General features: G+C 38.7%; 4 protein-coding genes and 2 long non-coding RNA genes across 7 annotated transcripts; 5 read left to right on the forward strand and 1 right to left on the reverse strand.

Moving 5' to 3' along the window:
- The first annotated feature begins 15,823 nt into the window (after window positions 1-15,823).
- LOC102810227 (uncharacterized) lies at window positions 15,824-65,246 on the forward strand. Its single transcript, XM_085505119.1, has 4 exons — window positions 15,824-16,159; window positions 49,049-49,187; window positions 56,352-56,645; window positions 61,497-65,246. Exons 1-4 carry the CDS (start codon window positions 16,076-16,078, stop codon window positions 63,875-63,877), a joined length of 2,898 nt encoding a protein of 965 aa, XP_085361245.1. The 5' UTR covers window positions 15,824-16,075; the 3' UTR covers window positions 63,878-65,246.
- A 1,343-nt stretch (window positions 65,247-66,589) lies between these two features.
- LOC100372858 (sorbitol dehydrogenase-like) lies at window positions 66,590-102,605 on the reverse strand. Its single transcript, XM_006811523.3, has 11 exons — window positions 102,417-102,605; window positions 102,030-102,255; window positions 99,171-99,254; window positions 91,968-92,001; window positions 90,113-90,277; window positions 88,924-89,083; window positions 85,789-85,907; window positions 73,613-73,678; window positions 73,269-73,444; window positions 72,103-72,224; window positions 66,590-66,862 (listed from the first exon to the last, which is right to left on the reverse strand). The coding sequence occupies exons 3-11, from the start codon at window positions 99,219-99,221 to the stop codon at window positions 66,706-66,708; spliced, it is 1,050 nt and encodes a 349-aa protein (XP_006811586.1). The 5' UTR covers window positions 99,222-99,254; window positions 102,030-102,255; window positions 102,417-102,605; the 3' UTR covers window positions 66,590-66,705.
- A 397-nt stretch (window positions 102,606-103,002) lies between these two features.
- LOC144350274 (uncharacterized) lies at window positions 103,003-103,759 on the forward strand. The gene is made up of 2 exons (XR_013420200.1): window positions 103,003-103,142; window positions 103,332-103,759. It is a non-coding gene; the product is annotated as an uncharacterized LOC144350274 (long non-coding RNA).
- A 42,965-nt stretch (window positions 103,760-146,724) lies between these two features.
- Window positions 146,725-184,651, forward strand: LOC100372706 (uncharacterized). The gene is made up of 27 exons (XM_085505348.1): window positions 146,725-146,795; window positions 147,004-147,101; window positions 147,540-147,644; window positions 149,055-149,139; window positions 149,914-150,062; window positions 150,887-151,015; window positions 153,768-154,073; window positions 154,358-158,756; window positions 158,977-159,895; window positions 160,958-161,086; window positions 161,857-162,197; window positions 164,076-164,191; window positions 164,324-164,442; window positions 164,938-165,056; window positions 165,928-166,069; window positions 166,994-167,076; window positions 167,571-167,732; window positions 168,371-168,514; window positions 172,965-173,034; window positions 174,687-174,794; window positions 175,307-175,416; window positions 176,077-176,191; window positions 176,723-176,860; window positions 177,724-177,914; window positions 178,232-178,523; window positions 179,335-179,496; window positions 180,083-184,651. The coding sequence occupies exons 1-27, from the start codon at window positions 146,725-146,727 to the stop codon at window positions 180,230-180,232; spliced, it is 8,952 nt and encodes a 2,983-aa protein (XP_085361474.1). The 3' UTR covers window positions 180,233-184,651.
- LOC146737154 (uncharacterized) lies at window positions 169,392-170,443 on the forward strand. Its single transcript, XR_014930973.1, has 2 exons — window positions 169,392-169,621; window positions 170,280-170,443. It is a non-coding gene; the product is annotated as an uncharacterized LOC146737154 (long non-coding RNA).
- Window positions 184,652-192,841: 8,190 nt separating the features above from the next.
- LOC100372557 (uncharacterized) lies at window positions 192,842-200,331 on the forward strand. 2 transcript variants are annotated; one of them, XM_002730735.4, is made up of 4 exons: window positions 192,842-192,937; window positions 196,234-196,384; window positions 196,707-197,413; window positions 197,828-200,331. In XM_002730735.4, the coding sequence occupies exons 2-4, from the start codon at window positions 196,313-196,315 to the stop codon at window positions 199,065-199,067; spliced, it is 2,019 nt and encodes a 672-aa protein (XP_002730781.1). In that variant the 5' UTR covers window positions 192,842-192,937; window positions 196,234-196,312; the 3' UTR covers window positions 199,068-200,331. The 2 variants fall into 2 exon arrangements, with proteins under 2 accessions (XP_002730781.1, XP_085361660.1); XM_085505534.1 differs by having other exon boundaries at window positions 196,306-196,384.
- Window positions 200,332-288,358: the final 88,027 nt, after the last annotated feature.

The following is a 288,358-nucleotide window of genomic DNA, read 5'->3' on the forward strand; positions in this document are numbered from 1 at the left end:
TATGCATTCCTTTCGATATATTTCCTATCTTTTAACGCAGTTTGTACAACTTTGCGAACGACTTGTCTTTTTGGGCAGTTAACTATTCTGCATTCCAATGAAACTTTCCCGATTTTCAGACTAATTCTAACCACTTTTCAGCCTTCCTTCACATCATTATTTATTTGCAGGCGACTTTCACTCTTCCAAATTTACTTTTTCACTTGACTCACAAAACAACTGTCCCACTTAGTAGATAACGTTTTTGTTCTGTTCGACTTCTCAGACATCCTTCCGGCCATCCAACACAACTTTAAAAACAATGTTCCCGCCCTCTTATTTTAATTTTCTGAGTTGTAGGCCGCTTTTCCAGCTTCAGAGCAATATCTCACCTTGTTCGTTTTTTTTTAAACTCCGCTCAGCAACTCTTCTCAAATTACATTTCGGACTTTTCAAACAACTTTCTCGGCCACTTAAATTGCTTTTTCCTGTCAAAACAATTATCGGTTCTATCATACACATATCTTTCACGCATTAACCGAAGTAACCGACTTTGTAGATGATTTTCGGGATTTCTAGATTTCCTGCCTAGATTTTGGATGTATGCAGCCTTTTTGGAATTTCCAGATAATTTTAGAGCTTTTTAATTCGAATTTGCAGACAACCTTTCTGTATTTCGTCTTTCGTAGCATTTTTCGATTTTGTAAACAACTTTCTTATCTTATCGAATTATACTTTCCAACCTTTCTAATTTTGAAGACGACTTTTAAGTCTGCTCGAACTTATTTTCGGACTTTTCAGACTGACTTTCTTCCACCTGTGGCATTCTGGCTGGACATATTTCTTTTATAACAGTGCATACCAGATGTACTGGCGTGCCAGGTGTACATAGTTAGCATATCAATAGTGTGTACAAATCACTACACCTCTCTTCACCTTTAAAAAGTAAGCTCTACAACAAATTATGATTATACAGCAAGCACGACCACTTAGAAGGTCAACATGAATAAGAAAACCGAATACTAGACCAGATTATTTATATTAGATTATTTATTAAATGTATAGATTGAATAAAATAAATAAAAACAATTGTTCTAATCTAAAAAAAGTTGAATAATAAATAAAGTAATTACAAAAAAGTATATATTTAGACAAGTATTGTATGTACTAACAATTGTAATTTGTATTTGTAAAAGTATAGTTATTGATGTATTGCATATAAAAAACGAATACTGGTTAATCATAATTTGTTGTAGAGCTTACTATTTAAAGGTGAAGAGAGGTGTAGTGATTTGTACACACTATTGATATGCTAACTATGTACACCTGGCACGCCAGTACATCTGGTATGCACTGTTATAAAAGAAATATGTCCAGCCAGAATGCCACAGGTGGAAGAAAGTCAGTCTGAAAAGTCCGAAAATAAGTTCGAGCAGACTTAAAAGTCGTCTTCAAAATTAGAAAGGTTGGAAAGTATAATTCGATAAGATAAGAAAGTTGTTTACAAAATCGAAAAATGCTACGAAAGACGAAATACAGAAAGGTTGTCTGCAAATTCGAATTAAAAAGCTCTAAAATTATCTGGAAATTCCAAAAAGGCTGCATACATCCAAAATCTAGGCAGGAAATCTAGAAATCCCGAAAATCATCTACAAAGTCGGTTACTTCGGTTAATGCGTGAAAGATATGTGTATGATAGAACCGATAATTGTTTTGACAGGAAAAAGCAATTTAAGTGGCCGAGAAAGTTGTTTGAAAAGTCCGAAATGTAATTTGAGAAGAGTTGCTGAGCGGAGTTTAAAAAAAAACGAACAAGGTGAGATATTGCTCTGAAGCTGGAAAAGCGGCCTACAACTCAGAAAATTAAAATAAGAGGGCGGGAACATTGTTTTTAAAGTTGTGTTGGATGGCCGGAAGGATGTCTGAGAAGTCGAACAGAACAAAAACGTTATCTACTAAGTGGGACAGTTGTTTTGTGAGTCATGTGAAAAAGTAAATTTGGAAGAGTGAAAGTCGCCTGCAAATAAATAATGATGTGAAGGAAGGCTGAAAAGTGGTTAGAATTAGTCTGAAAATCGGGAAAGTTTCATTGGAATGCAGAATAGTTAACTGCCCAAAAAGACAAGTCGTTCGCAAAGTTGTACAAACTGCGTTAAAAGATAGGAAATATATCGAAAGGAATGCATATGAAGGCATGACAATTGTTTCGATAGATCAAAATAAAGGCTAAGAAGTAAAGCGAATAAACAGCGACGACGTAAAAGTTAATTTCGAAGTTAACTTTCCATCTGTCTTTTTAAAATGAGAGAGATGACCAGGAATAGGATATTTGCTAAAATATATGTACACTGTAAGTTGTCTATTGCAACGTATTGAGAAATATATGTACACTGTAAGTTGTCTATTACAACGTATTGAGAAATAACTGTACACTGTAAGTTGTCTGTTGCAACGTATTGAGAAATATATGTACACTGTAAGTTGTCTATTACAACGTATTGAGAAATATATGTACACTGTAAGTTGTCTATTGCAACGTATTGAGAAATATATGTACACTGTAAGTTGTCTATTGCAACGTATTGAGAAATATATGTACACTGTAAGTTGTCTATTGCAGCGTATTGAGAAATATATGTACACTGTAAGTTGTCTATTGCAACGTATTGAGAAATATATGTACACTGTAAGTTGTCTATTACAACGTATTGAGAAATAACTGTACACTGTAAGTTGTCTATTGCAGCGTATTGAGAAATATATGTACACTGTAAGTTGTCTATTACAACGTATTGAGAAATATATGTACACTGTAAGTTGTCTATTGCAGCGTATTGAGAAATATATGTACACTGTAAGTTGTCTATTGCAACGTATTGAGAAATATATGTACACTGCAAGTTGTCTATTGCAGCGTATTGAGAAATATATGTACACTGTAAGTTGTCTATTGCAACGTATTGAGAAATAACTGTACACTGTAAGTTATCTATTGCAACGTATAGAGAAATATATGTACACTGTAAGTTGTCTATTGCAACGTATTGAGAAATAACTGTACACTGTAAGTTATCTATTGCAACGTATAGAGAAATATATGTACACTGTAAGTTGTCTATTGCAACGTATTGAGAAATATATGTACACTGTAAGTTGTCTATTGCAACGTATTGAGAAATATATGTACACTGTAAGTTGTCTATTGCAACGTATTGAGAAATAAATGTACACTGTCAGTTGTCTATTGCAACGTATTGAGAAATAACTGTACACTGTAAGTTGTCTATTGCAACGTATTGAGAAATATATGTACACTGTAAGTTGTCTATTGCAACGTATTGAGAAATAAATGTACACTGTCAGTTGTCTATTGCAACGTATTGAGAAAAAGAAATGAGATACATGTTCAAGGAGTGCTTGTATCATTCGAGAAACTCAATAAAGCAGAATCTATTTGAACATTATTATTGTGCTCTTAAAATAGACAAATCATTTCTGAACACAAATGTGTTGCTTATGACTCCTTTTTAGCCATTTTAATTCTCTTAATGCGATCAGAAATATATTTTTCGCCTTCCTTGTTACGTAACTCCCCTTTGAAATGCAGAATTTACAAAAATCATAAATTATGTTTCAGGCGTTCCAGCATCAAAACCCCTTCTTGAGATTTCTCATCAAGCACTCTGTAACATTCACCAATTCGTCTCTTCGGATGATGTCTAGTTTGAAATCAGAAATTCAATGCTTCAGCATATTTTTCAGGGTATGTTTTACAGTGTTTGTTGATTAAACTACTAGTATCTCATTCATCGCCATAAATTTTAAACTGCTGAAATTGACTAAATTTCTATTTGTATCTTATTAATGCATACCGTTTCCTCTTCATCTGGTTGTTACATCGGTAAACCCGAGTATTAAAAGGTTCGACCCTAACCTGAGATGACAAATTTACAAGCCGAGATTCATTCACAAACAAATGCGATTTTAGGGGAACCTTGGTTCAGGTCCACAGGCGATTGTGTTCGACTGGGCATGAAATGCCATAATTCCATTAAGTCAGGGATATGGCAAGGTATCAACAATGTTATCTGTTAGTACGGAGGTTGCGCTGTGTGCGCATTTGCTACGTTCACACGGCAGAATTATATCGGAGCCCAACGGCCGTGTAAACGCGTTCGGCTCCACTAAACCCTCGGGGTTGAACTCCAATAGGGTTGAGTCCCGACATGGCTCCGATCGTGTAAACGCATCGGGGCCCAACTATCGGAGCCGAAATCATGCCTTCAATCGCCTTCTTCGAGTAACCTTTCATTTCAATTATGGCGGAGACAACATCTTTCATAATTTCACGCAATTTCTGGCTTGAATAAGAGGTACGCGTCCTAATATATAGTAACGAATTATTGCGATAGATTAATAGCTCAACGGAAAACAAAAAAATGGCGTACGAAATTATGCCGCAAAACTTGAAAGAACGACTGAACGGAAATTTTTTAAAGACACTAAACATAAAAATCGTAGAAGCGATGGTGACGTGTTCCTGGTAGTTTTAGATTCTTCCATAGTCCCTCTATGATGGATAGAGAGAATCTGTGTTTCTCCCTAGTAGTTTAGATATCACTACAGTTGCATAGTTACAAAATGGTAATTTTGCATGACAATAACTTGAGCGAATAGGCTGTTAAACGCATTTTAGCTGCGTGTTTCCTGTTTATTCGAGATACTAGTACCTAAATCATAATACCGGTCATTGTCTTTTCTACCTCCATGCTCAGGCTCTTTTTTCTCCTAGCTCAACAGCATCATGCCATGTAAAGAAAAAACACAAGCACGACACTAAAATCGTTTTCAGTCACTAATTATTCAAGGGCACTGTTCCGTTCGGCTCTGGTTGAACTGAATCGAACTCTGGCAGAACTCGGCTCTCGTTCGGCTACCGACCGTATGAACGCATTGGAGACAATCTCTTGTTAATCCGTGCATGATCCGTGGGAGGAGCAGAAGTTCGGCTCCGATAGAATGCTGCCGTGTGAACACAGCAATTGTTTAACGCCGAATCAAACACTAACAGCGTGTTGTGGATTACCGCAGATATCGCTGTTGATTGTGTGATAATTATCGGTAATCGCGGCAAATTGTGCAAATGACACTCCTTAACACCCAAAATATACATCGCAAAGTCAATACCAGAGCGTGCCTCTGCTAAGCTTAAATTTTGTGTGCTTTCTACGGAAATTGGGCAAAATAGATTGATCACTCAAATGAAAGGGAATGTAAATCTGGAAACATTTGTAACAACAACAGAACGCCACAGCCTCGTCCGGACATTTGCGGTGGTATGAAATAAGTTATTTTCACTCGTGATGCTGTGTATCTATGTATTTCCACAAACTTCTCTTGTCAGAATGCGGCGACGGGATACACGGCAAAACTTGTAAATATAGCTTCCATACCCAACATAGTGTTCCATCTAATATAAAATGGTCTAGCAAACAGATGCGTTTTTTTGGCTGATTCTGAATTTGAAGTTAAACAAAATGATTTGACACACTTTGCATAAACCCAAAATGGCCGCCATGGTACTATAAATGGCATCGCCGCCTCTCCACATTATAATCATAATAAGTAACGGTGCTGCAATGTATATTATAATATTGGTTCTTTATAAGACTTACGATCAGTTCAAAAGTTAGAATATTATTGTTCAGATAGTTACTGCAAGGTTATGATATTACCGGTATATTCATTTATTCATAAATGGCGGCGATATTTGCATATTTAGAACTATAATATTTTGAGCATATAGTGAAATCAGATAAAGCATGTCATTTGTAATAATCATAATTAATGGAATAAATATATAATAAATAGAAAAATATTCTACAACAAAATGTACTGGTTCCAATAAAGCAAAATGTTATTGTAAAGCTGGATATGTTGAGTTAACCGATTAAGTGTGGTAACATCATATCTTTTGTTGGTGCTTCTGTGTGACATCAACATATATACTAATAATAATAACTTTATTGCATCCTTAGAAATACAATGTTTCAATCAGTTAATAGCAATAAAGATTAGTTATGATAACTATTACTACAAAAAGAAAGTTAGTTGTTAATGGGATAAAGCAAGTGTTACATATCAAATGGCATTTTTATTTCTTGCCTGAAATGAGTTATGAACACAGTTGTCAATCTTTTTTATTATTACATCATCTTTTGAAGTCATCAAAAAATCAAATTTCTGGAGATCATCCCGTGTTTCTTGTGGAAATGTAATGTCTTGTATGATTTGTTGGCGTATTACTTTTTATTGTGAGCATATGCAGTTCATCAAAGTGCAGTTCATCTTCTATTTCATTCTGTGTACATTGTTTGCAAATTCTATTTTCAGTCTTTTACTTTTTCATTAGTTCTCAGTTTTGTTTTTTCAGTTATATTTTTCCTCCAGAAATTTATGTATTTTGGTTTGACAACTTTGCCAATTTGCTGTATATGTTTTGCTAACAAATCATTCTGTTGTTCTCGTGAAAAAAATCATGTTGTTCATCATTTTTGATATTGAAGAGTATCATTGTAAATTGTTTTTTTTGTTCAAGGTATGCTTGTTTTGTGATATTATTGCACTGATACGAGTCCAGAATTGCTATTAAATTGATCTAAATATCTACTAAGAGTGGGAATTCTCCTACTTCGGCTCTGCATGCAATGTTAGCCACAAATTTGTTCAACCCTAGTAGTTGTTTGTAACAATTCAATTGTTTTTTTTCTGTTATTGTTTTGTCCCATTTGTTGTAATCTTGAATTTCGTGACACCAGATTTCAGACCCATACAATAATATTGGCTTAATACACCATTTAAAACGATTGAAGAAAGTTCTACAATTTGTTTTTGGGGGGTAGGAACTGTTTCAATGCATACATTGCTCGGGCTGCTTTATCTGCTAAATTTTGTTTGGCTTCAGTGTAGCAGCCATTTCACTTTATGTTTGTATCCAGGTAGTTGTACATATTTACACAGGTAAATTTTGTTCATTATAATAGATTTTTTCTGTATGTTCTTCGTCTGAAAATAACAACTTTTGTTTTTGTCAGATTTACCTGGTGTTTCCATTTATGACAATAAACCTCTAAACTAATTTAGTGCATTTTGTAGACCGTTTATTTATTTCAGATATTAACACGAGATCATCTGCATAGAGTAGGAAACTAATTTTACAGTTATTCAATGTAACTGGATATAGTGATTCATCTCCTAGTGATTTATTCAAGTCATTAACAAACAAATTAAAAAGCATTGGGTTAATGACACAATTCTGCCTAACACCTTTGGTCGTTTCAAATATGAGGGTAATTTTATTTTTGAAACGAATGCATGATTTTGTATTTAGATACATATTTTTAATGATGTTATAGATTTTCCCGTTTATACCATTATTAAGTAATTTATAGAAAAGCCCCTGTCTCCAGATTTTATCGAATGCTCTTCGAAAGTCTATGAAACATGAATACAATTTTCCCATTGATTTCAAGTATTTGTTAATAATAGTTTTCAATACAAATATCTGATCTGTAGTACAATACCCCTTACGGAATCCTGCCTAGTTATTATTTATAATGTTATTATCTTCAGTATATTGACTAATTCTAGTGTTAATTATACTACAGAAAGTTTTACCTCCACAACTAGAAACAGCTATTCCTCTATAATTTTCTGGGTCAGTTTTGTCTTCTTTCTTGAAGATATGAAAGATAATACTTATATTCCAAAGATGGATAAATACCTGAGTCCAGGATTTATATTAAATAATTTATGTAGTGGCTGAATTAGGAAGTATAAATTGTATTTAAGTAATTATGATGAATAACCGTAATATCCTGATGATTTTTCACTCTTTAGTTTTTTTTAATGGCTAGGCTAATTTCTTGTTCATATATCTCATTATTTAAATTATAATTGTTAAAATGTTTTTTTAACTTCGATTATGAAAGCTGAGATGTTAGAGATTATTTGTTTTTGAAAAACAGTATCATTATTGTCAGTAGCATTAATATCTATTTGTTCGTAGAATTCTTTTCCATTTTTTGGTGGAATTGGATTAGATTGATTTTGAAAGTCAATCATCTTGCCATTACTGTTTAACTTTTTATAAGAATCAACCCATTTCTCTGGTGAGATTGGATTATCCTGATCCTTATTTGAGTCTTTTAAATTGTTAATGATTTCCCAGAATTCTGTAGGGTTGTTATTATTGCGTTGTTTTAATTTGTTAACAATTATATTTTCTTTTGCATTTAATCATTTTTTGAATTTCTTTTTCTTGCCAAAAATGCTTCTCATAATTTAGTGTCATAAGGGAATTTATTAAGTAGTTTGGCTGTTTCAGATACATGTTTTTGAGAATTTTACACTCCTTGTCAAACAATCTTTTGTTTTTCATTGGTTTAAATTTTTTAGTGTTATTTTTATTATTTTTCCTACGAAATACCCGATTAGCTGAACTGGTGACTACCCACTGCTTTATTTATGTCTTTATCTTCACTGTAATTATTATTTAGGAAAGTTTTGATTTTATCTTAAATAACTTTAGAGGCTAGGGTATCTTGATAATTAAACACTGATAGTTTATCCCATATATAACTATTTGGTAGAGTGTTTGTATTTGTACTAATTCTATCTAGTTTAATGATTTTATCAAGTCTAAGAAAGTAGAAAATCTGGCAGTGGTCCGACATATAAGTGAAATTATGTACTTTAAAGTAAAGAAATTTCGCAATGAGTTTAGATCCAGCTATTGCATAATCTACCATGCTAGCCCTGTTGTAATGATAACATGTGAAGTTACCACTACAATCACCTGATATTCTGCCATTCAGAATTCTAACATCACAAGCTTTACATGAGTCTCCTAGTATAATAGTGTTTCCATGTTGAGAATAGTTTGTAATATCATTTTCTAGTCTAGTGAAGAAATCTGGCATGCAGTGTTTTGAATTCATTGGTGGATGGTACACATAACGCAAATAGATGCCCTCTTCTAAGTTGAAAACAATCTTTCTTCAACTTGCACCAAAGCATGTCCTCAGAGCCTACATCTTCAATTTTGACACCTTTCTTGATTTGTTGGTTTATTAGTATGGATAGTCCTCCATCTTGGTGTCTACTTCTTATTTTTGAGTGACTGTAGTGTCCTGTTATGTTGAGTATATTGAGAGAGTCCTTGTTCAGACAGGTTTGCCCAAGACCTATTATATCATGGTTTTTTATGCATTTTATGAAGTCATTATCTTCTATTTTTTGGCTTATACCCTGTACATTCCAATATGATATGGGGAGTCCTTGTTTTCCAATCTGTTTATGGTGTTTTCGTTTTCTAGTGTAACACACCTTACGTTCTGCAATGTGATATTTGATCATACGCTCCTGGTCGATTGTTGTAGGTATAATGATTATTGGCATGGAAGGATGGGCCGTGAGTGAATACTTTTTGATTGAATGTTGATGATTTGTTCACTGGTCATTATGGTATCTTGTGTTGTGTTCATTGTTGTATCCAGAATTTAGTCATCTCATCTGGCATGTTGATTAACGCCAATCAGAGATGCAATAGTATTTTTCATGTTTCTTACCAAGATTGCAGTTCCATGATTGTTAAGATGTACAGTATCACTTAAGTGAAGCTGAGGTTGGATGTTATCTATGTAGATTATATCTTCTTCTGTTATCATCTTCAGCTTGTCATTCAGGATGTCTATCTTCTTGTTCAATGTATCTGCATTGCCACCTCTTCTGTGGGTTATTGAAGAGACACATATCTTTGCTGATGGGTGTTTCTTCTTTATGGCTTTATGGTGTGAAGTCTTCAACACAGGAATCCACTGTATCATTATCTGCTATAGTGTTTGTGCCTGCATGTATGACAACACTTTGTAGCCCATCTTCAGTTGTTTCCTGGATGTATGCATCAATGTCTCTTATTTTCCGTCCTCAGAAGGTTTTCACAAATGTATTTCTGTACACTCCCTTTACACCAATGTTATTATGCATGGAGTCACCAACGATGAGTGTTTGCATGCTTTTTCTTGTTCTTGTGGTTTTCTTATGAGTTACTGTTTTGTATTCCGTTCAGCATCATCTTGTTTAAATGGGTTGGCAATGGTGTTACTCTTTGCTGTGGTAAGAATATCCAAAAGGGTTATATAACTGGATGTCTTGTACCGGATATAGTTTCAGTTGTGTTATCTTTTGATGTAATTTATGGTTTTAACATTGTATCATATCTATTTCTTCTTCTTTCTTTCTCAGTTGGTGATGGACACATGTGCTCTCTTGTTGCATCTTTGATATTGGCTCTTGTTGTTTTGTATACATGAGTGGGTCTGTTCTTGAGATGCTGTGATGATGGTTATTGATTTCTCAATAGAGTTTATACTTTTCTCAATTCTTGTCATGTTTGCAGTGGTCTCTTTATTATGTTTCATAATATCTTCATTTACTAAAAATGTGCTTTTTAACAGACATTTTTTTATTGCTTTGTTTTCCAATGTTTTGTTTATTTTCTGAATTTCTTTTGACTGTTGAGATAGACTCATTAGTCTTATTTTTCAGTTGGTTTGTTAGTTCTTGGGTTAATGTTCCCGTTTTCATAATGGTGCAGTAATTATCATCAATTTGTTGGATAGTTTTAAACATCTGGCTCAGGATAGCTGCCAAATTCACTGTTGTCTAATGATTATTTAATGCAGGTGAACTTGATGTCAGGCATGGAATTTTGGACGGTGTGTTTGGATGCTCGAGTTTAGAGTCTGATCTTTGTGGTGTGACTGCAAAACTAGATGGTGATTTTTGTTTTTTATCAGTAGGTGTGACTGTATGATTTTCATTCACTTTGGACTGTGTGGTTGTTTATCTTCTTAGAACCCTTACTTAGAGATTGCATGTCATCTTTGTTTGTTTGGTCTGTCATACATGTAACCTCATCATCATCAGAGATTACATCCCTGTATTTCAGAGGATTTGTACATTTCTTTGTGGGTATCTTCTCTCAGAATCTCTCTGCTTTTTAGCTGTTATCTTTAGTTGCAGCTTACCCTGAATGTATTTGAGTAGCATTCATGAGATATATGAATTACCCTAGATTAATAAGGTACCAATGTGATATACTTTGATTGTTACTGTATTTCCATTTTTGCTGACTAGACGTAATTGTGTTGTCTTCTCTTCCTAATTGTCATTATAAACATGTCTTGGTTTTGGATAAGCCAGCTACATACACTGTAACCATATTCCTTTCAACTTACTGTGCTTGAGGATTTGTTAAATTTGACTTTGATTTCATCACGCTATAGTATGTTATGTAACTTTGTTGTTGTTGTCAGTGGCTGTTGACCTTGCGGTGTGAATGTCTTTGTTAGTACCAGTTCCACTTCATTGATGTATTGCTTCTTTTGTTAATATACACAAAGAGTTCAGTTCTCACATAGATCCTGGTATATTCACAAGTAAACTGGTATGTCTTGAATGATGGAACGACAATGCTAGGTGAGAAAATTCAGGAAAAACTGGAGAGCTTAAGTATCAACATCCTAGCAAGATGGCAGCCATTTAACAGTAATTGTATCTATGATATCTTTGTACGTACACATTTACGCCTTGTTGGTACTGGATACTTCCATGAGTACAGTGAACCAGACTTAGTTAGTACGTAATGATCATATCATATCATATCATATCATATCATGTCATATCGTCAGATTTTGTTAGGTAATAATAAACGCGCTTACGTTTAAATGTACTAGCATCACTTTTTTTATTCAATTCATCGTTGCTTATTTCCATTCAAATTATATTATACCAGCATTTCAGTTGCCTGTATACTTATGCCCGAATATATTGTTTATTCAAGCATGGCTTGCATAATAAAAAAAACGCTCTTGACCAATCAGAGACAATTGAAATACTGGTGTAATATAATAGACGATATAGCACGGTTTTCAGTGTATAAAAGTAGCCCCAAAACATGAACAACACACAACAGATTTAAATCCTTCTGTCAACAGAAATCGCAAAAACCTCAAAACGATTTTACATATACCAACGTTTTGGATACGTCTACTATTAGGGAAATTGAAAATCCGTACAAAATTATTAGAAAAAAAAGTTTACCCCATCACAGTTTTCAAACAAATTGTTGATTAATTATAAGCATTGCGAAATTATCATGAATTAAAATTCATGTAAATTTTATTGTATTAATATTGCAAACATGTATTTTTTTTCAACAAGGCACCACAATATATTAGACCAGTGGCTCTGTTTTTTTAATAAAATAAAAAAACTCTGGACTTTGAATCCTGCGATCCGAGTTCAAATCTCGGTAGGACCTTCGTTTATTTTGGTATGATATATCGCCAAGATAAACATCGATATATACAATCTTTTCAACCATGAGCCATGTAGCAATCATGAAATGGGGAGTGTAGTTACATATATTGGAGATCCATCTATGTATACGAGATTTGACAGTGAGTAACATAAATGATTCACAAGGGGGGGTGGACATATACTGTTAATTTTCCTACTCACCTCTGAAATAAATCATTGTACTGTGACGTAAATACATGAGGGCTTCGCTTGGGCCACTCCGTATACGTTGACAAAGAGTTTATCTTCCCTGGTATTATACTGTAAAACACATTGATATAGCTACACGCCATTTTAGCGAATTTGACTCAATGCATGAATAAACAGGATCTTGATTTAGCTGAAGTGCCAACTTACACTGATTCAAATAAGAACAAATGCGGATTATCTACATTAGCTAAAATGACATTCTAGTTGAAAGACGTGTTTTACATATGTCTTCAGCTGTGTTGTTTTCAGGGGGTGTGGATCGTCGTTTAGTAAACATATATCACCGCAACTGACACTATGCAAAGTGGAGGATGTACTAGTACATGGTAATGGATACAATGAATCACAACTAAACATTATACATGTATATATAAATTTCTCTTATTTTGATAAATGAATACTAGATAGCGTTATTCAATTAGAGCGAAGAGTAGGTTATATGCAAGTATTGGATGAAATCAGAATTACCAATCAAGAATGCCACTCACCGGCGAATGTCAATTTGATTTGGTGTCTTTCTATCTCATCGATAAAACAGTTACAACAAATAATCTCGTACCTGGGTACACGCATTGTCAGCAACCGCACCGGAAGTACTTATAACAGGCAGTGAGCTCACGGAGTCCGCGTCGATCAGCAAGGAAATGTCCGATACACGCGTGCAGTGGTAGGATATAATAGAATCGAGCTACATCAGTGCTTTGAAAAGTTGCAAAAATTGAAAGACACACAGCGGTCTGCAAAGTCTGAACATTGGAATGTGTGAACAGAATGGGTGGCGGCAAGATTGTTCGAAGAGACAAAAAAGTTGCATGCAAGGTGAAATAAGTAAATTTGGGTGGTGTAGTGATTTGTACACACTATTGATATGCTAATTAATGTACACCTGGCATGCCAGTACATCTGGTATGCACTGTTATAAAAGAAATGTAATTCAATAAAATGTTGTCAGTATTCTATAAGCCTTGGTCGTGTTTGTGTCTTATCATTGTACTGTGTATGTGCGTGATTTTGCTACGGGTCCACCCAGAACACCACATTGCCAACAAGGATAAACAATACTGAACAGGGAGAGAAGGCGCTGCACTTAAAATGAATGTTTCTTCAAGTTGTTATACAGTAAGTACTATTACGCAAGTCTACACGTGCTAGCTATTAAGAAGTCGTCAGAATGGCAGTTGAAGCTGGTTTTATATTTTCGCAAATTGCTCCTTTAGATGTGCATACAGATTCTACTACATTGGCTCCACGATGGAAGCGCTGGTTGTCTCCTTTAGATGTGCATACAGATTCTACTACATGCAGCCCTTTCAACCCTTTGCATTATTTACTACTTCCGTGTCACTGAGAATGTTCTAGAACCGTACTGTGTCTGGGTGGAATATTCTAGATTTTTTTAACTGGTTAACTGGAGACTGGTTGAATAGGTAATAGAACACTGTAGGAGGCAATATGGAACATTCTAGAAATTTATAGTAAATTCCAGATTCATTATGTATGCTGATGTAATGGTCTATTTATAGACAGTGTGGGTATATATAGGGGAGTTGTTAAGCACTGAGTTCAGATCGGAGATCTCGTTGAATTGTGTTGGAGTTTAAGTATCTAGTTATTGGAGGTTTGGAGTTTTACCGCGTTATTGTACTTGATGTTTGCAGAGTATAATAGTACCAGTTGAAACCTCATCTGTTGGCTCCGTGTTCGTATGTTATCATCGCCGCCAGGGAAGTCTTTCTGTTACTGTTGCCATTTTGGTATTTGAACCATCACACCTGTACTATACCAATTACGGTAATATTACGTTGCGTGTGACATCAACCCTTTGAAGACTTTAAACATCCATGTGCAGCCCTTTAAACCCCTTGCAGACTTTCCGTACACTTTGTTAGCATTCAACTCAAATTTTCTTTCTTCTCAAACTATAAGATAGTATTTGAGTTATTTATTTAACTCATCATCCATATAAGTGTATGTAGACATATTATGTTTTTAATGCAAAACATAATTTCGTAATTAATAGCCTAAGTATGGTCATTTGTCAGAGGGTTTTAGTACCTTACAATATTGTGACCCTACCATAAAATGTCACGTAATGTGATCGTAACCTACATTCAGTTTACCAAACGTGATTTGTTAACTTCAAACAACCACACAGATAGAAATATGCCAAAATTGGAATACTTTTGGCATTATAAAATCATTCTTTTTTCATTGTTGTAAACCATATGATTAATTCATTGGTTTAACAAAAAGTGATACAGATTTCAATTTGAAGCTAATACCCAATCGATAACAATTAATTAGCATTAACGATTAGCCCAACTAATTAGCTAATTGATTGATTTCAAAGATTATTCATCTAGTAATGAATGTGAATTCGTTACATGTTTTTAAATCAGTCTATTGAAATTTCGATAGATTGTCATACGGTGATATGATGAGTGTTATCCATGTAATTGACCAATTCAATGATATCGTAATAACTAAGATGTCATACCGAATATTCATCTTTCCTAATACTCACCACGTTGATTTATTGTGTAAATTCATGGAGCTGCTTTCATATGGCACAATGAAATGTATGTTACGGCGACGTAATGTGAGAAACTTATTTTTTTCAAAAATGGATAATAATTGCATATAACACATCAATATTAAAGACATTTTGACATTTCTTATAATCCAGATAAACAGTCTACAATGTTATTATGGTGTTATTCATACTTTGTTTGTTTGGAGCAGGAGCATGTATGAATGTAGAACGAACTTACGAACACATATTTGAAGTATCACCACCCCATAAAACTGTCGGCTTTCTATGAAGTTTAACAATGACGAGTCATGCAAAGAATAGTTTTCTTATTCGTAGTGCAGAAAATCCCGTGTACTGTTCGTATCTTCTGTGCACGTAAAATATGAAGTCGCAAAGGGTTGTGGTCTCCGTATTTCTCTCAATAAACGTGTATGCTTGAGTTGCGTCGTCCTCCATTTCCGCGTTTGTAATAAGGCCGGCAGGGAAAACACTGAAAACACTGGCTAAATAAACAAAGCAAATAACTACTCGGCTCTCAAATTTATTATTGTGTTATATTGTCAATTAGTCTAGTCAATAAGGATGAATTGAGAATCTCACTTGACAAAAGCTTTTTTTATTTTTTTATTTCGCTATTACTTTCGTGCCTGAGATGAAGTTAACATTGTTTTTTCATTGCGATGTAATTATTATTATTGGTTTCTGTTATTGTGGTATTTATCAGTGAGTTTGGCCGTATCTTGGACCCGCCTCTCTGAACCTTAGTTTGAATAAAGTAAATTGCGTTTCCCGTTGAGTAATCAAACATCGAACAAACAATGTTTACAGGAGACATCAAAATGGCGGACGTTGGATGTCTTGACACCTGGCCGAGCGTTTGTTGTGTTTTGATTTGATACAAGGTTGTGAGAGAAAAAAAAATACGCGATCATGGAGAAGAGTGAAGATTCCAATAGCAGCGTCGACGGGGACAGCTCAACTTCGGTGAAAGAGGAACCAACAGACGAAATGCGGGTAAGGCGTGAATAAAACAGACCGGCGACGGTGAGAGCCGTACTCTCCTCATCATCAGCGGTGCGTCGTGTCTGGAAGCACCGCTAAAACGGGCTTGCTGCACCAACATGCCCATCTTTTTCACGCCCCGTGTGTTATTGGGACAGCTACACTCATTATCACTTTTATTAGACCTCATTGATTAGCTTTCTGATTAGTTTTACTCACAATTGTTGGTATAAGGAAAACGAAGTAAAACTGGGTTGTCTTTGTTTTCTGTCCGCTCATTTATAATGGCATCAGTTGAAATGGGCGTGGCTACCATGATGTATGCAGACCAACGCTGCCCACACCCATAGTAGATTATTATTCAGCCTTTTCAAGTTGGCACGTATGCGTGTAACATGACGCGCTCCTACACAGCTCGTGTAGCGAGTGTTTATTGACATTTTTTTTTTTGTAAATCAACTATTTACAATCATTGGACATGGAAATCACCCAAAAATGGCTTTTGCTGCAAAATGTTCTCAAATTTGACAGGACAATTATCCTGTCTGTAATAGCCGGCATGCCCTTGGTGATTGGTGTTTTTTTTTTTTTTTTTTTTTTGCTCACTACTGTTCACTGGCAAACAAGCCTTCATTGTATTCAGTTTTAGGGGGTGCAGGAGCCTTCATAGATGATATGTATTCACACTGATACTTTATAAGATAGATGTATTGATTATATACCTGTAATTAATACATTTATTTTCATTATGCAGCAGTTTACTGGTGAGTTACATTTCATTGCAGAGGTGACAGCTCATGTTGTTGTTTAATGTCATCTGCTTAAATTATTGATTTATCCATAGAATCTAGAAAAAATATATATATATATAACAAGGAAAATATTTGGTTAAAATAACTACATTTTATTTGAATTTGGTTGGATTATATTGAAAGCTAGAATTTAGTAGAAATATTTTGGAATAATATCAGTTTATATAACCACATGGTATACATGTAAATATAGAGTTAAATAAACAAAAAAAGGTTTATCATATGATAATAGGCAAAATATTAACTATAATCAAGCTACTGTAAAATGACTAATTTCCACTGGATTTAAATTTCGCTGATTTACCATTTCAGGCATATTCAGTGGGTATTAAATTCACAGTTTTATCATTTAGATAATGCGTTCTATGCTAAATTTTACATATTCACTGTTTTAATTTAGCACGTTTTCTAGGCAGCGAAATAAGGAAAATTAAATCCCAGTAAATAATTAACCCCTTTACAGTAACTCAATCAAATTTCACTATTTCTTCTGATTGTTGATTGTATGTACGTTCATTTTTTTACTGTACTTATGTTTGTCTATTTAATAGTAGTATACATATCTGTTTTTTTGTATGTAGCAGTTTGTAAAAGTTGCTTGGATTGATAAATATGTTATATAATACGCAATATTTAGTAATCATAAGTAATAAATTAGCTAGATTTACAGCAGTTCTGAGAATTATTCAGACAGTCAGTTAGCAAGGTGACTTGTAACGATGCAAAAAACTTGATTTTTGTCCAATGTAGACTTGACAGCGTGGTTTCCTCAAAACGTGCAGTGCAGTTTATATCATACCAGGCAAGGGTAAAATGCCAAAATTACCAAACTTTCTTTTTTATTTTTTAAATCAAAAACAGGTTATTGTGATTTGTTTTAACTGTCTTGAATCACATACAATGTAGATACAACGTAGGATAGTTATTACATACACTACCAAATCACTATGTTGACGATCCTCATAAAATAATGAATTCCATGTTTCACAGTGATCATCCCATGTTTCTCAGTGATCAACCCATATTTCTCTGGGATCAATCCAGGTTTGTCAGTGATCAGCCCACGTTTCTCAGTGATCAGCCCATATTTCTCTGATATTAATTTATGTTTCTCAGTGATTAACCATGTTTCTTGGTGATCAACCCGTGTTTGTCAGTGATCAACCCATATTTCTCTGGGATCAATCCATGTTTCTCAGTGATAAATCATGTTTGTCAGTGATCATCCCATGTTTCTCAGTGATCAACCCGTGTTTGTCAGTGATCAACCCATATTTCTTTGGGATCAATCCATGTTTCTCAGTGATAAGTCAAGTTTGTCAATGATCAGCCCATATTTCTCTGTGATAAATCCATGTTTGTCAGTGATCAGCCCATGTTTCTCAGTGATCAGCCCATATTTCTCTGATATTAATCCATGTTTCTCAGTGATTAACTATGTTTGTCAGTGATCAACTCATGTTTCTCAGTGATCAACCCATGTTTCTCAGTGATCAACCCATGTTTGTCAGTAATCAACCCATATTTCTCTGTGAGCAAACCATGTTTCTCAGTGATCAACCTGTGTTTGTCAGTGATCAGCCCATGTTTCTCTAGGATCAAATCATGTTTCTCAGTGATCAACCTATGTTTGTCAGTGATCAACCCATGTTTCTTAGTGATCAACCTGTGTTTGTCAGTGATCAACCTGTGTTTCTCAGTGATCAACCCATGTTTCTCTGTGATCAACCTGTGTTTGTCAGTGATCAGCCCATATTGAATTTAGAATTGAGAGGGCAACCATTTTCATAACAAAATTTAATTAAATGACCAAGGCATATAGAGGTAATTTTAGCTTCATGGTGTATAGTAATAGTGTAAGGGAAATCTGTTGTTGTTGTTTTTTTTTCGAAGGACACCAAGAACTCATTGGGCATTGGCCCTCTGGAGCTCAAGCCAGGTAGATAAATGGTTAGCAAAATTTTCTTTTGAAACAGTTAAGGTTTGAGCACTGGAGGCGCTCTCCTTGTTGCTGATTGCATGCTAAACCAATTCTTCATTTCATACCAAGCATTTGATGACAATATTATTCACATTAGTATCATGTTGTTGCTTTATGTTACACAACAAAAGCATGATTTTCACATTTTCAGTAATTCCAGAAACACACTTTAATTTATTTACCCTGTGTTGTGTTGAAGGAAAGTTTCATAATTTATTTCTAGTGCAATTTTCTGAATGGTAATGATAGTTTTCTTTGTTGTAAAAATTGATTTATTAATTATTCAGTATGGTCAGTCACACTCATCTAGAAGATGTTGTTATGGCAACAGATGATGTGATTTTGTTTTACAGTTATCGTTCAATAATAAGAACTAGGCTAAAGCTTTGTCTCACCCTATTTGAATTTTCTAATTTCAAAACAAATCTCACCTATGATGTTAAGGAGAAAAGGTTGTGAGGATATTGATTGTAAATAGCCAAGGAGGAATAGATGTGAAATTGGAGATTGCATGCCTTTTGAATAATTGCATACTAATGTAAATGATCGTGTAACTAAAGCTGAGGCATCTGGTGTCTTGTTAAGCTGTCAGAAAGAACGAAAAGGTTTGATTACAGACTTGAGCTGTAAGAATTGTTAAAATACATACTTCAAATTGGACTTATTTTACACATTGTTGAAGGTACACAACTCAAAATTTACATCTGTGGATCATTTTGTTCCTTTTTATTTTTATTTTTTTTATTAGTCCCCATTCGGACGCAGTCCGAAAACGGGGACTTATGTTTTGCCCTGTGTGCGTCCGTCCGTCCGTGCGTCCGTGATCACCTGTATCTCGAACATGCATGGACCAATTAAGTTCAAACTTCACTCATACATCACACATTATATGGGACATATGCACATGCATTATTTTCATGATCCGATTAACGATAGTCGAAAAGCGGCCATTTTAAGGCCGAAAATGCATCAAAATCGCACATTTTCACCATTCCGGACCCGGATCTCAGTTATGCATGGACGGATTTCATTCAATTTTGGTACATACATTAAACATAATAGGACCTTGATGCACGTCATTTTTTTTTTCGGATCAAGTTCGAAATGGCCGACTGGCGGCCATTTTGTTTTAAAGAATTCAGTTCTGGATCCGTATCCGAGACATGTCTGGATTGATCAAGTTCAAACTTCACACACACAAGGTACATCATGTCACAAATATGTATGTGCATTTGTTTCATGATCTCATTAACGATAGCCCAATGGGGGCCGCTTTAAGGCCGAAAATGCATTGAAATCGCACATTTTCACCATTCCGGACCCGTATCTCAGTTATGCATGGATGGATTTTGTTCAAATTTGGTACATACATTAAACATAATAGGACCTTGATGCACGTCTTTTTTTTTTCGGATCAAGTTCGAAATGGCCGACTGGCGGCCATTTTGTTAAAGAATTCAGTTCTGGATCCGTATCCAAGACATGTCTGGATTGATCAAGTTCAAACTTCACACACACATGGTACATCATGTCACAAATAGATATGTGCATTTGTTTCATGATCTGCTTAACAATAGCGGAATGATGGCCATTTTAAGGCCGAAAATGCATCAAAATCGCGTATTTTCACAATTCCAGAACCGGATCTCAGTCATGCATGAATGGATTTTGTTCAGATTTAGCACAATGTACATATGCAGGTGCATTTCGGTCATGATCTGCTTTGAATGTATATGTCACTCAAATATGAACGGAACGGGGACGTGTCATTGACAATGACTTGTTAGTTATATTTTTGTTTTCTATTAGTTCATTAGTACATATTTCTTAAATATGCATGTACTATCTCAGATTCTCTCCTCCCAGTTCTCTACATTGCATGCTGTGGCTCACCAAATGCGACAGAATAAATGCCATAGCGAGAGAGTAGAACAGCAAAAATGAAAAATAAGAAAATATATAGGATATTTTAATGGCGAGTAAAAATATTATGCCATAAATACTTCCTTAGATTTTACAGTGTTGTTCTCATTTCTCATGTTATTTTTATGTGTACAGTAAGTTGTTATGTACAATTTTAATAAATGCACATTGTTTCAGTGCCCATTAACTGTTTTGAAATATGCCCTGTAAATGGTTCAATTCTTACATATTCTATGGTGATGACCAATCAGTACCAACATAACAAAATGTCTTGGTTATTCAAAACAAACATGGCATCTATCCAAAAAATAGGTACGATTGTATGGCCAATGATCTGGAATATGTACATATACCGTACTCGACCACGTTAGCAACCAGGGTCCTCAACTCATAAAATTGAGATTTTTAGGGGTGGGCGCTTACCCGAGCACCCCCTCGGAAAAGAGTGCAACTGACAATTTTAATTCACCGTGTCACAGATTGAGGATATTTGAGGCAAAATTACAAAATTAGGTGTGTCATCATTGACTCTTACAATGAAGAAACAGAAATGGTCAAATATGCATATTTTTTTACAACATTAATTACGTACCACCCGAATTTACGAGATTAAAAATATTTGAGTCTGTTGGAACGATTCACAGTCAATTCGTCCCAATTCACTTTCGTCCCAACACATTCGTCCCACAAGTCGATTCGTCACAATTCACATTCGTCCCACGAGTCGATTCGTCCCAATTCACATTCGCCCCATTTCACATTCGTCCCTTTTTTAAATTTTTAGTCAGCATTACGATCTTGAACAGGGTCAATGTCTATGCCAACTGTTACTGACACGCTAACTAATAACTCCACGTTGCGTGAACGGTGTATTTGTATTTATTAACTAATAACTCTACGTTGCATGTAAGGTGTATTTGTATTTATTGACTAATAACTTGTACGGTGTATTTGTATTTATTAACTAATAACTCAGCGTTGTACGTAAGGTGTATTTGTATATAACGTCGGCAAAAACAAAATGGCGCAACGAACAATTACGCATGCTAGTGCATGACGTGTACGTGAACAGTTCGTTGTTTGGATGTGTTTGTGCTTATTTGGCGAGTTAGTAGTGGGCTAACCTTAAATCTGACGAATCGACTTGTGGGACGAATCAACTTGTGGGACGAATCGACTTTGGGACGAATTAACTTGTGGGGCGAATCGACTTGGGACGAATCAACTTGTGGGACGAATCGACTTGGGACGAATGTGATTTGGGACGAATCGACCGTCCCCCTGTTGGAACATCTTCATAATTATCGCCACTGACGAATGTGTCGGATCGTACGCAAACTCTCGATAAAAAGCACTTTCTGCCATGATGTATTTGCATTTGACCTGCATCAACGTCCTTTGACCTAATGGGTCAAGTCTGTTATTATACAATCAAAATGCTGTGTGGTATCTATGCTAGTTTTCGTAAATTCCCAAAGACTCTTGGGTAACGCAATGCGGAAGTGAGTTATCAATGTCGAAGTATGATCATGGTAACTAGCAATTTTTATCGGTAAACTGAATACGGCATGAAATATTTACCGGTACTGCATTTTACTTTTATTAACAGGTCATTATCGAAGCGTAGTTTACGTAGTTTACCCTGGCCTATGCATTCACAACATATTCACGGCAGTCGATATCCACGCTGTATCATGATATATCAAAGACCATGTTTTAAAATAGTGGCATTTTGAAGGGGTGGGTGCTTTAACGAATATGACCCCGAATATACAAATTGCACAAAAGTGGGGGGTGGGCGCTTGACCGGGCATGGGCGTTAACACGGTCGAGTACAGTATAGTCCACAGTCCATTAATATGCTTGTCTGTCCAAGTCAAGGTGTATGTACTGGTGTGTGGGGGGGGGGGGGGCAAATAAATCAGCTGTTAGAAAGTAAGACTCTAAAAGGATACGAGTCGAGCTGTCCATGTAATGCCAAATGACACCATCTGTGATAAATATTAGTTACAAATATATGCAAATAGTGAATAGACAATAGACTACTGGAAAATGAAAGTTTCTCAACCAAAAATGAATTTTTCTGCTATTTGCATCATAATTATATTCCATGTTACATGTATAGTATGTGTTCACAGATTGGATAACTAAAAAAAAATTTGTATTATGTTCCTTCAGGTTAATTAAACTTGTTGTTTTGCTAGATGTTAATAACATACATGTATGTAGTAACATATGCATAAAACACAGAGGTGTTTCTGTTGTCAAAAATGTACAACAAAAGCAACTTTTGGTTTATACATGTTTTTATCGAAGATGTACTTCTAATATACCAAATACTGGATATCTAATTTTGTGAAAAAAACAAACAAATTTGTACCTTGTCCATATCATCAAAGATGGAAGGGGAAAATGCACAATAACTTTACTAATTCTATTCCAAACTTTATCAAACTTAGTCACATAATTCATCAAAATAAAATCTTCCCTTAGTTTGAATGACAGATATCCTGCGTGAAAATGTCATGCAAAAATTGAGAAAATCTGATAATATATTTTAACTGCTTCTACTTGACTGATCACTGGTGATACACATAAAAAAGTGACATTCACTGATTCCAGTGGAAATATGCATTGCTGTATGTATTCAATGTAAATCATTTATCTTGTAATAATATCATTGGTACACTAGACTGGGTTTCCATGCCAACTCATGAAGAGAGTTGTTGCGCAGTCTGATGCACATTTGCAAACATACCACTAAAACAGAAAACAAAATGTCAGATAATTGATATAAGCACTCCTATGAATTGGGTGCCAAACTTTTGATCAAGATCTGAAACCAATAGAAAATATGTTTAGTTTAAAGTTATCAAATCAAAAACAATACATAAAATACATACAAAAAGCAAAACACATTTTGAAAGGAAAATTGTACTCAAAAATATATATTCTGTATTTGACAAACTGTTCATTCAACAAAACATTTTCTGTTGAAATATATAAATTATGAAATTCACAGGAATTTGTTTCAGCTATTAGAGCAGAATGATAGAGCTTTTATAATACTAATTTAAAAACGCACTTCAAAAACAAAGACTGCAGTATTTGAAGATGTAGATTCTCAGAAGGCAACAGCACTGTTGACTTCTCTCTCCACTGAACACCAACTAACTATTTCCATTCTTTGGCAATTCAACTTCTGCCCATTGTCATATGCTGTGTCAACTCTGATTAGCCGTATGATTTACATACATTCCAATCACTATAACTATTTGAGTTGATTTGCATACAAAGCAGAGCTTGCAACATGATAGTTATTCCTAGAGGGCGTTTTTTGTACTTTTCAAATAATACAGTAGTCGAGGTATGTGTGAGGCTCGAAATTGATACTCTGGACCACCGGAATGCGCCGGCGCATTTCCCAAATTAAGCATTGTGCGCCTCCTAGAGTGCAGAGTGGGGCGCAGAGCAGGCAAATGGTGTTGATGGGTGAACGTTGGTCAGCCGCGGAGGATGTAACGCTTAAGGCCCGTGGGTGGGGAAAACATTAGGCAACACTTCCCGCTGGACCAAACGCTACCCAGTCGGTGTGGTTTCGGGATCAGACCCCATAGCGTGGGATGAGACCAAAACGCCCCCAACTGGATCCCAAGGCTCCTTCCCCAGACCCCGGTACCACGAATTTGGCAAACCGGGCAAAGGGGGACAGCTGCGTTCCATGGGCGTTCTTGCCAATCAAAGACGACCAAATAGCGCAAATAGCGAAATAGCGCCCAATAACACAGGCTTTCAACGGTTAATTCTAAGGTCACGAAACCATGAAAACTATCATTATCTTTGGCTGAATTATTAGAACAAAAATGGAAATTATATTTTGAGAGGTTATTATCTGGGATATAATTTGGTGGTTGAATCATAAAACGAGAAAGAAATGTCGATTTTGAGACAAAAGGATGCCAGCGGCCGTTACATGCACCACACAGTTAAGAGATGAAGAGAAGGCCCATGACCCCAATATTCTCTTTCCCTTACGTCACGAACCGCGTGACCGAGCCTATATGGCAGCGCCATAGACGGCTGTACAATCACTCTTTCTTTTTCTCCGCATCGCCGGGGATGAAGTTTTAGCGGCTCTGCTGGATCGCCTACCCTTTTTTTTCTGTCCGGGTTTCTAGCTTGGGTTGTTGCCGCTGGGTGGCATGCGACATTGTAGCTGGTAGGATAAGTTTTCCTTGTTATTTTTATCCTTGTGTCGTTTTCCCCTTTGTGTGTAGTATTTTTCACAACAAAGAAATTAAAGCCTGGCGCCACTGTGTAACCACTTGTTGGTTACGCGGTGGCACCTTTTACAACTGTATTTCGTTTTTCCCTCATGCATGTCATCTTTTATTTACAATGTATTTAGCAATATATAGATGTAATGACAGCACCAGAGCTCGCTGCCGTTTTCTTTATAGTCTCCTTGTGTTTTGAGTCGACTGTGCAGTGGTTATATTCAGAATTTACCAGCATAGAACCCACATCCGAGATACTTTGTCATAGCTGCATGCAGGGTTCGGGGTTTTTGCGTGAAGGTGCGTGTTTTTTCACTGGAGTTCTGAGGCCTGCGATTTTCTTTCAGAGCCATCAAAATCGCTGAGACTGACCGCGTCGCTCATTTCTTCACAGCAAGGTTGCGCGTCCAGTAAACAAATCGGTTAAGGTGAGTTGCATGTTTTGCAAGTCCTCACACTCGGCTACTGGTGCTTCATGTACCGGGACGTCGAGTAGCAGGGCTGATGGTGGAGGTTAAGAAACACGAAAGCATGTTTGTATTCAAACACGTCTCTTCCGGGGAACCCCCGTTCCCAGCCGCGGTTCTCCCACTATTTTTGGGTGAGGCCGAGGCTCAGGCTAATTGCACCAGGCCTCCTCTGGAGCCTCAGGCACTGGATGCCATCGGGGTGCTGGCAGCCAAGCCATCCGATCTCAGGGCAGGGCTTTCATGGCAGGGCACACGTTGACCCCCTTTACTTTCAGTCAGCTAGGGTTCGTCACGCAGTAACGGTACAACGGTACAAATTTATCCTTGTCTCCGCTGTGGGTTTTGACTCCCTTCTTACTGACCCACGGGCATCCCCAGAGGGAACCGACCCAGTCATGAGACGCACAGTCGAACATGCTCCCTCTCACATATTTAACCCTTTTTCGGTCAGAGGAGTTTCACGCTATCAGGTTAAGTCGGTGAAAAACGGTCATGATTCAATGCACTCCAGTAGCCAGCATCTGTGCATGCTATCCTGCCAGACATTTTTGCAAAAATAGGCCAAAGTTAACAGACTGTATCGACCACAGTTTTCACATTTTTTGCAATCTGTTCGCATACACACTTCATTACCACCATGGACAACAATTTCTCGTATAAAAAAAATCACCGTTTTATTTCAATACACATTTTTTACTGTCGTTAAGTAACGATGTTTTGCCCTTTGTACAGTCTCAATAAACACGTGTTAAACATTGAAATAAATATTGCTTAATTGAAAACACATTACAAGCAAGTACAAGGTCACTACATGAATGCAAGTTTGAAGTAAGAAGAAAAAAAAATGCGTGAATATGGGGATAGTTGGGACATGTACGGGGGAAAACGTGTTTGACGTACTCGACCCGTCAGCGTACATTTCAAATTGCAACGTATATTCAACGACTTGAACTACATGTGTAACATATTACAACGTACTTTCCGTGACTTAACTGATGTTATATTCAAGCTCTAATGTATATTAACCGACTTGACCGTACGACTAAGTCCACACTTACAACGTATATTTAACGACTCAAACTGAGACTAAAACTAACGATAACGTACCTGCAACGACTTGATCGGGGTTACCTTCACACGGCAACGTATATTCACCGACATGACCCGATTAACTAACTAAATATTTCAACGTATATTTAACGACTCGAAATAAAACGAACTAGCGAGAACGTAACTGCAGGGACTTGGCCTGTATATATACTCACGCAGAAACGTATTTCCACTGACTAGACCCGATGAACTATCCTGACATTAAAACGTATAAATACTGATTGAGCATGAAACTAAATTAACGATAATGTATTTTCACCAACTCAAATATTGTACAGTTCGTGACGCTGTGATGAGTCCCAAATTTATTTGTTGTACGCCTTTCTTAGTCGTCCACCCCGGCGGGCTGCTCCCATGCGTCTGCCTGATGTCAAGGGCTGCTCTTCCGTACTTCGTGTTTGTGTTCCCACGGTGCGTTTTCCCCTCAGTGCCATGTTGTGATGAAAAGCAGCGAAACATTCGCCCGCATGAAGGTGAACTTTACAAATTGGGCATCCTTTCGATGTTTCTGATAATCGGCCACTTGCTGTTTTTCTCCCGTCCTTGCTGCACTGCTTACACGATTTTTGACGCCCGGATAGTCTGCATATTTCATGCGAATCCATGTTTTCACTACGAATAAACGACGTGTTACTTGGAAGGGAGTCAACTTCTCTTATGGACTTTTGAATTCTACTCGAGTGTCCACCTATCAGTTGTTTTCCTGTGCGGATATTGAAGAATTTGTGAGTTACTTTAGTCGTGTGATTCAATGCTTTGAAACATTCGTAAGCATTGACCAATGCAACATCTATGAGGTAACAGGCCATGTAGATCCACCAACGATTGTTTTTTCTGCCCGTGTGATAGTATTTTCGCCTTTGGTTCGACCGATCTACGCCACCCATGTGTTGTCTATAACATTGTAACGATACAGGCACGTGTCTCTCGTCATCTACTGCTTCTGCGGAAGTAGCCAGCGGGGGGTAAACCGTATTTAAAATTAATAACTGTGCGCTGTCATCTTGGTATGCAGTAATATTGATACTGTCGTCCAGTCTAGTTGCTGCTTTCATTTCACCGATTTTCAATTTCAGCTTCTTGCTTTTCCCCTCGGGAATCAATTGTGGTGGCATGGTTTTTCGATTTCGTCTGCTAAAACTACCGACCATGTACACTTTCTTGTCTTGTAATTCAAGGGCTGTGTTGACCGACGTAAAAAGCGAATCACAGAAAAGAATATGGTTTTTTTCTGTGAAGGGCTGTAACAACCGGTGCACAGTCTTCTTGATTGTCCCAGTTACTTTCTTTCTTCCTTCATTTGTAGTTTTATATTTCACTCCCAAATACGGTTCAAAGTTCGCAATGTAAGACGTTGTCGAGTCGCACACCTGCCATATTTTGAAGCCATCACGGTCGGGTTTGTGGGGCAATCTCTGCTTAAACATGGACCTTCCCTTGAATCTCACCATACCCTCGTCAATCGAAATTTCCTGTCCCATCTGATAATATTGCCGACAATTTTCGAGTACGGGTTTCAGCCACGGGTTGATTTTATACAACGGGTCGGCCTCTGATCATTGTCGGCGACGTTCAATGTCAGGATCCCGCCGTGGGTCATTTACTGGATCAGCTAAATGGAAATAACGCATTAGCATTTGAAATCTGGCCCGAGTCATTACTGATGCAATTCCCATGTTCTGCAGAAAGGGGTCACTCGACCAATAATCGTCGATTGCCGATTTGTGATCAACACCCATACATATCATCACACCAAAGAATGCTTGCATTTCGCTGAAATTTGTATTACGCCAGCGAGCATTTAATTTTTTTGCAATGTATTTTTGATGATATTTGGCGTATTTATTAGTCTATCAGTTCTATCAGTTCTGGTGGGATAAATTTGTAGAAATATTCCACCTCACGAGCATAGGAAGGCAGTTCGAAATTTGGTCCAGGTTCGTGTTCAAAAACTGGAATGGTAAATATATCGCCGTCTTCCTCCGTGGCCATTCTCCATTCACCAGTGCTGGAGGCAACATAATTGAATGTAGCACCAATTTCTGTGTCTGATTCAATTTCAATGTCGCTATCGAGTGCTGGTGGGTAACGTTGCTCTAAAAAATCGTCATTCTCAGCACGATCTTCATCGATTTCTGAATCTGTATCGTCATTTGCAACTATGAAGTCATCTGGTATTTTGTGTCGTAGTTCACCAGTTTTTTCGTCCAATACAAGTTCATCATCACGCGTGTCCATTGGCGATGCGTGTGCATACACAACACGTTTTTTAATAGTTTGTTTTTCAGGGAAACTCGCAAGCATTGATTGTTCTGTATCGCATACATTTTCTTGTACCATTTCTTTGGCGACATCGACGTTTTGTTGCGTACTCGCCTGGTCGATATGTTCAGGCCCCTGCTTTTCTGTGTTGGCAGTTGTGGCGGATGTCGACGGTTCGGAATCGCAAACATTGTCTTGCAAAAATTGTATCACATCTTCGACAGCACGTTGTGTTTCTGCGTGACCAACTCCCATTTCTTCGGCATTTGCTTTGTCGTCAACTGGCGATTCAACTACTTTACGGTTCGTCTTCAATTTACGTTTGCCCCCTGGTTTGCCCCTGCAGTCCATCGAACGGCTTTCTTCTGTAATTGCATGTTCGTTGTCCAAGGAGACAGTCTCCGACTTGCGTTTGTTCTTATTCTTTTTACGCCTTTTCTCGAGTGGACTATTATCACTGGTGTCCGTGGTACGTTCGGCTGGTAACTCACCTACGTCAAAAGTTTCCTTTGCTTTGGATTTCTTTCTTTTCCCACGCTTTGCTGGTGAAAAATCTGCCGTGTCAATGTCAAACTTATCACTCCCCGTGCCACTGCACGATTGACGCTTTTTCTTCAGTTTCCTTCTTGCCTTCATAAAACACTTCCTATCTGTAAAAGACTGCATTTTGACGTATGTGTCGGAAAGTAGGCTCACCGCGAGTCTCGGCTTTATCTCACTTTCCTCTGCCATATTTATACTGAATGACTGCATCTCGCCACAATTTGAATATTTATTATTATGTAAATAAATATGTTATTTTTTCGAACACGGATTGGTTACAATTTGCATACACGTAGCTGGCTCAGACGGTGAAATCACGTGGACTTGAATATTTCCCAACAGCTGTCCCGGTCATTTTACGTTGGTGATTGCCGACATTCCAAGCTCAGCCATTTGAATCCGTCATGCTATTCATTCTAAGTGCTGGGACTATTTGCCAAGCTGGTCAAAATACGTTACTACCGTTATAATCGTGAATCGTATCGTTCAAATACGCTTATAATGCTGCAGTTTGCAATGTGGTCAAGGCGTTTTTTTTACGTTGTCGCAAACGTTGCGTCGTGACGGTAAAATAGTGAAATGAGCAGACAAGTGTATAGAATTACATTCTTTATTACTTGATTAATTTATTTGACTTGACGGAATCGAAAACAAATTCTCTTCCTCCATAATTTCGCAAGTGTAAAATATCAGGTTCCGTACAACGTATTATAAACGCTTGACCGTCTGAGCAACCTAAATAGCAGACCGTTTTTCAACGACTTAACCAGTTAGTTAGCTGGAGTGGTAAATTCTAGCATACCCATATTGCCGGCGGTTTTTCACCGACTTGACCGGAAAAGGGTTAAAGTGAAAGGAGACTCAGTTCGCTACAGATACAGCCGGTACTCCGGGCCGTCCCTCAGAGTCTTCCATTCGTAATGACTCGGTGAGCCACGCTTTTGGGGTGATGCGGAGTATCATCGATCCCAGTGATACAATGTAAATACCCCCACCCTTGATCCTAAGGCGACCACCTGAGGTTGCTTCAACACTAAGCTCCCGACGTACGTAACACTCCTGCTGAGTCTAGGAGCCTGGGCCAGAGTCGCTTTGCTAACCCCATGAATCCACTTAGTTGTGTACGCCTTTCCTCCCTTCCCGCTAGTTCACCGGGCACGGGAGAAAACTTCGACAGGTGCACAGCTGCATATTATCATTGGTTGCACCCAATTGGCCAAGCAAGGCCTACATGTAGTTTCCACTTCTGTCGGAAATGCTAGTCGAAACACCAGCAGTGCTTCTGGACTTACCGGACATGCCGTCCCAACCAGATGGCGCACTACCAACAAGCCCAGCAGGTATCACTTACATGCATAGAGGCTCTCAGTAGACCCGCACATACAAAAGCCTTATCTGAGCGGGCTGCCAACGTCCTGGCCAAAGTGAACAGGGATTCCACCAATGCGGCCTACATTTCTAGGCTGCGAGCATACACTGATTGGTGTAGCTTTCCAGACGCCAAGACCCTATACAAGGGAGTCGCCCAACTGGGACTTGTCGGCTGTGTTGTCTGCTCTAAGCAGACCGCCCTTTGAGCCTCTCCGATCAGCACCACTCAAATGATGTGGAAAATAGTCTTCCTACTGGCTCTCGCCTCAGGTAGGTGTCGGCCAGCGCTGGGGGCATTGTCCTTCTTGGATGATGTATCGCCATTATGGACAATCAAGTTGTGCTAAAGACACAAATCGGGTTTCTCGCCTAGAACCAAATCCCAGGACACGATCCTCACCCAATCGTCATCCCCCGGCTGTCAAATTTTGTCTGCCCGGAGGGTCAGGAGGAATTGCTTCTCTACGCGGTTCGAGCACGGAGTTGCCACCAAACCGTACTAAGGATTTGGAATGGGGTGCCAGGCACATATCTTTGTCAGATGGCCCAGGCAGGCAGGATAGGTCGGCCTCCCCAACTTCCATAACCAGGTTGTTTACTGCGACTGTATTAGAGGTCTATAATACTTTAACTTCCTCGACACAGAGCTTGCAGAGACACCAAGTACGAGCGCATGAGGTCTGTGCGATTGCTAACTCGCTAGTGGTAGCGTCAGGCGCCCCCTCGAGCACACATGGAGGGCAGGCTTCTGGAGAATGCAGAACGTCTTTATCAACTACCACCTAAGAGACACCGAATCCATTGAAAAGGGTCTCTCTAGGTTGGGTCCCGTCGTAGCGGGTCAGTCTTGGTTTGCTGACCCAGCCCAAACGACCACTAGGGTCCCTGCGCATAGGCAATAAGTCAGTCTCTGCATTTTATGCAGACAGATTTCTCTACCATCAGCACTCCACTGGAAGCTTCCAGGTCCCACTTTGCGGCCTATGCCCTCATGCAGAACTGTTTCCGTCTTTACTTCAAAAGCTCACTACCCGCCAGAATTGGGTTGGGGTCTAGCTTTCTCGGGCACACTGAACCCTGTCACCGTAGCAGCATTTAGGCTTCTTGCTCTGGGAACAGCACTGGCAAGGTAAGACACCACCCTTTTTTGGGTCTTAACTAGAGTGTTGAGTGATTTTTGTAGAGTGTTTCATCCCAGACTGGGAAAAGACTTTTCATCACTTTTCTGTTTGCCTACAGTTCAAAATAGGCATTTTGACTGACCGGAGTCTATGGTGTGTAATTGAACGTAGTGAATTCACATACATGTAGTTCATACCCACCTTAGACTCACCCCCCCCCCCCACCCTACTCCTTCCATAGCGTTGGTGTAAGTCCTCGATGCGGAGAGAAAAGAACCAGAGTGATTGTACAGCCGTCTATGGCGCTGCCATATGGGCTCGGTCACGTGGTGTGTGACGTAAGGGAAAGAGAATCTTGGGGTCATGGGGCTTCCTAACCTAGATTCTATCTCTCCGTCACCGGCACAATTGCTGATTAATGCCTACAGTTCAAAATAGTCATTTTGACTGACCGGAGTCTATGGTGTGTATGAACTATGTGAATAGGCGGGTTCGGAGAACCCTCGCCTAAGTCTGATCTATCACGGTTACTAGTAACCATGGATCTATACACTGTTTATTGTTTGAATTGTTCGCAGTCATTCGAACAAAAGAGATTTCGGAACATCAACTTTTGAACACTTATTTGCCCAACTAACAAACACTAATATTGAAAATAGTATGATTTTAGTCATCATAAAGAATAACTCCTGTATATACATAAGTTGTCGTTTCCCGAATAGCCAGTACGGAAATAAGTCTGATCTATCACGGTTACTAGTAACTGTGGATCTATACACTGTTTATTGTTCGAATTGTTCGCAGTCATTCGAACAAAAGAGATGCAAATATCAACATTGCTACTGGTGGTGAACAAACATTGCATCGTCATTGACACTTTCACGCACAAAATAAAATTGGGTTTTTTATTTTTGTTGATACTAGTGAGGTTGCACTGCAAAATTAACCACCTTACATGACATTTGATTTTATTTCGACTTCGGCATTGACAAATTTAGAGTACATTCCATAAATAAAGAAATCATTTTTTGAACGCAAATAATACTCTTGCTATCGAAGTGAACATAAGTGGTTAGTAGCTTCGGTGACTTGAAGTCTGAATGCGTCGGGAATGTTTCAAAACAATGTTTATTGTAGCAAACCAGGGAGCTACAATTTTGTTTGTAGCTTCACAAGCAAACCAACATCAATAACTGACAAAGCAATTACATTTACCATCTTGAGAATTTTAATTTTGCTCGTACTTTGTTGGGTTGCACTCATGGCGTGGCTATGAGTATGAAGCCGTGCAAATTACAGTTGTGTGTGTGAAGCTATGAGCAGACCTAGATTGCATCATATAAAACAACATTACATTGCTTTTTGACGGCGCAGAATGACAGCTCAACTAGTGGGCAATTTTGATAAAAAAGGACTGTAAAATTAATAGATCAAGAATGGAAACACTGTTTAAACTTCGTTACAGTTGACCTAAATTGCGTCCTCCAATACAAAATAGTTCGTATACAAATGATGAGAGCAGAATGATTTGTACTTTTCGATGCCCCTACATATGTTATAACAGTATTTCACATAAAACCATCTCGATTCCGTTGATAAACAGGATTGAAAATCATTGCCGTAACTTCATTTTGAACCCAGAATGGGGAACAGTACGAATTTTCTCGATGGCGCAACTAGGTGGCGACAATGCTTATTTTGGGAAATGCGCCAGTGCATTCCGGTGATGCAGAGTATCGAATCCGAACCTCACACATACCTCACACAGTAGTCACATAATGAATATAACAAGACAGTTCATAATTTTTGTCAGACACCTGTACAAAATACTTGCGCAAAAGCCAGCTAAGATTTTCTGTTATCTTGCATGTTTTACGAATCTTTTCATGTCTAAATGCAGCACTTTTTAGGGGCCCAAGCCTGTAGGGCGAGGCCCCTATTCTTATTGTTCGGTTTTTTCTTCTTCATCTTCTTCTTTCTTCCGTAACTTTTTTCGTCAAGCCGTTTGAGAAAACCGCTGAACGGAATAGTCTGATAATGCTCTATACTGATAGTCCCTAATGTGAACTGGTGCAACATGCTTTCAGAATTTTGATTGGCCAATTAGTTTGGCAGCCATATTGGATTGAAATAAAACCGGAAGTGGCTGTTTGACCACTTTCTGAGGGTCTAGGCGTCTAGATTTTTTTATGGTGTATAGTACAACTCATGTGTAATAAATATCAGAAATAAAAACTTTAGCGGTCATGTGACTTTTCCCGCCATTTTGTTTTTCCTAAAAACGGTAAAAAACACTTAAAAATCTTCTTCTTCAGAACCGCCAAGTAAAATGCCCTCATATACAGTACTTAGATTCTACATATGGAGCAGATTTAGATTTGAGAAATTCGTTATGATTGGTCACATGGTTTGGCCGCCATTTTGGGTTTGTTCTCAACAGGAAGTAGTTTTTTACTCATGCCACACTTGAGCGTTAATCTCAAATATTGCGTCATGGCATGTCCCTATCTAACCCTTTCAGAAACCTAAAAAAAATTTCAGATCAGTCACATGGTTTCGCCGCCATCTTGGATTTTAAGGAAATATGATCAAATGTTTGGGCATTTGTTTCTCAGAGGTGGGTTAACCAATCTACTAGATGTTTTTGACTCCCATGTGCGAAGCACAAAATGGGAGTCTTTGCAGTTAGTGTGTCTGTATGTGTGTATGTGTGTATGTGTGTATGTGTGTGTGTATGTGTGTCCGACTGTTCCACTGCTATCTCAAGAACCATACATCGGTTTTTGATGAAACTTGGTGCATAGATGCTCTGGGCCAATGCGCAGATTTGATTAGGTTTTGGTAAAAATCCATGCTCGTTAATTACCTAATTTGCATGATAATTAGCTAATTTTTAGCTATTCCATGACTGTTCCACTGATATCTAAAGAACCACTCATTGGATTTTGATGAAACTTGGTACATAGATGCTCTGAACATATGCGCAGATTTGATTAATTTTTGGTAAAAATCCGTGCATATTAATTACCTAATTTGCATGATAATTAGCTATTTTTTAGTGGTTCCATGACTGTTCCACTGATATCTAAACAACCACTCATTGGATTTTGATGAAACTTGGTACATAGATGCTCTGAACTAATGCTAGGTTTTGATTAGTTTTTGGTAATAATCCGTGGATACTAATTACCTAATTTGCATAATGATTAGTCAATTTTCGGTTTTTCCACTGATATCTCGAGTACTAATCATCACATTTCAATGAAACTTGGTACATAGATGTCATACGACACTGCACAGACCTGATAGTTTTTATGGTAATATCAGTACATATTAATTACCTAATTTGCATAATTAATTAATTTTCAGCATTTGATATAAGTAGTTAGCATTACATTTCAATGAAACTTGGTACTTACATACTCAAGGACTATGCAGAGATTGATTGTTTTCGATAAATATTTGTGCATATTAGTCACCTAATTTGCATAATTAGTTAATTTTCAGCTTTTCCACGGGTATCTCAAGTACTAATCATCGCATTTCAATGAAACTTGTACATAGATCCTTTAGGACTATGCAGAGACCTGATTAGTTTTAGGGTAAATAATTGTGCATATTAATTACCTAATTTGCATAATTAATTTTCAGCTTTTCTACTGATATCTAAAGTACTAATCATCACATTTCAATGAATCTAGAATTATGCAGACCCAATTAGTTTCCGGTAAATATTTGTGCATATTAATCACCTAATTTGCATAATTAACCAACTTTCACACTGATATCTCAGGTACTAAACATCACATATCAATGAATGTACATGGATGCTGTAGGACAATAGACAGACCTGAATAATTGTGGGTTAAAATCTGTACATATTAATTACCTAATTTGCATAATTAACCAATTTTAAGCTTTCACACTGATATCTAAAGTACCGTAAAAACTCCCAAATTTCGACCGGTTTTAAATAATTGGTGTTAGAAATGAAACGTGTTTTTAGAGTCAAAATTAAGGTGCATTTTCGGACGGTCGAATTTTTCAGAATAGAAATCAGCAAATGAAAAAATGGGGATGATAGACAGTGTGCTTCATTAGTTTTTAAAAAATGCAATGTCCGTCAATTGACGTAAATTTCCTCATGTTTCACGGTAAAAGCAAAGATCGTGGCCGAGTTGTAACTCAAAATCTAAACAAAGTCATCAATCAGTGAGTATTATGTCAAGCAAAACAAAACATCAAGACGCGGAGAAGAGGTCAGCACAAAACTAATAGGTCAAAAGACAAAGCTGTCTCGCACTACCTAGGAAAACTTGCGAATGTTCGAAGTACAGGTACCCATTGGACAAAAGATACATGGAAGTTTAGCAAACTATCTCCCCGACCCAGTGCAATGTATCCGGTTAGAATCAAAGCTCACGTGTCCCTTATTTGAGGGACCAAATTCTGCCGTAAATTCGCCCTTGAATTAAAAAATAAAATGGGATTTAAGAAAATAAAATGGGACTTTTAAGGTGTATTTTGGCGTCATTTTTCGGACATTTCAATCAATCCTGCCGGCTAAAATAGAGTAAGTTTTACCGTAGTCATTGACGTCTGTCTATTCAAGAGTACACGTGTATGATTTTTATCGTGACTAGCGTGAGCGGGTAAGCTTCCTTTCGAGAATGAGCTGTTATCACTGTGAACAATGTTAAATTATTCTTCAGATGACCAGTTTATTTTTTAAAAACAACTAATTTTTTTATTTAAAAAAAATCATGCCGTTTTCGCATCAAAATCCAAGCCAAAATATCGTACTACAACATCAATCTCTTCCACATTGCGTTCAATAACATTAACATATTTAAATAAGCTATGGTAATTTGAACACATTGGCATCATCCAGCTTTTTGATTGGTTAATTAGCGATTTGACCTATTTGACCTAAGAGAACATGGCGGATATCCTACAGCATCAAACGTTTATACGAGACCGGAATCATTCGCTTACGATGAAACTAAGTTGACTTTTATTTGTATTTCATAACCATTCAACAAATTTATTTTGTGTACATTATTATAATCACTACTGAGTACAGTAATAATCAACAATTCAGAAACTCAGCATGCCGAGATTTTTGTGTTCGTTTTTATTTGAAACTTCGTTTATTTAGAATATATTTTCGTTACCAATAAAATAAAAATCTCTCAGTCAATCAGAAACCCGGATTCATGCCTTCGAGGAAGGTCCCGTTTGAACGCTCTCATCGGGTTTTTTTTCGTTTGGGGGGAAACTAAAACTGGTCGCAATTTTCGAATAAGAATGAGTCGGCAATTTTTAGTGGAGTCGAAAATTTGGAGGTAAATAAAACACCGAAACCCGACAAATAAATAGGCAGTCGAATTTTTAGAGGGGTCGAAATTTTGGAGTTTTCACGGTTCTAATTATTCCATTTCAATGAAACTTAGTACAAAGATGCTCTAGGACAATGTACAAACCTAATTAGTTTGGGGTAAAAATCTGTTCATATTAATTCCCTAATAAGCATAATAATTCATAATTTTTTGGTTCTAATCACATTTCAATTAAACTTGGAGACATAGATTTTCTGTTACATTGCGCAGACCTCATTAGTTTTACACTCAAATCTGGTCATATTAATTTTCTGATTTGCATAATTAGTTTTCAGCTAAGTAATTTCGAATTATATTTAATGTGTCTCCAATACTCTCAGCACATGGGAGTTCTTTCTAAGCTTTCTTTGATTTATATTTACCATGCCTGGCCTTAGCGTCATATGAAAAAAATAATATTATTTTGATCAGTCACGTGGTTTGTCCGCCATCTTGAATTTTGTGAAAATAGAAATTATGCAACTACATGTTTTGTATTAGTCTGATTGGAATAAAATTTTGTACGTGTATTCTACTCTTTAGATACATTCTTTCCCCTGAATGGCATATGGCTAGGTCATGTGGCTACGCGCCCATGGGGGTGGGGGCTTCTAACCTCATTAATATGCATAGCTGCTATATCTCAAGCACTGTTGCAGTTAGGAAGATGATTCCTGTGTTATCATGACAACAGTGAACAAGAGATTTCATTAAAATAACAGATTACCATATATGGTCATGTGAAGTCATTAATATGCATAACTGTTATACTGTAAAGGGGGTAATTATTCACTGGGTTTTAATTTAGCTTATTTCGCTGACTGGAAAAATGCGCTAAATTAAAACACAGTGAATATGTAAAATTTAGCATAGAACACATTATCTAAATGACGAAACCGTGAATTTAAAACCCACTGAATATGCCTGAAATGGTAAATCAGTGAAATTTAAACCCAGTGAATATTAGTCATTTTACAGTATCTCAAGCACTGTTGCAGGTAGGAAGATGATTCCTGTGTTATCATGACAACAGTGAACCTGAGATTTGATTAAAATAACATATGACCATATATGGTCATGTGAATTCATTAATATGCATAACTGTTATATCTCAAGCACTGTTGCAGGTAGGAAGATGAAACCTGTGTTATTATGATGATGTTAAACAAGAGATTTGATTAAAATAACAGATGACCATATATTAATAACCTTTATATCTCAAATAAATATATGGAACCAACTGCATTTCGACCTCATGGTACTAATCATTCAAACTAATTGTGTATCATTTGACATTATTTATGGCATGTATACTTGGGCCCCTGTGATGCTGCTTGCAGCTTTAATTTTCTTAATTACTTTTAATAAAGCTGGAAATTATGTATAAATTAAACAAATTAGGCACCAAAGTTTTTGTAAGATATTTACATCAATCAAGGACATTTGGTAGACTGCTTTCCCACTGCTGTTTTAATTCTAAAACTTGTTTTAATTCAAAATTAATTATGACAATGCATATTCATATTGATACAAACTATGATAAAGGGAATAATATTATACAACAAAGGGCAAGGTCACCAGAGTTCAACTATGTTTTTGGATACTCAAGACGGGAAGTCACAGTGACTGTGTGAAATATCTTCCTCACAAATTCACTAAAATCAACAATTCACAGCAATTCACAGGTACATACATATATGTAGCACTTATTACTTGTATCAGAAAAGTGGGTTGTACAAAACCATACATTAAACTATCTCGACATATTGTTATGAAAAACATTTGAGTTATGCTGACTTGCATTGCAAGGCAAATTTCTGTCTGAAATCCAACATGATTTTCTGATTATTTTCTTTGAAATATGACAAGATCACATATGTGTTGGCAATTCGTTTGGTCCCTATGACCACAAAAATGGCAAAATTTGATGAATTCCCAAGGGAAAAAAAAATTCAAAACTGGTGTTCATTTCTTGATTGTGAATTGATTCATGTACAGTGCATGTAGTTTCTCATGAAATATTGATTGTCTTGTTTTTAAATTTTTTTTATAAATAAATTAATATTTTAAATTGAATCGAGATCATAACATCTGTCCTGTACAACATAACATCTTAACTGTATATCAAGTTTTTGCATTTTTCGCAGAGCACAGTGTTGAATTTCAGACTTTAGTGTGTTTGCATGTCAGGTTTGCTAAACGCTACGTGTTTGCAATTAATTAAATATGCTCCAGGAATGATGAAAGTATTGAGTATGAGAGGTAATCTCAAGCAGTGATGTAAATGTCAAACTGCCTATATTTGCTATCTGACATTTTCTACTTGTATTTACTTCATTGCTGCTAATAGCATTTTGCAATCTGCTGAGTATGTACTTGGCACAATGTATTTTACACATATATGCATTACCAGGGGTAGAAATTAAGGCCTGACCACCTGACCACACCTGACCACACCTGACCACACCTGACCACACCTGACCACACCTGACCACACCTGACCACACCTGACCACCTGACCACACCTGACCACACCTGTCTTAGACAGCCAGACTATATACAAATTGCATGTCCTTGTGGACAGGTGATTAAAGATATTATATTTTTACTAACTGACTGATTGAGTTTCTAAAACTTTTAATGAAGAATAAAATTTTATTTTGAATAACTTTATGTTTAAATCTATCTTGCTAGGGATAGGTACGTGATCAATTAAGAAAGGCACTTTTATTCGCCAACCAGTTAATGGACAGGAAACTTTACTTTTCGTTTTCAACCCTTGATTGCGTGGGACCCCTTCAAACATTGTTAAATTAAATAATTATTTATTGCAAAAATTACTATGACATTTAAAAAAAGTTAATACAAAATATTTCATTGAATATTGAGATGAATCAGACGTGAAGAGTGGTGCCAGCCTATACGGTATGTGCAGTAACACTATACATCCTCCAGAAGGAATATCATTGGAAAACCACTCACATTACTGAACATAAAACCTTTCCTAGTACGAATTGTGTTTGAATGTCTAAAACATGAGGGTAAGGGGATATCCTCAGTAATCTTTGATGAATGTCTTCATAAGTGTTTAGTGTCCGTATTATAATGAGTAGAGTATTACTATCTATAAAACAGCAGTTTGAGAGTGTTTACAACAAGATATAGTATGGTTTGAATGCAATTTATCTCTCAAGCTTGCTCTGGGCTGGCTTTGGATTTTTATAAAACTTATTTACTTATTTTACTAATACATATAAGAAATATTTATGTGGATTACTTTGCATAATATATGTCTAGGTACAATGTAGAATAGAATAGAATAGAATTTTTATTGCTATTGTACCCCATATTTTAGGTTTTGATGAAAAATACAATAAAGTAATAAAGTCTGAAAAACATGTAAAAAAAATAACTAACACTAAAAAAAAAATCAAGCAAGATGCTCAAATTTCTAAACAGAAAAAATGGTTAATTTGTATTTTCTGAAGCAGCTGGTTTAAGCATTGGTTGAAGCATTTCACTTTTAATTGAATTTTCTTGTATATGAAAACATAATAATGAATAACTATTCATTGTTTTTGTTGTCATGAATAATGTTGTCTTTTGAACAAACTTTCTGTTTCTTTATCGTATAGCTAAGATGACAGCAAAAAGTGTTGCTCATTTTTAATTTCTTTAATTTCACAAACTAAGCATTTTCTATCAGAGATTTGTACATTATTGTACCTTCCCATTTCAATCTGTAAGCGATGGGCACTAATCCTCAGTTTGGTCATGACTGAATGTATATGGTAGATTTGAGAGCAAACTGGCCAAATGTTAAGTTACACTCAAACTATACTGTAATTACCTAGTATGTAACTTATATCTTGACAAAGAAAACACAACATATTGAGTAAAACAACTTTAATCTCAACAGATCTCATAAGTATGGTTATAAATTTACTTATTTTGAAAAATCATTTGAACTTTGCGAAATGTCATAATTTTCCATATTTGTTTAGAGGTGTGTCTAAGTTATATTTTAATGATTCAGTATACAATACAATAATACAGTTTACATGCTTCTATTTGACTTACTGGTATACATGTGTAGTTCTACAGTATAATTTTTTAGTAAAAAGATGATTTTGTCAAATTTGTTCTCTTATCAAATATAAAACATATACTCTGTACAAATAAGAATTATATAGGCACTAGTAACCTACATAAATAATAGAATAGACGCATTTTCCAGAACATCTATGGAATTAATCTGGACATTATGAACTTATCTTGAGCAATCAGCTCATTAAAAATTCAGTACCTATCACATGGCATCTGCGCATCTGTTGATATATTTATTTATGTTACACCTTCTACTTTATTCTGCAGTACTTACTTAAAGGATGGTGATCGTTGCGCTGCGTCCTGTTATGGGACTCATAGAGTAAAATAAGGATGGTGATCGTTGCGCTGCGTCCTGTTATGGGACTCATAGAGTAAAATAAGGATGGTGATCGTTGCGCTGCGTCCTGTTATGGGACTCATAGAGTAAAATAAGGATGGTGATCGTTGCGCTGCGTCCTGTTATGGGACTCATAGAGTAAAATAAGGATGGTGATCGTTGCGCTGCATCCTGTTATGGGACTCATAGAGTAAAATGAGGATGGGGATCGTTGCGCTGCGTCCTGTTATGGGACTCATAGAGTAAAATGAGGATGGGGATCGTTGCGCTGCGTCCTGTTATGGGACTCGTAGAGTAAAATAAGGATGGTGATTGTGTCGCTGTGTCCTGTTATGGGACTCGTAGAGTAAAATAAGGATGGTGATCGTTGCGCTGCGTCCTGTTATGGGACTCATAGAGTAAAATAAGGATGGTGATCGTTGCGCTGCGTCCTGTTATGGGACTCATAGAGTAAAATAAGGATGGGGATCGTTGCGCTGCGTCCTCTTATGGGACTCATAGAGTAAAATAAGAATGGTGATCGTGGCGCTGCGTCCTGTTATGGGACTCATAGAGTAAAATGAGGATGGTGATTGTGTCGCTGTGTCCTGTTATGGGACTCGTAGAGTAAAATAAGGATGGTGATCGTTGCGCTGCGTCCTGTTATGGGACTCATAGAGTAAAATAAGAATGGTGATCGTGGCGCTGCGTCCTGTTATGGGACTTGTAGAGTAAAATGAGGATGGGATCGTTGCGCTGCGTCCTGTTATGGGACTCATAGAGTAAAATAAGAATGGTGATCGTGGCGCTGCGTCCTGTTATGGGACTCATAGAGTAAAATGAGGATGGTGATCGTGGCGCTGCGTCCTGTTATGGAACTCATAGAGTAAAATAAGGATGGTGATCGTGGCGCTGCGTCCTGTTATGGGACTTGTAGAGTAAAATAAGGATGGTGATCGTTGCGCTGCGTCCTGTTATGGGACTCATAGAGTAAAATGAGGATGGGGATCGTTGCGCTGCGTCCTGTTATGGGACTCATAGAGTAAAATAAGGATGGTGATCGTTGCGCTGCATCCTGTTATGGGACTCATAGAGTAAAATAAGAATGGTGATCGTGGCGCTGCGTTCTGTTATGGGACTCATAGAGTAAAATGAGGATGGGGATCGTTGCGCTGCGTCCTGTTATGGGACTCAGAGTAAAATACATTGTTTATTTACCTTAAATTTAAACAGACACTGGCCTTTCAGTTTGGTAGGGGTGTGCGACTGGGAAGTTACTAATTAATGTGCAGACACGTGTGGGACTGTTCAGACACGCGCGGAGGTGAATGGGGAAATACCTAACCTGCGGGACAGCGGCAGCAATCCTTATACTGTATAATGTTCGTTTATGCTCAAAAATTGAAACAAAGTGGCAAATTTTAGCAGCTATCCATACTTTTTATGATCAATGCCAAGGTATTTTGGCGAGTCAAGTTCACCGTGTTGTTTACTACCAGTAATGTGGGTTAGCGTTCAAAAATAGGACAATACCATTCGATTCATAGTAGGAATACAAATGTGCTATCATTGTCAAAATTAACTAAAGTATAACATTTCAGCTAAAGATCAGCATTGTATGATTGTCGATTTTGAGGTCTTAAAGCATGAGTCAAGAGATACCAAAACTCATTTGTGTTTTTCCTGGGTGACTTTTGTCGATTACACCTTATTTTCACTATTGGTCTCAATAATGGTACTATTATTTTTATTATCAGTATTGATTTTGAAAATGAAATTGGTATAAAATCAACAGCACTTGTGCTGAGTATTGAGCAATGAAAGTTGTTGCACATCGATCTTTTGACGTCGTCCCTAATACAAGTGTGTATACAGATAAAAGTAAATGGACAAGCATGTTAAGAAAAGTACAATTTAAAGATAAACCCAGTGGCCAGCTGCCTCACAATTTCTGAATTAGTTGACTATCAATGTGGTACTTGGATAGACATAAATAGTAGCAGATATAATACATTATAGTCTGGCAACAAAAATAATATATACTACAGTAAAATAATGTTACTAACGTTTGCTCCAGTGATTTTGTCTATTGTGTAAAATATTTTCATACTCATAAATGAATCACCATTATCTGTATCCAATCCTCAAAATTAAACAAAAATTTCACTCTTGATGAAACTGGCTAATATACAATTCAGTCTGGCTATTGAATGTTTATTCCGACTACCATCATTTTACACTTGATGAAACTGGCTAATATACAATTCAGTCTGGCTATTGAATGTTTATTCCGACTACCATCATTTTACACTTGATGAAACTGGCTAATATACAATTCAGTCTGGCTATTGAATGTTTATTCCGACTACCATCATTATACACTTGATGAAACTGGCTAATATACAATTCAGTCTGGCTATTGAATGTTTATTCCGACTACCATCATTTTACACTTGATGAAACTGGCTAATATACAATTCAGTCTGGCTATTGAATGTTTATTCCGACTACCATCATTTTACACTTGATGAAACTGGCTAATATACAATTCAGTCTGGCTATTGAATGTTTATTCCGACTACCATCATTTTACACTTGATGAAACTGGCTAATATACAATTCAGTCTGGCTATTGAATGTTTATTCCGACTACCATCATTTTACACTTGATGAAACTGGTATTAGTTGGTGACTAGAGTCTAATAAGCTGAAACATGGATTTGTAAACAGAGTGCATCTTATCAACTCAAGAGACTTCTATCATGTATATCTTAATTATGGAAGAGAACCCTTTAGGGAATTATAAAATTCAAAATTGATTCTCAGTTTACATCATTAGATTTCAACAAATTTTCTGAATTTTATTTTCAATTCTGCAAAACTTAATGAGGTAATTTCTGTCCTTGGTAACTTTCATTTATATCTTTCACTCTTATAAATATATAAATGTGTCTCATCATGTTATTTAGATTATATTTGTATACTGTATTAGCACTATTTGTAGTGCATGCTCTCGCATAAAGAGGTCCATGTCTGCTTAAAATAAGTCATCTATTCAATGACTCAGTATACAACACATAAAACTTCCATTTAAGATGTGCTTCTAATAGAGCAAATATGTTCAATTTTTTATCTGGTGAATCTGTTGATGTCCATGTGTTTTAATTTGAGATGTCCTTCTAATAGAACAAATATCTACGTTTACTTTTTACCTGGTGTACAATATATGCCTGTAATGATAATGAAATGACTAGTTTTAAAGGTTACCACGTCTGTCGTTGTCATCGTCGTTAACACTTTCTGGTGGTTGGGATAACTCAATGTGTGCATTTTAATTTTGGTAATGCTGACTCATAATTTTTGGAGATATTGGTAAAAATGTGCCTTTTCTAGATGTCTGTCTCTGAGTAGAAACATGAAACCAATACAAGTATAATTGGGTGTAATTGTATACTTTAAGATCAACCTAGCTTGAAAGTTCAAATAATGGAAACATATATTGCGAATATGGAGAGATAATAAGCTTGCTTATTACTGAAGTAAATGTCTTATTGTTGTCATCAAACTTTGTTTCTTGTGGGTAAAATAACTCAACTTTGACTGATGTATAACTTTCAAGACATAAATATATGAAAAGTTGGCAAAAATTATACATAAAAATAAGTGTATAAAGGAAGAGACAAGCAATGAAAACCAGATGTAAGTAATTTACTCTGTTAATTAGATTGCACAGTAACTGGATATTTTTGCCATTTCCCCGTCAAAATCTTGGCTTCTATTTTTCCTGCTAATATTGTGCATATATGTATTGCTGCACTATTTTGGAATGTTTATGCAGTTCATGCTATATTATTCCATAAGGGACCTTGAGATTAATACAGTACATGTACCCCGATACTATAAAAAGTACAACATTTTATTCAGGTATTCATACATACCCTAGCATTTATTTAATTTATATCTTCATGGAGTCAGGTGACATCACCAGTTTGATAAACACATACTAGTAACAATCAGTAAAGCTCTCATTATGTAGTATCAATAATTTTTCCAGTAAACTTTGACAGTATGTCATAGCCTCATCCTGACGTGTGTGTAGAAATGAAAGTAATTTTCATGGGATCCCCATGCATCGTGAGAGAAAATAATCTACACACTCACAGACTTTGTGAAAATCATCAGGAAAGTCGTACAGTAACCACTTCATCCAAGATGTTCGTATAATCACTTGCAAGGGCAGTGATCTATTTCAAATTATTTTCAATGCATGGTTAATCAAGTGTCCCATTTTATTCATATGCATTTATAAGCAGATAGATGTATGGTGTGACATTGTGTTATCAATCAAAATATCAGTGACCACTTTTGGGCGCTGCAATTATAATTTATAAGTGACCAATTGTGACCAGTGTCCACCTATTTGGCACTGGTTTGGTCAAGCAAAAACTGTCAGTGTATAAGGCCAATATACATGTCATAGTCACAGAAGTTTCCATAGTGATATTTTCAATTTAAACATGGCAAACAATTATACTTTTGTTTTATTGCTATTTTTAAATCAATCAAATAAATTCCTCTTAAGATGAACAATTAATGTCAAGTATTTATTCACAAATTAAATATAATCAATCTTTTTATAATAGCCACCTGTTTAGGAATATCGTTACTTTGGGTGGGCGTGTACACATGTTTGACTGGATTTCAACATTAAGTGAATTATGCAACACATGCTTGTGATACAGATATTCATCTAGGTCATACATTTTTAGAAAATATCTTTTACATACAGGCGTGTGTAATCCTACTAAATTATGCAAGATCAAAAAATTGTTGTCTCTTAGTTTCTCACGTGTTCTGAAAAGCAGCATTCTAGAGTTACCATATTAAAACTTATCAGTTCCCTCTCAACTACGTGTTGCGCTTACTGCCTGTGTTAGTTATTGTTGTGTACAGTTAGGATCCTTTGTTAAGTCCAGCTGCTGCTGGTCATTTGTTGGACAGGTAAATCCGTAATGATTCCATGATACTCATCAGTCTTATTTACATTGTGATGGAGTAATGTGCTATATAAATCCGTAATGATTCCATGATACTCATCAGTCTTATTTACATTGTGATGGAGTAATGTGCTATATAAATCCGTAATGATTCCATGATACTCATCAGTCTTATTTACATTGTGATGGAGTAATGTGCTATATAAATCCGTAATGATTCCATGATACTCATCAGTCTTATTTACATTGTGATGGAGTAATGTGCTATATAAATCCGTAATGATTCCATGATACTCATCAGTGTTATTTACATTGTGATGGAGTAATGTGCTATATAAATCCGTAATGATTCCATGATACTCATCAGTGTTATTTACATTGTGATGGAGTAATGTGCTATATAAATCCGTAATGATTCCATGATACTCATCAGTGTTATTTACATTGTGATGGAGTAATGTGCTATATAAATCCGTAATGATTCCATGATACTCATCAGTGTTATTTACATTGTGATGGAGTAATGTGCTATATAAATTAACTATTATGATTATTGTTGACTGTCACACACACAAATATTTATGGATGCATATGAATGTACTAAATTGTGACTTTGCTGTTGAAGTATTTATAGGAAACACAAGACAATAGGAGTAATCTGTATGTTTTGTGGATTTGGCCGCACATTTTTGAATCCTGTGTGCGAAGCACACAATGGGAGTCTTTGCAGTTACTGGTAGTGTGTCTGTATGTATGTATGTACATGTATGTGTGTGTGTATTTGTGTGGTGTGTGTCTGTCTGTTCCACTGATATCTCAAGAACCATACATCGGTTTTTGATGAAACTTGGTGCATAGATGCTCTGGACCAATGTGCAGATTTGATTAGGTTTTGGTAAAAATCAATGCATATTTACATTTTTATTTCTATCTGTGACCATATTAAAATATATTCAACATTGCAGTAAATTCACTAAAAAACTTAATTTTACAGTAAAAACCACCCAGACCTTTTCATTGAGATTGCTCCCGATCAGATCAACTGATTACCTTAGTACTTTGTTTCAAAATATTGTGGAATATAGTCTAGACGTATCTACATTATTTCCACGTGTAGATATGTCATGACTATAGTTTATAGACAAAAGTTTGTCGGTATTCAATATTTTGAAGCAAATTAGATGGTAAGTTGTTCTAATCTTTCAACATCTACATGTAATCTCAATGACAAAATCATGGTGTTTTCACTAAAATTTGCCAAATGGTAATTCTTCGGACTGCAATATTTGCCTACAGTTACAGTTTGAATAAAATTTATTGAACTATACATGTACTTGCAAGGTTAATTACACTTGGACCACTAATTGGCAACAGTGTAATGTTAACATTAATGTAAATATTAGTAATCATGAATATTTATGAAGCCAAACTTTTGTTATTACTAGTAACCCAGTGAATAATCCATCTCATTTTCATGTGCTCGTTAGTACTGACTTTTTGTAGTCAAATAATGCATACAATGCACATTTGAATCACAGTTATTGTATATTTGGGTAGTGAGTCCCGATGACAAAGAGAAACAGACCTGGGAATTTATTCTATTGATAATGTTCAAAACTGAATCAGTAAATACAATTCTTGTCTTTTTCTCATAGTACTTACATGTATTAGGGGTCTTGGAAGCAAAATTTTGTAATCTCTGCTGATTACATGCATGTCAGATCACAGAGGACAACAGTTCAAACTATTTGACATTTTATAATCTCTGCTGATTACATGCATGTCAGATCACAGAGGACAACAGTTCAAACTATTTGACATTTTATAATCTCTGCTGATTACATGCATGTCAGATGACAGAGGACAACAGTTCAAACTATTTGACATTTTATAATCTCTGCTGATTACATGCATGTCAGATCACAGAGGACAACAGTTCAAACTATTTGACATTTTATAATCTCTGCTGATTACATGCATGTCAGATGACAGAGGACAACAGTTCAAACTATTTGACATTTTATAATCTCTGCTGATTACATGCATGTCAGATGACAGAGGACAACAGTTCAAACTATTTGACATTTTATAAGCATGCACACGTTTCCAACAATTCAAATCTGGGACTCTGGGAAAGAATGTGTCAATTTACCATAGACTGTTTTGAGTGTAATAAGTTACTAGAAGTTGATTAAAACTGTAAGTAACATTTTTATGTTTGTGATTTCAGAATTTTGCAGAAAACACAATGAATGAGTTGCTTGGTTGGTATGGTTACGATAAAGTTGACAAAACTGATACGCAAGATCTGCGGTTACATGTGAATCACTTTGCCAATACAGCACCAGAGCAGATGCCACGCAAAGAGGGTATGTAAGGCATTTTTATTGTCATGTTTTAATGGATTAAAATCACTATTGTAATTTCAGCTTTTTTTTATGTTCAAAATGAATTCTGACATTGGGCCATTCCAGTTTATATCTGCACCCCCCCCCCCCCCCCCCCCCCCCCCCCCTGTTGATGAGCTTGTGTGTTTACTTCATACAGGGTATAATTTCCATGGGTGTATAAGTCATACAAAGTTTTATTTCCAAATCACCATTCACCATACAGTAATGGAAATCCAAAACTACAGTTCCTACTTATGGTGTTGATGAGTTCCATTGTGCCACCATACAGAGTAGGATTTCAAATATAACTCTCATCATATGCTAATTTACCAAGTTCAAAATTTTATATTTGATAATGGAAATCCAAACTAGTCCTGATTCACAGTGTTGATGAGCTCATTTGTGCCTCCATCCTTATCTAATTTCAGTAATAACTATTTCATACTGGCCCAATTTTTTTACCATATTACAGTCAGAATTCCAAGTTTTTTTTAGTCATACTGTTGGAAATCCAACCTCATCAACCGGTATGTGGCGAGATAAACTAGGCCATATTTTATTTAGTAGCCATAACTGCCTGGATTTCCAGGCATTTTTTTTCCATACTCGTCTGGATTTCCAGATTCTGTTTCTCCATATACAGTTGGAATTCCGGGGTATTTTCCCCATCATACAGTGCAGGAAATCGAGGTATGTACGACCTAGAAAAAGTGCCATATGCGAGTACCAAGTTGCGAGTCGCAAGTAGCAAAATATGCCATATGCTAGTGGTAAAAACGGCTTATGCGAGTGGTAAAATGTATCATTTGCTAGTAGCAAAAAAGCCCTATGCGAGGGGTAATACAAAGGCCAGGAAAACTGGTGTATGCGAGGGGTGGAGTCATTTGCCAGTTTGCTCAACGGCTGGATTCGTTTGCTTATAATATAATAACGTACGTTCAAATGTGTTTTATCACAGTAAAATCAAATATTTACCATGGTTATGAAATGATGTGTACATGGTTGGTTCAGATTGGCATGATGCTGTTGAGGCTTTTACTTTAGGGGTGATTCATATATAACAATAATGGTAGCAAATATGTGTCAGCGCGATCTAGCCTAGGTGTCAACCGGCGCACGCCGCCCGGTACTCAACATTACAGTCGACCAGTGTACGCGGATTACATTGCGAAGGTCACAAATAAAAGCAGCTTTAACTACTATTTCCAGTGCTTTTTGTTTATTATTCATTTAAGTGCTTATATCAAAAAGTTCGTTCAGTCGTTTGCATAGAATGGATGTTTGTTCTTCACACACTGCACAGTGAACGTGACAGCACAATAATTTAATAAACGGCCATGACCAGCCAGCACACTCCACATAACATGTGAAAATTGTTTTTTACTTTCGGTAAAATTAGTATGAACCCGTGGTCTGCGATTAAAGAAGCATAGAATTATAATTGTAGTTAGTAAAAACGGGTGTTCACAGAATTCTTGTGTCACGCGCCGCCGGTTAAATGAAGACAATGGCAGGTTTCAAAAGTAGTCACACCTCGGAGAGGTGTTAAATTTACCACAAGCCAAGTGTTAACTAGCACACAATTCCATAATAATACATCGACACGAATTGATAGTATACGTAAAGAAATAAAGTGCATGTTGAGTGATAAGTCCGCATGTTTACGAGACATCCCTCATTGTCGTGCTTTAGACAGTAATTCTTGTAAAATTTGTTTGTTTTATATATGTGTTTTAGCAGTTGGTGTAACCATTTTAATTCCTTCTGAGAAGTTTAAGTGTTTCAATAAACCAAACCTCACACATGGAATGTATTTACACGCAACCCGGATCAAATTTGAATTGAAACAAATTGAAACAAAGAAGCTTCTGCCGTTGCTTGATCGGGATAGAGAGACAATTTTTACGGGTAAATGCTAGTAGAAGACTTAGCCTCAATGCCCTAAACACTTCGACCTAACCACTTTACTTGTACAAGTAGAAAAAGTTTCATGTTTGCGTTGAAATAATCATAGAAGTACAGTTATCATCAGTACAAGTAGACTCGCTGAACAGGAACTCACACGCGAGCCAATGGAAACAATGGCTAGTTTCAAAGCAATTTTGTCCCGTGTGAGTTCCTGTTCAGCGAGTCTACTTGTACTGATGATAACTGTACTTCTATGATTATTTCAATGCTAACATGTCCATTCTTATTTTAGCGAAACATAAAACTTTTTCTACTTGTACAAGTAAAGTGGTTAGGTCGAAGTATTTGGGGCATTGAGGCTAAGTCTTCTACTAGCATTTACCCGTAAAAATTGCCTCTCTATCCCGATCAAGCAACGGCAGATGCTTCTTTGTTTCAATTTGTTTCAATTCAAATTTGATCCGGGTTGCATGTAAATACATTCTATGTGTGAGGGACGTCTCGTAAACATGCGGACTTATCACTCAACATGCACTTTATTCCTTTACGTATACTACCAATTCGTTGTATTATTATGGAATTGTGTGCTAGTTAACACTTGGGTTGTGGCAAATTTAACACCTCTCCGAGGTGTGACTACTTTTGAAACCTGCCATTGTCTTCATTTAACCGGCGGCGCATGACACAAGAACTCTGTGAACACTCGTTTTCACTAACTACAATTATAATTCTATGATTCTTTAATCGCAGACCACGGGTTCATACTAATTTTACCGAAAGTAAAAAACAATTTTCACATGTTATGTGGAGTGTGCTGGCTGGTCATGGCCGTTTATTAAATTATTGTACTGTCACGTTCACTGTGCAGTTTGTGAAGAGCAAACATTGATTCTATGCAAACGACTGAACGAGCTTTATGATATAAACACTTAAATGAATAATAAACAAAAAAGCAGCAGGAAATAGTAGTTAAAGCTGCTTTTATTTGTGACCTTCGTAATGTAATCTGCATACACTGGTCGACTGTAATGTTGAGTACCGGGCGGCGTGCGCCGGTTGACACCTAGGCTAGATCGCGCTGACACATATTTGCTACCATTATTGTTATATATGAATCACCCCTAAAGTAAAAGCCTCAACAGCATCATGCCAATCTGAACCAACCATGTACACATCATTTCATAACCATGGTAAATATTTGATTTTACTGTGATAAAACACATTTGAACGTACGTTATTATATTATAAACAAACGAATACAGCCGTTGAGCAAACTGGCAAATGACTCCACCCCTCGCATACACCAGTTTTCCTGGCCTTTGTATTACCCCTCGCATAGGGCTTTTTTGCTACTAGCAAATGATACATTTTACCACTCGCATATGCCGTTTTTACCACTAGCATATGGCATATTTTGCTACTTGCGACTCGCAACTTGGTTCTCGCATATGGCACTTTTTCTAGGTCGTACATACCTGGGAAATCCGACCACATCAACAGGGGGGTGCAGATATAAACTGGAATGGCCCATTTAGAGAAAATTATATACCCTCAGTATTAGTCAAGTGGTGAATTTCAATACTATGTACAGTGTATGTATGTATGATCTACACATGTATCTCATAAGCCAGCAATAAACCCATTGAGTAAGTCAACTTTTAAAACAATCATTTTTGACTCCCATGTGCGAAGCACAAAATGGGAGTCTTTGCAGTTAGTGTGTCTGTATGTGTGTATGTGTGTATGTGTGTATGTGTGTATGTGTGTGTGTATGTGTGTCCGACTGTTCCACTGCTATCTCAAGAACCATACATCGGTTTTTGATGAAACTTGGTGCATAGATGCTCTGGGCCAATGCGCAGATTTGATTAGGTTTTGGTAAAAATCCATGCTCGTTAATTACCTAATTTGCATGATAATTAGCTATTTTTTAGCTGTTCTATGACTGTTCCACTGATATCTAAAGAACCACTCATTGGATTTTGATGAAACTTGGTACATAGATGCTCTGAACATATGCGCAGATTTGATTATTTTTTGGTAAAAATCCGTGCATATTAATTACCTAATTTGCATGATAATTAGCTATTTTTTAGTGGTTCCATGACTGTTCCACTGATATCTAAACAACCACTCATTGGATTTTGATGAAACTTGGTACATAGATGCTCTGAACTAATGCTAGGTTTTGATTAGTTTTTGGTAATAATCCGTGGATACTAATTACCTAATTTGCATAATGATTAGTCAATTTTCGGTTTTTCCACTGATATCTCAAGTACTAATCATCACATTTCAATGAAACTTGGTACATAGATGTCATACGACACTGCACAGACCTGATAGTTTTTATGGTAATATCAGTACATATTAATTACCTAATTTGCATAATTAATTAATTTTCAGCATTTGATATAAGTAGTTAGCATTACATTTCAATGAAACTTGGTACTTACATACTCAAGGACTATGCAGAGATTGATTGTTTTCGATAAATATTTGTGCATATTAATCACCTAATTTGCATAATTAGTTAATTTTCAGCTTTTCCACGGGTATCTCAAGTACTAATCATCGCATTTCAATGAAACTTGGTACATAGATCCTTTAGGACTATGCAGAGACCTGATTAGTTTTAGGGTAAATAATTGTGCATATTAATTACCTAATTTGCATAATTAATTTTCAGCTTTTCTACTGATATCTAAAGTACTAATCATCACATTTCAATGAATCTAGAATTATGCAGACCCAATTAGTTTCCGGTAAATATTTGTGCATATTAATCACCTAATTTGCATAATTAACCAACTTTCACACTGATATCTCGGGTACTATACATCACATATCAATGAATGTACATTTATGCTGTAGGACAATAGACAGACCTGAATAATTGTGGGTTAAAATCTGTACATATTAATTACCTAATTTGCATAATTAACCAATTTTAAGCTTTCACACTGATATCTAAAGCACCGTAAAAACTCCAAAATTTCCACCGGTTTTAAATAATTGGTGTTAGAAATGTGACGTGTTTTTAGAGTCAAAATTAAGGTGCATTTTCGGACGGTCGAATTTTTCAGAATAGAAATCAGCAAATGAAAAAATGGGGATGATAGACAGTGTGCTTCATTAGTTTTAAAAAAATGCAATGTCCGTCAATTGACGTAAACTTCCTCATGTTTCACGGTAAAAGCAAAGGTCGTGGCCGAGTTGTAACTCAAAATCTAAACAAAGTCATCAATCAGTGAGTATTATGACAAGCAAAACAAAACATCAAGACGCAGAGAAGAGGTCAGCACAAAACTAATAGGTCAAAAGACAAAGCTGTCTCGCACTACCTAGGAAAACTTGCGAATGTTCGAAGTACAGGTACCCATTGGACAAAAGATACATGGAAGTTTAGCAAACTATCTCCCCGACCCAGTGCAATGTATCCGGTTAGAATCAAAGCTCACGTGTCCCTTATTTGAGGGACCAAATTCTGCCGTAAATTCGCCCTTGGATTAAAAAATAAAATGGGATTTAAGAAAATAAAATGGGACTTTTAAGGTGTATTTTGGCGTCATTTTTTGGACATTTCAATCAATCCTGCCGGCTAAAATAGAGTAAGTTTTACCGTAGTCATTGACGTCTGTCTATTCAAGAGTACACGTGTATGATTTTTATCGTGACTAGCGTGAGCGGGTAAGCTTCCTTTCGAGAATGAGCTGTTATCACTGTGAACAATGTTAAATTATTCTTCAGATGACCAGTTTATTTTTTAAAAACAACTAATTTTTTTATTTAAAAAAAATCATGCCGTTTTCGCATCAAAATCCAAGCCAAAATATCGTACTACAACACCAATCTCTTCCGCATTGCGTTCAATAACATTAACATATTTAAATAAGCTATGGTAATTTGAACACGTTGGCATCATCCAGCTTTTTGATTGGTTAATTAGCGATTTGACCTATTTGACCTAAGAGAACATGGCGGATATCCTACAGCATCAAACGTTTATACGAGACCGGAATCATTCGCTTACGATGAAACTAAGTTGACTTTTATTTGTATTTCATAACCATTCAACAAATTTATTTTGTGTACATTATTATAATCACTACTGAGTACAGTAATAATCAACAATTCAGAAACACAGCATGCCGAGATTTTTGTGTTCGTTTTTATTTGAAACTTCGTTTATTTAGAATATATTTTCGTTACCAATAAAATAAAAATCTCTCAGTCAATCAGAAACCCGGATTCATGCCTTCGAGGAAGGTCCCGTTTGAACGCTCACATCGTTTTTTTTTTCGTTTGGGGGAAAACTAAAACTGGTCGCAATTTTCGAATAAGAATGAGTAGGCAATTCTTAGTGGAGTCGAAAATTTGGAGGTAAATAAAACACCGAACCCCGGCAAATAAATAGGCGTCCGAATTTTTAGAGGGGTCGAAATTTTGGAGTTTTCACGGTACTAATTATTCCATTTCAATGAAACTTAGTACAAAGATGCTCTAGGACAATGTACAAACCTAATTAGTTTGGGGTAAAAATCTGTTCATATTAATTCCCTAATAAGCATAATAATTCATAATTTTTTGGTTCTAATCACATTTCAATTAAACTTGGAGACATAGATTTTCTGTTACATTACGCAGACCTCGTTAGTTTTACACTCAAATCTGGTCATATTAATTTTCTGATTTGCATAATTAGTTTTCAGCTAAGTAATTTCGAATTATATTTAATGTGTCTCCAATACTCTCAGCACATGGGAGTTCTTTCTAAGCTTTCTTTGATTTTTTTTAGTTCTGCTGTCGACTTTGATGAGCGAAGCTTATCATATGAGTGATTGTCCATCGTCTGTGTCAACTTTTTACATTTTCAACTTCTTCTTGTAAACTACAATCTTTATTGCTTTGGTACTTGGTGTATATGTACCTTGGGCAGACCTCACTTAAATTCTGTTCATTTCGTGATGATATCTTTAATTCTCTAATTTTGATGAATACTTTTGGTAATAGTGATATTTTGACTTCTTCTTGAAAACTGCAAGTCCGATTGCTTTGATATTACATATATAGGTACTACATGTGGACCTCTCTCAGATTTATTCATTTCGTGATATCTGCAAATATCTAATTTTGATGAATATTTTTGTAATTTTTGGTGAAAAGTGATATTTTTGATTGAGACCTGTTGGCAATAGAAAATGATGTCCATTTTAAATTCTTGATTTCCTGTAGGTGCCAAGAAACGAACCTTAGAATCCAACATTAGAGATCATCATTCGATGTCTAGGCAGAAAGAGAAGACAACTAAAGATCCTAAACATGTCAGTAAATCAGGTCATCAGTCATCCAAAGACAGGTCACCACATTCCCAGCTCAGACCAATAGCTCCAAGCATTCCCCCAACTGTTGCTCAACAAATACCTGTTGTAGGTGTGTATGCTGGGAGTTCTGCTCCGTCCCCCATGGTACAGGGTAATATGCTGACTGTATTTAGAAATGGAGTTCTGCCAAATGAACCGTTTTCAGGTATGCATGATTTTTCCATTTTTTTGTTTGTTTTTTTGTTTTCTTCATAATAATTTGTTTTGTTTTGTTTTGGAATGATTACATGCGTAACCATCCTCTAATAATGAAAAACAAACATGGCTGCAACAAAGAAGTTTGCTGATTCTGTTCTGAACATTTTGGTTTTCAGCATTCCCATGATGTATCCCATGATTTGAAGGAAAATTTCTATAATAATAAGGTTATTACGAGGATGCCGCAAAATATGCACTCAGACAGTACGCTGTTGCATCAACCTCCGCTGCGCGTGGGTTGATACTCCCTCTGAACTTTCTTCGTGCATAGTTTTTGGTATCTGCATAATAACCTCATATTATTCACATTCGCCTTGGGCCGTAAACGGTAGTTTGGGTTTTTAAAAAAATAAAATGGGACCAAGAAATTGCCCAAGGCGATTTTTGGGCAGTTTTTTAATGTGTTATTTTAATCTTTCCTGATGCTTAAAAGTTTTACCGTCAAAACATGACGAATATTCATTTTTTACAACATCCAGCATTTAAAATACGACTGGAATCATTCACTTACGATGAAATAAGTTGAAATTTTCATAACAATTTAACAAAATCATTTTTTGCACATTATAATCACTACGAGGTAATAATCAACAATTGTTGAACACAGCATGAGAAGATTGCGGTACCGCGATCATTTGCTACAAAGCAATGCAGTTGTGTTTGATTTAATTTTTTTAGAATATAGTTTTGTTACTAATAAAATGAAAAAAAAAAATAATTTGGCGCATGAGGTTCGTTAATGTGATTTTTTTTGAGAAAGATGTGCTGGGTGATATTGTCTACTTTTTAATCCAGCAAGAACAAATGTATAAAATTTTAGATTAGCTTCTGCAATAGTTTTTAGTCCCTGTTCTGACGGCGCAGTCCGAAAACAGGGACTTGTGTTTTGACCTTTGTGTGTCTGTGCTTGCGTCCGGACCGGTATCTTAGAATTGCCTGGACCAATCACAATCAAACTTCACATGATATTACAGATAGATTTTGTTCAAACTTGATACATACGTTGGACTTTATGGTACCTTGATGTACATCTTTTTATTTTTCAGACCCAAATTAAAATGGCTGACTGGCGGCCATTTTTGGCTCAATGGACCATAGGTCCGCTGAGCCTAAGGGATGGGTTTCTGTCCTGTGTCTGTCGTCCGTCTATCTATCTGTCTGTGCACAACTTCTTCTCAAAAACCGCCGAACCGTTTGACTCGAATTTTGGTGTGTGGATGCCTTGATGAGGGTAGACGGTAATTTGTTCATGAGAAGTCGATCTGCCAAAAATTCTGCAAATTAGCCCCCAAAACTCTAAAATTTCTTCTATGCTACTGTGGCGGTCTATAGTGAGAGCGCCATGGTGTTGGAATAACTTTGTTTATGAATAAGTCTGTGCGTCCCTGTGTCGGTCAGCATGGCGGTTTAGTGTGTCATGTTCGAATTGTTTCCGTCTGTGTGGGCAGGTCGATTCTCCTGTTAAATCGACCGAATTCCTTCCAAAGACTGAATTAAAGTGGTTATGGATGTTGTGGAACTCTTGGGACAGACGAAATGGTGTTTGCGTGAAATTTAGTGACTGGTAGAAGTCTTTTCCGAAAGTTGTGGTTGTGTGGATCGGCCGCAGAGGTTGCAGTCTGCTGTTGCCATTGTATTGAACAAAACCGTGGTTGAACCAAGTATCCAGGTTCCTGTGAGTACAATCGTTGACATTTTGAGTTCTGTACGCCAGTATTAACTGTTTCCAGTAGATCGACTCGGCCAATTATGTTGTCCTGTCGAGATTTCAACTAAAGTGAAGACTGTTCTTCGTTGTGGAAAAGTCCCGCCATTCGGATCACGTGACTTTCTGGTGTCGACAACCAGTCGAACTTGTTTACCATCTAAGACATCTACCAAACTTTGATTCGTGTGACATTCAGCATCAAGTAGAAAGTGCATAAATTGACTGTGACATTTTACTGTTGTGCATTTCCCGGATAAGTTGTGATAAAACGTATTATTTTCTATAACGTTAGTCTGCATTTACGGTAGTGTAATTCGCCTGCACTGGCATTGCGTAACCTTATCAAGCCAGTGTGTAGTTTGCATTTTGCATGATATTTCCTTACCGATAATTATTTTGTGTCATATACATTTATTTAGTCCAGAGTACTTTACCTGGATTGCGTATTTTACTATACATACATATTGTGACTACCATTCTGGTGAGTGATATTACTGAATACTTACCTTAAATTGTGTCATTTTGGTATTCACTGAAACCAAACTATTTCTGAGGTATCCTATTGTTGTTATAGTTGATACTTGTAGTGTTACATGCATAATTTTGAACTTTTTGTATTTTGGATGTCTTTAGTATTTAGTAGTTGAACTCAAGCGTTATTTTATTATTGAATACATAACTATTTTCTGTTGATATAAACCTGTGAATATACTATTTCAGTAATCGTGTAGAAATTATTTGTACTTCCCTACTGTTACGGCATTGTAGATGACTGCATTGATTGTGTATTATTTGAGCACACAAGTTGCATTACGATAGTCTTAGTATTTTACAGTTAAGCTAATGTATACTGTTGTATTTAGTACGTCTTTGTTACCGTAAGACTAGATAAGTAATCTTTTCAATTATAGTAACTTAAAGTATTTTCCTTTCATTTTACCAAGTACCTGTATTTAATATCCGAGTGCTAATCTCTGTTGTTACTAGCATATACTTCTATGTATCTAGTGAATACTCAGGCATTCGCAGCCTTAGTACCTATTACATAGTATCTATCAGCACTTAGTGTTTCTAGTTAGTAAATACTGTATTGTGTATGTGATAGCCATTTGTATTGAGTAAGTTAGGATTACTGCGTATGCCATACATTCTCTTCAGTACTCTGTACTGATGTGTTGGCCTATATGGTTGTAGCAGTTAGTGGCACTATACAGTACTGTGCATAGATATTCCTGTTAGTCATTATAGTAACCACGTAATGTGAAGTATCTTGTAATACATTTTGATAGCACATTACAGAACTTGTAATTGTATTTTCTACTTTTTATTGAGATTTTTGTTGAGAAATAACTGCGTTACGTGATACATTACTACATGTATGTATTAAAAATGGAATTTCAACTAACCACTATTTCCAATGCTTTGGTGTTAGGCATACATGTGTTTATTATTCCATTGACAACTTTGTGTGGTTGTTTGGCGATATTTCATTTAAAAGTACAAATTTAAACGAAAAGTTGTGGCATATACAGCACTAATCTTTTGTACAATAGCTGTTGAGCAACAGGCCATTGGCCAATTTTTTTTTAATGAATGCAGTTCTAGTGCCATATCTCTGCCATGCTTTGACTGATTATGTTCAAATTTTATATATTCATTATACATCATGACATATATATATATTCTGTCTATCTGATTCAAAATGGCCAAATGGCAGCCATTTTTGTGCTAAAAATCATCAAATCAAGCACTTTTGGCATTCCAGATCTGGATCTTGATGCAGTCCGAAAACGGGGACTTTTGTTTTCACCTCCGTGTGTCTGTGCGTACGTCCGGACCTGTATCTTAGAAATGCCTGGACCAATCACAATCAAACTTCACACATACATCATACATGATATTATACATATGTACGTCAATTTGTTTCACGATCTGATTCAAGATGGCCGAATGGCGGCCATTTTTGTGCTACAAATCATCAAAATCAATCATTTCTCGACCGTTTACAGATGGATTTTGTTCAAACTTGGTATACACATTAGACATTATAGGACCTTGATGCACATAATTTTGTTTTTCAGATAATATTCAAAATGGCCGACTGGCGGTCATTTTGTATTAATGAATGTAGTTCTCGTGCCAAATCTCTGACTTGCTTTCACTGATTATGTTCAAATTTTAAATATTCATTATACATCATGTCATATATTGGTTTGACGATCCTATTCAAAATGGCCAAATGGTGGCCTTTTTTGTGCTAAACAATCATCAAATATCAAGCATTTATGGATGGATTTCGTTCAAACTTGGTACATATATTAGACATTACAGGTTCCTGATGCACATCATTTATTTTTCAGATTGGATTCAAAATGGCTGTCTGGCGGTCATTTTGTTTTAATGAATGGGCTTCTAGACCCATATCTGCGACTTGTTTTGACTGATAATATTTTCAAATTTTAAATATTCATTATACATCATGTCATAGATAAACAGATATATTGGTTTGACTATCCTATTCAAAATGGCCGAATGGTGGTAATTTTTGTGCTAAAAAAATCATCAAAGACATTACGGGTTCCTGATGCTCGTCATTGTATTTTTCAGATTGGATTCAAAATGGCTGAATGGCGGCCATTTTGTTTTAATGATTGGGCTTCTAGAGCCATATCTCTTAAATGCTTTGACTTATTATATTTAAATTTTATATATTTGTTATATATCACGTTATATATATATATATATGTATTCAAAATGGCTGATTTTGAATGCTGTTCCAGAGCAATATCTCTCAATATGGACAAGTACTTGTTTGACGATTAGATACAAATGTCAATCATTTTAATGTTAAAAAATCATATTCCTGACATGGTTATATTCCAGCTATATTACTATAAACAAAACTATATATCTTAAATTTGATAACTAACGGGGACTGTGACATGCATGGCTTGTATTTTTCAGATCGGAATTCAAAATGGCTGACTGACGGCCATTTTGCCTAAATGAATGCGCTTCTAGAGCCATACATTTGTATCTCTGATATGCTTTTGACTGTTCTTAACTAAACCTGATGTTTGTTCTTCACAGATGATCAACTTCCTGAGAAGCAGATACTGTGTGCATGGTGTCAAAACTTTGGCATGAAGAGGTATACCCTGAACACAAGCACTGAATCAAAGGCATTCTGCAGTGAGAAATGTTTTGCTGCATGTCGGCGGGCGTACTTCAAGAGAAATAAAGTGTGTGACTGGTGTAAGCATGTACGTCACACGAAAGAATACTTGGATTATGGAAATGGAGAACGACGACTTCAGTTCTGTAGTATGAAATGTCTGAACCAGTACAAAATGGACATCTTCTGTAAAGAAACACAAGCTGCTCTGCCGCAAGCTGGCCAACTGTCGAAGGGATCCTCGGCTTCTGCAACCCTGCCAATGAGTACCTCAAGAATTGTACCAGTTACTCCCAATGGTAACCCACAAATAATTACCCCTGAATCTTGGTGCAAGTCTGGTGAGGCAGACAAAGTATTGGTCAATGTTGGACGAAATGAAACAAATAAAACTGATATTTCAAACAATGAACAAGTGCAAAGAACAGAGACTGTTATACATTCTAGCTCCCTGAGTCATCATAGTGGTGGAGCATTGACAGAGTCACCTCCGTCTACAGTACCACCAATGTTACATGAACAACCTGTGTTGAGACCTCCAATCATGACACAAGGTCCTCCCCATACTCCGCATATGGTAGCATCTTCTCCACAGGGAGGAATGACAGGTCATCAAACACCTATCAATCCCAGACCACCTCATTCACATCCAAACCTGTTTCGGTATCCACACCCACCTAGGTTTTCCGGTCCACCATATCCACAATTCCAGCCATCCCCGATCCCAGGACAACCTCCACCTGGAGTCTCCCATATGAATTCCTCTCCTTTTAATCTGCCACCAGTGACAGTCTTTGTGCCATATCCTGTTCCCTTTCCCGTCCCTATTCCCATACCAATTCCAATTCCAATTCCCATGAATCAGACTGAGAACAATGAGAATTGTGAAACAGAAGATCGCAAAACTGCAAAAAATCAAGAGAAATTTGCCAGGACCAGTCAAGATGAGCATGGGAAAAAGTTTGATAGTAATGTTCCTGGTGTAATCAACAGCGAGACTTCTTCTTGGTTAGAAACCTTAGTGAAAAGTTGTAAAAAGAAAGTAGTTAAACAACCAGAGAGTTTCAAATCTGTCATTTCTAGCCAATCAACAGAGGTTATTGAAATCTCTGATGATGATTCATCAGGAAACAGTAACAGACTATCAGATGTTGAGGAAAAAATTGACAAACCAACTATGTTAGAGAAAAGTGATAACAAATTGTCAGATGTTAAAGAAAGAAATGGCAAACAAACTATGTTGAAGAACAGTGATAAAATATTCTCAGATGTTGAGAAAAGAAATGACAATCCATCTATGCCAGAGAACAGTGATAACAAATTGTCAGATGTTGAGGAAAGAAATGACAAGTCAACGGTTTTGGACAACAGTGATAATTGTGTGTCAGACTTTGAGAAAAAAAAAGACAAACAAACTGTGTTGGAGAACAGTGATAACAAAATATCATATGTTGAGGAAAGAAATGACAAACTACTTAGTGATGTAAACAGGAGCAGAGACATTCCATATGATGAAAGGCCTTGGGACCATGCCTCTACAGAAGAAAAACAACACTTGTCCGAGGAGCAAAAAACATACAACCAATCAAATGTGAAGCCATCACGTGACAAATGTGAACAGAGCAGCTCACTTTTGTACTCTGAAAGTAGTATGCCTAGAAAATCCAACCTTGGAACTCTCAAATTGAACCCTGATGGAAAAACTGCCAGTGACATGGAGGATTTTGACATATCTATTGCAGCTGGTTTAAAACTTGATGAGATGAGTGAGGAGGTGTCATCTGTGAAACAAAATGATGTAGAGGATGTGACTGCAGGTGATGGAGATGACACAGAGGAACGAGAGGCAAGTAAAAGAGTGAATTGTGAGCATGCATATGCTGCCTCTCCTGTAGAGGAACTGGCAGATGAAAAAATAGATTTAGAGAAAATAGCAACATCGATAAACACTCAGCGAATAGTGAATGAACATGCATATAATGCTCCATCAAATGCATTGAAAGCTGTAAATCAAAGAACTGCAACAAGCGCACAGAAACAACTGGAAAGCAAAATAAGTACACAGAAGCGTGTTGTAACACCAATCAGTAAATCTACTGAGTCAACTCCCACCAGTACGCAGAGAGTTGTTGGTGAACATGCATATGCTCTGAGAAGGAGTGGTCGCATTGCTGGTGATCATACTACAGGGGGAGTGTCAGCAAAAGGCGAAAAAGCTGCATCAATGCACGATTTGTCCTCTTCCGAACCAGCCATTAAGCGAAGATGTTTACGCAGCCGAAGCAAAAATCATTGATAGTTTTTAGCCACCTGACATTAAGTGATCTAAATTTCAAGCAATGATTAGACTGTCGTTGAACTACAATGTAATTGGACAGTTAATACTGTGGAAAAATCATGCCGGAGAACTCCTGAAAAATTGACAAAATTAGAACAAAACATTCTAGTTGAATTATTTATAGTTGTGTTTTTATCACAGAATTCATTAATTTTTTGCTGTAAATTTCAAGTTATTCTCTTTTTAAGATATTTCAACTTTTCTTACAGTTCTCATGTTCTTCTTAATTGTATGTGATGTTTCTATGTAAAGTGTATATTCTGTGCAAAGTATATTTTAAAGCGTGTCTTGTGCATTACCCAGTTTGTTAATAAGTATTACTTTCTTCCATGCTACCTGCAAATATAGTTGGTACCTTTTGTACAATAAAGGAGTGGGGTTGCAGGTCCTCCCAAAAATGATTTTCTCATTTGGAAATAGAGGCACGTGTTGGCCAAAGAAACATGTCTGACGGTATTTTACATGGGACACCATATTGTTTCATAAACATATTGCAAAACAGTCAGCATTTGAGGCCATCAACTACTCATGGGGAATTTGGCTAAGTGTGTCGTTTTAATAGCAACAAACTGTAAATAAATGTTGTCATTACAGTTGTTAATTATAATGCTGAAGTATGTAGTGAACGAAATAAATGTGTCTGCCGACACTACGTTCCCATGTGTAAATTGTATGTTCCGCTTGCCAGCCCTTCACATACATGTAGGTGCTTTCTCCAGCACATTTAAATTCTTTGTAGTTCAATGGGAGGCACCTTCCAGTATCTTTTATCTCCTTTTATTCCACTCCAGGAACTGCTAGCAACAGCAATACGCAATGCCAAATTCAGAATTTGATAATGTTATCCGATAACCATTTACTGTGATAGATTACTTGTAAGTGGTACATCTTAGCGCTTCATGTGGGTTGTATAAACCGTTTCTGATTTGAGAGTTAAAGTGGTAAGGGTAGCATCAAACCATTCATCAATACACTGTGTTAACATCCGCTGATAAACATTCATGTACCTTGAATAATAACATAATGATTTGTATATGTGTTCACAAAACTTTTCGTGTTTTCTTCTTTTTTATTCTTACTTACGCCCCTTTGTTTGATCCAGTGTGTGGAAATCTGACACCAAAGTTGAAAATACATACACCCGAACTGTTTACTGACTGTTTTGCAATGTAAATTTAAGAACTATTATGGTACCCTGTGTAAGTAAACAAAGCTTACTGATCCATTTATATGAACATAATTGTCAGTCAAGTTTGTTTATGAAAGCGAATGTACTTCTAATGAAGCAAATAGAATAATGGTCTGCTTGTACCAACTTCTAAACCAATATTGTTTGTTTGAGATCATCTAGGACCAGTGAAAAATACCCTTTGCCATGGACATGACTTTCATCTAATATTCATAATTTATATAGTTATATAGCAAAAAATGCATGAAGGCATTACGGTGATCTGAGGTTGATGTGCTACCGTACTCCAAGTTTGCTGTATCCTAGCAATAACCTTATCATAAACCCTTCCCCTGCTTGTAATAATAATTTAATGGGTGATAACAACCCAGAATTGTGACAGAACACTGTGCAAACATTTGGATCCAGTGACAGGATTCTATTTCCATCACCTTCTGATAGCGGCTGTGTGCGTGTCTGAATGAATGAAGTATACAAATATGACATTAACATGACGCACAATTTCCAAATAAGGAACATCACGTTTTATGGACAGGTAAATTCTATTTTTTCGGTGTCAGATGTATAATTTTTTACATTGCCCTCGTATACTCAATGGGAACTGATTGAATAATCCTTTGATGTCTATTTCCCAAACAACTGCATTGACAAGTGGGATAGTAGTTCCATTGACCCCCTATATCAAAATCTGACATGTACAGAATAGTTGTATGCTGATAAAAGGCCACGAGTTGTGGCATACCCCAAAACCAGCCATGTAGTTCACATGACCTGGCCGCCATCTTAGAACAAAAACTGGAAGTGCTCAATTGCGCCACTTTCTGAGGGTCTAGGAACTTCTGTTTTTTTTGTGAGTCATTATTGGCTCAAATCTAGCAATATCAATAAAATCTTTAGCGGTCATGTGACCTTAGCTGCCATATTGGATTTACTGGATGACAAAAAACTTCAGGCTCGAAACCAGTCATCGCTGCTATATTTCCATTTGTTATTCTGTATGAAGAAAGACATCTTCGTGTAGTTGTTAAATTATGCTCTTTGCTATGAAAACAAAAGTTTATTGTTTATCATTAATGAGGGCGATATACCTGAACTGTTGATTCTATCCAGAACAGGATTTTTTCTGCTGTGGCAACGTTCTGTATGCAAAGAAAATTGGTCAGCAAGCTTGTACTTGTGCAACTTTTAAGGAGCCGCTATTCTAGCATATTTTTAGAATGTAATTGCTTAGCATAGTTTGTGGAAAGTAGATCATGTTTGCTCTTGAAATGTAAAACATCTTTAGAATTAAGGATTGACTGGTCTCAGATTTGACATTCATGGTTGCATGGGACAAATAAATAACCACTAAACCGACAATTCACATTTCCACACATGCTAAATACACGGATTGGAACTTTTGTTTGGTAATCAGAGTTGATATTCTATGAACCATGACTCTCTTGAGCCTGCAAGATTATAAATGTTACTGAAGATCTATATTTTGATTGATACTACAGGTTTTTAATAAAATCATAAAAGATGTACAAACATTGAATTCTGATAATACAAGCAATGGACTCTTTATGCAAAAATCTACACACAATAAGAACAAAGTTTATTTATCACAATTAATGATGACTTTAATAGCTTTAGAATTCCTGTCATTGGCCGTCGTAAAGGCATCCAAAGACTTCGTCAGATCAAAGCGATGTGAAATGAGAGATGATACCTCCAATGCACCACTGGAAACCATTGATATAGCTTTGGCGTAACTGAAGGTTAGACAAAATGATGAGAGTTAAGATGATTGCAATTATCAGTAATCCAAAAAGCTTAGAAAGAACTGTGTGCTGGAGACACATTAAAAATAATTCTAAATTACTTGAACTTGAGATATTGATGGAAAAGCTTATGCAAATAAGGTAACTAATATGAACAGATTTAAGTGTAAAACTAATAAGGTCTGCATAATGTAATATCTTTGAGCTGTAGTTATCACATGAAGCTGCAGTTATCAGTTACTAATAGCTGTAGTTATCACATGAAGCTGCAGTTATCAGTTACTAATAGCTGTAGTTATCACATAAAGCTGCAGTTATCAGTTACAAATAGCTGTAGTTATCACATGAAGCTGCAGTTATCAGTTACTAATAGCTGTAGTTATCACATAAAGCTGCAGTTATCAGTTACAAATAGCTGTAGTTATCACATGAAGCTGCAGTTATCAGTTACTAATAGCTGTAATCACATAAAGCTGCAGTTATCACATGAAGCTGCAGTTATCAGTTACAAATAGCTGTAGTTATCACATGAAGCTGCAGTTATCAGTTACAAATAGCTGTAGTTATCACATGAAGCTGCAGTTATCAGTTACAAATAGCTGTAGTTATCACATGAAGCTGCAGTTATCAGTTACTAATAGCTGTAGTTATCACATGAAGCTGCAGTTATCAGTTACTAATAGCTGTAGTTATCACATGAAGCTGCAGTTATCAGTTACTAATAGCTGTAGTTATCACATGAAGCTGCAGTTATCAGTTACTAATAGCTGTAGTTATCACATGAAGCTGCAGTTATCAGTTACTAATAGCTGTAGTTATCACATGAAGCTGCAGTTATCAGTTACTAATAGCTGTAGTTATCACATGAAGCTGCAGTTATCAGTTACTAATAGCTATAGTTATCACATGAAGCTGCAGTTATCAGTTTAATAATAGCTGTAGTTATCACATGAAGCTGCAGTTATCAGTTACTAATAGCTGTAGTTATCACATGAAGCTGCAGTTATCAGTTACTAATAGCTGTAGTTATCACATAAAGCTGCAGTTATCAGTTACTAATAGCTGTAGTTATCACATGAAGCTGCAGTTATCAGTTACTAATAGCTGTAGTTATCACATGAAGCTGCAGTTATCAGTTACTAATAGCTGTAGTTATCACATGAAGCTGCAGTTATCAGTTACTAATAGCTGTAATCACATAAAGCTGCAGTTATCACATGAAGCTGCAGTTATCAGTTACAAATAGCTGTAGTTATCACATGAAGCTGCAGTTATCAGTTACAAATAGCTGTAGTTATCAGTTACAAATAGCTGTAGTTATCACATGAAGCTGCAGTTATCAGTTACTAATAGCTGTAGTTATCACATGAAGCTGCAGTTATCAGTTACTAATAGCTGTAGTTATCACATGAAGCTGCAGTTATCAGTTACTAATAGCTGTAGTTATCACATGAAGCTGCAGTTATCAGTTACTAATAGCTGTAGTTATCACATGAAGCTGCAGTTATCAGTTACTAATAGCTGTAGTTATCACATGAAGCTGCAGTTATCAGTTACTAATAGCTGTAGTTATCACATGAAGCTGCAGTTATCAGTTACTAATAGCTGTAGTTATCACATAAAGCTGCAGTTATCAGTTACTAATAGCTATAGTTATCACATGAAGCTGCAGTTATCAGTTACTAATAGCTGTAGTTATCACATGAAGCTGCAGTTATCAGTTACTAATAGCTGTAGTTATCACATGAAGCTGCAGTTATCAGTTACTAATAGCTGTAGTTATCACATAAAGCTGCAGTTATCAGTTACTAATAGCTGTAGTTATCACATGAAGCTGTAGTTATCAGTTACTAATAGCTATAGTTATCACATGAAGGTGCAGTTATCAGTTACTAATAGCTGTAGTTATCACATGAAGCTGCAGTTATCAGTTACTAATAGCTGTAGTTATCACATGAAGCTGCAGTTATCAGTTACTAATAGCTGTAGTTATCACATGAAGCTGCAGTTATCAGTTACTAATAGCTATAGTTATCACATGAAGCTGCAGTTATCAGTTACTAATAGCTATAGTTATCACATAAAGCTGCAGTTATCAGTTACAAATAGCTGTAGTTATCACATGAAGCTGCAGTTATCAGTTACGAATAGCTGTAGCTATCACATGAAGCTGCAGTTATCAGTTACTAATAGCTGTAGTTATCACATAAAGCTGCAGTTATCAGTTACTAATAGCTGTAGTTATCACATAAAGCTGCAGTTATCAGTTACTAATAGCTGTAGTTATCACATGAAGCTGCAGTTATCAGTTACTAATAGCTGTAGTTATCACATGAAGCTGCAGTTATCAGTTACTAATAGCTATAGTTATCACATGAAGCTGCAGTTATCAGTTACTAATAGCTATAGTTATCACATGAAGCTGCAGTTATCAGTTACTAATAGCTATAGTTATCACATAAAGCTGCAGTTATCAGTTACAAATAGCTGTAGTTATCACATGAAGCTGCAGTTATCAGTTACGAATAGCTGTAGCTATCACATGAAGCTGCAGTTATCAGTTACTAATAGCTGTAGTTATCACATGAAGCTGCAGTTATCAGTTACTAATAGCTGTAGTTATCACATGAAGCTGCAGTTATCAGTTACTAATAGCTGTAGTTATCACATGAAGCTGTAGTTATCACATGAAGCTGCAGTTATCAGTTACTAATAGCTGTAGTTATCACATGAAGCTGCAGTTATCAGTTACTAATAGCTGTAGTTATCACATAAAGCTGCAGTTATCAGTTACTAATAGCTATAGTTATCACATGAAGCTGCAGTTATCAGTTACTAATAGCTGTAGTTATCACATGAAGCTGCAGTTATCAGTTACTAATAGCTGTAGTTATCACATAAAGCTGCAGTTATCAGTTACTAATAGCTGTAGTTATCACATGAAGCTGCAGTTATCAGTTACTAATAGCTGTAGTTATCACATGAAGCTGCAGTTATCAGTTACTAATAGCTGTAGTTATCACATGAAGCTGCAGTTATCAGTTACTAATAGCTGTAATCACATAAAGCTGCAGTTATCACATGAAGCTGCAGTTATCAGTTACAAATAGCTGTAGTTATCACATGAAGCTGCAGTTATCAGTTACAAATAGCTGTAGTTATCACATGAAGCTGCAGTTATCAGTTACAAATAGCTGTAGTTATCACATGAAGCTGCAGTTATCAGTTACTAATAGCTGTAGTTATCACATGAAGCTGCAGTTATCAGTTACTAATAGCTGTAGTTATCACATGAAGCTGCAGTTATCAGTTACTAATAGCTGTAGTTATCACATGAAGCTGCAGTTATCAGTTACTAATAGCTGTAGTTATCACATGAAGCTGCAGTTATCAGTTACTAATAGCTGTAGTTATCACATGAAGCTGCAGTTATCAGTTACTAATAGCTGTAGTTATCACATGAAGCTGTAGTTATCAGTTACTAATAGCTATAGTTATCACATGAAGCTGCAGTTATCAGTTACTAATAGCTGTAGTTATCACATGAAGCTGCAGTTATCAGTTACTAATAGCTGTAGTTATCACATGAAGCTGCAGTTATCAGTTACTAATAGCTGTAGTTATCACATGAAGCTGCAGTTATCAGTTACTAATAGCTATAGTTATCACATGAAGCTGCAGTTATCAGTTACTAATAGCTATAGTTATCACATAAAGCTGCAGTTATCAGTTACAAATAGCTGTAGTTATCACATGAATCTGCAGTTATCAGTTACGAATAGCTGTAGCTATCACATGAAGCTGCAGTTATCAGTTACTAATAGCTGTAGTTATCACATAAAGCTGCAGTTATCAGTTACTAATAGCTGTAGTTATCACATAAAGCTGCAGTTATCAGTTACTAATAGCTGTAGTTATCACATGAAGCTGCAGTTATCAGTTACTAATAGCTGTAGTTATCACATGAAGCTGCAGTTATCAGTTACTAATAGCTATAGTTATCACATGAAGCTGCAGTTATCAGTTACTAATAGCTATAGTTATCACATGAAGCTGCAGTTATCAGTTACTAATAGCTATAGTTATCACATAAAGCTGCAGTTATCAGTTACAAATAGCTGTAGTTATCACATGAAGCTGCAGTTATCAGTTACGAATAGCTGTAGCTATCACATGAAGCTGCAGTTATCAGTTACTAATAGCTGTAGTTATCACATGAAGCTGTAGTTATCACATAAAGCTGCAGTTATCAGTTACTAATAGCTGTAGTTATCACATAAAGCTGCAGTTATCAGTTACTAATAGCTGTAGTTATCACATAAAGCTGCAGTTATCAGTTACTAATAGCTGTAGTTATCACATGAAGCTGCAGTTATCAGTTACTAATAGCTGTAGTTATCACATGAAGCTGCAGTTATCAGTTACTAATAGCTGTAGTTATCACATAAAGCTGCAGTTATCAGTTACAAATAGCTGTAGTTATCACAGGAAGCTGCAGTTATCAGTTACTAATAGCTGTAGTTATCACATGAAGCTGCAGTTATCAGTTACAAATAGCTGTAGTTATCACATGAAGCTGTAATTATCAGTTACTAATAGCTGTAGTTATCACATGAAGCTGCAGTTATCAGTTACTAATAGCTGTAGTTATCACATGAAGCTGCAGTTATCAGCTACTAATAGCTGTAGTTATCACATAAAGCTGTAGTTATCACATAAAGCTGCAGTTATCAGTTACGAATAGCTGTAGTTATCACATGAATCTGCAGTTATCAGTTACTAATAGCTGTAGTTATCACATGAAGCTGCAGTTATCAGTTACTAATAGCTGTAGTTATCACATAATAATAATAATGAATTTATTGCATCCTTAGAAATAATTTCCATTGGTTGAACAGCAATAAAATGTTAGTAATAAAGTGCAATACATATAAAATTAAAGTAAAAGTAAAATGTCAGTTATTGTTATTTCTGCAGTTCTCAAAAGCAGTTGTAGTTAGCAAGGAATGAGTTCCTTTATTACCAGACATCCCTAACCCTACCCTCCAGCACTGAGCACTTCCCCTGTATACGCCCTCTCCTAAGGACACCTGCAAGGTATCTGCATTGTACAAACAGCTGCAGTTATGCAATCAAAATGTTGCAGTTTTAAAATAGCTGCAATAAAAATGAGTTTATTTCATCTCCAAAAAAGTTGCAGATGTATAATAATACTGAGTGAAATTTCTTACCAGTTAGCATATCGGAATATTCCCTTGATGTCTATTTCCCTGACAGCTGCATTGACAAGTGGGATAGTAGGTTCCAATGATCCCCTGCCTATTAGTACTACACAACCTCCAGACTTGCATGCCTAAATCAAAACCATACATTGTACATATAAAGAATAGTTACACAAACACCTGATATGAGTTGTTTATAAAACGTATTCATGTAACATCACTTATTCGTAGAGCTGGTAAAATGAGCGTTATATTCACAGATGGAAAGCGTATGGATAATACAGCCATGGCGCCAAGTATCAACCAGTTCTATGAATAAGTGACGTCACATGAACTGTGATTGCAAACAAAGAAGTAATTTTATGCAAATATGTTGCCAGTTGGCCATGTTGAATCTGAACTGAAAAAAACCAAAATGATCGACACGCATCAAAGTCCAATTATCTTCAATTTGTGTACCAAATGTTATCTTGATAATAGAAATGTTTGCTTTTCATGATTTTTTAATTTTAAAATGGCCGTGATTTAACCCTCTTTGAATTGGATCATGAAACAAATGAATAAATGTGCACATGTGTGACATGATGTGTAACAAATAAGTAAAGTTTATTGCAATCAGTTAAGATAGTACTCCAGAACTAAATGGCCTTTTTTTTAATCCGATTATAAAATAAATGATTTGCATCAAAGTCCGATGATTTTCAATACAGGTACCAAAAAAAGTTTGAATTAAATCTATCCACCCACAACCAAAATCACAGAAATGCTCGATTTTGTTGAGTTTTTTGTTATAAAATGGCCGTCATCTTGAATTGTATATGCATGCATGTGCATGACATAATGTACATGTATGATGTGTGAGTAAAGTTTAAACATAATCTGACCAGGCATTTCTGAGATACAGGCATTGGCCAACACACACATGCAGTGCATAGTGTTGAAATTAAAGTTCCAGTTTTGAGACTTGTCCTAACAGAAACAAATCAGACCTGACAGTCAGTAGACATGTAGCTGCAGTCACCAATGGTTTTCAAATATAAGCAGCTTCCTAGCGATATCTTTTCAAAATAAACTTTCTTATCATAATTATGAGTCCATCATCACTGAAACATGCCAGTGTTGTTGTTTGCCCTGAAATTATATTTAGTGAACACAAGATAAAAATAATATCTTACATAAATTCCCATACACAGACTATCATCAGAACCACTGCATTCAAAGACAACATCAGGGGAACATCCCATAATATCCACTGTCCTCTCAGCTAGTTGTTTATTGTCTGTTTTTTCCACCATTATTACACAATCAGCACCTTTCTCCTTGGCAATACTTAACCGATGCTCATCTATATCTGAAGGGATAATAGTTTATGGCTGCTAAAGATTATTCTCAGACTTGTATGTGGTTATAAAACATGATTCTCAATCGTTTACACTGGTCGAAATCCAAAAAACATTTGTGTGCATTTTTTCAGTATTTTGTCCAACATATATTGTCAATGTGATGGTTACATATGTACCTGTAATTGCAACTGTTGCAGCTCCCATAGCCTTGGCAGTTAATAAAACTAACAACCCAACTGGACCTGAAATAGAACATGAGACAAGTGAATAGCAAAATATTTATCCACATCTTACATCGGGCTTAACATTGGCTGATAGCATGCAGGCCCAAGCTGGTTGGCTACATTACATTGGATGATAGCATGCAGGCCCAGACTGGTTGGCTACATTACATTGGCTGATAGCATGCAGACCCAGGCTGGTTGGCTACATTACATTGGCTGATAGCATGCAGGCCCAGACTGGTTGGCTGCATTACATTGGCTGATAGCATGCAGGCCCAGACTGGTTGGCTACATTACATTGGCTGATAGCATGCAGGCCCAGGCTGGTTGGCTACATTACATTGGCTGATAGCATGCAGGCCCTGGCTGATAGCATGCAGGCTCAGACTGGTTGGCCACATTACATTGGCTGATAGCATGCAGGCCCAGACTGGTTGGCTACATTACATTGGCTGATAGCATGCAGGCCCAGACTGGTTGGCTACATTACATTGGCTGATAGCATGCAGGCCCAGGCTGGTTGGTTACATTACATTGGCTGATAACATGCAGGCCCAGGCTGGTTGGCTACATTACATTGGCTGATAGCATGCAGGCCCAGACTGGTTGGCTACATTACATTGGCTGATAGCATGCAGGCCCTGGCTGTTAGCATGCAGGCCCAGGCTGGTACGCTACATTACATTGGCTGATAGCATGCAGGCCCTGGCTGATAGCATGCAGGCCCAGGCTGGTTGGCTACATTACATTGGCTGATAGCATGCAGGCCCAGGCTGGTTGGCTACATTACATTGGCTGATAGTATGCTGGCCCTGGCTGATAGCATGCAGGCCCAGGCTGGTTGGCTACATTACATTGGCTGATAGCATGCAGGCCCTGGCTGGTTGGCTACATTACATTGGCTGATAGCATGCAGGCCCTGGCTGATAGCATGCAGGCCCAGGCTGGTTGGCTACATTACATTGGCTGATAGCATGCAGGCCCTGGCTGATAGCATGCAGGCTCAGACTGGTTGGCCACATTACATTGGCTGATAGCATGCATGCCCAGACTGGTTGGCTACATTACATTGGCTGATAGCATGCAGGCCCTGGCTGTTAGCATGCAGGCCCAGGCTGGTACGCTACATTACATTGGCTGATAGCATGCAGGCCCTGGCTGATAGCATGCAGGCCCAGGCTGGTTGGCTACATTACATTGGCTGATAGCATGCAGGCCCAGGCTGGTTGGCTACATTACATTGGCTGATAGTATGCTGGCCCTGGCTGATAGCATGCAGGCCCAGGCTGGTTGGCTACATTACATTGGCTGATAGCATGCAGGCCCAGACTGGTTGGCTACATTTCATTGGCTGATAGCATGCAGGCCCTGGCTGATAGCATGCAGGCCCAGGCTGGTTGGCTACATTACATTGGCTGATAGCATGCAGGCCCTGGCTGATAGCATGCAGGCTCAGACTGGTTGGCCACATTACATTGGCTGATAGCATGCAGGCCCAGACTGGTTGGCTACATTACATTGGCTGATAGCATGCAGGCCCAGGCTGGTTGGTTACATTACATTGGCTGATAACATGCAGGCCCAGGCTGGCTGGCTACATTACATTGGCTGATAGCATGCAGGCCCAGACTGGTTGGCTACATTTCATTGGCTGATAGCATGCAGGCCCTGGCTGATAGCATGCAGGCCCAGGCTGGTTGGCTACATTACATTGGCTGATAGCATGCAGGCCCTGGCTGATAGCATGCAGGCTCAGACTGGTTGGCCACATTACATTGGCTGATAGCAAGCAGGCCCAGACTGGTTGGCTACATTACATTGGCTGATAGCATGCAGGCCCAGGCTGGTTGGTTACATTACATTGGCTGATAACATGCAGGCCCAGGCTGGCTGGCTACATTACATTGGCTGATAGCATGCAGGCCCAGACTGGTTGGCTACATTACATTGGCTGATAGCATGCAGGCCCAGGCTGGTACGCTACATTACATTGGCTGATAGCATGCAGGCCCTGGCTGATAGCATGCAGGCCCAAGCTGGTTGGCTACATTACATTGGCTGATAGCATGCAGGCCCAGGCTGGTTGGCTACATTACATTGGCTGATAGCATGCAGGCTCAGGCTGGTTGGCTACATTACATTGGCTGATAGCATGCAGGCCCAGACTGGTTGGTTACATTACATTGGCTGATAGCATGCTGGCCCAGGCTGGTTGGCTACATTACATTGGCTGATAGCATGCAGGCCCAGACTGGTTGGCTACATTTCATTGGCTGATAGCATGCAGGCCCTGGCTGATAGCATGCAGGCCCAGACTGGTTGGCTACATTACATTGGCTGATAGCATGCAGGCCCTGGCTGTTAGCATGCAGGCCCAGGCTGGTACGCTACATTACATTGGCTGATAGCATGCAGGCCCTGGCTGATAGCATGCAGGCCCAGGCTGGTTGGCTACATTACATTGGCTGATAGCATGCAGGCCCAGGCTGGTTGGCTACATTACATTGGCTGATAGTATGCTGGCCCTGGCTGATAGCATGCAGGCCCAGGCTGGTTGGCTACATTACATTGGCTGATAGCATGCAGGCCCTGGCTGGTTGGCTACATTACATTGGCTGATAGCATGCAGGCCCTGGCTGATAGCATGCAGGCCCTGGCTGATAGCATGCAGGCCCTGGCTGATAGCATGCAGGCCCAGGCTGGTTGGCTACATTACATTGGCTGATAGCATGCAGGCCCAGACTGGTTGGCTACATTACATTGGCTGATAGCATGCAGGCCCAGGCTGGTTGGCTACATTATATTGGCTGATAGCATGCAGGCTCAGGCTGGTTGGCTACATTACATTGGCTGATAGCATGCAGGCCCAGACTGGTTGGTTACATTACATTGGCTGATAGCATGCTGGCCCAGGCTGGTTGGCTACATTACATTGGCTGATAGCATGCAGGCCCAGACTGGTTGGCTACATTTCATTGGCTGATAGCATGCAGGCCCTGGCTGATAGCATGCAGGCCCAGACTGGTTGGCTACATTACATTGGCTGATAGCATGCAGGCCCTGGCTGATAGCATGCAGGCCCAGGCTGGTTGGCTGCATTACATTGGCTGATAGCATGCAGGCCCAGACTGGTTGGCTACATTACATTGGCTGATAGCATGCAGGCCCAGACTGGTTGGCTGCATTACATTGGCTGATAGCATGCAGGCCCAGACTGGTTGGCTACATTACATTGGCTGATAGCATGCAGGCCCAGGCTGGTTGGCTACATTACATTGGCTGATAGCATGCAGGCCCTGGCTGATAGCATGCAGGCTCAGACTGGTTGGCTACATTACATTGGCTGATAGCATGCAGGCCCAGGCTGGTTGGTTACATTACATTGGCTGATAACATGCAGGCCCAGGCTGGTTGGCTACATTACATTGGCTGATAGCATGCAGGCCCAGACTGGTTGGCTACATTACATTGGCTGATAGCATGCAGGCCCAGGCTGGTTGGCTACATTACATTGGCTGATAGTATGCTGGCCCTGGCTGATAGCATGCAGGCCCAGGCTGGTTGGCTACATTACATTGGCTGATAGCATGCAGGCCCTGGCTGGTTGGCTACATTACATTGGCTGATAGCATGCAGGCCCTGGCTGATAGCATGCAGGCCCTGGCTGATAGCATGCAGGCCCTGGCTGATAGCATGCAGGCCCAGGCTGGTTGGCTACATTACATTGGCTGATAGCATGCAGGCCCAGACTGGTTGGCTACATTACATTGGCTGATAGCATGCAGGCCCAGGCTGGTTGGCTACATTATATTGGCTGATAGCATGCAGGCTCAGGCTGGTTGGCTACATTACATTGGCTGATAGCATGCAGGCCCAGACTGGTTGGTTACATTACATTGGCTGATAGCATGCTGGCCCAGGCTGGTTGGCTACATTACATTGGCTGATAGCATGCAGGCCCTGGCTGATAGCATGCAGGCCCAGACTGGTTGGCTACATTACATTGGCTGATAGCATGCAGGCCCTGGCTGATAGCATGCAGGCCCAGGCTGGTTGGTTACATTACATTGGCTGATAGCATGCAGGCTCAGGCTGGTTGGCTACATTACATTGGCTGATAGCATGCAGGCCCAGACTGGTTGGTTACATTACATTGGCTGATAGCATGCTGGCCCAGGCTGGTTGGCTACATTACATTGGCTGATAGCATGCAGGCCCAGACTGGTTGGCTACATTTCATTGGCTGATAGCATGCAGGCCCTGGCTGATAGCATGCAGGCCCAGACTGGTTGGCTACATTACATTGGCTGATAGCATGCAGGCCCTGGCTGATAGCATGCAGGCCCTGGCTGATAGCAAAGACCAAGTTTAGTGTATACAGTCAAATTAGGGGCATTCTGAAGGGGATGGGGCTTAGCCAAACATAAACCTTAAAATAGAAATGTCCCGAAAGTGGCGGGTGGGCGCTTAGCTGAGTATGGGCACTAACTTAGGCGAGGGTTCTCCGAACTCTCCTATTCACATAGTTCATACCCACCATAGACTCCGGTCAGTCAAAATGGCTATTTTGAACTGTATGCATTAATCAGCGATTCTGCCAGTGACGAAGAGATAGAATCTAGGTCAGGGGAAGCCCCATGACCTCAAGATTCTTTTACCCCTTACGTCACGAACCCATGTGATCGAGGCCACATGGCAGCGCCATAGGTAGCCGTCAATCACTCTGGTTCCTTTCTCTCTGCCTCGAGGACTTAGACCAATGCAATGGAAAGAGTGGAGAGGTTGGGGGGACCCAGAGTTTATGGTGGGTATGAACTATGTGAATAGGCACCTAAATTCACTACCTTCAATTACCCACCATAGACTCTGGTCAGTCAAAATGACTATTTTGAACTGTAGGCAGAGTCAGACACCGATAGGTGGCGGGTTTTTCCGAGCAAACAGAAAAAAAAGGATGAAAGTCTTTTCCCAGTCCGGGATGACAACAAACTCAACACCCTAGTTAAGACCCAAAAAAGGGTGGTGTCTTACCATGCCTGTGCTCTCCCCAGAGCAAGGAGCCAAAATGCTGCTATGATGACAGGGTTCGGTGTGCCCGAGAAAGCTAGACCCCAACCAAATTCTGGGGGGTAGTAAGCTTTCAAAGTAGAGACCGAAACAGTTCTGCATGAGGGCATATGCCGTAAAGCGGGACCTGGGAGCTCCCAGGGGAGTGCTGATGGTAGAGAAATCTGTCCGCATAAAATGCCGGACTGACTTATTGCTTATGCGCAGGGACCCTAGCGGTCGTTCAGGCTGGGTCAGCAAACCAAGACAGACCCGCTATGACGGGACCCAACCTAGGGGTGGGAGGTGCTGTGGGGGTTAGGTGGGGGGTGGATCGTGTCCTGGGATTTGGTTCTAGGCGAGAAACCCGATTCATGTCTTTAGCACAACTTGATTGTCCATAATGGCGGTACATCATCCGAGAAGGACAATGCCCCCAGCTCTGGCCGACGCCTACCTGAGGCGAGAGCCAGTAGGAAGACTATTTTCCACATCAAAAATTTGAGTGGTGCTGATCGGAGAGGCTCAAAGGGCGGTCTGCTTAGAGCGGACAACACAGCCGACAAGTCCCAGTTGGGCGGTTCCCTTGTATGGAGTCTCAGCGTCTGGAAAGCAATAAATAGTCTCCTAATAATAGGACAATCGGTTAGTCTTGTTCCCGTACGTTTGAATGGTGGGGGACAAGGCTGACCTGTAGCCAACGATCGCTGCGTAGCACAAACCCACTTCGTCAAACAGGTGGACGAAGGAACCTGCTACCTGGCCAATAGAGGGATGGTATCGATCAATCTCCCTTCCGCTACACTAACCAGTGTATGCTCGCAGCCTAGAAATGTAAGCTGCGTTGGTGGAATCCCTGTTTGCCATGACCAGGACATTGGCAGCCCGCTCAGATAAAGCTTTCGTGTGTGCGGGTCTACTGAGAGCCTCTATGCGTGTAAGTGATACCCGCTGGGCTCGTTGGTAGTGCGCCGTCTGGTTGGGATGGCAGGTCCGGTGAGTCCAGAAGTACTGCTGGTGTTTCGACTATCGTTTCCGACAGAAGTGGAAACTAGGCCCTGCTTGGCCCAGGCTCCTGGAGTCAGCAGGAGTGTTACGTACGTCGGGAGCTTGGTGTTCCAGGGTGCGGCAAACCGGTCTAACCTTGGACCGTCCACAGCCGAAACAGCCTGGAGACTACCCACTGTGGTATCAGCCACTCCGTGTTCTGGAGATGGAGTCGCCTTGAAAGGGCGTTGCCAGACTGTTCCTCACCCCTGGAAGGTGGTGTGCGGTTCGCTCCACATATTCCAGGCACCAAAGGAGGATTTTGCTCCGCTAGGACTAACAACGATGGGGAATGAGTCCCCCCTCCTTCTTGAAGGAGACCATTGTTGCGTTGCCTCTGTGGTCTCGAACTACGGGTAGAAAGCGTGGTAGTGCTAAGTAGACTGCTCTCAGTTCGAGCGGGTTGATATGGTAGTCCCGAAACTAATGCGGGAGTCATATCCTTGGGCTTGTTCATCCAATAGATGCGCTCCCCAACCCTAGGGGGAGGCATCTGTTACCAGAGTCATACCTGCGGTGAGCGGGTCCAAGGGAGCCCCTCTGCCCGTGGCCAGTGACGACCACCAGGGCAGGGCTTCCTTCACTTCATCCGAGATCGAAACCCCCCTACCTAGTTCCCATAGGAGAGCTCGGCGTTATAACAAGCGTTATACCGGGCGGCTGCATAGTGCGGCCTGGGGAACGACCCTTCGAACCGAGGTCATCATTCAGATGATCCACATTAGCTCACGAAGGGACACTGACTAGGCATTTGGCTAGGCTGCTTAGCGCTAAGCAACACGCTTGAAATAGCTAAGCCAAGCTTACCTCTGTGTCAAAACTCCATGCCCAGGGACACCAACTGCGCGTTGGGTCAAGGTGGGACTTGTCGATTTACTAATGAGCCCAACTGGTGAAGTAAATCCTGTGTTAGCTTGATGCGTTTGGCTATTAACCCCTTGGCCAGGTTGTTGGTAACTAGTAGTCTGGGTACGGATTGAGGTGTACCGACATCTGGTCCAGTTGGTGATTCAAAGGAGATGGCAACTCGCTGGGTGCATCGGTATGTGCAGGTAGGCCCCGCTTAAGTCTAGTGGGGCTAGCCAGTCAAAACGGTGGATGGAGAGAAGAACCCTGAATGGTGTCTCCATGTGGAACCGATCAAGGAGCACGTACTTTTTCAGTCTGCCTAGGTCCAGAACTGGACGCCTGCCACTTGTAGATTTGGTATTACGAACACATTTGGCTAGAAGCCTGGACTTAGTTCCGGCTGTTGTACCCTGTGTATGGTGTCTTTCCCAGCAAACTGCTACTTCCTGTCTCATTGAGTCCCCTGGCAGTGCCCAACAGGGGAGACACTGACGGGAGGAAATGGAGATTTCAGGTCTGGTCTAGGAGGCTGGTGCGTTCTGCCTCCAAGGTCTCCAGAGTCCTGGGCATGCATAATAATGCGCTCAAGCAACTCTGCCCTCAGGGCTGGAAGTGTCGTCTTCAATTGGCAAAGACACCCATGGAACACGGCTATCCCCCTTTGCCCGGTTTGCCAAATTCGTGGCACCGGGATCTGGGGAAGGAGCCTTGGAATCCGGTTGGGGGCATTTTGGTCTCATCCCACGCTATGGGGTCTGATCTCAAAACCACACCGACCGGGTAGCGTTTGGTCCAGTGGGAAGTGTTGCCTAAATGTTATCCCCACCCAGAGGCCTTAAGCATTACATCCTCCGCCGCTGACCAATGCCGCCCATCAACACTGTTTGTGTGCTCTACGCCCCACTCCGCACTCAGACGGACAGGGAGAGACGTGGTGATGGGGTTGCTTTGGATCCCGACGCCCATGATCCCATAAGCGTTGAAGCAACCTTAGGTGGTTGCTTTAGGATCAAGGGTGGGGGTATCTACATTGTATCACTGGGATCGATGATACTCCGCCTCACCCCAAAAGCGTGGCTCACCGAGTCATACAGATGGAAGACTCTGAGGGACCGCCCAAAGTACCGGCTGTATCCGACGCGAGCGAACTGCGTCCTCTTTCACTTTAAATATGTGAGAGGGAGTGTGTTCTCTCTGGGGACGCCCGTGGGTTGATAAGAAAGGAGTCAAAATCCCACAGCGGAGACACAAGGATAAATTTGTTACCGTTGTACCGTTACCGCGCGACAAACCCTAGCTGGCTGAAAGTGGGGGGTCAACGTGTGCTCTGCCCTGAAAGCCCTGCCCCGAGATCGGAGGCTTGGCTGCCAGCACCCTGTTGGGTCGTTGCGTCTGATCTACCCGGCCTGCCAGGGACGCAATTGCCCCGACAGTCCTTCGACCAAAGCCCTCAACTCGGAGGCAAACCCGGCGTCGTGCGAGGAAGGGTCCACAAAAAGACCCGCAACGGGCCCCATAGGAGGAAAGCCTCCAGGGGCACAGCCTCGCTGCAGCTGGTAAAATCGGGTAAAGCACCGCCTGAAAAAAGAAACTGTGAGGATGCCCTCCAATCAGCGGGCGAGACCGAGAAAAATATCGGAACCTCCACTGTCAGGCTTCTTAGTCGACGTGCCTGTACACGAAGTACCGGTAGCCGAGTGTGAGGACTTTCCACTCATGCAAAACACGTAACTCACTTTAACCAATTTGTTTACTGGACGCGCGACCTTGCTGTGACGCGGTCAGTCTCAGCGATTTTGATGGCTCTGAAAGAAAATCTCAGGCCTCAGAACTCCAGTGAAAAAACACGCACCTTCACACAAAAACCCCGAACCCTGCATGCAGCTATGACAAAGTATCTCGGATGTGGGTTCTCTGCTGGTAAATTCTGAATATAACCACTGCACAGTCGACTCGAAACACGAGGAGACTATAAAGAAAGCGGCAGCGAGCCCTGGTGCTGTCATTACATCTATATAATGCTAAATACATTGTAAATAAAAGACGACATGCATGAGGGAAAAAAAGAAATAGGGTTGTAAAAGGTTCCGCCGCGAAACCAACCAGTGGTTACGTAGAGGCGCCGGGTTTTAATTTCTTTGTTGTGAAAAATACTACACACAAAGGGGAAAACGACATAAGGGTAAAAATGACAAGGAAAACTTGTCCTACCAGCTACAATGTCGGATGCCGTGCAGCGGCAACAACCCAAGCTAGAAACCCGGACAGAAAAAAAAAAGCAGGCGATCCAGCAGAGCTTGCTAGATTTCATCTCCACTCGAGGCGGAGAAAAAATCAGAGTGATTGACGGCTACCTATGGCGCTGCCATGTGGTCTCGATCATGTGGGTTTGTGACGTAAGGGGTAAAAGAATCTTGAGGTCATGGGGCTTCCCTTGACCTAGATTCTATCTCTCCGTCACCGGCTGAATCGCTGATTAATGCCTACAGTTCAAAATAGTCATTTTGACTGACCGGAGTCTATGGTGGGTAATTGAACATAGTGAATACGGTCGAGTACGATACAATATAAAATCAAAGAAAGCTTAGAAAGAACTCCCATGTGCTGAGAGTATTGGAGACACGTTAAAAATAATTTAAAATTACTTGTACTTGAGATATTGAAAACTGAAAACCAATTATGCAAATCAGAAAATTAATATGAACAGATTTGAGTATAAAACTAATGAGGTCTGTGCAAAGTAACAAACCATCTATGTACTAAGTTTTATTGAAATGTGATCAGGTTTGTACATTGTCCTAGAGCATCTTTGTACTAAGTTTCATTGAAATGGAATAATAGTAGCTTAGAATTGGTTAATTATACAAAGTAGGTAATTAATATACCGTAAAAACTCAATTAATTCGCGATAGTAAAAATAATTATTTATTCAAGCGTGCGAATTAATAGCGTAAAAACGGAAATTATTTGTTTTTGGTGAGCGAATTAAAAGAGTACTTTTAGATCGATTCAAAAAGGAGCTGTTTTCATAAATTTATTAGTGATTTGTTTTGTTTTCCAATGAACACGATTACAGGATGTTTTTTTAGTGCCTCTGAGACTCATGGCTAGTGACATTCATGGCGTATAGTCGGGCAGAGAACACGCACTGCGTCAAGGACCTCGCACCATGTTACACTTGAAATGAAACAGTGAAATGGCAAAGGTCACTCTGTACACAAACAAACAATGAACATGTGGCTACAAAGTAGCCGTCTGGCTGCACTGCCTTTTTTTATTTTTCTAGGCATCGCCCGGGCGATGTTATGGCAGATATTACGAAGCCCATCCTGTCTGGAAAAATAACCCTGCGTTGATAAAAATGGTCTCAGAAAATGTTTAGAAAAAATAATGTTTCGCGTTGACCAAATATAATCATGCAAAGTATAAATTCAAAGTGTTTTAATACATTGGTGAGAGGTCGCATTTTATGTGAACAAGAACATGCACTAAGCCAAAGTCGAAATGGACATGACACAACACATGCTGCGACAACTGAGTGATCAGCGACATCATTTTGGGACGCAATTGAACTTCCGGTACTTTTTTGCGAAACTTGCTGCGCGGCGATGCTGACATCAAGTGTGTGTTGACCGAAGTTTGACCCCAAGTCAGGCACTGAACTGGCGCATTACCTTAGCAACCCTTTTCTTTCATGCCCGCGTGTCAATCTAGTAAAATTGTTATTATATCCGAAGTTACTGTAATTACGCAACTTGTATGCAACTCTGTACTGGCTTTGAATATATCAACGTTGTTTACTTAGTGCACTGCTTTTCTAATTACGCAAATTTGTTTACAATATTGTACCGGCTCTGAATATTTCAACTTCGTAATGTATTGCTTTCATTAGGTTTTTTTTTAACTGTTGTTAGGGCACTGACCCGGGGTAATGGGTCTGTGATTATTTCAATATCACCGACTTGATAATGCGTTGCATTCGTAATAATTACGGAAACATAAGCATACCATATGTCAAATTAAATTTTACTATAATATAATAAACTCTGGGCAGCGCACTTCGAACGCATTATTCACGTACATTTCGACTGAAGTCTAATAACCACGCGTTTGAATTACGTGCGGCATTGGGCAATGACCTCCAGAGTTCATGCACTGATATTCAAATTCGGGCCACCCAGCTTGACGCAAATCAATTTAGTTACTTGTCATTTGTTCAAAAAGTCTTTCAACTCTCACAAATACCATGGACGTGAAGAGTTAACTGGGGGTTAAATGAAATGGAACGTCTTTCTTGAACAAAAAACACGTCAGTACAAGATTATGTGTGCAAGGTTAGATTTATAGAACGTACATGACCGCTTAACTCTGTGTTTTTTACCGAATCCGGTATAATGAAAATGTGACATGAGGTCAATCGCATAACCAATCAAAAACGTCAATTTACGCACCATAGGGCGGTTCACTTAAATGACATAATAGAATAATGGCGGACACATGGTTGATGCAACCCTGTGGACCAGCGACGAAAAAGCCCTCTACTGAGCTTTCCATCACGAAAATTTGTAATCGATGTGCTGACCGATGGATATTTATCGACTAAGTATAATCTTGCCCAACATCTGTAGTGTCGTGGGGGAATGATTTTTTCACGTCAAATCTTTCCCGAACATAAACTGCTTGCTAACTGAAAGGCTGCGATGACGGAGATCATATGCAAATTAGATAATTAATATGCATGGATTTTTTCCAAAAACTATTCAAATCTGCGCATATGTTCAGAGCATCTATGTACCAAGTTTCATCAAAATCCAATGTGTGGTTCTTTAAATAACAGTGGAACAGTCATGGAACAGTCATGGAACAGCCAAAAATTAGCTAATTATCATGCAAATTAGGTAATTAATATGCATGGATTTTACCAAAACCTAATCAAATCTGCGCATTGGCCCAGAACATCTATGCACCAAGTTTTATCAAAAACCGATGTATGGTTCTTGAGATAGCAGTGGAACAGACGGACACACACACATCAAACTAACTGCAAAGACTCCCATTGTGTGCTTCGCACATGGGAGTCAAATACCAAAAAAACTAAGAAGAAGTCAAATAACAGTGTATTTGTACACTCATTCTATAGAGTAATAGTTCTAGGTTCTCACTGAGTACAACAGAAATATACTAACCTGCCCCACATATAAGAACATTAGATCCTAGTCCTACGTTTCCTCTACTGCAACTATATACTGCAACAGACAAGGGTTCTATCAGAGCGCCCTCTTCTAAACTCACATTAGGTGGCAATCTACAAATAACCCATTGAATAATAAATTCTAAGACAATGTTCATCATAAATTCAGTACTGTGTAACAATAAAATTAAAGAAGGAATTTAAACAAGCAGCCTATCGGCTGAGATAGTTCCGCTGTTAGCAATGCACATTTCAATTAAAGAACTGAAAATATCATTAGAAAACAAGTCATGAATGACACTGCCTTCGCTAGTTGTCATTCTAAAGTTGCATGGACATAAATTGGCAAACGTGATTTCTATGGCATTTTCAAATTTATAGCACTCTCCATCCAGGTCAGCATTATTCTCAGCAAGGAAACCAGATAGCACCAAACCAGTACAACAGGTAAAATGAAGTATACAAATCAGATCTGCAAATATGTAGAATCAGTGTTGTGTCTGTTTCGATAAACTAGTTTGTGGCCCTGGATTAGTTTCAATATCTCTAATAAGGACAAGATTACTTCTCATACGACAATGATACAAAGAAAGGGCAAAAATCCAGAAAAATATTATCAAGTTTTTATTATCATACATTAATATTAACAAATCGTGTGAAATTTTATGTACAGAGAAACACATATTTATGCTTTGATTGACAGAACTTCTCAAAGTAAAAAAAAGAGGACCTGCGAAACTTTATACAATTGTAAGACACACAGTGAATAGTACCGGTATGTTTTTGTAATACATGTAGTTCCAGTGGCTTTGCTTTCTGAGAAAAAAATCTGGCTCTGCACCTGAAAAAAAACCAAAACATTTAATCCAAAGTAAGCAGAGGTTGTAGCATATGTGCTCCCATTGCCTGTTAGATTTAATTAAAAAAGATATTTGAGTTTTTTTAGTACGAAAAAATATTACTTAGTAAATTTATACTAGCCAGAAAGAAATTGCAGATCACACTGTACTATTTTAAACATGTTCTACCAGAGTCTAGGATGAACTAATTCAACAGTCTGTTCCCACTCTACAAAGTTGTCAAATTAATATTCACGGGATTCTGCAAAAATAAAATATTAAGAATGTGCAAAAAGCCCGAGTACTTGTGTTTTCAATGTCATTAAAATCTGAGCAGGGATATGCTGAATATTTCACTTGAGCTGAACCTAATGGATGCCAAGCTATCAAAAGAAATAAAAAAAAAAACTATTGAGAAAAATACAAAAAAATACATTTAATATAAAAGCAGATAGAAGTGCATAAAAAACTAATCAGCAGAGGTAGTGATCATGCAACCTAAGTGTATGTCAAATTTCTGTTGAACTGGATTGTATCGTCTCAGATTGGCTGCTAATTTGCATATTAATTTGCATACTAATTAACATATTGTAGTTGTATTAAAATAATATATAAAATAATATCTGGAGTTTAAAAAAAAAAATTATGACTATTAAGTCAACATCATTGAAATTGAGAATTACGTGAATTTGACCCCCTCCCTAATATTGTTTCACATATCCCTTAAAAACATGGCCGCCGTTAAATCAAACTCAATCGAGGTCCGTAATTTATTTTCCTGCTCATAATGGAGATAAATTATGGTAGCTAAACATTGAAATTGCCACCTTGACTTCAGTACCGAAATAAATAGCTGACTGGGAAAATGAGGTTCGATTTACCAATAAACTTCAACACCGCATGGAGCATGGAGCATGGAGGTCCCGGTCACGAGTGCAGTAACGCACTCGGGTATCATATTACTTCAAAGGTAATTTAAAAGTGATGATAGATTCATTGATATTGAATTACAGTACTTTTCAATTTCATCATTGCTTTCAAGCAGTCACGGTTGGCCGAACTTGTGTTTTCTCGATATTTCTAGTCTAATATGTCGTCACGAAACCAATGAACACCGGAAATAGCAATCGTACATAACAGAATCACGATCAGCGTGTTCTAAACCTTTATGTTTTTATTATTCCAGTATTTTATATGCCAAACGTTATTCCCAAGCCTCCTAAATGACGAGATAAACTTTCGATTTACAAAATGTACACGTTTCATAACTAGTTTATGAACTAATAGCAGGACTGTTTTTCTCACTAAAGTCAGGACACAAAAGGATAAATCAAAGTTCATAATAAATACCATAAGCACAGTTTCTTACCTTTGAGATAGAATTTAATCTAAATAAGCCTTGTGCAAAGAAAGATACAGTCCCGGAATACAATATCCTCAGACGAAATCGACGCCGATTTCCTCAGCGGCATGCGCAATATGGTATGCCAGTTCTCTTGGGAGATGTTGTTAAAACTCAGATTTTTCCGGTAAATTTCGGCATTTGTACTAGTAAAATGTTGAAAATCACAGAAATACACAATGAAACTTTGGCGAATCAAAAAAATACTTGGCGTGCATATGTATGGCATTGAGAATTACATTTGCACCAACTTGGTAAAAAATTGGACAGAGCATATCAAAGTTATAAGAGGTAAAAGACAGACAGACGGACGGACAGAACCCAATCTATAAGCCTTCGGCAGACTTCGTCTGCGAAGGCTAATGAACAATATGTATAGTATCAAAGCAATGGGACTTGCTGTTTTCAACAAGAATTCAAAAATATCACTTTTAACCAAAATGACAAAAATATTCTACAAAATTAGATAATTGAAGGTATCATCACAAAATGAACAAATCTGAGAGAGGTCCACATGTAGTACCTATGTATGTAATATCAAAGCAACTGGACTTGCAGTTTTTAACAAGAATTTGAAAATATCACTTTTTATCAAAATGACAAAAATATTGAGAATTGAAGATATCATCATAAAATGAACAAATCTAATAAGAGAGGTCTACCCAAGGTACATATAGACCAAGTATCAAAAGCATTCAGGGTTGTAGTTTTCAAGAAGAAGCCGAAAAATTAAAAAGTCAACAGCGGAGCTAAAAATGCAGAACATACAATTATAGGTTTGGTTTGAATTTGAAAAGGTTACGTAGTAAATGGCTTGGAGTTGAAAGAAAGTTAACTGTATGGCATTCTCAGTCATCACATGATCCAACAAAATACGTTATCAACTTACTTGTGGCAGAAATCAGCAGGATGTGTGTAATACCGACAGAGATTACCATCAACCGGTGGAGTGGCACAAAACTTGACATCAATGCAAATATTATAACGTCCATCTTTACAGAGTTGACACTCACGACATGGTATACCTGGTTCTATAGCCACACGATCACCTACAGTTAAATGGATTCATTACTATTGCTTTAGTATAATAACACAAATACACAATTTCTATTTTATTCCTTTGACATTTTCAAAATAAATGATGTCACTGATCTTAATTAAAGCAAGCCTGTACGATTTTTTATTGCTTGATTCTAAAAAAAAAGTAAATTTTCTGATCAGATTCTTGCTTAGAAATTCTGATCAGAATCTAACAAGAATATGTGTATATTCTTACTGACAGCATTACAAAACTCAACCCAACATATGTCCCTGAATCTCATGTTTTGGAACCTAGTTTTTTTTTTTTACAAAATATTGGATGAAATATTTGTGCATTTATTTTTAAATACCCTGCGTAAAAATGATTGTACATGTACTTTGATATTTGGATTCCTAATGTTTTAGTTGAGAATATTTTCAGTATTTCTGAACACCTTCAACAGTGTATATATCATTTGAACTTATTGTTCAGCATTAATAAATAAGTGAAAATTCATTTCTATTTGTTCAAATGTTTTTTTGTCATTCTGATTCACTGTGTATAATTGTTGATTAGAATAATTAAAGTTTAACTTTTACATTGCCAAATTCTCCATGCTTTTTCCATGCTTATTCTTATTTGAGAAATATTCAGGGTATGTGCAATTAAAAATGTCAACTAAATTTTGTCAAGAATATGTGCCAGGTACATTGAGTGTAAATTCCAGCATGTCAAGATTCTTTATAGATATTTGTATGCAAATTAGAAAGAAAACAGTGATAATCTGACGAGATTCTTGCTATAATATCATTGAGATTCTGATCAGATTCTCACTGGGTTCTCTCAAATATGCATAGACATATTTGAGCAGAATCTGGCAAGATTCCTAGTGAGAGGTTTTTATAATGGCATATAGGAACATGGTCACCATGCCTTCAATTTGCCATCTTGAATTTTATCTTGGAAAAATTACAAGGTGCACTGGAAATCTGCCTTGTCATCTCTGAGAACCAGTTGTGGACAAGTATTCAGGTTTTTGGATTAAAAATGTTCATACCAATTTTAAGATCTTTAACATTTTTCCCAATCTGGATGACGGTACCACTGCCTTCATGTCCCATGACCATGGGGGATTCCAAGACAAAGCGACCACAGTAACCATGTGTCCAATATTTGATATCTGATCCACATATACCAACACTATGGACTTGTAGTAAAACATCTAGATATGAAACAAATACAAAAATGTTAATGGAAGTTCAAAAGAAGAAAGTTTAAAATCTGATGCATATTCAATAGTTTTGTCACTGGAAAATGTGCCCCCCCCCAGTGAAATGTTCACTGTGACTGTCTTCATGACCCCCAGTGAAATGTTCACTGTGACTGTCTTCAGGACCCCCGTTGAAACGTTCACTGTGACTGTCATCATGACCCCCAGTGAAATGTTCACTGTGACTGTCTTCAGGACCCCAGTGAAATGTTCACTGTGACTGTCTTCAGGACCCCAGTGAAATGTTCACTGTGACTGTCTTCAGGACCCCCAAGTGAAATGTTCACTGTGACTGTCTTCAGGACCCCCAAGTGAAATGTTCACTGTGACTGTCTTCAGGACCCCAGTGAAATGTTCACTGTGACTGTCTTCAGGACCCCCAGTGAAATGTTCACTGTGACTGTCTTCAGGAGCCCCAAGGGAAATGTTCACTGTGACTGTCTTCAGGACCCCCAGTGAAATGTTCACTGTGACTGTCTTCATGACCCCCAGTGAAATGTTCACTGTGACTGTCTTTAGGACCCCCAGTGAAATGTTCACTGTGACTGTCTTCAGGACCCCCAGTGAAATGTTCACTGTGACTGTCTTTAGGACCCCCCAGTGAAATGTTCACTGTGACTGTCTTCAGGACCCCCAGTGAAATGTTCACTGTGACTGTCTTCAGCCCCCCCCCCCAGTGAAATGTTCACTGTGACTGTCTTCATGACCCCCAGTGAAATGTTCACTGTGACTGTCTTCATGACCCCCAGTGAAATGTTCACTGTGACTGTCTTCAGGACCCCCAGTGAAATGTTCACTGTGACTGTCTTCAGCCCCCCCCCCCCCCCAGTGAAATGTTCACTGTGACTGTCTTCATGACCCCCAGTGAAATGTTCACTGTGACTGTCTTCATGACCCCCAGTGAAATGTTCACTGTGACTGTCTTTAGGACCCCCGGTGAAATGTTCACTGTGACTGTCTTCAGGACCCCCGGTGAAATGTTCACTGTGACTGTCTTCAGGACCCCCGGTGAAATGTTCACTGTGACTGTCTTCAGGACCCCCGGTGAAACGTTCACTGTGACTGTCTTCAGGACTCCAGTGAAATGTTCACTGTGACTGTCTTCATGACCCCCAGTGAAATGTTCACTGTGACTGTCTTTAGGACCCCCGGTGAAATGTTCACTGTGACTGTCTTCAGGACCCCCGGTGAAATGTTCACTGTGACTGTCTTCAGGACCCCCGGTGAAACGTTCACTGTGACTGTCTTCAGGACCCCAGTGAAATGTTCACTGTGACTGTCTTCAGGACCCCCAAGTGAAATGTTCACTGTGACTGTCTTCAGGACCGTATTGTCTACAAATTGTTGATATAAAAACAAGTGAATCACCTATTTTAGCACACTAGAGGGCAATCTATAATTATGAATTTTTTCCATTTCGCATTATGCCATGACCTTGTCTTGATGTTTGTGGTATATTCTGGCTTTGATATTTTGAGTAATTAAGAAGGGATAATGTTCTTATCAAATGGACAACCATGGAATAACTAGATAATTTTTTTCAATTCCAAGCAATGGTACATATATAATACCAGAAAAAATGGAAAAGATAATCCATTGTCTTTGGTAATATACATTGTTGATTTCACTTTAATTTACTCACCACTGGGACCTGGTGGAGAAATTGGTTTATTTTCCTGAAATTAGAAAAAATAATATATTATAATTTTAACAACTAAATAAATATGTAAAAGTATACATATTTATTTTAATAGCAGTTTTAATTATTCATTATTTTGACATTTGAGAATATTATTAGATTTAAATTAAAATTTGGTATACATTATTGTAATTAATACCATGAGTGATTCACATACATACCACATTTCATCAGATTTCACGGGATGTGGTTGTTCAGGCTGCACATTGTCAAATAATGGTCACAATTTGTCTAAATAAACAACGCATTTGAATCATGTGCATATATGACGTTATGTGTTATCCAGTGTGGGACCCACATCAAACACTAGTGTCAACAATGAACATCACTACTACCCTTCACACGAGAAGCAACACTCGTGACATTTTTGGAAATATGCTATATGTTTTGCATAAAAAATTATGGAAATCAATAGGATACAATTTGTAATCTTTCTTTGATCACCGCAAATTAAAAAGAAACAATCATTATTTGTTTTAAATAAATTAATAGAGACAGCGAAATATGGTACGAGTTTTTATGGTATAAAGTATAGAGAAACCCATATTGGACCAGTCAGTATTTATTTTGCATAATATAATAATTTTGTTTATAAACTTAAATTGAACCTAAGCAAGGTCAATGAACTTTGCAAACTCACTAGTATCATGTAGTAAGCAAAGACTGAGAAATTGAAAGGGAAATAAATAGCTAGCAAGTATAATTAGAGTGACAGTTGACTGATGACATTTAGATTTCCTGTTACACTGAATAAACTAACACGACATGCATTGAATAATAAATAGATATTCTAAGCTCAGTTACAATGCGTCCATGATGTCAGAATTTCAGTTTGCAAACATGTTTTGTTCAGAATACTGTTTTAGACTTATTAAATAGGTTGAATTAAAATTTGATGAGCCATAAAAACCAATTGACCTGTCAATTTTAAATCTAGTCACAGTCCTATAATACGTTAGAAGGCTTGTGACCCACAAAATATCCATCAAACACCAAGTTTGCTAAAATTGAACCCAATGATACAGTATCTATGCTTGTGTACACCAAGTATATTTGTAATTGTAAATAAATGAATAAAACACAGATATGTAAAATCTCAATTACCCTACACTGTGCTTCCCAGGGATTGAAACCACTTTCGCAGTAAAAATGTACATACTAATTTGCATAAATATTCCAAACAGAAATTGTGATGAACAACATAGTTATTAAATATTCAATTACAAAACACACACAATGATTCCCTGACAAACCTTTGATTGCATCAAGATTACAGTAATGCAACTATATATACACAAGTTTTCAGCAATTTATCAATATGATTTAAAATTTTAGTTAATGCACAATGGAAATGGCAGTATGCTAGTCAACATGTATAATGACTGTGAAAGTGCTGTATCAGTGTGTGGCAGCGAAGCAAAGCATTGTGGGTAGTGTCGCTATGCTGCTTGTATCCTGATTAAATAGTAATCTAATCATGCTACAATGGGGATCAAGGCAAATAAATAATTTGTATGAAATAAGAAATAAATAAACACAACAAAATAACTTCCAAATAGGCAACTGCGGTTTGTAGTTTGTAGTTCCATTTCAATTGAATTGTCAAATCAGTTTTGAATGACATAGTTTCCTTTCATGTGTTAAATTGAATTGTCAAATCAGTTTGGAATAGTCCTATTATAGTGGCAACCTTTGATCATGGGAATTGAATGTCAATTTTTATAAGTCTATACTTTTTAGTATGCATGAAGCAACCTGATTTCCGAGTCAGATTATCACAACAAAAACCATGATTTATTTGCGCAAGAAACCTGTGCAAGCCATTTGTGAACTATGATAATATATAAATTTATTGTCATTATAGGATGCACTCTGAATATAAACAAAAAATCATTAATATACTACAGAATAATGCCTGGCAATGTTTTTTTTTCAAACAAAAGAATCTGTATTTTGATAGGTTTGTACTTATATTGTATAATCTAGAATTCATATATTCAAACAGCAGTACTAAGATTCATTGAGATGAAAATATTTAGATGTTGGAGCGATTATTCACTGGATTTTAAATTGACCAGCAAAGCAATCAGTTCTATAGCAAGTTTATTCATTCAGAATTAATTTAATTAATTATTTAATTAATATAGAAATTAAAACTTAATAAATTTATTATTAATGCATTTACAGTATATAGTATAATATATAAACAAAAATGTCAAGTCATCTTTCGTTTTACTAAAGATTACTTTTATTTTCTTAATAAAAGTTTCATCTAAATCAAGAATGATAGATGAGCGGTAAAGATTTTAAATTCTTGTCATGCTCTACTTTTCTCACAACCATTTTACAATAACCGAGTCACTTAAAGAAAATATAATGCTGCAGAGCTGCAGGTACATGCAAGAGCAATGTGATTATCCTCAAGCTTTTTAAACGATTTTTTTCCATGCTTAGGCACAAAAATGCCATGCTTGAAAATCCAGATTATTGATATAGATTATTTCTATTGTAAACAAGATATACTAGAAAGTGCTTCCATGTGAAATATATATTCTTTGACCACACCAATCAGGATTACTGGTAAAAAAAAATTATAATTATTATTTTTGGTTATTTATGAATGTATTTTTGGTTTTACTTGCAGTTATGTTATTTATATTGTATCTTGGATACCTTAATTACATGTACGATATGTATATATATATATATTTCAAATGTTCAGTTTTCATGGAAACTCCTAGAAAAAGAACAATATACAGAATTTTTGAATAAATATAAAAATCTTAATATGTACCTAGATTTTTGAATGCCAGCTCAGAAATTTTGTCTTGGCCTTAGTGTTATTATTCACGCAACTCTGAAATCCCCAGCATTGTACCAGTGCATCATGGTACTAGTAGATGTCATTTGAATTACACACCCCATCATGCTATGTATACAAATGTTACCAGAGGTGTTAACCTTGGATGCTAACATATCCCATGTCTGCTTTAAAGGAAAGGTAAATCCTGTCAATATTGTTGGCCATATAGCAGCAGTTATGTACACTTATTTGAATAATGGACAAAACAAATTAAAAAAATAAAAAAATAATAGAGTTATGATACCATATAATATTCTATATAGTCGCCGCCATCTTGGCAATTTTCAAGCGCCCTCTATTGGGTCAGACGAGAATGCAAGCAAGATTTATTTGTGCACTGTGACGTCAAAGGCTAGGTTAATTAGTGTCCAACTTAGGGGGTTACACAATGTATAATGAAGAGAAAAGTAATCACTTAGAGAGTCAAAATTCATCGCGCAGCTTTCAAGGGAGTGATGGCTGTCTGCAAATACACTACACTACTCATTTTGCCCAACCTTCCGCTTTTACAAAATAGAATTCATTTCTATCGACTATCAACAATCTAACATGTTTGTATTTTCTGCCGTGACAAAGCAGGAGTATTTTTGCACCCCCGTTTTGCTACTTCCGGGAAAGTGGTATATCTACCGCTTACTGCTTAATTTCCGACCGCGCGGTTTTGTCCGACCGGAAATCGACCGCATTTTAATCATTTTTTTAGCTCGCTGGCTCGCTCATTGAAAAACACTGTCCGCTCGCCCAAACACTGATCACTGATACATGAGTGGTCGAATTGGTGGTTTTGATAGTAAAGTATGAAAATACTATTAGTAAATTTTGAACGACACTTCAAATCTATAGTTGTACGAAACTTGTATCGTTCGAGACAGCAACTGCACTGGAACCTCCTGTTAGGTGATTTGGGTGCTTGTTCTAAATGTAATATTTTTATTTTATTTTAATGAGACAGTTACGTGAAAAAAAGATAGCTAACTCCTTTCGACAGAGTGGAGAAACGAGGAGAATATTAATGATTAATTCCAAAAATAACGATACCAAAATCACATCGGTCCACAGACGGTTGGTATGGTAACATTTGACATTCAATTTTCGAAATTAAGTCACGATCAGTGTCATAAATTATTCCCACAAAATAATATTTTCGAATAAAACGGCCACATGCTCTGAACAAATCCAACAGAGCTTGACATGTATGAATAATTTATTGGGCTTCAGAAAAAAAAATGTGTCAAATTTAATTATAGTATATTTGGTGACCAGTCGATGAACAATTCGAAAATCATGATTCACACGGAAGTCCTTCAGGGCTGAAAATCATCAACCCTACTCTGGTTTACCTGATTTCAAAACTTGCAAATAAAACTGATTCGCCGTGAACTCTAATATATCTCAGCCTATTTTTTTTTCTTTTTGAACTGTGGTCAAATCCCACCAGTTTGTCAAAATATAACGATGTTTTTCATTGAATATTTTTAAAGCCTGTCACAGCAAAAAAAAGTATGTGAATCGACGCCGGATATTGGATGGTACGACGACCCTTCAATTAACATCAAATATGCTTGGTTACAACATCAGTGATTGGCTGAAAGTCACCTGATCGGAGCGCGACCTGGGTCACAGAACCATATTTGTCCGTATTATCACAGGATAGAAAGAACCACACCTACATTTTCAACCATTTTTAGCGCGGAAATTGCCAGCATCTGTCGAAAAACTCGTGAATGTTATGGATCCGAATAAAATAAAGCTAGCGATTTCTAAGAATGGTTATTAATATATTCCCCGATGCTTTTCGAATTCATATATTTTTTTTATTTCAAGGTAAGAAACTGAATGGCAAGTTGAAGTTGCATCGACTTCAAGGCGGCGGTTTCACTGTTGTAGTTTCACGATGTAAAATAAAATATATATAATAATAATACTTGTTTAATTATTTGGGTTTTCAGCCCCAAAAATGATCACCACGAATTACGGTCAATGTTTGTCCTGTCTAGGACCAACGCCCGTCCTAAACTCAGTATAGAGAAACTAACGGGAATCGATATTCCGAACAAATTATTGGGACACGGTCGACAGACATTCCAAACAATCAAAATTATTAACGAAAAACAAAATTTTTCTTGATATTTACAAACATACTGTCATGACAAACATATGTAAAATTAGCAAATACACAAAGAGGTATACTATTAGCTTTTATTTTAGGCTTTTCTTTCACTCAGTCCATGCATGAAACTGCCATTTAGCATCGTGGTCCTTCAGCTTGGTTTCGCCTTGAGGAAAACAACAATAATTAGACAAGTCTAAAACACATTACGAAGACTCAACAATCAGGAAAGAAACACCAGACAACCATGTCGTACTTGTGTTGAAACACATTTTGTTTTTTATGTCAGAATATTGTTTAAAATAAAATATTTAATCCCAGCCAAATCGAGGTCAAAGGGCCAGATTGCGTGCATATAATTACAAATAGTTAAAACAAAAAGTATTTGAACTTTTGTTGGCTGTTCAACATCTACGAAAACCAGAAAGACAATTATAAGACAATGTGAACCTCGGAAATTTTTCTGTTAGTTCGAATCTTAAATGCAAGCAATATTTCCAGGTTTGAGCGTTCGAAAATAAAGCGGAAATTGTCTGGTCGAATTCAACAAGCGGTCGCAAAAGCGAGCGAAAAAAAAAGTGATTGGAAAGTGGAAGTGAGCAGGAGGTTGGGTGAAATGAGTACTGTACTATGGATGCTCAAATGAACTAAAAAAATGCAAGAAACGACAACGCTCTTCAAAAATATAAACCACACACTGCAGTACTCAATAAACTCACTATGGCTGTCCCTCAACTGAACCTAGCCCAAAATGTCACAGAAATGCCCGGATGTAGTATGTTAGTATGTTAATTCTTAGCTATTGTTCGTTGTTTCTTATCTCCATGAACGGCGTCCATGGGCTAATTCAAGACATGTTTAAAAGTCTCCCACAACCACAAGAATAATGAGAAAAAATTAACATGGATACAAAGCTGTTGGAAATGGTTATTATGATCTATACAGCCCACAATGTTTGTCACCTTGACCTACACTTTAATGGGTGTATTGTCAATAACAATTTGGCTTAAATCTTTCAATCTCAATGATTTGGATAAACTAGTTACTGTAAAGTAATTTATTTTCTCTTACAACTAATTTTCACTTCAAAAAATAAAATCCAGCGGATATACTTTTTTTCCTATATTTTACATTCAACTCGGTAAGAATCAGTGCAAGTATATTCCATACAAAACAACCAAAAAGTCGTTCCAGTCATTTTAAAACACTCAAGGCTGGTAAATTTTTTGGGGACAGTTAGTTGCCTGTACACTTTAATTTTGTTCGCTAAAGGATTATGGTTCAACCTATGGGCATAAATAAGCTATGATCATGAAATCAATGTCGAAAGCAGTGGACTTACTGGCAAACTGAGTAACCAAAGCGCACGTATAACCTGAGTTATAACATCTCCTTGACGCAGGTGTACCACCAAACACAAATAAGTGGACACAAGAAAGTCAGCAGTCTAAACCGACACTCAGTTCCAAACAAAGATCACCAACGCCAAATGAGCAACATTTTAACCAGTAACCAAAACTCGTTCAATCCATGACGAGCAAGTAACATCACGAAAATCATCCCGTCAGTGGAGTACCGCAGTTGCACGCCAATTATGCCAATGCACAATTCTGTGGAGGAACTTTTAACTTCAACATCAACTGTGTATCATAGTCATCCAGTTCAAGTTCAGGTTCTGTCGTGGCCCCAACTAAATGTCCACAAATTATTTATTTGAACGGTGACTCAGATGAGACGTCGGATTATTTTATTTTCACACAGACAGAGATGTACGTTCTACACTGGCACGCGTTGCTAGGGCGTAACACCATCTTGGGACATATTAATGGGCAATGGGGTTCCCGACCTAAATTCCATCCCGGTTTGTTGCATGTTCTTTATTCAATATTAAAATAATAACACAACCCCACACCCTCCCTGTGGCTTTGCTTGTGAAAGTACTGCAGGATACACTGCATCACTCATGAAAATAACTTCTATATGCAACGAAAGCCATAGGAAGGGTTCTGTCATATTATTGCTTGAACCCCTTCTCTGAAAATTGAATGTCCCAGCTCCTCCCTTCCTCCCTCCCTCCCTCCCTCCCTTCCTCCCTCCCTCCCTAGTTTTAAGCTGGTGATTGTAGATGCAACTTTGGTACTGCATGTTTATTTGTTATTTTAATTTTACCTACCAACCTCATGTCATCCTTTCCGTGCAGTACAACTGACAGGTTCTCCTCCATAGCAGGTTTTGATCTTCAATTGAGAAATTAAATCTGAATAACAAAACATGTAAATTGGCAATAAATATAATATTATTGTGTTGTATCATGAGGTTACCATGATTATACAGTGTACACAATGGCAGTACCGTCATCATAAGCTTGACTGGCACATAGCTGAGGTCAATATGAACACAGTATATGTTGCTGCAATATACTTTTCAGTATTCTCATAACATTATTAAACATTTTTTTTTTATAAAGACCTAAAATGCCAACAAAAAAACATTTTAAAATATTTGTGTCTGAATGCAAGATACATACTACTTACTGAATGATAATAATTGAAAAAAAAAAAAACTTTGAAAGTATATCGAAACTACCGGTAGTATGTAGAAAAGTAATCTTATTACCAATTCATAGAAAAATTATACATGTACATATGCTCCTTGTGAGGTATAGTGGAATTCACGTAACAGATTTCAATATGTGTTGAGAGTCAGAACAAAGTCACACATGCCAAAACATGCGTGTGAACAGTCAGGATTAAGCTGGCACATGCCGTAAAAAAATAGACCTTGGCCCAAACAAAGAGTCTGGCCCGAAACTTGGCAGGTCCAGAAATTGGCTATAGCATGCATGGCACGAACCAAAATCACATACTCTGTAGTAAATTTTCAGAGAACATATACTGATTAAATAAACCGACTGGAAACACTATTGTTTGGAAAGAGTCAATCAGCGTAATCCTCTGTGACCGTGTGTCTCCAGCTACGCTGGTTGCTGACGTTTTGCCGAATGGCAAGTAAACACATTGGGATCCTCGGCCTCGCATGCATTTTAGTCATTCTCTGTATTCAGTTCAGATCAGATCACCTGGAAACCGGAGAGTTTTGCGAATAATATAATTTTTAGCCTAAAATTGACCATATTTTAGGAAAGTAACGATTTGATAGTATAGACTATCTGTATAGTAGAGCGACTTTTACCAGAACACAGCAATTTGTTCCCAATAGTTACTTGATTGTTTTTACTAGGATAGTTTACGTTGCCATGTTTACAACAAAGCTGTCTTATGTTAATATATCTCGCCAATCATGTATTAAAAAGCTTTTGAAAATATGATACATCGAGGCAAAATTATTATAACTGTCTCGAAATAGTACTGACACGATGTTTTGATTTTGTATATGATAAGATAAGATAACAGCTTTATTACAACCATGTAGAAAATTTTACATTTCTAATTTAGTGTTTAAAATGTAATAAAGTTAATAATGAATAACTAAAAAAGTAAGAAGGCGAAAGTTGAGTAAATAAAAAGTTAAATAAGTGTGACTGAGTGTATTCTTTTGTTTGTTCATTTACTGTTACTCAAGTACACATAGAGGGCTATAATAGTATCTTTATCTTTTGATTGTAAGATATGTTTAAATTGTTTTTCTTTATCCAAATTCAGGAAATTTGCATTTACACTGTTGATAGTGTGAAACATTGTGTCTCTTTGTTTTGTGTACAATTTACAATGTATTAAATGATGTTCCTCATTTTCAACTTCGTTACAATGGGAGCATAACCTGTCTTCCACTGGTGTTTTTGGTTTTGTATAACGACCTTTTTCGATGGCAAGTTTATGGCAACTTAATCTAAATTGAGCTATTGTTTTGACATGTTGTGGGTTGTTCATCACTTTTATGTATTCTTCTTGTCTTTGAATGTCTTGTATGTGCGTAATTTGGCACTTTCCCTTTTGTTGTCTATACTCCATTTGTTAATGTAATATTGTCTAATTGAATTATTTAGTTTTTGTTTTGTGAAATCTGTGACATTGTTTTTGTTGTAAAGTTTCAAGTTTCGTTCTAAGATAGTCAACCATGCTCCAACCATGTATATGTGATTTATTCCCAATGTTGTAGTTGCAGGTCAAACTAAATAAGTTTGCATCTAAATTTTATACATTCTGTTTTATTGTTACCGGACCTGTTTTATTGATGTCTGTGGGCCCGCAAGAATCACTAACGTAAGGAAAATGTGAAAACACGAAACGAGTTTTAAATCACAAAAAATACCCCAGTTGACAGTCTATTTATTAGTTGTCTGAGATATGACATGATGATATAGAAGGAAGTGCTGCTAGCATGTCGAGAAAGACATGTTCAATGCTGAAGTACTGAATGAAATGAATACAGAATGTTGTTAGCAATGAAAATTTATAAATAAATATAACAAAATAGCATCAGACACATGCGCTGAACATGTGTACATGTTTTGGTCAAATAATAGATCAGCATATGAGCTTGTGATTTAGACACTAGTCAAGTGAATGCTGTAATCTCTCTGCAAACAAATGATTACAAATTTCAACATGTGTCAAGATCCTGTAATGTGAACATAGCTCATACATAACAAAAGGTAAAATATAATACAATATGGCTGCTATGTAAATATTTAAATGTAGATATCAGCCTGTGCAAATAAAATATACTTAATGTGGACTGGCCAGCATTCATGTTAACTTAAGATATATGACCTGTGAAAAGCTTGCTACTTTTTTTTACAATCCCCTGGCCAAAATCAACGAGGTAGATAAACCTTAATATGATTGGCTTATTCACAGTCCCTCTATAGATTGAGGGACTATGGCTTATATTAGGTTCTTAGAATTAACCTCCTAAACGTTCACAAGCACATGTCGCGTGTTCAGATTCACCGGAATATGCCCAACATGAGGTCTGAAATGCACATAATAATAATGCAGTCCTGTAGTTCGATCAGAATTATGGCATAACTATTAATAAAGCAAATTATTAGACACTAACGCGTACTGACCTTCGAGTTGATGTGTGCGGTAAATAGTTCGACCCTGTGTTCGGCTCCGCTATCTGTACTTTATCCAGTCTGGGCGCAAAGGTCATCTTAAATTTGATATATTTTCTACCTGTCCACTTCAGCGTAAATCCACATCACAGTTAGCCGAAGGCGGGATCACATTCAACGTCGAAAGCATCATGGTCACAGCCTTACCTTTCGTTATTTTAAGCCCTTGGTGTATGGACTTTTTATAAACAAAAAATGACAATAACACGAAATTAAAATACAGTTATACTTTATAAAACAAAAATAATGAAAGACAATAATGCGATTAAGGAAAATATAACAAAAACCGCGAGTAACAAATCGTCATAAACCAATACAACCAATAAAACCACCACCAACCAGAGAAAACACACAACATGTAAACGTGACATGTCGAGCCATCGAGTAATTTACATAGTAAACAACTAACAAAACAATGACCATGTGACTTTTTCCCGCGATATATAAATCTGACGGCCACATGGCGGTCATTTCGTGTTTCGTGACAATTTCACCTCTAGGGTATTTTGTAAAATTCATAAAAGCTACCAAGTCCAGAGATTAAAAAGAAAATACTGAGTAAGGTGATACGCTTTTTGCATTTGCTGTCTACTCGATACGTTCTTTATGAATATACCGCCAAAAATAACTATAAGGTAGAGCAAGTTTTGGCACGCCTCTGTGGGGCCCATAGCACACCATAAATTAGTTTTCCTCTGCTTTTACCAGTCGCGAAAAAACAAAACCCCTTTCAGTAAATGCCAATTCACTTAAAGGTACGATAAAATATAAAATATACACACATATAGCGCTTTGTTAGGTTTTTTTTAAATATACTTATCAAAACATCACAAAAATATATAACAAGTGAGAGATCTTTTAATTGGTGTGATAGGGGTTCTCAGAGAAAAAGGTTTCCCGTGCGCACTGACCTCAACGTTGACCCCTTATCGTCCAATATGTCTGCCTGGTGTTAGTTGAGCCTCACATAGGCTCGTCTATCTCCTTGGCGTTGGCTCTACTTTAAACAATTTTGCTATTTTACAAGAATTTCGCAAGCATCTGATATTCATTTTCTCACGTCGGGTAAGATAATGTGAATTGTTCTTTCAATTTTTGAAAAATTCTTCGCCGATACACTGGTTATCTCTTTTGTCTCATTCCATATTTTGCTCGCATTGAAGTGGTAGCAGATTTGTGAGCGCCGTAACCAATGTTTATGTATTTCCTCCAATAATGTCTCGCCAAATAAAAAAGACAATTTCGTTTATACAGAGATCTGAACTCCAGCCAGAGAGCTGAAAAGAATTCTGACCTGTATTATCGCTCGGACGAGGCAGTCGTTACGATGTTTTCGGTGCGTATTGTCAGCTCCGATCATTACCAGTCGGCCCCCATTCCGGGCCTCGACGTCTCTTATTCAGATTTCCGATGCTCGGAAGTAAAATCCGTTCCCGTTGTACGGATTTTTGGAGCGACACCAGCAGGTTTGTTATTTCTTCATACAATCTATAGTTTTCACATTTTTTAAGTGAATATGAGTAATAATTTAATTCTATTTTTCTGCGTGTTATATTTCGAACGCCTTTTTACGAAATGCAAATAAAATACGACTGTGTTGATTGCTTGCCATATGGGGCCTCGGCATCGTATAAACATACGATGAACGATGTTAATATTGTAAAAAATAAAAAAAATAAAAATAGCTCAGCTAGCTAAACCCAAATAATGGTGCAGCTGTATTTTTAGTAACAGAAAAAGGTGGCATGTTAATCCGGCGATAGCACAGACAGTTATTTAATTCTTCTGCCTCTCCATGGTGTTGTGTACATGAATAATTACTAGCTACAGTTCTCAGTTTCATTCTAATATAACCTGTCGCTGTGGACAGTAGGTATTTTCTACAGATGTAGACATGTGAATACACAAATTATATCAGGCAGTCTTGAGAGTTGCCATACATGTATTGTTCAGTTCACCACAGTACAAGAAACTACTAATGAAATCCATCTTTTTATCCAGTAAAAAGATTAGCATTTCCCCTCAAGGGGAGGGGGTGGGGCTTGCCATTATTATCTCGGCTATTATTTCAGAAAATAATCTTGAAATTGTTCCCATTATTTTCACTACCCGTCGAAAAGTATTCTGTGAGAAACCACTAATGTTTGCATTTTAAAACTCCCTGTTGGTTTAGGGTTTAATATATTATTTGACCTCAAAAGAATTGTGGTTGTTATCTGAATTGTTAGAATACATATTCATATTCATGCACCTTTTTTCATTTATAATTCTATTTTGTTTTTGGGCACTATCAATACACATAGAATAAAAAATAATAATTATTTGTAGAAACTCAGAGCATGTTTTAATTGTAAACAGAAATTAATAACATGTGGTATGATTTATAATTAAAAAGTATGTAATAAATATTTGAAATAACACTCTTAATTTTGAAATATTTTAATTTAACAAAATTATTCACTTTTTATGTTATCAAACATGATGTGAATATGTCATCAAGTTTTGTTTTACTGTATTTTTATAAAATTATGATGGTAGCACATGTCAGTGGTTATAGATGCTATAGTACTGAAATATATATATAACATGGATTAGAGATTATTGGTGTCACATGTACCATGCTTGGGCTGCAGTGAATCAATTTTAGAAAAAAATATTATTTACTGCAGGTATTATTTTGTTATCCATAAAAATGATTTTGTAAATTTCTTCCATAAATTTTTAATTTCAAGGGGTTTATTTTTATTGAATTCACAACAATTTATTGATTAATATTTTTAATTTTACTTAAATTTAAAATTTTTGTGTGATGCTTTTTTTTCTTACTTCCAGCTCATACTCCCACCATGGTTACGAGACAAATAATAAGTAGTGTCTGGTCATAAAAAGTGTTTCCCCAGCTGTAGACATCATGTGGGTTTATAATCCACTGACCACAGTCCTTAAAATACTAAATAACATTCTGATCAAATCGCTGGATTTACTTACCTATGTTAGCAGTAACACATGTAATTATGATGAATAGTAAATTTGAAAAAAAAAAAACTGCGGTCTTTTTTTATATGTAAAATTGCTAAATTACAGACACTGTTAGGAGTGCATGCATTTTGACGCAAGTTGAAAATTAAATGACTAGAATAAAAGCAGATGATTCATCTATGTTGAAGTCTGAAAAACATCTCTACCTTCTCCTCACACAGCATGAATATTTTATTATCTGCACAAGTCATTAGGTGAATTCATCTCACTTGCATGGGTTCACTGCTTTAGAAGTGCATGTGGTCCGTGGAATTAGACAAAGATTATTGATTTAAATCTGTGTGTACAGTATATGCTACTCAAGTCCAATTGCTTGAATTACCATGCTAACATACAGTAAAACGAGATATTCATCAAAAAATTATCTTTGTCCATGGTCTCAGTGCTGTGTTTTTGAAAGTTAAAAATAATGAAAACTCCTTAGGCTTCTGAAAAATAACCAAGATGTGATTCAAAAAATCTGTCTGCAACAGGTACTAATAAAGTGCCTATGGAATGCACACCTACCCATTAATGTTTTTGGTTTCTGTTGCCCTGAAATGATTATGTTCAAATATATGTCATAGACAGATACTGTTTTAGAGCTATCTCTCAATATGGACACACTAGCATTCATTTGATGATCAGATACTAGATGACTTAATGTCAGCCATTTTAATATTAAAAAATCATCATAATCAAGCATCAGCTTCTGGATTCATATCTCTGACATATATTCATATATCTGTTCCGACTATATTACTATAAACAAAACTCATAAATTTGATAACTAACTGGGAGTGTGACATGTATGGCTTGTTGTTCAATAAATCACAAATTAATTTTTGTGAGACAAATTTTTCCTAATTTGGCAAAATTTAACAAATTTTATTCCGGTGAACATTGAAGTTTCTGTTATAAGATTGTCATATTTTAAATTAAAAGTGGGGGTAACAGAATTAATTTAAAAAAAAAATTGTTATTTGGTATATAATTCGGTAAAAAAAATATAAGCTTTTTAGCTCCGCTGTCGACTTTGTCGAGCGGAGCTTATCACATGAGTAATTGTCCGTCGTCGTCCGTGTCAATGTTTTACTTTTTCGACTTCTTCTTGAAAACTACAAGTCTGAATGCTTTGATACTTGGTGTATATGTACCTTGGGTAGACCTCTCTCAGATTTGTTCATTTCATGATGATATCTTCAATTCTCTAATTTTGGTGAATATTTTTGTCATTTTTAGTAAAAAGTGATATTTTCGACTTCTTGTTGAAAACCGCAAGTCCAATTGCTTTGATATTACATATATAGGTACTACATGTGGACCTCTCTCAGATTTGTTCATTTTGTAATGATATCTTTAATTCTTTAATTTTGGTGAATATTTTTGCCATTTTTGGTAAAAAGTGATATTTTCGACTTCTTGTTGAAAACCGCAAGTCCAATTGCTTTGATATTACATATATAGGTACTACATGTGGACCTCTCTCAGATTTGTTCATTTTGTAATGATATCTTTAATTCTCTAATTTTGGTGAATATTTTTGTCATTTTTTGGTAAAAAGTGATATTTTCGACTTCTTGTTGAAAACCGCAAGTCCAATTGCTTTGATATTACATATATAGGTACTACATGTGGACCTCTCTCAGATTTGTTTATTTTGTAATGATATCTTTAATTCTCTAATTTTGGTGAATATTTTTGTCATTTTTGGTAAAAAGTGATATTTTCGACTTCTTGTTGAAAACCGCAAGTCCAATTGCTTTGATATTACATATATAGGTACTACATGTGGACCTCTCTCAGATTTGTTCATTTTGTAATGATATCTTTAATTCTCTAATTTTGGTGAATATTTTTGTCATTTTTGGTAAAAAGTGATATTTTCGACTTCTTGTTGAAAACCGCAAGTCCAATTGCTTTGATATTACATATATAGGTACTACATGTGGACCTCTCTCAGATTTGTTCATTTTGTAATGATATCTTTAATTCTCTAATTTTGGTGAATATTTTTGTCATTTTTTGGTAAAAAGTGATATTTTCGACTTCTTGTTGAAAACCGCAAGTCCAATTGCTTTGATATTACATATATAGGTACTACATGTGGACCTCTCTCAGATTTGTTCATTTTCTAATGATATCTTCTGTTCTTTAATTGAAATGTGCATTGCTAACAGCGGAGCTATCTCAGCCGACAGGCTGCTTGTTTAATTCCAAAACATTACAAAACTTTTTAAAATTACAAGTAATGGTCATATACATGTACCTATTTGTAAATAATTTCTAGCAACAATCATTAAAGGGTGGTAGTCGTCACGCCACGTAAGAGTGAGATATATGGGTCTCATAAAAACAAAGACGATGACTTTTACTGTTGAGCAGATCAACGAGTATAAACTGAGATGTTACCAAGCCAGAGCCGAAGGCGAGGGCATCATCAATATTATGGTCATGACCAACAGCCCAAGGGCAGACAACAAATCGTGATATTGCCCGAATAACCATGTGTTATTTATTTTATCACATCGAACAGACATCCACCACGACAATCACATCTACCATATATCACTCACACCCGCTCTCCCACAAAATAACAACACTTATATTTGAAGTATGCAATATTTTATTTTATCTATTACCCGGTATAACAAGTTTCACATTACTCAATAACATACATACATTGTTTGCTAAAAAATACACTCAGTAAATGTTATTATCAGCCACGGATACTCTATTTAGTAATCGTGTTTCAGCAATGTGAATCACTCAAATTATCGAGAATAACATTTTTGAAATGAATTGAGAAATTCTCAAATGCAAGTTATTTGATCACTCTACAGATAAAAATGTCAGAGTGCCGTGGAAGTGACTGAAATTACTTTCTCACGAACGTATCACACCTATTCACAAGCCAACACAGCTTTAGAGTATTTTCGGTTAGCATCGGCGTGGAACGCGTAGAAGTACTCACAGCTTAGAATGCGCTGCAGCGACCCTGGCTGCAACGTTTTAGTGGCGGCTTTGCCGTAAATTTTTGTTTCATATAAAAAATGCCATAACCATCAAAACAGAGTACCTTACTTAATATTCATTCTGGCACGTTCACTGTCTATTTCGGATGGCTAAAGTTTCTTCAACACCTTGAAAGCAACCCCGAAAACAACAGCGCCCGGGGCAGCACCAGTGCAGCGAACGACAATTTGTTATGCACAGTATCGTTGCGCAGTAGTTTCAGTGACGTCATCCATGTGATACACCCATGTAATATCCACTTGGCGGGCAATATACCATGTAATATCCATTTTTATTCAATGTCATGTGACCGAATCTCAACTAATCACAGCATGCGTAACAAAAGTGAGGTGTGATAAAAACATACAAGGTCCTCCAGGGCAGTATAATAAAAGTGGCCCAATGCTCATGGATGAATAGTAGAGCTGAATCACTATAAAATTGCATGCAATAAATAATATTTAAACCTATTGTTATGCAAATTAGCACTTTTCTTGCCAATATCACCATGCATGCTATCAAGACCTTTAATAGTCCATATACTGACTTGAATTTTTGTCTCTACTTCCTATACTTGGACACTGCTTCAGCTCACATTTGTAAATATTTTACACAGTAGTAAATAGTAAAATCATTTACTGGACTTTTTTTAATTAATGTCATATATACATATTTAACTTGACTTTCCTTGAGAAAATAGTGAAGTTGCTTAGTGCAAAATTTTCTTAGAAGGGAACACTGCATGTGCTGCAATAGCAGTGACATTTTTAAGCACCACTGTCGTATTGCATACTGTTGTATATTGGTACACAGCATTATTGGTTAACTCAAAGTACTGTGCAACAAGTGTGGGACTATAAGCCGACTCAGCTTTGCTGTGTTAAAATAAATATTTTTTTACAGAATAATTTTGTTTTTAGGATAACAGAAAATTTCTTTTCATAACAACATTGCTAGACAATAGTAGCCATGGCAACTGATGTGTAGTCAGGTGACATATTTGTATTATTAACCTTGTCCTATTTCACCAGAATTATCTGTTATTATATGCTATTAATAGCTATTTTAAACAGTTATTTAGGACTACAATTACCAAATATTATCTTCTATATATCAGAATTATCTGTCAATGTGTAAGTTCTATTTTATGCACACATTGATTATTAGATGATTAATCAATAAATTCTTAATAAGGAAAAAAAGAATACTGCAGCGAGTTTTCCTCTCTGTACACCACCCACCCCCTCTTCTGAATGGTTTAAACCTATACAAACAAATAATGGGATAGTAATATAGTAGTATTATTAGTTCAAAATAAATAAACTATGGTACTGATAACATTCACTTCAAAAACACATTGTTGGACTTAATTTTCTTTTCCTCCATCATGACATTGTGCGTGTCCATGTATTCGTGTGTGCGTCCAGACCTATATCTTAGACATGCATAGACCGATTACATTCAAACTTCACACGTACATCTCACATAAAATTATACATATGCACTTCAATTTGTTTCATCTGATTTAAGTTGGCTGAATGTATTGAAATCAAGCCTTTCTGTCATTTTGTTCAAACTTGGTACATAGATTAAACATTATGAGACCTTGATGCACGATCAGATTCAAAATTGGCGGCCATTTTGTTTTTATGAATGTGGTTCTATACTGTAAACCACTTAATTTTCATTTCTAGGAATTATCCCGATTTGGTGAATTTAGAGCATTTGTGAAGACAAATCTTTGTGAAGGTTACTGACAGTGTTAGACCCCAAAGAAATTTTTGCTGCTACAAAACATGAATGACATGAATATGCAAATTAGCCATACAAGAGCATACAATGTATATGGGAAGCCTCAATTTTGGGGCTCACTTCCCGACGAGTTTTGAACTCTAAAACTTCCTATGTGAACTAAATTTATCTGTATCTATTGTAAAATACTGTACATTTGTTTTTACAGTGTTTCAATTTTTACTGTTTTCACTGAAGGAATAATTCAGTGGAAATAAAATCCAGTAAATATACCTGTTATCCTATATCTTACATTCAACTCACCAAAGATCAGTAAAAACAATATTCATACGAATCAGCCAAATGTCTTTTCAACAAAAATTTATTCTAGCTAAAATTATTTTAAAATATGCTGGTACTTGTCAGCTCATGCTATTGATAAAAAGTGTCACTTTCTCTCAGTTTAGTTGTTATTGTCACTGATATGTTATTCTGATTTCTATCTCACTGTTCAATGGAGAATATCTAAAATATCAGTTTCACTGGTGAGAATCTTAATCGATTAATTAATTTCAGTTCTGTCGATCGATCTTTATGTTCATTTAAACTTGCATATACAGACCATATACATGTATGATGATTTACATATGCACAATTCTTATTATCAAGCATGGCTGACTGGCAGCCAATTTTTGTCCTTGATATTGCTAAATTCTAAGACTTAAATGTGTGCAGAACATTTTCCTAGGAGATGAACAGGGAAATTCATTCAAACTTTGATCAAGCATATTGGGTTACAGGTGCATGTTATATTTTTTACAAGATTCAAATGTTTGTAAAATTAACAAATCATTTTGTCTAAAATCCTAAAATCACAGTCTGTAAATGTGTTTAGAATCGTTTCACGCAGAAGAACTAGGCTTTGTATCAGGATCTTACATATAGGGTTACAGGTGCATGATCATTTCAACCAAATATGCTCTGATAGCATCAAAGCACTGTGTAGAGAGATGTTTGGCTTTAAATACAGGATTGGGACTGAACACTATCAATGGTTGTTCTCATCAGTATACTTTAAATAAAAGTATATTACAAAAATATATAAATATTCTCACTGATATCTGAGAATATCAAATCTCGACCAACTGTGAGAAAGTGACAGTTTCTCCTCCTTGGCTTGCACTTTTTGTTTGCAGTTTTCTATTAGCAACCTGACAAATGCACAAGTCCAGATTGCAAATATAGTGGCACTGATGTTGAAATATTTGAGTGCTTGTATATCGTTCTAGCATTGAACAAGTTTTGGCAGTCATGGGCACTCAATGCCATAAATTATGCAGCATTTGTTTGAAGCATCAATCATTGTCAGGTGGATTATGTTCTGTCTTGACTCATTTTATACATAGTACAACATTCTGTATATTCAGTGACATATCTAGTTTCCATAATTCAACACAATAATAACAAACTCAAAGGTATGTTTTCTATGACTGATACAATGCAACCACGGCCAATTGTCCAGAAATATGATGCAATCAATTCTCTCTAAAAATGCAGTGAATTAAAAACACCTGTACCATATTTAACCTATTGTAGAATACTTTTTTTTCATTTGGAATTTATTTTCGCTGAAGGGATGCTTCAGTGCAAATAAAAACTGATGAATATACTTTTTTTCTTATATTTCACATTCATCTTATAAAAAATCAGTGAAAATAAATTCCATACAAAACACCAAAAAAGCCTTTGCAGCAAAAATAAATTATAAGTACATACATGTATTAACAAAAAATTGTATTTATTGTGTACTGAATAATTAAAGTATAAAAATATGTATTGTGAATTCCAATAAAGTTTTAATATATGTATTGTGAATTCCAATAAAGTTTTAATATAGTGTCAACATTAACACCACACTAGATAGATGTACTCTTAGTAAAATTATTTCCCGGTTTTAATTTTGTTATTTTTGTTTATACATGTAGGTGTAATTTGCTAAATTAAATTCACATAAACTTGTAGAATAACAATAGAACTCAATGTTTACCTGCCAATGATCTAAAACCCAGTTAAATTGCACCAAACATCAAAATAGTGAAATTAAATGCCAGTAAAAATATATAGTTTTACAGTATTCCAGCAATGTATGTACACAGCAGTGGCAACATTAAGTTCAAAGTGATTTGACACGAAGCAATATTCCTCTGATATAATTATAACCTACTGTATTTGCTCAAAGTGAATTGATACAAAGCAATATTCCTCTGATATAATTATAACCTACTGTATTTGCTCATTTAACCTATGAGTGCAATATTTTTTCTAACCAAAATTGTTTTTCTATAATATTTTGAACATTTTGGATCTAACATAAATTTCTACTAGCTACAAGTCTAGACCAAAATTTTGGAAAAATATGAATTGTGATGAAAGTTGACTTATGTGCTAACATGTTTAATGAAATGATAGATGTGTATTGTGTATGTGTATCTACTTCACATCAGTTTATGTACCCTTCTATCAGAAATGCAAAGCAAATATGGTAGAATGTATTTTGTCTCAGCCAGTGAAAACAACTTTTATTCCATGAGAAACCAACATTGGGAAGATCTTGTAATACAAGCTCAGTTTTTACATTGTCTTTGAATCCATTGAAAGGTGATAGTCATCATGCTAAGCATGCACGTGATATGGGTCTCATATGGACAAAGATGGCCACTTCAGCTATTACACAGACCAATGAGTACAAACTAAGACATTACTTTGGTGAATGGAAAGTATCAAAGGACTAACAAGCGGTAATTAGTGGATGTCATGCCAAGGTCATACCTGTGATTTCTATTAGAAGGAATTATAGTTTATCAACACAATGTCACACACATGCACGGCCTGATGACCACTGCCCTTTAACTATTTGTAGTAAATGATGTAATATTTTCCCTCAATATAATAGATGATATCCAGATAATATTTATTGTGCCTTCAATGTTCATGACATTCTTAAAACCTTCAATGTTCATGACATTCTTAAAACCTTCAATGTTCATGACATTCTTAAAACCTTCAATGTTCATGACATTCTTAAAACCATTGGAAAGAAGGTTTAGATAAAATTGAAGATGCATCACATCTTGATATATTAGGCATACAAATACATTCATGTCCTTTGATAATGTTATTTGTTTAATTAATTACACTTTCCCATCCAAATAAATGAAGAGATGTAATAAAAATTATTCCATTGAAAAAAAACAAAAACATTTCTTCTTCAAAAATTGTATATGCATCAGTTGTCACATATGGAAGCATTACAAGCAAACTAAATGGTTCTCTGTAAAACCACTTTAATTGTGCAACACAAGACACATTACATTGTCTCTGACATTCATGAAATCACCCTGTAGTGATGAAATTTTACGTCATTTGTAGAATCCCAACCGTGCTGGCAAAGAAATCAACATATGCTAAAATACTAAGGCCTCAACAAGTCCTCAACTGTAAATAAAAGAATTACTACGCGGTAGTATTTGTGAATTTTCTAAATTAATTTTACTCAGTACATGCATTTGCTGTATTAGTAGTGCATGTGCTTATTATGTATATTACAGAGTTATTTCTATGGTCAAACTAAGGAATATTTTTAATGATTTGTTATACAACAAATATAACTTTTGTGCTCGCATATAATAAGTCATTTATAATTTGCTTAGAGTTGGGACTTTGAATGTCAATTTTTTCCATCATTTTGCACACTTTTATGCGTCTTTCTATAATTTCTTTGTTATTTTGGTGCAAATGAATATAATATTATTGTTTATTTTGTGAATTGTGACAAGAGTTGACATTGGTGTTCAATGGATTATGTTAAACCACTCTGTTCTCACATTTCAGTGAATCAAGGAAAATCACAAAACTAGGTAGCTTGGTAGTTAACTGGTACTTATGACAGTAAATTTTAGTAAAATTTGCAAAACCCTCTAGTAAGTGTAACCAATTTTGGTACATGTTGAAAATATTCAACATCAGTAAAATGAGAAATTATATTGTTTTTTTTTATTTTCCATAGTTCTTTAATTATCATTGCCATTTAATCAAAGTGCTTATTGTTGGAAGGCAGGGGTTTTAATTTTTTTTTCACCAGTTCTCCCTTTTCATCACAAATTAGTCCTACATGTATTTATAGTCTATGATTTCTTTTAGAAGATTGAGACAAAAATAATCAAATTTTTTGAGTAAAAATTTTGTTCGTTTGCTTCAAAATTATGGTTCATTTCTAGAAATATTGAATATATGATAAATTTGAAAACAAATTTGGACGAGAAATTCTGTTGGTGAAAAGGTTGATATTCTTAAATTATTACATTAATTAGAGTGGGACATAAAGCCATTTATCACATCGATCACATGTACTTAATGACAGCGATTTTTTTGTTTTTGTCCATCTCCCAAAATAGGAAAAAAACCAACAAACAGTTTTGTATTTTGCTGCCAGGAATTTGCGAGGTGCTGATTCAAATACATTCATAAGAACAAAATTTTGTCAAAGTAAATTTATTTTGCCACCCTTTATTGGTGAATGGAAATTAAACTTAGAAGCACCATCTACAAAATATTTTTGTACAGTCTGCTCTTCACCACATGAAATGTTGATATAAATTGACAAACCTTTTGATTAAAAATTACAAGCAATATTTGAATCTGTTCATATGGTCCAAAATGATGATGAAATTTCATGAAAATTTTACAAAATGTGAAAATATTTGAACTGAATTCTGGGTGGGAGAAATATCTGGCATGTAAAGATTACGAGTGTTGTAAGTAATCAGAGCATAATGATGTGTAAACATTAATGATTCAAATGTGAATAATAAAGGTTGCATTTACTGTACACATATTTTATCATATAATTTAATCCTGCCAACATTGTTTGTAGTACCAAATGTACATGTAGCATAGACAGTTGAAAAATATAATCTCAGTGACATGACTTTCATTTTCTGCATCTATTCAAATATTTATTTGAAATAAACTTCAGGTAGTACATGTAAAGAAACATCCCATTGAGACTGTACTATATATACATCTGAAAATTGCATTTTAATAACAAAGTATCTGCTAGAATTGAAATCAAATGTTAGCTTATGTACAGTCTATACACCTGTAAACAGTATTTTGAATAGCTGAAAAATTAAATTTTGCTTCTTATCTGACATTTTAACTCTCATTTTATTAATTTGATCAGTATCAATATACATTTTGATAGTTAAAGTGTAAAAACTATTCCTAACAATTCATCTCCTTAAATTTGTAATGTTATTCATAATAATGAAATTAAAGTTTGGAGCCAAAATTTTATACAGTATTTAATATTTCCACCTGACATGAGTTCAAACAGATATTCAAAATAATGGTATCCATGTTGACAATAGATGCTTTAATTACACAACATAGTTCTCTTGCACATGCTACATGTATATGTACATGTGCTTTTAGTAATAATTTGTTCACACATGCCCAACCTGCGTGTAGACTATTGAGACCAGAAATTCAAATTAATCTTTTTTCATGACGGATTATGCTGGTTTTAATTTCTATTCTAGCAGATACTTTGTTATTAAAATGCAATTTTCAGATGTATATATAGTACAGTCTCAATGGGATGTTTCTTTACATGTACTACCTGGAGTTTATTTCAAATAAATATTTGAATAGATGCAGAAAATGAAAGTCATGTCACTGAGATTATATATTTCAACTGTCTATGCTACATGTACTGAGAATGTTGTATTAATATTTTTTTGAATAACAATACCATATTTGCCCTACTAGAAGTGCATACATGTATAAACAGCAAAATGTATTTATTGTTTGCTGGATCATCAAAATGTGTCTTTATTTTTACCAGTAGATACACCTATGTCATTTTAATACGTAAGCACCACATCTTATATTTATGACGAGTGTGATCACTCACCTCAAGTAAGGTCTGGTGCTTACTTCCCAAATCAAGATCACTCACCTCAAGTAAGGTATGGTGCTTACATACATGTACGAAATCAAGATCACTCACCTCAAGTAAGGTCTGGTGCTTACTTCCCAAATCAAGATCACTCACCTCAAGTAAGGTCTGGTGCTTACATACCAAATCAAGATTACTCACCTCAAGTAAGGTCTGGTGCTTACATACCAAATCAAGATTACTCACCTCAAGTAAGGTCTGGTGCTTACATACCAAATCAAGATCACTCACCTCAAGTAAGGTCTGGTGCTTACTTACCAAATCAAGATCACTCACCTCAAGTAAGGTCTGGTGCTTACATACCAAATCAAGATTACTCACCTCAAGTAAGGTCTGGTGCTTACATACCAAATCAAGATCACTCACCTCAAGTAAGGTCTGGTGCTTACATACCAAATCAAGATCACTCACCTCAAGTAAGGTCTGGTGCTTACTTACCAAATCAAGATCACTCACCTCAAGTAAGGTCTGGTGCTTACATACCAAATCAAGATTACTCACCTCAAGTAAGGTCTGGTGCTTACATACCAAATCAAGATTACTCACCTCAAGTAAGGTCTGGTGCTTACATTCCAAATCAAGATCACTCACCTCAAGTAAGGTCTGGTGCTTACATACCAAATCAAGATCACTCACCTCAAGTAAGGTCTGGTGCTTACTTACCAAATCAAGATCACTCACCTCAAGTAAGGTCTGGTGCTTACATACCAAATCAAGATCACTCACCTCAAGTAAGGTCTGGTGCTTACTTATTAAATCAAGATCACTCACCTCAAGTAAGGTCTGGTGCTTACATACCAAATCAAGATCACTCTCCTCAAGTAAGGTCTGGTGCTTACTTACCAAATCAAGATCACTCACCTCAAGTAAGGTCTGGTGCTTACATACCAAATCAAGATCACTCACCTCAAGTAAGGTCTGGTGCTTACTTATTAAATCAAGACCCAGAATAGCTAATTGTTACTCATTCAATTTATACCATTTTGAAGAATTTTTAATTGTATAGCATTCCTCAATCATTTGTGTTACTGTGCTCAGGTTAGCCATTTTTATCTCAGTTTCAAAAGACAAGATATATATATTAGATAATATTTGGTAGTTGTTGTCTCAAGTAACTATTAAGAATAGCTAGACATTTTGAGCAATGGCTCTTTATCGATAGAATATATTCAAAAGGCAAAACTTGACTTGCACATGTGCTTCTACATGTACATGTACTACCGTTGGAGAAAATAGAGAAATCAAATTTCATGTAATCCAACACTGTATGTAGAATTGGTCGCATGGGACATGAATGTACTAAATTTACATATTACATATTTCAAAATTAACTAAAAATCTCATTATCATATATATGCATATATGAAAAGATTGCCATTTTTTGTTTTCTATTCTCAGATATCATATTAACTAATACTAAAATTCAGAGCGTTCCAAGGAGTCATGGCAGCATTGCAATGACTGGTGCTTTTCTAATGCTATATATAATGGATTAAAGTTGCCATAAGGAAAGGGTAAAAATACTTCATGATTCAGTGAAAATGAAATCTAGCGAATATGTCTTTTTCCTATCTTTTACACTCAACTCACCAAAAATCAGTGAAAATAAATTCCTTACAAAACACCTAAAAGTCTTTTCAGCGAAAATTAATTCCAGTGAAAATAAAGTATTTTAAAGTATTTTACATTCAACTCAAAATTCGGTGAAAATAAACTATACCAAACCAAAGTTTTTTCAACGAAAATTAAAAATTTTCATTAATAAGAAGATGTAGATGTACCGGTATGTTGACTGCAAATAAATTTACAATTCTCTCTTTATGATTACAAGGTGTTTTGTAAATATAGAAACAAACTTCACCAAATTATTTGATTTTTATCAATGTATATTGTATTGATGATAAAGTATGTTGAAATCCAGGTGATATAGTGGAGTTATCAAACTATAGCATCTGAATGACATCATTTCTCCTGCCCTGTCGTCTTTGTGATGCCAAATTTTATGTTAGTTTTGAATCAACTTGACATAGTACAGTCATTTTCTTGTCTTGATCACAATTGATTTACAATGGTGGGACAATCCTACATGTGTATTTGTTAATAATTTGACGATATGATTGATTCCATACAAGAAACTACTGTACATGATTGAAAATAATAACAGCTCGTTTTGGGAGTTCAATATTTCTGTCCTTACAGCAATCTCAGTGTCTTCTCTGTTCATTAACCTGTCATGATAGACATTGACAAATCAGAAATTAAATTGATCTCTGGATTTCTGATGACCTTTAACCCAAGTGTAATTATTCACCTGTGCAAAGTGATAACTTGATAGTTATTTCAAAATGGTTTTGACAAATTAATCATGTACACAATATTTACATGACATATATTTTTATATTGTAGCCTTCCAGAAGTGATAACACATTCATCTGAAAAATTTATCATTTTGCTGGTGTTCATAGATTTTTTTAACTCCATATTGTTGGTGCAATATTTTTCTTGTTTTTATGTATTTTTGATACTGTAAACCTTTCCATTTTCGCAATTTTCATGGATTTTGCTAGTCAGTGATAATCTTTATGAATGCTAAAAAATTGTGAAATTACAACAATTTCTAGCAGTGAAAATTAACTGTTTATTTGCTGTTACTCAGAGGTTTTGATTTTATTTCATGAAATAAATTTAGGCCTAGAAATACAAATAATTATTTTTCTGGTCATTGTGTTTCAAACCTTTTTTTTTATTAGCTGTCGAGCGGAGCTTATCATATGAGTGATTGTCCATCGTTGTCGTCATCCGTGTCAATGTTTTACTTTTTCAACTTCTTCTTGAAAACTACAAGTCTGAATGTTTTGATACTTGGTGTATATGTACCTTGGGTAGACCTCTCTCAGATTTGTTCATTTTGTGGTCATATTTTCAATTCTCTAATTTTGGAATATTTTTGTCATTTTTGGTAAAAGTGGTAATTATGATATTATATATAGGTACTACATGTGGACCTCTCATATTTGTTCATTTTGTGATGATATCTTTAATTCTCTAATTGTGATGAATATTTTTATCATTTTTGGTAAAAACTTTATATTTTCGTCTTCTTGTTAAAAACAGCAAGTCTGATTGCTTTGATACTATACGTATTGTTCATTTTCTAATGATATCTTCAGTTCTTTAATTGAAATGTACATTGCTAACAGCGGAGCTATCTCAGCCCATAGGCTGCTTGTTTAGGTTCTTTGTTGGAAAAAATTGGAAAAAATTCAGTGAAAACACAAATGTAATAACAATTTCAGTATAAAATTTTTACAAAAATGCTGCACACATTTATTTTGAAACATATTGAGCAGACATTTATTATTAAGTGGGTTTATTTTAAAGTACCAAAATTTGATTGGTGTTTTCAAGCATTTAAGGTAGAATGCTACTTTTTCGACTTCTTCTTGAAAACTACAAGCCTGAATGCTTTGATACTTGGTGTATATGTACCTTGGGTAGACCTCTTTCAGATTTGTTAATTTCGTGGTGATATCTTCAATTATCTAATTTTGATGATTATTTTTGTCATTTTTGGTGAAAAGGGATATTTTTGAATTCTTGTTGAAAACCCATTGCTTTGATACTGTACATATTGTTCATTTTCTAATGATATTTTCAGTTCTTTAATTGTAATGTGCATTGCTAATAGTGGAACTATCACAGCCGACAGGCTGCTTGTTTGACATGCACTCATATTTAGTGACATACATGTAGCGGTGACAATATCTCATATTTCATTTGTCACTGTCTATAATTTTGAGATATATCCTTGCTATAAGGAAGCCATGGTAAAATGCTATGTTCACTTCGTTTTGAACATCTGTGTTCTTCAAACCAAGTTCCTCATTTTCTTATTCCATTTTCTCCATCCTCGTGGCAAGAAATGTAACATAAGAAAAATAATGACGAATATGACAATTATTTTTACTGTTGAGCAGCATTCTATATCAACAGTGATTTGGCCAAATGTTGTCCATCAAAATCTCAAATGTATTTACAATTATTTTGAAACAATAAAAATAACTTTTTTTTACTTTTACAGGTCAAAAGACGTGTCTCCACCTCCATGGAATATTCCCATATATTTATGTACCATATGATGGAACTGAACCAACGGAAAAATACCTCAAGCAGTTTGCCAGTAGCATTGATCGGGCAGTACAAGTTGCTATGGGAAAAGCCTCAGCCTCCACTCAGCATGTTTTCAAAATCAGCCTGGTATCTGGAATGTAAGTAATACCATAACCTTCCCTCCAAATAATGGCATCACCCTATGAGACCAAGGGGGAAAAAATATTGTGTTTTCGAACTTTTTTGGGCTTTTAGGCTTTGCATGTGATTTTATAGACTCAAAATTTTACAAAACTTTAAATACCTTTAAACATGATTTATGACATTCGAATCAGCAAAAAAAATAATTCCTATCTCTACCTACTTTGAGAAGCATTTTTTATTTTGCCCAATAATGAATGGAATCACCCAAAATCAACTGCATACCATAAAAGTGCACAAATTTCAGCCACTTTTGAATAATTATTTTGGAGTGGGAAATTTTTAGTTTTTTTTGTTTTTGTTTTTGTTTTTACATACAAATACATGGATTGTTCCATCAGAGATTGTCCCTCTGTTGTGCCCAATGATCCCATACTATAATGGACTGTTCCATGTCTGAAGACTTGTTTTTAGTTCCACCTGTTGAACTATTTCTTTGTAGTATAAATACAATGAATTGTTTGATTTGTGATAATACTATTAAAAATGTCTACCATTCTGTGTGGGTGAAACGTAATTGTTCGTATTACATTAACTATTATTATTGAATTGAATGATGTTATTCTGGATGATATTTGTATCACATAAACAGCATGAATACAAATATAGTAATAGGGTTAGTAGTGTCGAATAATTTAATTTGTACCAGTATTGTCAGTGTACAAATGTATACCAGTGTATGATCTATCCCTTTAATTACTACCTTAATCCTTCAATATATTGAGGAGCCATCTACAACCTTGTCTTGATACTTAAAGGCCTGTAATTGCTATCTGCATATGAAATAGTCTCTGCCCTGTGTAATATGATGCTTGCTGACAGTGCTGGTCAAAAAGAAGTGATACATCACAGTAGCAGCAAAAATAATTTAAATTCAACCATCTGTAAAAATTGTATCCACACGTTCAAAAATGATGTGTACTTGATACTCAAAATACAAATATTCCCTTCGGCTCTTCTCCTATTTTGTTGTTGCTGTAAGATTGTGAAAGAAAGCAAATTAAATTTCAAGGTAAAATAAAAATACAATATGACAATTTTAAAATTAAAAGCTTGATTGTAAAATAGAATGTCAATTATGGCATATAATACTATCTCAAATAAAAGTGCATGTATTGTATATGACTTATTTTACAACCTGTCATTTAGGTAAGCACATGTACTCCTAATAGTCAATGCAGTGTTGTATTCTGGATCATGGAAATATGACTTATTTTGACACGTTTGTAATTCACATAAGCACATGTACTCCTAATAGAACTATTAAATACAGTATACCTACAAGTGTATGTATGCATACAAATACAGCTAATAAGGAAAATACATTAGTCAAATTTTCAAACAAGATTTGTTCTCACAGGGAAGATTACTTCAAGGTCTTAAACTTTGCTATTTAAATTAAAAAAATTCTATAACGGCTGCAGGCTTATTAAGATTGTGGAGGAGATCTTATTATGTTGAAAGACTTTGTTAGGGCCCCATCACCTCTAACTCTAACTCTTTCCCCTCCAGTGCCCCTCCCCTATTTTAATTCTGCATGTATATGTCTCTCCTCAGGACACGTATAGATATCTGGAGAGCATATACATGGGGTGGGGGGGTGGGCTGGAGTGTTAGGATTAGGGTATAGGGTAGGGGTGAGGGAACCTCTTGTCACTTATGACAATTTTGAGAAGCATATTTCAAAGGTCACTCATAGAATTATTAATAATTGCTATCTGCATAAAATAATTAGTCTCCCCTGTGTGATATGCTGATCAAAAATACAGGTGATGTGGCTGTACATCTGGCAATGAGAATTCAGTCATCTGTAGAACCTGTAACAACATGTTGAAAATGTTGCAAACCTCTTCCTTGTTTGGAGAATATGCATCATATTCAAAAACTTTCATTTAGTTGCATCGAATTGAGCAATAATAATGTAGCTTATCACAGAAATAGAATCACATAACTGAATGCATTGCTCAGGAATGAATCTCTTAAAATGCTACTTCGCTGGCATTTCACATGCTATATCTCACTAAATTATGACTGAGCAAAGCAAGCAAAGATTTACTTTAAGAAATTCACATAATTGCCTTATACATGTAGTATTATTTCAAATATTTTTAAATATTTTTGTTCAAAAGTACATCTTTAAATAAAACAACATTACCCGGTAGTATTCATTTTCTATCCTTGTTATGGTATCTGATATACCAGTCTGCTTTCAAAACAAAATACAAATACAAAAAAAAATACGAGTGTGCTTGTGCCTTGAATTATCTGTACAAAGAAAAGTTTGGTGGTAAACATGTGCATATTAATTTGCATAATATATGTATAATTATTTCAAACAAAAATACACACACATTTTCAGTTTTCCCGAAATTTGGCTTAATTTTGCACAGGATAATGACTGCAGTGGTGTCAGACTTAAAAAATGGCACAGGATAATGACTGCAGTGGTGTCAGACTTAAAAAACAGCGCAGGATAATGACTGCAGTGGTGTCAGACTTAAAAAACGGCACAGGATAATGACTGCAGTGGTGTCAGACTTACAAAAACGGCACAGGATAATGACTGCAGTGGTGTCAGACTTAAAAAACAGCACAGGATAATGACTGCAGTGGTGTCAGACTTAAAAAACAGCACAGGATAATGACTGCAGTGGTGTCAGACTTAAAAAACAGCACAGGATAATGACTGCAGTGGTGTCAGACCAATGTGGTGTTAAACCATATTAATTAATGGTACAGCCATGCTGTTTATGTCTTAGGAAGCACAATGTTGTATGTATGTGTATTATACCATGGAAATAAAACTTGTGTGTTTACTACCATATTTTACAATAAATCATATTTTCTATTTTTACCAATTTGAAGATAAATTTTTTTTTCTCAAAAATACTCAAAAGCTAAATATAAATACTCATTTTATATTGTCATTAAGTAAATTATTCTTGTAATGTGTTTGTCAAATTTAGTAATTCCAGTCTGTTCCCAGATTGACTTCCATCTCCTGGCATTTGTAGAGCAGAAATTACAGTGTTGTCAATTTTAATTGCATGACTGGAATAAAAAATTGTCTCAATATCTAACCCACTACCCTTCACATAGCAAGGTGTTTCAATGTTATTCTTCAATTTAAATTGGCAAATCTATTTTTCATCATCCATAGACCTTATAATAATGTTTTGTCCATATAATTAATATTCTAAAATTGTATGTGTTTTTGCATTGAATAAAAGCATAATTGTGCCATGTTCTCAGTTTACACCTAACAGCAACAACAAAAACCTGTGATATATTTATGTACTCTGTGGGGGGGGGGGGGGACCTGACCATCCCTGTCTTACTAATAGACTACTCCACTGATTTGTAAAGCTGTACAATGCATGCACTTCTTATCCATTCCTTCCATACTGAGGTCAAATATTTGTTTTCCCAGAAGGCTTAGGGTCGGTCATCCAGGGAAAATATCACATGATCATTCAAATATTTCAGATGGGAGTGATGAACAAAACATCGAGCAGTGATGGGATTCAGTTTCCTATCCTGCCTTTTTTCACCTAGTAATTGATATTCCATTCTTCTCCTGAAACATTAAAATATGCCATAGAAAGGATGGTTCTGTTTTTTTGCCATTTCATTGCTGTTACTATCGTGAATGAAACCAAATTTTTACTTAGTGAAGATGGATTTTGATGAGTAGTTTTGGCCTGCATTTCTTTGAATGACGACTCTTGTTTCCAGTTAGAGGTGGAAAAACTATGTTCATTAGGTTCCAAATTAAAAAAACAAAAATTATAAACATTTTTTTTAAATGTTGTAAACACATTTGATGGGCTATTATTATTATAGAAGACATTTTGTGTTAAGGCTACCAGTGAATGATTTACTGCATCAAAATTAGCGATTTTCCCTGAATTTCTGAAAAAATGAATCTGTCACTTGAGATGATAGCTGTTATTGGAACCTCTTTGCTGTATTGCAGCGTATCCTGAATGCCACTGCATTTCTTCTGTGTAACATTAATTACAGAAGTCAGGGTAAATGTACGGAATCACGATTGTTATCAACATGATATGAGGGTGTTATACACATTTATAGCAGATAAACTGCCATTGTACCGGATGGTGGTTGATATATGATACAACCACCTTGGGGTAGAAAAAAATAAAATTACAATTCTAGAAAATGTGTCTCAATTAACTTGCCATCTGCATGAGTATTTGACGAAAAAAATAAATTGAAAATACCCTTGATGTGAAATTTATTGTACTGGTACCGGTACCGGTAGGTGTTTTAATGTAAGTTGTATTTTGGGAGCATGTTCAAATGAATTTCTTTAATATTACATCATGATTAAAAACAGTCTGGAGTGATTTGTCACAAATAATATTTTGGCATTGAATATTGCAATATTGATTCAATATAATAACGAATTTGTTGGTGCACATACATGTATGCATTAAATTACCTTGGGCATTCACCTTGGGAGAATGCAGTGTTATGCAAATTAGTTGCCATGCTTGACATTCACCTTGGGAGAATAGTGTCATGATCTATAATGCTATTGTACCAGACTTTTACCTAGCCTCCTGTCTACCTATCATTTCAGACAGACACACCATGTTTTAGTCAACAATTCATTTGGCAAACCTGTCCATGTTTAAAACAAATACATGTATATGTATACTTTATTTCCACAATTTCGTTTTCTGCTGGTAATCCTGGCTGTGGCTCTGTATAGTTCACTGTAAGTATAATTTATTCATTTTAGCCTAAACTTATTTACACTGTGGAAGTGATAATAACACCTAATTTATTCATTCTTCAGCCTCAAAATTAGTGAATTAAGTTCTGCAACAACAAGTACTGTATTGTTAATATTATTAAAGATTGATAAAAAAAAATTAATATTGCTCAGTTTCAATAGCAATGTGATGGTACTCTACACCTCCTGAATTGACTCAAAAAATTACTATCTAGATTTTTAAATGTTCACAAGTAATGATATCTCTACCTCTACTTGGAATACATGTAAATATTTCAGTAATTTAACCTGCTGATTAAATATATGCCAAACTTCTCAAGTTAAGTGATGCGAGTGATGAGGTCACAACATGCATTATCCATGCTTTTTTCATGTAATGGAGAGAAAAGAAGTTAGAGGGAGAGACATCACACTGTGATTAATTGCCTCATACTGATTGGTATTCCCTGCGAATATTGAACAATTAAATGGTGACCATTTTCACAAATTTGTTTCTGAATCGTTCCTCCGTTAGAGATAAAACCAGCATATTTTGGTCAAAATTACATTTAATTATAATAATGAAGACACTAAGCAATTAAGCTCTGGAAAAGTGATATACAATGAATTTCACAGACAATGGACTTCTATCTTTTGGTGCGCTATTGTCTGCTGAGACTTTCAGTGCATATAGTTTCTGTTTGGCCTAATTTTGATACTGAAAGAAAATCTGAAATTAAATAGTTTTAGATCATATTGCAAATAAAATTTGATGCACTCCAAAATTACTGTAAAATGTGTCTTTTTACCTAGCATATTATTTTAGCTATATCTACTGGTACAGGTAGTCTGTAATTTTGATAATTCAAGATGTAGCTAATTTAAAAGAAAGTATAATCTCATCTTCGCTAAAATAAGTTTCTGTTAATTTGTGCAGTGTGTCAAATTTGCTAAAATGACATAATGATATACACCGTATCTACTTAATAAATACAATGTACATGTATACATACATCAAAAAACCACAGTTGTATATATTGTATACTGCCTCTAAATTATACATTTTTACCATAATCATGTCACTCTTATTTGCATACATACATGTATATGTGTTTGGAATGCTATGAAAGTTATTAGGAATATATATAACTTAAAGGGTGGTAGTTGTAGTGCTGTGCATGTGCGACATTTGTGTTCATAAACATAGATTTTCCCACAATCCAATGTGCAAATCACAAGTATGAGGTTTGACCCGGGCATGACTTGTGCCGGTGACTCCTTCGATACCTTCCAATCACCAAAAAATACCTAATTAAAAGCTTGGTAACGTTCCAGTTTTTACTCGTTGATCTGCGCAACAGTCAAAGTCACCAACTTTGTTTATATGAGACCCATATATCTCACGCATATGTGGCGCAACGACTACCGTCCGGTAAAGAATAGTTTATCCTTATTGCTATGAAGTATACAGTTTTATATGCACGTTTATTTGTTCTGACTTGATTTGGGGGTCATCAAACTCTGTTTCTGAAAATGAGTGTTGTGCAGTAAGTGGTGCCCTGCACAGGAAAGTTATTCGTTCACTCTACAGAAACTGACTGTTCTGACCTCAGGTTGAGAAGGTCAATGTCAATTATAAAAACAGTCAGAACATGGCATTTGTCCTGTTTCTGTACTCTGTGAATGTTAATTAACCTGGACATTGCACTTTGCAAGAATTATTGTGATATACGAATACATGCCTACATGTATTTCCCTCTATTCATACAACCCTCTGTTAGAATGTGATGGTCATTCCAGGTCTGTTAACATGCTCTCCAGGGAATTGATGAATTAACTAATTGGTCAATAATAAAAAAATGAATCAGATGAAAGATTTTATAATTTTGTTTCTTATACATGTACCCATAATTTATGTTGTCTCTGCTGGTAATTTTTTCTTAATCTTGAGTCTATTAAATGCTTGATTAGTCCCTGTTCGGACGTAGTCCGAAAACGAGGACTTGTGTTTTGCCCTGCGTGCGTGCGTGCGTGCGTCCGTCCGTTCGTGATCACCTGTATCTCGAACATGCATGGACCGATTAAGTTCAAACTTCACTCATACATCACACATTATATGGGACATATGCACATGCATTTTTTTCATGATCTGATTAAAGATAGCCAAATAACGGCCATTTTTAAGGCCGAAAATGCATCAAAATCACACATTTTCACCATTCCGGACCCGGATCTCAGTTATGCATAGACGGATTTCGTTCAAATTTGGTACATACATTAAACATAATATGACCTTGATGCACGTCATTTTTTTTTTTGGATCGGGTTTGAAATGGCCGACTGGTGGCCATTTTGTTTTAAAGAATTCAGTTCTGGATCCGTATCTGAGACATGCTTGGATTGATCGAGTTCAAACTTCACACACACAAGGTACATCATGTCACAAATATGCATGTGCATTTGTTTCATGATCTCATTAACGATAGCCAAATGGCGGCCGCTTTAAGGCCGAAAATGCATTGAAATCGCACATTTTCACCATTCCGGACCCGGATCTCAGTTATGCATGGACGGATTTCAGTCAAATTTGGTACATACATTGAACATAATAGGACCTTGATGCACGTTATTTTTTTTTTCCGGATCAAGTTCAAAATGGCCGACTGGCGGCCATTTTGTTTTAAAGAATTCAGTTCTGGATCCGTACCCGAGACATGTCTGGATTGATCAAGTTCAAACTTCACACACACAAGGTACATCATGTCACAAATATGTATGTGCATTTGTTTCATGATTTCATTAACGATGGCCAAATGGCGGCCTCTTTAATGTCGAAAATGCATTGAAATCACACATTTTCGCCATTCCGAACCCGGATCTCAGTTATGCATGGACGGATTTTGTTCAAATTTGGTACATACATTAAACATAATAGGACCTTGATGCACGTCTTTTTCTTTCGGATCAAGTTCGAAATGGCCGACTGGCGGCCATTTTGTTAAAGAATTCAGTTCTCGATCCGTATCCAAGACATGTCTGGATTGATCAAGTTCAAACTTCACACACACATGGTACATCATGTCACAAATAGATATGTGTATTTGTCTCATGATCCGCTTAACAATAGCTGAATGATGGCCATTTTAAGGCCGAAAATGCATCAAAATCACGTATTTTCAAAATTCCGGAACCTGATGTCATGCATGGATGGATTTTGTTCAGATTTAGAACAATGTGTTGTACATATGCAGGTGCTTTTCGGTCATGATCTGCTTTGAATGTATATGTCACTCAAATATGAACGGAACGGGGACGTTTCATTGACAATGACTTGTTTTGATAGAAATAGCTTGTAAAAAGGCAGTCTATTAGGTACATGTAAGGTATTCCCAAGGTAAAATCATCCATCACAAGGACCTCATGTCCCATCCCATCCCATCCCATCCCATCCTCTTCCCATCCTCTTCCCATCCTCTTCCCATCCTCCTCCTAGCTCTGGTGAGTCAGCAACTCTCGCTGCCACATGAATAACAAATCATACTGAGAGATGAACACCAAAAAGCGGCTGACCCAGCATCCATCGCAAGGACCTCGTGTACCAACTTGCCCCATCCCATCCTCCCCTTAAATCTGGGTGACTCGGAAACAGTCACTGCCACAAGAATGTTGAATCATACCTAAGAATTAAACACCAAAAAGAGGTTAACCCACCATATAAAAAGCCCCCTCATACCACCTCCCCCATTCCACATCACACCTTTCTCTGCAAGTCACGGAACTGTGGCTGCCACAAAAATGTTTCATTAAATAATAAGTAAATAACTTGTATAGATGTGTTTATAGCTTTTTAGTATTCAAAACATGTGTCTGCCTTTAGGTAGTCATGTCACTTCTATCATAGTCCCTTGTATAGCTCATACTCGACTAGTGTATGTCATGTGTCTGCTTTTAGGTAGTCATGTCACTTCTATCATAGTCCCTTGTATAGCTAATACTAGACTAGTGTATGTCATGTGTCTGCCTTTAGGTAGTCATGTCACTTCTATCATAGTCCCTTGTATAGCTAATACTCGACTAGTGTATGTCATGTGTCTGCCTTTAGGTAGTCATGTCACTGCTATCATAGTCCCTTGTATAGCTAATACTAGACTAGTGTATGTCATGTGTCTGCTTTTAGGTAGTCATGTCACTGCTATCATAGTCCCTTGTATAGCTAATACTAGACTAGTGTATGTCATGTGTCTGCTTTTAGGTAGTCATGTCACTGCTATCATAGTCCCTTGTATAGCTAATACTAGACTAGTGTATGTCATGTGTCTGCTTTTAGGTAGTCATGTCACTGCTATCATAGTCCCTTGTATAGCTAATACTAGACTAGTGTATGTCATGTGTCTGCCTTTAGGTAGTCGTGTCACTTCTATCATAGTCCCTTGTATAGCTAATACTAGACTAGTGTATGTCATGTGTCTGCCTTTAGGTAGTCATGTCACTTCTATCATAGTCCCTTGTATAGCTAATACTAGACTAGTGTATGTCATGTGTCTGCCTTTAGGTAGTCATGTCACTTCTATCATAGTCCCTTGTATAGCTAATACTAGACTAGTGTATGTCATGTGTCTGCCTTTAGGTAGTCATGTCATTTCTATCATAGTCCCTTGTATAGCTAATACTAGACTAGTGTATGTCATGTGTCTGCCTTTAGGTAGTCATGTCACTTCTATCATAGTCCCTTGTATAGCTAATACTAGACTAGTGTATGTCATGTGTCTGCCTTTAGGTAGTCATGTCACTTCTATCATAGTCCCTTGTATAGCTAATACTAGACTAGTGTATGTCATGTGTCTGCCTTTAGGTAGTCATGTCACTGCTATCATAGTCCCTTGTATAGCTAATACTAGACTAGTGTATGTCATGTGTCTGCCTTTAGGTAGTCATGTCACTGCTATCATAGTCCCTTGTATAGCTAATACTAGACTAGTGTATGTCATGTGTCTGCCTTTAGGTAGTCATGTCACTTCTATCATAGTCCCTTGTATAGCTAATACTAGACTAGTGTATGTCATGTGTCTGCCTTTAGGTAGTCATGTCACTTCTATCATAGTCCATTGTATAGCTAATACTAGACTAGTGTATGTCATGTGTCTGCCTTTAGGTAGTCATGTCACTTCTGTCATAGTCCCTTGTATAGCTAATACTAGACTAGTGTATGTCATGTGTCTGTCTTTAGGTAGTCATGTCACTTCTATCATAGTCCCTTGTATAGCTAATACTAGACTAGTGTATGTCATGTGTCTGCCTTTAGGTAGTCATGTCACTTCTATCATAGTCCCTTGTATAGCTAATACTAGACTAGTGTATGTCATGTGTCTGTCTTTAGGTAGTCATGTCACTTCTATCATAGTCCCTTGTATAGCTAATACTAGACTAGTGTATGTCATGTGTCTGCCTTTAGGTAGTCATGTCACTTCTATCATAGTCTCTTATATAGCTAATACTAGACTAGTGTATGTCATGTGTCTGTCTTTAGGTAGTCATGTCACTTCTATCATAGTCCCTTGTATAGCTAATACTAGACTAGTGTATGTCATGTGTCTGTCTTTAGGTAGTCATGTCACTTCTATCATAGTCCATTGTATAGCTAATACTAGACTAGTGTATGTCATGTGTCTGTCTTTAGGTAGTCATGTCACTTCTATCATAGTCTCTTATATAGCTAATACTAGACTAGTGTATGTCATGTGTCTGCCTTTAGGTAGTCATGTCACTTCTATCATAGTCCCTTGTATAGCTAATACTAGACTAGTGTATGTCATGTGTCTTCCTTTAGGTAGTCATGTCACTTCTATCATAGTCCCTTGTATAGCTAGCTAATACTAGACTAGTGTATGTCATGTTTTGTTCAAGCTGTTAGAAAGTTGTTCGTGCTCTCTGTTATAATCAAGAAGTGCTGGATACATTCAAATGTTTTTCTATGATGAAGCAACAGAAATAACTTACTAGAGAGGAAATATCACAAAGGAGAAAACATAGATGTACACTAGTTTAGAAGATTACCTAAATAAGAAAGTTCAAACCAAATTGAATCATATATTTATGATTATTAGTTTATACAAAAATGTACCATCAGAATACTGGGAATAGTAACACAAATTGGGGTTGATTTTTAGCTCCGCTGTCGACTTTGTCGAGCGGAGCTTATCATATGAGTGATTGTCCGTCGTCGTCCGTGTCAATGTTTTACTTATTCGACTACTTCTTGAAAACTACAAGCCTGAATGCTTTGATACTTGGTGTATATGTACCTTGGGTAGACCTCTCTCAGATTTGTTCATTTCATGATCATATCTTCAATACTCTAATTTTGGTGAATATTTTGTCATTTTTGGTAAAAAGTGATATTTTCCACTTCTTGTTAAAAACCGCAAGTCCAATTGCTTTGATATTACATATATAGGTACTACATGTGGATCTCTCTCAGATTTGTTCATTTTGTAATGATATCTTTAATTCTCTAATTTTGGTGAATACTTTTGTCATTTTTTGTAAAAAGTGATATTTTCTTCTTGTTAAAACCACAATCATTTATGGTGAAAAATGATATTTTTGAATTCTTGTTGAAAACAGCAAGTCCCATTGCATTGATACTATGCATATTGTTCATTTTCCAATGATATCCTCTGTTCTTTAATTGAAATGTGCATTGCTAACAGTGGAGCTATCTCAGCCGAGAGGCTGCTTGTTTGACATATAAGAGTCTGAAATATCATGCACAATGAACATTTTTACACTGTTTTCTATAGTACAAGAGTCTGAAATATCATGCACAATGATCATTTTTACACTGGTTTCTGTGGTACAAGAGTTTGTGCGTCTGTCCGGAGTCATATGTCAGAATCCCTTGGACCGATTCTGTTCATTCTTTGCATGTGCCTAGTACTTTATGTGGGACATATGCACATGCAGTGGTTCAGCGATTCGATTCAAAATGGCCGACTGGCAGCCATTTTGTTTTTTGAAAATGTTACATTTTGGACATGCTTTGTCAGTTTTTATTCAAATTTAGTACATACTGTAGATCATACATGTTAGGATACATGTCCCCGACTGTCCGTGAGTTCCTGAGTCAGTCAGTCCGTCCGTGCGTCAGTCTGCCCAGAGTCATATTTCAGAATCCTGCGCACCGATTCCGTTAATTCTTTGCATGTGTCTTGTACCTTATGTGGGACATATGCACATGCAGTGGTTTAGCGATTCAATTCAAAATGGCCGACTGGCAGCCATCTTGTTTTTTGAAAATGTTGCATTTTGGAAATGCTTTGTCAGTTGTCATTCAAACTTGGTACATAGATTATACATGTTAGGATACATGTCCATGGCGATTTATTTCGCAATTAGATCAAAGATTGTCCACTGGCAGGCATCTTGTTTTTTTGGTTTTTATGCGGTATCTTGGACGTGCTCTGTCAGTTTTCATTCAAATTTGTCACATACATTTACTTTATAAATGTTAGGATGCATGTCCATGACAATTTGTTTCAAAATCTGGTCAAGGATGGCCGAATGACAGCCATCTGACTTTTTGGCCTTACTACTATATTTCCACAATTTATGTACCATTCTCATTTGTATTTGGCACATACATCATACATATCAGTGTGTTTCATAAACAGATCAAAGATGGCTGAATAACGGCTATTTTTATTTTTGGCCATATTACTACTACACGGAGCACATGTTTTGATGTAAATAAACAATCTGTTGTATACGCAACTTGGAACTCAAGTTTCAAGGACACGCTCGCGACAACCCCCCTCCGCTTTAATATGACGAGCACAAAGAGAACTTTCAAAAATTTAACGGGGACTGTGTCATTTTCAATGACTTGTATTTTGATGTATCACATATTTCTGTTTTTCATATACATTTTTATTTATTTTTGAAACTTAATTAATCTGATGAAATGACAAAATTTAAAACTATGAACATATTCCTGATTTGATTATGATTGACTTTTTTGAAATTTTGCCTTAGAAGTGTTCAATGATCATAAAATCACAACAATTTATAGCATAGAAATTTTAGTTGCCTGTAAATCATGACATAATGTGCAATTATTTCCCTTGAATTGAGTTTTAAATAAATCCTTTCTAAATATTTTCATGTCTGGATTCAAGGTGCCACCAATCATAAGAAGGTCAATATACATTGTCAAATTCGGAAACATGCTTGTTTTTCTACATTTCATTGGAAGCAACCATTATATTGATAGGGGTGGGTATATTACACTGCTTTATGTATATGACAATTTCTTCAAGATACTGATCCCCTTGTAGCTTTGAATAACATTTTAATGAATTTCACAAAACGTTTTTTCCTGCAAATTATTTGTAAAAAATGTTCATACATGTAGATTTCATTCTTCATTTATTTTCTCCAATTTAATCATGTACCCCTTTAATCACACCAATAGTAAATGTGCTCTCTTCATGTTTTAACAATGGTTTATTTAACAATTATTTTTTTTTTCTTAAATATTTTTTTTGCAGATCCAAATCATGGGTTTAAAATTTGCAAAGTTTGTGTGAATAATTTATCAAGAAATGTTATAATTTAATATTGTCTTGTTCAAATACATGTAGAACAAAAGTACATGGACAAAAAATTAAATAAATTTGCATGTATATTATATTATTAGAACAGATGACAACAACTGTGACGTGCATATAACAAACGTTTGTATCATGTATTTGGATTATATACAAGACTCCCTAACTTGAGTTAAATGATCATGTAGTTTGGTTACCTTCCAAAAATGAATCCAGTTACAATATTTTGCCTTCAAACTCTTTCATTACTTTTCTCTGCGTCAAGTGTTTTTTAAGGCATCTATTTACAATAATTAAATTATTTATGTTTCTAAATAATGCTTAGACAATGAGTGGCTCTGGTGTCTTAAACCCTTGTTTTAATGACACTTCAATTACAAATCATTTAATTTTCCAGAATAGAACTTCAGAGGTCACATGACCTTCCCTTTGAAGTAAAGCGATGCGTTTCATGCCACAGAAACCAAATAAATAATTCTATAGTTAACATATAAATAAAAATGCTTTGTATCAAATTGACAGTGATCTCACCAGACATGAAACATTTGCCTCATGGTTTAATTTTTATCTCTGACTTTTTACTCTCATGAGACAATTTGTCTTGCCAAAAATGTAAGAAAATGAAAGTGACAATTATAATTGTAGAATAAAATTGAAACAAACATTTGAGAACACTGTCTGCACTCCAATATAAGGGGAACAAAATACTTCATTTTTGACTCCCATGTGCGAAGCACAAAATGGGAGTTTTTGCGGTTAGTGTGTCTGTGTGTGTATGTGTGTCCGTCTGTTCCACTGATATCTCAAGAACCGTACATCGGTTTTTAATGAAACTTGGTGCATAGATGCTCTGGGCCAATGCGCAGATTTGATTAGGTTTTGGTAAAATTCCATGCATAATAATTACCTAATTTGCATAATATTTAGCTGATTTTTAGCTGTTCCATGACTGTTCCACTGATATCTAAAGAACCACTCATTGGATTTTGATGAAACTTGGTACATAGATGCTCTGAACTAATGCTAGATTTTGATCAGTTTTTTTGTAAGAATTGCCTAATTACTAATTACCTAATTTGCATAATGATTACTAGAAGTCAATTTTCGTTTTATCCACTGATATCTCAAGTACTAATCATCACATTTCAATGAAACTTGGTACATAGATGTCATAGAACAATGCACAGACCTGATAATTTTTAGGATAATATCAGTGCATATTAATTACCTAATTTGCATAATTAATTAATTTTCAGCTTTTGATGTTTCAAGTAGTAAGCATTACATTTCAATGAAACGTGGTACATAGATTCTTTAGGACTATCCAGAGACCTGATTAGTTTTAGGGTAAATGATTGTGCATATTAATTACCTAATTTGCATAATTAATTAATTTTCAGCTTTCACACTGATTTCTCAAGTATTAATCATCACATTTCAATGAAACTTTGTACATGGATGCTGTAGGACAATAGACAGACCTGGATAATTGTGGGTTAAAATCTGTACATATTAATTAATAATTTGCATAATTAACCACTTTTAAGCTATCACACTGATATCTAAAGTACTAATTATTCCATTTCAATGAAACTTAATACAAAGATGCTCTAGGACAATGTACAAACCTGATTAGTTTGGGGTTAAAATCTGTTTATATTAATTCCCTAATTAGCATAATAATTCGTAATTTTTTTTGGTTCCAATCACATTTAATAAAACTTGGTACATAGATGGTCTGTTACATTGCGCAGACCTCATTAATTTTACATTCAAATCTGTGCATATTAATTTTAATGTGTCTCCAATACTCTCAGCACATGGGAGTTCTTTCTAAGCTTTCTTTGATTGTCTTTGTTTTCACATGGATGTGTAATTGTCTCATACTTTCTAAACTGATAAAACAATTGCGCCCCACGTATTTATTTGCTGATGAGAACACTAGATTGAACCTTTCAACACCTACACAGGTTTGAAAGAGGAGAAAAAAATTTCAAGAAGTTTGTAGCTAATCAAAAAATGTTATAAAGATCATAATTAAAGAATTATTTTCGAGCCCACAGTGTTTGTTTTCCAGATTTTCAGACAGTAAGTTATATAATTCCATGTTTATTGTATTTCATGAATTGGAATAGTCCATATGTACAGATGAGAATGACAGATTGAAATGTGTTATTTCATTGTCTCTTTGATGGCATCCATATAAAGCATGAGATAGAGCTATCATTTCATATTTTGTTAATCCGAATAATTAATAATAATAACCATTCATAATAATAATAATTTATGTGGTTGAAAGTGTTGAGATAGAAGCCTTGTAAAGGAAAATGTTGAAAGTTAAAATGTATGTAAAAAGTATTATTATACATTTGTCACAGTAACGGCATAAGTTACAGTGTGCCGTATTTTTGTGGTATTTTACGGGGTATTTTCATCCTACCATATAAGGAAATGCGTAAGCGTCCTCTGAAAATAAAAACTAAAATGGCTGCCACCAGGGTTTGACCGAACTCCACATAAAAAAATTCGCTGATTCAGTTCTAAACTTTTTGCAAAATTTTGTATTCCCATGATGTATCCTTGGAAGGAAAAGATGCATAATAATGTTATTACGAAGATACCACAAAGTATGCACTCACAGTACGCCGTCGCATTGAACTCCCGCTGTACTGTCTTTATGAATACTTTGAGGTATCCTTGTAATAATCTCATATTATCTGCTTCTTGTTTAAATTTTCTTTTACATGTATATAGGGTGAAATACAAGTAAAAGTTCCTTAGGCCCCCTCCCCCCTAACTTTAATCCTAACTTTTCTCCACCAATATCCCCTGTATTTTAATTATATATGCTCCTCTTCAGGACATTTAATGTTATCTAAAGGGGCATATACAATTACGTTGGGCTGCTGGATTGTTAGGGTTAAGGTTAGGGGTGAGGAGCCTTGAGTGAATTTTCCCAAATAATTTGTAAATTGGACAAAGAAGCACTGCAGCATGTACTGATAATAGAATCCCATCACTGAACTCAAACATTCACACAGAAATGTTTCTGTTGCCATTTTGGGCTATAATATTATAATACATTAATAATTAAATTAATATGAGTAGGAAAAAGATGTGTAATAATAAGGATATCATGAGAATACCGCTCAGAACGCATTCTGACTGTGCAGTTCATATTTCCAGTCAATAAGGATCCACTTTGTGATCACCAACCTCCTATTAAAGATTTTCCGGCTGGTAGGAGGGTAAAAACATTTTCATATCATGGCAGATGAGAGTATGTATTTCTATGCTGAGCTTTGTGGATATAATACTAGCCTTTGACTCAAATAAGTGATATCTGGTGATAACCTCATATTACTGTAGATACATGTAGTACAAATTTTAGTAATTGCCAAATGAACTGGTGCATTATTTCACACAATGTTGCAAGTTTACATTTTTATCTACATGTACTACTACTAGTATTTTGAAATAAACAAATGCCTTCCTTTTTAGCTTTATACAAGAAGAGCACATGAATAACAAAAAAATATCTTATTTGCTGAATTGTAAAAATATGACTTATTTTTACCATATACGTGTATGCATCACAGTATTTATATAATGAGCATCCTCCCCAGCTTATGTTACCAACCAGTATGTTATTTAGAGGCAATGTACATTACAACAAATGCTGTATATTTTTTGTAGTTACTGGATGCCTTTCATATATGTACATGTATAAATGTACTCATTTCAAGTAAATACACACATGGGTCCTGCATGTTACAGCATGTCACCTTTTCCCAAAAGATGCATTTGTTTCCCAATCTCAGTCATAGACATGTAAATCACTATCACATTGATATTTCTTAAGTGGGATTAAAACCACAATACATGTACATGTATGAGTTGAAATGACCCCCGGCATGTTTTGTGTGCTTTGTGTTGGCTTTTACAAATATATAGATGTGTGTACATGTAGCTCGGAGGCATGATTAACACAATGTATTCATCAGTACAGGTTCTGCTGTGTATTTACAATCTTGTTTTTAAATAGGGCTTGTTATAACTAATGCAATGAAAAGAAATATCCTTATTGAGCTTCTCTATTGTTGGTGACATAACATTAATAACGACATTGAATATAATTGATATCGTCAGCATTAATAGTGATAGTGTTTCCTCCATGTGGCCATGCATGGTAAAACTAGAACACATTGTTGATGATATCATGAGCAATGATAATGACATTGTATACATTATTGGTGACATGATGAACAATGATAATGACATTGTACACAGTATTGGTGACATCATGAACAATAATATTGACATTGTACACATTATTGGTGACATGAACAATGACATTGTACACATTATTGGTAACATGATGAACAATGACATTGTACACAGTATTGGTGACATCATGAACAATAATATTGACATTGTACACATTATTGGTGACATGAAGAATGATAATGACATTGTACACATTATTGGTGACATGAACAATGATAATGACATTGTACACAGTATTGGTGACATCATGAACAATAATATTGACATTGTACACATTATTGGTGACATGAACAATGACATTGTACACATTATTGGTGACATGAACAATGACATTGTACACAGTATTGGTGACATCATGAACAATAATATTGACATTGTACACATTATTGGTGACATGAACAATGATAATGACATTGTACACAGTATTGGTGACATGAACAATGATAATGACATTGTACACATTATTGGTGACATGAACAATGATAATGACATTGTACACAGTATTGGTGACATCATGAACAATAATATTGACATTGTACACATTATTGGTGACATGAACAATGACATTGTACACATTATTGGTGACATGAACAATGACATTGTACACAGTATTGGTGACATCATGAACAATAATATTGACATTGTACACATTATTGGTGACATGAAGAATGATAATGACATTGTACACATTATTGGTAACATGATGAACAATGATAATGACATTGTACACAGTATTGGTGACATGAAGAATGATAATGACATTGTACACATTATTGGTAACATGATGAACAATGATAATGACATTGTACAAATTATTGGTGACATGAAGAATGATAATGACATTGTACACATTATTGGTAACATGATGAACAATAATATTGACATTGTACACATTATTGGTGACATGAAGAATGATAATGACATTGTACACATTATTGGTAACATGATGAACAATGATAATGACATTGTACACAGTATTGGTGACATGAAGAATGATAATGACATTGTACACATTATTGGTAACATGATGAACAATGATAATGACATTGTACACATTATTGGTGACATGAAGAATGATAATGACATTGTACACATTATTGGTAACATGATGAACAATGATAATGACATTGTACAAATTATTGGTGACATGAACAATGATAATGACATTGTACACAGTATTGGTGACATCATGAACAATAATATTGACATTGTACACATTATTGGTGACATGAACAATGACAATGACATTGACATTGTACACAGTATTGGTGACATCATGAACAATAATATTGACATTGTACACATTATTGGTGACATGAAGAATGATAATGACATTGTACACATTATTGGTGACATGAACAATGATAATGACATTGTACACATTATTGGTGACATCATGAAGAATGATAATGACATTGTATACATTATTGGTGACACCGTGAACAATGATAATGACATTGTACACATTATTGGTGACATGAACAATGATAATGACATTGTACACATTATTGGTGACATCATGAAGAATGATAATGACATTGTACACATTATTGGTGACATCATATTAATGTATTGTAAAATATATTTTTCCTGGCATTTTAATTTCACTATTTTGATGTTTTGAGAAATTTAACTGGGTTTTAAGTTCACATAGATTTAGTGAGTTTGACTTATCTGCAAAAATAGAGAAATTAAAAACCAGTGAATAATTAATTCATTACAGTATTTATTTTATAACTACTTGTATTCGACAAGAGGTTTTTATTAGGCATAGTCTGTTGACAAAAACTTAGTTCTATATTTATTAGTCTGGCTAATGAATACTTTTACAGAGTTTGCATATACACCAAAGCTCACAGGAGATATACAAGCTTCTTGGAGCCCCAGCTGATTTGATTAAGATGACCTGGTCAAAATGAGAAACGTTTCAAGTGTCTCCGTAACCATCACTTGTACAAGTATTGAAATTACATGCACGTTTTATGATGAAAGAAAAAAACTGTCTGAGAGGATTTGTTCTTGTATTCTATTTGATTCACCTTAATTTGCACTCAGTCTACACAGAAACCAAATTGACATGAATTCGCTGTAGAATACAGTCCTATCTTGTTTCTTTGTCAGTTCAGCTTGAACCACTTGAGGTCTTGCACCATAATTAGTCTCAACATTGCCAGCAATTCTCCTATGGCCTAATCGTACTGATTATTTTACATCCTGACTGTACGACTTATGGACGCTAGGAAGGCCATTGTCTAGATGATCCACCTGACTGCCTTGATATTCTTTCACAATTACAATCAGTCTCAGACTACATGTTTTGGTCTCAAAATTGGGTGCCCTTAAAATACTTTATCCTTGTGATGAGTCATTATTTAAAGAATAATGCTACTATATCTGTGATTACAAGGTATACTGATTGACTTGGATCCTAGGGAGTTGCATTGACTTCTACTGGGATCCAAGCGAATCACAGTGTCTTCCACCAAGATCCTAGGGAGTCGCATTGACTTGTACTGGGATTCTAGTGAATCACAGTATCTTCTACTGGGATCCTAGGGAGTCACAGTGTCTTCTACTGGGATTCTAGGGAGTCACAGTGTCTTCTACTGGGATTCTAGGGAGTCACAGTGTCTTCTCCTGGGATCCTAGGGAGTCACAGTGTCTTCTCCTGGGATCCCATGGAATCACAGTGTCTTCTACTGGAGTCCTGGGGAGTCACAGTGACTTCTACTGGGATTCTAGGGAATCACAGTGTCTTCTACTGGGGTCCTGGGGAGTCACAGTGACTACTACTGGGGTCCTGCGGAGTCGCAGTGACTACTACTGGGGTCCTGCGGAGTCGCAGTGACTACTACTGGGGTCCTGCGGAGTCGCAGTGACTACTACTGGGGTCCTGCGGAGTCGCAGTGACTACTACTGGGGTCCTGCGGAGTCGCAGTGACTACTACTGGGGTCCTGCGGAGTCGCAGTGACTACTACTGGGGTCCTGCGGAGTCGCAGTGACTACTACTGGGGTCCTGCGGAGTCGCAGTGACTACTACTGGGGTCCTGCGGAGTCGCAGTGACTACTACTGGGGTCCTGCGGAGTCGCAGTGACTACTACTGGGGTCCTGCGGAGTCGCAGTGACTACTACTGGGGTCCTGCGGAGTCGCAGTGACTACTACTGGGGTCCTGCGGAGTCGCAGTGACTACTACTGGGGTCCTGCGGAGTCGCAGTGACTACTACTGGGGTCCTGCGGAGTCGCAGTGACTACTACTGGGGTCCTGCGGAGTCGCAGTGACTACTACTGGGGTCCTGCGGAGTCGCAGTGACTACTACTGGGGTCCTGCGGAGTCGCAGTGACTACTACTGGGGTCCTGCGGAGTCGCAGTGACTACTACTGGGGTCCTGCGGAGTCGCAGTGACTACTACTGGGGTCCTGCGGAGTCGCAGTGACTACTACTGGGGTCCTGCGGAGTCGCAGTGACTACTACTGGGGTCCTGCGGAGTCGCAGTGACTACTACTGGGGTCCTGCGGAGTCGCAGTGACTACTACTGGGGTCCTGCGGAGTCGCAGTGACTACTACTGGGGTCCTGCGGAGTCGCAGTGACTACTACTGGGGTCCTGCGGAGTCGCAGTGACTACTACTGGGGTCCTGCGGAGTCGCAGTGACTACTACTGGGGTCCTGCGGAGTCGCAGTGTCTTCTCCTGGGATCCCATGGAATCACAGTGTCTTCTACTGGGGTGTCTAATTTTTAGACTGCTGGAAAGCTTTGCAGATTAATGTATTTTATTACCCATTGCTCATACATAACCAACACTTTCTTTTTCTTTTACAGACCTTTTTATGGTTACCATGCCAAAGAAGAGGAATTCATGAAAATCTATTTTTATAACCCACAGACAGTTAAAAAGTAAGTATTTATTTACCATCATTTACTATCACCTTGAAACCACCTGTGACCGGTTCAGTCTTGAAACCACCTGTGACCGGTTCAGTCTTGAAACCACCTGTGACCGGTTCAGTCTTGAAACCACCTGTGACCGGTTCAGTCTTGAAACCACCTGTGACCGGTTCAGTCTTGAAACCACCTGCGACCGGTTCAGTCTTGAAACCACCTGTGACCGGTTCAGTCTTGAAACCACCTGTGACCGGTTCAGTCTTGAAACCACCTGTGACCGGTTCAGTCTTGAAACCACCTGTGACCGGTTCAGTCTTGAAACCACCTGTGACCGGTTCAGTCTTGAAACCACCTGTGACCGGTTCAGTCTTGAAACCATCTGTGACTGGTTCCGTTTGAAACCACCTGTGACTGAAATATAAAATGAAATATGAAAACTTTTGTTTTCTTTTACAGTACTCATTTTGTAGTTTCTCAATAAATGCATAACACTATCAATTTTGATGTCAAAATATCACCAGTTATTAAACACAACATGTTAGGAGTCTGCCTTAGAGGTTTAAATTACCCAAGCAAAAGATCAAGTTTCCCTGTGATCAGTCATAATTTAATGCAATTTGGTTATCTGAATACAACCACCATAGCGTGATAAATGGGTAATATTGTTAACAACATATGCTGGTTATTCTTGAACCTCTATAGCAGCGAGTATTTTTCCACTCAAAAATTACGTTCAAAAATCTTGCACTATATAAAATTCCCTATGATTACCTTTGTACCAAAAGTGTGTAATTTTTGTTATCAATATCTCTGCCTATTTTGTGTTTTTCTCATCAGTTGATGATTCAGTAAGTGAAAGAACAATGGATTTCTATCCTGAAAGTACACAACAAATACAAGCATTATATTCGGGGAAAAAACATGTTATTTTAATTGAAAAACAGTCATTCTGCTGACTATTTTGAAAAATATACTTGTTTTGATTTTTTTTTAAAGACAAATGTGATGAACAAATTATTTTGAGAGCTTTATTATCTCTGAATCAGTAACAACAAATTGAATACCCACATGAAATCTCTGTCTCACCTTAGAATATTGGACAGCTTCGGAGTTTGTGTATACTGTAAACAGTTTCATTTTCCTTGCTATTGAATTTTTGTCTGAAGCAAAATTCTTAGGCATTTGTGTGAGCAAAATATCATGAAAGTCATTGTGTCTCACTGTCTTAAAGATCTCAATGAAATACTCGCTACTCAATTTCTTTAATTACAAAATTATCAAAAATTTGTCTTACACAACAATGAGCAGTATAATGTAATAGAAATTTATTGCTGCTGAGATAAAAGGAAGTATTTAGTCATCATAAAATCAGAAATGACCTTTTCCTAAATGACATCCACAGAGCTTTGGATGCAGAATTTACGAGAGCCGCAAAAACCACAGTGCATCATGCCCTTTTCATTTTGCGTAGTGGAGGATTTGACATTCATTAGTAGTTCTACATCTTCTATAAAGGTCTCTCATAAATATTGCAGTGTGCTTGCATGGGAGCATCTCCCTTGTGGCATTATTCTGTTAAGTCGAATGTGTTTCTTCGGCATCTGGGCATTTTTGTCTTGTATTATAATACGTCTCACGATGCTTTTCCTGCAATAAATGAGTACAATTAATGAAGAAAAAAAATATTATAAAAATTGAATGAGTGTTACACAAATGAATACATGTAATTTAAATCACTGCAAACAATCTGATGGAGAAAATAATTTTAAAAATCAATGGTGAATTAAATTTTATAAAATTGTTCAATGGTTAATGATAAATAAATGAAAAAAAAAATGTGTTTCAAGATCATAAAATAAATTTAAAATTTTAACCATACGTGTAGACAAAAAGAACTAATACATGAATGGTAAAAAATCAAAAGAATAAATAAAACAATTAAAAAATTTAAGATAGTACTGGTACATATCTGATGACAATTTTACCAAGATCATTAAAGACAATGTCTGTACAAAATATCAAGATATCATGTGTACATGTATAACCAAATTACTTTTAAAAACTTTTGATTGGAAAAAATATAAAATGAAAATTGTAATTGTCTGCTGATGTTAAAATTGCACACTATGGTTGAATCAAGACTTATCAAAATATTTTCACTCAGAATTAAATACCACTCTTTCTTATTCTACAGCTGGCACTACATTTTTAGTCCCCGTTCGGACGTAGTCCGAAAACGGGGACTTATGTTTTGCCCTGTGTGTGTGTGTGTGTGTGTGTGTGTGTGTGTGTGTCCGTGCGTACGTGATCACCTGTATCTCGAACATGCATGGACCGATTAAGTTCAAACTTCACTCATGCATCACACATTATATGGGACATATGCACATGCATTTTTTTCATGATCCGATTAACGATAGCCGAATAGCGGCCATTTTAAGGCCGAAAATGCATCAAAATCACACATTTTCACCTTTCCGGACCCGGATCTCAGTTATGCATGGACGGATTTCGTTCAAATTTGGTACATACATTAAACATAATAGGACCTCGATGCACGTCTTTTTTTTTCCGGATGAAGTTCGAAATGGCCGACTGGCGGCCATTTTGTTTTAAAGAATTCAGTTCTGGATCCGTATCAGAGACATGTCTGGATTGATCAAGTTCAAACTTCACACACACAAGGTACATCATGTCACAAATATGTATGTGCATTTGTTTCATGATCTCATTAACGATAGCCAAATGGAGCGCTTTAAGGCCGAAAATGCATTGAAATCGCACATTTTCACCATTCCGGACCCGGATCTCAGTTATGCATGGACGGATTTTGTTCAAATTTGGTACATACATTAAACATAATAGGACCTTGATGCACGTCTTTTTTTTTTTTCGGATCAAGTTCGAAATGGCCGACTGGCGGCCATTTTGTTAAAGAATTCAGTTCTGGATCCGTATCCAAGACATGTCTGGATTGATCAAGTTCAAACTTCACACACACATGGTACATCATGTCACAAATAGATATGTGCATTTGTTTCATGATCTGCTTAACAATAGCTGAATGATGGCCATTTTAAGGCCGAAAATGCATCAAAATCACGTATTTTCACAATTTCGGAACCGGATCTCAGTCATGCATGGATGGATTTTGTTCAGATTTAGTACAATGTGTTGTACATATGCAGGTGCATTTCGGTCATGATCTGCTTTGAATGTATGTCACTCAAATATGAACGGAACGGGGACGTGTCATTGACAATGACTTGTAATATCTTAGTTCTATACTTCTCTCTTACATGTATATACTCGAACCTTGGGACTTTTTTGTTGGACAATTTAGTTGCTATGGTGATAGTTTTGAAAAGTTCAAACTGGGCTCAGGCACTTTTCTAATGACTGATGATGATGATAAATACATCGTGTTTGGGTACAATTAATTCACTTGGTACTTTGATCAATGATAAATGTTTTTATATTTTTTTTTTCAAAATATATTTCATATTGCAAAAGTGGAAATCCCCTATGGCTTCACAGCATGTTCAACAAAATTCAAATAAAAGATACTCTCATTTTGTTATCAAGGGTAAAATCATTTGCACCCTATGAATATGCAACTGTTTGTTAACTTTTATTTTTATTTCCTCCACAGAGTTGTTGATCTTCTCAATGGTGGTGCTATCTTGAATAAACCTTTTCAACCATTTGAGGCTCATATACCATATCTCCTGCAGGTATGCATCTTTACACTCTCTCATTTATGTTTATCTTGGGCAGCTTCTATATTTGCACTTTGTATGATTTGCAACAAACCTTGCAATGACCCCTGTGAGCATCATAAGCATTTCATGTTCTGTACAGTTTACGAGAAATCTTATCAAACAGAGTCCTGAAAGTTTTGTATGAAATTTATTTTAACTGATTTTTGGCGAGTTAATGTAAAATTAAGAAATATATTTGCTGGATTTTATTTTCACTGAATCATTCCTTCAGTGAAATTATTGAAAATTAATTCTAAGCGAAAGTAAAGTATTTTACAGTAGTTTGTAATAGTAACCATCTCACTTTGATTGTTCAGTTGCACATTATATTTATTTAAGTACAAAATTTCCACATATTCAAAATTCAATTAAACAAACAGTTTAATTTACACTGCTTATACACATGGTTTTGGAAAAATTTGAAAAATGTTCTTATGAGCAAACTCATGAGGATTCTGGGTAATTCATGCAATGACAAAATTATGTTTCTATTTTAAGGTGTTTATTGATTATAACTTGTATGGTATGAATTTAATAAACTTAGCTGCCGTGAAGTTCAGACGACCCAAACAAGAAGGTAAGTTTGTTAATGCTTTCTTTTAGAGTTGTTTTGCTTTATGTAATGTACCACGTAGGTGTTGTGGATTTAGGTAATGTCATACAATGTCATAGATAATTTTGCAATAATGGAGCTTCCTGAATTTGTTGTGGGTAGAGCTGCTTTGTTTTACCAATTTGTAGGAAACTTTACAAGGACTGAATCTGGAAGTTTTGAACAGCTGCTTTGTCATGGGGCAATTAAAATGAAAAGAAATACAAAAATAACAATTCTACCATAGTACCTAAAATTTAGCTAAAATTAGTTTTCAAAATTTGTTTAAGCAGCCGTTTTAAAAGCAAGAATTTAACATGATTTTGACTGATGTTGTAGGTACTCAAATATACAGGTTTATTTTGTGAAAGGTGACAGAAATTGACTTTTGCGTTCAAAAGATTAAACACAACAACCACAATCATTAACTTTGATGCCTACCATAATAATTGCTGTTACATTGTTCTGCACAACTTTACTCTTACTTACTTTCATGACAGATAAAAACAAATTGAAAAAAACAAAATCCTGAATGTTTGTTTTTAAAACTAATCTACTTTGGTGATGTGAGAGTTGAGTTTTATAGATTAGTTTTTTTCTTTTTTAGGGGAGACATCAAATCAAGTCTATAGTCAAGGTAGTCATAGTAACACTTCAGTCATGACTCCTACAACACAGACAACGATGAACTCCTCAGTCTGCAGTAACTTGTCTATTGTGAGTCATCAGTATTGGGATGCTGAAAATATTCCTCGGTAGGTGCAACATACTTTCGTTATATTACCTGCCGTACCTGCTCTGTTGGAGTATCTTTATTTATTTTTTTTAGAGTATCATCCATTTCTCATGTTGTCTTTTGTAGAAAGTTTTTTGTTTGTTTTTTTGGCAGGGGGGTTAATTGTGATGTAAACCATGCCTCTACCATTAGGTGAATCTACAACATTTCATTGTCATTCATTTCAGTTCTCAGTTGCTTGATGCTGACATTGTCAGTCAGAGTGTATGCGAAATGGAAGTAGATGCTGTAGCTGCCGATGTCACTAACAGATCAGAGATACTAAGTGAGTGAAAGCCAAGACATGGGCTTGGGGTCTTCCACCTGTACATACTGTAAAATACTTTATTTTAGCTGGAATTAATTTTCACTGAATAGACTTCTGAGGTGTTTTGAATGTGTTTTTTTCTCACTGATTTTTGACGAGTTGAATGTAAAATATAGTGAAAATGGCACCATATATTCACTGGATTTTATTTTTCACTAAATCGTTAATTAATTAATTCCAAGCAAAAATAACGTATTTACAGTACATTGTATACTCATGATAGACTTGCAGATCTTTGGTGTTTCTGCATTGCTGGGATAGCACATGTGCTCCTTGAGAATATCCACAACCATGACATCCTACACAAATTGATGAAATTATATGTACTGTTTGGTTGATGCCAGTATGATTATTTCCTATCATTATTCACCACCATTTGAATATTTTGTTTCCTAGGTAACATAGGGACCAATCCAGGACTTGCTTCAATCTGGGAAGATGAGAAACAGAGACGCCGTGAAAAGGGGGAATCATCTCAAATACCAACGCCGTTGTCACCAGGTGAGGTTATCTTTCTTTTAAAAGTTTTTGCAAACCACCATTACATCCATCTTTGGGTGGTGTACTGTAAACTGTTTAATTTTTGTTATGTAAAAACACTATGGCACTCTGTGCTGTAAGACACTGAATCTTCAATGCTACTTAAAATCACAATTTTCACAGATTAATTAAATTGCCGAATTTTGTCTTTCTCAAAATTAAAGTTGTATATCAGTGCATTGAAACTGTATTGTAACCAACCATATCAGTGCATTGAAACTGTATTGTAACCAACCATATCAGTGCATTGAAACTGTATTGTAACCAACCATATCAGTGCATTGAAACTGTATTGTAACCAACCATATCAGTGCATTGAAACTGTATTGTAACCAACCATATCAGTGCATTGAAACTGTATTGTAACCAACCATATCAGTGCATTGAAACTGTATTGTAACCAACTATATCTGGGTGCCTTGAAACTGTATTGTAACCAACTATATCAGTGCATTGCAACTGTATTGTAACCAACTATATCTGGGTGCCTTGAAACTGTATTGTAACAACCATATCAGTGCATTGAAACTGTACTGTAACCAACTATATCTGGGTGCCTTGAAACTGTATTGTAACCAACTATATCAGTGCATTGCAACTGGTCAAAGTATTGTGGCTTGGGATTGTTGTAGCATATAAGGTATATTACACATGTTAATGGTTTGCTAACAAAAACAAGTTTTGGATTCGCCCCAAAATTGTGTTAGCTGCAATTCAAAAATGGAATTGACTACTAGTAATTCACAGTGGAAGATTCCATTATCATAGCAGTGATTAATTACTGTAGTCTTAATTACAGGGTCAAAGGTTATGAAAAGAGACACTGCAAGACCTCCACCTAACTTGCAATATTAAATCAATAAACAAGATACAATGTAATACACTGTTATACAACACATGTAAACATTAGAAATCTGAACCATAAATGTAATATAAATTTAAAACGTTGATTGCAAAGAGCTGTCACTGATAGATACACTAACTATATTGTCAATGTAAACATTCTAGGCATTTTACCCAAAGTTACGATAGTATACAATTGTAATTTTTATTTCCATAATATTTTAACTATCTGAGAAATGTTTTTATTTATCTCACACCATGAGTTAAGTGTGTTTCCATACAAAAGGCATGACATTTAAAGGAATGTTACTTTGGTTGTTCACAATGAGTCATTGCGAACTACTCACAAGATTGTACCTGATTGGCTACCTAACCCTAACAGACAGACCAATCAGAGACCAGCTTGTTTGTTGACAGGTTATTTTGACATCAAATTATACCTTGTACATCTGATTTGACTCAACTGCACAATTAAACTTCTGATGATTCTATTTCTGACAATGTTTTGTTTGTCTTTACAACCACCAGACAGAGAAGACTTTCCATTGACAGAAACAGAAGAGATGTACCAAGAGAGACTGAGAGAAGTTATACAGGGATATGAAACATTACTGTGAGTAATATAACTTTTAACAAAATGTTGGGGAGATGGTTCCGGTTGTCAACAAGACTCAAATATATCAAGCAAGACTGGATGTTTATTGAATGAACAGATACTGCATTGAACTTGTGCTACTCTCTTCTGTCTGGAAATGACTTTTTACCATTTTTTGACTCCTGTGTGCAAACATACAATGGAAGTCTTTGCCATGAACATATCAAGAACAGCTCGCCGGATTTCAATTAAATTTGGTACATACATGTACATGCTGTAGAATAATGCATTGGCCTGATTATCTTTGAGTTAAAATATAGATGCTCTAAGGTAATATACAAATGTCATTTTGATTACCTAATTTTCATTAGCCAATTTCTGATCTTAAAAAATCAAATTTCAATTGAACTTTGTAGTAGAGGTGCTCTGGAATAAATCAGTCTACAAACCACAGATGTACAATCAATTTATTTCCTGCATGTATTATAAACTACAATACTGTGGATAACATTGTTTTCATGTTGTGAATCTCAAATAGCAGACCAATATTAGTCACCAATCTTCTTGTTTGAAAGGCTATTTTGAATCGTATTAAATATGCCTCCATACTCGGCACACAGGAATTCTTTCCAGACTTTCTTTGATTTTAATTGTAGCTCTCCATGATGTACATGGATTAGAATGGGTATGGCCTTCAGCACAACTGCATCTCTGTATACGTTCCATAATGTATGAAATAAAATTTGTGTCACCTTCTACGTTTTACTGATGCTTTCTGAATTTTTTTTTCAGTGAAAGTCAAATTGAAAATGAAGATAGTTTCAACCTATCACAGGACACTATTATATCTCATGGAGAGTCGCTTCCAGTGTCACCACTAGGGGGCGCTATGACTAGAACGCCATCATCAGTTGTTGAACTCCATTGCTCACAGTTTGAAGGTAAATACTATCAAGTCTGTCTCTTTATCTTGAATAGTGAACAGTGCTTAACATACTGTTTTTGAATACTCTAAAACATTTTAATTTCATGAAGGCTAAATGTTGTTTGCAAATTTCAGGAGTCTGTTAAAATCAGGAAATTTAAACTGTTTACCGCAACATTCAGTCTTTTACTGTATATTCTGTTTTGATCCTCTCACCAGTTTCTGTTGTATAAGACAATAGGGAAGTACTTGGACTAAAACATTCACTGTATTTCTTTACAAAATTTGTTTGTGGTATCATTTTCAATTACTGTAAAGGGATTAATTATTCACTGGGTTTTAATTTTGCTTATTTCGCTGACTGGAAAATGCGCTAAATTAAAACCTAGTGAATATGTAAAATTTAGCATAGAACATGTTATCTAAATGATAAAACCGTGAATTTAAAACCCACTGAATATGCCTGAAATGGTAAATCAGCAAAATTTAAACCTAGTGAAAATTACAGTATGTAAGCATCTTGTTTGATGCATCAATTTCTCCATCAAGGTTGGTATGTTGCACTTTGCCCAGGAGGATTATTTTAAATCATAGTTACAAATATTATTTCCTGAATCCTATGGGAAATTACGCCAAAATTCCTCTTGTTTTTTTTTTACTATAAAAAATATATATATATATCATTGATGTACTGCATATATATATACATGTAGTAGCGCATCTCCATTAGGAAGCGTACATAAACCCAAAATTGCATTTCTTGTCGCTGGAATATAAATTATGTCGACTAGAGATACATCTTTTACTAATAGAGAAAATGTTTTTATGTTTGTTACCCAGGCAAAGATATTCCCACAGATGATGGAGAAAGCGAAGATGAAGCCGTAATCGATGAGGATGCCGTGAACAGTATTCTTGAAACTAGTCAAAGTTTTAGAGATTCCCCAATCCCAGCATCACAAATACTAGGTGAGAAACTATTACACAATGTATTACAAAGTCAGTCAGTGCTACAGTGGTTTTATTTCTCACAACACTCTAGCAATGTTATGTACAAATTTCAAGTGCTAACCAAACAGTGTATTTTGCCACAGAAACAATATATCTCAGGGCTGAGTGACTAGCTTCACCTGATACAAGGGTCAACACAAGAACCACAGGACCTAAACCATTTCACCATCTGTTTCCTCTTTTCATCACAAATTCACAAAATAGTCCTGTTTATAGTCTGCATTTTCCTTCTAAAGTTTGTGGCAAAAATAGCCAATTGTTTTGAAAATTGACTCAAATTTTGACTATTGTTTCCAAAAGTAGGGTTCATTCTCAGAAATTGTAAAGAATATAAGAGAAAAGTGCAGACACATTTGGGCGAAAAAGTCAGTTGGTGAAAAGGTTGATGATTTTTGCTTGAAGCAACATCCAGTAGTGGCTTATTACATGTACCTCTACCACATTGGACCTCAGCTTACGATCTACTGAACAAAGATCAACCACAATAACCATTAATCATAATTATCACTAAGGGAACTGATCATTACCACCCAGCCGGTTTCCTGTGAGTTTGACTCGGTTTACCGTACCGGTCGTTGCTTTACCGTACCAGTCGTTGCTTTACCGTACCGGTCGTTGCTTTACCGTACCGGTCGTTGCTTTACCGTACCGACCGTTGCGTTACCGTACCGGCCGGACAATTACCGTACTGATAGGACCAATACCGACTATTTATCACCTTCGATTAATGAATGCATGGTAAACAAAGCCCCGGTAACTGATCGGCGCCCTGCCGGTAACCGTGAGTCATGCATGAATTAATTGGGCATTTTGCAAACAATAAGAATTTTTTTTTACCCACCCATTGAAAGTGAATAATTTGAAAAGGACATGACTTGTACAACAGAGTGTTACGTCCCAGTCGACTAGAGGACTCGATGGGTTAATTATTTGTTTATATTTGTCAGTAGCTCACACAGTGGAAAGAAAGTCGGACAACCGTCGAAATACAAATAAATAAATTAAATAAAAAAGTCTTTCTGAAATTTCATGGGTTTTTTTTCAATATATGTGTGTTATTCACATATTCATGATCGCCTGTAACGCTATAAAACGACAGTCCTACATCGTAGCTTACCCACGACGTTGAATAAAACGTCTCAACCTGTCGCATGAATTCGATGATACTTGCATAATGTGTCAGCGTGACTCGCTTGGCCGAGCTCACATGTATTTAAATTCGGGCTTGGGCGTTCGAAAATCTGTTTTGATACTTTGTTGACAATAACACGCGCAACGCGTGCACGTAGTCCAGATAAAATTCAAGTGCGTAAAACGGAATTTGACCTTGCTCTAGGTCAACATTTTTCTATTGCTTTTCGACCTCATTTTGTGAGTTTGCTTATGGAATTGTCCAAACATATTTACCCGATATTTACACACCCCCTCCAACAATCCCCAATGTAACTTTATTATAACAAAACAGAGTGTGCAAGTGTGCCGGTATATCTCTTTTTGGAACATGTGATTGGCCCTGAAAAGGGCTGTTTGGTTTGGGGCAGAATACGATTTAGACTGGAAAGGTCGGGACTTTTTTTTGTTTTACAAAAAAAATATAATTACAGCCAATACAAAGTCAGCTTGGACATTCAGTTGTGAGACATAACAAAATAAACGGTGCCAGCGATAGATTTTGCGAATGAAAGAACAAACTAAACGCAATCAAAGGCGCCGACCACTCGCGTTGGAAATAAACTAATAAAACGCGTTGCGACGAGAAATCTCGTCTGCATCTATCATTCACGCAAACGCACACACATGCTATTTTCGTATGTTGAATACGTTGGCAACGTCGTCAAATATTTAGCCCAATCACTGAATAAAAGAACATCCAAGCACACGTGCACTGGCGCCAGATAAAGTGAAAAAATGAAAACAAAATTACGTCTGCACTGTGCATTTTTAACAATAACCAAAACCATTAGGTTACATGCCAAAACTACCGACTCAGGATTCATCATACACAAATATAGCCACTTTCATGGAACTGTTATTTTTGTAACCCACTTTGTCGGCTCAGTTGATTTGGGAGCACTGATCCCAATTTAAAAAAAATAAAAATATCGTATAAAATAAAGACGCAGTTCCGTCTGTAGTCATATCCAACAGTTCACATGGACGTACTGGGAGCTCCAAGGTCTCAAAAAAATCATGTGTAGCATTATCACGCGCAACTTGAATGTAAATATTATGCAATAATAATGGTAAAGTTTAATCTCTGACAAATAAAAAGACGCAACAAATTGACCTGGTCGTGTATTTGACCTCGAAAGCTACTGCATAGCAAACATGAACAAAATGATTTATAAACTGACTATAACTACAAACTAAACAAATTCTACTCAAATTAATTCTAGTTTTGCTTTCTCAGGCGATCCTGTGCATAAAACTGAAATTTAAACAGGTCGGCATTTTACCGGTAAACCGGAAAATCAATGCATAAATTAACTTGTCAGAAGTGTGAATTGCCTCCTGCCAGTACGGTAACGGCCTTGCCGGTACGGCTAATGACCTTCGGGTACGGTAAAGCAGCGGCCGGTACGGTAAAGCAGCGGCCGGTACGGTAAAGCAGCGGCCGGTACGGTAAAGAAACGCATGCCGCAGGAGACTCACAGGAAACCGGCTTGGTGGTAATGATCAGTTCCCTAACTTATTATATTCTGTAATACAGCCGACACACAAGACAGGCAACTGGCCAAGATATTAGCACAACTTGCTGATGAGAGTGGCTTGGAAGATGACAGTATACTATCAGGGACAAGTCAAAGTCAGAAACTTGAAAGCAGCCAATCAACCCCTCAGAATTTACAACAGAAAGAAGAGAATGAAAGGGAGCTGGAAGAAAGTATATTGATGTCGCAGATATGGGATGACCCTGACGAGGATGAAGTGCTTTCTAAGCAACAGGAGGATAGTGTTGATGATGATGGTGATTATGTTATTCCACAAGTTGATGGTGGTGCAGATGATAAAACAGGTGAGCATTTCTAATGTGTCATCTCAACTCTGGTAACCCATAGTCATCTTTCACAGAATAAATCTGTGTGATATGACCTATTGCCAATGAGAAATTATGTAAATTTGAAAAACTATTATGGGTTAATTGTGGCTGGACATTTCTATTCAATGTTTGTATTGATTTAATGATTTCTATATCTATGGGTATCGTGTATTATAAATTACCCTAACACAACAAAAGTTGATACTACAGTAAAACTGTTCAACAAGTGTAGCTTATTTGTTTTTGCATTTCACCCTTAGAATCTGAAACATCTAATCCGAAGAAGATATGTGGATTAGAAAAGACCAACATGCGAACTGCAGAAGATGGAACAGAACAGTGTGATACAAATAAATGTGAGAACAAAGTTGTGATGGATAATAACTTAGATGGTTTCTCTGAAATAGACACAACAGCTCAGAAGACGTTTCTGAACTTGGACAATATTAACTTGGCTAATTTGCAGGAGGACTCTGTTGTGATAAGTCCAAGCAAGGTTAAATCTACTACCTCATGTCAGAAAAGCAAGAAACGTTACAGCCATTTGAGTGGGAATGTGACTCCTAGAAAAAAATCTGTGTCTAAAACTATATTAAGTACACCTCCTAAAGATGACACCTTATCACTGGAGTCGATGCTGACTAATGTTAGACGATCAGCTTCTAAGATTTCTATGACCATTCCATCTATTGATTTAGAACCCGTTGTGTTAGGTAGTAAACCACCAATGTGCAAGAACACTAAACAGCAGAGTCTACGAATGGAGCAAAAAAGAGCAAAACTGAGCAGGAGGCGGCAGCTTGTGTCTGATTTTCCATGTGAACGTATGCAATTACTTTGTCCTGAAGATAGTAATCTCCCAATTTCAGTAACTTTGCCAGTCACTCAAGAAAATTCCATTTTTTCCAATCAAAGTGTGCCTATAAACATTGGGGATGGAAATATACCATGTACTGATAAAGCATTGCCTGTGGTTGATCAGAATCAGCCAAAAAATGACGATGTCAGTATTGATGACATCCCTGTGAAAGTAGTTACCCGGAGAAGTAGCAGAAGATCTAAACAGTCATTAATGAGACGGCGACTGTCTTTATCCAGTGACAGTAGTATGAGTGAGAGTAATTGGAATCGTAGAAGTGATGAAGATTACAGAGAAGATGAAGAAGATGCTGAAGATGATGATTTTGTTATAGAAACAAAAACACTTAGGTCAAGAAAAAAGACCAAACCAAAGAAACAAGGCACTGATTGCACTAGTAGACCATATACGTTACGAACAAAAAGAACGCGAAGTTCAACCGAAGTAGATGTTTCTTTGAAATACCCCGCTGACAATATGAGTGTTACTTCCTGCAAGTCTGAGAAATCTGAAAAATCAGTCAGGTCTGAAAAGTCAACGAGGTCAGACAAGTCAGGTAAATCGGAAAAGTCTGAGTCCTCTGATGTTTGCACACCACCGCGAAAAAGGAAAAAAGGAGAGGCGATTCCCGGCATCCATTACATAATTGTTAATAAATTCAAAGGCTATAAAACAATGAGGGTTCTGGTAAACAGAGTAAAACCAATTTCCTCTGTTAAGGTCACCAAGAAGATGCTCCAGGAGATAAAAGAAGGTTTTGAGAAGGAGAAAATTAGGGTCAGACCATCATTGCCAAATAAAGAAGTTACCATTCATCAGATTAAAAAAAGAAGAACCAATTCACAAGGTTCTGGTCAGACCAAACAGGGTAAGGAGAAGGGTAAAGATATTGAGAGAAAAGAAACTGATGATACTGATGGTGGTGATGACGACGATGTGGGTCTTGAAAAAACTTCAATTCCAGAAGGAGATGAAGAAGGTGTTTTTCCAAGGAGACAGAAACCTATCTATGTTAGGCAGTACTCTGGAAAGTTCCCAGAGGCAAAGATGCAGGCTGATCTGGTGTTTTTTGATCGCTATGAATTTGATAAGAATAGTGATGGTTCACAAGGAGAAGAGGGTATCCAAGAAAAAGAGGGGAACTTGAGAAAAGAGAACTCTGATGCTGCAACAGAGAATGAGAACCAAAAGAGAACTAGGAAGCTTCGTACATGTACAAGAAGGAAATCATCAAAGTCTTCTGAGACAAAGCACAGGAGAAGGTCTTTACGTCCCAATGATAGTCATTTTGAACCAATGTTTGATGAAGAGCATGATGATAGTAATACAATATTAATGGACACAATGTGGACTTTGTCTTATTACTCTCCTCACAACTCTGACAGTGGGGAGATGTCACCACCAAGATGCTGGTCACCGGCTGCTAAGGATCGTATCAAGGGTTCTCGTGGGAGGGGCAAATCTAATCGAGGACGCTCTAAAAGTCCCAAGAGTCCCCGACGCAAAGGTTCCAGTCCCAGGAGTTGTGAAGACGAAGACACCAATGCATTATTGAGTGATCTACATGAAGTCTTATATAATGCAGAAGGTTTGGATGTGCGGGTTGACAAGGAGTCAATGATCAAAGAAATTGAAAACTTTGAAAAAATTCCTGAAGATGCCTTTGAAGAAACTATCTCGCATTCTATAGGGAAAATTGACTACATTGACTCAATCATTAGAGATTGTAGCAGTGCAAACTCTGTTGAAAGTAGTAGCTCTGTTGCAAAAAACAAAAAAGTCAAAGGCAAAGGTAAGGTGAAGAAGGGAAAAGGGAAAAGCAAAGGAAAATCAAGTGCTGGACAGGGTTGCCCAAAGATGTGCACAACTCCACCTGTAACAACTGCATCAGGAGGTAATACTGAGTACACACAAGCAAGTTCTGTTGGAGCTCCAATCCAAGTAAACCCTTTATCAGCTGTTGGACAAAGCACGAGTCAAATGCCTTCTCGATCTTCTGGGGTACAAAACCAACCACCTCCTCCTTACCAAGCACCAAGACCCCCTTTCAGTGGCTTCTCTGAAAATCAAAGCTATTCACAAAGAAATCAGTATCCACAGTCTACTTTCATGGGGCCAAATACCAGTACAAACACTTATCAAACATCATATCCGAATAATTACCAACAGCAACAAAGCAGTACATTTCCTCAACAGGGGTATTCCAGAGACAGACCTGGACCCCTTCGCATGCCTTCTCAGCAAAGTAACCAGGTTCAATACGACCTTATGTCACCACCATACATGGAGTCAGACCCAAACACTTCATACTCATCTCAAGGGAATTTTTCTGAGTTCAGGAATAATCAATATTCCCAGGATAGAATGCATCTGGCCCCAACAACTCCAACTCCGATGGTTGGACAACCATCTCCAAGTTACAATCAAGTGACAAGTGGAGTCAATAAATATGGATTGTCAAATCAGGATTCATTCAATAACTATAACTACATGGGGGGACAACAACAGCCGCAGCAAGGTTACATGCCTAACAACCCTAATTATCACAGGTCCAGGTCATACAGCCATGAGGAAATGAAGAATACCTCTGTTCCTGGAAATGGCTACACCCAGTCGTCTCTGACTCAGTATGGATCACTAAGTGCCAGTCGTACAGCCTCCAGGAGCATGTCTGAACCTTACAATCAAACTAACATGACTCAGTATGGCAACTCCTATCCGACATCTGCCCAGGGAGATCCACACCACGTTTCACCAGTGCCTGCAGATTTCTACAAGGGTTCTGATTCTCAGCAACATAGTGGCCAGATAACTGATGATGACCATATGAGGTCTAAGGAAATGGGCAGTGAAAAAAAAAAGCTGAATGCCACTGATGTGGGAAGTCAGTTTTCTAAAGCCAGTGTTCAGAGCAATATTAGTGGAGAAAGTGGGAAAAGGTGTATTTCGGGGATATGTGACAAGGACATGTGGGATGAACATGATTGTAGTTTGACTCCTGCTCAGAGGAATCAGGACAACCGTAGTCCTTCATTGAGTGTAACAGATTCTCAAAAAAGTGAAAATAGTATTTCATGTATTACTGCCAAAATGAAAGACAGTAAATCATCAGAAAATAAAGGTTTACAAAAAAAACTTGTTTCTATCAAGGACTGGTGCATCAAAATGGACAGTCCATCAGGACTGAATAAAAGTACTGATTCTTCAACCGGCAGTTTAAAATCATTGGAGGACATGGATGTTGATCAGAGATGTGAAGAGAAGCTGTCGTTAATACTTCACACTGACAGTGAAATATCAGAAGATAGTCCTGAGATGATGAGGAGTAGAAATAAATCTGAAAATGTGATGGAGATCGAAAAAGCTCCATCATTAGTTTTGGACAAAAATCCCATGACTAATGGTGAATTGCAGACTCAACTTCCAGGAACTTTACCTTTTAACGTGACCAGTGTACAGGAGCCAACTTCTCCAACACAACCAGATCAGGACTATGATTCCATGAGTTTACAACCTGGCCAGAAATCAAATTCTTCTGTGTCATCATCAAAAATAAATAAATTTGTTTCAGTAAACTCTTCACAGAGGGGTGGTGATTTGGACGTGGGTGGGGCACCCCCATCACAACTGAGTTCATCCCAGCTTTTATCTTGTCAAAACTCTATGAAAATTTGGACTCCTGCTGATAATCCACCAACGACTGATCATGTTAAAAAGAGTCTACAGGAATATGATCTTCCAACAGTTCGGCACAAGAAAGCCTACTTCAGTGATCCAAGAGATTTGCCTGAGAAGTCTAGGTATGATAAGTAGAGAACTCTTGTATGAAGATTACACAATTATGAAGAATATGACATGAAACATTTGTATATAATTAATTACTGTATTAACATTGAATTTAGATGAATAATTGTTTTATAATTGTGAATGCAATTGGAAAGAAGCACAGAAAAGCACCTTGCAGATTTCTTGAAAGACATCTTGGACTTGTGAATATATAAAAATTTGTTTTGTTTGTAGCGAAGTTGGTGGAAGACAGACTAAGTTGCACTCTGTTCTTCCCATGGAGCTACCAGAGTTTGAGAGTAAATTGTCCCATAAAGGTCTTGGGAATTGGAAGACTGTTATTGCTACCACAGAAGCCATGATACATGGAACACAGTATGTTAGTGCCAGTGATAACATTATTGAAGAGATAGAAAAAAATCCACATTTGAAAGCAGCTTACATGGGGAATCAGATTGCAGTATTAACACCTGCTAAAGCACCACCGCCCAAGGTGAAGGTTCAGGCGTGGCTTCAGGAGAAGATTACCAACAAGTTGAAGCTGAATCAAAAGTCTCAAAAGGATAATCAAGAGGATAAAATTGAACTTGTATATGAGGAGAATAATGATGAAAATGTTGAGGATAATAAAATATTAGATAAAACACCATGTGAGGTGGATCAGAGTAGTAAATTGTGTCAGAGTTTTGAATCAGAATCTGACTCTGAAGAGGAAGATACTTCTGTTGATGTTATAAGTCCTTCACCAGAAGCAAAAAAACGTAGGTCTTCCCTTTTTCTGTTTTCACGCTACCAACAAAGTTTGCAGGATCCAAATAGTAATGCAACACCAGTGAAAAGTGCATTCCATGACGTTACAGCGAGAAAGAGGAAAAGTGAACAATCTCCAATAACTGTATCACAGGAACATGCATCTACACCCACTGGGTTATCAAGGGCAATACTGGGAGATGCTTCTTCATTTTCTGGTCCACAGCATAGCACACCAACCAGACTATCACGACCAATGCAGCTGACTTTACCAAGTTGCACACCCATACATTCACTGCGTGAAGGTGAAAGTGAAGGACAACCATTGAAGGCTAAACTTTGGGAAAAAAAGTCTAGTGGAACAAAGAATTTACGGAGAGCATTATTATCCAGTCAGTTAAAGGTAAGGATTATTATTTTGAGGGTAATGATTCAGATTAGATAGAATATGAGGTTATTGGAGGATACCTCAAAGACAGTACAGCAAGAATATTGACTGATGCACAACAGAAGTCGATGCGATGGCGTACTGTCCTTCCAAAGAAACATGGGGAATGCAGAAATCCAAAATGTTTAGAACAGAATCAGCAAACTTCTTTGTGTGGAATCTGGTCAAACCCTGGTGGCTGCCGTGTTTGTTGTGATTATTAGAGGACTCTTACGGATGAAAATACCCTGTAAAATACCACAAAATTCTGACACACTGTAACTTGTGGTGTTATGGTGACAGATGTATAATAATACTATTTACTATTACAGTAGAATCGTGTGTATCCTGAGGTATTAAATTTGGCATTCCTTCACAGTTTCATATCTGACTAATCTAAAGTGTAAAACATCACATTTCAAGAATGAATTTAGACTTTATTGTGCAGACCATGTATGTTTACTCACAACAATGGAACTCAAATAGAAGATTACATTGCGTTCAGCTGAACTGTTTTATCACAAAGAAATTTATTTTTTGAGGCAAAGTTGCAATTCAAAAACATTTGATTTCGCTTTGAAAAATACCCATAATTCTTTATTTGCAAAATAGTATATTAAGCAATGCAAAATGTTTTTTAATTTTTACAATTTTCGCTTGTTTGCGAAAATAACCAAATTAAAATTTTGTGAATTGTTTTTTTTACTACATGTATAACTTTTTTAGGAGGGGTTGAATCAGAGTAAATTGTAAATTTTTTCACCTGAAAATGTAAGATATGTCAACCCCAAATTTTGGTTTTCAGGAATACTCTAAACTAACAAAGCTTTCATGATTGACTACATGTTAATTCAGCCATTTTGAGTATACATTCTGACATATGAAATTCAAGTAGCCCTAATGAAAGTAAATACTTGAGAATTGACTATTATTTTTTTTTATTCTGTTTTGACTTAATGAACCCAAATTCATGAGGTAACATTTTCACACATATACTGTAAGCATAAAAATATGACATTACTTTTTTCTTGTTCCCAGCATCAGCTTGTGACCCCAGTGAATCGCCAACTGTCAGACGTCTCTCAGATTGATGGAGCCACTCCTAATAACACATGTGGTTTTAAAGTTAGTATGCAGAATTTACAGGATGCCAAATCAGTGCAAGAGGTTTGTCAATAATACGGTATACTGTAAACCTAGTTATTTTCACTGCCATTTAAATAATTATATTTTGAGCTTATTCAGAGTTTTAATTTCATGATTTTTCAGGAAAACAATGAATTCTATTTACATGTTCATATTCATTTAGTGGATTTTACTTATCAGCGAATTCAACAAGATTAAAAACCCAGTGAATAATTAATGCAGTATGTGCTACAGTCACTGTCATATTTTTAAAAAAAAACATTATCAGCTCAGTTACAAAGTAATTTGCTATGCACTTTTCAAGATCGTTACATCGTAGAACTATTTAGTTAAAATCATTTTTACAAAGGTGTGGTGTTCGACTAAATGCATGCATTTACAAGCGTTATGACACACAACAGACACATCAGCAACTGTATCCTGACATCTCAGACTGTGGCAGTACAAACATTTTGTTTGGATAACATTGCCATTATCATATAGAAATTTATACGATTGAAGAGAATAAATTGAAAGGCTGTTGCACCTTAATCTTCTGTCTTTATTTAACAACGTCTCTTGTTCTAATCATATGTAACGTTCTCCAGGCGCATATAGCAAACCAGTCGGTAGCTTAGCTAGCATTGCTACTCTTTTGGTGCTTGGAATAGTAATGACAGTGAACCTTGAAATTCTTGTGTGTTTGCTGCTTTTCATCAGAAAATCTAGATATTGCATTTCTAAGTTAGTAAAAACAGAAAGTACCGGTAATGTCGCAAGTATAATTTATTTTGTCATTTCTGTCATTACAGGTTCAGCACCTCACTACTATGATCATGGAATTACAGATCAGAACTCGAAGAGATTTCCATCCAGATCCGGAGATGGATCCCATTCAGGCCATCTTTTACCAAATCCACTCAGATTTCCCTGCAGCATCTGGAATGAAAGCTGATATCACTGGTGTCATTGTAGTAGATCCCAGCTTAGCCAATCAAAAAGCAGCTGACAGCGACCCTAGCCCATCCATAGTAACTCCATGTTGCCAAGGCCAAAGGTCATTGTTAAATAGGTCAGGGGTGAATGATCTTGAGGTTGACTATGTGACAGCCGAGAAAACCATATTTATTGAACTTCTGAAACTTGTCAGAAAGTAAGTAAATAAAACTCAAGTCATTTTGATTTCTGTGAATGTCACCTTGACTAATGCAAGTTGTAAACCATTAAATTTTTACTTGGAATACCAAATTACTAATATTGTATGGTTTGCCAATTTGCTGGCAATATTGCTGATTTGGTGTTCTATCCATTATTATGGCAGTGAAGTGGCTCTATTGTCAGAACTGCATGTACATAGGAATGTCTCACATAAATATTGCCAGGAGCTAGAAAACAATGCATTTTTGGACTACGAGTGCCACCATTTTGTTCGTTTCACAAATTAACAGACAGCTCATACATCTTCAGCATCTTCAGAATGTTGTTTAATGATAAGGCAATCATTTTCAGGCAGACAACAGATTGAAAATAGTTTAACTTTGAATAATGTTTCATTTTGATCAGTGCTGACACACACCTGCATGGTGCCATCTTGAATTTGGCTTAACTTGCACATGAACTAATGTGTTTTGACTTTCTATTGTAAGGCCAGTTCTACTCACTTGCCTGCTTTGACATGCTCAATTCTAACTACTGTCACTTCAAGGCCGTTCATGACATAATTCCAAAAACATCTTGATTTTGTGTCTTGAGTGTAAAATTTACTGATTCAAAGTTTTTTTTAACTTCGTGACTTGCAAATTTTATTTAAAAAAATGAGTCTTTTAGAATTATTTTATTGGCAGTCGTAGCAACATAGTGTTTGATATGGGTTCTGTGCAACACATACAAAACATAAAACACTTTATGTAAAACACTTTATTTTCGCTTGGATTTTATTTTCACTATTTTCCGCTGAAGAGACAATTTAATGAAAATAAAATCTAGCGAATATACAAATGTACATTTTTTCCTATATTTAGTCCCCATTCGGACGCAATCCGAAAACGGGGGCTTATGTTTTGACCTCAGTGCATCAGTGCTTCTGTGTGTGCGTCCGGACGTGTATCTTAGAAATGCCTGGACCAATCACAATCAAACTTTACACATACATCATGCATTACATTATACATATGCACATCAATTTGTTTCACAATCTGACTCAAGATGGCTGAATGGCGGCCATTTTTGTGCTAAAAATCTTCAAAATCAAGCATTTCTTGGCTGTTTACAGATGGATTTTGTTCAAACTTGGTATATACATTAAACATTATAGGACCTTGATGCACATCATTTTGTTTTACGATCTGATTCAAGATGGCCGAATGGTGGCCATTTTTGTGCCAAAAAATCCTAAAAATCAAGCATTTCTCGGCTGTTTACAGATGGATTTCGTTCAAACTTGGTACATACATTAGACATGAGTTTCTGATGCACGTCATTTTATTTTTCAGATTGGATTCAAAATGGCTGACTGGCGGCCATTTTGTTTTAATGATTGGGCTTCTACGCCATATCTCTTAAATGCTTTTACTGATTATATTCAAATTTTATATATTCATATACATCATGTTATATATATACATGTGTTCAAAATGGCTGATTTTGAATGCTAGTCCAGAGCAATATCTCTCAATATGGACAAGTACTTGTTTGTCGATCAGACACAAATGTCAATCATTTTAATGTTAAAAATCATATTCCTGACATGGTTATATTCCAGCTATATTATTATAAACAAAACTATATATCTTGAATTTGATGACGAACGGGGACTGTGCCATGCATGGCTTGTTTACATTCAATTCATCAAGAATCAGTGAAAATAAACTCTATACAAATCATCCAAAAAGTCTTTTCAGCAAATATTAATTCCAGCTAAAATAAAGTATTTTACAGTACATTGTTTTTATGAATTCATATAAAATATGCTGTATATATTATATTTTCAAAATTGTAATTTATCTTTAAAAATTTATCTTTTTATTCAAAGATGGGATCCAGACATACTAGTTGGTTATGAAATCCAGATGTTGTCATGGGGATTCCTTTTAAAAAGAGCAGCCATTTTCGATAATGATTTCTGTCCAAAGCTATCAAGAATTCCAGGTTGGTGAAAGCTTTGTAAACCACACAAACAAAATTATACACGTCTTTTAGTATTATGGAATGGAATGAAATAGAAAGGAGCTATTTGAACAAATTCTGTTTTGATGTCTCAATAATTGTGTTTTTCTGTAGACTGCAAGAGAGACAGTCACTTTTCATCAGGTCGTGATGAATACAGAGCCAATCATTTGTCAGAAATTCATATCGCTGGGAGAATAGTTATTAATTTATGGCGTCTGATGCGCCATGAGGTGAGTTTTGTAAGATTTCACGATAGCTTCAACTTCAGCAATATTTTTTTTATAATATATAAATTTTACTCTATGCATTCTTTCCTTATTTGCAAAATATGTGTCAGAATTCACATCACATGCAATGTATTTTGTAATTTAAATTAAATCATGCAGATCACATAGAAACTGGGTGGCATGGTTCTCGCAATGTGTTTTTTTTGTCGGCTTTACAAGTCTTATCAGCAAATGATGTAAAATATCAAGATGAGTTGACAGCTTTCTTATACATTGATTGTGATGTGGGATGGATGGTTTTCTAGAAATGTGTATTTGTGATCAGCTTGCGACTTTAAAGTGCTACAGTCATGATTGATGTGGGACGGACAAATATTGATGTATACATCGCATGTAAACATTTGCCATGGTACTACACCATTAACTTGATAAACAACTAAAATGCTAATATAGTTTATACATATTTACTGATTATTATCCACAAATTTTCTTCCCCAGGTTACTTTAAATATTTACAATTATGAAAATGTTGCATTTCACGTCCTCCATCAGCGTCATCCACGATATTCATTCCGTACATTGTCTGACTGGTTTGATCATAAAACCGATCTTTACAGGTATGTTCTCTTACTGTTTCTTAATCCCCTCTTTTTACTCTCATCCGTCCCTTTACTCTCATCCGTCCCTTTACTCGCATCCGTCCCTTTACTCGCATCCGTCCCTTTACTCGCATCCGTCCCTTTACTCGCATCCGTCCCTTTACTCGTATCCGTCCCTTTACTCGCATCCGTCCCTTTACTCGTATCCGTCCCTTTACTCGCATCCGTCCCTTTACTCGCATCCGTTCCTTTACTCGCATCTGTCCCTTTACTCGCATCCGTCCCTTTACTCGCATCCGTCCCTTTACTCGCATCCGTCCCTTTACTCGCATCCGTCCCTTTACTCGCATCCGTCCCTTTACTCGCATCCGTCCCTTTACTCGCATCCGTCCCTTTACTCGCATCCGTCCCTTTACTCGCATCCGTCCCTTTACTCGCATCTGTCCCTTTACTCGCATCCGTCCCTTTACTCGCATCCGTCCCTTTACTCGCATCCGTCCCTTTACTCGCATCCGTCCCTTTACTCGCATCCGTCCCTTTACTCGCATCCGTCCCTTTACTCGCATCCGTCCCTTTACTCGCATCCGTCCCTTTACTCCCATCCGTCCCTTTACTCCCATCCGTCCCTTTACTCCCATCCCTCACTGTTTTTGCATCCTCCACCAATCTCACAACTCTTGCTGATATCAAACTATTAAAAATATCATATACACATTCAAAATTAACACTCATTATAAATAATATTTATATTGGAGGAATGAATGACACAACTAACAAAATAAAGATGGCTACCATCATAGAAATATAAATTTCCTTACTGTTCAACACATTTTTCTACTATCAGTATTAAAATGGAAAATAAATAATTAAATGAATGTTTATTATACAGATGGAGAACAGTTGAATACTACACATTACGGGTCAGAGGTCAACTTCAGATATTAAGTCAGCTGGATTTGATTGGTAGAACCAGTGAGTTAGCGAGGTTGTTTGGGATTGAATTCTATCATGTCTTGTCAAGAGGATCTCAAGTAAGTGTCAAAGGTCATTCATATATAGGTCAAAAGTTAGATTTTCATTTTAAATTATATCGCATTTTACTGCAATTGTTAATAATCTTATTTATTTGAAAATGGTTGTGGAATTATTGCTGTAAGTATTAAAATCTTGCATAAAAATAATTTCATAAAATGATAAAATTGTACAATATCTGTACATACATGTTGGAAAAATACTGTAACATGTGAAATGTTGGTTGCTATGAATTTTAACAATTTGAATTTTAGTTTGGACTACATTTTGCAAGATTATTTCATTTTACTTTTAATTACATTCTTATAAATCTGTCTCTTGTGTACTTGAAGGGCGTTGTGCCATGTTCTGTTTTATATGGGACTCAGCGATGCACACAATATGTGTAATATGTTTACATTAAATTTGAACATGTGCTGTGTGACAATCATCTTCTTTATAGTACATATTCATGGTGTTGATATGCATGTATACTGTAAAACATGTTGAAAAAGCGACATGCAATTTTGGCGAATTGTGGTAAAATGACGTAATAGCAAAATGTTGATTTAGCGAATCTCTTGTCATTGTTGATTTCTTGTTTTCACAATACTTGTTTGTCACATGTCAAAACAAATGAGCAGTTATCACCTCCATAAAAACAAAGAAAAACTTTCAAGTGTAATTAGGAAGCGCCCCAGATTTTTATGTTCCGGATTACTGTATACAAATCCCCAAGTCTTGGCCATTTTTAATTTATAATAAAGTCATTAGCGACATCTTGAATTAGCAATTCAGTTCTTTTGCTAACAAGACATTCTCACGAAAAGACATGTTTTACAGTATTTGACATATGCACAATTCCATGTGATGCAATTTCAATGTTCATCACATGTTATACATACCTAGCTACCGGTATATTTTGTCTTTCTTTTTGTTGACAGTATCGTGTTGAATCAATGATGTTACGAATTGCTAAACCAATGAATTACATAGCTGCATCTCCCAGTGTACAACAGAGGGCAAGGTAAGAATCTTGTTGTATGATGTCATTTGATTTATATGCATATGAATTGACAGCTCAACATTCCACAAATGACCCTGTCATTGCTCAAACTAGTCTGAATACATCCTGTCCACCAGAGATGAGATACAACATTTACCTCATGGTTTATATTTTTGTCTCAGGTTTTATATTGTTGTGAGACAAAAATGTAGGAAATACAAATTAATATAGTATAAAAATTCAAGGAAACAACTTAGTCATTAAATACATCATGAATTGTAAAATGCCAATCTGCACAATAAGGACATAAAACATAAACTTGTTCACTGCCATTGTGAAATTGTTTTAATTGTCAGCCGTGTGCATGGTATCATCAACATTTAAACCTGATTTTGAATCTATTTGAATTTGGCATGAAATTTACACATACAAATTGTATCCTTAACAGTCGGAGGTTTCAAAAGTAGAATAGTGAACACATTAAAGTCAAATCATTCTGTGTTTTCTACATTCAGGAGTAAAGCACCAGAGTGTATACCATTGAACATGGAGCCAGAATCCAGTTTCTATTGTGATCCAGTTTTGGTGTTAGATTTCCAGTCTCTTTATCCCACTATGATGATTGCATATAATTATTGTTTTTCAACGTGTCTAGGAAGAGTCAAGTACATAGAAGAGTAAGTTTCTTTCTTAGTTGTTATGGCAACAAGTTTTCCCCTAAATTTTTTATTATATCTGGATACATATGCTTAGAAAATGAGTTTGTATGATTTGTACAGAAATCTGCCTAAGCCACATACTAGAGGTTGAGGTTTCCATGTTAAGTTTCAAATTGATTTTGCTGTTAATTGATTTGTACATAGTTATGTATTCATTGAAGTTCTCATGTTGTATTGTAAGCCTTATTCTTTGTTATGAGAGTACCCGATGGTTGTTGCAGCTTACATCTGTGTGCATCAATGCTGCTGTTGTTTGCATGTAAAGTTCTCTCTTTTCACCTCAAATTCACAAGTAATCTAGTTTATAGTCTGCATTTTCCTTCAATAGATTGGGACAAAAATTGCCAATAATATTGAAGAATATAAACAAAAAAAGTGGGTCTGTGTGGTTGTTGGGTCTGTGCGAATTCAAATTTAAGGTTAATAAATAATGTAGTTTAACCAAAATGTATGTTATGTATAGTATGGGACTCCCTGGCTATGTTTGTTTGATTTTCATGCGATTATGCCTTTTCCAATTACAAACAGGGACTATATCATTGACGATGACCTGTTTGTTTTCGTTGCTTATGTTCTTTATTATTTATTCTCATCAGAGGTGGAGAAATTCCATTGGGATGCTTGTCTTTGAATAGTTCACCTGGGTTGATACGAAAACTGCAAAAGAAAGATGGCATACATGTGTCACCCAATGGTGTGGCTTTTATCAAACGGAATGTCAGGAAAGGTGTACTCCCTAGGTGAGTGAAAAAAGTAATCAAACAATTCATTGGTGTGTTACTCATTTAGCTTGTAGGAATGTATTACATAATATGTGTATTGTATTTGTTCTATTAGAAGCATATGTGAACTAAAAAATTCATTTATTGTATAATAGATCCTTAAAAAATGTTGACCATGGACACACATATAGCAGAATTATTGCACTAATATTGCAGGAATATCATTTGTTTATTCGGACTGAGGACACATGGGGTTGTCTGTCTGTCTCTAATTCCCAATTCTCGAGTTCCCGGTTTTTGCTAGAAAGCCACTAGAGGGCTATCAAAGTACCCGGATGACAACTACTGTCACGGCTCTGAGTGGGGTCAAAATAACCACAGCTTTGGCGTTTATTTTCTGATGAAAGCAAAGTCAATTTCTTCGCTTACTTTAGAGGACGTAGTAATCACAATGGTAAATTGGTATTGCAACGCTCCTGGCTGTTCTTCCAGTGCCATAAAAAAAAACATGCCAGTAATCAACCATATGAAAAAACTAACATGTTGGCCAGCTCAAACTCTTGCAAATCTCAGGTAAACAAGACACACCTACTGTATTTGGATTGCACCAAGAGAAATCACTGGAAAAACACCAAGATTAGAACATCCATTAACACACAGAATAAACCCACAGGTACACAGCCGCTAAGTAGTAAACAAAAGACCACATGTTGGTCTCACCTCTGACCCAGGTGATTACGCCCTCAAACAGGGAGCACCTGAGAAAAATAATATTTAAAAAATTTCATTGGTTCTTGCTGGGCATTTAAATTGAGAGCTACGAGCCAGCCATTGGTTAATTAGTGGCATGAGACCTCATACACGCTATTAGCATTCTATGACCTCAATTGACCCATCAGCCTCATTCCCAACTTGATACTGGAATTCTCATTTTTTTGATGTATTTAAAGTTTTTTACCCGGATCGTTTTAACCATTTCAATAAATAGTTATAGACTATAATTGATTATGCGAAATTACTGCATTTTTGGTGGTTTTTGGCCTACTCCTCTCACTGTTATGTTAGAATTACTGCGAGAGTGCCTCCTATGGATTGTCAACATGGCGGCTCACAAAGTTACGTTCGGTAAGTCCTTTTTTTTTTACGTTTTACACACAAAAAAAGCAATTTTTAGAAAATAACGTTCGATTTCTTCAATTGTTGGCGCCTTTTTTGTTGCAATAATGCTGGTCGTGAAAATGAAAAACGTAATTTTGTTGGGGATTTCGAGAGCTTTACAACGATATGTAGATCGACCATATACACGTTATGTCCCTCATAGGAGTAGTGAATAAAGTGTCGTAATGTATTTTGTCATTAATTTGCATACCATATATTCACTATTGAGATACTATGGGTATAGGGATAAAATGAACATTTTCCATATATCTGTTTTTGATACCAATGCATTTCATTCGTTTCTCTCAATATTATTTTCTGACATATTATTCATAATAAATTATGTAATATTAAAGTGAGAATATACTAAATATAGTTAATAACAAATGATTTTCAAAAAAATGTGCCACGCACCCTCCACTTGCCCCATTTCACCAGTAAACGTGACACACATTGATGTGTTTGAAGTTGAAGAATTAATACCTAGAAAATAGTGTCATTACAAATTTGACAATTTAGGCTGACTTTAGAATAGTTTTACCAAGTGTAAATAATAATTTATTATTATGACAGATTTTTTATATTAAATATTGAGATTAGTAATGCATCTTGTGTTTTGTTTCAGATCTTTTGTGCTGAACTTACCATGGACAGTTTGCATGTGACGAGTGATACCTGGCTTGATTTTATATACAACATGGAGATGTGATGCACATAGTGTGCATTTGTATTCCTTGTGTGTGCCAAATAAAATTTCAAAATGTGATTCAGCAGAATCCAACAAATTCACTTCAATGTGTTCAGTGTATTTAATTTCAAATGCTAGTGAAGCTGTTTCAAGTTTCTTCTCAAGTTTGTTAAGATCATCCTTTTTAGTAACTTGAAGTAACTTTGCTGAATGATTTGCTTCATTAATTTCAACCTTGGTATCAAATTGGTCGACCAGTTTTGTTTCATATTGCTTCACATCATGTTTTTGATCTTCAGATAACTTCGCAAACTTTTGTATAAATTCCAGTTGTTGGTCGATCTTTTGAGCCTTGTTGAAGAGCTCGACAATTAGTTTACCCACGTTTCACAATTTAGCATGAAGGTGATCCATAGTGTATTCATTTATGGGGTCATACTTTATAAGAGGATGATTCCTCTGACCATTACTTTTTTCTTCTGCCCATGAATTCATATCCGCAAGAGTGATAGACATATCCCATTCATGATTTGGATTGTGACATTTATGAACTGTAGCCAAACATAAATTGCAGAAAAAAATGGTACTCTTTCTCTGCAAGACCAAACTTTTATACTTTTCATCTCCTTCCAGTTTTCTACAGTATTTCATCCCCTTTATACCATGTTGGGCAAATTTTTCAGTGCATGCCAGAACAGGAAGAATATCAACTTATATCAGTGCATCACTCTCTGGGGCATTTATAATGGCAAATGGAATGCGGCTTGCATCAGAAGACTGTGGATTTGGATTTCTCCATACTTCATTACCATTATATTTTATCAGACGTATAGCACCACTGATGGCAAATACTTTGAAATTTTGGGACACTCCCTTGAAATCTTGGAAAGTGTGGCCACCCTCACCTACAACTATTTCTAACTTCTGTCTCTCATTTTCATCATCAAGGTCATAATCCAATTTGTTTTCAGTCAATATGTTGAGGACACTTCTCCAAACCAGGCCTTCAATATCATGAACAAACCAGCCCTTTTTATTTTGAGAGGGAGTTTCTGACACCATATTGTGGAACCATTTCAAATTATTTCACAAAGTGGTTAATCTGAGAATTCTTGAAACATTGTCTTGTGTTCTCAGAGATTTCTCTAAACCATCATTGTCAGATTCAGATCGACCGCCCCCTAGATGGATAAATATGTGTTCTGCTTCAGAATCATTCCATAATTTAGTGTCATTTGTAGTCTGATCTAATTTCTGGGAAGATGGTGCTGCTAATAAAGCCAATTTAACAGAAGGAGGCAGAATATCTGATGTAATGGCTTCCTTGAAAAATGATACAGATAATACTGATTTGGCAAATGCTTTATCTTTATTTAATCGTAATTGCCAAAGGGCACTCTCATCAAATCCAGACAACTTTTCACCTACTGCCTGGTGCTGATTTAAGATTTTACTGATGTAGGCTCGACTCCCAGTGGCTTTCTTAAAAATTGCTGATCTTTTCATGCTAAATAGAACTGCAAGAGAGACTTCCAAATATTTCTTTGAATCATCCCATTCGTGACCCTTTAAATTTTCCAGCAAATTTCTCACTACTTGTCTTACTTGAGATGGCCCTTTTTGAATGATCAAATCGGAAAGTTGCCCTATTTCATTAGCAACGAGCGATCTCGCCTTCATCAGCTTAAATCTGTGAAAAGCATGGCTGGCAATAGAGCTTGCCGTCATTCCCATAACGAACAAATCATTCGACGCGATAGCATAAAATCGCCTACAAACTATTTGAAGTGAGCACATCGTTTTATCTTTCTCGAACTGTGAACTACCGTCAGCACTGTCATTAAAAAAGCAACAAAACCCGAATATTAGAGTCAAAATCTCGGAAGAAAGATCAGAAAGCGAACGACCTTGTGTGCCGACGGACAACATCGGCGATCGAGTGAACAGTTGAAGCCAATTTCCCACGTAATTTTGCGGCTAAACTTGCCTGCTTGACTCTTTTGGATGCTCTTGGCATGATTGTGTAGGAATACGTCCAGAAAATGTGATATTGGTACAATAAATCGCACGATAAGCACATGGAAGGCAAACCCGGAAACAACTCACGAGCTAAAAACGGTTTTTGCGCAGAACGATGCCAGAATTTCAGTTCTGCGCATAGCAATATGCGTTGGTACAGAACGTGCTGAATTCTGGGTAAAACCTCGTACCGTGGCTTGTGACTGGGAAAAAATGAGCATAGATAGCAGAATCACAAAAGCATAAATCTCAATGGCTTTGAAATTTGGTGTAAAATATTGTATCTGGTAGCAATCCACATGCAACATTTTACACCAAATTTTGTCCTATTATGTGGTATTTTAAAAAAGGACATTATATTAAGAAATACAATGATGTAAATAAACCCCAAAATGTTTATACGCTTTTGAGTCTGGTATGGAATGAGCTTATTCAGAAAAATAGAATATTCAAAATTTGTCTGATTGATCTCTCACATACACAGCCGACGATGCTCTGTTAATGTTGCTGTCTATAATTACCAGACATGGCACATATTTAATGCCTTAGTCATTCATACCTGCAATGCTATAATTTCTAAACTTTGTCTTTTTTTCTTCCCAGAATGCTGCAGGACATTTTAAAAACTAGACTAATGGTGAAGAAATCTCTGAAAGAAAACAAAGGAAACAAGGTAACATCACACATAAAATAAGTACTGAGAAATAATTCTAAACTCATAGTTGCTGTCGACATAGGAAGTAAAGTAAGCAAATAACATCGAATAAACGGCAAGGTAAAGACTATGTCTAATTATAGTAAACACGTACTGCGTGCGTGACTCGAACCGGCGCTCGCGTACGGCACCTAATCGCCTAGCTTCACGTCACTACACGTCTTCCCCTCGGCCACCGGGCATCCCCAAAAAAGGATGCTTAATAACCGAGCTTATTACGTGCAGAGAACGTGAAACCCGTCCACGCGATCCGCGCCACACAGCGTGGCCAGAATGCGGCAAAGGCCTTCAGATCTGGCTGTAGTAGGATGGTGAAAGTAATGGTACAGCATTGTAACAGTGAATAAGTACTGAGAAATAATTCTAAACTCATAGTTGCTGTCGACATAGGAAGTAAAGTAAGCAAATAACACCGAATAAATGGCAAGGTAAAGACTATGTCTAATTATAGTAAACACGTACTGCGTGCGTGACTCGAACCGGCGCTCGCGTACGGCACCTAATCGCCTAGCTCCACGTCACTACACGTCTTCCCAGATCTGAAGGCCTTTGCCGCATTCTGGCCACGCTGTGTGGCGCGGATCGCGTGGACGGGTTGCACGTTCTCTGCACGTAATAAGCTCGGTTATTAAGCATCCTTTATATAGGTACTACATGTAGACCTCTCTCAGATTTGTTCATTTCATGATCATATCTTTAATTCTCTAATTTTGGTGAATATTTTTGTCATTTTTGGTAAAAAGTGATATTTTCAACTTCTTAATAAAAACCGCAAGTCCAATTGCTTTGATATTACATATATAGGTACTACATGTGTATCTCTCTCAGATTTGTTCATTTTGTAATGATATCTTCAATTCTCTAACTTTGGTGAATATTTTTGTCATTTTTTGGTAAAAAGTTATATTTTCGACTTCTTGTTAAAAACCGCAAGTCCAATTGCTTTGATATTACCTATATAGATACTACATGTGAATCACTCTCAGATTTGTTCATTTTGTAATGATATCTTTAATTTTCTAATTTTGTTGAATATTTTTGTCATTTTTGGTAAAAAGTGATATTTTCGACTTCTTGTTAAAAACCACAAGTCCAATTGCTTTGATATTACATATATAGGTACTACATGTGGACCACTCTCAAATTTGTTCATTTCATGATGATATCTTTAATTTTCTAATTTTGGTGAATATTTTTGTCATTTTTGGTAAAAAGTGATATTTTCGACTTCTTGTTAAAAACCACAAGTCCAATTGCTTTGATATTACATATATAGGTACTACATGTGGACCACTCTCAAATTTGTTCATTTCATGATGATATCTTTAATTTTCTAATTTTGGTGAATATTTTTGTCATTTTTGGTAAAATGTGATATTTTCTTGTTAAAAACCACAATCATTTATGGTTAAAAATTATATTTTTGAATTTTTGTTGAAAACAGCAAGTCCCATTGCATTGATACTATACATATTGTTCATTTTCTAATGATATCTTCTGTTCTTTAATTGAAATGTGCATTGCTAACAGCGGAGCTATCTCAGTCGAGAGGCTGCTTGTTTAATGTGTGCTGTTGTATCTAAAGTATCAATGAATTAACTCATTCACAGGGTTTAGAAAGACTGCTAAATGCTCGTCAGCTTGGATTGAAATTAATTGCTAATGTGACATATGGTTATACCTCTGCTAATTTCTCTGGTAGGATGCCATTGATTGAGGTAAGACAATGAAATCACTAATGTCCATAAGTGAAAAATTTGAACAAAATTATGATGAATAAATAAATTATAAGAAAATTGTGCTGACTAAGATGACCAAGAGAGAGAAGATAGTGACTTGGAGAAAAAAAAATGTGCACTGAGTAAAATGTGAATAAGAAAAAAATCCTGTGATTGGGTCAAATGACTGAAAAAAAGATGTATTAATTATAAAACAGTTGCTCTTTTAATAGATAAAAGCATAAATTAAAATGTTACTAAATCATCCTGCAAAAAAAGTGTAGGGCAAAACTATGAAGGTTTTTAATGGTCTTGCTGTAACTTTGAAAAGAGTTGTTTTTACTACCTGCTTGAAGAACTGATATTTTCCTCCCAACATTTTATGACGATCTCTCGTGAAAATAAATTAACTTTTATTTGTGTTTTCATGAGTTGCTGACTCTCGGCTCAATCTCCCTTGTTAATGTGTTCACATAATTAATTATAACTGAGACCATTGTAATTGTTTTCAGATTGGTGACAGTGTTGTAAGAAAAGGACGTGAAACTCTAGAAAGAGCCATACAGCTGGTAGAAAACACACCAAAATGGGGAGCTAAAGTTGTCTATGGAGATACTGATAGGTAATCATCTCATTTTTCCTGAGGTACCAGTCAGGGTCAATTTAGGCATTGAGAAAAACTGAAAAGCTTCTAAAAAAGCATTTAATTGTAAATACTGTGGAATACTTTATTTTCGCTAGAATTAATTTTCGCTGAAAAGGCTTTTTGGGCATTCTGTATGGAATTTATTTTCACTCATTTTTGATGAGTTGAATGTGAAATATAGCAAAAAAAGTATATTCGCTGGATTTTATTTTCACTGAATCATCCTTTCAGTGAAAATTGTGAAAATAAATTCCAAGCGAAAATAAAGTATTCTATAGTACTTTATTTTCGCTTGGAATTTATTTTTGCTATTTTCGCGGAAGAGATAATTTCAGCGAAAATTAATTCCAGCGAAAATGAAGTATTCCACAGTATTCTACAGTATAAAGCATACTTGCTTAAGGAGAAGGGGGATAATTTGGGTAAGCATATAAATATTTTGGGTCACTGTTTTCTTAATACACCAACATATACATATGAGCTTGGGGGCTATCACTATATTCAACTTTTTCATTATTAACAATATAAACCCCACATAATTTTGTTATTAAATGCCCTTCTCACTGAGCATGGACATGAGGACATTACTGTGCTACAATATCATGTTATTATAGCTTAAACTTATTTTGTCTATAGTATGTTTGTGTTGTTGAAAGGTCGAAGTAAAGATGAAGCCTTCAAGATTGGACACGAAATAGCAGCTAAAGTGACAGCCGATAATCCAAAACCTGTGAAGCTAAAATTTGAAAAGGTATTTAGTAGTTTCATTGCTATCTCTTGAGGTTTGATACTGAATCTAAACGTGGCATATAGTCGGTATCCATGATACGTAAAATTTGGCTAGTGTGAAATGAGGATCACATGTGAATTGATGGAGTTGAGTGAATTGTAGTATGATCACAAATTGCAAGAGAAATCTATATTTTTGCAAATTGGTGAGTCTATGAAGTCAAAGGTTCACATTCTCTCAGACTGTTTTAGGTAGTGTTGGTGCATATTCGCGAAGCGAGTATTACATACATTCTGAATGCGGCAATTTTTTAGTTATTTTCCGTTTACTATCTCAAAAATTTTCAAGCATCCATTGCAGTCTGTGATGCTAATTGTTAGAACTACATCTACGCTATCACATTTTTGATACAAACTCTTTTTATGCAGTTCGTGATTTGAAAAAAATATCTTCAATCTGTGTAATTCAATGACAGCAGTAACTCAGCAACACATCAAGCATGTGATGTGATGTATTATCAGGATGTTGATTTGAGTCATGTTTGTTTTCCAGGTATATTTACCCTGTGTTCTACAAACAAAGAAGAGATATGTTGGCTATAGTTATGAGACTGAAGATCAGAAGGAACCTGTCTTTGATGCCAAGGGTATTGAGACAGTTAGAAGAGATGCTTGTCAAGCTGTTGCCAAGGTAATAAGACACAGCAAATTTGTTTCTTCATTCCTATATACAGTTTTGTAAAAAAAATATAGGCTGTCTACTGTTGTAAGTGTTTAAATTTTTGTCCTTTGATTTAATAGATATATTCACTAGGTTTAAATGCAATAGTTTGTAATAGAAACAGTATATGCTTGCATTTATTTAACTTAGTGACAAAACAACTTTCATTTTGATTCATTCTATCACGATGTACGACAATTGATATACTGGTAAATAAACACAATTTCAGGGGAATTGTCGAAGTAATTTCTGAATCATTTATCTGTGAAGCATTGTAATTGAAACATGCAATATTTGTTATTCGCTTTATTCATTTCGTTTTATACAAGTTCAATAATACTGTATTCTGACTTATACATGTTGCAAAATACGGATTCTGAAGTGGGACGACGACATAAATGCGAACGTGGTAGAAACCACCACAGTGTGTTCTTTTGTTTCAATTTTTATATTCATCCAATTAGAAGTTTTCCCACTAATTTTCTTACACGGTCAAGAGTTTATCGATGTATATCAAGGGCATACTGCCAATTCTGTATCATTCTTACAATTTGTGTTATATCGTTGATATCCAGTTGTAAGTCTACGGATTGCCAGCGGGTTTTCTGTTAGTGAATAAATTCTGAATTTTTATTAAGTCGTTCTTCTGTGGTGATTGGTGCTGGTTGTGTAGCAGATAATTTTGCATACTATATTTCGTTATATTTCCATAACCGCAACGTATTGTTCCCACAGGAATATGGCTTGTTTTTAGTCAATGTTATCTGAAATGTTTCATTTCTGTATAGTGTTTATCTACTATGCTTCAAACTTAAATTCTCTTAAATTGGCAGATCCTGGAGAGGTCGTTAAAACTACTGTTCAATACAAAAGATGTGTCGCAAGTAAAGAAGTTTGTACAGCATCAGTTTCAGAAGATATCTGAAGGCCGTGTTGGAATGCAGGATTTGATATTTGCTAAGGAGTACCGTGGCATGGCAGGGTATAGGCCTGGTGCATGTGTACCTGCACTGGAAATATCCAAGTAAGTAACAGTAACACCTTATCTGCAAATGCTATCTGAGTTCTCAATTATTATTAAAATTAAAAGACAAATTATTATTGTGTTAGAAAAGTGCATTAAAATTTGTTTTGATTCTTGAATGACATTTTATTCCCTATTTTGGCTGTTGCTAATTGAAAACAATGTGAATAACATTCAAGTTTTGTTGGATACCAAATAAGCTATTGTAATTTCCAGTATTTCTCAATGTCAAGCTTAAACATTTGTCTCATGTTTGCTGGAATATGGTTATTTATATATACCACCTTTATAAATCTGATTACTCTGTTTATTTCCAGACGTTTGCTATCTGTAGACCGTTGTGCAGAGCCCAGAGTCGGTGAGAGAGTTCCGTATGTTATTGTATATGGAAGCCCAGGTTTACCTTTAATACAGCTGGTGAGAAGACCTGTGGAAGTTTTACAGGACAGTAATTTACGATTAAATGCAACATACTATATAAGTAAACAGATTCTTCCGCCATTAAATCGGGTGTTTTCTATGATGGGGATTGATGTGAACACTTGGTATAGTGAATTGCCAAAAGTCATGAAAGTACCTTCTTTTAGTGGACAGACGTCACTCCGAAAGGTATTGTCAAATGTATAATTTGTATTGCTTTGAATGATTTTTACTAAGACTAGACATACTGTTTTACTTTCGTACATTCAACCTGTTAAATTACAATAAATTGTCAGATTTGTATAGTTACTGTTTTGTTAAGATGTTGCAATAATTGAGTTTACAGTGATTGAACAACCACAATGAATACTAGAATATGTATAGTAAGGTAACTAAGGTAAACTTTTGAAAAATACCACCAGAGATGAGCTGATTAAACATAACCAAAAATCAACCAAAGCCTTTCCCTACATTAGATTTGTATTCTGCTTCAAATGAAAAAGTCGCATCAATTAAATGACAAAGAACAAATAAAACAGAAGTGGTTTAACCTAATACTTGAGAAGCAATCTCTGATCTCCCACCAAGCTTAACCCTCTGAGCACCAAAGTCAACTTCAGGCACCATCCACAAAATAGTTCTATTTATAGTCTGCTGTTTTCTACATTTTTATCAAAAATTGAGATTGAATGCAGTGAAAATTACAGAAAATGACAAATTTATCTGAATTTAAGCAGGAACAAAAATTTGGCACTCAAAGGTATAAACTGTACTCTGGTGCCGATACATAAACTATAGTTTGAAATTATTTTGTGACCCAAAGTTTTGTTGTCAGATTTTTACATGGCCCATCACAAGCAATAACTCAGCAAAGTTTCGGAAAATTCCTGTCTAAGGTGTTTTAATTTGGAGCATCCTTATCATACACAGTGCATCCAGGTACAATGCATTCTTTAGTCTCTATATTCTTACCTAATAGTTTTTATAATTGTCTATTTAGGGTACTATATCCCAGTACTTCAATGCCATGAATTGTCCAGTATGCGGTGAATTAACTCAACAATTGTTGTGCAGCACATGTCAGACAGACCCTCAGAGAGTCACAGTGGTGTTGAATACAAAGATACATGAATGGGATCAGAATTACTACAATTTATCTAAGGTAATGCATCTATCAATCAAAATCTTTTATTTGTGGAAAAGTTTATACGTCATAATCGTATTCTACCTCTACAGTATTCTCTTGTCAAAATTTGCCAAATATTAGCAAGCAAGTTTCAAGATTCATTTTTCTACACTGTTGTATTACTTGAGTAGATGACTTGTCATATTTCACATGAGACCACTGAATTCCAAATTAATTCTCTAATTTTGATGAATATTTTTGTCATTTTTGGTAAAAACTGATATTCTCTACTGCATGTCTGATAGGTGGACCTCTCTCATATTTTGTGATAATATCTTCAATTCTCTAATTTTGATGAATATTTTTATAATTTTTGGTAAAAAGTGATATTGTTGACTTCTTGTTAAAAACTGCAAGTCTGATTGCTTTGATATTATACATTTAGGCACCTCAGGTGGACTTCTAATTGAAAAGTGCATTGGTAACAGCGGAGCTATCTCAGCCAAGAGGCTGCTTGTTTTTCCTCAAGTTTCCCTGATTTCCTGCTCTTCCCTCCGCGCCAATTTTTAATGTAGGTGACTCCTTTCAGCAACAATTAATAATTAACTGTTCTTCTTTGCAGATCTGCTATAACTGTTGTGGAAGCAATGATCCTACTCTTGTATGTGTATCAATGGATTGTCCTGTGCTCTTCAAAATATCCAAAGCTAACAGAGATATATTAAAATCAGAAAATCTACGCGAACTACAAACAAGCATGCTGGAGTTTTGAAGTGCCCTCTGGTGTCCTGCTGGGAAATTGGGAGAGACTGATTTGTTATTCAGAATTTCTGCATCAAACCTTCTTCTGTTGCCGCCATCAGACTTAGACAGTGACAATATAGCCTTCCATGACAATACTGCAGAATTATGTTTACCTCATTGAAATTTGCTGACAAGTTTATGCAACAATAAATTCAAATCAGTCTTTTGTCTTGTACTTACTGAAATATAATGTTGTCATATGTACATGCATGGTGCTGCCTGGTACTGCCAATTTGTTTATGGACAGTAAGTTTTTTATCTCAATTTCTACTAAATGGATTCCACTTGGATACCTACAACAGTACAACAAAATAAATAATGCATGATTCTTGCGTTGTTTTACAACGACCTCTTTGTGGCAATTCACTAATTTGTAGAAAACCACGGATTTCATCGAGGGATCTATGTTTCAATAATTTTAGGATTAAAGTTCTCTTGATATTTCTTATTTTCTGTTTTTGAGATTTTCTAGGGAACTTGGAAAAAGAAAGTTCCAAATGTTTATACTTGAATCCATGTCAACAGTCAGTGTTTTTAGTAGGTAACTGGCGCTATGGAGATCAATGTATAAACCACCAGCGATAGGATTATCATGATGGTCATTGTCCAGTCGTGGAATGGCTTAGTTCATCAGATCTAACCTTGTTATAATAAACACCTTTATAATGAATTTTCGTAACAAACCCAGAGTATTATGTGCTTATATAGTGAACACTTCACTATAACAAACTAAATAAAACTAAACTAGCTAAAGCATCTGCGCATGTGACAGACGTCCATACCGGGTCGCTGTTTACAAACAAGCATCTACCCATGAGCCTTTCTGTTTTGAGTGTGCGTTGTTATTGTCGCGTGGGACTCGATTTCCACACATGCTAGTTTACAATATGATTTGTAACCCCCTAACTGGGTTTATAATAAAGTGCCTATCAACTGTGCCTCATTTGACTCTCTGATGTAGTTGCTGAGGAGGGAAAACTAGTTCACAATGATTCTGATCAAAGTCTCTATATTGAAATGTGAAAGTCATTGTAGCATCATGTTTCACTAAAAATAATTTTTGGTTATTGTGAATGAATCATTAGTTTGATTGTGTGCACAGTTTTAAGACGAGATATGTTCCAAGAGTCTGTATTTCACTTTTCTCTAAATTTGTAATCCTGATAGAACTGCAATAGTGTAGCCAAAGTTGAATTATATATTAACATCCCAATCGGGTGGTCAGACTTTGCAGTAATTTAGTCATTGTACATCAATCTCTGTCTATTAAACATGTTGAACGTGTCTCTTGGAAACATTACAACTGTGTAGATTTGTATACACTGATTGGTTCTACTGACTTTCACATTACCATTAGTAAATTTATCTAATCAATATGCGAGTGCAAAAACTGCTTTAATTTCACGATTGACAAATAAAAATCATAAAATTTTGTTGTAATTTCAGTGACTTTCACAAAAAATTGTTTTCATGAATGCCATAAAATATTAAATTACAAAAATTCTAAAAATATGAAAATGAAGCAGTTTACAGTATTATTAAAACTACTTATAAAGTATGCATGATGCAATTAAAAAAAGTCACTTGAATTTCTGTGGTATCAGCAAATAAGTCATAATGAAAGGTGTTGGTCTTTGTGTAGTTATACATTCAATTTCATATGAAAATGTTGTGTAAATAGTTTTAATTTCTTGAGACAAATTATGGAAATCTCAAAATATTGTAGCAGTGACTAATTGTCTGGTGTCCTATGACATGGAAGGCCAGTGACATTCACAATAATTTGTTTTCTTGAATGCCATAAAATCCTGCAATGAAAATGAAGGAGTTTTCCCAACATTTTATTTACGTACATCTTACATTGGACCAATTGTGACACATTACAACAACCACTGCTGTTCATAATGTGTTGAATACCATAGTGTTGATTTGTTAGTGTGTAGTTATCCAATAATTTACTTAGTAAGGGCTATGTTAAATTGATGTTTATCTCAACAGTAATTTATCTAATTTAAATTTCTCTCAGTTCATAACCAAACTTCTGTCCTTGGTAGTTTATGAAAATGTGCAAAATATTAATTCTTTTTATTCTCTCTAATTTACACCATTTTGGTAAATTTGAAATAATGTGACTGACATACCAGAGTAAATTATTGGCTGAATCTGAGTACTGTAAAATCTGTATTAGAAGTTGTGGCTTCTATTAAAATGGTACAATTCAACTTCTATTAGAGCATCTACACATATGTACACATGTGTACAAATGTTTGGTTCTCAATTGTTCAAAAAGAATGAGAGCAACTTATATTAGAAATGTGGCTTTTATCTAATACAGATTTTATGGTACTTCTATGAAATCATGCACATGTTTTCACTTAGGAAATATTAACATATGTCTGTTCTTACTCAACTGTCATTCTCGGAATCTCTTTTTAAATGTTATGTTTTTTGAATGACAATTGTTTTATGACAAATAATAGTCATAAAACCATTGTCATTCAAAATTGATACAAAAATGGATTTCTTGTGCCATATATATTTTGTTTCAAACTTTACACAATTTATAAAAATCGCATTGGACACAGTGCAATGACTGTAGCACTTACACTTATTTTTATAAAAAAAAGGGGTTATCAATTTACTGTGAGTGATGGTGTTAAAAGGTTTAATTTTATGGATATATTTATTTTATCTTGGCAGTTCTTCGAATAGAATTGGTTCTCCCAAAATAATTGACTCTTTTGCATTTGTATTGTAAATATTTTGTTAATTTTTGATTTGTACAAATAGTTTTGTAATTTGTATAGTGTTTTATCAATTTCTCTATATTTATAACAAGTATGTACATATCTGTTCTGAAGATGAGTAATTCTCCTGCTAAATATTTTCATTTTATTTCTGTAGAGAAATATTAAAAAGTTATTCATGCATTTCTGATCAATGTAAGAATTGATAAAAAAAAGTTATCTTGTGGATTATGAAAATTATTTATAATCAAAATTGACCTAAAATTAGTTCAAATGATAATTATTAAATATAAATTGTGTTGAAGTGTAAACTATAAACATTCTTTGAACTTGATCCATGGTGGTATGAGAAATGTGTTAAATCTGCAAACAGTGGCTGACAGTCATTCTTTGTTAAATACCTGTAGTCAGTCTAATTGATTGATTAATTTGAAACTAATTAAATATAATTTTTTATAAATGAAAACCTTAGAATCGTCTAAAGAAGTTGTTCAAACCCACCAACAAACTTAATTTTCTGCTTTTATGAAAAGCTAGGGGGACTTTTATATGAATATGTCACATTTTAAACTACCTAAGATGGTAGTTGAAAGTACCAAATTGTGAATACCAGCATGAGGTCAAAAGTAATGTCCTAATAATAGCTGGCTAATCTGGTAGTGTGAATATTGATTACTATGGTAATGTTCTGCCTACCAAGTTTCTATTTTTACAATAGAAATTTTCCATTGTTTTGAAAACTTTCTTGAAGCAAGTGTAAATACCCATTTTGACTGCAGGAGCTGATTATGGACCACATAGTCTGAAAAAATATTTTTGGTCTGACGCTTTTTTCTTGTTATAACCATGCTATTTATTGTTGTGTTCAAATTAAAATTGTTTGCAACAAAGAATTCTACCTATATTGTAAAATGTAACTCATTTTTTGTCTGTAAAATTTAGTTTTCATTGAAGTTTACAACTTTCAGAAAAAATATGAAAGTTAAAATATACAAGTACTAGATAATATGAGGTTGAATTAATTTTGTTTTCAGTGCATAGTCATTATGGATATTATTCTTTATGTCAAAATTACACAGTACCATTTTCACTGCTAGCAATGATTTGAATCAGTGTTTATTGTGAAATGTTAAAAAATTAGTAATTTTAAAGCTGATTTAACGTGCTTTTCAGATGTCACAATATATAAGTTCAATATTATCAAGGATTGTGTAAAAGTAAATATAAATGAGAATGATAATTAGTTTTTGTAAATGTTTTGGTGACCGCACCATATTGTAAGCATTTTTATTTGTTTATGGTATTGAGGAAATGTAATTTATTTGTTCAAATTGTTTTTTTCTTTGTATTTTCAGCTTTGGTAAATGGTATAACTATCATCAAATTATTCAACTTTTTTCTTTCATTCTCTGTTCATTTCTTCCATTTTCTACTTTTGTGATATCAATATTGGGTGATTGGTTAGTATTTTTGATTTCTTTTTGTTTTATTTGTGAGTTCAGTGGTATTGAGTTAAATTAAACTCAATTTCTGAATATTTTGTACTTTTTTTAAAGAAAATGGGAAATTTGTATTGTAGCTGAATCTGTAATGTAAGTTGTTGTTTTTAAACAAGGAAATAAAATATGGTTATTAAATAATTTGTCTGCCGGAAAGTAATTAGTCCTCGTTCGGAATCATATCTCAGAATCCCTTGTATTTTATGTGGGACATATGCACATGCAGTGGTTTAGTAATTCGATTCAAAACGGCCGACTGGCAGCCATCTTGTTTTTTGAAAATGTTTTATTTTGGACATGCTTTGTCAGTCGTCATTCAAACTTGGTACATAGATTAAACATGTTAGGATACATGTCCATGACGATTTATTTCGCAATTGGATCAAAGACGGTCGACTTGCAGGCATCTTGTTTTTTAGCTCCGCTGTCGACTTTGTCGAGCGGAGCTTATCATATGAGTGATTGTCCGACGTCCGTGTCAATGTTTTACTTTTTCGACTTCTTCTTGAAAACTACAAGCCTGAATGCTTTGATACTTGTTGTATATGTACCTTGGGTAACCTCTCTCAGATTTGTTCATTTCGTGATGATATCTTCAATTCTCTAATTTTGGTGAATATTTTTGTCATTTTTGGTAGAAAGTGATATTTTCGACTTCTTGTTAAAAACCAAAAGTTCAATTGCTTTGATATTACATATATAGATACTACATGTAGACCTTTCTCAGATTTGTTCATTTCGTGATGATATCTTCAATTCTCTAATTTTGGTTAATATTTTTGTCATTTTTGGTAGAAAGTGATATTTTCGACTTCTTGTTAAAAACTGTAAGTCCGATCGCTTTGATACTATACATATTGTTCATTTTCTAATGATGTCTTCAGTTCTTTAATTGAAATGTGCATTGCTAACAGCGGAGCTATTTCAGCCAATAGGCTGCTTGTTTTTTTATGCGGTATGTTGTACGTGCCCTGTCAGTTTTCATTCAAATTTGGCACATACATGTACTTTATAAATGTTAGAATGCATGTCCATGACAATTTGTTTCAAAATCTGGTCAAGGATGGCCAATTGACAGCCATCTGACTTTTTGGCCTTACTACTATATTTCCACAATTTATGTACCATTCTCATTTGTATTTGGCACATACATCATACATATCAGTGTGTTTCATAATCAGATCAAAGATGGCTGAATAACGGCTGTTTTTATTTTTGGCCATATTACTACTACACAGAACACGTGTTTTGATGTAAATAAACAATCTGTTGTATACGCCACTTAGAACTCAAGTTTCAAGGACACGCTCGCGACAACCCCTCCGCTTTAATATGATAACCACAAAGAGAACTTTCAAAAATTTAACCGGGACTGTGTCATTTTCAATGACTTGTTTTTTAAATAAGTCTGTCTTGATTGTAGAGCTTCTTGCAATTCGTAAATGACATTGAACGCTACATATTTATACCACATGAATTATCGTTTCAGTCATTCTTTGAACAATATTGTTTATATATATGCATTCCCACCATTCCAGTTGGTTTATACTGTACTAGAAAAAAAATATGATTGTCATGATGGCCTTGGTTTATACTTGTCTCTTGTCATTGATAGCAGCCAGGCTGACACGGGGCCACTGGGTTCTCCCCATGAATCTTTCCCAACTACACATGCTCTCTAGCAATTGGCAGCTAACTTTTTTTAGCAGAGTGTCTGACAATACTGCAAACCTCGTCATGAAATCACCATTTAATTTTGAGTATGAATTTCTGTGATTGGTGTGGTCAGAAACTGAGCAGATTCATTAGAATCTCTCGCCTACTACTATTGAGGGATACAGGGTTAGCCCAGAGCCAGTTGTCTGTGTTTTCACTGATGTGTACCAAGGAATTAATACATTGATTATCTGATTTAGTTTTGAAGGTCTAAACAGACTGGGCTTTCTGTTTGCTGGTCAATGAGTTTGTGGTCGACCAGTTCGAAAAAAACATAGTGCGACAGAGCAAACAACTAGAGCAGGAGAGCTCCTTACTTTTCTTGCCTCTGAGATATAAATTTTCAATTTGCTTTTTGACTCCCATGTGCGAAGCACACAATGGGAGTCTTTGCAGTTAGTGTGTCTGTGTGTCCGTCTGTTCCACTGCTATCTCAAGAACCATACTTTGGTTTTTGGTGAAACCTGGTGCATAGATGCTCTGGACCTATGCGCAGATTTGATTAGTTTTTAGTAAAAATCTGTGCATATTAATTACCTAATTTGCATGATAGTTAGACAATTTTTAGCTGTTCCATGACTTTTCTACTGATATCTGAACAACAAATCATTGGATTTTGATGAAACTCGGCACATAGATGCTCTGAACTAATGATAAGTTTTTGATAAAAATCTGTGCATATTAATTTTTTTTTTTACTGATATACTAAACATGGCATTTCAATGAAATTTGGTACATAAATGTCATAGGACACTGCACAGACCTGATGGTTGTTAGGGTAATATCTGTACATATTAGTTACCTAATTTGCATAATTAATTAATTCAGACCATACTTTTTTTTATTCCTTGTTTCTCGAGTTTTTATAAATCAATTTTTTTGAGGAGGGTGGAAAAAAATTAAAATTAATTCTTTTTTTTTCTCCCATTAGATTTGTGTGATTCTCAAAGAACTGTAAGTGAGATCATTGATAGAAGAGAAGAAATGAAATAAAATTTTATTCCATGTATAATCTTGTTTCTCATCCGCGCGAGACTTCGGTACTTTGATCATGATACTCCCACGAAAATACAACTTGGATTTGTTATACGGCGGGCGGTAAATATGTGCGCATATTAATCTCCTAATTTGCATAATTAGTAAATTTTCAGCTTTTCCACGGATTTCTCAAGTACTAATCATCACATTTCAATGAAACTTGATACATAGATTTTCTAGGACTATGCAGAGACTTGATTAGTTTTAGGGTAAATAATTGTGCATATTAATTACCTAATTTGCATAATTAATTTTCAGCTTTTCCACTGATATCTTGAGTACTAATCATCAGATTTCAATGAATCTAGAACTATGCAGAGACCTAATTCGTTTTTGGTAAATATTTATGCATTTTAATCACCTAATTTGCATAATTAACCAATTTTCAACTTTCACACTGATATCTCAAGTACTAATCATCACATTCAAAACGTTGTACATGGATACTGTAGGACAATAGACATACCTATTTAATTGTGGGTTAAAATCTGTACATATTAATTACCTAACCAATTTATGCTATTACACTGATATCCATTTCAATGAAACTTAGTACAAAGATGCTCTAGGACAATGTACAAATCTGATTATTTGGATACTTGCAGATGAGTGCGACTTGTTCCCTCAAAAATGTTGCCATGGATCGATCAGATTACGCACTTTAGAAAAACAGCCTTATATATATGAGCTATTATTGATCAGATGTAGTGTTTTTGCAAATGCACATATTGGAATGTTATGAAATATTAATTATTTATTAGTCGGTAATCACAAAAAGAAATACGCACTGCGTTTAATGAAAGATAATTTGATATTAATAGGATATTTATTATATTTTAAATGCACTGATGTATTAAGAAAACAGTACTTCCATATTTTAAATAGTCATTGAGTTAGTTTGTTTTTTTTATTAATATTTATAAGTGAAAATAATTAGCAGCTAAATATGTAACCTTACTATATTTTCCCCTGATAAAACTTGTATAAATCATGTAAAATATATGTTTTCCTTTCAAAGGCTTACTGAAAACATCTTATAAAGTACACAATACCTTTGCTACACCTACATACGTTTTTAAAACTTGAATAATTGATAAATTGCTGCGGATAGTGATAGTGCTGATTCAACCATAGCAAAAAGTATATAAAATATTGAACAAAATGAAAATAATGTTGATAATACGCAGCAAATCGTGGCCATATTGGGAATAATAATAAAAGATCAAATATCGCATAAAGACCCTTTGTCTCTGAGCGTTTTGAACATCAGTTATGTCCACGGGATCTGACACAACATTATCTCAAACGATCAGCGTAGAAGGTATTTGTTTATCACCCAAGGGGGGGGGGGGTACTCCAAGTCAAACCTGGCACCCATGCTGAAGTATAGCTCTTCAAAAAAGCCTCTAAACACGTACTTATTTTTGTGAAATTATACCCCTTTTCAAGTGCAGAAACTTAAAATAGATACCCTATATACATACTAAAATCACACTGTTTCAAAGTTGAGGTAACATGAATTCATGAGATTCCTTTCTTCACACTTTATTACTATATACGCGTCAAATAACTAACATTCATTTTACGCGTTTTTTTTTCTTCAGCTTGTGTACCATATTTTATTCAGAGACCCCCCCCCCGGAGGACTCCAGCCTATTCAGATGATTCAAGATCCAATTTAGTTTTAGATGTATTTAATTACTATATTTACCCATTTAGGAATATCATTTGGTCACTGGTACTTGACGGGGTATATATTGAACACGTATACTGACTGGCTATGGAGAAAAAGTATACGTCTATTTTTCCGAGGCATTTTGTATTTGGAGCATAGAATATAGTTTGATACGAAATAAAATAAAGTGAAAATTAAAAGTTAGAAAATCTGTTCTACACGAGCATAATTTGTGAAAGCCATGGAGCTGACACATTTGTTTTGCATGGGTGTCATTGCCATTGATATTGACATGTCAGTATGTTCACAAATGATTGAACAGATATTATTAGCACAACTGGCATCTGTGCTTTTATTTATTATATTAGAAAGGTTAAAGGACGGTGGTCGTTGCGCCATGTCCCGTTCGATATGGGACTCGTATCGACGTACACAATGCCAATCTCCTTCCCATAGATCTTTGCGCTTTCAATTTTGTGGTCAATCATATCACTGCGCAACACCATTTTCCCGCTTTTTGTCATCTGAAAACGTACTACAAAGAGTAGAAGAAAATGTATCTGACAACCGAACTACTATTCATTAATGCCTGACTTCTGTAAAAACGTTATGCAACGTAATATTATTGTAGTCAAATGATGCACGTGATACGCACAAACTAGTAAGAAGCAACGTTCTTATTTATGTATATAGCTGGAAAAGAAATATTAAACAACAATTTCACTCAAAGTGATTTCCAAACATCTCTGTTTATGTTGTTTTGCTAGTGAATATTTCAATAATATTTTTCGATTTGAAAGGATTCGATTATTCTCATCTACCAGTCATAAAACAAAGCTTCTAGTCAGTTCACAGGGAGCCCAGGAACTATAATCAACTGTAATACGCAGTCTCTATGAGCGGGGGGGGGGGGGGTATCGGCTGGTATCTAGTGTAAGAAATATTTCTTACACTAGATACCAGCCGATACCCCCCCCCCCCCGCTCATACAGACTGCGTATTACAGTTGATTATAGTTCATGGGCTCCCTGTGGTCAGTTTATAAAGTTAGTCATTTATTGTATAATCTAATACTTTGACATCTTTAAAAAGACTGCACTTTTTTGAAATTATGTTCATTTTGATCTAATCAAACGAACATTTTATTCAGAGTCAGGGCGTAAAACGTTTTATTAACTGGACGACTTGAACATAACCGTGTTAACCGACAGAGACTTGGAGTTCGAAATATTCGAATATGCAAATGAGTAGTATGCAAATCTGATTGGACGCAGTTGTGATAAGCAACGCGTATTCCTGCGCGTATCGAACTGTTCGGAGATTGACACAATGAGTGTAAAATACCTTGTTTATTTACATGAAATTTGAACACGCGCTGCACTAAGACTGACTTGAGAAATAATCGGCTTTAGATATTTTAACAATTTTCCTGTAAGATTTTGGTAAATTCTGATACGCTGTTTAGGAGTGATACGTTGGACACGATTTGTCGTTGAATTGACTGGAATGAAAAAAAAGACTACAGTACTACCAGAGTGAGCAGTAACAGATTTATCAATATTTATGTCAGAGAATTATTTAGGACTTAAATTACCAAATCTTGGTTTTTCATAGATTCCAAAATCTGAAGATGTGTTTCCTTTTTTTCATTGTCACACAGTGTCACTCAATTAAAACCATATACTATAGTAATAGTAATCCATGTACAAATTATATTTTATTCACATTATTTTCCTCACATACATGTACAGACAATCCAATGTTTACATTGTCATTTTTCTTTGTTCATCACAAGTCTAAATAAAATTTGTGATCTGTGTAACGTAGCCTGTTTTTTATTAGCATAATTGTTGCAGCCAGTTGCAGCATCTGGAAATGTATTTACACTGTTATGTGAATCTTGTAGTGTGGCGATGAACTGCCGAGACTTTGTCAGGGTGGGCATACTGGCTGTTGAGTGGCAGGGGTGCATCATCAAGTGTATGTAATACACAATCTCCTCCAACATACAAGTCTAGTGTATTGAAGAGCTCTTCTACGTAATCTGTAAATTATAATGAGAGCATTTTGATTCAACAATAGTAAATAGAAAACCATAAAGAATCATATCATACATGCTCTATTGAAGTACATTTCCAGTAGAAGCATCAAAATTAAAATTAAAAGAAAACATATTTTGACATTCCAGACGTTACACTATAGTGATCAATAAAATAGGGAAATAACTAAAAAAAACGACAAATCACAGTTACTAAATAAATGACCGCCGCGTGGAAATTCAGTTGAAATGGGTGAACGCGTCGGGTCACGACAAGGACTAGTGCGTGACTGGTGGCGTTTAATTGGATAACAAAAATAATTGAGAGCAACACACATACAGACAAATTCAGAGTGGACTCGAGTTAGTGTGATTGTCATACTTATTTACTTGGTGATAACGCATTGACAGCCAAAGCCCGGATTCTTATTCCATAAATGATTTCTAGACATCTCGACCCAAGACATTTCGACCCAAATTGAACATCTCGACCCACCGCATCGACGCGACCCTGTCTCAATGTGGCGACGCGAACCTCTATCTAGTTCAACGTTGATCGACATCTTTTGATTCGAAACATCGTGTACTATCTACTAGTATTTCCAACGCGTGTGGTCGGCGCCTTTGATTGCGTTAATTTTGTTTTTTATTCGCGAAATCTATCACTGGCAGCGTTTGTTTTGTCATGTCTCATAACTGAAAGTCCAAGCTGACTTTGTTTTGGCTGTAGGTATGAAAAACGGGTCGGGATTTTTTGGGGTCGAGATGTCCAGTACCCCCATAAATTATTTCGCAGATCAAGCTAGAAGGAAAGTAACAGAGGTGTGAACTCAACATTCAGCACCAATCACCGAACAATTCAGAAACTTTTAGCCTGCGAAAATGAAAACAATTAGCAGTGTGTAAGGACTGCGTAATTTCCTGTTTGTCCGACGCGTCGTTTTCGTGTTACTAACAAAATTATTGATACCTTTACATAACGCAAACTTAATTGTCTCTATAAAGCGATAATCAGGATGGCAAAAAAAGTCAAATGATTTGAAACACTTACCCGACGTCTCTCTCTCTTCTGAAATCCGCCTCGGTGATCATGGGCTGGTTCGGAATCTATTTCTTTCAAAATTGTTGGTATTGCGCCAGGTTTAAGTTGTCGGCGCTTCTCTTTAAAACCTAGTTGTTTTTTCACGGCCGAAGACAGTTTTTCGAAAAAAGAATCTGAGGTGAAGTGGACACTACATATGACGCTGTAAGGAGAAGGTCCACCCCAACCTTTTCTCGTTGTTTTCACGGTTTTCGTCTACTGACGTCGCACCTTCGGATCGTTTGGAAAAGTGTGAATACTTACACTATGACTATACGTATTACTACAACCGTCCACAACACAACGTTTAACCATCACAAACATTTGTTCTGAAAACAACTTCTAAGAACTCTCTATCTCAAAAAAAAAAAAAAAAAAAATTGACAAAAAAAGAAATGCCGACCGAAAAATGTATATCGTTTAAAAGTATGTTGAATCACGCAGTGTTATATAAGTACAGCTCAGGAGTATGGCTTCCTCTCATATTTTGGCATTTGGTGGCGCACTTTCGGCGAGAGTCGGAAATCCGGAAACAGTCGACCGTTTCAGGATAGGTGGGCGTGGCTACAGCACGAGATATATCTTAAATTTACTTGGATAGGAGTAACCATTTTGACAAAAAAAAATCAATAACTGTCCACTTCAGTAGGACACGGATCTAAAATAGTTAACGTGAGAGTGGGCATTGCACAGGCACTTTAACTTAATAATAAGCGTCATTGAAAACAAAGTTTTTTTCGAATTTCCTCTTTGGTGGCGCTATCATGACCTTCACCTCTTTCTTCGCTTCTCATCTATACCTTGTTATCGACCGTCTTGAATGTGTCTCGTTTGTTAGATTTGTCAGTGTTTCTGAACACACGATCTTTCACTGTGCGGGTATGTATTAACATAAAACGGCTGTGAATATCACTATCATAAATTAGCATATTACACTGAGCTGTTGTCGCTGTTTGCCTTAGTTGAAAACAGTGGGAGTGTATGATAATGTATAAACACGGTATAATTAGGCCGCGTTATTTTGTGAACGCTAGTGTATGTTTCCGTGCTGAGGTTACTTCTTAACATGATATCAGCTGTTCAGATATCAAATTATGTCGGACATTTCAATTCGGGGTTTTAACGCCCATACCCTGGGCCCCCTAAGCGAGTGTGTCGGATCGCTCGAACACACTAATGGTATCCGATTGTATTGGACTATATCACAGTCCCCCCCCCCCCCTTATGGAGGGATTGTGACTATATGGAGGGCCATAACTGCAATTGACTACCCGTACTATTGTGTTGTGTTGACTGTATAGGTCACTGATTAAACGAGTTCAACCTTGGGAACTGGATTCAAGTTCCACGCATGCGCGAATGCCATTCATGTCGGACGCCGATTGTGTACGAATAAAAACATATTCTTTCATGAATATACATTTTGACAACTTTGTTGGCAGATCACAATCTTGCCATGTTGACAGCAACGGTACTTCCAGTTAAGTCTAATCTCACAACAAATTTACTTTTTGGATTAAAATGACAATGGATAACAAAAGATAGATTAATTTTGTAAACAACATAAACAATAGCGTCCCATGATTTTTTGATGCAATCCCTGGGATTGGAAGTTTCCCCTTTAGCGTGGAATAGTTTTCACAGTAAAGCGGTTTGAATTAGTTCCCTTTGAACGTAGTTTGATAAAATGCGCTCCCTTGACTGTGATTGCAATTCAGCTTCGGTTAAAGGGCGGTAGTATGCGCGAGATATATGGGTCTTGTGTAAACAAAGATGGCGACTTTGACTGTTGGACACATCAAGGACTACAAACTGAAGTTACGAAGCTTTAATTAGGGATTTTTAGGTAATTGGAATGTATTGAAGGAGTCACCAGCGGTAATTAGCGCAAGTCCCGCCAAGGCCAAATCTCATACTTGTGATTTTCATTACAAGAGTGCATTGGATTGTGGGAAAATCAATGTTTATCAACACAAATGTCGCACGTGCGCAGCGCAACGACTGCAGCCCTTTAAATCCTTGTATGAATTTCACAACTTCAACTATACACTATATAGATTTACACTAGTGAATGCCACCACTCACATCAAATAGCCCCGTCTCCGCTGATTTGTATAAGGCAATATTGTAAGAATTATGCCCTCATTCAAATGAACTTATTATGAACATAACTATTTATTTCCTTTTTGACTCCCGTGTGCGAAGCACAAAAGGGAGTCTTTGCAGTTACCCTGTCTGTATGTCTGTATGTATGTATGTATGTATGTATGTCACTTTTTTTGTTCCACCGTTATCTCAAGAACCACTAATCAAATTTTTGTGAAACTTGGTACATAGATGCTCTGGGATAATGCGCAGAGTTGATTAGGTTTTGGTAAAAATCTATGAATAATAATTATCTAATTTGCATGATAATTAGCTGATTTTTAGCTCTTCCAAGACTGTTCCACTGATATCTGAAGAACCACTCATTGGATTTTGATGAAACTTGGCACATGGATGCTCTGAACTAGTGCGCAGATTTGATTAGTTTTGGGTAAAAATCTATGAATATTAATTATCTAATTTGAATGATAATTAACTGATTTCAAGCTGTTCCATGACTGTTCCACTGATATTTGAAGAACCACTCATTGGATTTCAATGAAACTTGGCACATGGATGCTCTGAACTAATGCGCAGATTTGATTAGTTTTGGGTAAAAATCTGTTAATATTATTAATTACCTAATTTACATAATGATTAATCAATTTTCCGCTTTTCCACTGATATCTCAAGTACTAATCATAACATTTCAATAACACTTGGTACATAGATGTCATATGACACTGCACAGACCTGGTAGTGTTTAGGGTAATATCAGTACATATTAATTACCTAATTTGCATAATTAATTAATTTTCAGCTTTTGATATTTCGAGTAGTAATGATCACATTTCAATGAAACTTGGTACATAGTTACTTGAGGACTGTGCAGAGACCTAATTAGTTTTTGGGTAAATATTTGTGCATATTAATCACCTTATTAGCATAATTAGTTAATTTTCAGCTTTTCACCTGATATCTCAAGTACTAATCATCACATTTCAATGAGACTTGCGACATTTTCTTGGACTATGCAGAGACCTGATTATTTTTGGAATAAATAATTGTGCCTATTAATTACCTAATTTGCATAATTAGTTAATTTTTTGCTGTTCTATGGCTGTTGCACTGATGTCTACAAACCACTCATTGAATTTCAATGAAACTTTTAAAGAGTACCCATCACATTTCAATGAACCTAGGACTATACATCATATTAGTTTTTGGTAAATATGTATGCTTCTTAATCACTTAATTAACATAATTAATTAATACTGATATCTCAAGTATTGATCATCACATTTGAATGAAACTTGGTACATAAATGCTCTAGGACAATAGACAGCCTGATTAATTTTGGGTTAAAATCTGTTCATATTAACTCTCTAATTAGCATAATAATTAATATTTTTTGGGTTCTAATCACATTTCAATGAAACTAGGTACATTGTGCAGACCTTATTAGTTTTACACTTAAATCTGTTCATATCAGTTACCTGATTTACATAATTAGTTTTCAGCTATTCCATCAATATCTCAAGTACAAGTAATTTTGAATTAATTTTTACTGTGTCTTCAATATTCTCAGCACACGGGAGTTCTTTCTAAGCTTTCTTTGATTAACATTATAATATTCAGTAGGAGTACCCCTTTCTGACATTCAACGTTTGTCTAAATTTGTTTTTAACTGTCTTTGGATCTTGTTTACATAAATCTACCATTCGTTGAAATAGTATATTAATAAACGCTACTCGGCCCGATAAATATGATATTTAGTAGATAATAATTGGTAATCATTGTCCAAGGTAACTATTTAACTAAGCTAGACGCTTCAAGCTATGGCGTATATTGATAGCATAGATAAGATTCGTTGCTCGAAATGTTTACCAAATATTATCAGCTATATACCATTTGCTGGCCTGGTTCCTATGCTGAAATAAGGTCTGATTGTTCTTGTCTGATTTGTTTATACTATGCATTAGAAGTAGCTGGACGGATGTTTATTATTATTATTATTCAAGTTTTAATATAATTGTTAATTTTTTTCCTTTTTATTTCATTTGTAATGACACCCTTTCTTCTCTTTTAAGTTTATAGATGGTGGCATTGTTCTTAACATTATTGTGAAATCTCATTATATTATAATAATATTAACTGTACAGGTTGGAAATGGCAAGTCAACACCATTCATGCCAAAGAAAACATGGTGGCCATCACCATAGACACAAACGTCGGAAGCATGTGAGTTGTATATTACATTTACATCAAATGCGTGCCGTTGTCACTGAATTCGAGTTTTACAAAGGAACACATGGAAATTATCGTTGTTATATGACGTTAATATGCCCTAGAATGCTAAGATGTGCGACATTTAGGGTTGTACATCACACATCACAGATTTTAGGCAGTACTTTATTTCAATTATTCCTTCCAAGATTTTTGAAGATTTTTGGTAATAGAATAGGATATAGGATATTTGTTTGACAAAATACAATGACATGATCATTTACATTTTTTCAGTATAATTTAGTTATTCTTTATGTTTTTATACATTCTTTGACAGGCGCCTATTGTGTCTGGACCACTGGACCAAATCAAGGATGGCGGAAAACGAGATATGCACGCAAAGCTTGAGAATATACTTGACACTAATTATCCTTTCTGGCAGACGAAAGATGAGCCAAAATGCCTCCCTCCCGCATTTGAAATTAGAGATTCAGACCGAGCAGGGAACGAAGCAGGCCAGTTAGCTGAATATCACATGTACAAACTACTCAATGATTTTGGAAGATATTATAAAGAGAATATGTTCATTATTCATTCTTACAGCTTTGCCGAACGCATAAAACGCACTGGCCAAGGGCCTCCTTTACGACTTCTACATGGTGAATGTGACTTTGTCATTATTCATCGCTTCTGTGGTTTGATTTTTATTCAAGTCAAAGCAAGTAGAAATCCTAATAACCTGAGAGCTTTCAATAAGGCCGTATATCAGCTAAACAAAGACAGAGACGCTCTGAAGGAATTTCTTTCATCGAAAGAATGCCCAAATGTTTTAAAAGAAACGGCCAGTGGTATGATATTCAAGAGACAAGGCGTTATTGCTCTTCCAAACTGTCCACGCATTCACAATATCTCGGCAGATATGATTCCATGCTTTAAAGAAGACTGTAGAGATATACAGAGCTTCAAATTGTGGTGGGACAAAAACATAACTGAAATCGAAGGGGAGAAAATGGATTCAAATGTCTTCAAAGAGTTAATCATTAGGTGAGCATATAGTAGCCAATCATTTATTTATTTACTCAACAATCACTTATCCCAAATACAGATTTAAAAATTCCATTATTTACAAACACTAATCAGCTACATTCAACACAGCAATATTCTGTTTGACTGGTTAAATTTCATGAAGACAAAATTTGTTTCCAGAAAAATTAAATAATTTTCATATTAATATCACACATTTCCATACATTACTATGTTTTGGGGGGGGGGGGGCACAACGGCATTTTGTCAAGAACATCCAATTCTCTTTCTTAGAGATTAAATTTATCTCAGTATTAAAAAACATTTTTCATTTTAATAATGAATATGAATTGTGATAGCTCGGGTCTTTTGATCATATTGTATTCCGCAGTACAACATGGAGATAATACTAAATATTGATTTTCCTTCTTTCAGGTTTTCGGGAATTAGTCTTTGTAGAAACCTTTCTACAGAAATAGATGAGGTAGATGACACACTTCAACTCGTTTTAACTCCACAACAACTTAACTGTTATTCTAAATTGTCTAAAGAGCATTATATTACTGGCCCAGCTGGAAGTGGCAAGACTGTGATGTTGAATTTAAAAGTGGATGATGTAGTACGGGAAGTTAGAGAGCACAACCGATGTGAACACACCTTGATCCTGTGTTACAACGTTCCTCTGTCCAAGAAGTTTGTACAAGACTACAAACGTGCAGGTTTGTGTGCCTTCTGTGGTAGAGACTATGTTACTGTGATGCCGTTTGACCATTTAATCTCTCACATAAATAAAACAACAGATCAGGAAAGTGACCATGAGCAGTATCAGAATGAGAAGTCTGTGGATGATGCCATAACAAGACTGAAGCGTAAAGCAAAGTCAAATGTTAAATACCACCATATATTTGTTGATGAGGCTCAGGAATTATATGGGATGTGGTTGGTATTGATCAGACAGTTGCAGATTCCTCTGGTTGATGAGTATGGAGATAGTTACAATTTCTTGTGGATTTTCTATGACGATAGCCATTTGTCATCCAGTGATGTTAACCCTACTATCAAAATGTTAAACCGATCAGCTACTGATTTACAGATGGTAGTCCGAAGTACAAACAACATCTTCAACTTAAGTAGCAAACACTACAAAGGATATAAACAGAAAATGATGGGAATCTCTCACCAAATTCTTGGTCCGGAAGTGGTGTGGGATTGCAGTCTAAAAAAAGGTTGTGCACATCGTGAAATCTGTCAGAAAATAATTACTCATCTGAATAATCTTGATGGAAGTGGCGTCAAAAGAAAAGACATATGTCTACTTGTTTCAAATGTTGAAATTAGAGATTGGTTATTGGAAGATCTGCAACGTAAACATGTGAGGTGTATGCCAGCAGATGAGCACATTGAGAGACAAGCTGGCGATGACACTGCTATTGTGGAGACTGTTAAAAGATTCAATGGACTTGAATCAAAGGTTGTGATACTACTTGATCCAACTCATGTTACCACTGATAATGTTGACACTGATTTTGTGCTATACAACGCGTTCACAAGAAGCCGGTGCCATTTGATCATTATTACAGATGATGAAGGTAAGGAACAAATGAACACAAACAGTACAAGCTGTTCAAACTCAGACCATCACAAACAGATTGGAACACCGTCATCTTCCAAGTGACAAACTCATATAATAGTACTTCACACAAGTCTAGTGACAAGAGAAGATGTTGATTAAATATAACATGTATGCACATGTGTTACAAACTCATGGACACTAATACTGAATCGTGTGATAGCGTCCCATACATACAAACAATGAAGACATACAAGGAACTGTTGGTAATTTAAAAGTAGATGTACCACGATTAGACACAAGTGACTATGCACAACATGGTCTAAACTGACTAGTGGCCTCTCAGGTGGACCATCACAGTTTTATCAAATCTGTACATTTATTTGATAAAAAGGTTTATGATATATTGTCAGTTATCCCTCTTACTGAAATTACTACTGATCAGGGGAACAAATTTTCTGTGTTAGCAACCACTCAATCCTAGATATAAAGATTCAACTTACATATGCGATTGTATAATAAATTAACAATCTCATAGTTGCATAGTTGTTTGTTACGCATAGAATGCAGAAATTCATAGAATGCAGAAATGTATTTCAAGATATTCAAGTCATGTAGATTGCTAAACATGTGAGTTATTACATCGCAGTTTGTTTGTCAATCATTTTGTTGTATTTTATTACAAGTTTTATTTTGTATTGGACTTCACTTCGTATATTAAACATTCTTTGGTTTACGGTATGCATTCAAGTAATACAAGAAGTATGAACAGTAGTTAATTATCCCTCATATTCAAGATCTTCAAAAATACAAATAAATTAAACAAATGTCTAGTTCAAGTAGTTCTAACTTGTGTGGTGTATATTTGATTGGTATAATAACATAAAGCTATCGAAATGAATGTCAATATTCAATTTCATTCGATCTCGGCGCTTCCTACTCAATTACAATATTGTCATTAGTTTTTTTGTTTTCTATTTGTTTATTATTAACGTAGAATACAAATAATATATGCATAGTCAGAAGTGTTTTTCAGATGTTCTAAATTCTTTAAAATTACTCACATTTACATGCTTTACTGTGTTGCACTCAGAATAAATGCTAAATATGTATTTCTTAATGTTCGAGTCGTATAGTTTGCAAAATAATTTATTCAAAATAATGTGCTAGCCTGTTTCGTGTAATTCGATCAAAATAGTAAGCTCATGTATAAAGGTGTATTTTATATTACAATTTGCATGATTAATTTTTAAATCTTTCGTTAATTCAATGTATAATATTGCATAATACCATTTTTTTCAAAAACAATAATGATTTATTTGTATGTAGTGTATATGTTATTGAATATAAAAAAAATATTTAAAAAGTATTTATCATTACGGTTTTTATCTATTCTGTCGCACACATTCGCGAATTTGTCACAAACACGTCTCACATATCATCACGTTCGTGCCGTCCATTTCGTCTGCAATTTATCACACTTGCTTCGCCCATTTATCACGTATTTTAATACAGCACACCAGGGCATGGTAATCATGTGTATTTTGTAGTGGATCATTTCTTGATATTTCTTAAAAAAATAACTAATAAAAGCGCAACCCGAATGTGATCAGTGAGTTATGGGAAACCAATAGAAGCGCGACCCGAGTGTGATCAGTGAGTTATGGAAAACCAATAAAAGTGCGACCCGAATGTGATCAGTGAGTCATGGAAAACCAATGAAAGCGCGACCCGAATGGTTCAGTTGGTCATGGGAAATCAATAAATGCGCGACCCGAATGTGATCAGTGAGTTACGGGAAACCAATAAATGTATGACCCGAAAGGTTCAGTGTGTCATGGGAAACCAATGAAAGCGCGACCCGAATGTGATCAGTGAGTTATGGGAAACCAATGAAAGCGCGACCTGAATGTGATCAGTGAGTTATGGGAAACCAATAAATGCGCGACTCGAATGTGATCAGTGAGTTATGGAAAACCAATAAATGCGCGACACGAATGTGATCAGTGACTTATGGGAAACCAATAAAAGCACGACCCGAATGTTATCAGCTAGTTATGGGAAACCAATAAATGCGCGACCCGAATGGTTCAGTGGGTTATTGGAAACCAATAAATGCGCGACTCGAATATGATCAGTGAGTTATGGAAAACTAATAAATTCACGACCCGAATGTGATCAGTGAGTTATGGGAAACCAAAAAATGCGCGACCCGAATGGTTCAGTGAGGTATGGAAAACCAATAAATGCGCGATCCGAATGGTTCAGTGGGTTATGGGAAATCAATAAATGCGCGACCCGAATGGTTCAGTGGGTTATTGGAAATCAATAAATGCGTGACCAGAATGGTTCAGTGAGTTATGGGAAACCAATAAATGCGCAACCCGAATGGTTCAGTGAGTCATGGGAAACCAATAAATGCGCGACCCGAATGGTTCAGTGAGGTATGGGAAACCAATAAATGCGCGACCTAAATGGTTCAGTGGGTTATGGGAAATCAATAAATGCGCGACCAGAATGGTTCAGTGAGGTATGGGAAACCAATAAATGCGCGACCAGGATGGTTCAGTGAGGTATGGGAAACCAATAAATGCGCGACCCGAATGGTTCAGTGAGTCATGGGAAACCAATAAATGCGCGACCCGAATGGTTCAGTGAGGTATGGGAAACCAATAAATGCGCGACCCGAATGGTTCAGTGGGTCATGGGAAACCAATAAATGCGCGACTCGAATGTGATCAGTGAGTAATGGGAAACCAATAAATGCGCGAGTCGAAAGTGATAAGTGAGTTATGGGAAACCAATAAATGCGCGACCCGAATGGTTCAGTGAGACATGGGAAACCAATAAATGCGCAACCCGAATGGTTCAGTGAGTCATGGGAAACCAAAAAATGCGCGACCCGAATGGTTCAGTGAGGTATGGGAAACCAATAAATGCGCAACCGGAATGGTTCAGTGAGGTATGGGAAACCAATAAATGCGCGACCCGAATGGTTCAGTGGGTTATGGGAAATCAATAAATGCGCGACCCGAATGGTTCAGTGGGTTATTGGAAATCAATAAATGCGTGACCAGAATGGTTCAGTGAGTTATGGGAAACCAATAAATGCGCGACCCGAATGGTTCAGTGAGTCATGGGAAACCAATAAATGCGCGACCCGAATGGTTCAGTGAGGTATGGGAAACCAATAAATGCGCGACCCGAATGGTTCAGTGGGTCATGGGAAACCAATAAATGCGCGACTCGAATGTGATCAGTGAGTAATGGGAAACCAATAAATGCGCGAGTCGAAAGTGATAAGTGAGTTATGGGAAACCAATAAATGCGCGACCCGAATGGTTCAGTGAGACATGGGAAACCAATAAATGCGCAACCCGAATGTGATCAGTGAGTTATGGGAAACCAATAAATGCGCGACCCGAATGGTTCAGTGAGTCATGCGAAACCAATAAATGCGCAACCCGAATGGTTCAGTGAGTCATGGGAAACCAAAAAATGCGCGACCCGAATGGTTCAGTGAGGTATGGGAAACCAATAAATGCGCGACCAGAATGGTTCAGTGAGGTATGGGAAACCAATAAATGCGCGACCCGAATGGTTCAGTGGGTTATGGGAAATCAATAAATGCGCGACCCGAATGGTTCAGTGGGTTATTGGAAATCAATAAATGCGTGACCAGAATGGTTCAGTGAGTTATGGGAAACCAATAAATGCGCGACCCGAATGGTTCAGTGAGTCATGGGAAACCAATAAATGCGCGACCCGATTGGTTCAGTGGGTTATGGGAAACCAATAAATGCGCGACCCGAATGGGTCGGTGGGTTATGGGAAACAAATAAATGCGCAACCCGAATGGTTCAGTGGGTTATGGGAAACCAATAAATGTGCGAATCGAATGGTTCAGTGAGTTATGATAAACCAATAAATGCGCGACCCGAATGGTTCAGTGGGTTATGGGGAACCAATCAATGCGCGACCAGAATGGTTCAGTGAGGTATGGGAAACCAATAAATGCGCGACCAGAATGGTTCAGTGAGGTATGGGAAACCAATAAATGCGCGACCCGAATGGTTCAGTGGGTTATGGGAAATCAATAAATGCGCGACCCGAATGGTTCAGTGGGTTATTGGAAATCAATAAATGCGTGACCAGAATGGTTCAGTGAGTTATGGGAAACCAATAAATGCGCGACCCGAATGGTTCAGTGAGTCATGGGAAACCAATAAATGCGCGACCCGAATGGTTCAGTGAGTCATGGGAAACCAATAAATGCGCGACCCGAATGGTTCAGTGAGGTATGGGAAACCAATAAATGCGCGACCCAAATGGTTCAGTGGGTCATGGGAAACCAATAAATGCGCGACTCGAATGTGATCAGTGAGTAATGGGAAACTAATAAATGTGCGACCCGAATGGTCCAGTGAGTCATGGGAAACCAATAAATGTGCGACCCGAATGGTTCAGTGGGTCATGGGAAACCAATAAATGCGCAACCCGAATGGTTCAGTGGGTCATGGAAAACCAATACATGTGCGACCCGAATGGTTCTGTGGGTCATGGGAAACCAATAAATGCGCGAGTCGAAAGTGATAAGTGAGTTATGGGAAACCAATAAATGCGCGACCCGAATGGTTCAGTGAGACATGGGAAACCAATAAATGCGCAACCCGAATGTGATCAGTGAGTTATGGGAAACCAATAAATGCACGACCCGAATGGTTCAGTGAGTCATGCGAAACCAATAAATGCGCAACCCGAATGGTTCAGTGAGTCATGGGAAACCAAAAAATGCGCGACCCGAATGGTTCAGTGAGGTATGGGAAACCAATAAATGCGCGACCAGAATGGTTCAGTGAGGTATGGGAAACCAATAAATGCGCGACCCGAATGGTTCAGTGGGTTATGGGAAATCAATAAATGCGCGACCCGAATGGTTCAGTGGGTTATTGGAAATCAATAAATGCGTGACCAGAATGGTTCAGTGAGTTATGGGAAACCAATAAATGCGCGACCCGAATGGTTCAGTGAGTCATGGGAAACCAATAAATGCGCGACCCGAATGGTTCAGTGAGGTATGGGAAACCAATAAATGCGCGACCTAAATGGTTCAGTGGGTTATGGGAAATCAATAAATGCGCGACCAGAATGGTTCAGTGAGGTATGGGAAACCAATAAATGCGCGGACAGGATGGTTCAGTGAGGTATGGGAAACCAATAAATGCGCGACCCGAATGGTTCAGTGAGTCATGGGAAACCAATAAATGCGCGACCCGAATGGTTCAGTGAGGTATGGGAAACCAATAAATGCGCGACCCGAATGGTTCAGTGGGTCATGGGAAACAAATAAATGCGCGACTCGAATGTGATCAGTGAGTAATGGGAAACTAATAAATGTGCGACCCGAATGGTCCAGTGAGTCATGGGAAACCAATAAATGTGCGACCCGAATGGTTCAGTGGGTCATGGGAAACCAATAAATGCGCAACCCGAATGGTTCAGTGGGTCATGGAAAACCAATACATGTGCGACCCGAATGGTTCTGTGGGTCATGGGAAACCAATAAATGCGCGAGTCGAAAGTGATAAGTGAGTTATGGGAAACCACTAAATGCGCGACCCGAATGGTTCAGTGAGACATGGGAAACCAATAAATGCGCAACCCGAATGTGATCAGTGAGTTATGGGAAACCAATAAATGCGCGACCCGAATGGTTCAGTGAGTCATGCGAAACCAATAAATGCGCAACCCGAATGGTTCAGTGAGTCATGGGAAACCAAAAAATGCGCGACCCGAATGGTTCAATGAGGTATGGGAAACCAATAAATGCGCAACCCGAATGGTTCAGTTGGTCATGGTAAATCAATAAATGCGCGACCAGAATGATTCAGTGAGTTATGGGAAACCAATAAATGCGCAACCCGAATGGTTCAGTGAGTTATGGAAAACCAATAAAAACGCGACCCGAATGTGATCAGTGAGTTATGGAAAACCAATAAATGCGCGACACGAATGTGATCAGTGAGTTATGTGAAACCAATAAAAACGCAACCCGAATGTGATCACTGAGTTATGGAAAACCAATAAATGCGCGGCCAGAATGGTTCAGTGAGACATGGGAAACCAATAAATGTGCAACCCGAATGTGATCAGTGAGTTATGGAAAACCAATAAATGCGCAACCCGAATGGTTCAGTGAGACATGGGAAACCAATAAATGTGCAACCCGAATGTGATCAGTGAGTTATGTGAAAACAATAAAAACGCGACCCGAATGTGATCAGTGAGTTATGGAAAACCAATAAAAGTGCAACCCGAATGGTTCAGTGAGACATATGAAACCAATAAATGCGCAACCCGAATGTGATCAGTGAGTTATGAAAAACCAATAAATGCGCAACCCGAATGGTTCAGTGAGACATGGGAAACCAATAAATTTGCAACCCGAATCGGATCAGTGATTTATGGGAAACCAATAAATGCGCGACCCGAATGTGATCAGTGAGTAATGGGAAAACAATATGTGCGCGACCCAAAAGGTTTAGTGAGTCATGGGGAACCAATATAAGCGCGACCCGATTGTGATCAGTGAGTTATGGGAAACCAATAAATGCGCGACCCGAATGGTTCAGTGAGTTGTGATAAACCAATCAATGCACGACCCGATTGGTTCAGTGGGTTATGGGAAACCAATAAATACGCGACCCGAGTGGTTCAGTGGGTTATGGGAAACCAATAAATGCGCAACCCGAATGGTTCAGTGGGTTATGGGAAACCAATAAATGCGCGACTCGAATGGTTCAGTGAGTTATGATAAACCAATAAATGCGCGACCCGAATGGTTCAGTGGGTTATGGGAAACCAATCAATGCGCGACCAGAATGGTTCAGTGAGGTATGGGAAACCAATAAATGCGCGACCAGAATGGTTCAGTGAGGTATGGGAAACCAATAAATGCGCGACCCGAATGGTTCAGTGGGTTATGGGAAATCAATAAATGCGCGACCAGAATGGTTCAATGAGGTATGGGAAACCAATAAATGCGTGACCAGGATGGTTCAGTGAGGTATGGAAAACCAATAAATGCACGACACGAATAGTTTAGTGAGTCATGGGAAACCAATAAATGCGCGACCCGAATGGTTCAGTGAGGTATGGGAAACCAATAAATGCGCGACCCGAATGGTCCAGTGAGTCATGGGAAACCAATAAATGTGCGACCCGAATGGTTCAGTGGGTCATGGGAAACCAATAAATGCGCGACCCGAATGGTTCAGTGGGTCATGGGAAACCAATACATGTGCGACCCGAATGGTTCAGTGGGTCATGGGAAACCAATCAATGCGCGACTCGAATGTGATCAGTGAGTTATGGGAAACCAATAAATGCGCGACCCGAATGGTTCAGTGAGTCATGCGAAACCAATAAATGCGCAACCCGAATGTGATCAGTGAGTTATGGGAAACCAATAAATGCGCGACCCGAATGGTTCAGTGAGGTATGGAAAACCAATAAATGCGCGACCCGAATGGTTCAGTTGGTCATGGTAAATCAATAAATGCGCGACCAGAATGATTCAGTGAGTTATGGGAAACCAATAAATGCGCAACCCGAATGGTTCAGTGAGACATGCGAAACCGATAAATGCGCAACCCGAATGTGATCAGTGAGTTATAGGAAACCAATAAATGCGCGACCCGAATGGTTCAGTGAGGTATGGGAAACCAATAAATGCGCGACCCGAATGGTTCAGTTGGTCATGGGAAATCAATAAATCCGCGACCAGAATGGTTCAGTGAGTTATGGGAAACCAATAAATACGCAACCCGAATGGTTCAGTGAGTTATTGAAAACCAATAAATGCGCGACACGAATGTGATCAGTGAGTTATGGAAAACCAATAAATGCGTGTCACGAATGTGATCAGTGAGTTATGTGAAACCAATAAAAACGCAACCCGAATGTGATCACTGAGTTATGGAAAACCAATAAATGCGCGGCCAGAATGGTTCAGTGAGACATGGGAAACCAATAAATGCGCAACCCGAATGTGATCAGTGAGTTATGGAAAACCAATAAATGCGCAACCCGAATGGTTCAGTGAGACATGGGAAACCAATAAATGTGCAACCCGAATGTGATCAGTGAGTTATGGGAAAACAATAAAAACGCGACCCGAATGTGATCAGTGAGTTATGGGAAACCAATAAATGCGCGACCTGAATGGTTCAGTGAGTCATGCGAAACCAATAAATGCACAACCCGAATGTGATCAGTGAGTTATGGGAAACCAATAAATGCGCGACCCGAATGGTTCAGTGAGTCATGGGAAACCAAAAAATGCGCGACCCGAATGATTCAGTGAGGTATGGGAAACCAATAAATGCGCGACCCGAATGGTTCAGTTGGTCATGGTAAATCAATAAATGCGCGACCAGAATGATTCAGTGAGTTATGGGAAACCAATAAATGCGCAACCCGAATGGTTCAGTGAGACATGCGAAACCGATAAGTGCGCAACCCGAATGTGATCAGTGAGTTATAGGAAACCAATAAATGCGCGACCCGAATGGTTCAGTGAGGTATGGGAAACCAATAAATGCGCGACCCGAATGGTTCAGTTGGTCATGGGAAATCAATAAATCCGCGACCAGAATGGTTCAGTGAGTTATGGGAAACCAATAAATGCGCAACCCGAATGGTTCAGTGAGTTATGGAAAACCAATAAATGCGCGACACGAATGTGATCAGTGAGTTATGGAAAACCAATAAATGCGCGTCACGAATGTGATCAGTGAGTTATGTGAAACCAATAAAAACGCAACCCGAATGTGAACACTGAGTTATGGAAAACCAATAAATGCGCGGCCAGAATGGTTCAGTGAGACATGGGAAACCAATAAATGCGCGACCCGAATGTGATCAGTGAGTTATGGGAAACCAATAAATGCGCGACCCGAATGGCTCAGTAAGTTATGGGAAACCAAAAAATGCTCAACCGGAATTGTTCAGTGAGTTATGGGAAACTAATAAATGCGCAACCCAAATGGTTCAGTGAGTTATGGGAAACTAATAAATGCGCAACCCGAATGGTTCAGTGAGTTATGGGAAACCAATAAATGCGCAACCCGAATGGTTCAGTGAGTTATGGGAAACTAATAAGTGCGCAACCCGAATGGTTCAGTGAGTTATGGAAAACCAATAAATGTGCGACCAGAATGGTTCAGTGAGTTATGGGAAAACAATACATGTGCGACCCGAATGGTTCAGTGAGTTATGGGAAACCAATAAAATGCTCAACCGGAATTGTTCAGTGAGTTATGGGAAACCAATAAATGCGCAACCGAAATGGTTCAGTGAGTTATGGCAAACCAATAAATGTGCAATCCGAATGGTTCAGTGAGTTATGGGAAACCAATAAATGCGCAACCCGAATGGTTCAGTGAGTTATGGGAAACCAATAAATGCGCAACCTGAATGGTTCAGTGAGTTATGGAAAACCAATAAATGTGCGACCCGAATGGTTCAGTGAGTTATGGGAAAACAATACATGTGCGACCCGAATGGTTCAGTGAGTTATGGGAAACCAAATAATGCTCAACCCGAATGGTTCAGTGAGTTATGGGAAACCAATAAATGCGCAACCCGAATGGTTCAGTGAGTTATGGAAAACGAACAAATGTGCGACCCGAATGGTTCAGTGAGTTATGGGAAACCAATAAATGCGCGACCCGAATGGTTCAGTGGGTTATGGAAAACCAATAAATGCGCAACCCGAATGGTTCAGTGAGTTATGGGAAACCAATAAGTGCGCAACCCGAATGGTTCATTGAGTTATGGAAAACCAATAAATGTGCGACCAGAATGGTTCAGTGAGTTATGGGAAAACAATACATGTGCGACCCGAATGGTTCAGTGAGTTATGGGAAACCAATAAAATGCTCAACCGGAATTGTTCAGTGAGTTATGGGAAACCAATAAATGCGCAACCCGAATGGTTCAGTGAGTTGTGGGAAACCAATAAATGTGCAATCCGAATGGTTCAGTGAGTTATGGGAAACCAATAAATGCGCAACCCGAATGGTTCAGTGAGTTATGGGAAACCAATAAATGAGCAATCTGAATGGTTCAGTGATTTATGGAAAACAAATAAATGTGCGACCCGAATGGTTCAGTGAGTTATGGGAAAACAATACATGTGCGACCCGAATGGTTCAGTGAGTTATGGGAAACCAAATAATGCTCAACCCGAATGGTTCAGTGAGTTATGGGAAACCAATAAATGCGCAACCCGAATGGTTCAGTGAGTTATGGAAAACGAACAAATGTGCGACCCGAATGGTTCAGTGAGTTATGGGAAACCAATAAATGCGCCACCCGAATGGTTCAGTGGGTTATGGAAAACCAATAAATGCGCGACTCGAATGTGATCAGTGAGTTATGGAAAACCAATAAATGTGCGACCCGAATGTGATCAGTGAGTTATGGAAAACCAATAAATGTGCGACCCGAATGTGATCAGTGAGTTACGGGAAACCAATAAATGTATGACCCGAAAGGTTCAGTGTGTCATGGGAAACCAATGAAAGCGCGACCCGAATGTGATCAGTGAGTTATGGGAAACCAATGAAAGCGCGACCTGAATGTGATCAGTGAGTTATGGGAAACCAATAAATGTGCGACCCGAATGGTTCTGTGAGTCATGGGAAACCAATGAAGCGCGACCTGAATGTGATCAGTGAGTTATGGGAAACCAATGAAAGCGCGACCCGAATGTGATCAGTGAGTTATGGGAAACCAATAAATGCGCGACCCGAATGGTTCAGTGGGTTATGGGAAACCAATAAATGCGCGACCTGAATGGTTCAGTGAGGTATGGGAAACCAATAAATGCGTGACCAGGATGGTTCAGTGAGACATGGGACACCAATAAATTTGCAACCCGAATGTGATCAGTGAGTTATGGAAAACCAATAAATGCGCGACCCGAATGGTTCAGTTGGTTATGGGAAACCAATAAATGTGCAACCCGAATGGGATCAGTGAGTTATGGGAAACCAATAAATGCGCGACCCGAATGTGATCAGTGAGTAATGGGAAAACAATATGTGCGCGACCCAAAAGGTTCAGTGAGTCATGGGGAACCAATATAAGCGCGACCCGATTGTGATCAGTGAGTTATGGGAAACCAATAAATGCGCGACCCGAATGGTTCAGTTGGTTATGTGAAACCAATAAATGTGTGACGCGAATCGTTTAGTGGGTCATGGGAAACCAATGAAAGCGCAACCCGAATGTGATCAGTGGTTTATGGCAAACTAATAAACGTGCGACGCGAATGTGATCAGAGAGTTATGGGAAACCAATAAATGCGCGACCCGAATGGTTCAGTGAGACATGGGAAACCAATAAATGTGCAACCCGAATGGGATCAGTGAGTTATGGGAAACCAATAAATGCGCGACCCGAATGTGATCAGTGAATAATGGGAAAACAATATGTGCGCGACCCAAAAGGTTCAGTGAGTCATGGGGAACCAATATAAGCGCGACCCGATTGTGATCAGTGAGTTATGGGAAACCAATAAATGCGCGACCCGAATGGTTCAGTGAGTTATGGGAAACCAATAAATGCGCGACCCGAAAGTGATCAGTGAGTTATGGGAAACCAATAAATGCGCGACCCGAATGGCTCAGTGAGTTATGGGAAACCAATAAATGCGCAATCCGAATGGTTCAGTGAGTTATGGGAAACCAATAAATGCGCAACCCGAATGGTTCAGTGAGTTATGGGAAACCAATAAATGTGCGACCGGAATGGTTCAGTGAGTTATTGGAAACCAATAAAATGCTCAACCGGAATTGTTCAGTGAGTTATGGAAAACCAATAAATGCGCAACCCGAATGGTTCAGTGAGTAATGGGAAACCAATAAATGCGCAACCCGAATGGTTCAGTGAGTTATGGGAAACCAATAAATTCGCAACGGGAATGGTTCAGTGAGTTATGGTAAACCAATAAATGCGCAACCCAAATGGTTCAGTGAGTTATGGGAAACCAATAAATGTGCAAACCGAATGGTTCAGTGAGTTATGGAAAACCAATAAATGTGCGACCAGAATGGTTCAGTGAGTTATGGGAAAACAATACATGTGCGACCCGAATAGTTCAGTGAGTTATGGGAAACCAATAAAATGCTCAACCGGAATTGTTCAGTGAGTTATGGGAAACCAATAAATGCGCAACCCGAATGGTTCAGTGAGTTATGGGAAACCAATAAATGCGCAATCCGAATGGTTCAGTGAGTTATGGGAAACCAATAAATGCGCAACCCGAATGGTTCAGTGAGTTATGGGAAACCAATAAATGTGCGACCGGAATGGTTCAGTGAGTTATTGGAAACCAATAAAATGCTCAACCGGAATTGTTCAGCGAGTTATGGAAAACCAATAAATGCGCAACCCGAATGGTTCAGTGAGTTATGGGAACCAATAAATGCGCAACCCGAATGGTTCAGTGAGTTATGGGAAACCAATAAATGCGCAACCCGAATGGTTCAGTGAGTTATGGCAAACCAATAAATGTGCGATCCGAATGGTTCAGTTGGTTATGGGAAACCAATAAATGTGTGACGCGAATCGTTTAGTGGGTCATGGGAAACCAATGAAAGCGCAACCCGAATGTGATCAGTGGTTTATGGCAAACTAATAAACGTGCGACGCGAATGTGATCAGAGAGTTATGGGAAACCAATAAATGCGCGACCCGAATGATTCAGTGAGACAAGGGAAACCAATAAATGTGCAACCCGAATGGGATCAGTGAGTTATGGGAAACCAATAAATGCGCGACCCGAATGTGATCAGTGAATAATGGGAAAACAATATGTGCGCGACCCAAAAGGTTCAGTGAGTCATGGGGAACCAATATAAGCGCGACCCGATTGTGATCAGTGAGTTATGGGAAACCAATAAATGCGCGACCCGAATGGTTCAGTGAGTTATGGGAAACCAATAAATGCGCGACCCGAAAGTGATCAGTGAGTTATGGGAAACCAATAAATGCGCGACCCGAATGGCTCAGTGAGTTATGGGAAACCAATAAATGCGCAATCCGAATGGTTCAGTGAGTTATGGGAAACCAATAAATGCGCAACCCGAATGGTTCAGTGAGTTATGGGAAACCAATAAATGTGCGACCGGAATGGTTCAGTGAGTTATTGGAAACCAATAAAATGCTCAACCGGAATTGTTCAGTGAGTTATGGAAAACCAATAAATGCGCAACCCGAATGGTTCAGTGAGTAATGGGAAACCAATAAATGCGCAACCCGAATGGTTCAGTGAGTTATGGGAAACCAATAAATTCGCAACGCGAATGGTTCAGTGAGTTATGGTAAACCAATAAATGCGCAACCCAAATGGTTCAGTGAGTTATGGGAAACCAATAAATGTGCAAACCGAATGGTTCAGTGAGTTATGGAAAACCAATAAATGTGCGACCAGAATGGTTCAGTGAGTTATGGGAAAACAATACATGTGCGACCCGAATAGTTCAGTGAGTTATGGGAAACCAATAAAATGCTCAACCGGAATTGTTCAGTGAGTTATGGGAAACCAATAAATGCGCAACCCGAATGGTTCAGTGAGTTATGGGAAACCAATAAATGCGCAATCCGAATGGTTCAGTGAGTTATGGGAAACCAATAAATGCGCAACCCGAATGGTTCAGTGAGTTATGGGAAACCAATAAATGCGCGACTCGAATGTGATCAGTGAGTTATAGAAAACCAATAAATGCGCGACCCGAATGTGATCAGTGAGTTATGGAAAACCAATAAATGCGCGACCCGAATGTGATCAGTGAGTTACGGGAAACCAATAAATGTATGACCCGAAAGGTTCAGTGAGTTATGGGAAACCAATAAAATGCTCAACCGGAATTGTTCAGTGAGTTATGGGAAACCAATAAATGCGCAACCCGAATGGTTCAGTGAGTTATGGGAAACCAATAAATGCGCAATCCGAATGGTTCAGTGAGTTATGGGAAACCAATAAATGCGCAACCCGAATGGTTCAGTGAGTTATGGGAAACCAATAAATGTGCGACCGGAATGGTTCAGTGAGTTATTGGAAACCAATAAAATGCTCAACCGGAATTGTTCAGTGAGTTATGGAAAACCAATAAATGCGCAACCCGAATGGTTCAGTGAGTTATGGGAACCAATAAATGCGCAACCCGAATGGTTCAGTGAGTTATGGGAAACCAATAAATGCGCAACCCGAATGGTTCAGTGAGTTATGGCAAACCAATAAATGTGCGATCCGAATGGTTCAGTGAGTTATGGGAAAACAATACATATGCGACCCGAATGGTTCAGTGAGTTATGGGAAACCAAATAATGCTCAACCCGAATGGTTCAGTGAGTTATGGGAAACCAATAAATGCGCAACCCGAATGGTTCCGTGAGTTATGGAAAACGAACAAATGTGCGACCCGAATGGTTCAGTGAGTTATGGGAAACCAATAAATGCGCATCCCGAATGGTTCAGTGAGTTATGGGAAAACAATACATATGCGACCCGAATGGTTCAGTGAGTTATGGGAAACCAAATAATGCTCAACCCGAATGGTTCAGTGAGTTATGGGAAACCAATAAATGCGCAACCCGAATGGTTCCGTGAGTTATGGAAAACGAACAAATGTGCGACCCGAATGGTTCAGTGAGTTATGGGAAACCAATAAATGCGCAACCCGAATGGTTCAGTGAGTTATGGGAAACCAATAAATGCGCAACCCGAATGGTTCAGTGAGTTATGGGAAACCAAAAAATGCGCAACCCGAATGGTTCAGTGAGTTATGGAAAACCAATAAATGTGCGACCCGAATGGTACAGTGAGTTATGGGAAAACAATACATGTGCGACCCGAATGGTTCAGTGAGTTATGGGAAACCAAATAAAACTCAACCCGAATGGTTCAGTGAGTTATGGGAAACCAATAAATGCGCAACCCGAATGGTTCAGTGAGTTGTGGAAAACGAACAAATGTGCGACTCGAATGATTCAGTGAGTTATGGGAAACCAATAAATGCGCGACCCGAATGGTTCAGTGGGTTATGGAAAACCAATAAATGCGCGACTCGAATGTGATCAGTGAGTTATGGAAAACCAATAAATGCGCGACCCGAATGATTCAGTGAGTTATGGGAAATCAATAAATGCACGACCCGAATGGTTCAGTGGGTTATGGAAAACCAATAAATGCGCGACTCGAATGTGATCAGTGAGTTATGGAAAACCAATAAATGCGCGACCCGAATGTGATCAGTGAGTTATGGAAAACCAATAAATGCGCGACCCGAATGATTCAGTGAGTTATGGGAAACCAATAAATGCACGACCCGAATGGTTCAGTGGGTTATGGGAAACCAATAAATGCGCGACCCGAATGGTTCAGTGGGTTATGGAAAACCAATAAATGCGCGACTCGAATGTGATCAGTGAGTTATGGAAAACCAATAAATGCGCGACCCGAATGATTCAGTGAGTTATGGGAAACCAATAAATGCACGACCCGAATGGTTCAGTGGGTTATGGAAAACCAATAAATGCGCGACTCGAATGTGATCAGTGAGTTATGGAAAACCAATAAATGCGCGACCCGAATGTGATCAGTGAGTTATGGAAAACCAATAAATGCGCGACCCGAATGTGATCAGTGAGTTACGGGAAACCAATAAATGTATGACCCGAAATGTTCAGTGAGTCATGGGAAACCAATGAAAGCGCGACCCGAATGTGATCAGTGAGTTATGGGAAACCAATGAAAGCGCGACCTGAATGTGATCAGTGAGTTATGGGAAACCAATAAATGTGCGACCCGAATGGTTCAGTAAGTCATGGGAAACCAATGAAGCGCGACCCGAATGTGATCAGTGAGTTATGTTATGGGAAACCAATGAAAGCGCGACCCGAATGTGATCAGTGAGTTATGGGAAACCAATAAATGCGCGACCCGAATGGTTCAGTGGGTTATGGGAAACCAATAAATGCGCGACCCGAATGGTTCAGTGAGTCATGGGAAACCAATAAATGCGCGACCCGAATGGTTCAGTGAAGTATGGGAAACCATTAAATGCGCAACCCGAATGGTTCAGTGAGACATGGGAAACCAATAAATGCACAACCCGAATGTGATAAGTGAGTTATGGAAAACCATTAAATGCGTGACCCGAATGGCTCAGTTGGTTATGGGAAACCAGTAAATGTGCGACGCGAATCGTTCAGTGGGTCATGGGAAACCAATGAAAGCGCAACCCGAATGTGATCAGTGGTTTATGGGAAACTAATAAACGTGCGACGCGAATGTGATCAGAGAGTTATGGGAAACCAATAAATGCGCGACCCGAATGGTTCAGTGAGTTATGGGAAAACAATACATGTGCGACCCGAATGGTTCAGTGAGACATGGGAAACCAATAAATGTGCAACCCGAATGGGATCAGTGAGTTATGGGAAACCAATAAATGCGCGACCCGAATGTGATTAGTGAGTAATGGGAAAACAATATGTGCGCGACCCAAAAGGTTCAGTGAGTCATGGGGAACCAATATAAGCGCGACCCGAATGGTTCAGTGAGTTATGGGAAACCAATAAATGCGCGACCCGAATGGTTCAGTGGGTTATGGAAAACCAATAAATGCGCGACTCGAATGTGATCAGTGAGTTATGGAAAACCAATAAATGCGCGACCCGAATGTGATCAGTGAGTTATGGAAAACCAATAAATGCGCGACCCGAATGTGATCAGTGAGTTACGGGAAACCAATAAATGTATGACCCGAAAGGTTCAGTGTGTCATGGGAAACCAATGAAAGCGCGACCCGAATGTGATCAGTGAGTTATGGGAAACCAATGAAAGCGCGACCTGAATGTGATCAGTGAGTTATGGGAAACCAATAAATGCGCGACCCGAATGGTTCAGTGGGTTATGGGAAACCAATAAATGCGCGACCTGAATGGTTCAGTGAGGTATGGGAAACCAATAAATGCGTGACCAGGATGGTTCAGTGAGACATGGGACACCAATAAATTTGCAACCCGAATGTGATCAGTGAGTTATGGAAAACCAATAAATGCGCGACCCGAATGGTTCAGTTGGTTATGGGAAACCAATAAATGTGCGACGCGAATCGTTCAGTGAGTCATGGGAAACCAATGAAAGCGCAACCCGAATGTGATCAGTGGTTTATGGGAAACTAATAAATGTGTGACGCGAATGTGATCAAAGAGTTATGGGAAACCAATAAATGCACGACCCGAATGGTTCAGTGAGACATGGGAAACCAATAAATGTGCAACCCGAATGGGATCAGTGAGTTATGGGAAACCAATAAATGCGCGACCCGAATGTGATCAGTGAGTAATGGGAAAACAATATGTGCGCGACCCAAAAGGTTCAGTGAGTCATGGGGAACCAATATAAGCGCGACCCGATTGTGATCAGTGAGTTATGGGAAACCAATAAATGCGCGACCCGAATGGTTCAGTTGGTTATGGGAAACCAATAAATGTGTGACGCGAATCGTTTAGTGGGTCATGGGAAACCAATGAAAGCGCAACCCGAATGTGATCAGTGGTTTATGGCAAACTAATAAACGTGCGACGCGAATGTGATCAGAGAGTTATGGAAAACCAATAAATGCGCGACCCGAATGGTTCAGTGAGACATGGGAAACCAATAAATGTGCAACCCGAATGGGATCAGTGAGTTATGGGAAACCAATAAATGCGCGACCCGAATGTGATCAGTGAATAATGGGAAAACAATATGTGCGCGACCCAAAAGGTTCAGTGAGTCATGGGGAACCAATATAAGCGCGACCCGATTGTGATCAGTGAGTTATGGGAAACCAATAAATGCGCGACCCGAATGGTTCAGTGAGTTATGGGAAACCAATAAATGCGCGACCCGAAAGTGATCAGTGAGTTATGGGAAACCAATAAATGCGCGACCCGAATGGCTCAGTGAGTTATGGGAAACCAATAAATGCTCAACCGGAATTGTTCAGTGAGTTATGGGAAACTAATAAATGCGCAACCCGAATGGTTCAGTGAGTTATGGAAAACCAATAAATGCGCAACGCGAATGGTTCAGTGAGTTATGGTAAACCAATAAATGCGCAACCCAAATGGTTCAGTGAGTTATGGGAAACCAATAAATGTGCAAACCGAATGGTTCAGTGAGTTATGGAAAACCAATAAATGTGCGACCAGAATGGTTCAGTGAGTTATGGGAAAACAATACATGTGCGACCCGAATAGTTTAGTGAGTTATGGGAAACCAATAAAATGCTCAACCGGAATTGTTCAGTGAGTTATGGGAAACCAATAAATGCGCAACCCGAATGGTTCAGTGAGTTATGGGAAACCAATAAATGCGCAATCCGAATGGTTCAGTGAGTTATGGGAAACCAATAAATGCGCAACCCGAATGGTTCAGTGAGTTATGGGAAACCAATAAATGTGCGACCGGAATGGTTCAGTGAGTTATTGGAAACCAATAAAATGCTCAACCGGAATTGTTCAGTGAGTTATGGGAAACCAAATAATGCTCAACCCGAATGGTTCAGTGAGTTATGGGAAACCAATAAATGCGCAACCCGAATGGTTCCGTGAGTTATGGAAAACGAACAAATGTGCGAACCGAATGGTTCAGTGAGTTATGGGAAACCAATAAATGCGCAACCCGAATGGTTCAGTGAGTTATGGGAAACCAATAAATGCGCAATCCGAATGGTTCAGTGAGTTATGGGAAACCAATAAATGCGCAACCCGAATGGTTCAGTGAGTTATGGGAAACCAATAAATGTGCGACCGGAATGGTTCAGTGAGTTATTGGAAACCAATAAAATGCTCAACCGGAATTGTTCAGCGAGTTATGGAAAACCAATAAATGCGCAACCCGAATGGTTCAGTGAGTTATGGGAACCAATAAATGCGCAACCCGAATGGTTCAGTGAGTTATGGGAAACCAATAAATGCGCAACCCGAATGGTTCAGTGAGTTATGGCAAACCAATAAATGTGCGATCCGAATGGTTCAGTTGGTTATGGGAAACCAATAAATGTGTGACGCGAATCGTTTAGTGGGTCATGGGAAACCAATGAAAGCGCAACCCGAATGTGATCAGTGGTTTATGGCAAACTAATAAACGTGCGACGCGAATGTGATCAGAGAGTTATGGGAAACCAATAAATGCGCGACCCGAATGGTTCAGTGAGACATGGGAAACCAATAAATGTGCAACCCGAATGGGATCAGTGAGTTATGGGAAACCAATAAATGCGCGACCCGAATGTGATCAGTGAATAATGGGAAAACAATATGTGCGCGACCCAAAAGGTTCAGTGAGTCATGGAGAACCAATATAAGCGCGACCCGATTGTGATCAGTGAGTTATGGGAAACCAATAAATGCGCGACCCGAATGGTTCAGTGAGTTATGGGAAACCAATAAATGCGCAACCCGAATGGTTCAGTGAGTTATGGGAAACCAAAAAATGCGCAACCCGAATGGTTCAGTGAGTTATGGAAAACCAATAAATGTGCGACCCGAATGGTACAGTGAGTTATGGGAAAACAATGCATGTGCGACCCGAATGGTTCAGTGAGTTATGGGAAACCAAATAAAACTCAACCCGAATGGTTCAGTGAGTTATGGGAAACCAATAAATGCGCAACCCGAATGGTTCAGTGAGTTATGGAAAACGAACAAATGTGCGACCCGAATGATTCAGTGAGTTATGGGAAACCAATAAATGCGCGACCCGAATGGTTCAGTGGGTTATGGAAAACCAATAAATGCGCGACTCGAATGTGATCAGTGAGTTATGGAAAACCAATAAATGCGCGACCCGAATGATTCAGTGAGTTATGGGAAACCAATAAATGCGCGACCCGAATGGTTCAGTGGGTTATCGAAAACCAATAAATGCGCGACTCGAATGTGATCAGTGAGTTATGGAAAACCAATAAATGCGCGACCCGAATGTGATCAGTGAGTTATGGAAAACCAATAAATGCGCGACCCGAATGTGATCAGTGAGTTACGGGAAACCAATAAAGGTATGACCCGAAAGGTTCAGTGAGTCATGGGAAACCAATGAAAGCGCGACCCGAATGTGATCAGTGATCAGGAAAACAATACATGTGCGACCCGAATGGTTCAGTGAGTTATGGCAAACCAATAAATGTGCGATCCAAATGGTTCAGTGAGTTATGGGAAAACAATACATATGCGACCCGAATGGTTCAGTGAGTTATGGGAAACCAAATAATGCTCAACCCGAATGGTTCAGTGAGTTATGGGAAACCAATAAATGCGCAACCCGAATGGTTCCGTGAGTTATGGAAAACGAACAAATGTGCGACCCGAATGGTTCAGTGAGTTATGGGAAACCAATAAATGCGCAACCCGAATGGTTCAGTGAGTTATGGGAAACCAATAAATGCGCAATCCGAATGGTTCAGTGAGTTATGGGAAACCAATAAATGCGCAACCCGAATGGTTCAGTGAGTTATGGGAAACCGAAAAATGCGCAACCCGAATGGTTCAGTGAGTTATGGAAAACCAATAAATGTGCGACCCGAATGATTCAGTGAGTTATGGGAAACCAATAAATGCGCGACCCGAATGGTTCAGTGGGTTATGGAAAACCAATAAATGCGCGACTCGAATGTGATAAGTGAGTTATGGAAAACCAATAAATGCGCGACCCGAATGTGATCAGTGAGTTATGGAAAACCAATAAATGCGCGACCCGAATGTGATCAGTGAGTTACGGGAAACCAATAAATGTATGACCCGAAAGGTTCAGTGAGTCATGGGAAACCAATGAAAGCGCGACCCGAATGTGATCAGTGAGTTATGGGAAACCAATGAAAGCGCGACCTGAATGTGATCAGTGAGTTATGGGAAACCAATAAATGTGCGACCCGAATGGTTCAGTGAGTCATGGGAAACCAATGAAGCGCGACCCGAATGTGATCAGTGAGTTATGTTATGGGAAACCAATGAAAGCGCGACCCGAATGTGATCAGTGAGTTATGGGAAAACAATAAATGCGCGACCCGAATGGTTCAGTGGGTTATGGGAAACCAATAAATGCGCGACCCGAATGGTTCAGTGAGTCATGGGAAACCAATAAATGCGCGACCCGAATGGTTCAGTGAAGTATGGGAAACCATTAAATGCGCAACCCGAATGGTTCAGTGAGACATGGGAAACCAATAAATGCACAACCCGAATGTGATCAGTGAGTTATGGAAAACCATTAAATGCGTGACCCGAATGGCTCAGTTGGTTATGGGAAACCAATAAATGTGCGACGCGAATCGTTCAGTGGGTCATGGGAAACCAATGAAAGCGCAACCCGAATGTGATCAGTGGTTTATGGGAAACTAATAAACGTGCGACGCGAATGTGATCAGAGAGTTATGAGAAACCAATAAATGCGCGACCCGAATGGTTCAGTGAGTTATGGGAAAACAATACATGTGCGACCCGAATGGTTCAGTGAGACATGGGAAACCAATAAATGTGCAACCCGAATGGGATCAGTGAGTTATGGGAAACCAATAAATGCGCGACCCGAATGTGATTAGTGAGTAATAGGAAAACAATATGTGCGCGACCCAAAAGGTTCAGTGAGTCATGGGGAACCAATATAAGCGCGACCCGAATGGTTCAGTGAGTTATGGGAAACCAATAAATGCGCGACTCGAATGGTTCAGTGGGTTATGGAAAACCAATAAATGCGCGACTCGAATGTGATCAGTGAGTTATGGAAAACCAATAAATGCGCGACCCGAATGTGATCAGTGAGTTATGGAAAACCAATAAATGCGCGACCCGAATGTGATCAGTGAGTTACGGGAAACCAATAAATGTATGACCCGAAAGGTTCAGTGTGTCATGGGAAACCAATGAAAGCGCGACCCGAATGTGATCAGTGAGTTATGGGAAACCAATGAAAGCGCGACCTGAATGTGATCAGTGAGTTATGGGAAACCAATAAATGCGCGACCCGAATGTGATTAGTGAGTAATGGGAAAACAATATGTGCGCGACCCAAAAGGTTCAGTGAGTCATGGGGAACCAATATAAGCGCGACCCGAATGGTTCAGTGAGTTATGGGAAACCAATAAATGCGCAATCCGAATGGTTCAGTGAGTTATGGGAAACCAATAAATGCGCAATCCGAATGGTTCAGTGAGTTATGGGAAACCAATAAATGCGCAACCCGAATGGTTCAGTGAGTTATGGGAAACCAATAAATGTGCGACCGGAATGGTTCAGTGAGTTATTGGAAACCAATAAAATGCTCAACCGGAATTGTTCAGTGAGTTATGGGAAACCAAATAATGCTCAACCCGAATGGTTCAGTGAGTTATGGGAAACCAATAAATGCGCAACCCGAATGGTTCCGTGAGTTATGGAAAACGAACAAATGTGCGACCCGAATGGTTCAGTGAGTTATGGGAAACCAATAAATGCGCAACCCGAATGGTTCAGTGAGTTATGGGAAACCAATAAATGCGCAATCCGAATGGTTCAGTGAGTTATGGGAAACCAATAAATGCGCAACCCGAATGATTCAGTGAGTTATGGGAAACCAAAAAATGCGCAACCCGAATGGTTCAGTGAGTTATGGAAAACCAATAAATGTGCGACCCGAATGGTACAGTGAGTTATGGGAAAACAATGCATGTGCGACCCGAATGGTTCAGTGAGTTATGGGAAACCAAATAAAACTCAACCCGAATGGTTCAGTGAGTTATGGGAAACCAATAAATGCGCAACCCGAATGGTTCAGTGAGTTATGGAAAACGAACAAATGTGCGACCCGAATGATTCAGTGAGTTATGGGAAACCAATAAATGCGCGACCCGAATGGTTCAGTGGGTTATGGAAAACCAATAAATGCGCGACTCGAATGTGATCAGTGAGTTATGGAAAACCAATAAATGCGCGACCCGAATGATTCAGTGAGTTATGGGAAACCAATAAATGCGCGACCCGAATGGTTCAGTGGGTTATGGAAAACCAATAAATGCGCGACTCGAATGTGATCAGTGAGTTATGGAAAACCAATAAATGCGCGACCCGAATGTGATCAGTGAGTTATGGAAAACCAATAAATGCGCGACCCGAATGTTATCAGTGAGTTACGGGAAACCAATAAATGTATGACCCGAAAGGTTCAGTGAGTCATGGGAAACCAATGAAAGCGCGACCCGAATGTGATCAGTGATCAGGAAAACAATACATGTGCGACCCGAATGGTTCAGTGAGTTATGGCAAACCAATAAATGTGCGATCCGAATGGTTCAGTGAGTTATGGGAAAACAATACATATGCGACCCGAATGGTTCAGTGAGTTATGGGAAACCAAATAATGCTCAACCCGAATGGTTCAGTGAGTTATGGGAAACCAATAAATGCGCAACCCGAATGGTTCCGTGAGTTATGGAAAACGAACAAATGTGCGACCCGAATGGTTCAGTGAGTTATGGGAAACCAATAAATGCGCAACCCGAATGGTTCAGTGAGTTATGGGAAACCAATAAATGCGCAATCCGAATGGTTCAGTGAGTTATGGAAAACCATTAAATGCGTGACCCGAATGGCTCAGTTGGTTATGGGAAACCAATAAATGTGCGACGCGAATCGTTCAGTGGGTCATGGGAAACCAATGAAAGCGCAACCCGAATGTGATCAGTGGTTTATGGGAAACTAATAAACGTGCGACGCGAATGTGATCAGAGAGTTATGGGAAACCAATAAATGCGCGACCCGAATGGTTCAGTGAGTTATGGGAAAACAATACATGTGCGACCCGAATGGTTCAGTGAGACATGGGAAACCAATAAATGTGCAACCCGAATGGGATCAGTGAGTTATGGGAAACCAATAAATGCGCGACCCGAATGTGATTAGTGAGTAATGGGAAAACAATATGTGCGCGACCCAAAAGGTTCAGTGAGTCATGGGGAACCAATATAAGCGCGACCCGTATGGTTCAGTGAGTTATGGGAAACCAATAAATGCGCGACCCGAATGGTTCAGTGGGTTATGGAAAACCAATAAATGCGCGATTCGAATGTGATCAGTGAGTTATGGAAAACCAATAAATGCGCGACCCGAATGTGATCAGTGAGTTATGGAAAACCAATAAATGCGCGACCCGAATGTGATCAGTGAGTTACGGGAAACCAATAAATGTATGACCCGAAAGGTTCAGCGTGTCATGGGAAACCAATGAAAGCGCGACCCGAATGTGATCAGTGAGTTATGGGAAACCAATGAAAGCGCGACCTGAATGTGATCAGTGAGTTATGGGAAACCAATAAATGCGCGACCCGAATGGTTCAGTGGGTTATGGGAAACCAATAAATGCGCGACCTGAATGGTTCAGTGAGGTATGGGAAACCAATAAATGCGTGACCAGGATGGTTCAGTGAGACATGGGACACCAATAAATTTGCAACCCGAATGTGATCAGTGAGTTATGGAAAACCAATAAATGCGCGACCCGAATGGTTCAGTTGGTTATGGGAAACCAATAAATGTGCGACGCGAATCGTTCAGTGAGTCATGGGAAACCAATGAAAGCGCAACCCGAATGTGATCAGTGGTTTATGGGAAACTAATAAATGTGCGACGCGAATGTGATCAAAGAGTTATGGGAAACCAATAAATGCACGACCCGAATGGTTCAGTGAGACATGGGAAACCAATAAATGTGCAACCCGAATGGGATCAGTGAGTTATGGGAAACCAATAAATGCGCGACCCGAATGTGATCAGTGAGTAATGGGAAAACAATATGTGCGCGACCCAAAAGGTTCAGTGAGTCATGGGGAACCAATATAAGCGCGACCCGATTGTGATCAGTGAGTTATGGGAAACCAATAAATGCGCGACCCGAATGGTTCAGTTGGTTATGGGAAACCAATAAATGTGTGACGCGAATCGTTTAGTGGGTCATGGGAAACCAATGAAAGCGCAACCCGAATGTGATCAGTGGTTTATGGCAAACTAATAAACGTGCGACGCGAATGTGATCAGAGAGTTATGGGAAACCAATAAATGCGCGACCCGAATGGTTCAGTGAGACATGGGAAACCAATAAATGTGCAACCCGAATGGGATCAGTGAGTTATGGGAAACCAATAAATGCGCGACCCGAATGTGATCAGTGAATAATGGGAAAACAATATGTGCGCGACCCAAAAGGTTCAGTGAGTCATGGGGAACCAATATAAGCGCGACCCGATTGTGATCAGTGAGTTATGGGAAACCAATAAATGCGCGACCCGAATGGTTCAGTGAGTTATGGGAAACCAATAAATGCGCGACCCGAAAGTGATCAGTGAGTTATGGGAAACCAATAAATGCGCGACCCGAATGGCTCAGTGAGTTATGGGAAACCAATAAATGCTCAACCGGAATTGTTCAGTGAGTTATGGGAAACTAATAAATGCGCAACCCGAATGGTTCAGTGAGTTATGGGAAACCAATAAATGCGCAACGCGAATGGTTCAGTGAGTTATGGTAAACCAATAAATGCGCAACCCAAATGGTTCAGTGAGTTATGGGAAACCAATAAATGTGCAAACCGAATGGTTCAGTGAGTTATGGAAAACCAATAAATGTGCGACCAGAATGGTTCAGTGAGTTATGGAAAAACAATACATGTGCGACCCGAATAGTTCAGTGAGTTATGGGAAACCAATAAAATGCTCAACCGGAATTGTTCAGTGAGTTATGGGAAACCAATAAATGCGCAACCCGAATGATTCAGTGAGTTATGGGAAACCAATAAATGCGCAATCCGAATGGTTCAGTGAGTTATGGGAAACCAATAAATGTGCGACCGGAATGGTTCAGTGAGTTATTGGAAACCAATAAAATGCTCAACCGGAATTGTTCAGTGAGTTATGGGAAACCAAATAATGCTCAACCCGAATGGTTCAGTGAGTTATGGGAAACCAATAAATGCGCAACCCGAATGGTTCCGTGAGTTATGGAAAACGAACAAATGTGCGACCCGAATGGTTCAGTGAGTTATGGGAAACCAATAAATGCGCAACCCGAATGGTTCAGTGAGTTATGGGAAACCAATAAATGCGCAATCCGAATGGTTCAGTGAGTTATGGGAAACCAATAAATGCGCAACCCGAATGGTTCAGTGAGTTATGGGAAACCAAAAAATGCTCAACCCGAATGGTTCAGTGAGTTATGGAAAACCAATAAATGTGCGACCCGAATGGTACAGTGAGTTAAGGGAAAACAATGCATGTGCGACCCGAATGGTTCAGTGAGTTATGGGAAACCAAATAAAACTCAACCCGAATGGTTCAGTGAGTTATGGGAAACCAATAAATGCGCAACCCGAATGGTTCAGTGAGTTATGGAAAACGAACAAATGTGCGACCCGAATGATTCAGTGAGTTATGGGAAACCAATAAATGCGCGACCCGAATGGTTCAGTGGGTTATGGAAAACCAATAAATGCGCGACTCGAATGTGATCAGTGATTTATGGAAAACCAATAAATGCGCGACCCGAATGATTCAGTGAGTTATGGGAAACCAATAAATGCGCGACCCGAATGGTTCAGTGGGTTATGGAAAACCAATAAATGCGCGACTCGAATGTGATCAGTGAGTTATGGAAAACCAATAAATGCGCGACCCGAATGTGATCAGTGAGTTATGGAAAACCAATAAATGCGCGACCCGAATGTGATCAGTGAGTTACGGGAAACCAATAAATGTATGACCCGAAAGGTTCAGTGAGTCATGGGAAACCAATGAAAGCGCGACCCGAATGTGATCAGTGATCAGGAAAACAATACATGTGCGACCCGAATGGTTCAGTGAGTTATGGCAAACCAATAAATGTGCGATCCGAATGGTTCAGTGAATTATGGGAAAACAATACATATGCGACCCGAATGGTTCAGTGAGTTATGGGAAACCAAATAATGCTCAACCCGAATGGTTCAGTGAGTTATGGGAAACCAATAAATGCGCAACCCGAATGGTTCCGTGAGTTATGGAAAACGAACAAATGTGCGACCCGAATGGTTCAGTGAGTTATGGGAAACCAATAAATGCGCAACCCGAATGGTTCAGTGAGTTATGGGAAACCAATAAATGCGCAATTCGAATGGTTCAGTGAGTTATGGGAAACCAATAAATGCGCAACCCGAATGGTTCAGTGAGTTATGGGAAACCGAAAAATGCGCAACCCGAATGGTTCAGTGAGTTATGGAAAACCAATAAATGTGCGACCCGAATGGTACAGTGAGTTATGGGAAAACAATACATGTGCGTCCCGAATGGTTCAGTGAGTTATGGGAAACCAAATAAAACTCAACCCGAATGGTTCAGTGAGTTATGGGAAACCAATAAATGCGCAACCCGAATGGTTCAGTGAGTTATGGAAAACGAACAAATGTGCGACCCGAATGATTCAGTGAGTTATGGGAAACCAATAAATGCGCGACCCGAATGGTTCAGTGGGTTATGGAAAACCAATAAATGCGCGACTCGAATGTGATCAGTGATTTATGGAAAACCAATAAATGCGCGACCCGAATGATTCAGTGAGTTATGGGAAACCAATAAATGCGCGACCCGAATGGTTCAGTGGGTTATGGAAAACCAATAAATGCGCGACTCGAATGTGATCAGTGAGTTATGGAAAACCAATAAATGCGCGACCCGAATGTGATCAGTGAGTTATGGAAAACCAATAAATGCGCGACCCGAATGTGATCAGTGAGTTACGGGAAACCAATAAATGTATGACCCGAAAGGTTCAGTGAGTCATGGGAAACCAATGAAAGCGCGACCCGAATGTGATCAGTGATCAGGAAAACAATACATGTGCGACCCGAATGGTTCAGTGAGTTATGGCAAACCAATAAATGTGCGATCCGAATGGTTCAGTGAATTATGGGAAAACAATACATATGCGACCCGAATGGTTCAGTGAGTTATGGGAAACCAAATAATGCTCAACCCGAATGGTTCAGTGAGTTATGGGAAACCAATAAATGCGCAACCCGAATGGTTCCGTGAGTTATGGAAAACGAACAAATGTGCGACCCGAATGGTTCAGTGAGTTATGGGAAACCAATAAATGCGCAACCCGAATGGTTCAGTGAGTTATGGGAAACCAATAAATGCGCAATTCGAATGGTTCAGTGAGTTATGGGAAACCAATAAATGCGCAACCCGAATGGTTCAGTGAGTTATGGGAAACCGAAAAATGCGCAACCCGAATGGTTCAGTGAGTTATGGAAAACCAATAAATGTGCGACCCGAATGGTACAGTGAGTTATGGGAAAACAATACATGTGCGTCCCGAATGGTTCAGTGAGTTATGGGAAACCAAATAAAACTCAACCCGAATGGTTCAGTGAGTTATGGGAAACCAATATATGCGCAACCCGAATGGTTCAGTGAGTTATGGAAAACGAACAAATGTGCGACCCGAATGATTCAGTGAGTTATGGGAAACCAATAAATGCGCGACCCGAATGGTTCAGTGGCTTATGGAAAACCAATAAATGCGCGACTCGAATGTGATCAGTGAGTTATGGAAAACCAATAAATGCGCGACCCGAATGATTCAGTGAGTTATGGGAAACCAATAAATGCGCGACCCGAATGGTTCAGTGGGTTATGGAAAACCAATAAATGCGCGACTCGAATGTGATCAGTGAGTTATGGAAAACCAATAAATGCGCGACCCGAATGTGATCAGTGAGTTATGGAAAACCAATAAATGCGCGACCCGAATGTGATCAGTGAGTTACGGGAAACCAATAAATGTATGACCCGAAAGGTTCAGTGAGTCATGGGAAACCAATGAAAGCGCGACCCGAACGTGATCAGTGAGTTATGGGAAACCAATGAAAGCGCGACCTGAATGTGATCAATGAGTTATGGGAAACCAATAAATGTGCGACCCGAATGGTTCAGTGAGTCATGGGAAACCAATGAAGCGCGACCCGAATGTGATCAGTGAGTTATGTTATGGGAAACCAATGAAAGCGCGACCCGAATGTGATCAGTGAGTTATGGGAAACCAATAAATGCGCGACCCGAATGGTTCAGTGGGTTATGGGAAACCAATAAATGCGCGACCCGAATGGTTCAGTGAGTCATGGGAAACCAATAAATGCGCGACCCGAATGGTTCAGTGAAGTATGGGAAACCATTAAATGCGCAACCCGAATGGTTCAGTGAGACATGGGAAACCAATAAATGCACAACCCGAATGTGATCAGTGAGTTATGGGAAACCAATAAATGTGCGACCGGAATGGTTCAGTGAGATATTGGAAACCAATAAAATGCTCAACCGGAATTGTTCAGTGAGTTATGGGAAACCAAATAATGCTCAACCCGAATGGTTCAGTGAGTTATGGGAAACCAATAAATGCGCAAACTGAATGGTTCCGTGAGTTATGGAAAACGAACAAATGTGCGACCCGAATGGTTCAGTGAGTTATGGGAAACCAATAAATGCGCAACCCGAATGGTTCAGTGAGTTATGGGAAACCAATAAATGCGCAATCCGAATGGTTCAGTGAGTTATGGGAAACCAATAAATGCGCAACCCGAATGGTTCAGTGAGTTATGGGAAACCAAAAAATGCTCAACCCGAATGGTTCAGTGAGTTATGGAAAACCAATAAATGTGCGACCCGAATGGTACAGTGAGTTAAGGGAAAACAATGCATGTGCGACCCGAATGGTTCAGTGAGTTATGGGAAACCAAATAAAACTCAACCCGAATGGTTCAGTGAGTTATGGGAAACCAATAAATGCGCAACCCGAATGGTTCAGTGAGTTATGGAAAACGAACAAATGTGCGACCCGAATGATTCAGTGAGTTATGGGAAACCAATAAATGCGCGACCCGAATGGTTCAGTGGGTTATGGAAAACCAATAAATGCGCGACTCGAATGTGATCAGTGAGTTATGGAAAACCAATAAATGCGCGACCCGAATGATTCAGTGAGTTATGGGAAACCAATAAATGCGCGACCCGAATGGTTCAGTGGGTTATGGAAAACCAATAAATGCGCGACTCGAATGTGATCAGTGAGTTATGGAAAACCAATAAATGCGCGACCCGAATGTGATCAGTGAGTTATGGAAAACCAATAAATGCGCGACCCGAATGTGATCAGTGAGTTACGGGAAACCAATAAATGTATGACCCGAAAGGTTCAGTGAGTCATGGGAAACCAATGAAAGCGCGACCCGAATGTGATCAGTGATCAGGAAAACAATACATGTGCGACCCGAATGGTTCAGTGAGTTATGGCAAACCAATAAATGTGCGATCCGAATGGTTCAGTGAATTATGGGAAAACAATACATATGCGACCCGAATGGTTCAGTGAGTTATGGGAAACCAAATAATGCTCAACCCGAATGGTTCAGTGAGTTATGGGAAACCAATAAATGCGCAACCCGAATGGTTCCGTGAGTTATGGAAAACGAACAAATGTGCGACCCGAATGGTTCAGTGAGTTATGGGAAACCAATAAATGCGCAACCCGAATAGTTCAGTGAGTTATGGGAAACCGAAAAATGCGCAACCCGAATGGTTCAGTGAGTTATGGAAAACCAATAAATGTGCGACCCGAATGGTACAGTGAGTTATGGGAAAACAATACATGTGCGACCCGAATGGTTCAGTGAGTTATGGGAAACCAAATAAAACTCAACCCGAATGGTTCAGTGAGTTATGGGAAACCAATATATGCGCAACCCGAATGGTTCAGTGAGTTATGGAAAACGAACAAATGTGCGACCCGAATGATTCAGTGAGTTATGGGAAACCAATAAATGCGCGACCCGAATGGTTCAGTGGCTTATGGAAAACCAATAAATGCGCGACTCGAATGTGATCAGTGAGTTATGGAAAACCAATAAATGCGCGACCCGAATGATTCAGTGAGTTATGGGAAACCAATAAATGCGCGACCCGAATGGTTCAGTGGGTTATGGAAAACCAATAAATGCGCGACTCGAATGTGATCAGTGAGTTATGGAAAACCAATAAATGCGCGACCCGAATGTGATCAGTGAGTTATGGAAAACCAATAAATGCGCGACCCGAATGTGATCAGTGAGTTACGGGAAACCAATAAATGTATGACCCGAAAGGTTCAGTGAGTCATGGGAAACCAATGAAAGCGCGACCCGAATGTGATCAGTGAGTTATGGGAAACCAATGAAAGCGCGACCTGAATGTGATCAATGAGTTATGGGAAACCAATAAATGTGCGACCCGAATGGTTCAGTGAGTCATGGGAAACCAATGAAGCGCGACCCGAATGTGATCAGTGAGTTATGTTATGGGAAACCAATGAAAGCGCGACCCGAATGTGATCAGTGAGTTATGGGAAACCAATAAATGCGCGACCCGAATGGTTCAGTGGGTTATGGGAAACCAATAAATGCGCGACCCGAATGGTTCAGTGAGTCATGGGAAACCAATAAATGCGCGACCCGAATGGTTCAGTGAAGTATGGGAAACCATTAAATGCGCAACCCGAATGGTTCAGTGAGACATGGGAAACCAATAAATGCACAACCCGAATGTGATCAGTGAGTTATGGAAAACCATTAAATGCGTGACCCGAATGGTTCAGTTGGTTATGGGAAACCAATAAATGTGCGACGCGAATCGTTCAGTGGGTCATGGGAAACCAATGAAAGCGCAACCCGAATGTGATCAGTGGTTTATGGGAAACTAATAAACGTGCGACGCGAATGTGATCAGAGAGTTATGGGAAACCAATAAATGCGCGACCCGAATGGTTCAGTGAGACATGGGAAACCAATAAATGTGCAACCCGAATGGGATCAGTGAGTTGTGGGAAACCAATAAATGCGCGAACCGAATGTGATCAGTGAGTAATGGGAAAACAATATTTGCGCGACCCAAAAGGTTCAGTGAGTCATGGTGAACCAATATAAGCGCGACCCGATTGTGATCAGTGAGTTATGGGAAACCAATAAATTCGCGACCCGAATGGTTCAGTTGGTTATGGGAAACCAATAAATGTGCGACGCGAATCGTTCAGTGGGTCATGGGAAACCAATGAAAGCGCAACCCGAATGTGATCAGTGGTTTATGGGAAACTAATAAACGTGCGACGCGAATGTGATCAGAGAGGTATGGGAAACCAATAAATGCGCGACCCGAATGTGATTAGTGAGTAATGGGAAAACAATATGTGCGCGACCCAAAAGGTTCAGTGAGTCATGGGGAACCAATATAAGCGCGACCCGATTGTGATCAGTGAGTTATGGGAAACCAATAAATGCGCGACCCGAATGGTTCAGTGGGTTATGGGAAACCAATAAATGCGCGACCTGAATGGTTCAGTGAGGTATGGGAAACCAATAAATGCGTGACCAGGATGGTTCAGTGAGACATGGGACACCAATAAATTTGCAACCCGAATGTGATCAGTGAGTTATGGAAAACCAATAAATGCGCGACCCGAATGGTTCAGTTGGTTATGGGACCCAATAAATGTGCGACGCGAATCGTTCAGTGAGTCATGGGAAACCAATGAAAGCGCAACCCGAATGTGATCAGTGGTTTATGGGAAACTAATAAATGTGCGACGCGAATGTGATCAAAGAGTTATGGGAAACCAATAAATGCACGACCCGAATGGTTCAGTGAGATATGGGAAACCAATAAATGTGCAACCCGAATGGGATCAGTGAGTTATGGGAAACCAATAAATGCGCGACCCGAATGTGATCAGTGAGTAATGGGAAAACAATATGTGCGCGACCCAAAAGGTTCAGTGAGTCATGGGGAACCAATATAAGCGCGACCCGATTGTGATCAGTGAGTTATGGGAAACCAATAAATGCGCGACCCGAATGGTTCAGTTGGTTATGGGAAACCAATAAATGTGTGACGCGAATCGTTTAGTGGGTCATGGGAAACCAATGAAAGCGCAACCCGAATGTGATCAGTGGTTTATGGCAAACTAATAAACGTGCGACGCGAATGTGATCAGAGAGTTATGGGAAACCAATAAATGCGCGACCCGAATGGTTCAGTGAGACATGGGAAACCAATAAATGTGCAACCCGAATGGGATCAGTGAGTTATGGGAAACCAATAAATGCGCGACCCGAATGTGATCAGTGAATAATGGGAAAACAATATGTGCGCGACCCAAAAGGTTCAGTGAGTCATGGGGAACCAATATAAGCGCGACCCGATTGTGATCAGTGAGTTATGGGAAACCAATAAATGCGCGACCCGAATGGTTCAGTGAGTTATGGGAAACCAATAAATGCGCGACCCGAAAGTGATCAGTGAGTTATGGGAAACCAATAAATGCGCGACCCGAATGGCTCAGTGAGTTATGGGAAACCAATAAAATGCTCAACCGGAATTGTTCAATGAGTTATGGGAAACTAATAAATGCGCAACCCGAATGGTTCAGTGAGTTATGGGAAACCAATAAATGCGCAACGCGAATGGTTCAGTGAGTTAAGGTAAACCGATAAATGCGCAACCAAAATGGTTCAATGAGTTATGGGAAACCAATAAATGTGCAAACCGAATGGTTCAGTGAGTTATGGAAAACCAATAAATGTGCGACCAGAATGGTTCAGTGAGTTATGGGAAAACAATACATGTGCGACCCGAATAGTTCAGTGAGTTATGGGAAACCAATAAAATGCTCAACCGGAATTGTTCAGTGAGTTATGGGAAACCAATAAATGCGCAACCCGAATGGTTCAGTGAGTTATGGGAAACCAATAAATGCGCAATCCGAATGGTTCAGTGAGTTATGGGAAACCAATAAATGTGCGACCGGAATGGTTCAGTGAGTTATTGGAAACCAATACAATGCTCAACCGGAATTGTTCAGTGAGTTATGGGAAACCAATAAATGCGCGACCCGAATGGTTCAGTGGGTTATGGGAAACCAATAAATGCGCGACCTGAATGGTTCAGTGAGGTATGGGAAACCAATAAATGCGTGACCAGGATGGTTCAGTGAGACATGGGACACTAATAAATTTGCAACCCGAATGTGATCAGTGAGTTATGGAAAACCAATAAATGCGCGACCCGAATGGTTCAGTTGGTTATGGGAAACCAATAAATGTGCGACGCGAATCGTTCAGTGAGTCAAGGGAAACCAATGAAAGCGCAACCCGAATGTGATCAGTGGTTTATGGGAAACTAATAAATGTGCGACGCGAATGTGATCAAAGAGTTATGGGAAACCAATAAATGCACGACCCGAATGGTTCAGTGAGACATGGGAAACCAATAAATGTGCAACCCGAATGGGATCAGTGAGTTATGGGAAACCAATAAATGCGCGACCCGAATGTGATCAGTGAGTAATGGGAAAACAATATGTGCGCGACCCAAAAGGTTCAGTGAGTCATGGGGAACCAATATAAGCGCGACCCGATTGTGATCAGTGAGTTATGGGAAACCAATAAATGCGCGACCCGAATGGTTCAGTTGGTTATGGGAAACCAATAAATGTGTGACGCGAATCGTTTAGTGGGTCATGGGAAACCAATGAAAGCGCAACCCGAATGTGATCAGTGGTTTATGGCAAACTAATAAACGTGCGACGCGAATGTGATCAGAGAGTTATGGGAAACCAATAAATGCGCGACCCGAATGGTTCAGTGAGACATGGGAAACCAATAAATGTGCAACCCGAATGGGATCAGTGAGTTATGGGAAACCAATAAATGCGCGACCCGAATGTGATCAGTGAATAATGGGAAAACAATATGTGCGCGACCCAAAAGGTTCAGTGAGTCATGGGGAACCAATATAAGCGCGACCCGATTGTGATCAGTGAGTTATGGGAAACCAATAAATGCGCGACCCGAATGGTTCAGTGAGTTATGGGAAACCAATAAATGCGCGACCCGAAAGTGATCAGTGAGTTATGGGAAACCAATAAATGCGCGACCCGAATGGCTCAGTGAGTTATGGGAAACCAATAAATGCTCAACCGGAATTGTTCAGTGAGTTATGGGAAACTAATAAATGCGCAACCCGAATGGTTCAGTGAGTTATGGGAAACCAATAAATGCGCAACGCGAATGGTTCAGTGAGTTTTGGTAAACCAATAAATGCGCAACCCAAATGGTTCAGTGAGTTATGGGAAACCAATAAATGTGCAAACCGAATGGTTCAGTGAGTTATGGAAAACCAATAAATGTGCGACCAGAATGGTTCAGTGAGTTATGGGAAAACAATACATGTGCGACCCGAATAGTTCAGTGAGTTATGGGAAACCAATAAAATGCTCAACCGGAATTGTTCAGTGAGTTATGGGAAACCAATAAATGCGCAACCCGAATGGTTCAGTGAGTTATGGGAAACCAATAAATGCGCAATCCGAATGGTTCAGTGAGTTATGGGAAACCAATAAATGTGCGACCGGAATGGTTCAGTGAGTTATTGGAAACCAATAAAATGCTCAACCGGAATTGTTCAGTGAGTTATGGGAAACCAAATAATGCTCAACCCGAATGGTTCAGTGAGTTATGGGAAACCAATAAATGCGCAACCCGAATGGTTCCGTGAGTTATGGAAAACGAACAAATGTGCGACCCGAATGGTTCAGTGAGTTATGGGAAACCAATAAATGCGCAACCCGAATGGTTCAGTGAGTTATGGGAAACCAATAAATGCGCAATCCGAATGGTTCAGTGAGTTATGGGAAACCAATAAATGTGCGACGCGAATCGTTCAGTGAGTCATGGGAAACCAATGAAAGCGCAACCCGAATGTGATCAGTGGTTTATGGGAAACTAATAAATGTGCGACGCGAATGTGATCAAAGAGTTATGGGAAACCAATAAATGCACGACCCGAATGGTTCAGTGAGACATGGGAAACCAATAAATGTGCAACCCGAATGGGATCAGTGAGTTATGGGAAACCAATAAATGCGCGACCCGAATGTGATCAGTGAGTAATGGGAAAACAATATGTGCGCGACCCAAAAGGTTCAGTGAGTCATGGGGAACCAATATAAGCGCGACCCGATTGTGATCAGTGAGTTATGGGAAACCAATAAATGCGCGACCCGAATGGTTCAGTTGGTTATGGGAAACCAATAAATGTGTGACGCGAATCGTTTAGTGGGTCATGGGAAACCAATGAAAGCGCAACCCGAATGTGATCAGTGGTTTATGGGAAACTAATAAATGTGCGACGCGAATGTGATCAAAGAGTTATGGGAAACCAATAAATGCACGACCCGAATGGTTCAGTGAGACATGGGAAACCAATAAATGCGTGACCAGGATGGTTCAGTGAGACATGGGACACCAATAAATTTGCAACCCGAATGTGATCAGTGAGTTATGGAAAACCAATAAATGCGCGACCCGAATGGTTCAGTTGGTTATGGGAAACCAATAAATGTGCGACGCGAATCGTTCAGTGAGTCATGGGAAACCAATGAAAGCGCAACCCGAATGTGATCAGTGGTTTATGGGAAACTAATAAATGTGCGACGCGAATGTGATCAAAGAGTTATGGGAAACCAATAAATGCACGACCCGAATGGTTCAGTGAGACATGGGAAACCAATAAATGTGCAACCCGAATGGGATCAGTGAGTTATGGGAAACCAATAAATACGCGACCCGAATGTGATCAGTGAGTAATGGGAAAACAATATGTGCGCGACCCAAAAGGTTCAGTGAGTCATGGGGAACCAATATAAGCGCGACCCGATTGTGATCAGTGAGTTATGGGAAACCAATAAATGCGCGACCCGAATGGTTCAGTTGGTTATGGGAAACCAATAAATGTGTGACGCGAATCGTTTAGTGGGTCATGGGAAACCAATGAAAGCGCAACCCGAATGTGATCAGTGGTTTATGGCAAACTAATAAACGTGCGACGCGAATGTGATCAGAGAGTTATGGGAAACCAATAAATGCGCGACCCGAATGGTTCAGTGAGTTATGGGAAACCAATAAATGCGCGACCCGAAAGTGATCAGTGAGTTATGGGAAACCAATAAATGCGCGACCCGAATGGCTCAGTGAGTTATGGGAAACCAATAAATGCGCGACCCGAAAGTGATCAGTGAGTTATGGGAAACCAATAAATGCGCGACCCGAATGGCTCAGTGAGTTATGGGAAACCAATAAATGCTCAACCGGAATTGTTCAGTGAGTTATGGGAAACTAATAAATGCGCAACCCGAATGGTTCAGTGAGTTATGGGAAACCAATAAATGCGCAACGCGAATGGTTCAGTGAGTTATGGTAAACCAATAAATGCGCAACCCAAATGGTTAGGTGAGTTATGGGAAACCAATAAATGTGCAAACCGAATGGTTCAGTGAGTTATGGAAAACCAATAAATGTGCGACCAGAATGGTTCAGTGAGTTATGGGAAAACAATACATGTGCGACCCGAATAGTTCAGTGAGTTATGGGAAACCAATAAAATGCTCAACCGGAATTGTTCAGTGAGTTATGGGAAACCAATAAATGCGCAACCCGAATGGTTCAGTGAGTTATGGGAAACCAATAAATGCGCAATCCGAATGGTTCAGTGAGTTATGGGAAACCAATAAATGTGCGACCGGAATGGTTCAGTGAGTTATTGGAAACCAATAAAATGCTCAACCGGAATTGTTCAGTGAGTTATGGGAAACCAAATAATGCTCAACCCGAATGGTTCAGTGAGTTATGGGAAACCAATAAATGCGCAACCCGAATGGTTCCGTGAGTTATGGAAAACGAACAAATGTGCGACCCGAATGGTTCAGTGAGTTATGGGAAACCAATAAATGCGCAACCCGAATGGTTCAGTGAGTTATGGGAAACCAATAAATGCGCAATCCGAATGGTTCAGTGAGTTATGGGAAACCAATAAATGCGCAACCCGAATGGTTCAGTGAGTTATGGGAAACCAAAAAATGCTCAACCCGAATGGTTCAGTGAGTTATGGAAAACCAATAAATGTGCGACCCGAATGGTACAGTGAGTTATGGGAAAACAATGCATGTGCGACCCGAATGGTTCAGCGAGTTATGGGAAACCAAATAAAACTCAACCCGAATGGTTCAGTGAGTTATGGGAAACCAATAAATGCGCAACCCGAATGGTTCAGTGAGTTATGGAAAACGAACAAATGTGCGACCCGAATGATTCAGTGAGTTATGGGAAACCAATAAATGCGCGACCCGAATGGTTCAGTGGGTTATGGAAAACCAATAAATGCGCGACTCGAATGTGATCAGTGAGTTATGGAAAACCAATAAATGCGCGACCCGAATGATTCAGTGAGTTATGGGAAACCAATAAATGCGCGACCCGAATGGTTCAGTGGGTTATGGAAAACCAATAAATGCGCGACTCGAATGTGATCAGTGAGTTATGGAAAACCAATAAATGCGCGACCCGAATGTGATCAGTGAGTTATGGAAAACCAATAAATGCGCGACCCGAATGTGATCAGTGAGTTACGGGAAACCAATAAATGTATGACCCGAAAGGTTCAGTGAGTCATGGGAAACCAATGAAAGCGCGACCCGAATGTGATCAGTGAGTTATGGGAAACCAATGAAAGCGCGACCTGAATGTGATCAATGAGTTATGGGAAACCAATAAATGTGCGACCCGAATGGTTCAGTGAGTCATGGGAAACCAATGAAGCGCGACCCGAATGTGATCAGTGAGTTATGTTATGGGAAACCAATGAAAGCGCGACCCGAATGTGATCAGTGAGTTATGGGAAACAAATAAATGCGCGACCCGAATGGTTCAGTGGGTTATGGGAAACCAATAAATGCGCGACCCGAATGGTTCAGTGAGTCATGGGAAACCAATAAATGCGCGACCCGAATGGTTCAGTGAAGTATGGGAAACCATTAAATGCGCAACCCGAATGGTTCAGTGAGACATGGGAAACCAATAAATGCACAACCCGAATGTGATCAGTGAGTTATGGAAAACCATTAAATGCGTGACCCGAATGGTTCAGTTGGTTATGGGAAACCAATAAATGTGCGACGCGAATCGTTCAGTGGGTCATGGGAAACCAATGAAAGCGCAACCCGAATGTGATCAGTGGTTTATGGGAAACTAATAAACGTGCGACGCGAATGTGATCAGAGAGTTATGGGAAACCAATAAATGCGCGACCCGAATGGTTCAGTGAGACATGGGAAACCAATAAATGTGCAACCCGAATGGGATCAGTGAGTTGTGGGAAACCAATAAATGCGCGAACCGAATGTGATCAGTGAGTAATGGGAAAACAATATTTGCGCGACCCAAAAGGTTCAGTGAGTCATGGTGAACCAATATAAGCGCGACCCGATTGTGATCAGTGAGTTATGGGAAACCAATAAATTCGCGACCCGAATGGTTCAGTTGGTTATGGGAAACCAATAAATGTGCGACGCGAATCGTTCAGTGGGTCATGGGAAACCAATGAAAGCGCAACCCGAATGTGATCAGTGGTTTATGGGAAACTAATAAACGTGCGACGCGAATGTGATCAGAGAGGTATGGGAAACCAATAAATGCGCGACCCGAATGTGATTAGTGAGTAATGGGAAAACAATATGTGCGCGACCCAAAAGGTTCAGTGAGTCATGGGGAACCAATATAAGCGCGACCCGATTGTGATCAGTGAGTTATGGGAAACCAATAAATGCGCGACCCGAATGTGATCAGTGAGTTATGGGAAACCAATAAATGCGCGACCCGAATGGCTCAGCGAGTTATGGGAAACCAAAAAATGCTCAACCGGAATTGTTCAGTGAGTTATGGGAAACTAATAAATGCGCAACCCGAATGGTTCAGTGAGTTATGGGAAACCAATAAATGCGCAACCTGGATGGTTCAGTGAGTTATGGAAAACCAATAAATGCGCGACACGAATGTGATCAGTGAGTTATGGAAGACCAATAAATGCGCGTCACGAATGTGATCAGTGAGTTATGTGAAACCAATAAAACGCAACCCGAATGTGATCACTGAGTTATGGAAAACCAATAAATGCGCGGCCAGAATGGTTCAGTGAGATATGGGAAACCAATAAATGCGCGACCCGAATGTGATCAGTGAGTTATGGGAAACCAATAAATGCGCGACCCGAATGGCTCAGTAAGTTATGGGAAACCAAAAAATGCTCAACCGGAATTGTTCAGTGAGTTATGGGAAACTAATAAATGCGCAACCCAAATGGTTCAGTGAGTTATGGGAAACTAATAAATGCGCAACCCGAATGGTTCAGTGAGTTATGGGAAACCTATAAATGCGCAACCCGAATGGTTCAGTGAGTTATGGGAAACCAATAAGTGCGCAACCCGAATGGTTCAGTGAGTTATGGAAAACCAATAAATGTGAGACCAGAATGGTTCAGTGAGTTATGGGAAAACAATACATGTGCGACCCGAATGGTTCAGTGAGTTATGGGAAACCAATAAAATGCTCAACCGGAATTGTTCAGTGAGTTATGGGAAACCAATAAATGCGCAACCCAAATGGTTCAGTGAGTTATGGGAAACCAATAAATGTGCAATCCGAATGGTTCAGTGAGTTATGGGAAACCAATAAATGCGCAACCCGAATGGTTCAGTGAGTTATGGGAAACCAATAAATGCGCAACCTGAATGGTTCAGTGAGTTATGGAAAACCAATAAATGTGCGACCCGAATGGTTCAGTGAGTTATGGGAAAACAATACATGTGCGACCCGAATGGTTCAGTGAGTTATGGGAAACCAAATAATGCTCAACCCAAATGGTTCAGTGAGTCATGGGAAACCAATGAAGCGCGACCCGAATGTGATCAGTGAGTTATGTTATGGGAAACCAATGAAAGCGCGACCCGAATGTGATCAGTGAGTTATGGGAAACCAATAAATGCGCGACCCGAATGGTTCAGTGGGTTATGGGAAACCAATAAATGCGCGACCCGAATGGTTCAGTGAGTCATGGGAAACCAATAAATGCGCGACCCGAATGGTTCAGTGAAGTATGGGAAACCATTAAATGCGCAACCCGAATGGTTCAGTGAGACATGGGAAACCAATAAATGCACAACCCGAATGTGATCAGTGAGTTATGGAAAACCATTAAATGCGTGACCCGAATGGTTCAGTTGGTTATGGGAAACCAATAAATGTGCGACGCGAATCGTTCAGTGGGTCATGGGAAACCAATGAAAGCGCAACCCGAATGTGATCAGTGGTTTATGGGAAACTAATAAACGTGCGACGCGAATGTGATCAGAGAGTTTTGGGAAACCAATAAATGCGCGACCCGAATGGTTCAGTGAGACATGGGAAACCAATAAATGTGCAACCCGAATGGGATCAGTGAGTTGTGGGAAACCAATAAATGCGCGAACCGAATGTGATCAGTGAGTAATGGGAAAACAATATTTGCGCGACCCAAAAGGTTCAGTGAGTCATGGTGAACCAATATAAGCGCGACCCGATTGTGATCAGTGAGTTATGGGAAACCAATAAATTCGCGACCCGAATGGTTCAGTTGGTTATGGGAAACCAATAAATGTGCGACGCGAATCGTTCAGTGGGTCATGGGAAACCAATGAAAGCGCAACCCGAATGTGATCAGTGGTTTATGGGAAACTAATAAACGTGCGACGCGAATGTGATCAGAGAGGTATGGGAAACCAATAAATGCGCGACCCGAATGTGATTAGTGAGTAATGGGAAAACAATATGTGCGCGACCCAAAAGGTTCAGTGAGTCATGGGGAACCAATATAAGCGCGACCCGATTGTGATCAGTGAGTTATGGGAAACCAATAAATGCGCGACCCGAATGTGATCAGTGAGTTATGGGAAACCAATAAATGCGCGACCCGAATGGCTCAGCGAGTTATGGGAAACCAAAAAATGCTCAACCGGAATTGTTCAGTGAGTTATGGGAAACTAATAAATGCGCAACCCGAATGGTTCAGTGAGTTATGGGAAACCAATAAATGCGCAACCTGGATGGTTCAGTGAGTTATGGAAAACCAATAAATGCGCGACACGAATGTGATCAGTGAGTTATGGAAGACCAATAAATGCGCGTCACGAATGTGATCAGTGAGTTATGTGAAACCAATAAAACGCAACCCGAATGTGATCACTGAGTTATGGAAAACCAATAAATGCGCGGCCAGAATGGTTCAGTGAGATATGGGAAACCAATAAATGCGCGACCCGAATGTGATCAGTGAGTTATGGGAAACCAATAAATGCGCGACCCGAATGGCTCAGTAAGTTATGGGAAACCAAAAAATGCTCAACCGGAATTGTTCAGTGAGTTATGGGAAACTAATAAATGCGCAACCCAAATGGTTCAGTGAGTTATGGGAAACTAATAAATGCGCAACCCGAATGGTTCAGTGAGTTATGGGAAACCTATAAATGCGCAACCCGAATGGTTCAGTGAGTTATGGGAAACCAATAAGTGCGCAACCCGAATGGTTCAGTGAGTTATGGAAAACCAATAAATGTGAGACCAGAATGGTTCAGTGAGTTATGGGAAAACAATACATGTGCGACCCGAATGGTTCAGTGAGTTATGGGAAACCAATAAAATGCTCAACCGGAATTGTTCAGTGAGTTATGGGAAACCAATAAATGCGCAACCCAAATGGTTCAGTGAGTTATGGGAAACCAATAAATGTGCAATCCGAATGGTTCAGTGAGTTATGGGAAACCAATAAATGCGCAACCCGAATGGTTCAGTGAGTTATGGGAAACCAATAAATGCGCAACCTGAATGGTTCAGTGAGTTATGGAAAACCAATAAATGTGCGACCCGAATGGTTCAGTGAGTTATGGGAAAACAATACATGTGCGACCCGAATGGTTCAGTGAGTTATGGGAAACCAAATAATGCTCAACCCAAATGGTTCAGTGAGTTATGGGAAACCAATAAATGCGCAACCCGAATGGTTCAGTGAGTTATGGAAAACCAATAAATGCGCAACCCGAATGGTTCAGTGAGTTATGGGAAACCAATAGGTGCACAACCCGAATGGTTCAGTGAGTTATGGAAATCCAATAAATGTGCGACCAGAATGGTTCAGTGAGTTATGGGAAACCAATAGGTGCACAACCCGAATGGTTCAGTGAGTTATGGAAAACCAATAAATGTGCGACCAGAATGGTTCAGTGAGTTATGGGAAACCAATAGGTGCACAACCCGAATGGTTCAGTGAGTTATGGAAAACCAATAAATGTGCGACCAGAATGGTTCAGTGAGTTATGGGAAAACAATACATGTGCGACCCGAACGATTCAGTGAGTTATGGGAAACCAATAAAATGCTCAACCGGAATTGTTCAGTGAGTTATGGGAAACCAATAAATGCGCAACCCGAATGGTTCAGTGAGTTATTGGAAACCAATAAATGTGCAATCCGAATGGTTCAGTGAGTTATGGGAAACCAATAAATGCGCAACCCGAATGGTTCAGTGAGTTATGGGAAACCAATAAATGCGCAACCTGAATGGTTCAGTGAGTTATGGAAAACCAATAAATGTGCGACCCGAATGGTTCAGTGAGTTATGGGAAAGCAATACATGTGCGACCCGAATGGTTCAGTGAGTTATCGGAAACCAAATAATGCTCAACCCGAATGGTTCAGTGAGTTATGGGAAACCAATAAATGCGCAACCTGAATGGTTCAGTGAGTTATGGAAAACGAACAAATGTGCGACCCGAATGGTTCAGTGAGTTATGGGAAACCAATAAATGCGCGACCCGAATGGTTCAGTGGGTTATGGAAAACCAATAAATGCGCGACTCGAATGTGATCAGTGAGTTATGGAAAACCAATAAATGCGCGACCCGAATGTGATCAGTGAGTTATGGAAAACCAATAAATGCGCGACCCGAATGTGATCAGTGAGTTACGGGAAACCAATAAATGTATGACCCGAAAGGTTCAGTGTGTCATGGGAAACCAATGAAAGCGCGACCCGAATGTGATCAGTGAGTTATGGGAAACCAATGAAAGCGCGACCTGAATGTGATCAGTGAGTTATGGGAAACCAATAAATGTGCGACCCGAATGGTTCCGTGAGTCATGGGAAACCAATGAAGCGCGACCTGAATGTGATCAGTGAGTTATGGGAAACCAATGAAAGCGCGATCCGAATGTGATCAGTGAGTTATGGGAAACCAATAAATGCGCGACCCGAATGGTTCAGTGGGTTATGGGAAACCAATAAATGCGCGACCTGAATGGTTCAGTGAGGTATGGGAAACCAATAAATGCGTGACCAGGATGGTTCAGTGAGACATGGGACACCAATAAATTTGCAACCCGAATGTGATCAGTGAGTTATGGAAAACCAATAAATGCGCGACCCGAATGGTTCAGTTGGTTATGGGAAACCAATAAATGTGCGACGCGAATCGTTCAGTGAGTCATGGGAAACCAATGAAAGCGCAACCCGAATGTGATCAGTGGTTTATGGGAAACTAATAAATGTGCGACGCGAATGTGATCAAAGAGTTATGGGAAACCAATAAATGCACGACCCGAATGGTTCAGTGAGACATGGGAAACCAATAAATGTGCAACCCGAATGGGATCAGTGAGTTATGGGAAACCAATAAATGCGCGACCCGAATGTGATCAGTGAGTAATGGGAAAACAATATGTGCGCGACCCAAAAGGTTCAGTGAGTCATGGGGAACCAATATAAGCGCGACCCGATTGTGATCAGTGAGTTATGGGAAACCAATAAATGCGCGACCCGAATGGTTCAATGACTTATGGGAAACCAATAAATGCGCGACCCGAAAGTGATCAGTGAGTTATGGGAAACCAATAAATGCGCGACCCGAATGGCTCAGCGAGTTATGGGAAACCAATAAATGCTCAACCGGAATTGTTCAGTGAGTTATGGGAAACTAATAAATGCGCAACCCGAATGGTTCAGTGAGTTATGGGAAACCAATAAATGCGCAACGCGAATGGTTCAGTGAGTTATGGTAAACCAATAAATGCGCAACCCAAATGGTTCAGTGAGTTATGGAAAACCAATAAATGTGCGACCAGAATGGTTCAGTGAGTTATGGGAAAACAATACATGTGCGACCCGAATAGTTCAGTGAGTTATGGGAAACCAATAAAATGCTCAACCGGAATTGTTCAGTGAGTTATGGGAAACCAATAAATGCGCAACCCGAATGGTTCAGTGAGTTATGGGAAACCAATAAATGCGCAATCCGAATGGTTCAGTGAGTTATGGGAAACCAATAAATGCGCAACCCGAATGGTTCAGTGAGTTATGGGAAACCAATAAATGTGCGACCGGAATGGTTCAGTGAGTTATTGGAAACCAATAAAATGCTCAACCGGAATTGTTCAGTGAGTTATGGGAAACCAATAAATGCGCAACCCGAATGGTTCAGTGAGTTATGGGAACCAATAAATGCGCAACCCGAATGGTTCAGTGAGTTATGGGAAACCAATAAATGCGCAACCCGAATGGTTCAGTGAGTTATGGCAAACCAATAAATGTGCGATCCGAATGGTTCAGTGAGTTATGGGAAAACAATACATATGCGACCCGAATGGTTCAGCGAGTTATGGGAAACCAAATAATGCTCAACCCGAATGGTTCAGTGAGTTATGGGAAACCAATAAATGCGCAACCCAAATGGTTCTGTGAGTTATGGAAAACGAACAAATGTGCGACCCGAATGGTTCAGTGAGTTATGGGAAACCAATAAATGCGCAACCCGAATGGTTCAGTGAGTTATGGGAAACCAATAAATGCGCAATCCGAATGGTTCAGTGAGTTATGGGAAACCAATAAATGCGCAACCCGAATGGTTCAGTGAGTTATGGGAAACCAAAAAATGCTCAACCCGAATGGTTCAGTGAGTTATGGAAAACCAATAAATGTGCGACCCGAATGGTACAGTGAGTTATGGGAAAACAATGCATGTGCGACCCGAATGGTTCAGTGAGTTATGGGAAACCAAATAAAACTCAACCCGAATGGTTCAGTGAGTTATGGGAAACCAATAAATGCGCAACCCGAATGGTTCAGTGAGTTATGGAAAACGAACAAATGTGCGACCCGAATGATTCAGTGAGTTATGGGAAACCAATAAATGCGCGACCCGAATGGTTCAGTGGGTTATGGAAAACCAATAAATGCGCGACTCGAATGTGATCAGTGAGTTATGGAAAACCAATAAATGCGCGACCCGAATGATTCAGTGAGTTATGGAAAACCAATAAATGCGCGACCCGAATGGTTCAGTGGGTTATGGAAAACCAATAAATGCGCGACTCGAATGTGATCAGTGAGTTATGGAAAACCAATAAATGCGCGACCCGAATGTGATCAGTGAGTTATGGAAAACCAATAAATGCGCGACCCGAATGTGATCAGTGAGTTACGGGAAACCAATAAATGTATGACCCGAAAGGTTCAGTGAGTCATGGGAAACCAATGAAAGCGCGACCCGAATGTGATCAGTGAGTTATGGGAAACCAATGAAAGCGCGACCTGAATGTGATCAATGAGTTATGGGAAACCAATAAATGTGCGACCCGAATGGTTCAGTGAGTCATGGGAAACCAATGAAGCGCGACCCGAATGTGATCAGTGAGTTATGTTATGGGAAACCAATGAAAGCGCGACCCGAATGTGATCAGTGAGTTATGGGAAACCAATAAATGCGCGACCCGAATGGTTCAGTGGGTTATGGGAAACCAATAAATGCGCGACCCGAATGGTTCAGTGAGTCATGGGAAACCAATAAATGCGCGACCCGAATGGTTCAGTGAAGTATGGGAAACCATTAAATGCGCAACCCGAATGGTTCAGTGAGACATGGGAAACCAATAAATGCACAACCCGAATGTGATCAGTGAGTTATGGAAAACCATTAAATGCGTGACCCGAATGGTTCAGTTGGTTATGGGAAACCAATAAATGTGCGACGCGAATCGTTCAGTGGGTCATGGGAAACCAATGAAAGCGCAACCCGAATGTGATCAGTGGTTTATGGGAAACTAATAAACGTGCGACGCGAATGTGATCAGAGAGTTATGGGAAACCAATAAATGCGCGACCCGAATGGTTCAGTGAGACATGGGAAACCAATAAATGTGCAACCCGAATGGGATCAGTGAGTTGTGGGAAACCAATAAATGCGCGAACCGAATGTGATCAGTGAGTAATGGGAAAACAATATTTGCGCGACCCAAAAGGTTCAGTGAGTCATGGTGAACCAATATAAGCGCGACCCGATTGTGATCAGTGAGTTATGGGAAACCAATAAATTCGCGACCAGAATGGTTCAGTTGGTTATGGGAAACCAATAAATGTGCGACGCGAATCGTTCAGTGGGTCATGGGAAACCAATGAAAGCGCAACCCGAATGTGATCAGTGGTTTATGGGAAACTAATAAACGTGCGACGCGAATGTGATCAGAGAGGTATGGGAAACCAATAAATGCGCGACCCGAATGTGATTAGTGAGTAATGGGAAAACAATATGTGCGCGACCCAAAAGGTTCAGTGAGTCATGGGGAACCAATATAAGCGCGACCCGATTGTGATCAGTGAGTTATGGGAAACCAATAAATGCGCGACCCGAATGTGATCAGTGAGTTATGGGAAACCAATAAATGCGCGACCCGAATGGCTCAGCGAGTTATGGGAAACCAAAAAATGCTCAACCGGAATTGTTCAGTGAGTTATGGGAAACTAATAAATGCGCAACCCGAATGGTTCAGTGAGTTATGGGAAACCAATAAATGCGCAACCTGGATGGTTCAGTGAGTTATGGAAAACCAATAAATGCGCGACACGAATGTGATCAGTGAGTTATGGAAGACCAATAAATGCGCGTCACGAATGTGATCAGTGAGTTATGTGAAACCAATAAAACGCAACCCGAATGTGATCACTGAGTTATGGAAAACCAATAAATGCGCGGCCAGAATGGTTCAGTGAGATATGGGAAACCAATAAATGCGCGACCCGAATGTGATCAGTGAGTTATGGGAAACCAATAAATGCGCGACCCGAATGGCTCAGTAAGTTATGGGAAACCAAAAAATGCTCAACCGGAATTGTTCAGTGAGTTATGGGAAACTAATAAATGCGCAACCCAAATGGTTCAGTGAGTTATGGGAAACTAATAAATGCGCAACCCGAATGGTTCAGTGAGTTATGGGAAACCTATAAATGCGCAACCCGAATGGTTCAGTGAGTTATGGGAAACCAATAAGTGCGCAACCCGAATGGTTCAGTGAGTTATGGAAAACCAATAAATGTGAGACCAGAATGGTTCAGTGAGTTATGGGAAAACAATACATGTGCGACCCGAATGGTTCAGTGAGTTATGGGAAACCAATAAAATGCTCAACCGGAATTGTTCAGTGAGTTATGGGAAACCAATAAATGCGCAACCCAAATGGTTCAGTGAGTTATGGGAAACCAATAAATGTGCAATCCGAATGGTTCAGTGAGTTATGGGAAACCAATAAATGCGCAACCCGAATGGTTCAGTGAGTTATGGGAAACCAATAAATGCGCAACCTGAATGGTTCAGTGAGTTATGGAAAACCAATAAATGTGCGACCCGAATGGTTCAGTGAGTTATGGGAAAACAATACATGTGCGACCCGAATGGTTCAGTGAGTCATGGGAAACCAAATAATGCTCAACCCAAATGGTTCAGTGAGTTATGGGAAACCAATAAATGCGCAACCCGAATGGTTCAGTGAGTTATGGAAAACCAATAAATGCGCAACCCGAATGGTTCAGTGAGTTATGGGAAACCAATAGGTGCACAACCCGAATGGTTCAGTGAGTTATGGAAAACCAATAAATGTGCGACCAGAATGGTTCAGTGAGTTATGGGAAACCAATAGGTGCACAACCCGAATGGTTCAGTGAGTTATGGAAAACCAATAAATGTGCGACCAGAATGGTTCAGTGAGTTATGGGAAAACAATACATGTGCGACCCGAACGGTTCAGTGAGTTATGGGAAACCAATAAAATGCTCAACCGGAATTGTTCAGTGAGTTATGGGAAACCAATAAATGCGCAACCCGAATGGTTCAGTGAGTTATTGGAAACCAATAAATGTGCAATCCGAATGGTTCAGTGAGTTATGGGAAACCAATAAATGCGCAACCCGAATGGTTCAGTGAGTTATGGGAAACCAATAAATGCGCAACCTGAATGGTTCAGTGAGTTATGGAAAACCAATAAATGTGCGACCCGAATGGTTCAGTGAGTTATGGGAAAGCAATACATGTGCGACCCGAATGGTTCAGTGAGTTATCGGAAACCAAATAATGCTCAACCCGAATGGTTCAGTGAGTTATGGGAAACCAATAAATGCGCAACCTGAATGGTTCAGTGAGTTATGGAAAACGAACAAATGTGCGACCCGAATGGTTCAGTGAGTTATGGGAAACCAATAAATGCGCGACCCGAATAGTTCAGTGGGTTATGGAAAACCAATAAATGCGCGACTCGAATGTGATCAGTGAGTTATGGAAAACCAATAAATGCGCGACCCGAATGTGATCAGTGAGTTATGGAAAACCAATAAATGCGCGACCCGAATGTGATCAGTGAGTTACGGGAAACCAATAAATGTATGACCCGAAAGGTTCAGTGTGTCATGGGAAACCAATGAAAGCGCGACCCGAATGTGATCAGTGAGTTATGGGAAACCAATGAAAGCGCGACCTGAATGTGATCAGTGAGTTATGGGAAACCAATAAATGTGCGACCCGAATGGTTCCGTGAGTCATGGGAAACCAATGAAGCGCGACCTGAATGTGATCAGTGAGTTATGGGAAACCAATGAAAGCGCGACCCGAATGTGATCAGTGAGTTATGGGAAACCAATAAATGCGCGACCCGAATGGTTCAGTGGGTTATGGGAAACCAATAAATGCGCGACCTGAATGGTTCAGTGAGGTATGGGAAACCAATAAATGCGTGACCAGGATGGTTCAGTGAGACATGGGACACCAATAAATTTGCAACCCGAATGTGATCAGTGAGTTATGGAAAACCAATAAATGCGCGACCCGAATGGTTCAGTTGGTTATGGGAAACCAATAAATGTGCGACGCGAATCGTTCAGTGAGTCATGGGAAACCAATGAAAGCGCAACCCGAATGTGATCAGTGGTTTATGGGAAACTAATAAATGTGCGACGCGAATGTGATCAAAGAGTTATGGGAAACCAATAAATGCACGACCCGAATGGTTCAGTGAGACATGGGAAACCAATAAATGTGCAACCCGAATGGGATCAGTGAGTTATGGGAAACCAATAAATGCGCGACCCGAATGTGATCAGTGAGTAATGGGAAAACAATATGTGCGCGACCCAAAAGGTTCAGTGAGTCATGGGGAACCAATATAAGCGCGACCCGATTGTGATCAGTGAGTTATGGGAAACCAATAAATGCGCGACCCGAATGGTTCAATGACTTATGGGAAACCAATAAATGCGCGACCCGAAAGTGATCAGTGAGTTATGGGAAACCAATAAATGCGCGACCCGAATGGCTCAGCGAGTTATGGGAAACCAATAAATGCTCAACCGGAATTGTTCAGTGAGTTATGAGAAACTAATAAATGCGCAACCCGAATGGTTCAGTGAGTTATGGGAAACCAATAAATGCGCAACCTGGATGGTTCAGTGAGTTATGGAAAACCAATAAATGCGCGACACGAATGTGATCAGTGAGTTATGGAAGACCAATAAATGCGCGTCACGAATGTGATCAGTGAGTTATGTGAAACCAATAAAACGCAACCCGAATGTGATCACTGAGTTATGGAAAACCAATAAATGCGCGGCCAGAATGGTTCAGTGAGATATGGGAAACCAATAAATGCGCGACCCGAATGTGATCAGTGAGTTATGGGAAACCAATAAATGCGCGACCCGAATGGCTCAGTAAGTTATGGGAAACCAAAAAATGCTCAACCGGAATTGTTCAGTGAGTTATGGGAAACTAATAAATGCGCAACCCAAATGGTTCAGTGAGTTATGGGAAACTAATAAATGCGCAACCCGAATGGTTCAGTGAGTTATGGGAAACCTATAAATGCGCAACCCGAATGGTTCAGTGAGTTATGGGAAACCAATAAGTGCGCAACCCGAATGGTTCAGTGAGTTATGGAAAACCAATAAATGTGAGACCAGAATGGTTCAGTGAGTTATGGGAAAACAATACATGTGCGACCCGAATGGTTCAGTGAGTTATGGGAAACCAATAAAATGCTCAACCGGAATTGTTCAGTGAGTTATGGGAAACCAATAAATGCGCAACCCAAATGGTTCAGTGAGTTATGGGAAACCAATAAATGTGCAATCCGAATGGTTCAGTGAGTTATGGGAAACCAATAAATGCGCAACCCGAATGGTTCAGTGAGTTATGGGAAACCAATAAATGCGCAACCTGAATGGTTCAGTGAGTTATGGAAAACCAATAAATGTGCGACCCGAATGGTTCAGTGAGTTATGGGAAAACAATACATGTGCGACCCGAATGGTTCAGTGAGTTATGGGAAACCAAATAATGCTCAACCCAAATGGTTCAGTGAGTTATGGGAAACCAATAAATGCGCAACCCGAATGGTTCAGTGAGTTATGGAAAACCAATAAATGCGCAACCCGAATGGTTCAGTGAGTTATGGGAAACCAATAGGTGCACAACCCGAATGGTTCAGTGAGTTATGGAAAACCAATAAATGTGCGACCAGAATGGTTCAGTGAGTTATGGGAAACCAATAGGTGCACAACCCGAATGGTTCAGTGAGTTATGGAAAACCAATAAATGTGCGACCAGAATGGTTCAGTGAGTTATGGGAAAACAATACATGTGCGACCCGAACGGTTCAGTGAGTTATGGGAAACCAATAAAATGCTCAACCGGAATTGTTCAGTGAGTTATGGGAAACCAATAAATGCGCAACCCGAATGGTTCAGTGAGTTATTGGAAACCAATAAATGTGCAATCCGAATGGTTCAGTGAGTTATGGGAAACCAATAAATGCGCAACCCGAATGGTTCAGTGAGTTATGGGAAACCAATAAATGCGCAACCTGAATGGTTCAGTGAGTTATGGAAAACCAATAAATGTGCGACCCGAATGGTTCAGTGAGTTATGGGAAAGCAATACATGTGCGACCCGAATGGTTCAGTGAGTTATCGGAAACCAAATAATGCTCAACCCGAATGGTTCAGTGAGTTATGGGAAACCAATAAATGCGCAACCTGAATGGTTCAGTGAGTTATGGAAAACGAACAAATGTGCGACCCGAATGGTTCAGTGAGTTATGGGAAACCAATAAATGCGCGACCCGAATGGTTCAGTGGGTTATGGAAAACCAATAAATGCGCGACTCGAATGTGATCAGTGAGTTATGGAAAACCAATAAATGCGCGACCCGAATGTGATCAGTGAGTTATGGAAAACCAATAAATGCGCGACCCGAATGTGATCAGTGAGTTACGGGAAACCAATAAATGTATGACCCGAAAGGTTCAGTGTGTCATGGGAAACCAATGAAAGCGCGACCCGAATGTGATCCACTGATGGTTATGGGAAACCAATGAAAGCGCGACCTGAATGTGATCAGTGAGTTATGGGAAACCAATAAATGTGCGACCCGAATGGTTCCGTGAGTCATGGGAAACCAATGAAGCGCGACCTGAATGTGATCAGTGAGTTATGGGAAACCAATGAAAGCGCGACCCGAATGTGATCAGTGAGTTATGGGAAACCAATAAATGCGCGACCCGAATGGTTCAGTGGGTTATGGGAAACCAATAAATGCGCGACCTGAATGGTTCAGTGAGGTATGGGAAACCAATAAATGCGTGACCAGGATGGTTCAGTGAGACATGGGACACCAATAAATTTGCAACCCGAATGTGATCAGTGAGTTATGGAAAACCAATAAATGCGCGACCCGAATGGTTCAGTTGGTTATGGGAAACCAATAAATGTGCGACGCGAATCGTTCAGTGAGTCATGGGAAACCAATGAAAGCGCAACCCGAATGTGATCAGTGGTTTATGGGAAACTAATAAATGTGCGACGCGAATGTGATCAAAGAGTTATGGGAAACCAATAAATGCACGACCCGAATGGTTCAGTGAGACATGGGAAACCAATAAATGTGCAACCCGAATGGGATCAGTGAGTTATGGGAAACCAATAAATGCGCGACCCGAATGTGATCAGTGAGTAATGGGAAAACAATATGTGCGCGACCCAAAAGGTTCAGTGAGTCATGGGGAACCAATATAAGCGCGACCCGATTGTGATCAGTGAGTTATGGGAAACCAATAAATGCGCGACCCGAATGGTTCAATGACTTATGGGAAACCAATAAATGCGCGACCCGAAAGTGATCAGTGAGTTATGGGAAACCAATAAATGCGCGACCCGAATGGCTCAGCGAGTTATGGGAAACCAATAAATGCTCAACCGGAATTGTTCAGTGAGTTATGGGAAACTAATAAATGCGCAACCCGAATGGTTCAGTGAGTTATGGGAAACCAATAAATGCGCAACGCGAATGGTTCAGTGAGTTATGGTAAACCAATAAATGCGCAACCCAAATGGTTCAGTGAGTTATGGGAAACCAATAAATGTGCAAACCGAATGGTTCAGTGAGTTATGGAAAACCAATAAATGTGCGACCAGAATGGTTCAGTGAGTTATGGGAAAACAATACATGTGCGACCCGAATAGTTCAGTGAGTTATGGGAAACCAATAAAATGCTCAACCGGAATCGTTCAGTGAGTTATGGGAAACCAATAAATGCGCAACCCGAATGGTTCAGTGAGTTATGGGAAACCAATAAATGCGCAATCCGAATGGTTCAGTGAGTTATGGGAAACCAATAAATGCGCAACCCGAATGGTTCAGTGAGTTATGGGAAACCAATAAATGTGCGACGGGAATGGTTCAGTGAGTTATTGGAAACCAATAAAATGCTCAACCGGAATTGTTCAGTGAGTTATGGGAAACCAATAAATGCGCAACCCGAATGGTTCAGTGAGTTATGGGAACCAATAAATGCGCAACCCGAATGGTTCAGTGAGTTATGGGAAACCAATAAATGCGCAACCCGAATGGTTCAGTGAGTTATGGCAAACCAATAAATGTGCGATCCGAATGGTTCAGTGAGTTATGGGAAAACAATACATATGCGACCCGAATGGTTCAGCGAGTCATGGGAAACCAAATAATGCTCAACCCGAATGGTTCAGTGAGTTATGGGAAACCAATAAATGCGCAACCCAAATGGTTCTGTGAGTTATGGAAAACGAACAAATGTGCGACCCGAATGGTTCAGTGAGTTATGGGAAACCAATAAATGCGCAACCCGAATGGTTCAGTGAGTTATGGGAAACCAATAAATGCGCAATCCGAATGGTTCAGTGAGTTATGGGAAACCAATAAATGCGCAACCCGAATGGTTCAGTGAGTTATGGGAAACCAAAAAATGCGCAACCCGAATGGTTCAGTGAGTTATGGAAAACCAATAAATGTGCGACCCGAATGGTACAGTGAGTTATGGGAAAACAATACATGTGCGATCCTAATGGTTCAGTGAGTTATGGGAAACCAAATAAAACTCAACCCGAATGGTTCAGTGAGTTATGGGAAACCAATAAATGCGCAACCCGAATGGTTCAGTGAGTTATGGAAAACGAACAAATGTGCGACCCGAATGATTCAGTGAGTTATGGGAAACCAATAAATGCGCGACCCGAATGGTTCAGTGGGTTATGGAAAACCAATAAATGCGCGACTCGAATGTGATCAGTGAGTTATGGAAAACCAATAAATGCGCGACCCGAAAGTGATCAGTGAGTTATGGAAAACCAATAAATGCGCGACCCGAATGTGATCAGTGAGTTACGGGAAACCAATAAATGTATGACCCGAAAGGTTCAGTGAGTCATGGGAAACCAATGAAAGCGCGACCCGAATGTGATCAGTGAGTTATGGGAAACCAATGAAAGCGCGACCTGAATGTGATCAGTGAGTTATGGGAAACAAATAAACGTGCGACCCGAATGGTTCAGTGAGTCATGGGAAACCAATGAAGCGCGACCCGAATGTGATCAGTGAGTTATGGGAAACCAATGAAAGCGCGACCCGAATGTGATCAGTGAGTTATGGGAAACCAATAAATGCGCGACCCGAATGGTTCAGTGGGTTATGGGAAACCTATAAATGCGCGACCCGAATGGTTCAGTGAGTTATGGGAAACCAATAAATGCGCGACCCGAATGGTTCAGTGAAGTATGGGAAACCATTAAATGCGCAACCCGAATGGTTCAGTGAGACATGGGAAACCAATAAATGCACAACCCGTATGTGATCAGTGAGTTATGGAAAACCATTAAATTCGTGACCCGAATGGTTCAGTTGGTTATGGGAAACCAATAAATGTGCGACGCGAATCGTTCAGTGGGTCATGGGAAACCAATGAAAGCGCAACCCGAATGTGATCAGTGGTTTATGGGAAACTAATAAATGCGCGACCCGAATGTGATCAGTGAGTAATGGAAAACCAATAAATGCGCGACCCGAATGTGATCAGTGAGTTACGGGAAACCAATGAAAGCGCGACCTGAATGTGATCAGTGAGTTATGGGAAACCAATAAATGTGCGACCCGAATGGTTCAGTGAGTCATGGGAAACCAATGAAGCGCGACCCGAATGTGATCAGTGAGTTATGGGAAACCAATGAAAGCGCGACCCGAATGTGATCAGTGAGTTATGGGAAACCAATAAATGCGCGACCCGAATGGTTCAGTGGGTTATGGGAAACCTATAAATGCGCGACCCGAATGGTTCAGTGAGTCATGGGAAACCAATAAATGCGCGACCCGAATGGTTCAGTGAAGTATGGGAAACCATTAAATGCGCAACCCGAATGGTTCAGTGAGACATGGGAAACCAATAAATGCACAACCCGAATGTGATCAGTGAGATATGAAAAACCATTAAATGCGTGACCCGAAAGGTTCAGTTGGTTATGGGAACCAATAAATGTGCGACGCGAATCGTTCAGTGGGTCATGGGAAACCAATGAAAGCGCAACCCGAATGTGATCAGTGGTTTATGGGAAACTAATAAACGTGCGACGCGAATGTGATCAGAGAGTTATGGGAAACCAATAAATGCGCGACCCGAATGGGATCAGTGAGTTGTGGGAAACCAATAAATGCGCGAACCGAATGTGATCAGTGAGTAATGGGAAAACAATATGTGCGCGACCCAAAAGGTTCAGTGAGTCATGGGGAACCAATATAAGCGCGACCCGATTGTGATCAGTGAGTTATGGGAAACCAATAAATTCGCGACCCGAATGGTTCAGTTGGTTATGGGAAACCAATAAATGTGCGACGCGAATCGTTCAGTGGGTCATGGGAAACCAATGAAAGCGCAACCCGAATGTGATCAGTGGTTTATGGGAAACTAATAAACGTGCGACGCGAATGTGATCAGAGAGGTATGGGAAACCAATAAATGCGCGACCCGAATGGTTCAGTGAGTTATGGGAAAACAATACATGTGCGACCCGAATGGTTCAGTGAGACATGGGAAACCAATAAATGTGCAACCCGAATGGGATCAGTGAGTTATGGGAAACCAATAAATGCGCGACCCGAATGTGATTAGTGAGTAATGGGAAAACAATATGTGCGCGACCCAAAAGGTTCAGTGAGTCATGGGGAACCAATATAAGCGCGACCCGATTGTGATCAGTGAGTTATGGGAAACCAATAAATGCGCGACCCGAATGTGATCAGTGAGTTATGGGAAACCAATAAATGCGCGACCCGAATGGCTCAGTGAGTTATGGGAAACCAAAAAATGCTCAACCGGAATTGTTCAGTGAGTTATGGGAAACTAATAAATGCGCAACCCGAATGGTTCAGTGAGTTATGGGAAACCAATAAATGCGCAACCCGGATGGTTCAGTGAGTTATGGGAAACCAATAAATGCGCGACCCGAATGTGATCAGTGAGTTATGGGAAACCAATAAATGCGCGACCCGAATGGCTCAGTGAGTTATGGGAAACCAAAAAATGCTCAACCGGAATTGTTCAGTGAGTTATGGGAAACTAATAAATGCGCAACCCGAATAGTTCAGTGAGTTATGGGAAACCAATAAATGCGCAACGCGAATGGTTCAGTGAGTTATGGGAAACCAATAAATGCGCAACCCGAATGGTTCAGTGAGTTATGGGAAACCAATAAATGCGCAAACCGAATGGTTCAGTGAGTTATGGAAAACCAATAAATGTGCGACCAGAATGGTTCAGTGAGTTATGGGAAAACAATACATATGCGACCCGAATGGTTCAGTGAGTTATGGGAAACCAATAAAATGCTCAACCGGAATTGTTCAGTGAGTTATGGGAAACCAATAAATGCGCAACCCGAATGGTTCAGTGAGTTATGGGAAACCGATAAATGCGCAATCCGAATGGTTCAGTGAGTTATGGGAAACCAATAAATGTATGACCCGAAAGGTTCAGTGAGTCATGGGAAACCAATGAAAGCGCGACCCGAATGTGATCAGTGAGTTATGGGAAACCAATGAAAGCGCGACCTGAATGTGATCAGTGAGTTATGGGAAACCAACAAATGTGCGACCCGAATGGTTCAGTGAGTCATGGGAAACCAATGAAGCGCGACCCGAATGTGATCAGTGAGTTATGGGAAACCAATGAAAGCGCGACCCGAATGTGATCAGTGAGTTATGGGAAACCAATAAATGCGCGACCCGAATGGTTCAGTGGGTTATGGGAAACCAATAAATGCGCGACCCAAATGGTTCAGTGAGTCATGGGAAACCAATAAATGCGCGACCCGAATGGTTCAGTGAGGTATGGGAAACCAATAAATGCGCAACCCGAATGGTTCAGTGAGACATGGGAAACCAATAAATGCGCAACCCGAATGTGATCAGTGAGTTATGGAAAACCAATAAATGCGCGACCCGAATGGTTCAGTTGGTTATGGGAAACCAATAAATGTGCGACGCGAATCGTTCAGTAGGTCATGGGAAACCAATGAAAGCGCAACCTGAATGTGATCAGTGGTTTATGGGAAACTAATAAACGTGCGACGCGAATGTGATCAGAGAGTTATGGGAAACCAAAAAATGCTCAACCGGAATTGTTCAGTGAGTTATGGGAAACTAATAAATGCGCAACCCGAATGGTTCAGTGAGTTATGGGAAACCAATAAATGCGCAACCCGAATGGTTCAGTGAGTTATGGGAAACTAATAAATGCACAACCCGAATGGTTCAGGGAGTTATGGGAAACCAATAAATGCGCAACTCGAATGGTTCAGTGAGTTATGGGAAACCAATAAATGCGCAAACCGAATGGTTCAGTGAGTTATGGAAAACCAATAAATGTGCGACCAGAATGGTTCAGTGAGTTATGGGAAAACAATACATGTGCGACCCGAATGGTTCAGTGAGTTATGGGAAACCAATAAAATGCTCAACCGGAATTGTTCAGTGAGTTATGGGAAACCAATAAATGCTCAACCCGAATGGTTCAGTGAGTTATGGGAAACCAATAAATGCGCAATCCGAATGGTTCAGTGAGTTATGGGAAACCAATAAATGCGCAACCCGAATGGTTCAGTGAGTTATGGGAAACCAATAAATGTGCGACCCGAATGGTTCAGTGAGTCATGGGAAACCAATGAAGCGCGACCCGAATGTGATCAGTGAGTTATGGGAAACCAATGAAAGCGCGACCCGAATGTGATCAGTGAGTTATGGGAAACCAATAAATGCGCGACCCGAATGTTTCAGTGGGTAATGGGAAACCAATATATGCGCGACCTGAATGGTTCAGTGAGTCATGGGAAACCAATAAATGCGCGACCCGAATGGTTCAGTGAGGTATGGGAAACAAATAAATGCGCAACCCGAATGGTTCAGTGAGACATGGGAAACCAAAAAATGCGCAACCCGAATGTGATCAGTGAGTTATGGAAAACCAATAAATGTGCGACGCGAATCGTTCAGTGGGTCATGGGAAACCAATGAAAGCGCAACCCGAATGTGATCAGTGGTTTATGGGAAACTAATAAACGTGCGACGCGAATGTGATCAGAGAGGTATGGGAAACCAATAAATGCGCGACCCGAATGGTTCAGTGAGTTATGGGAAACCAATGAAAGCGCGACCCGAATGTGATCAGTGAGTTATGGGAAACCAATAAATGCGCGACCCGAATGGTTCAGTGGGTTATGGGAAACCAATAAATGCGCGACCCGAATGGTTCAGTGAGTCATGGGAAACCAATAAATGCGCGACCCGAATGGTTCAGTGAGGTAAGGGAAACCAATAAATGCGCAACCCGAATGGTTCAGTGAGACATGGGAAACCAATAAATGCGCAACCCGAATGTGATCAGTGAGTTATGGAAAACCAATAAATGCGCGACCCGAATGGTTCAGTTGGTTATGGGAAACCAATAAATGTGCGACGCGAATCGTTCAGTAGGTCATGGGAAACCAATGAAAGCGCAACCTGAATGTGATCAGTGGTTTATGGGAAACTAATAAACGTGCGACGCGAATGTGATCAGAGAGTTATGGGAAACCAAAAAATGCTCAACCGGAATTGTTCAGTGAGTTATGGGAAACTAATAAATGCGCAACCCGAATGGTTCAGTGAGTTATGGGAAACCAATAAATGCGCAACCCGAATGGTTCAGTGAGTTATGGGAAACTAATAAATGCACAACCCGAATGGTTCAGGGAGTTATGGGAAACCAATAAATGCGCAACTCGAATGGTTCAGTGAGTTATGGGAAACCAATAAATGCGCAAACCGAATGGTTCAGTGAGTTATGGAAAACCAATAAATGTGCGACCAGAATGGTTCAGTGAGTTATGGGAAAACAATACATGTGCGACCCGAATGGTTCAGTGAGTTATGGGAAACCAATAAAATGCTCAACCGGAATTGTTCAGTGAGTTATGGGAAACCAATAAATGCTCAACCCGAATGGTTCAGTGAGTTATGGGAAACCAATAAATGCGCAATCCGAATGGTTCAGTGAGTTATGGGAAACCAATAAATGCGCAACCCGAATGGTTCAGTGAGTTATGGGAAACCAATAAATGTGCGACCCGAATGGTTCAGTGAGTCATGGGAAACCAATGAAGCGCGACCCGAATGTGATCAGTGAGTTATGGGAAACCAATGAAAGCGCGACCCGAATGTGATCAGTGAGTTATGGGAAACCAATAAATGCGCGACCCGAATGTTTCAGTGGGTAAAGGGAAACCAATATATGCGCGACCTGAATGGTTCAGTGAGTCATGGGAAACCAATAAATGCGCGACCCGAATGGTTCAGTGAGGTATGGGAAACAAATAAATGCGCAACCCGAATGGTTCAGTGAGACATGGGAAACCAAAAAATGCGCAACCCGAATGTGATCAGTGAGTTATGGAAAACCAATAAATGTGCGACGCGAATCGTTCAGTGAGTCATGGGAAACCAATGAAAGCGCGACCCGAATGTGATCAGTGAGTTATGGGAAACCAATGAAAGCGCGACCTGAATGTGATCAGTGAGTTATGGGAAACCAATAAATGTGCGACCCGAATGGTTCAGTGAGTCATGGGAAACCAATGAAGCGCGACCCGAATGTGATCAGTGAGTTATGGGAAACCAATGAAAGCGCGACCTGAATGTGATCAGTGAGTTATGGGAAACCAATAAATGTGCGACCCGAATGGTTCAGTGAGTCATGGGAAACCAATGAAGCGCGACCCGAATGTGATCAGTGAGTTATGGGAAACTAATGAAAGCGCGACCCGAATGTGATCAGTGGGTTATGGGAAACCAATAAATGCGCGACCCGAATGGTTCAGTGGGTCATGGGAAACCAATAAATGCGCGACCCGAATGGTTCAGTGAGGTATGGGAAACCAATAAATGCGCAACCCGAATGGTTCAGTGAGACATGGGAAACCAATAAATGCGCAACCCGAATGTGATCAGTGAGTTATGGAAAACCAATAAATGCGCGACCCGAATGGTGCGAACGTGCGACGCGAATGTGATCAGAGAGGTATGGGAAACCAATAAATGCGCGACCCGAATGGTTCAGTGAGGTATGGGAAACCAATAAATGCGCGACCCGAATGGTTCAGTGGTTTATGGGAAACCAATAAATGCCGACCCGAATGTGATTAGTGAGTAATGGGAAAACAATATGTGCGCGACCCAAAAGGTTCAGTGAGTCATGGGGAACCAATATAAGCGAGACCCGATTGTGATCAGTGAGTTATGGGAAACCAATAAATGCGCGACCCGAATGGTTCAGTGAGTTATGGGAAACCAATAAATGCGCGACCCGAATGTGATCAGTGAGTTATGGGAAACCAATAAATGTGCGACCCGAATGGCTCAGTGAGTTATGGGAAACCAAAAAATGCTCAACCGGAATTGTTCAGAGAGTTATGGGAAACTAATAAATGCGCAACCCGAATGGTTCAGTGAGTTATGGGAAACCAATAAATGCGCAACCCGAATGGTTTAGTGAGTTATGGGAAACCAATAAATGCGCAACCCGAATGGTTCAGTGAGTTATGGGAAACTAATAAATGCGCAACCCGAATGGTTCAGTGAGTTATGGGAAATCAATAAATGCGCAACCCGAATGGTTCAGTGAGTTATGGGAAACCAATAAATGCGCAAACCGAATGGTTCAGTGAGTTATGGAAAACCAATAAATGCGCAACCCGAATGGTTCAGTGAGTTATGGGAAACCAATAAATGCGCAATCCGAATGGTTCAGTGAGTTATGGGAAACCAATAAATGCGCAACCCAAATGGTTCAGTGAGTTATGGGAAACCAATAAATGTGCGACCCGAATGGTTCAGTGAGTTATGGGAAACCAATAATTGCGCGATCCGAATGGTTCAGTGGGTTATGGAAAACCAATAAATGCGCGACTCGAATGTGATCAGTGAGTTATGGAAATCCAATAAATGCGCGACCCGAATGTGATCAGTGAGTTATGGAAATCCAATAAATGCGCGACCCGAATGTGATCAGTGAGTTACGGGAAACCAATAAATGTATGACCCGAAAGGTTCAGTGAGTCATGGGAAACCAATGAAAGCGCGACCCGAATGTGATCAGTGAGTTATGGGAAACCGATGAAAGCGCGACCTGAATGTGATCAGTGAGTTATGGGAAACCAATAAATGTGCGACCCGAATGGTTCAGTGAGTCATGGGAAACCAATGAAGCGCGACCCGAATGTGATCAGTGAGTTATGGGAAACCAATGAAAGCACGACCCGAATGTGATCAGTGAGTTATGGGAAACCAATAAATGCGCGACCCGAATGGTTCAGTGAGTTATGGAAAACGAACAAATGTGCGACCCGAATGGTTCAGTGAGTTATGGGAAACCAATAAATGCGCGACCCGAATGGTTCAGTGGGTTATGGAAAACCAATAAATGCGCGACGCGAATGTGATCAGTGAGTTATGGAAAACCAATAAATGTATGACCCGAAAGGTTCAGTGAGTCATGGGAAACCAATGAAAGCGCGACCCGAATGTGATCAGTGAGTTATGGGAAACCAATGAAAGCGCGACCTGAATGTGATCAGTGAGTTATGGGAAACCAATAAATGTGCGACCCGAATGGTTCAGTGAGTCATGGGAAACCAATGAAGCGCGACCCGAATGTGATCAGTGAGTTATGGGAAACCAATGAAAGCGCGACCTGAATGTGATCAGTGAGTTATGGGAAACCAATAAATGTGCGACCCGAATGGTTCAGTGAGTCATGGGAAACCAATGAAGCGCGACCCGAATGTGATCAGTGAGTTATGGGAAACTAATGAAAGCGCGACCCGAATGTGATCAGTGGGTTATGGGAAACCAATAAATGCGCGACCCGAATGGTTCAGTGGGTCATGGGAAACCAATAAATGCGCGACCCGAATGGTTCAGTGAGGTATGGGAAACCAATAAATGCGCAACCCGAATGGTTCAGTGAGACATGGGAAACCAATAAATGCGCAACCCGAATGTGATCAGTGAGTTATGGAAAACCAATAAATGCGCGACCCGAATGGTGCGAACGTGCGACGCGAATGTGATCAGAGAGGTATGGGAAACCAATAAATGCGCGACCCGAATGGTTCAGTGAGGTATGGGAAACCAATAAATGCGCGACCCGAATGGTTCAGTGGTTTATGGGAAACCAATAAATGCCGACCCGAATGTGATTAGTGAGTAATGGGAAAACAATATGTGCGCGACCCAAAAGGTTCAGTGAGTCATGGGGAACCAATATAAGCGAGACCCGATTGTGATCAGTGAGTTATGGGAAACCAATAAATGCGCGACCCGAATGGTTCAGTGAGTTATGGGAAACCAATAAATGCGCGACCCGAATGTGATCAGTGAGTTATGGGAAACCAATAAATGTGCGACCCGAATGGCTCAGTGAGTTATGGGAAACCAAAAAATGCTCAACCGGAATTGTTCAGAGAGTTATGGGAAACTAATAAATGCGCAACCCGAATGGTTCAGTGAGTTATGGGAAACCAATAAATGCGCAACCCGAATGGTTTAGTGAGTTATGGGAAACCAATAAATGCGCAACCCGAATGGTTCAGTGAGTTATGGGAAACTAATAAATGCGCAACCCGAATGGTTCAGTGAGTTATGGGAAATCAATAAATGCGCAACCCGAATGGTTCAGTGAGTTATGGGAAACCAATAAATGCGCAAACCGAATGGTTCAGTGAGTTATGGAAAACCAATAAATGCGCAACCCGAATGGTTCAGTGAGTTATGGGAAACCAATAAATGCGCAATCCGAATGGTTCAGTGAGTTATGGGAAACCAATAAATGCGCAACCCAAATGGTTCAGTGAGTTATGGGAAACCAATAAATGTGCGACCCGAATGGTTCAGTGAGTTATGGGAAACCAATAATTGCGCGATCCGAATGGTTCAGTGGGTTATGGAAAACCAATAAATGCGCGACTCGAATGTGATCAGTGAGTTATGGAAATCCAATAAATGCGCGACCCGAATGTGATCAGTGAGTTATGGAAATCCAATAAATGCGCGACCCGAATGTGATCAGTGAGTTACGGGAAACCAATAAATGTATGACCCGAAAGGTTCAGTGAGTCATGGGAAACCAATGAAAGCGCGACCCGAATGTGATCAGTGAGTTATGGGAAACCGATGAAAGCGCGACCTGAATGTGATCAGTGAGTTATGGGAAACCAATAAATGTGCGACCCGAATGGTTCAGTGAGTCATGGGAAACCAATGAAGCGCGACCCGAATGTGATCAGTGAGTTATGGGAAACCAATGAAAGCACGACCCGAATGTGATCAGTGAGTTATGGGAAACCAATAAATGCGCGACCCGAATGGTTCAGTGGGTTATGGGAAACCAATATATGCGCGACCTGAATGGTTCAGTGAGTCATGGGAAACCAATAAATGCGCGACCCGAATGGTTCAGTGAGGTATGGGAAACCAATAAATGCGCAACCCGAATGGTTCAGTGAGACATGGGAAACCAATAAATGCGCAACCCGAATGTGATCAGTGAGTTATGGAAAACCAATAAATGTGCGACGCGAATCGTTCAGTGGGTCATGGGAAACCAATGAAAGCGCAACCCGAATGTGATCAGTGGTTTATGGTTAAACTAATAAACGTGAGACGCGAATGTGATCAGAGAAGTATGGGAAACCAATAAATGCGCGACCCGAATGGTTCAGTGAGGTATGGGAAACTAATAAATCCGCGACCCGAATGGTTCAGTGGGTTATGGGAAACCAATAAATGCGCAACTCGAATGGTTCAGTGGGTTATGGGAAACCAATAAATGCGCGACCCGAATGGTTCAGTGGGTTATGGGAAACCAATAAATGCGCAACCCGAATGGTTCAGTGGTTTACGGGAAACCAACAAACGTGCGACGCGAATGTGATCAGAGAGTTATGAGAAACCAATAAATGCGCAACCCGAATGTGATCAGTGAGTTATGGGAAACCAATAAATGCCAACTCGAATGGTTCAGTGGGTTATGATAAACCAATAAATGCGCAACCCGAATGGTTCAGTGGGTTATGGGAAACCAATAAATGCGCGACCCGAATGGTTCAGTGAGGTATAGGAAACCAATAAATGTGCGACCCGAATGGTTCAGTGAGTCATGGGAAACCAATGAAGCGCGACCCGAATGTGATCAGTGAGTTATGGGAAACCAATGAAAGCGCGACCCGAATGGTTCAGTGAGTCATGGGAAACAATAAATGCGCGACCCGAATGGTTCAGTGAGTCATGGGAAACCAATAAATGCGCGACCCGAATAGTTCAGTGAGGTATGGGAAACCAATAAATGCGCAACCCGAATGGTTCAGTGAGGTATGGGAAACCAATAAATGCGCGACCCGAATGGTTCAGTGGTTTATGGGAAACCAATAAATGCCGACCCGAATGTGATTAGTGAGTAATGGGAAAACAATATGTGCGCGACCCAAAAGGTTCAGTGAGTCATGGGGAACCAATATAAGCGAGACCCGATTGTGATCAGTGAGTTATGGGAAACCAATAAATGCGCGACCCGAATGGTTCTGTGAGTTATGGGAAACCAATAAATGCGCGACCCGAATGTGATCAGTGAGTTATGGGAAACCAATAAATGTGCGACCCGAATGGCTCAGTGAGTTATGGGAAACCAAAAAATGCTCAACCGGAATTGTTCAGAGAGTTATGGGAAACTAATAAATGCGCAACCCGAATGGTTCAGTGAGTTATGGGAAACCAATAAATGCGCAACCCGAATGGTTCAGTGAGACATGGGAAACCAATAAATGCGCAACCCGAATGTGATCAGTGAGTTATGGAAAACCAATAAATGCGCGACCCGAATGGTTCAGTTGGTTATGGGAAACCAATAAATGTGCGACGAGAATCGTTCAGTAGGTCATGGGAAACCAATGAAAGCGCAACCTGAATGTGATCAGTGGTTTATGGGAAACTAATAAACGTGCGACGCGAATGTGATCAGAGAGTTATGGGAAACCAAAAAATGCTCAACCGGAATTGTTCAGTGAGTTATGGGAAACTAATAAATGCGCAACCCGAATGGTTCAGTGAGTTATGGGAAACCAATAAATGCGCAACCCGAATGGTTCAGTGAGTTATGGGAAACTAATAAATGCACAACCCGAATGGTTCAGGGAGTTATGGGAAACCAATAAATGCGCAACTCGAATGGTTCAGTGAGTTATGGGAAACCAATAAATGCGCAAACCGAATGGTTCAGTGAGTTATGGAAAACCAATAAATGTGCGACCAGAATGGTTCAGTGAGTTATGGGAAAACAATACATGTGCGACCCGAATGGTTCAGTGAGTTATGGGAAACCAATAAAATGCTCAACCGGAATTGTTCAGTGAGTTATGGGAAACCAATAAATGCTCAACCCGAATGGTTCAGTGAGTTATGGGAAACCAATAAATGCGCAATCCGAATGGTTCAGTGAGTTATGGGAAACCAATAAATGCGCAACCCGAATGGTTCAGTGAGTTATGGGAAACCAATAAATGTGCGACCCGAATGGTTCAGTGAGTCATGGGAAACCAATGAAGCGCGACCCGAATGTGATCAGTGAGTTATGGGAAACCAATGAAAGCGCGACCCGAATGTGATCAGTGAGTTATGGGAAACCAATAAATGCGCGACCCGAATGTTTCAGTGGGTAATGGGAAACCAATATATGCGCGACCTGAATGGTTCAGTGAGTCATGGGAAACCAATAAATGCGCGACCCGAATGGTTCAGTGAGGTATGGGAAACAAATAAATGCGCAACCCGAATGGTTGAGTGAGACATGGGAAACCAAAAAATGCGCAACCCGAATGTGATCAGTGAGTTATGGAAAACCAATAAATGTGCGACGCGAATCGTTCAGTGGGTCATGGGAAACCAATGAAAGCGCAACCCGAATGTGATCAGTGGTTTATGGGAAACTAATAAACGTGCGACGCGAATGTGATCAGAGAGGTATGGGAAACCAATAAATGCGCGACCCGAATGGTTCAGTGAGTTATTGGAAAACAATACATGTGCGACCCGAATGGTTCAGTGAGTTATGGGAAACAAAATAATGCTCAACCCGAATGGGTCAGTGAGTTATGGGAAACCAATAAATGCGCAACCCGAATGGTTCAGTGAGTTATGGAAAACGAACAAATGTGCGACCCGAATGGTTCAGTGAGTTATGGGAAACCAATAAATGCGCGACCCGAATGGTTCAGTGGGTTATGGAAAACCAATAAATGCGCGACGCGAATGTGATCAGTGAGTTATGGAAAACCAATAAATGTATGACCCGAAAGGTTCAGTGAGTCATGGGAAACCAATGAAAGCGCGACCCGAATGTGATCAGTGAGTTATGGGAAACCAATGAAAGCGCGACCTGAATGTGATCAGTGAGTTATGGGAAACCAATAAATGTGCGACCCGAATGGTTCAGTGAGTCATGGGAAACCAATGAAGCGCGACCCGAATGTGATCAGTGAGTTATAGGAAACCAATGAAAGCGCGACCTGAATGTGATCAGTGAGTTATGGGAAACCAATAAATGTGCGACCCGAATGGTTCAGTGAGTCATGGGAAACCAATGAAGCGCGACCCGAATGTGATCAGTGAGTTATGGGAAACCAATGAAAGCGCGACCCGAATGTGATCAGTGGGTTATGGGAAACCAATAAATGCGCGACCCGAATGGTTCAGTGAGTCATGGGAAACCAATAAATGCGCGACCCGAATGGTTCAGTGAGGTATGGGAAACCAATAAATGCGCAACCCGAATGGTTCAGTGAGACATGGGAAACCAATAAATGCGCAACCCGAATGTGATCAGTGAGTTATGGAAAACCAATAAATGCGCGACCCGAATGGTGCGAACGTGCGACGCGAATGTGATCAGAGAGGTATGGGAAACCAATAAATGCGCGACCCGAATGGTTCAGTGAGGTATGGGAAACCAATAAATGCGCGACCCGAATGGTTCAGTGGTTTATGGGAAACCAATAAATACCGACCCGAATGTGATTAGTGAGTAATGGGAAAACAATATGTGCGCGACCCAAAAGGTTCAGTGAGTCATGGGGAACCAATATAAGCGAGACCCGATTGTGATCAGTGAGTTATGGGAAACCAATAAATGCGCGACCCGAATGGTTCAGTGAGTTATGGGAAACCAATAAATGCGCGACCCGAATGTGATCAGTGAGTTATGGGAAACCAATAAATGTGCGACCCGAATGGCTCAGTGAGTTATGGGAAACAAAAAAATGCTCAACCGGAATTGTTCAGAGAGTTAAGGGAAACTAATAAATGCGCAACCCGAATGGTTCAGTGAGTTATGGGAAACCAATAAATGCGCAACCCGAATGGTTTAGTGAGTTATGGGAAACCAATAAATGCGCAACCCGAATGGTTCAGTGAGTTATGGGAAACTAATAAATGCGCAACCCGAATGGTTCAGTGAGTTATGGGAAATCAATAAATGCGCAACCCGAATGGTTCAGTGAGTTATGGGAAACCAATAAATGCGCAAACCGAATGGTTCAGTGAGTTATGGAAAACCAATAAATGCGCAACCCGAATGGTTCAGTGAGTTATGGGAAACCAATAAATGCGCAATCCGAATGGTTCAGTGAGTTATGGGAAACCAATAAATGCGCAACCCAAATGGTTCAGTGAGTTATGGGAAACCAATAAATGTGCGACCCGAATGGTTCAGTGAGTTATGGGAAACCAATAATTGCGCGATCCGAATGGTTCAGTGGGTTATGGAAAACCAATAAATGCGCGACTCGAATGTGATCAGTGAGTTATGGAAATCCAATAAATGCGCGACCCGAATGTGATCAGTGAGTTATGGAAATCCAATAAATGCGCGACCCGAATGTGATCAGTGAGTTACGGGAAACCAATAAATGTATGACCCGAAAGGTTCAGTGAGTCATGGGAAACCAATGAAAGCGCGACCCGAATGTGATCAGTGAGTTATGGGAAACCGATGAAAGCGCGACCTGAATGTGATCAGTGAGTTATGGGAAACCAATAAATGTGCGACCCGAATGGTTCAGTGAGTCATGGGAAACCAATGAAGCGCGACCCGAATGTGATCAGTGAGTTATGGGAAACCAATGAAAGCACGACCCGAATGTGATCAGTGAGTTATGGGAAACCAATAAATGCGCGACCCGAATGGTTCAGTGGGTTATGGGAAACCAATATATGCGCGACCTGAATGGTTCAGTGAGTCATGGGAAACCAATAAATGCGCGACCCGAATGGTTCAGTGAGGTATGGGAAACCAATAAATGCGCAACCCGAATGGTTCAGTGAGACATGGGAAACCAATAAATGCGCAACCCGAATGTGATCAGTGAGTTATGGAAAACCAATAAATGTGCGACGCGAATCGTTCAGTGGGTCATGGGAAACCAATGAAAGCGCAACCCGAATGTGATCAGTGGTTTATGGTTAAACTAATAAACGTGTGACGCGAATGTGATCAGAGAGGTATGGGAAACCAATAAATGCGCGACCCGAATGGTTCAGTGAGGTATGGGAAACTAATAAATCCGCGACCCGAATGGTTCAGTGGGTTATGGGAAACCAAAAAATGCTCAACCGGAATTGTTCAGAGAGTTATGGGAAACTAATAAATGCGCAACCCGAATGGTTCAGTGAGTTATGGGAAACCAATAAATGCGCAACCCGAATGGTTTAGTGAGTTATGGGAAACCAATAAATGCGCAACCCGAATGGTTCAGTGAGTTATGGGAAACTAATAAATGCGCAACCCGAATGGTTCAGTGAGTTATGGGAAATCAATAAATGCGCAACCCGAATGGTTCAGTGAGTTATGGGAAACCAATAAATGCGCAAACCGAATGGTTCAGTGAGTTATGGAAAACCAATAAATGCGCAACCCGAATGGTTCAGTGAGTTATGGGAAACCAATAAATGCGCAATCCGAATGGTTCAGTGAGTTATGGGAAACCAATAAATGCGCAACCCAAATGGTTCAGTGAGTTATGGGAAACCAATAAATGTGCGACCCGAATGGTTCAGTGAGTTATGGGAAACCAATAATTGCGCGATCCGAATGGTTCAGTGAGTTATGGAAAACCAATAAATGCGCGACCCGAATGGTTCAGTGGGTTATGGGAAACCAATAAATGCGCAACCCGAATGGTTCAGTGAGTTATGGGAAATCAATAAATGCGCAACCCGAATGGTTCAGTGAGTTATGGGAAACCAATAAATGCGCAAACCGAATGGTTCAGTGAGTTATGGAAAACCAATAAATGCGCAACCCGAATGGTTCAGTGAGTTATGGGAAACCAATAAATGCGCAATCCGAATGGTTCAGTGAGTTATGGGAAACCAATAAATGCGCAACCCAAATGGTTCAGTGAGTTATGGGAAACCAATAAATGTGCGACCCGAATGGTTCAGTGAGTTATGGGAAACCAATAATTGCGCGATCCGAATGGTTCAGTGAGTTATGGAAAACCAATAAATGCGCGACCCGAATGGTTCAGTGGGTTATGGGAAACCAATAAATGCGCGACCCGAATGGTTCAGTGAGGTATAGGAAACCAATAAATGTGCGACCCGAATGGTTCAGTGAGTCATGGGAAACCAATGAAGCGCGACCCGAATGTGATCAGTGAGTTATGGGAAACCAATGAAAGCGCGACCCGAATGGTTCATTGAGTCATGGGAAACAATAAATGCGCGACCCGAATGGTTCAGTGAGTCATGGGAAACCAATAAATGCGCGACCCGAATAGTTCAGTGAGGTATGGGAAACCAATAAATGCGCAACCCGAATGGTTCAGTGAGGTATGGGAAACCAATAAATGCGCGACCCGAATGGTTCAGTGGTTTATGGGAAACCAATAAATGCCGACCCGAATGTGATTAGTGAGTAATGGGAAAACAATATGTGCGCGACCCAAAAGGTTCAGTGAGTCATGGGGAACCAATATAAGCGAGACCCGATTGTGATCAGTGAGTTATGGGAAACCAATAAATGCGCGACCCGAATGGTTCTGTGAGTTATGGGAAACCAATAAATGCGCGACCCGAATGTGATCAGTGAGTTATGGGAAACCAATAAATGTGCGACCCGAATGGCTCAGTGAGTTATGGGAAACCAAAAAATGCTCAACCGGAATTGTTCAGAGAGTTATGGGAAACTAATAAATGCGCAACCCGAATGGTTCAGTGAGTTATGGGAAACCAATAAATGCGCAACCCGAATGGTTCAGTGAGACATGGGAAACCAATAAATGCGCAACCCGAATGTGATCAGTGAGTTATGGAAAACCAATAAATGCGCGACCCGAATGGTTCAGTTGGTTATGGGAAACCAATAAATGTGCGACGAGAATCGTTCAGTAGGTCATGGGAAACCAATGAAAGCGCAACCTGAATGTGATCAGTGGTTTATGGGAAACTAATAAACGTGCGACGCGAATGTGATCAGAGAGTTATGGGAAACCAAAAAATGCTCAACCGGAATTGTTCAGTGAGTTATGGGAAACTAATAAATGCGCAACCCGAATGGTTCAGTGAGTTATGGGAAACCAATAAATGCGCAACCCGAATGGTTCAGTGAGTTATGGGAAACTAATAAATGCACAACCCGAATGGTTCAGGGAGTTATGGGAAACCAATAAATGCGCAACTCGAATGGTTCAGTGAGTTATGGGAAACCAATAAATGCGCAAACCGAATGGTTCAGTGAGTTATGGAAAACCAATAAATGTGCGACCAGAATGGTTCAGTGAGTTATGGGAAAACAATACATGTGCGACCCGAATGGTTCAGTGAGTTATGGGAAACCAATAAAATGCTCAACCGGAATTGTTCAGTGAGTTATGGGAAACCAATAAATGCTCAACCCGAATGGTTCAGTGAGTTATGGGAAACCAATAAATGCGCAATCCGAATGGTTCAGTGAGTTATGGGAAACCAATAAATGCGCAACCCGAATGGTTCAGTGAGTTATGGGAAACCAATAAATGTGCGACCCGAATGGTTCAGTGAGTCATGGGAAACCAATGAAGCGCGACCCGAATGTGATCAGTGAGTTATGGGAAACCAATGAAAGCGCGACCCGAATGTGATCAGTGAGTTATGGGAAACCAATAAATGCGCGACCCGAATGTTTCAGTGGGTAATGGGAAACCAATATATGCGCGACCTGAATGGTTCAGTGAGTCATGGGAAACCAATAAATGCGCGACCCGAATGGTTCAGTGAGGTATGGGAAACAAATAAATGCGCAACCCGAATGGTTGAGTGAGACATGGGAAACCAAAAAATGCGCAACCCGAATGTGATCAGTGAGTTATGGAAAACCAATAAATGTGCGACGCGAATCGTTCAGTGGGTCATGGGAAACCAATGAAAGCGCAACCCGAATGTGATCAGTGGTTTATGGGAAACTAATAAACGTGCGACGCGAATGTGATCAGAGAGGTATGGGAAACCAATAAATGCGCGACCCGAATGGTTCAGTGAGTTATTGGAAAACAATACATGTGCGACCCGAATGGTTCAGTGAGTTATGGGAAACAAAATAATGCTCAACCCGAATGGGTCAGTGAGTTATGGGAAACCAATAAATGCGCAACCCGAATGGTTCAGTGAGTTATGGAAAACGAACAAATGTGCGACCCGAATGGTTCAGTGAGTTATGGGAAACCAATAAATGCGCGACCCGAATGGTTCAGTGGGTTATGGAAAACCAATAAATGCGCGACGCGAATGTGATCAGTGAGTTATGGAAAACCAATAAATGTATGACCCGAAAGGTTCAGTGAGTCATGGGAAACCAATGAAAGCGCGACCCGAATGTGATCAGTGAGTTATGGGAAACCAATGAAAGCGCGACCTGAATGTGATCAGTGAGTTATGGGAAACCAATAAATGTGCGACCCGAATGGTTCAGTGAGTCATGGGAAACCAATGAAGCGCGACCCGAATGTGATCAGTGAGTTATAGGAAACCAATGAAAGCGCGACCTGAATGTGATCAGTGAGTTATGGGAAACCAATAAATGTGCGACCCGAATGGTTCAGTGAGTCATGGGAAACCAATGAAGCGCGACCCGAATGTGATCAGTGAGTTATGGGAAACCAATGAAAGCGCGACCCGAATGTGATCAGTGGGTTATGGGAAACCAATAAATGCGCGACCCGAATGGTTCAGTGAGTCATGGGAAACCAATAAATGCGCGACCCGAATGGTTCAGTGAGGTATGGGAAACCAATAAATGCGCAACCCGAATGGTTCAGTGAGACATGGGAAACCAATAAATGCGCAACCCGAATGTGATCAGTGAGTTATGGAAAACCAATAAATGCGCGACCCGAATGGTGCGAACGTGCGACGCGAATGTGATCAGAGAGGTATGGGAAACCAATAAATGCGCGACCCGAATGGTTCAGTGAGGTATGGGAAACCAATAAATGCGCGACCCGAATGGTTCAGTGGTTTATGGGAAACCAATAAATACCGACCCGAATGTGATTAGTGAGTAATGGGAAAACAATATGTGCGCGACCCAAAAGGTTCAGTGAGTCATGGGGAACCAATATAAGCGAGACCCGATTGTGATCAGTGAGTTATGGGAAACCAATAAATGCGCGACCCGAATGGTTCAGTGAGTTATGGGAAACCAATAAATGCGCGACCCGAATGTGATCAGTGAGTTATGGGAAACCAATAAATGTGCGACCCGAATGGCTCAGTGAGTTATGGGAAACAAAAAAATGCTCAACCGGAATTGTTCAGAGAGTTAAGGGAAACTAATAAATGCGCAACCCGAATGGTTCAGTGAGTTATGGGAAACCAATAAATGCGCAACCCGAATGGTTTAGTGAGTTATGGGAAACCAATAAATGCGCAACCCGAATGGTTCAGTGAGTTATGGGAAACTAATAAATGCGCAACCCGAATGGTTCAGTGAGTTATGGGAAATCAATAAATGCGCAACCCGAATGGTTCAGTGAGTTATGGGAAACCAATAAATGCGCAAACCGAATGGTTCAGTGAGTTATGGAAAACCAATAAATGCGCAACCCGAATGGTTCAGTGAGTTATGGGAAACCAATAAATGCGCAATCCGAATGGTTCAGTGAGTTATGGGAAACCAATAAATGCGCAACCCAAATGGTTCAGTGAGTTATGGGAAACCAATAAATGTGCGACCCGAATGGTTCAGTGAGTTATGGGAAACCAATAATTGCGCGATCCGAATGGTTCAGTGGGTTATGGAAAACCAATAAATGCGCGACTCGAATGTGATCAGTGAGTTATGGAAATCCAATAAATGCGCGACCCGAATGTGATCAGTGAGTTATGGAAATCCAATAAATGCGCGACCCGAATGTGATCAGTGAGTTACGGGAAACCAATAAATGTATGACCCGAAAGGTTCAGTGAGTCATGGGAAACCAATGAAAGCGCGACCCGAATGTGATCAGTGAGTTATGGGAAACCGATGAAAGCGCGACCTGAATGTGATCAGTGAGTTATGGGAAACCAATAAATGTGCGACCCGAATGGTTCAGTGAGTCATGGGAAACCAATGAAGCGCGACCCGAATGTGATCAGTGAGTTATGGGAAACCAATGAAAGCACGACCCGAATGTGATCAGTGAGTTATGGGAAACCAATAAATGCGCGACCCGAATGGTTCAGTGGGTTATGGGAAACCAATATATGCGCGACCTGAATGGTTCAGTGAGTCATGGGAAACCAATAAATGCGCGACCCGAATGGTTCAGTGAGGTATGGGAAACCAATAAATGCGCAACCCGAATGGTTCAGTGAGACATGGGAAACCAATAAATGCGCAACCCGAATGTGATCAGTGAGTTATGGAAAACCAATAAATGTGCGACGCGAATCGTTCAGTGGGTCATGGGAAACCAATGAAAGCGCAACCCGAATGTGATCAGTGGTTTATGGTTAAACTAATAAACGTGTGACGCGAATGTGATCAGAGAGGTATGGGAAACCAATAAATGCGCGACCCGAATGGTTCAGTGAGGTATGGGAAACTAATAAATCCGCGACCCGAATGGTTCAGTGGGTTATGGGAAACCAAAAAATGCTCAACCGGAATTGTTCAGAGAGTTATGGGAAACTAATAAATGCGCAACCCGAATGGTTCAGTGAGTTATGGGAAACCAATAAATGCGCAACCCGAATGGTTTAGTGAGTTATGGGAAACCAATAAATGCGCAACCCGAATGGTTCAGTGAGTTATGGGAAACTAATAAATGCGCAACCCGAATGGTTCAGTGAGTTATGGGAAATCAATAAATGCGCAACCCGAATGGTTCAGTGAGTTATGGGAAACCAATAAATGCGCAAACCGAATGGTTCAGTGAGTTATGGAAAACCAATAAATGCGCAACCCGAATGGTTCAGTGAGTTATGGGAAACCAATAAATGCGCAATCCGAATGGTTCAGTGAGTTATGGGAAACCAATAAATGCGCAACCCAAATGGTTCAGTGAGTTATGGGAAACCAATAAATGTGCGACCCGAATGGTTCAGTGAGTTATGGGAAACCAATAATTGCGCGATCCGAATGGTTCAGTGAGTTATGGAAAACCAATAAATGCGCGACCCGAATGGTTCAGTGGGTTATGGGAAACCAATAAATGCGCAACCCGAATGGTTCAGTGGTTTACGGGAAACCAACAAACGTGCGACTTGAATGTGATCAGAGAGTTATGAGAAACCAATAAATGCGCAACCCGAATGTGATCAGTGAGTTATGGGAAACCAATAAATGCCAACTCGAATGGTTCAGTGGGTTATGATAAACCAATAAATGCGCAACCCGAATGGTTCAGTGGGTTATGGGAAACCAATAAATGCGCGACCCGAATGGTTCAGTGAGGTATAGGAAACCAATAAATGTGCGACCCGAATGGTTCAGTGAGTCATGGGAAACCAATGAAGCGCGACCCGAATGTGATCAGTGAGTTATGGGAAACCAATGAAAGCGCGACCCGAATGGTTCAGTGAGTCATGGGAAACAATAAATGCGCGACCCGAATGGTTCAGTGAGTCATGGGAAACCAATAAATGCGCGACCCGAATGGTTCAGTGAGGTATGGGAAACCAATAAATGCGCAACCCGAATGGTTCAGTGAGGTATGGGAAACCAATAAATGCGCGACCCGAATGGTTCAGTGGTTTATGGGAAACCAATAAATGCCGACCCGAATGTGATTAGTGAGTAATGGGAAAACAATATGTGCGCGACCCAAAAGGTTCAGTGAGTCATGGGGAACCAATATAAGCGAGACCCGATTGTGATCAGTGAGTTATGGGAAACCAATAAATGCGCGACCCGAATGGTTCTGTGAGTTATGGGAAACCAATAAATGCGCGACCCGAATGTGATCAGTGAGTTATGGGAAACCAATAAATGTGCGACCCGAATGGCTCAGTGAGTTATGGGAAACCAAAAAATGCTCAACCGGAATTGTTCAGAGAGTTATGGGAAACTAATAAATGCGCAACCCGAATGGTTCAGTGAGTTATGGGAAACCAATAAATGCGCAACCCGAATGGTTTAGTGAGTTATGGGAAACCAATAAATGCGCAACCCGAATGGTTCAGTGAGATATGGGAAACTATTAAATGCGCAACCCGAATGGTTCAGTGAGTTATGGGAAATCAATAAATGCGCAACCCGAATGGTTCAGTGAGTTATGGGAAACCAATAAATGCGCAAACCGAATGGTTCAGTGAGTTATGGAAAACCAATAAATGCGCAACCCGAATGGTTCAGTGAGTTATGGGAAACCAATAAATGCGCAATCCGAATGGTTCAGTGAGTTATGGGAAACCAATAAATGCGCAACCCAAATGGTTCAGTGAGTTGTGGGAAACCAATAAATGTGCGACCCGAATGGTTCAGTGAGTTATGGGAAACCAATAATTGCGCGATCCGAATGGTTCAGTGGGTTATGGAAAACCAATAAATGCGCGACTCGAATGTGATCAGTGAGTTATGGAAATCCAATAAATGCGCGACCCGAATGTGATCAGTGAGTTATGGAAATCCAATAAATGCGCGACCCGAATGTGATCAGTGAGTTACGGGAAACCAATAAATGTATGACCCGAAAGGTTCAGTGAGTCATGGGAAACCAATGAAAGCGCGACCCGAATGTGATCAGTGAGTTATGGGAAACCGATGAAAGCGCGACCTGAATGTGATCAGTGAGTTATGGGAAACCAATAAATGTGCGACCCGAATGGTTCAGTGAGTCATGGGAAACCAATGAAGCGCGACCCGAATGTGATCAGTGAGTTATGGGAAACCAATGAAAGCACGACCCGAATGTGATCAGTGAGTTATGGGAAACCAATAAATGCGCGACCCGAATGGTTCAGTGGGTTATGGGAAACCAATATATGCGCGACCTGAATGGTTCAGTGAGTCATGGGAAACCAATAAATGCGCGACCCGAATGGTTCAGTGAGGTATGGGAAACCAATAAATGCGCAACCCGAATGGTTCAGTGAGACATGGGAAACCAATAAATGCGCAACCCGAATGTGATCAGTGAGTTATGGAAAACCAATAAATGTGCGACGCGAATCGTTCAGTGGGTCATGGGAAACCAATGAAAGCGCAACCCGAATGTGATCAGTGGTTTATGGTTAAACTAATAAACGTGTGACGCGAATGTGATCAGAGAGGTATGGGAAACCAATAAATGCGCGACCCGAATGGTTCAGTGAGGTATGGGAAACTAATAAATCCGCGACCCGAATGGTTCAGTGGGTTATGGGAAACCAATAAATGCGCAACCCAAATGGTTCAGTGGGTTATGGGAAACCAATAAATGCGCAACCCGAATGGTTCAGTGGTTTACGGGAAACCAACAAACGTGCGACGCGAATGTGATCAGAGAGTTATGAGAAACCAATAAATGCGCAACCCGAATGTGATCAGTGAGTTATGGGAAACCAATAAATGCCAACTCGAATGGTTCAGTGGGTTATGATAAACCAATAAATGCGCAACCCGAATGGTTCAGTGGGTTATGGGAAACCAATAAATGCGCGACCCGAATGGTTCAGTGAGGTATAGGAAACCAATAAATGTGCGACCCGAATGGTTCAGTGAGGTATGGGAAACCAATAAATGCGCGACCCGAATGGTTCAGTGGGTTATGGGAAATCAATAAATGCGCGACCCGAATGGTTCAGTGAGTCATGGGAAACAATAAATGCGCGACCCGAATGGTTCAGTGAGACATGGGAAACCAATAAATGCGCGACCCGAATGGTTCAGTGGGTAACGGGAAACCAATAAATGCGCGACTCGAATGTGATCAGTGAGTTATGGGAAACCAATAAATGCGCGACCCGAATGGTTCAGTGAGTCATGGGAAACCAATAAATGCGCGACCCGAATTGTTCAGTGAGGTATGGGAAACTAATAAATGCGCGACCTGAATGGTTCAGTGGGTCATGGGAAACCAATAAATGTGCGACCCGAATGGTTCAGTGGGTCATGGGAAACCAATAAATGCGCGACCCGAATTGTTCAGTGAGGTATGGGAAACTAATAAATGCGCGACCCGAATGGTTCAGTGGGTCATGGGAAACCAATAAATGTGCGACCCGAATGGTTCAGTGGGTCATGGGAAACCAATAAATGCGCGACTTGAATGTGATCAGTGAGTTATGGGAAACCAATAAATGCCCGACCCCAATGGTTCAGTGAGTCATGGGAAACCAATAAATGCGCGACCCGAATGGTTCAGTGAGGTATGGGAAACCAATAAATGCGCGACGCGAATGGTTCAGTTGGTCATGGGAAACCAATAAATGCGCGACCCGAATGGTTCAGTGAGACATGGGAAACCAATAAATGCGCAACCCGAATGTGATCAGTGAGTTATGGGAAACCAATAAATGCGCGACCCGAATGGTTCAGTGAGTCATGGGAAACCAATAAATGCGCGACCCGAATGGTTCAGTGAGATACGGGAAACCAATAAATGCGCGACCCGAATGGTTCAGTGAGTTATGGAAAACCAATAAATGCGCGACACGAATATGATCAGTGAGTTATGTGAAAGCAATAAAAACGCGACCCGAATGTGATCAGTGAGTTATGGTAAACCAATAAATGCGCGACCCGAATGGTTCAGTGAGGTATGGGAAACCAATAAATGCGCGACCCGAATGGTTCAGTTGGTCATGGGAAATCAATAAATGCGCGACCAGAATGGTTCAGTGAATTATGGGAAACCAATAAATGCGCAACCCGAATGGTTCAGTGAGTTATGGGAAACCAATAAATGCGCGACCCGAATGTGATCAGTGAGTTATGGAAAACCAATAAATGCGCAATCCGAATGGTTCAGTGAGTTATGGGAAACTAATAAATGCGCAACCCGAATGGTTCAGTGAGTTGTGGGAAACCAATAAATGCGCAACCCGAATGGTTCAGTGAGTTATGGAAAACCAATAAATGTGCGACCCAAATGGTCCAGTGAGTTTTGGGAAAACAATACATGTGCGACCCGAATGGTTCAGTGAGTTATGGGAAAACAATACATGTGCGACCCGAATGGTTCAGTGAGTTATGGGAAACCAAAAAATGCTCAACCCGAATGGTTCAGTTAGTTATGGGAAACCAATAAATGCGCAACCCGAATGGTTCAGTGAGTTATGGAAAACCAATAAATGTGCGACCCGAATGGTTCAGTGAGTTATGGGAAACCAATAAATGCGCGACCCGAATGGTTCTGTGAGCAATGGGAAACCAATAAATGTGCGACCCGAATGTGATCGGTGGTTTATGGGAAACCAATAAATGGAAAACCAATAAATGTGCGACCCGAATGGTTCAGTGAGTTATGGGAAACCAATAAATGCGCGACCCGAATGGTTCGGTGAGTTATGGGAAACCAATAAATGTGCGACCCGAATGTGATCAGTGATTTATGGGAAACCAATAAATGCACAACCCGAGTGGTTAAGTGATTTATGGGAAACAATAAATGCGCGACCCGAAAGGTTCAGTGAGTCATGGAAAACCAATATAAGCGCGACCGGATTGTGATCAGTGGTTTATGGGAAACTAATAAACGTGCGACGCGAATGTGATCAGAGAGGTATGGGAAACCAATAAATGCGCTACCCGAATGGTTCAGTGAGTTATGAGAAAACAATACATGTGCGACCCGAATGGTTCAGTGAGTTATGGGAAACCAAATAATGCTCAACCCGAATGGGTCAGTGAGTTATGGGAAACCAATAAATGCGCAACCCGAATGGTTCAGTGAGTTATGGAAAACGAACAAATGTGCGACCCGAATGGTTCAGTAAGTTACGGGAAACCAATAAATGCGCGACCCGAATGGTTCAGTGGGTTATGGAAAACCAATAAATGCGCGACTCGAATGTGATCAGTGAGTTATGGAAAACCAATAAATGTATGACCCGAAAGGTTCAGTGAGTCATGGGAAACCAATGAAAGCGCGACCCGAATGTGATCAGTGAGTTATGGGAAACCAATGAAAGCGCGACCTGAATGTGAACAGTGAGTTATGGGAAACCAATAAATGTGCGACCGGAATGGTTCAGTGAGACATGAGAAACCAAAAAATGCGCAACCCGAATGTGATCAGTGAGTTATGGAAAACCAATAAATGCGCAATCCGAATGGTTCAGTGAGTTATGGGAAACTAATAAATGCGCAACCTGAATGGTTCAGTGAGTTGTGGGAAACCAATAAATGCGCAACCCGAATGGTTCAGTGAGTTATGGAAAACCAATAAATGTGCGACCCAAATGGTCCAGTGAGTTTTGGGAAAACAATACATGTGCGACCCGAATGGTTCAGTGAGTTATGGGAAAACAATACATGTGCGACCCGAATGGTTCAGTGAGTTATGGGAAACCAAAAAAATGCTCAACCCGAATGGTTCAGTTAGTTATGGGAAACCAATAAATGCGCAACCCGAATGGTTCAGTGAGTTATGGAAAACCAATAAATGTGCGACCCGAATGGTTCAGTGAGTTATGGGAAACCAATAAATGCGCGACCCGAATGGTTCTGTGAGTAATGGGAAACCAATAAATGTGCGACCCGAATGTGATCGGTGGTTTATGGGAAACCAATAAATGGAAAACCAATAAATGTGCGACCCGAATGGTTCAGTGAGTTATGGGAAACCAATAAATGCGCGACCCGAATGGTTCGGTGAGTTATGGGAAACCAATAAATGTGCGACCCGAATGTGATCAGTGATTTATGGGAAACCAATAAATGCACAACCCGAGTGGTTAAGTGATTTATGGGAAACAATAAATGCGCGACCCGAAAGGTTCAGTGAGTCATGGAAAACCAATATAAGCGCGACCCGATTGTGATCAGTGGTTTATGGGAAACTAATAAACGTGCGACGCGAATGTGATCAGAGAGGTATGGGAAACCAATAAATGCGCGACCCGAATGGTTCAGTGAGTTATGAGAAAACAATACATGTGCGATCCGAATGGTTCAGTGAGTTATGGGAAACCAAATAATGCTCAACCCGAATGGGTCAGTGAGTTATGGGAAACCAATAAATGCGCAACCCGAATGGTTCAGTGAGTTATGGAAAACGAACAAATGTGCGACCCGAATGGTTCAGTGAGTTACGGGAAACCAATAAATGCGCGACCCGAATGGTTCAGTGGGTTATGGAAAACCAATAAATGCGCGACTCGAATGTGATCAGTGAGTTATGGAAAACCAATAAATGTATGACCCGAAAGGTTCAGTGAGTCATGGGAAACCAATGAAAGCGCGACCCGAATGTGATCAGTGAGTTATGGGAAACCAATGAAAGCGCGACCTGAATGTGAACAGTGAGTTATGGGAAACCAATAAATGTGCGACCGGAATGGTTCAGTGAGTCATGGGAAACCAATGAAGCGCGACCCGAATGTGATCAGTGAGTTATGGGAAATCAATGAAAGCGCGACCCGAATGTGATCAGTGAGTTATGGGAAACCAATAAATGCGCGACCCGAATGGTTCAGTGAGTCATGGGAAACCAATAAATGCGCGACCCGAATGGTTCAGTGAGGTATGGGAAACCAATAAATGCGCAACCCGAATGGTTCATTGAGACATGGGAAACCAATAAATGCGCAACCCGAATGTGATCAGTGAGTTATGGAAAACCAATAAATGCGCGACCCGAATGGTTCAGTGAGTCATGGGAAACCAATAAATGCGCGACCCGAATGGTTCAGTGAGGTATGGGAAACCAATAAATGCGCAACCCGAATGGTTCAGTGAGACATGGGAAACCAATAAATGCGCAACCCGAATGTGATCAGTGAGTTATGGAAAACCAATAAATGCGCGACGCGAATCGTTCAGTAGGTCATGGGAAACCAATGAAAGCGCAACCCGAATGTGATCAGTGGTTTATGGGAAACTAATAAACGTGCGACGCGAATCTGATCAGAGAGTTATGGGAAAAATGCGCGACCCGAATGGTTCAGTGAGACATGGGAAACCAATAAATGTGCAACCCGAATGGGATCAGTGAGTTATGGGAAACCAATAAATGCCCGACCCGAATGTGATCAGTGAGTAATGGGAAAAAATATGTGCGCGACCCAAAAGGTTCAGTGAGTCATGGGGAACCAATATAAGCGCGACCCGATTGTGATCAGTGAGTTATGGGAAACCAATAAATGCGCGACCCGAATGGTTCAGTTGGTTATGGGAAACCAATAAATGTGCGACGCGAATCGTTCAGTGGGTCATGGGAAACCAATGAAAGCACAACCCGAATGTGATCAGTGGATTATGGGAAACTAATAAACGTGCGACGCGAATGTGATCAGAGAGTTATGGGAAACCAATAAATGCGTGACCCGAATGGTTCAGTGAGTTGTGGGAAACCAATAAATGCGCAACCCGAATGGTTCAGTGAGTTATGGAAAACCAATAAATGTGCGACCCAAATGGTCCAGTGAGTTTTGGGAAAACAATACATGTGCGACCCGAATGGTTCAGTGAGTTATGGGAAAACAATACATGTGCGACCCGAATGGTTCAGTGAGTTATGGGAAACGAAAAAAATGCTCAACCCGAATGGTTCAGTTAGTTATGGGAAACCAATAAATGCGCAACCCGAATGGTTCAGTGAGTTATGGAAAACCAATAAATGCGCGACCCGAATGGTTCGGTGAGTTATGGGAAACCAATAAATGTGCGACCCGAATGTGATCAGTGATTTATGGGAAACAAATAAATGCACAACCCGAGTGGTTAAGTGATTTATGGGAAACAATAAATGCGCGACCCGAAAGGTTCAGTGAGTCATGGAAAACCAATATAAGCGCGACCCGATTGTGATCAGTGGTTTATGGGAAACTAATAAACGTGCGACGTGAATGTGATCAGAGAGGTATGGGAAACCAATAAATGCGCGACCCGAATGGTTCAGTGAGTTATGAGAAAACAATACATGTGCGACCCGAATGGTTCAGTGAGTTATGGGAAACCAAATAATGCTCAACCCGAATGGGTCAGTGAGTTATGGGAAACCAATAAATGCGCAACCCGAATGGTTCAGTGAGTTATGGAAAACGAACAAATGTGCGACCCGAATGGTTCAGTGAGTTACGGGAAACCAATAAATGCGCGACCCGAATGGTTCAGTGGGTTATGGAAAACCAATAAATGCGCGACTCGAATGTGATCAGTGAGTTATGGAAAACCAATAAATGTATGACCCGAAAGGTTCAGTGAGTCATGGGAAACCAATGAAAGCGCGACCCGAATGTGATCAGTGAGTTATGGGAAACCAATGAAAGCGCGACCTGAATGTGATCAGTGAGTTATGGTAAACCAATAAATGTGCGACCGGAATGGTTCAGTGAGTCATGGGAAACCAATGAAGCGCGACCCGAATGTGATCAGTGAGTTATGGGAAATCAATGAAAGCTCGACCCGAATGTGATCAGTGAGTTATGGGAAACCAATAAATGCGCGATCCGAATGGTTCAGTGAGTCATGGGAAACCAATAAATGCGCGACCCGAATGGTTCAGTGAGGTATGGGAAACCAATAAATGCGCAACCCGAATGGTTCAGTGAGGCATGGGAAACCAATAAATGCGCAACCCGAATGTGATCAGTGAGTTATGGAAAACCAATAAATGCGCGACCCGAATGGTTCCGTGAGTCATGGGAAACCAATAAATGCGCGACCCGAATGGTTCAGTGAGGTATGGGAAACCAATAAATGCGCAACCCGAATGGTTCAGTGAGACATGGGAAACCAATAAATGCGCAACCCGAATGTGATCAGTGAGTTATGGAAAACCAATAAATGCGCGACCCGAATGGTTCAGTTGGTTATGGGAAACCAATAAATGTGCGACGCGAATCGTTCAGTGGGTCATGGGAAACCAATGAAAGCGCAACCCGAATGTAATCAGTGGTTTATGGGAAACTAATAAACGTGCGACGCGAATCTGATCAGAGAGTTATGGGAAAAATGCGCTACCCGAATGGTTCAGTGAGACATGGGAAACCAATAAATGTGCAACCCGAATGGGATCAGTGAGTTATGGGAAACCAATAAATGCCCGACCCGAATGTGATCAGTGAGTAATGGGAAAACAATATGTGCGCGACCCAAAAGGTTCAGTGAGTCATCGGGAACCAATATAAGCGCGACCCGATTGTGATCAGTGAGTTATGGGAAACCAATAAATGCGCGACCCGAATGGTTCAGTTGGTTATGGGAAACCAATAAATGTGCGACGCGAATCGTTCAGTGGGTCATGGGAAACCAATGAAAGCACAACCCGAATGTGATCAGTGGATTATGGGAAACTAATAAACGTGCGACGCGAATGTGATCAGAGAGTTATGGGAAACCAATAAATGCGTGACCCGAATGGTTCAATGAGACATGGGAAACCAATAAATGTGCAACCCGAATGGGATCAGTGAGTTATGGGAAACCAATAAATGCGCGACCCGAATGTGATTAGTGAGTAATGGGAAAACAATATGTGCGCGACCCAAAAGTTTCAGTGAGTCATGGGGAACCAATATAAGCGCGACCCGATTGTGATTAGTGAGTTATGGGAAACCAAAAAATGCGCGACCCGAAAGTGATCAGTGAGTTATGGGAAACCAATAAATGCGCGACCCGAATGGCTCAGTGAGTTATGGGAAACTAATAAATGCGCAACCCGAATGGTTCAGTGAGTTATGGGAAACTAATAAATGCGCAAACCGAATAGTTCAGTGAGTTATGGAAAACTAATAAATGTGCGACCCGAATGGTTCAGTGAGTTATGGGAAAACAATACATGTGCGACCCGAATGGTTCAGTGAGTTATGGGAAACCAATGAAAGCGCGATCCGAATGTGATCAGTGAGTTATGGGAAACCAATGAAAGCGCGACCTGAATGTGATCAGTGAGTTATGGGAAACCAATAAATATGCGACCCGAATGGTTCAGTGAGTCATGGGAAACCAATGAAGCGCGATCTGAATGTGATCAGTGAGTTATGGGAAACCAATGAAAGCGCGACCCGAATGTGATCAGTGAGTTATGGGAAACCAATAAATGCGCGAAGCGAATGGTTCAGTGGGTAATGGGAATCCAATGAAAGCGCAACCCGAATGGTTCAGTGAGACATGGGAAACCAATAAATGCGCAACTCGAATGTGATCAGTGAGTTATGGAAAACCAATAAATGTGCGACGCGAATCGTTCAGTGGGTCATGGGAAACCAATGAAAGCGCAACCCGAATGTGATCAGTGGTTTATGGGAAACTAATAAACGTGCGACGCGAATGTGATCAGAGAGGTATGGGAAACCAATAAATGCGCGACCCGAATGGTTCAGTGGTTTATGGGAAACCAATAAATGCCGACCCGAATGTGATTAGTGAGTAATGGGAAAACAATATGTGCGCGGCCCAAAAGGTTCAGTGAGTCATGGGGAACCAATATAAGCGAGACCCGATTGTGATCAGTGAGTTATGGGAAACCAATAAATGCGCGACCCGAATGGTTCAGTGAGTTATGGGAAACCAATAAATGCGCGACCCGAATGTGATCAGTGAGTTATGGGAATCCAATAAATGCGCGACCCGAATGGCTCAGTGAGTTATGGGAAACCAAAAAATGCTCAACCCGAATGGTTTAGTGAGTTATGGGAAACCAATAAATGCGCAAGCCGAATGGTTCAGGGAGTTATGGGAAACTAATAAATGCGCAACCCGAATGGTTCAGTGAGTTATGGGAAGCCAATAAATGCGCAACCCGAATGGTTCAGTGAGTTATGGGAAACCAATAAATGCGCAAACCGAATGGTTCAGTGAGTTATGGAAAACCAATAAATGCGCAACCCGAATGGTTCAGTGAGTTATGGGAAACCAATAAATGCGCAATCCGAATGGTTCGGTGAGTTATGGGAAACCAATAAATGCGCAACCCGAATGGTTCAGTGAGTTATGGGAAACCAATAAATGTGCGAGCCGAATGGTTCAGTGCTTTATGGGAAACCAATAATTGCGCGATCCGAAAGGTTCAGTGAGTCATGCGAAACCAATGAAAGCGCGACCCGAATGTGATCAGTGAGATATGGAAAACCAATAAATGCGTGACCCGAATGTGATTAGTGAGTTATGGAAATCCAATAAATGCGCGACCCGAATGTGATCAGTGAGTTACGGGAAACCAATAAATGTATGACCCGAAAGGTTCAGTGAGTCATGGGAAACCAATGAAAGCGCGACCCGAATGTGATCAGTGAGTTATGGGAAACCAATGAAAGCGCGACCTGAATATGATCAGTGAGTTATGGGAAACCAATAAATATGCGACCCGAATGGTTCAGTGAGTCATGGGAAACCAATGAAGCGCGACCCGAATGTGATCAGTGAGTTATGGGAAACCAATAAATGCGCGACCCGAATGGTTCAGTGGGTAATGGGAAACCAATATATGCGCGACCTGAATGGTTCAGTGAGTCATGGGAAACCAATGATAGCGCGACCCGAATGTGATCAGTGAGTTATGGGAAACCAATAAATGCGCGACCCGAATGGTTCAGCGGGTAATGGGAAACCAATATATGCGCGACCTGAATGATTCAGTGAGTCATGGGAAACCAATAAATACGCGACCCGAATGGTTCAGTGAGGTATGGGAAACCAATAAATGCGCAACCCGAATGGTTCAGTGAGACATGGGAAACCAATAAATGGGCAATCCGAATGTGATCAGTGAGTTATCGAAAACCAATAAATATGCGACGCGAATCGTTCAGTGGGTCATGGGAAACCAATGAAAGCGCAACCCGAATGTGATCAGTGGTTTATGGGAAACTAATAAACGTGCGACGCGAATGTGATCAGAGAGGTATGGGAAACCAATAAATGCGCGACCCGAATGGTTCAGTGAGGTATGGGAAACCAATAAATGCGCGACCCGAATGGTTCAGTGGTTTATGGGAAACCAATAAATGCCGACCCGAATGTGATTAGTGAGTAATGGGAAAACAATATGTGCGCGACCCAAAAGGTTCAGTGAGTCATGGGGAACCAATATAAGCGAGACACGATTGTGATCAGTGAGTTATGGGAAACCAATAAATGCGCGACCCGAATGGTTCAGTGAGTTATGGGAAACCAATAAATGCGCGACCCGAATGTGATCAGTGAGTTATGGGAAACCAATAAATGCGCGACCCGAATGGCTCAGTGAGTTATGGGAAACCAAAAAATGCTCAACCGGAATTGTTCAGTGAGTTATGGAAAACTAATAAATGCGCAACCCGAATGGTTCAGTGAGTTATGGGAAACCAATAAATGCGCAACCCGAATGGTTTATTGAGTTATGGGAAACCAATAAATGCGCAACCCGAATGGTTCAGTGAGTTATGGGAAACTAATATATGCGCAACCCGAATGGTTCAGTGAGTTATGGGAAACCAATAAATGCGCAACCCGAATGGTTCAGTGAGTTATGGGAAACCAATAAATGCGCAAACCGAATGGTTCAGTGAGTTATGGAAAACCAATAAACGCGCAACCCGAATGGTTCAGTGAGTTATGGGAAACCAATAAACGCGCAATCCGAATGGTTCAGTGAGTTATGGGAAACCAATAAATGCGCAACCCGAATGGTTCAGTGAGTTATGGAAAACCAATAAATGTGCGACCCGAATGGTTCAGTGAGTTATGGGAAACCAATAATTGCGCGATCCGAATGGTTCAGTGGGTTATGGAAAACAATAAATGCGCGACTCGAATGTGATCAGTGAGTTATGGAAAACCAATAAATGCGCGACCCGAATGTGATCAGTGAGTTATGGAAATCAAATAAATGCGCGACCCGAATGTGATCAGTGAGTTACGGGAAACCAATAAATGTATGACCCGAAAGGTTCAGTGAGTCATGGGAAACCAATGAAAGCGCGACCCGAATGTGATCAGTGAGTTATGGGAAACCAATAAATGCGCGACCCGAATGTGATCAGTGAGTTATGGAAATCCAATAAATGCGCGACCCGAATGTGATCAGTGTGTTATGGGAAACCGATGACAGCGCGACCTGAATGTGATCAGTGAGTTATGGGAAACCAATAAATGTGCGACCCGAATGGTTCAGTGAGTCATGGGAAACCAATGAAGCGCGACCCGAATGTGATCAGTGAGTTATGGGAAACCAATGAAAGCGCGACCCGAATGTGATCAGTGAGTTATGGGAAACCAATAAATGCGCGACCCGAATGGTTCAGTGGGTTATGGGAAACCAATATATGCGCGACCTGAATGGTTCAGTGAGTCATGGGAAACCAATAAATGCGCGACCCGAATGGTTCAGTGAGGTATGGGAAACCAATAAATGCGCAACCCAAATGGTTCAGTGAGACATGGGAAACCAATAAATGCGCAACCCGAATGTGATCAGTGAGTTATGGAAAACCAATAAATGTGCGACGCGAATGTGATCAGAGAGTTATGAGAAACCAATAAATGCGCGACCCGAAT

Source organism: Saccoglossus kowalevskii, chromosome 11 (assembly GCF_978046115.1).
Source record: "Saccoglossus kowalevskii chromosome 11, keSacKowa6.1, whole genome shotgun sequence".
Taxonomy (NCBI): Eukaryota; Metazoa; Hemichordata; class Enteropneusta; family Harrimaniidae; genus Saccoglossus; species Saccoglossus kowalevskii.

What these genes read in the sequence shown, in the direction of transcription:
- LOC102810227 (XM_085505119.1), top strand. Translation starts at nt 16,076, where the DNA reads ATGGAGAAGAGTGAAGATTCCAATAGCAGCGTCGACGGGGACAGCTCA. An exon ending in AACCAACAGACGAAATGCGG is followed by an intron (nt 16,160 to 49,048) that starts GTAAGGCGTGAA and finishes TTGTGATTTCAG; the next exon opens with AATTTTGCAGAAAACACAAT. An exon ending in GCCAAATGAACCGTTTTCAG is followed by an intron (nt 56,646 to 61,496) that starts GTATGCATGATT and finishes TGTTCTTCACAG; the next exon opens with ATGATCAACTTCCTGAGAAG.
- LOC100372858 (XM_006811523.3), bottom strand. Translation starts at nt 99,221, where the DNA reads ATGGAGGAGAACCTGTCAGTTGTACTGCACGGAAAGGATGACATGAGG. An exon ending in GAAAGGATGACATGAGGTTG is followed by an intron (nt 92,002 to 99,170) that starts GTAGGTAAAATT and finishes TTCTAATTTCAG; the next exon opens with GAAAATAAACCAATTTCTCC. An exon ending in GTCTGTGTATGGGAATTTAT is followed by an intron (nt 72,225 to 73,268) that starts GTAAGATATTAT and finishes GTTTTGATTTAG; the next exon opens with GCATGCAAGTCTGGAGGTTG.
- LOC100372706 (XM_085505348.1), top strand. Translation starts at nt 146,725, where the DNA reads ATGAACTCCTCAGTCTGCAGTAACTTGTCTATTGTGAGTCATCAGTAT. An exon ending in CCATTGCTCACAGTTTGAAG is followed by an intron (nt 150,063 to 150,886) that starts GTAAATACTATC and finishes TTTGTTACCCAG; the next exon opens with GCAAAGATATTCCCACAGAT. An exon ending in AAGAAAACAAAGGAAACAAG is followed by an intron (nt 173,035 to 174,686) that starts GTAACATCACAC and finishes ACTCATTCACAG; the next exon opens with GGTTTAGAAAGACTGCTAAA.
- LOC100372557 (XM_002730735.4), top strand. Translation starts at nt 196,313, where the DNA reads ATGGCAAGTCAACACCATTCATGCCAAAGAAAACATGGTGGCCATCAC. An exon ending in GACACAAACGTCGGAAGCAT is followed by an intron (nt 196,385 to 196,706) that starts GTGAGTTGTATA and finishes ATTCTTTGACAG; the next exon opens with GCGCCTATTGTGTCTGGACC. An exon ending in TTCAAAGAGTTAATCATTAG is followed by an intron (nt 197,414 to 197,827) that starts GTGAGCATATAG and finishes TCCTTCTTTCAG; the next exon opens with GTTTTCGGGAATTAGTCTTT.